Source organism: Solea solea, chromosome 1 (assembly GCF_958295425.1).
Source record: "Solea solea chromosome 1, fSolSol10.1, whole genome shotgun sequence".
Lineage (NCBI taxonomy): Eukaryota > Metazoa > Chordata > Actinopteri > Pleuronectiformes > Soleidae > Solea > Solea solea.
The window spans coordinates 3,594,163-3,882,520 of NC_081134.1; the positions used below are offsets into that span (position 1 = coordinate 3,594,163).

Consider the following 288,358-nt stretch of genomic DNA (forward strand, 5'->3'; position numbering starts at 1 on the left):
ATAATCTCGCCGGATTATCTCCCGTAGATGCACTTGCCTCAGTTTTGTTTTTATTTTTCTCGCGATCTCACTCAACAGGAAGGGCTGGAGCAACAATAAACACTGCTCCCCCTCCTCCTCTTCCTCCTCCCAGTCCCCACCTCCCTTTTCCCATCCCATCCCAACCCATGCACCCCCCACCCAACCCGGCTCCTCCACTCCACTGTCCCCGCCCTAACCGCCCGCCTGTCCCGCAGGCAACACTCCTTCCATCCACGGCTTGCACTCAGTGGGGACAATAAAGCAGCGTTTTCACAGATGGACTGAGGGCGCACAGTGGCGCAGGATACTGCTATTTTAGGGATAGAAGCAGCGAAGAGAAGGATGGAATAAAGAGAGAGAGAGAAAAAGAGCTGGAGCTACTGTTAATCTTGAGCAAAAGCCACTGTGTGTGTATCCTCAGCGGGGACAGGTGCTTCTCTCCTCTGCTTCTTTCTTCTCTCCTCTGCTTGTCTTCTCTCTGCTTCTGTCTCCTCTGCTTCCTTCTTCTCTCCTCTGCTTCTGTCTTCTCTCCTCTGCTTCTTTCTTCTCTCCTCTGCTTCTTTCTTCTCTCCTCTGCTTCTGTCTTCTCTCTTCTCTCCTCTGCTTCTTTCATCTCTCCTCTGCTTCTTTCTTCTCTCCTTTGCTTCTGTCTTCTCTCCTCTGCCTCTTTCTTCTCTCCTCTGCTTCTTTCTTCTCTCCTCTGCTTCTCTCTTCTCTCCTCTGCTTCTTTCTTCTCTCCTCTGCCTCTTTCTTCTCTCCTCTGCCTCTTTCTTCTCTCCTCTGCTTCTTTCTTCTCTCCTCTGCCTCTTTCTTCTCTCCTCTGCTTCTGTCTTCTCTGCTGTTCTTCCTCCTCTCTGTTTCATTCATCACCAGCTGTGGAAATGTTCCTGCATGGCCTTTATTTCTAATTAGTTGGAGCTCATTCACTCAAACAGTCCTTCACTCCGCATGCTTGTTGAAGTTGATGATAATATCACATGAAGCTGCTCACCTCCACCATGACCTGGTTACAAAATGAACTCAATATCAATGAAAGTCTATGGGAAATTAGTCAATTTCTCACTGGAATTACGTCAGTAATGGTCTCTTTCACTAGTTTCAGGTCTTTTTCAATAGAACATGATGTCATTTGTGTAAATTATTCTGAATTCAGATGAAAAAGCATGGTTCATATGAGTAGAGAAAAGTGATGCAGTGCCCTATTTGACCCCTTTGCAACTTCATGTCCACATGAAATTCAGTCCACAGGGCCAGGCTGCCTTTGGCCCCAGGTTCAGTGTACTAGTGGCGCCTGTCCCGCCAGTGCGCCGTAGGTTTCTCTTTACTAAAACGGACATTTCATTGATCAAAATGGGAGTTAGTTTTGCAGCTGGAGGACTATGTCCATTTCCTCTATACAGTCTTTGGTTTCCAGTCATATTCCCTCCTGTTTGTAGGACGTCTCACTTTACTAGCGCAATGTTGCTGCTGCTGTTACTGCTGCTGCTGCTGGCGCCTCCACCTGTCTTGACGGAAAACAAATAACTTCCTGTGTGCAGTGCGGTAATGTTGCAGACCAAAAGATACCTGGAAACACAGAGAGTCGGGTTTGTTGGTTCCTTTTCGTTATCGGTCCGAGCCGTGGAGACATTGGTACAGATCCCTCTTTTCAAAGGCTGGATCATACTTTCCGCATCCATGTGTGAGGATACGCAAGATGTAAATTTCGTCATCCACCCATTTTTGTACGGACCTACAATCCAGTGCGATTCTCCATGGACCAGACAATGCCGACCGCACATTCTCCCTGTAACACAACACTTTCCAGTTGGTGATGCGCTCTTGTTTTGGTCAAAGAGAGACAATGAAGAAGACGGGCAACCACGGAAACCTGACTGTGGTTATATGAGGAAGTCCACTGGTATCCTCACATGTTCAACTCGGTGCTCAAAGAATAAAAGGAAACTACTACTACTGCTACTAAAATGGAATATGAGATTAAAGACGCATGCGTGGAACTCCAGACTGATGCGGTGTGGTTATAGTCTGTAACCATGCTCTGAGGTTATATTGTCTATCACTATGGAATTCTTTGTCCTTTTTGAATCTTTCATGTATTGTGTTGTATTTTTATTCTTTTTTTTAATTGGACTATTAGTTTGTAACAAATAAATTCTACATTTTTAGTGCTTCTACCAGCATTTATCGAGACTATGACGAAACAATATGTCGATTTTAAGTGTTTTTGATGTCGAAAATGATGGAGAATGGCAGATGAATCCGTCCACGTGTCTGCTGTTCAGGCTCCCTGTCACCCTCTCACCACCTGCTTTGGTCAGTTTGTCAGTGTAGTAACACGCGGGTAAAATCGATGAATAGGCCTACCCACGCAGTAATGCGTGAGAAGTGGGTGGTCCGAGCGTTTATTCAGCAGCAGCCAACCAATGATGGGGGGGGGGACGCAATTAGTGTCCAGTTGGGATTGACTTGTTTGTTTTCCTCATGTGTCTGCTCCTCTCCCTGCAGGTGACAGTCCAGAGCTCCTCTGCCCTCCTGAGGATTCAGTGAGACAGGCGGATCTGTGCGCCCGACCATGGCCTTCCCATCAGCCCCCTCTGCATTATGGAGCGTCAGCTTATTGACAGTACTATTCGCTGCTGCGGTTCACTGCAACATCGTCTATGGTAAGCACCACTTTCGCTCTTTATCTGTCGGCCTCCTATTCTCTCTATCTCACTGCTTCTCCCTGGGCCCCTGACCTCTGCGACCCTCCCTCTCTGTCTCTGGCCGTGCCCCTTATCTGTTGACTTGAGGCCTTTTTTTCGGTGTTTCCTGTTTTATGACAAGGGAACCAGAGAGCCGTTAATAAGCACATGGGACAATCCCACCTTACCGGGACCCCAGTGGAATTTCTGCTGTTGTTTTTGTGGAATGTGTGTGACGTTCACGTGACTGCAGAGCTGCACACACACACACAAGCACACACTGCAGATCATCGCTAGTGTAGTTCTCTGTTGTTTCCTCTTCTCTTTCTCTTCTGCTTTGACATTTTTAGTCACTTCAAACACAATCACTCTAGAGAGACACTCTCTCTCTCTCTCTCTCTCTCTCTCTCTCTCTCTCTCTCTCTCTCTCTCTCTCTCACTCACACACACACACACACAGATTTGTGTAGCCATTCTTGTTAGGACTCCACATTGTCTTGCATTCTTCTGGACCAAAGAGCTTTATCCATCCCTATCCTTGACCATGACCAGCTTCCCTAACCCTAACCCCAACCTCAAGTCATCTTAAATCAAATCCAAAACTGTAACCAGAGCTGCAGAAATGAGGTTCCGCCTCATTAGGACCAGGCCTGAAAGAGTTAGTGTTTATACCTAATGATTTAACACACACAGAGTCCTACAGTTTGAACAGAAGAAGGCTAGTGGAGCCTAGTGAGAGGTGGAACGTCTTCAATCTTAAGCAACAGTCTTGACTACAGCTAACTACTGAAGAAGACACTTTATCTCTTGTCTTTACATAATGACATGCTCAGCATCTCACCGTCTTACACCATATCCGTGCATTCATGCAACGTGGAGATAAGAGGTCGTCATGGGCTTTCTTGAAAAAACAGCAACACGTGGAGTTCCAGCTGAAACCCGCCATGTTGGGCCGGGAAGAGACGATGTGATGAGAAAAGGAAGCAATGTGAAGTGATCTCATCCCAGCTGTGAGTGAACGGGTGTCCAATGTGTTTTTTTTCCCCCTCAATTACATAACAAGTGAGCGGAGGCTGGTAATGCAACCTGTAGAGGGCAAACTGTGCCGATGGCCAAGTGGAGCAATATGATTGGCCTTTAATCCATAGAAAATTGATTGACACAGGTAAACTCCCATTGGCATTTTCTCATTACATTTGCAATTTGATTGCACTGAGCGTTTGCCAGAGAAGCGTGAGATGATATAGCAGGTAGGGACGCACCTAATGAACGTCCCCTGATTTGCATTTGTAATGCATTCGCTCGATTCCTCGCGCTCTTTTGTGCGCACCCACACAACTTCTCCAATCTGAATACATTTCCGTGAGTCCGCGGTGCGTGAACGCATGGACTGTACACACATATGTGCAGTCAGCACAAAGTGTGCACACACACACACACACACACACAGTACATGTACTGTACTTCCATTTGATTTACCCACATCAGCTGTTTCCCACTTTCCCTTGAATTATGCACACTTGTAATTCTGCGTGTTTGTGTGTGTGTGAAGTGTGGGGGAGTGAGGAGTGTTAACAGTGAGCTCATACTGGTCAGTGCAGTAAAAACGTGTGAAAATATGTCGCCGGTGCCAACATTCTGGGATGAGTTTGCTGCTACACAAATGCAAAATAGAAGCCTGTTGAAGCTGTTGAAGATGAGTGATGCACAAACAATCTCCAGATTGAGGTGCTGATGAGGAAATATCAATCCCTTGTAAGATCGCTGACCCTCGGCTGTGCAGCCTCGCATTGAAACGCAGGCAGCGCTTACTTATTTGGGTCTGAAAATGATTTTGGCTCGCATTCAGACACACGTCACATTTGATTAAGGTGTGCCTAGCAGGAGGCCTGACCATGCATGACCAATTCTTGCTTTGGTTTCACCTAGACGCTGTTTAACATTATCATGTCAGTCAAGGAAAGTAATTAAGCCCGGGAAGTCTGACAGTGTTCAGGAGATGAGAAAACACGTCAAAGAGGGAAGTTGAGAGGAGACGGCAAACGTGCTGACTTAAGAGACTTTCAGGCTGCATGTGCTAAATCCTCGAGGCTTTGTCCTTCTTTTCTCTTTTTTCCTTACATAACAAAACACAATCACATAATCATGTTGCAGAAATTAAAAACGAATAGCAATTCTACGATGAAACAATAACTTTTGTGACAATAAAGTTTGGAATTAGAATCCCAGCAGTGTGGGAAGACATAAATCATAACATGAAGGTACAGTTTCATCAAGAAAAGCACAGGAGTTTGTCTCATTGGCATTAGTGCAAGAAATTCTGACAATTTATAGACTTTCTCATTGGCAAAGCAGGGACCCAGCTCTGCTGGGACCTCATGCACGGCGCCAAGACCAGTGCCAGAAAGACAGCAGAGAGGAAGGCATATTTATACATGAATCTTTTGTTCACCGTGCTTTACTTTTCAGAAAAATGGTGATGTTGCAGCTTCAGAGGGAAATGTTGTGTGTAAGCTCTAGACCACTGGTCCATCACTTACCTCTGTTCTTATTGGTGGTGCTGTTGACACAGCACTAGAGCGGTTAAAGGGCTCGTTCAGGGTTTGTGTGTGGATGTGTGAGGTACTGGTACATTATCATCACTGACTTCACTGAGCACACCACAGAAGCCTGGTCTACTGCTGCCTTATTGGGTGAGTTTGTGTCTCTTAGGTAAATCAAAATAAAGGATTGGAAAGACAGAATTCACAAGATAACACGTTTGGAGTTACTAATGGAAGCAGCAGTGGATCCACAACTCTCATGAAATGTGATGTAAAATCTCTGATTTTCTCTGTGGGGTTTGGTAAGGGGGAGTGAGCTGTTTCCAAACTTCAGTTTCCAGCCAGAAAAAGTGGCTAATATATTCTGAAGGTATCTTAGACTTAGGCAGTTGTAGATTTTATTAGGTGAGCCTTTTGTTAAGTGGCTAAAATCGTTTTTTTAATCCTGCCGGCAGCCATGTTATCAGTGAAAGCTTATATCTAGTTCCCAGGTTATTTCATGGAGACGGTGATGCCCTGCGGCAACGTGCTCCGCCAAGTCTATATTGATAATGTGTCAATAGCACATTTCAAAAAACCCCGAACTATCCCTTTGAGTAGCAGATGAAGGAGGGACGAAGGGTGGGGCAGTGAGATCATGCCGTCATAAATGAGGCGTCCGTACTCAGAGGCCGTGAAACACAAGAGTCCACTTAGCATAAATAATTCAATGTTATGTATCAGAGAGGAAAAAAAACGATTAGCTCAGCAAATCAATGCGAGAGCAGATGAGGCATCAAAGTGCGGCTCTGCCCGTCACTGCCGTACTCTTGAGTCCACGGCGAATTAAAAACATGCAGACTGTTTGTCTTTTTTTCATCGTCGTAAAAAAAAGGAAAGTGAGGGGAAAAGGTTATGGCAATGAGTGATTATTACACATAAACCAACAGGCTGCATGACGTAAGCATTTACATCCCTGAGTCTTTTCCACCGCCTCATCTGCATCCGATGCTTGTTACAGTGCGGACAATGGCACAAAATGGTGAGTGTTTGTCTGTGAATTTTAGATGTTGAATCGCAGCATCTGGCGAAAAAGAAAGACAAATAGTTACATCCAAACACTGAAGTAGAGAGGAGAGCTCGATTGGTTCAGGAGCTTAGACTTAGACATGTTTCATCAGTTCAGTACCTGTCATACAGTTTGAGGATTAGCGGAAGGTCCCGTGTGTTTGACAACAATCCCAGCTGTCTGCATTAAATATCTTTAGTGTCACATCATCAGCTCATGCATTCCGGTTGGTTAGATGTGTGAAATTCGGGAACCTGAGTACTCTAATGTGGGTATACAGGTAAGAAATATATATATATAGTATTATAGTAAGTCATCATTCGACATATTCACAACATAACTATTTATTTGCGGTGTTTTGGTCTCTTGTGACACCCAGTTACAGCTGCCCAAGAACACAACTTGTAGCAATTTGATACCTTAGTGATAACTTGGTTGCCAGCAACACAGGCCCCAAAAAGCCTTGATTCCCCTCTCAAAAGTGAGAGGAGGGGAAATTAAAGGACGTTGGTGACAGATGTGCAGGTGTGGATACTTTTCTCCTGAATAGGGAAGTAAAACAGAAAGTTTTAGCCATGGTTAGTTTACTCTTTCATACAGTACAGGCGATATTGGTGGATATTTTAACGCATATAAAGCATGTAGGGTCTAGTATTCTCGCCTTGTTGTCTCTTCTCATCATGTGATCGTTCTCTGCTGCTGCTGCTGCTGCTACAGACTCACTTTCACATGACATGTGGAAATGAACCAAACAGGTTGAGTGTTTGTAAAAGTAAAAGAGACGGGACACTCGGGGCTCCTCGTTTTCATGGTCCGGAAACTTTCCGTGAGCGGCAGCTCATCCTCTCCATTGTTTTGATTTGGTTTGCAGTCACTGTCTTTAGTCTTTCAGTTTTTTTTTTTAGGGATTTATGTTTGACTAGGCTTCCTTGGAGCGAGTGAACGAATGGAGCAGACACTAATTGCGTGCCAGTTGACATATCCATTTCCACAGCTGGATGTGCAGCCATGCGGATTGGAAAGCGCCTCTCAGAAGGGCACAGATTAGGCATGCAATTGGCCGGCTGTGCCCTGGTTCTGTGCAGCTGACCCACTTACCTCGGAGCTGAGTGTGGAGTGTGGAGGGTCTGTGAGCAGCCTGCAGTACGTGGGCATCCAATCAGCCACCTGTCCCCTCGTCTCCACAGGACCCTGACCCCCGGGCCCTGGGAGACTGTAATCGCGACAACCAGAAATGTGTCTAATAGTTTATTTACCTCAACAAGTGCCGCTGCTCTGAACAACTGAATGAAGCCCGATTCTTCCAGCTGAGGCAAAGAAGGATTAAAGGATGGCAGCAGTGTGGATCAGTGGTGGCGTGGCAAGATTTACAAGCGGGAGGGCTCCACATGTGTGCGCTTCATTTTACCCTGACACAGAATGGGCTCATTTCCCCCTCGACCTGCTCTTTCTCGCTGGCTCCATGCCCACTTCCTGTGTGTGCTTGCTGTTGTTTACTGTGTGACTTCCTGTGTGCCAAGATGGGGAAGTATTTGGCTAATACACAGTACGGCTAACATACAATAGCAGTAGGCGGTTCGGATAGGAGGCCACTGCCTGTTAACAAGGCTGACTGATAAGCAGTGACTCATTAACAAGCCGAGGTACAGAGAGCCTGGGGGAATTACCGCCTAGCCACTGTGACATTAATAAGAGGCCTAAGCTATTTTTCCATTTGGCTCTGCTGGCACAGAGCTAAACCAGTGGTTTCCAATCTCGACCCTGGCTATTTACTGGCTCCACTGCTTTTCCATTTGTTTCAGCTAGTGGGTATGCTGTCTGATTTGAGTGAGGAGGATCGGTATTGTCAGGGTGAGCTGTAGGTAATGACATCTGCTGCTTCAGTGGAGAACCACATTCCTCTCATTAGTTGTCTGCAGTTTCATTCAGCAACATCTGGGGGGGGAGTCCAATTAATTCCTCTAACACTGATCATGCCAATTAATTAGCAATATGTTCTGTTTAAATGTAAGACAATGATCATTGTACACTACAGATCTCAATCAAAACACTACATACTTTCACATATGGGCTGTCACATATACATGTATAATATGTAGTAAGTCTAATGTGTACAAAGTGGTGAGAGTCATCCACAAAACCCCCTTTCCCAAGAGTGTCATGGAACTATAGTTGCATACCTCCTTCTTTTTGTAGGTTTATGCACCTGCTTTAAATAGGCAGAGATGTTGCTTCCACTTGTAGAAACATAAATGCCCATGATGGTGCCCCATATGAAAGGCTTATTCAAAATATACAAACAATAGTATAGTAGTAAATAGAGTATACACGTTGTATATTCAGTTTCGGCCAAAAAACCAAGACACGCTACAGATGCACAAATGAGAGCTATGGAATTGTGACACGCATATGTTTCAGTGTTATTCAAATGCAGCTTACAGAGCCTCTTTGAATACTAAGGCCAAAAAAGTAGGCCAAACTGTTTTTTTATCCACTCTGAAATCAGCTACTTCACATCATCATTTACTGCATTTTCTTTGCATTTCAAGGATAGCAAGTTTTTCTTCTTTTTTTTCCCCTCACACATACATCAGGCAGCAAGGCAGGAAATAGGGTGTTAATAATCCATTCTTTATTTAGATTTATTTCTTGGTTTAATGTTAATTCAGGAGGGCTACAGCAACATCGCAGTCATCTTAGACATCCCAAGGTTTGTTTGCTTAGTACTGACAGCCGCGTCAGAAGAAGCGTTCCCCTTGGACGTCTAAAATACAGCAAGAACAATGCAAAACTCAAAACAACCATCTCTTAGCAGAATGTATAATCCAAAGCTATGTTGCTCCTTTTGTCTTGTGGGTTTATTCTTCTCTGATCCTTTAAGTGTTTTTGTCATCCCCATCATTTGGGATTATAAACTGGATCCTGATTGTTCAGCATTTGTTTGCAGCAGATTCACATCTGGCAGAAAACCAATTATTTCTCCTGTTCATCATGCCGATTAATTAAGGCGCTGTGGCTGATTGATTAAACTCCCGACAAAGCTCTAACTATGAGCACCAGACCCCACGGGGATGATTTGCATGACACAGTTATGCCCGTTGCCGTGTCTTTATACGCCGTATCTCCAAAGACATGCTCCAACATCACATGTTCGTGAGTGGCAGCGAGACAAACTCACTGCTCAACAAGGCACAAGTGTTGATAAGTGTTGCGTGCCTAAATTAAGCGGAATTAAAATGCAGTGGCGAGACAGAATCATTGGAGGAATCTGGAGCACCCAAATAAGTCTCCATTAGACCTCATCAGTGTGAGGCTGAGCTCACCCACCCAGTCCTTCTCACTGCAGGCAGCTTGAGATTACATCAGCTCCATCCATGCTTATTTCTACCGTCATAATAACAGCAGATGCCATTTAGAGACTGAAATAGAGAGAATTGCTCTTGATGTTTAGCGGTATCACTCTTGGCTTCCTCTCAGGTGCGCTTAAAAGACACATCACTCTGCAGCAGTAGGGTCGACGAAATTAGAGGTCCCGCCGCGTTTCCAGAGCTGTCAGCAATAAACCATCACTTCACAAACACACCGCTGATTAAAAAAAACAACATCAACAACAACAACAACAACAACAACACTGGCTTTGGAATGAATTAATTCACCTCATTTTCAACAACAAGAGCCCTTATTATTGCGCTGCACACTCAACTGGCTCTTCCTTTGATCAGAGCCTTCACTCTCACCAGCTCCTACCCCGCCTCCTCTTTTGCTTTTCCGTTATCTGCTGGAATTCTCCGGTGGGTTTTTTTTAATTGATTGCTGTGGGGGAAGAAATCACCCATCCTGTCATTGGCGCATGGCTGGTCAGTCAGACTGAGGGCTTCCTGGAAAGGTGTATCCGTTAGTTAAAACCCATCATGGGGCCGTGTGAAACTCCAGCTATGAAACTGTATTGGTTGGACGACACAGGCACTCAAGGCTGTGAGGCGCAGCGTTTGTGCTTTTTCGAGTGTGTGCACTGAGGGTTCTCCCAAAGCACGGGAGCTCCACCAGTAAAAGAGCAGAAGAATGCTCTTGTTTATCACGTCTTTTTGATGATGCCATCACTTCAGCGCGTGGTAGAGTGTGTGTCTGTGAGGGCATCTTATCACTGATCCCATAAAGGCATTTTAATACACCTGTGATCTATCGTGGGAATTCTCCCTGTAGTTTGTTTTCTACTGAAGATATCACTGCCCCTGGACCGCTAACATGTCACCATGGAGAACATCAGAAATGCCTATCTATATGTGTATATATATATATATATATATACTGTATATCTATCTATCTATCTATCTATCCATCCATCTAGTTTTTTATGTATTGACATTAGCATAATTAAAGTCTTTGTATTGTGACTCAGTGGAGTTCATTTATGGTTTCACTGCACCGCTGCACAGTCACGCGACACGACGCTGCTAGAACGCTCCCAAATGCATCTGCTATTAAAATGCAGTCTGTATTATTGAAATGCCCTTTGCATAATACAGTACCTGGCATTTAGTGTATGTGTGTTCGTCGTCAATTTACAACCCCGTTGCAACTGGATCAAATTTTTCATGCGCACGGTGCGAGGCGAGGGGGAGTGGACGTTGGGAGGCTGCATTATCAACAAGAACAAGCGCGGCGGGTGTAGGATCATTAGACTTGATGCTACGGAGAATGGATTTACTTTTCACTGAAGTGGAAAAGGTCGTCTTTTATGGGTCTTTCCTGGGAGGCAACAAAAAATGATGACGTGTGTTTTTTTTGCTGAAGTTTGCAGCTATTGTAAATGCTGGGCAAGAAGGAGTGAGAAGTGATGGGGATGGAGTGTGCTACTGGAAGTATCTGTGGACAAGATGAGTTGAGTGTAAACCCTTGTAGTGAATTTAGACTTTTCTGCACTGTGTGCAAGTTGTGAAATGGGAATGCACACTGTGTGGACTGCAATTACACTTGGCGGAGGTTTGCACCCCTCTACAGGTGCTCTACACCACTGTTTCCCAAAATTGTTACACGGGGACCTTTTTTCAAGATGACTTACTATCAGATTTATGCGCAATATCTGAAACAACTCATATTATTCAATATGGTAAATCTAGAGATTTGTTTGATAAATGATTTAAAACTTACTTTACATAGTGTTTAATCATTAAAGTAAGGCTGGAGAAATCTCTTGTGACTTATCTGTGTGTCGCATAAATAATAAGAAGGACACTGATGTTTATCACAATTATTATTATTATTTTTCTCTGAAGCCTGATTTATTCTCCTTAGCGTGACACTTTTAATGGTGTATTGTGTAGTAATGATTACACATCATGGTGAGACGACAGGTTGTAACACAAAGAGCACAAAGAGCACTTTTTTTGCACAAAAAGGTTCAGGTTTTCAAAAGCAAAGCATGCACTCAGGCTGGTTTATTAATGGAAACCTCACCTAATTTACATAAACAAGACTCGTGCGAAGGATACAAGTAAACTATAAGTAGTTTATTCAGTGTCTGCCTCCTAAATGTTACAAACTGAACTTTTCAATGTTTAAAAGTTCATTTTAAATCTCTTGTATCAACAGCTTTATCAGATCCATCCAAAATAAAGAAAAGAAATAGAGATTTTGATAAGCAGATGGTACCGATCAGAATGACACACTGTGGAGCGGCAACTGAATGGAGCTGACTGGAGGACAGTGTGTGGTTACACGGAGACGATTGGAACATTTTGCCGGAGCATAAATTGTAAACGTTACGTGACTCATTAAGTTTTGTTGAGCGACAATTATCGGAAGTGTCAAGCAACGGATTATGAATCTGGCTCAATTGAATACGGAGCTGAATAAGCGGCAGCGAGGGCTCTAAATATTTCCTGTGGTTGGATTCAGGTTTCATACGTTTCATGTAATATCGCATGTGGGATTATTCAACGTGAAGAGATGAAGGACCTGAAACCAGATTTGATAAAAATCTGACACACACACACACACACAACAAAATAGAGTTTAGAAACTCGAGCCCAGACTGAGATTTACCGCCACCTTCCTCGGGCCCTGACGTAAGGCCGGGCTTGTGATCATGTTGCTCGATCACGTAGTTTTTGCGGCTGTGATGCATTCACTGATGCTCGTAAAATCCGCCCCCTCACTGTCACACTCGTCACATTAATTTAATTTAATTTAATTTAATTTAATTTAATTTAATTTAATCTTTTAGCCAAGTGATATAACATTTGTGACAATATCAGCCAAGAATTTTAAGTGAGGGCAGACTGCTAAACATTTAAAAATGGAGTGCATAGTTTTGTTATTTATTTTCAGGAACTTTCAAATACTTTTGTGGGTTTGGTTGACCGTTCATCAGAGTCATTGCCACCGCGTTGATATGTATTTATCAAAGGCAGTTCATTGTTTGAATACTTAGAATTCGGTGGTAAATCCATTGCTTGTGATCTCCATGTAGATGGCATTTCAGTAGATGTGCTCTGCTGCTCTCACCTTTAGTTTTTTTCTTCTTCTCAAGTGGAGAGATCGGATTGAACGATTGAAGTAAATATTCTAGAGCAGCACTCTATTGATAGAACACTGGTGACATAATCTCATTTGCTTTAATCTGGCGTCCTTGTGCTCTCACGAGAGACACCTACTGTACATGTTCACCACTCATAATCAGTGCTGGGACTATAGCAGCTTCCTTTGAGCGTGGAAAAAAAGGTCAGCCAATCAATCAAACAGTCAATCACTGCAATGCAGGTTGTCCAGTGGGCAGATCAATCTGGGGCTTTCATCAAGGTATGATGAGCACATGATGAGTGGTGGGGGCTTTAGACAAGGAGGCCATCACCGCGCGGTGTAACTCGTCGCCGCTGCGCCGCGTGAAGACAAAAGCACCAAATAGGCATCTCTAATCTCCCTGCTGAATGCACCCGAAACAAAGAGAGGAGGAACGCAGACATAGAGGCTTGGACACACATAGGATAAGCTGATTACCAGGGGAAGAAGGGAGGGCGAGGGAGGGAGAAAGACAGAGGCATGCACGTGAACAAGAGAAATCCATACAGTAAGAGAGCATGAGGGCAGAGGAAGGAGGAGGAGGAGGAGGGCGAAAAAGGAGGGGCTTGGGAAGAGAGAAGCGAGTGCACACTAATGATGGGGTGCACAGACCGGAGAGAAAATGAAAAAGAAACAGTGTAGGGTGCGAGGGAGGGAGGGAGGGAGGGAGAAGAGAAGAAACCAGAGAAAATGTGAGCGCTTAAAAGGACGAGCCACGGTGCTACACAGAGCATGCAATAGGAAAATGAAGGGAATGCACAATTGTGTGTGATATCATTGTCAGGAGCGTGACACCATCAGAAACAGGGCATTATGCAAATGTGAGGCTGCTATGGCAATATAATCGCTACCTGTGTCGTCTCACCTGCGCTGAAGCTATATATACATAAAGGAATTACCGTCAATCCAGGTGGACAGACTAAATATACAGCTGATTAAAATTAATGAGATTTACTTGGAAAAGAATATGGTCTTTCCTAAGCTGCTTATTCCTTCACGAGAATCTGACACGCACACACGCGCGCGCACGCCTCATTTTTCATTCACTCTCTCTCACTTTGTTTTCTCACACTCTGCTAGTCAGACTATTAAGAATCCTCGGTAAGCTTACACACACACACACACAAACACTGTCTGTGTGTCTGTCTCACAGCCGATTTCTGTCTCACGCAGACTTAAACATGCTCCTTGTTCAATGAACATGTCAGTGTGTTCGCACGCACGCACACACACACACACACACACAGGACTTCCATTCATTTGGACTGCCGAACCAAAGCGTTTTCCCAACCCTTAACCAGAACCAGATAAAGCCGTTCCTTAACCTTACTCACTGCAATTCACATTTAACCGAATAAAGTTCTGCCTCATTAGGACCAGGTTTTGGTCACCATGAGGACTACTGGTCCTGAGGTCAGTTTTCCTTACTTGTTTTTCATTAATTTACAACAATAATCTGACACTTGTTGTCCCGACACCGGCCAATCATGCGCTCGGAAATAAGATAGATGCTGTAAAGTGTATTAAAACCTGTTTGGATGTTAGATATCCCCCCCCCCCCCCCCCCCGACCCTCATGTGGAGGACAAAGTGATAGAAAATGATGATTTGATGTAGGAGCCAGGATTGATTTAGTTTAGGGTTAGTTTAAATGTTACAGTGTAATTTGGGAAGTAGTTAACTGCCTGAAGCCTTTGATTAAATATTCTTGCAAGGAAAGGAACATGGCTAGACAGGTAGATAGATAGATAGATAGATAGATAGATAGATAGTTAGATAGATAGATAGATAGTTAGATAGATAGATAGATAGTTAGATAGATAGATAGATAGATAGATAGACAGAAACAGTGCCTACGAGTCAAGCCCATATGAAAACTGCCTACAGCTAATGACTTTGCGTGGTTTTGGAATTAAGTGTACCTCTGTATATTATTTCCATTTCCTGCATTATATGCAGAGCACATTTGTAAGTAAAGAAACAAGCAAACGAACAAAAAAACAAGTAAATAAAAATTGGCATCATACTCTCTAGTAGAGATTGGCTGCATTTATTCCTTAAGAGTGTTATTAGCAATAGAAAACACGTTGGTCGACCTCCAGCTCACACAATGAGAAACTCGGAGGCAATATCAGAAAAAAACAAAACAAACACCCACCACACTTACTGTACATACATTATGCATGAGCCCATGGCCAAGAGCTCAAACACACACACACACACACACACACAGACACACTTACCTTCGGAGGCCCACTAGTCTTTAAAAAAATACCCATGTGAGCCGAGCTGTTGACTACCAGGCGTGTGTGCACGCTTCATTATCTCTGTGCATCCATGGGTTTGTATATTTAGCAAATGAACTGCACGCATGTCACTGTGTTCACTCCCCTCACTTTACCACATCGGCTGGAGAAATTGACACAGTGTGAAAATAATCACACACTTTACGAAGCCTCTTCTGTCTCCTCTGTTCGAGCCACTCACTCAGCAGCTGACAATCAAACCCCCGTCTCATCCAAAACCTCGCGTGCATCCATACTAATGTGTACAATATAGCACACACACACACACACACACACACACACGTCCTCTGTCTCTATCTTCCTTCTCTCCCTCCCTTCGTTTCTCAGCCTGGTGAATACTTGAACGCTATTATGACTTTTGCTATCGAAAGCAAACAGCGGGGCAGGATTGAAAAGAGCCTGCCAGACCTCCTGTTTTCCATGCTGAGAGTGCCGCAGCATGTAGAGTGCTATTCTGATTATTCGGGCTTTTTTTTTTTTTATCTCTGCCCCTCCCCCCCCCCCCCCCCCCCACGCTTCTTTGGACGGGGGCCATTTTCAGTGACAGATTTATCGACAAAGCTCCTGCTGTGAGTCGCAACTGGTGACCACGTGGTGGAGTTGTGAATGGGAAGCCTTCTCCCACAGGCCCACGCTATGTTTTTACAGTGACCCGCGAGTGGATGACTCCGTGTCTACCGGGAGAAATTTGACTCCCCATTTGTGCAGCGTATCAACTGAAGAGAGGGAACAAGTGAATGATATAATTGTGTTAATGAGCTACACGCACGTTATCTGCTGTTCATTCATATGTGCAGCCTGAGGCGTGACGACTATCAGGCTTTTACACAGGCTACTGTATGTTTGATGAGTCCCTTGAAGGAAGAATTTGATAAGGCAGCTGAAGCTCCCCAAGGCAGACTGTTTTGGTGCGTTAAGCAAAGAGGAAGGAGTTTACCCTCCGTTTTTTTTTTATCCTCCTGTTCTTTTTTTTTTCTCGATGATGAATATTTGAACATCATTGTAATTTATTTATTGCGTCTCAATGTTGAGCTATTTTCAGGTTGATCTCCTTGCAGACGTGAGGCGGGGGAGGTAAATAAACGTGTACATAGGAGGTGTCACGCTTGACTCTGTGACATTGCCGCGCGACATGCCTGGGGGAGCATCTTTTTTGTTGTGGTTTGAAGGGTTCGCTGACATTTTCTGGTTTTTCCACCCTCTCGGGGGAGTGGGGGGTGGGCGTTGAGTGAGTTGAGTTGTCTTGGTTTCATCAACCTCCCGGTACAATTTGCAAAGGCTGTGTTCGTGGTGCTGAAGAAAAAGAGAAGAGGTCATTTACGTCACAGGGTCAGGAGCCAGTGGCTCGATGGCAGAACGTTGACATTTCTTTCCGAGTTGTTGTGCGTTACACCTCGATGAAGCAAACATGAAAACCATGGCAACCTGGCGTGACCCGCCGTCCCACACTGCTCGGTGTTAATGGGAAGCCTATTTTAAGGACCCAACAGAATGTAGTGGACGTCAGCAGGTAAAAAATCCTGAATTCCACAACGAATTTTGTCAATATAGCTGGAAACATGTTGCCGATTCTTCAGCCAGTCATGCTCCAATCAGAGCCACCTTCACACACAGGGTTGGTCCAGTGCAGCTACACTCCTCCCTCACCCATTTATTACATCACAAATGCTGCCTCACACTGTTGCCACTGTGTTGCGATCAATGATTTAGTTATTATAATATTGTTCCCGACTAAATTCTAATTATAATAACTTCATTAAGTAGATAAATTATATGGCAACTATGTTGCTAATTGATTTCTTTTTTTTAAACAAAAATATTGATGACTGCTTTATTTTATATATATCTGTAAGACGTGAAGAAAATTAAAAATATCATGTTTTTTTAGTGTTGGTTGAGTAATGATGTAACCTTGGGGCTGTGGGAAGTTGTAAAAGGCTTTTTTTTTTTAAATAATTTCCTGGCATTTCACAGACCAAAAAGATGAATTATTACATTGAAAATCAGAGCAGTCATAGCTGGAAATAATCCCCAATTATTCTCGACTGTTGTGGCATTTCACAAAGACACAGCTTGGAATTTTTTGGCAAAATTTCTCAAGTCAAGTGAATTATTTGAGTTAGGACATTTTTAAGGATGTGAAGTCTTATAAACCCGTTGCCAACATTTAATCCAGGGTTAAAAAGTGTTCTTCACCAGTGGGAATGTGTTAATCGGCATTCACTCCGGGGTCAAATGACTCTGCAATGTTTTTATCAGCTTGGGTTTTGATGGGAATTAATGGCAAAGTAAAACCTGTGTGAAAGCGAATATTTCTTCATCTTCATGTGCTTTATTTTGGGCAGTGATGCACATACCGACATTATTTCAGACACTTTTCCAAGATACAGTTCTAGCACCATTCAGCTCAGCATGGATTGTCTCTACACGGCTGAAAGGTTTGTGATTCAGGATCATGATCGCCGGATGTCAGCAGTGCTGTCGTGAAATACACCAGACTCCTTTGTTAAATATTGAGATTTTAGACATTTCCTTGCTAAATGTTGGAGATGTTTTCAGGATCGCGCTCATGACCAAAATTCCAGGTACCGGTGACTGTCTCTCATGGTAAAGCAAAAATAAAAACAAGTAGCGCCGAGCCGAGTCGTGCTAGAACTGTATAGTGGAAAAGCATTTCACGTATGGGTAAAACAGACTAATCTCCTGCAATGGGAATAGTGGTTTTTAGCTGAATGTTCAAAAATCCTTGCTATGCTCTCTCGTTTTAGCATGAGAAAGACTCAAGAGTCATCACATCCAGGTCAAGCATCACATTTGAATTCAGCAGCACAATAGCCAAAATATCTCCCATTTGAGGCCCACTGCAAACATGCATTCTGTTGGAGTGTCCCTGGCTTAGACACATAACTCGCCCAGTATGTTCTCCACCCTTTTGTTTGGCTTCGACTTGGAGCGTCGGCTAAACGGCCGTCATGTTGAAACGTGCCGTAATTCCATCTTCAGAAACCCAATCAGTTTTACTGGCGCTTTCTGATTAGTCCTGACCAGCAAGTCATAAATTGACTGGCATATATTCCCCAAACAATAGACGTCTGTCACAGTATATGTCGGCACAACTAACGGGGGACATGCTACTAAAAAGAAGGAATGACAACAGAAGGGAAGAGGAGGCGGTCGCGGGTGTCTGTCTCTCGCTTAATTGCTACTTATCCAATTTGCTTCATCCGCACTCCACCACTGTGATAGAATCTCCCAGAGTTAGTGTTGAATCACTTAACTTCCTCCTGATCAACTGACGCCGCTCTGTTTAAAGTGAAACCCGATACGTCACCTGAATCAAGTCTGGCATTTTCCATCTCAGTCAAATTCCTGACATGTGAGTGTCTGCGTATGTGAGGTCGAGTGGTGACAGGGAAATCATTTAAAAAAAATATATATCATTTAACTTTTCTCCCTTTACTGTATGGAAACACATGTTAAAACATGCACAACCACACAAATGTGCAATTATAATGGCTCATGTACACTAAAGCACTTCACCGCAGGGAGTCAAAAAAAACAAACATCTTTATTATCCTTATTTGCTTTGAAAACACAACGGAATAGGACCCACACAGCCCCACTTGCTTACTAAAATGATAAATATTTATGATTTAAAGTGTTATAATAAAGAATGTAATAGACAGTGTGACAAAATATCTATTTATACTCCCGTTTCAAGCATCTCCACTGACTGAAAAGTAAAATAGAGCAGTGATGCAACACCTGCCATTTGTCAGATGATTTTTCCTAAAGCATCGCATACATTTTTAAGCACCAGTGGCCCGAGGGGGAATTCCAGACCATGACAGTGATAGTGCAGAGATTTATCCACACACAGAAATATGTAGCAATGGAGCAAGATTTGAGTCATAAAGACAATGTCAGTCTTCTGGGAAAACGGTTGTCTGTGCTATGCAGTAATTACACATATACATTTTTATAGTCTCAAACATCTTCATCTTTCCTCTTCCTCTGCTTTGCTTGTTGGTTTCGCTGCTGCCTTGTTTTGGGTTTTCAAATTGTCAACAAAGAAATGATTGATCTTTAGCTCAAACACACAGCACTTGATGAAATGGACGGCTTCCTTTACGAGCTGTCAAGCTTTGACAGGTGGAGTTACTGTATTTCCGTCTAAAAGTAGTATATCCAAGGTTACTTAGATCAGAGTTTCAAATAACCTCAAGGCCCAACAGGAAGCGGCGCTGCCTTTAATTTACAGCACGGTGGTTTGGATAAATAAGACTCGCCATAGCCAGAGAGTGACTTCTCAAAATAAACCTCATGCTAAAGGTAGTGGGTCTCCATCAGCCTCTTTTAATGCACATTTTCGATTTGCTCGTAAAAACACACTAAACTTTGAAAAAAAAGAAAGTCTCAAAATATCTCATTAAAGTTGTTATCCTTGAGGGAGGCGGAAAAGATGGCATGTCTATAAAAGGTGGATGTGAAAGAGTGCGATGGAAGCGGTCTCAGCGATTAAAAGAGGACACGGAGGGAAAAAATAGCATAAAGCGCATGAGAGGATGTACATAATATACGTAGACTAATGAGAAACTTACTTACCATGACATCACCAATTATTGGTACTCATGTGCTGTGTTAGTGTCATGGTACAGTACGGAGAATAACACTTTTTGCTTGGTAGGCAGCGTGTGGGCTGTGCCAGACGGCCTTGTCGTGTGTGTGGTGTCGTACCAGTGCAGCGACAACCTACGATAACATTGAGTGCAACACAACGGACAACACAAGGAGGACTCCCAGCAGCTCTCGCTTTGTGGCTGTTTTGTCTCAGCAAGCTGTCCAATCAGTGCAGGTGGTGCCGATCTTACCATTTCAGTCTTTTACCCTGAAGGGTAGGGTACCAAAGATTGAAACGGTTGAGGCTGGTTGGGTTAGGCCAATATTTGCTTATTTTTTTATTTTTCCATCTTGTTGATGGATTTGATTTGTAATCAATTTAAATTGAAACCTAGCTATTGAGTCACCACAGTCTTTGGGATTCATCCTCTGGGGAACATGAATGTCTTTAGAAAGGATCCATGGCATCTCCATCCAACATTTCAACCCAAGAGCTACACACTAAGGTTGGCCACCTTAAAAATGTACTTCAGTGGAGAATGCCCTAATGACTGAAGTTCATTTAAGCTAAATGAGTAAATTATAAAGACACCTTTTCTTACTTGAGTTCTGATTAACTAAATTTCATTTCATTGCAAGTTGAGTGGTACAAAAATAACTGGAAATCATGTAATATTACTGTTAATCACAGGCTCTCCACATATTTTTGTTTTTAAGAAGCTGAATTCACATTAGTGTGTTTTTTTTTTTAAACTGATTATCACAATCATTGTATTTAATTTAGCTGTCCATTAGCGTATGAAGTGATTGATTGTTGCAGCCAGAGTAGAAAAGTCAAGTATCTCAGCATTTCCTCTCTCTAAACCTCTTCCCAGTTGCTGTGTTGTAACTGGGATGACAATCACAGAAGCTCCTGTGTCCAAGTTAACTGACAGTCGACAAATTACCATTTGGAGCGGAACCAGACTATAAATACGATTGGGTGGATTTGAGTCTGCTCTCCCAGCTTTGGATTTGAGTAGAATAGAGTCTATCCTTTTCTTTTCTTTTCTTTTCTTTCTTTTTTTTTTTTCTGCCTCCGTGGCCTCAGAAAGCAAGATTAGATAGAGGTAGGCCAGGAAAGACACACACACACACACACAAAGAGAGGGAGTGAAGGAGGAGACAGGGGGAAAATAAGAAATACAGCGCAAAGCGAGAGCATCGACAGGTAACTCTTAAAATAAGTCGAAATTCAATTCAAGGCCTTGGAAACTGTGAAAATGTCAGTGGTACACACTCTGAACATAACATAACCTCCATAACAGTAGGATTAGCGCCACAATAGGCCGTGCAATGTTTTATTCATCATCTCAGCTTAAGTAAACAAAATTGGACTTTGTGTTCCTTTACGAACAGTTTAACGTTGTCGCTTTTATCGCGTTGCCCATTCATACTTTTCTGAATTGTTACGAGCTGTGCTGAGAGGCAAATAAGTTCCTTTTGGCAGTAGTAGTGTTCTATTTGTGGCACTGTAAGATCTGAAAATCCTCGCCACTCTTTGACAATGAAGTCATTACCATAAATAACTGACACTATTAGCAGGAAGATTGTCAGCCTCTGAGGGTCGTTGTGCCGCGTTTGACACCGTGTCCTATCGAGTATGAGTTTCCAGGGAATCTGCCAGATTATAAACAACATTATCAACATCTTTGATCATTTGTGATTGTGATTTGTGACGGTACAACATTCATATCTGCTTTGTGAAAAACTGCTACTTAACAAAAGGCTCATGTTATTTTTATCTTAAGAATATATTTATGTGAATTTACCCATAGAAGCAGCAGTGGATTATTTGCTCCCATGTCCTTGCAACCTAAAAATGCTAATTTTGTCTATGGACTTTGGTGTGGAAGAGCGCTAGCTATGCTAGATATGCTCAATCCCATTTACCCCTCCATTTCTCTTATTCATGTGTAGGAGAGGTAAGTGTAAGTGCTAACTGGCACACTTTAAACGGAGGGTTTTTGAGATTTCCTCCCAGATTAAGCAAATCCAAGGAAACTAAAATCACAGCCGTAAAGTGAGCATGAGTTAGCATGCGGGGTATAAACTGGTCCAGTTTTATTTCCAGGCAGTTTTTTCCTATGTTTTTTCCTAGTTTTTTACAATGTTGTCACTTTGCTGTGAAGACAATGCAAACACTTTTATTTATTTTTAATTTTTTTAGAAACTGTCTGCTTACATGATGATGTTTTTGAAAGGGTGTCCCATTTCTGCTAGATTTCAAGTACAGTATAAATGGGAAATGGGATTGGGCCACGAGCTGGTGGTTAAAAAGTGTTTCTGGCTCTGCACCTGACAGCAGCCATGTTATTAGTGAGAGCTGAAGCGTCTGACGTGCAAGATCCATGGCAGCCAATCCGACATCCAACAACCCAACAGCTACACACGACTACACTGAAAGAACCTTTAAAATGTACTTGACTTGGTAAAGCTCTAATATTCATTCATTCATTTATTTAAGTTTTGATTAACTTAAATTCATTTCATTCGTAAGTAAGTGACAAGTTTAGTGGTGAATTTGAAGGTACAATAATAACTGGAAATCTTGTCATCATAAAACAACTAATTACAGAATATGAGCACTTTTGGCCTTTTTTCCAGAATAACGTCCAATATCTGGGAGTTAGAATTTACTACATGTTCAAATAGTCTTTTAGCTGTTTGAAATGAAGAAAAACAAAAATGTGGCTTTGGAAAAACACTGCAGTTGTACATGCCAAAAAATGGAAACGATGGTCTATGGGTTTCTGGTCTCCTGTCCGTGGGTTTCTGTTGTACGCTCCGGACGCTTTTACTTTTACTTCTAATACTTAAGTACATTTTATATCAGAAAATGACTTAAGTACAGTAAATGTCAGGTACTTCAAGACTTTTACTCAAATAATATTCTAAAAGGTGATTTTTAACTTCTACCAAAGTCATTTTCTGGTAAGATACTTGTACTTTTGCTCAAGTATCGCTTTCAAGTACTTTATATTAAGACTGGATACGTGGTTTAAATGTGTTTGTGTTATTAGTGAGAGCTGAAGCGTCTGTATTGATGTATGTCAATTCCTAATTCGGGCCACACTGACAACCTGTACTTGAATACATTTTTACACATCCAAGTATTGATTTGTTATTGGTTTATTTCTGTAATGTTGAGTAACAGCACATTTAAAAACACATGCGTTTACCTCAGTGGAGTCGATGACGTGGTGCAGTACAGTTACGACCGTGCAGTTTTTACCCCTGATGAAACAGCACCGTGCAGTAGTGTTGCTGATGCAGTATAGATCTGCCTGTATGGCAGGAATAGGCATTATATCAGCACATTTGTCAACTGTGCTTTATAAATTAATGGTTTATACATTTTTTTTTTTTTTTTTTTTCAAATAAGTAATTTATTTCTCCAGTCTCCTTCCTCAGTACGTCTGTATCTCTTTCTTTGTTGGGCTTGTCTTCTCCCAATGATTTAGGGAAACTGGAATATTTGTACATATTTGTTGAGAAAGACAAAGTTGTAAATATGGAATATTGTAATATATGCCGTAACAGATTTCGCGGATTGTCGCGGAACGACCGTCCAATCACAGACAGGATTCACCAGCGCGTCATCTTATCACAGTCATAAAATCTAAATAGTAGGGTTATTCATTATCAATGTATTAACTGTTTTTTGCGCTGTCTTGTCTTGTTTAACTAATTTGTTGTATAAAAGTGTATAAAATCTCACGCCTGGAGCATGAATCATAAGTCATTTACAAAGAGACGGGGATTATGAGACATTTTTAAGTTCTGTCTTTCACTGCAGTTCAGTGAGTTGAAGGCACCTGCTGTGCTGCTTGCACTGTCTCGATTTTTTGACACTGCATCGATAGTGAAGGATAACAAAGGTTCGTTTCAGCCTTGAATGTGTCATGTGTTCATGTCAGCAACTTGGGATGGCAGCAGGAGATTCATTAGCCCATTAGTGAAAGAGTCATTAGCCTGAAATCATGTGCTGTTGTAATCTAGCAATCTGTAATCCAGGTGAATGGCCGGTGGGCAGAGGCAGGTGGCTCAGACTCAGGTTTCTCTGGGCGGGTCATTGCGGTAGCATCCTGCTGGTGTTTGCTGGAGTTTTGATTAATGCGTGGCTTGCAGGGCGAGGTTCTTGCCGCTGTGCAGCTTAATTACGACAAATGTGGGAGCTCTCGCTGGCGTGATTTGGCCGCTCTTCTTTGCTGAGACGGCTGAAGAATGAGTAAATGAAGCTGACGCGAGACTCTCACACACACACACACATACGGTTACTCGCAAAAATTTTAACTTTAAAAAAAGAAAAAAGGATTCAATTACTCCAGTGGAAACCTGCAGAGAGGCTGTGGAGGCAGAGGCTGCATCTGAGGTCTGGGTTATTTCAGGAGGCTTGTCGTACAGTGTAATGTGGCTTGGCATTTGTGTGTCTAGTCTGAGGGAGATATAGGGCTGAATGTGCCTTGAGTGGCTCCCTGGTTTCTGAACGGATGCGCTCGGATTTCTCTGCTCGCTGACTGTTATGCTCCAGACTTTTCTCTCCTGTTTTTCTTCCTCATTTGCTTCCCTGCGTCTCCCTTTGTCTTGTCATCTCCACATCTGTGTCTCATTGTGTCCTCCTTTCTCCACTGCTTTCTAAAAATGTGCCCCATTTTTTTTGTTTTTGCCTTTATCTCATCTCTGCTTTCCCCCCTTTCATATGCCCCTTTATTCTTTGTCTATTGAAACTTTCCCTGTAGTTTCTTTTGTTTTCTTTTCACGATTTGGGGAAAATGTCTACTTGCAATTTTTCTGGCAGATATTGTGATTTAAAAAACGTAATGCAAGTACAAGAGATTAAATATATCAGTTGTTTTCAACACATGTACTACGCTTTAATTGGCGTAGGACACACAAACAAATACTTTTTTAATTTAAAAAGTCTTCATCACTCAGCCTTCCTTTATCTTTTGCATTATCACCTCTTTTATTTTTATGTACATTTATTCTCTGTTTCCCCTTCGGTCTGTTTTCTTGTCTGTCCTCCTCTCTCACTTTTTTTTAAACCTTCTCACATTTATCCACGACTCTCTCCTTCCCTGCCTCCTTCGCGGCTCTCCCTCTGTTTTTTTGTGCTTGCTGTTTTAGCATACTCTGCAGGGAGCCATCCTGTGATGCCAATTATATTGACTGAAGAAAGGGAGAAAGAGAGGAGGAAAGAGGGAGGGAAAGGAGAAGGGAGGTAGAGAGGGAGGGTTGGAAAACCTGTGCATGGCTGTGTGCGGAAAAAAAAAAAAACCTCAACAAATGCACTCATTCACACTGATAGAATGAGTGAATAAGAGGGGATGGACGCATGAGAGATGAGACACGAGAGGAAGAGGATGATGAAAGAAGGGGAGAGCTGAGAGGGAAAAGAACGGAGAGCGAACCCGTCTGTGAGTGTAATAGTCTCCCGCTGTCGAACCCGAGGGAATTCACTGCAGAGGGAAAGGAAGAGAGGTAGAGGAAGAAAGAGAGGAAGGGAAGGGGGTGGGTGGGTGCGATCACAGCAGAGGGGGAGATAGAGAGATCCAGAAAGAGCAGGGACAGAGGTGGCAAGAAAAGAAAGATGACCTCAGTCCTTTCCTCTGGATGTTGAGTTTGTAGCGGTGCACTCCAGGCAAATGTGGCTCGTGACATTAAATAAGATTCAGCGTCATGACTGAGTGTTATGAATGGAGAGCATAAGTATATCACTGTAATGCTGCTGCTGCTGCTGCTGCTCTGGAAGACTGTGCAGAGTCTGCATGTGCGATAATGCCTACACTGCGTACACTGAGACATACTGTGGAGCATATATATATATATCTATACATACACATATACATATATGTGTATATATATATATATACATATATATACTGTGATTTTTACTGTGTCAGGGTTTACAAATATGTGGATCTGCCGCTGCGGCGACGAAAATCTTCAGTATTTCAGTAAAGCAAAAACAAGATACTAAAAGCAATCCATCCATTCACACTCACATTCACACCTGTGGATAATTTAGATTCTCCTACTTAATTTAAGCCCAATCTGCTTCTGTTGGATTGTGGGAGGAAGTTGGAGAACTGTGTGGAGAATTTACAAACGCCACACAGAACAGTTCCAGATTCAAACTGAGACTATTGATGCAAGGCGTTATTTCTAACCGCTTCACCGCTAAAAGTAGAATGTGAGAAAATCAAAACTTTTGTAATTTTGGTGAACTTGCACCCTGAACTTTTTTCACAAAATGAAAACAATCTTTCTAAAAACAGTGTGTGAGCTGCATAAGAGAGTAAACAATGAATAAAATATCAAAGATAAGCCCCCAGCACACGGTCAACTCTAACAGTTTTATTTATTGGATAGTTGCATTTGAGACGGTCCTCCCAAGAAATACGGGAGAATCAGTTGTTTGAGCAAAGGCTCCAAAGAAACATTTTTTTAAAAAAACTACTGCTATGCATTATTTTGTTTTCCTTTTAACCTTAGATTGTTGCTTCATTGTTTTGATGTTAATCCAAAACACACTGTATTTTGTGTATTACAAAAACAGCTTAATTTCCCCGCAGTGTGACACATTTTCAACGGCACAGGTAACAAAGGTGTCACATCAGAGACATGTGTTGTAAAGGTCTGTAACAAACAAAGTACTTTGCCTTTTTTAATGGGGGACAGACTGTTTTCTAATGAGGGAAGAAACGCATGATGCTGACGCTTCCGGGCTCCTTGAAGTATTTGACGAATATGGAAATGAAGGCGGAATCGTTTGCTACTGTTTTGCCTTTCAAGCAACTAGTGTCTCTACCAAAGTAGACAAACATCATTAAAACATCTATTGAGAGAGAATATTTATTTTCTGTCATTGGACATTAGATTTGGCCACATTTGTACGTACATGCAGGGGCCACGCGGTCGCTGTCGAGGTTAACGCGATTGCCTATTGTGGCACGGAGACGTGCAGATTTGGGGAGGAGGCAAATTGGACAATCTAAGGCCACGTGCAGACGGAAACGGCACAAAACGTGAACTTAAAAGTCTTAAAAGTTCCCAAAGTTTACAGTTCGTGTGAATATTTATTGACTTTGAAATGATGTCATTGTTTTCCTAAAGTATCGTATTCGCTGTCTCCATGGCAACGCAAGGCCAGCGTTTTGAGAGTCAAAAAATACCGTGGACCACATTGTCCATAGGTGTGAGAGGGGATGGTTGTTTGTCTCTGTGTGGCTGAGATTGGCACCAGCACAACCCTCATGTGGAGGATAAAGTGGTAGATGAGTAAGTGAGTGAGTGAGTGAGTGAGTGTACGTACGTACATGCATCCAAAAAGAAATCCGTACCTTTTTAAAGAGCGGGCGTAGAAGACAGACACCTGGGACGTATTGGAGAGACAGAAAATGTAACTTTTACAAGACCCATCAGATATGCAGTAATTGAAGCTCCTGCCTGGTAAATCTACAAAATTAGGCAGTTTTTCATGGTTTCTGACAGGTCTGGAGTGGCTGACTGGGGTTTTTCAAATGACATTGATGCTACAGTGCACACACACACACACACACACACACATCTGCACAGTCGCCACGTGCATCCATCATGCATGCATGCTTGCCTGCATGAAGATGTGGTGCGCGGTGTTTAGTGTTTACCCAGGTTTTTAGTTTGACGTACGACCCGATGATCGGAGTTAATGGCACACATCAGGAAATGGATGATAATTGTTGCAGTTATTTGCCTTTTTTATACGAGACATGCGATACTTACTGTATGAAGCTGTCGAAATGATTCCTCCTTCCGGTTCTCAGTGGCAGGGACCAAAAAACCAGCCTGGAATACTTACAGCAACATTTTACCCTCAGACATCGATTCCCTTAATTGTTTGGTTTTGTGTGGGTTTTTTGAGTGTCATTTTTTCCCCATTTAACAGCCTCGTACATCTCAGATTTGAGCTTATCACTGAATCAGAGTAATGGGTCAACGGATCTCAGGGAGCAGCTACGAGTTCTGCGGTTTACGAAATGACTTTTAGTGTTCGCTAATGCCCTAAGTGATGTTTCAGCTTCGGCTTCTCCCGCCGTGACATGAATAACATTTACATGGAAATACTGAGCGGTGATGAATTCGGCTTGAGCACATTGTTTGAATACATTATACACTAACCAGTATCAAATGGATGTCAGTTACAGTCATAAAACAAGGCTTCTTTCTGAAAGTACAAAAGGTGATCGTCTGCACAAGTGGGTTGTTTGTCTTATGATTGATATTCAATGATTTTTTTTTTCTTTGCCCTCCTATTTACTGTAATATCACTACCTTGTGTTATTCTCCGCGAGGGATGCATTTAGAGTGTGTGTGTGGGCGCTGTTCACTACTGTGCTTACATTTTAAAAAACATTAGGGTCCATGAGATGCTCTGCAGAACAATGAATGCTTTTATGGCACTGTAATTTAATTGCCAAAAAAAAAACCAACCCATCATCAGTCTGAATAAATAAGGTCGCATGTCAACAAATATATATCTTAATGCTGCCGGACACTCCACAGCTCACTTGGGGGCGCCTGAGTGTGTCCGTGTCAGAGTGCGCTGTCTGTACATTGTGTTTCTCATGTCAAGTGGGTCACCGAGTGTTCCACAGAGCCACCGCGCCAATTCCGAAGCGCTGGCGACAGTTGGACTCATGTGGCGTGACCCTAACTAGTCAATTAACTCACGAGGGGCAGCGTGGGGATGTCTGAAGCTTCCCCGCCGCTCAGCGTGCACGCGGATAAAACTGCCACTGTCCAGCCCCCTATTGTTTCACTGTCTGCGTGTTTTTGCTGCCATTGTTGAAAGCAGAAAAGCCCCCTCCTCCTCCTCCTCTTTCTCCTCATCCTCACCTTCCTCATCCCCCCCCTCTTCGTCCCTCGACCTTGCTCTCTCATTGATCTCCATTGTCTTGATTGGGAGTGACAAACTGTGGGGGCCGTCTGAAAGGTTGCGTTCATTAGTGGGCGGACCTTTTTACAAGACATGATGGGAGAAACACGCGCGCACGCAGGGACATGCACACACTGAAGGACGCACACATTTCCAAGTGGTCCCTGGAGGAAAGAGACACGGCTGGATACAAGGGAAGAAATGTTCCAGTACAATGACAGTCGCACATCCAGTAAAGGACACACACGCACAACTTTGGGCTTTCTGCAGCTACACACACACACACACACATTTCCAAAAACACTCCCTTGTCCTTTCATGTCATGTTGCTGAGACGCAGAGACAATAAAAGAGGACGGTCGACAAAACAAATACAACACAGAGTAAAACAACCCGTTCCATGTAGCTCAGCAACAATTACACGAGTGGAAGCGTTGACATGATACCAAAGAAAACGACTTCACTTATACCTGCCAGTAGGAAGACATATGTAGAGAGACAGGTTTTTAATAATTCTCCAAATGTGCAAGAAATAAAAAAAGGTCTTGAAACACTGAATGTGAGATTGTGGAGTTTTTGACGCGTTTCCAACCAAACCTGCACTCACATGCGGTAAAAAAGTGATTCTCTTTTACAGAATGCCAACACTCAAAGGTGGTATTTTCATCACGCTTCCTCCCTCACGTCTCTCTCTCTTTAACAGCTCTGTGTGTCTCTCGTCTTTGTAGTCACTTGGACAGTTCTCTATTCAAGGACATTCCAGGTGTTGCACTTGCCTGTCATCACGAGAAGTGATGAAAAAGAAAGTCAAAAATGGGGAGGAGAGCTTTGGAGTTCAAACGCTGCCTACTCTCTGATTCAACACGTCACCTGCGTGTCGGATTGTTTGTCAGGGAACGATTGTTGGACGCGGCCCCCGAAGTTTCAAGTGTGGAAAGGTGTGGGGGTTAGGGCGTTTCACATGCTAATGATTTTCAGCCGTTTGACAAGCGTTTAGTTTGATATACTGGCAGACTGCAGCTTAACGCTTATCCCACGCATGCAGAAATCTGTCATTCTCAGACTGTCATTCAGAATATTAAAATTAGGCTGCTGTGCCAATCTCAGATAAATCCATAGTTTTTGAATTTTCTAGGTATAGCGACGAGAAGTATGCATGCCAGTAACAGAAGGGTTAAGAACAGTTTAGGTGTCAGAAAATGCCGGTGGAGTCCTCGATGTTTTGATTGACGCTGTCAGCATCACCTTCAAGAACATTTCATTTGTTTGCTTAATAATCACATAGATATAAGTCAAGCCACGGACATCGGTCCAAACGAGGGAACATGACTCTGGGAAAAAACTGCTGATGTCAGCGCTGTCACCAAGTTTATTTGTTAAAGATTTACAGCCTTTAACTACAGCAGAGACCATTAGTTTAAACAGAAACGTCTGCTCTCTGGTGATGAAGTCGGACGTACACTCTTCCTCACGGCAGGAGTATATAAAAGTACATTTTGATACACAGTATTATTTGTAGTGATACTTAGTACTGCTCAGTATAGATACCTGTTGGTAGTTATACACAGTATTGATTGGTATCCATACACCATATTATATTACACAGTATTGGTATTGATACTCAGTATAGATCAGTATGAATACACAGTATAGATATTGATACTCAGTATAGATCAGTATGAATACACAGTATAGATATTGATACTCAGTATAGATCAGTATGAATACACAGTATAGATATTGATACTCAGTATAGATCAGTATGAATACACAGTATTGATATTGATACTCAGTATGGATCAGTATGAATACACAGTATTGATATTGATACTCAGTATGGATCAGTATGAATACACAGTATTGGTATTGATACTCAGTATAGTTCAGTATGATTACACAGTATTGGTATTGATACTCAGTATAGATCAGAATACACAGTATTGGTATTGATACTTAATATAGATCAGTATGAATACACAATATAGATATTGATACTCAGTGTAGATCAGTATGAATAGATATTGATACTCAGTATAGATCAGTATGAATACACAGTATAGATATTGATACTCAGTATAGATCAGTATGAATACACAGTGATACTCAGCATCAATATCTATACAACCCTAGTTATCCCTAGTCCTGAGCTGTTGGAATAGCAACCTTTCCACTGAAGGCATGTGTATGTGGAGCTGCTTTGCAAAATGTAATTATTGACCAGTAACGCCAAACATATGTCGCCTACCGCAGCTTTAATTCATCTTCTCTATGACATAACACGGTGACATTTCACCACAGTGTAAAACCTTTTTTTTAATTGTTGTCCGGACTGAAAGAGGCTATGGGAAAAAACACCGTTTGTGTAGTGACAGTGCTGACAAAGCTCCCCAGAAAAACAGACAGCTCTGTTTATTCATGCAAACACGCTCATCTTGGACATTGGACAGTTAATTGTGCTGTTGATTTTGGCTAACATCATCCATTAGATTTTTTTTGATGTAGGGCCCTGTGTTTTGACATTGCATTTGTTTTCCACATGCTCCAGAAACAACCTGCTGTCTGTCTGTCTGTCTGTCTGTCTGTCTCTCAGTCTGTCCGTGTTCAGACCTTGAGTGATGCAGGTGGTGCAGGCGCCGTTGCACGACAAGGGCAACTCCATTTCTTAGGTCAAGCTTCGGGTCACCTCGGTTGCCCTGGCAATCCTGATCAGGCTCGGTTGCTTGGCAACAATCGTCTTTTGTTTCAAATGATTTAATTTGAAGCATATCTTATCCTCCCCCCCAACCCTCCTGTGCCTTTGTATCCCTCGCTCGCTCTCTTCTATCGTCTTCCTCTTTCACTGAAGCTTTAGGGTCATTACACTTTCGTCATATATTGGCCTTTTCAACAACCCCCTTGTGAAAGTCCTCACTCTTATCAGACGGTGTCTTGACTGGACACGTTTGTACGAGTGTGTGTGTCATACCTTCTTACCTCTGTGTGTCAGGGAAGTTATGAATATAAATGCATTTTTATGTGTGTGAAAATCATATCACACCGATCATACAATCATACAAGTGCATTTATTTCTTCTTCTTGCATAACGGCTCTAATTCTATGTGCTTGCTGTAACTCGCAGCTTTCATTCCCCCTCCCCAGAAGAGTTCACGCTGCAGACTTTTCTTCCCATTTAGCCCCAGCAGCATTAGTAAGTTTGAGCACTGATGTTGGTCAGAATGTGAAGTCTAAGGACTTGACCTCACTTTGTACTCCGACGGACAAAGAGCCCTCTCTCTCTCATCTCAACCATTTCTACAATTTGAAAGCACACAGAAGGCTACAATTTCCTTCTCAGCTGCTGCATTAAGATTTCAACCAATGTGGACAAATAACAAACAACTATATCTACTGCATCTACTGTAGCTGGGTACACACATGCATTTAGTCTGTCTGTTTTATTATGTCGTATATTGTTATTCTTTATGGTATGTTTCCCTTTTTATATTCTATATATATATATATATATATATTATATATATATATATATAAATTATATATATTCTAGATTTTATTTCTACTGGCCGTTTTATTTCTCTTCCCTCTTGTGCTGCTTTACCTTTCCTGATAAATTACAGTTACACAACTGTCCATTACCATGTGTTGTGCACACATTAACCAGGAATATCATTTATTTATTTGCTTTTAATCCCACGCTGTCGAGAATCTTTCATCAAAATAACAGAACTTGGTGAAAACGCGATGTCCCGATTATGCTACAAGACAAATTCTATATGTGTGTGTATGAGAGAAAGAGATGCTGCCACACTCTTGTACCGTATATCTCCGAGAACAGACCAGAAACTTCTTGCAGCCTTCTTGTTTTTGCAGTTTTGAATTATGGGAGTTGTCTGTGCAAAGAGAAGGAGAGAGATAGTGAACTAAAGCGATGGAGAGACAGAGAGAGAGAGAGAGAGAGAACAGATTCTGAGTTTCCCCATAATGGCTCTAGTGATCTCAGTCAAAAGGGCAGACTTCTGGTAATTGACTACTCATTTCTTTAAGTGGCCTATTGGCAGGGGCAGTCAGTGCATTTGCCAAGGCATTAAAGATTTCACTCTCTTTATCTTCCTCTCCACAGATGGACAGATAAAGTATGTTTTTTTTCTTTCTTTTAGCTCATCAAACGATGGTTTCTTTTTGGGACTGTGCAGCAAAGTATCCCTCATTTCAAATCTGAAAAACCCCTCGTTTGTTTCTCTTATCCCGGAAACAATGTAGACCAATCAGCGGGCTCATGTTCATCCTCTATCGCAGAGTGACTTTTTCTTTTCTTAATCTTTTCCGGAAAATGGTTGATCCAATCGCAGTGATTTATCTAAAACAACACAATGATTGACTGAAGAGGGCCAGATGGGAGTGCTGCTGAGGAACAAGTTTGTTCAATCTGCCAGTGAGACAGTATTAAAAAAACTGGATCTCTGAGAGACAGAACAAACACACTGAATGCTGTTGTCAGTTTACATTTTTCTATCACTCTGTACCGGTCACTTCCTTGCTCTGACTGGTTGCAGGTCAGGCCTGTGTCAGGTAACTCCCCTTGGACTTCCAAAGTGAACTTAGAGGCTTCAGATGCTTTCACAAATATGAGATATGCTGGTTTTTTGTGTTGCTGTGTACAAATGCATGTATAAAACAGTTTGCAGTTGATCCTCACTTCAGGGTCATCTATCTATCTATCTATCTATCGATCGATCTATCTTACTTGATATAAAGTCACTGACTGAGGCACACCTGTTCAGCTACTCAATAATGCAAATATCTCATGAGCAATGGAATGGCAGCAACTCAAACCAAGCAGCAGAATGAAGAGGAAAGGGGATTTTCACCCACAACATGTTATGTGAATATAATGCAGTTTGCAAATCGCAAAGGCTGCAATTTAATTGTTCTATTTATTATTGTTAGTTGTGCAGTCCTACGCTCTACGCGGAGGCAACACTTACACTTTGCCTCTTTGTAAAAAAAGGCGTTTCCATGCTGAGAACATACTAAAGTTGTATGATACCAACTTAATTTGACAAACTGCTGACAGCTTTAGCACAAACCAGGGTGAACCAGCTGAGTTGAAGTGAAATAAAGAGATCTCTTCAGCATTCTTTAGTATTCTACAGACTCAGACCAGTCCTGATGTATCTTTTATGTTGTATCTGGTTCCTCTCTCTCTCTCTCTCCCTTTCCACCTCACCAGAATTCCATCAATATGCTTTTTTTTTCCATCTTCCATCTCCCTGACTCCTTTTTGACTTTCTGTCTATTCTGCTCTACTTCGCTCCATCACGCTCTCTTTGTTTTCCCCCCTGCTTTTCGAGTCCTTTTTGTCCCTTTCCTAAGTCACCCTGTCATCTCTCCTCATTGCTCTCATCTATCTATATATGCTTATTTCTGCCACGTCCTTCGCTCACCCCTCACTCTCTCTTTATCTCGTTCTGCCTCTTTTTTCTCTCTTGTTTTTCCCCCTCGCGCTGCTCTCTACTTCTCTCTCTCTCGCTCTCTCTCTCTTTCAGCCACACCAACACTCTCTGTCATTTTCTTCCTGACAAATCATTATTCTCTTTTTTTTTCTCGTTTGTCAGCAGTGATGCTGCTGCATGCTCAACCTCTCACCATCTCTCTCTCTCTCTCACCTCGCACTCTTTTTTCCCCTCATAGCACTGTTCCAGTGTCAGGGTGGGGTGGCTGCTTTGGCGCCTCACTGCTGCTGCAGACACACTGCTGGGCTGGGCTGTGATGGTGTTGTGTGTGTGTGTGTGTGTGTGTATTTTGGGATCCAGCTGGTGGAAGGGTAATCGTCTGAGCTTGGTGCTAACTATGTTTGACAGGCAGCTAAGGATGGGTGGGGTGGCAGGGTCAGTGCCTGTGGAGGAACATGATGGGTGAGGGTGGGCTCCCAAAATCCCCCCACAAACTCTCAGCCCTGAGGGTAAAAACAAAAAAAAGGCGGGCTGAGGAATTTGTTTGTGCTAAGACTCAAATAATCTCCAACCACCACACCCCTTTTAGGGTGCAGTCACAGCAGCTACTTCTTAATCAAACCCTAGTTCATTAACTCGTAAAGTCTGGTTCGGTTGCATGGCTCGACTCAACTCAGCTTGGTATCGTTTCCCATTACTGTAGTACCTCCTTAAAGTGGGCGGAGTCATCATACCACGGCTGCATGAAACTGACATGGTGTTTTTGGTGTACTATAGCACTTTTCATTAAATATGAAATATATTAAACTGTGCCGAGTCGAGCCGCGCTGGAACTGGGTTGTGGAAAAGTGCCATATGTTAGAAGACAGACTTACAACACATAACATAGTAACAAGAGAATCCCACAGGGTGCAATAGATGTCCTGCTTTGGAGCTTTTATGATATAACAGTCCTGCATTAAAATGTTCAAAAATTCATCCACAAATCCAAAGATAAATGCTCTATATTTTGGTTCCAACACTCTTTTAATCATATTTTTATTCAATGCAATGGAGCCTTTCCTTTTGGTCACCTTTTAATCATTTCATCCTCTTAACCCGTCTCTGCTGTAACATCCAGGGCAAATATTATGCACCACTGGTTAGCCAGTGCGTGGTTATGATTTTTCATGTCATTGTGTATATTTGTCACTAATGGATCAGCGCCATTAGCTGCGTGTTCTTGTGCTGAAGCTCTCCCGGTAAAAACGCAATCCTACAGAGGGAACCAAATGAGACAACAAGGCAACAATTCCCATGATCCCACGCTGCTTCTCGACATCATCAGACTAAGTCTTTTGTAATTGTTTTGATTGAGAGACTCCAAGAAGCAGATATTACATGCTGTGCATTTAAACCAGGCCCCAAAAAAGATGAGGTTTAGAGAAGAATAATAGAAAGGAGGAGAAGAGAAGGAGGCTTGTCGAGGGTGGAGGTAAGCAGAAGGGCACACACACACACACACACACGTATATACTTACGGTTGCACATACACTTCCCCAGGGGGATGGGAGGAAGTCAGGGACAGCTGGGCATAGATAGATGGTGTGGGGGAGGTTATAGTCTGTGTATATGTGTTCATTATGCTTATTTATACGTGTGTGTGTGTGTGTTTTTGAATGTGCTGTATTTCCGTAGAGTGTGATTGTGCATGTTTGCTTTAGGTTTCCAATGGTATAATGTCATTCTAAGCATATTCCCACGTCTCTGTTTGTGAGCGTCGGTCTTGCGGCTGCTTGACAGATGCATTATGTCCTCCTGTGTGTGTGTGTGTGTGTGTGTGTGTGTGTGTGTGATGTGCATGCGTGTGTTCTCCTGTGTACGATGCATGTCAGCACGCTTGCAGTGGATGCCTCTGTCTGTGTGTGTCTGTGTGTGTGTGTGTGTGTGTGGGTAATGGCCTGTATCCCTCCATGCCATATCAAAGCACATGCGTTTTGCCGGGTCGCCCATCAAATGTGCACCATGACACGCGGCTCTGTCTGTCACACGCCACAGCTCGGCTCTCTGTGAGCAGCTACACACACACACACACACACACACACACACACAGATAAAAAACCTCTTCATCAATCATGTTGATCCGCATGCTTCATCCCACACACACACACACACAGACAGATAAAGAAAAACAAATACAACTCTACTTGAGAGCAAACAATGGCAAACAAAACTTAAGCATTGCTAAGAAGCTTCTTAAGGCTCACATGTGTTAGTTGTAATGCGTGAATATGTGGATATTAATCTCATTATGCAAAACACACAGAGTTAATTCAGGCCTTCATGCAGCAGATGCACACACACACACACACACACACTCAGGTTTGTGCAGCTATTCTTCTTAGGACACTGCTCTGACCTCCATTCAGTTCGGTAGCCAAACCAGTTAACCTTTTAACACAGAGTGTACAGCAGGTGACATGTTTGTGCATGCATGTGCAACACCTGTACACAGGTAACAGTATAACTTTCCATTTTTTTGGCTGTTTTTTGTCTCAATGTCCAAAAACAGGCCAAAAAATGAAAAGTTATACTGTTCAAATTTCAAATTTAAAGCACAAAAATCTGGTGTTGGTGTACAACTGCAGTGTTTTTCCTTCATTTGTAAATTAATACACGACTTGAACACTTAGTAAATTGTTATTCTGGAAAAATGGGCAAAAGCAATTTTCTGGTTAAAATAAGCACAAAAAAAAAGGCTGAGGTGTTAAAGGGTTAATGCCAGAAAAAGTACAGACTCACACACACACATGCAAACACACTAATATCATAAATAAAGTCTAGTAACCATGTTAATCAGCAGCATCACTGTCAAACCCTCCTACAGAGCAAAAAAGGGAGGAAAATTAGGATTGGGGATGGGGAGAAGGCAAGAGCAGAGGTGAGGGAGGACGAGAGGAGGCCGAGGAGGAAGTTGGGGCAGATGGAAAGGAGGAGTGGGGGGAGGGTGATGGAGGGAGACAGATGGAGGAGGAAGAAGGCGAGAGGGTGAACGTGGAGATGGCCAAGGTGGTTTGGATTTATCCGCTCTGCTCTCCTTCTGTGAATTGAAACCGTCAGAATGGAGACGAAGCTGCGTTTGTGAACGCAACAGCTCAATGTGTCTTCTCACGTTGGCAGGAGTCAGGAGTTTGTTACCATGAAGACGGGGGGCGGGGGAGGGGGGGTGCAGGGAGGACAGTTTGGGAAAATGCACCAATAACTTTAACTCTGTCCCGCACACATACGTATAGATATTTAATGAAAACAGAATATATGCAGTAACCACGCCCCCAGACGATAGACAGAAATGTTGAACCATTCTTTCTCTCTCATCTTCCCTCGAGCTCGTCACACTTTCTTCGTCGTCTCATTGGCTTCTTCTCTCCCCCCTCCCTCCTGTTTTTTTCTCTCTGTTTCCCACCTCATTTTATCACCCATCCTCCGATTCATACTCTTAGCCATCCATTTCTGTCCTCCGCCTATCCCTCTCTCCCTCCCTCCCTCCCTCCCTCCCTCACTCCATTGACTTGCTATCCCAGTCAGTCTTCCACCTCCTTCTACACGCTCCTGTTACCTTGTTGTCAGTGAGAGAAAGTGTAAATTGTGTTGCTTTAAATACCCGTGACTTCCTTAAGCCTACAGCTTGGCAGGTGTGTGTGAAGGAGTGAAAGTGTGGACAATAGAAGGAAGAACAAGCCTCAGTGTTTAAACTTCATATCTGCTAAAGATAGATAGGTCTCTCCTTTCATTTTTTTGCAGCTCAGGCATTTATCCCGACTTAACTCTTTAAACTCGAGCTGGACTTAATTTCCCCCCTTTAACTTTGCTCTTAAGCAGCTTCAGAGGTAAGTGGAACAGCTGTACCTGGATCTGAGGCTTACACAGGTCACACGCTTCTGGCCACAGACTGTGTTTGTGTTTGCCTGAATCACTTTTGTCCATCTTATAAGTGAGCCACAGCATATTTGGACGTTCCCTTCAATAGCTGGAGGAGTTATTGTTTCTGGGGGTTTTGGTCCATCCATCCCAAGCTGTGCTTGCATCATGGTACACGGTGTCGGTGCAACGGCGGACGACACTGAAGGACATCCAGTAGCTCTTTTTCTCCTCGTTTTCTGACTTTTGTGAACTTCTTTAGCTGAATGTCTTTGGGATTATTGCTTAGTAATGACAACAAATGTACAGCCTAGGTCCTTCAAAAAAGTTACATAATTATACATCGGTGTCTCACTCAAAGTGACGCGTATAACGCAAAAACCCGATTTTTTTTTTTTCCCCCCAAAGCAAATATTTTCCTTCTATAAAAACACAACAATAATAGCTACATCAATCTTCGTGTTATACGAGTGTGTGGACTGAAACTGTTGGTCATCAGAGGCTTATTACTGCTGTGCATTAAGTCTAATTATTATATTATTCATGTTGTTTTATCGCTCTCGTAATGATCTTGATGCTCGCTCCAGTCAGACCCAGTCATGTGAATAAAAAGGAGCAAGTCGATTAGCAATATTGCAAAAATATTAAGTATCCTATAATGCAACATTATACCCATACATGCAGTTATCCAGCTAAATTAAACCGCACAAATCAGATTCATATTTCACTAAGTTTCTGCCATTCTGCTCAAACAGTGTAAAACAGCAAGTGATCTTGCATTAATGATGCTTTAGGTCTGCGATACACAGTGTAGTTTAATCATCTGTAGATCATTACATTAGGTCTTGTGCATAATAAGAGTGATACTGACCTTTTTTTATGAGCCTGTATGAATTGATGAAGCTTTCAACAACAGTTTACTTAATTACACTGGTTTTCCATTTTTAGACTACGCGGTTTCAAGGGACTCCTAATCACTCTGAATCTGAATTTGAAAGAGTTAAAGGCGCCTCATTTAGGTGAGGCTGAAGCTATATATATATATATATATATATATATGAAATGAAAGAAATGTAATTAAAATTTAATTTAACATTGTGGCAAGCCAGTGGAGAATAATATATGTTATGACATGCTGTAAAGGGGATCGTGAAAGCAGTCTGTCTGCATATTGGACAGGTATTTAAAAGGAAAGAAAATTACACATGTTGTCAATGAGCTAATTATGGTATGGCTATTCCGTATTCATTCCCCCGGTGATAAAAGTTATTGTCCTTGTATAAACACTTTTTATACAAAGATTATTAAAGAAAAAGCATATTTGAGCAGTTAATCACTGAGACAAATGTCTCTCTGTCTCTGAAACAGCCAGGATTGTGCGGTTTGACCAAACACACAGCACAAACATTTCCCGAACATGTCTCAGCTCATTGCTGTTGCCGTCACGAGGGACACACCGGGACAGCCGATCTCCGCAAAGTGTCCACGCCAAGTAGAGGAGCTCTTATGATCAGCCGCAAAGAATTATCCCAAGATGCTATTAAAGGAGACACTAATCCACGGTGCACTTGACCACACATTCAGCCCACAGCCATCATGGTGCTTAGATAAACTAACCGCAAGGTCAGAGCTACAGTAAAACAGCACACAGAGAGACTCACTGATATAAAGGGTCTCTGAAAGTGCCGAGTGTAATACGGGAAACACTGTAGCTCTACATTTTAAAACTCTTATTAAATAATGGACGGGCGTTTCGAGAGCAAAAATCCCGTTCGACATTCACTCCAGTGAATATTTGTGTTTAGCCCGGTGATATTGGTTATTAGGGGATTAGTTTTATGCCAAAAAAGAGGTCAGAGTATGAGGCGGAATAAGAAAATCCCCAAAAGTTACACTAGAGCTGCAGCTAACGATTATTTTCATAATCGATTGATCTGTCGGTTATATTCTCGATGAATCGAGTCATCGTTTGGTCCTTAAAATGTCAGAAAACGTTAAAATCAGTGTTTCAGTGATCAGTGTTTGTCAAACCTAGAAATGATGATGTTCTTGAAAGTCTTGTTCTGTCCACAAACCAAAAATGGTTCAGTTCTAACGATTTCTTTGTTATATGGAGCAAAGAAACGGAAGAAAATATTCACATTGAAGAAGCTGAAACAAGCAGAAATCTTGTTTTGATTATGAAAAAAAAGCTTCAAACCTGTTCATCGATTATCAAAATAGTTCACGATTAGTTTAGTAATCCAGTAATTGTTTCAGCTCTAGGTTACACACTGCAGCTTTAACCCTGTTATGAATATTTATACATATCTGTCCTCTAAGACACTAAGTAAATGTATATACGTATAGTCCACATTCAATTTTCATTTGATTTCATTCATGACCACGTTGTTTGGATGAGGACAGTAGATGATAAATCCTGGAGAGGAAAACACTCCTGGTGTTACGGGATGTTTGTCTGTGTTATTTTCCACATGTCCGTGGCCTGGATGTGAAGTGCAGCTCATTTTCATGATTCCAGTGCGGATCATCTCTTCTAGGACCTGCTTGAGAGGAACATCTTACACATTTCCCTCCACAGCACATTTAAACTCTTCATCAGTTGTAAATCCCAGGTGTTTGTGCCTCTGAGGGTCACAGGGCACCTGCTATTGGATTTATTCACATATTCGGATATTCAGAAATCATGCCCACCCTTCGTCTGTGTCTTCTCACTGCAAAGAAAAACTTACAGCTTTTCTATTGTTTGGCTGGAGCATAAACTCGCCATCACAAATGCCAACATTTGCTGCCTGTGTCTCTAAGATTATGCACTGCAAACGTATGCTTTTCATGCTACATGCAGTTAGTTTGCTCACCTCCTCTGTTTGTTCTTTTTTCTCCCCCTCCCTCCCCTTCACGTCTTGATGGGAGTTCCACTGTAGTGCACTTAAACAGATGTTCTTCCTGCAAGGATAAAAAAAAAAAAAGAAGAAAAATCAATTCCTCCACTGGTGCAAGGATGTGATAACGCTTCACACCAAATATAAATCTGTCTCCCACTTGACAATTTGGTTCCAATTAAACTATTTATACACGCCATCTTTTCGGGGGTGAGGAGACAGCTTTGAGGCATTTCGTCTTACAAGATGTTCTCTCCATTCGCTTGGTCTTGTTGTCAATTATGCCATGTTTTTTTTTTTGTTTTTCTTAAGATTAGGTTGAGCAAGTACTGGCGTGTTTTGTATGAAGCGGGGCGAGCGCAAAGCTGTTGGGGGGCAGTTAACGTAGCAGGTGGGAAAGTTTTCTTGTTGTTGATGTTGTTATTCTGCCTCCGAACTGTCAAGCAACACTATCAGGCCTGACTGAGGGAGTGTTAGTGTGCATTAATGAGCAAGTGGCTTTTCTTGGGGTTGTAGAACTGAGACTTGTTTTTTTTCAGTCATACTCCGACCTGCAATTGCAATTGTCTCGCTTTACTAGCCCAAAATTGCTGTTGCCGCCGTCTGTTTTGACATAAATCAAAGTAAAAAGGGACCCCATCATTTTCTTTTTGCATGTTGTTCCGTTACAAACAGGTGACAATATTTAATTTAGTATTCATAAATATTGTTCGATGTAATAGTAATTTATATCTTTCGCTTGGCGTCATTCCGTGATTCCAAGTGCCAAGAGGGATGCATTACATTGCCAGCAGAGGGCGCCTGTCTGTGGCAAGATTCCAATTTTTGCAGGAGCTCCTCTCCTTGTTTTTGTTACGTCGAGTTCCTGTAAAAAAGTTATAAGAAAAGTGTTAGGTAGACCTCATTTTTTATTAGTCTTTTTTATTTTTATTTGATTAAATACAATAAAAAGGGAGACGAGACGTGAGACCGTGCTCCCGAGTCTGCCCGGTGAATTATTGCTGCAACATGTGCAGCACGGGAAAAGCTGCCGGGAGACACGAGGTCTTAACACAGAAAGAGTCACGAGGAGCTGGAAGGCTCAATTAGCAAGGGAAGCTCAGCTCCCTCCACAATGTCGTCAAATACGTGCTGTGTTGTATTTACAGTTCAACACTAAACGTGCGCTAAACAGTGATTGGACAAATGTGGCAAAAATGGCACTTCCGGGGAAGCTGGGCTTCCACGATAGTGGGCACGGACAGTTTTTGATTGACAGCGTTGCCGAAACAAACGCGACAGCAGAGCCTTCTCTGCCTCAGGATTTTTTATGTAGACAAAATAGCTGCTCGTTTTTTGTTATTGGCTTGGCGATATAGACCATTTTTATTTGTACATATACACTGCAAATACAAATACTATTATAGCGTTTCAGTTTGACATAATAATCGTGTTTTCTTGTACAGTAATTAACAATTGGTATTTGCTTCTATTTCAAAGTAACACACCACAGTTCTGGTGTACAACTCTGTACAATCCTCTGCCACCCTCACTGAAGACAGACAGAGAGCGGAATTAGCTTGCAAGAGCGCTTATCAGGGGAGCCACTCTTAAATACCACAGTTTGAGCCAATTTGAATACTTCCACACATCCAGAGAGTTCACTGTTCACTTCACTCTCTTTTCTCCTGCTCCAGCCTTTAGAATCCCCTTCATTATGCTGGGTCATTTGTATTCTCTCTTTACTTCTTCGGTCCCGTTCGTGCTTGTTTCCGTAGCAGTGGACACATGCGCGTATACCGCTAAAAATGGACACAGATATTGGTGAAAAAAAGAAAAAGGGAGAGAGAGAGAAGAAGGTAACAACGCCATTAGCGGCATGAGACATTGCTCTTGTTGTTGCTTTGACCTGTCTGGAGCTGCAGTCTGTCGCCATCTCTTCATCTTATGCTGATCCCTCGGGTTGTGCAGTCTCTGGGCACCAGGGCCGCCACTGACTCATCACTCTTAACATTGGCCTCACAGTCATAGAAGCAGATAGTCATTTGTCTCATTTCTTTTGGCTGCCTGTCAGCACCGCCGTGTGTGTGTGTGTGTGTGTGTGTGTGTGCTTTCAGAAAGACAGATAGAGATATATGGATAATATGACAAGCAGAGAAAGAGATGGGTGGGTGGGTGTTTGGGGATAGAGAGAAAGAGAGAGAGAGAGACAAGTAATGCATTTTGTGTGTTCATCTGATTTGTGTGTTGCCATTGTTTTTGCTTGTATTGTCATGTTTCATGATGTTTATGTCTCCTTTTTTTTTTTTTTTACCTAGATGACGACCCCTTGCAGCCGGTGACCTCAGATGAGACGGTGTCCGTGGGGGGCACAGTGACATTGACCTGCAGGGTGGCCGAGAGCGACGGCTCCTCGCTGCAGTGGTCCAACACGGCACAGCAGACCTTATACTTTGGAGAGAAAAGAGGTAAAAGAGAAAAGGGGGAGGGGGGGGGGAGACACATAAAAAAAAACAAAAAAAAAAACAGAGAAAGAGTGAGATATATTTATGACAGTGTCAAAAAAGCAGCCCTATCTCCTACAAAATACTTCAAATACTGCTCCGTTTTCTCGCCAGATATTTTTGGAGGGAACATAGTGTAAATAGATTATGTTCACTGGTAACGTTTTCTGGCAGTCGGGGGAAAAAAAGAAAAAAGAAAAAAGAAAAAGTGACATTCCTGCACTACAGAGACTTTGTAGGAAAGAGTAGTGATGCAGTAGCTCAGTGCACAAAACAGAGACATCTCTCTGTTGTTAACTTTAGGCCACAAAAACAATCGTTTATAGTTCCATCCTTTTTTTTTTATACCAAATATTAAACAAAAAAAACACTTTCTTTTGTTTGCAACAAATTAGTGACAACCTCAACTACTTCTAGTTACACTACAGCTGTTATTTGCAAGGAAACCTCATTAAATATATATATATATCTAAAAACAACAATTATCTTATATGAGTCATGTACATATATTAGCCAAAGAGTTTCCAACACCCTTTAAATCAATAGAAATCTATACTTTTATTAAAAAGAGAGACTTTTAAAACAAAACGGAATCTTACATTGGCATTTAATAGTTTAACTACATTAATTATGGCTCCAGTTACGTGTAGACGTGTCTGATGAAAATCCATTTAGCTCATAATCCTTTCTAGAAGGTGGTGATGGAACACCTGAATCTGTTTGATGAGTTTTCAAAATGCCAGAAAGGAAAAAAACGACTCGCGTCGAACACGTGAGCGACTCCTACTTATGGGTTACTCTCACATCCAACAGCTTCATACGCGGCGCACCCTCGCATATACAGATCAATACGTGGCAGCCGTCCCGTCAATGCTGACGCAGCTTCTTCTGCATGTTCCTGGATTGTGTGTGTGGAGCTGCGGTACTCAGACGTTTGGACTAGAAGGCGTCTAAAGAGACATGTCAATTCTCTCCGTCACAACAAGGACTCATAAATCCATTTACACCGAGAGTGTAAACAAGGTTTGGGTTGATAAGAAAAAATAATCAGAGAGATGTTATGTTACAGAGATTTTTGATTATCAGATGAGATGACCAGTGATGAGTTAAGTTGAAAGATTTTATTGAAGATGGCTCAGATCTGAGGAAAACTGAGACATTGCCTGACATCATCGCAGATTCCAGGTCTGATACATATAGTTAGTAAGACTTGAGTTGTGTATCCGGTCCAGATACCCGGTCTGGTTATAAGAATATGTGCGTAATTAACCTTAAAGTTGGCTGAAGCATTATTACGGCTGACAAAAGCGATCATTTTCAGTGCTTTTATTTTGAAAGCTTTGTTTTTTACCAGAACACAAATAAAGCGTGTTACTGTAATATTGCAATAAGTGCGTCAGCTGAAAATCAACAATGACAACTTCAAGACTTGATGGTCCAACTGGCGCCGTGAGCGCAGTTAATGACACGTTGAAAGCAGACACTGGCGCGAGAGTGGTCAAGACAAGACAACAGAACCTGTATTTTGAAAAGGGAAAAATAAATGAGACAAAATATGACACAAAATATGAATAAGGACTGACATTTATAAATATGTAGTTCCGGAACTAATGATTACTTTTGACTCAAAACGTTGTCAGCAGTGAAAAGGAGCGTGCACACCGGCTAGTTGGCGGTAGGGTATGATTGCAACAACAAAGAGCATTTGTTTTTGTGTTTATAAAGAAAAACACAGCCCCAGAAATGATCATTAAAAAGAAGTCAAAAGAAAATGTTATGTACCGATGAGCTGCGGGGTTTGTCCAAAGTTTCTGTGTGATGTCAGACTTTTGAAAAGTTTGATATCACACAACAGACTCAGTGCACTGGAGTGAAAAGAGTAGTGAGAGTGGTACAGATGGAAGGAAGGAGAGACGGCAGAGTTAGAGAATTGGAAACAATGGTGATTAGAGAGATAGAAAGACTCCCTCGAGCACAAATGAACACTTAGCAGCAGTGAAGTGAAGTGATACAGAGACGGGAGTCAGGAACGGCAGGAGTAGAGACGAGAGCGGAGACTAGTGCCAACGTTTGGGTAGTGGACGATTTGGACAACGGAGAGGTGAGAGAGGGACGGGGGGGAGATGGGGAGGTGGTACAAATGGAAGGATGAGCGAGTCTTTACTTCAGATGGAGCTTCAACCGCAAAAGAGAGGAGGGAGATAGAGATAGAGAGTAAAGCTCTTCTCTGCGATGACACTTTAAGCCCTGACCTCTACACTTGGGGGAAAATGGCAAAGAGCGCTGCAGAGAAAAGGGAGAAAATAGATGGAAGGAGCGCGAGAGGGAGCGCCGCAAACTCCCCACAGCAGGTCCAACATGCACAGCAGATGCTTTACTTTGTAAAGCATGGAGATGAGAAACAGAGGGATGAAGGGAGCTTCAGAATTCATCCCTTTAACCGCGTCGTCGCGTCGATGGGCGGCAGATGGCGAGGAAGGCGATGGAATTAAGATGTTGTACTCCTGAAAGCGAAAGGCATCAGGAGATGGAGGGGGAGTGGAGGCAGTGATTGATGTCAGGAAAGGTGAAAAGTAATGATGAGAGACAGTAAGGGAGGGAGAGATGTAAGTGGAGGACAACATTTTGGGAGATAAAGTAGCAGATGAAGACATAAGGGAGGAGGAAGAGGAAAGGAGAATTTATGACACACAGTTTGAAGTCGTAAACGTGTACATTTTTTTCCTGACAAAAACTAGGTACAATATCTACTTGGTTAAGTTTATAGTGCGACACAACAGAACTACATGTTTAAATGATCTATTTTCCCCTCATAATATTCTCCTATTAGCTCCGTTATTGCCTCAGTAAGACAATATCTGGCTCTGTAGCGTCTAATTATTTCAACATGTTCACCGACTATTTGGAGACTTTGTATGTTTGATGAGAGTATTACGCTGACTATGTTTGCGTGGACACCAGTAATAATGACTATTACCCCCATTGTGAATAAGATATCCTTCACACGGTGATGTTTATATGAGCCGCTAATAGAATATTCCATTCATGTTCCTGTTAACATGTTCCAGAGCGCAGTTATTATTATTATTATTATTATACTATTATGACTCACGTTATGAATCACATGCTTTGATGGGAAAAATCCAATAGCACATAATGTGATAATGAAAGAGATTTATTATGGTGAATACATTTTTACATAATGGGACTTAAAGTTCATAACACTCCACTTGTCTTAATCTGATTTTTGCTTTTTCTGAATATTATTTTCTATTATTATGTTAAGGTTTACTTGGCAGAGGCATTTTTATTTCGACCATTTTCTTAATATTTGTTCATTGTTGTTCATTGTTGTGGTTAAAAGAGGAACGTTGAACTTTAAAGGTACAGTAGGCAGGACTTCCTGTGTCATTGATCAAAAAGTGAATCATGATCTTTGAGCGTAATGTGGTTCCCATAGATGCAGATACAGTTTTTAAGTTGGTTAATGTATCGGGTTTAAGTTCTAAGGCTATGGAAACCAAATTTTGTTTTATTTTGCAATATTTTTCTTCTGAGTTTAAAGTTATAACACTTGCTTGATGAACAGAAGCAGCTTTTCACCAGTTTAACTAAAAATAAAAGTGTTTACCTGTGTTTTAAATCCCAGGTTTTGAAAAAACATTTTTCTGCTTTAATTTGAAGCATGTTGATTTCAGTGGTAATTGCAGGCCTTTTTTTTTGGCACTGGTTTATTTTGAAGCCTCACATTTGTGTTGTGTCTGGTTTGAGAGGCTTTAATCATCTTGACTCAGAGTTTTATTTCATTTTCTTACATCACAAGCTCAGTGAGCACTGAGAAGGCGAAGCTAAAAACACCTCAAATATGGCTGAACCCTTCCCTTGATGTGACACACTGAACCTTCAATAACCTGCGGATGAAACTCAACAATCCATTTTTTTTTTCCCATATAAATGTGGCTTCTGCAACTTTAAGGAAACAGTATGATTTAAGCTTCAACAATTCGATGTAAAAGGATTCATACCAAAGTCACTGAAACCAAAACAAACAGATTCAAAAAAGAAACTATGGTGGGATTAAAAAAAAGGGGGAGGGGAAACTGTGACAGAGAATTCCTCACGCATGCGACAAATAGATTGAAAGAAAGCAGCATGTCATATATAGCACGGGGAGCGAGACATGAAGTGATGAGAGTTAAGAGCACGGATGTACTGCGACACGAATGACATCAGTAAAGAGGAAAAAAAAGGGGTTGATTGAAGAAAGGGGAGAAAAAGACACAGGTAATGAGAAGAATCAGTGCGTTCCAACACTGCACAGTGTGAGAAAAATGGATGGGCGGAGAGAGCGGGCGGGGCACGGAATGGACGGACACTGTGACGAGATAGAAAAGAGGAAAAGAGGGGAACGGTGAGTGACAACTCCTCGCTGTGATGGCTGCCACACTGCTGTAGAAACTGGAAATGACAAAATTCAGACCCGGGGGAATGATTTACCGTAGATTCAGATGTAGTAACATTTCAGACGTTAATCCATCACAATATGGGCCTGACGTGGCTTTATTTGAACCATAAACAGGACAGGTTACTCTGCTGGAGGCACAAACTTATCATTAAACTCAACTGAGATGGAGAAGAAAAAGCTGGATATTTCATCATAGAGAGAAGAGAAATGAGTTCATGAAAACAGCGCGAGGATACAGGCAAAGAGACCTTGGATTTCATGTACACAAAAGTTGTTATTCACAAATAATGTGAAAAGTGATGGGAAGTCAGGGTAGAGGGCTGAGATATATGAAATGTTGATGTCACCGGCATTATCGCGGGGTCACAGTGATTCGATAAAATTCCTCCTGGTGGAAGCTTAAGCTGACATTTATCATTATTCAGGCAGCCAAAGCCGTTGATATCAGTTTAATTTAACCCCGCTTCACACAGGCGGTGAAGACACATGCAGGAGCAGGGCTGAGCTGCAGTGTTCAAGAAATCGTTTGCAAAGCCACATGGAAGTGAAAAAAGAAATAAAACAGCACAAAACAAAAAAAACCAAAAACATACTGTAACTGAGGAAAATCAGGCTGGTTCCAGAGGAGCGGAGCGAAGCGAGATAAAGATAAAGCAAAGCACAAAGATAATTGTTAAGGGACACAAAGCCCAGTTGTATTTGTTTAAACGGACACAGAAAAGGCTTTTCACAGCTCATCCTGTCTTAATCTGAGTGGGAACGTTTCATGCGAAAGACCTGTCACCGCATGGCGAAACGAAATAATCTGATATCTGTAGCTAATTCAACACACGCACACATATATTTGGATGTGTGGATGGATTAGAAGGAGGGAAGAAGAAGAAAAAATAACAGCGCTGCTAATAGAACAGATTAGACCACGAGGAAAGCATGAGCACAGATGGGTTTTTAATTTAATTCAAGAATACCAGGAGACTGAGCGAGAGAGACATTTAGACAAAGGGACGGACTGGAGGGATAATAAGAGACGAGACTCTGCAACAAAACAAAGACAGTGAAGGGCATTTTATGTACAGTACATTTGGATTGATGCCATTTATATTAAGTTTCCATATAAGTTACTATATTACCACTTCAGCGCGGGCAGGGTCGTCATAGCACTGAATAAAGCAGTTATTTTTGGGGTAACTAAATCATAAGAATCAGCTCATTAAAAGGATTCGGTCAGTACTTCCTGCATGGCCGCAGCACAGACTCCGTCAGTGCTTTCGCTAAAAAATACACCAGACTCCTCTGTTAATTATTAAGATTTTAGACATTTCTTTGCTAAATGTTGGAGATTAACGCATGTTTCTGGGGATTTTTTTTTACGTCTCATTCACTGATCTACAGTTCGGCATTGTCCAGTGACGTCACTCTCTGACCAATCGGTGGCCGGCAGTCTGTTGACGTCATATTTTAGTATCAGCTCAGCTCACTAGGAACCTCACGAGCAGGTACCATCGCTAATGGAAAAGCAAAAACAAAACAAAACCAGTAGACTCAAGCCGCGCCATGGAAAAGCACCATTAGATTCACCGAGATTAGCAGTAGACGGCGCAGTTAAATTGGATGAAATAATCTGTAATTGTAGTGATATTTACCACAATCACTAGCTATGGTTACATGTGCAAACTGTCTTCATTCCGACTGGAATCTACCATTCCATCGTTTCCATCGTCCCCTCACTGTCTGCTATCCATCTCATCTTCCTCCTCCTCCATTTCTACTTCCCTCAAGCGTATATGACAACGACAATAGGCCACTTCATTTGAAAGTCTATTAGCTCCAAATATTGGAGGTAGAAATCGAACCTCTGAGCCTCTGTTGCTTGATCTTCAAGTGCAACAATTGGACAAAGGGGAATTATATTTCCTCTAGCAATCTATCAACAGCTCAGCGCCGTTGAAATATACTCGTGCAGGATTGCATGACAGAAGACATCAAAGTTGACCTTTAAACCTTTAAAAGGATTACATGACAGGTGCACTGTGACAATCACATCTAACTCAACTTTCTCATATGATTCAAGAGCTTAAACCAAGGTTATTGAGTCACTGTTGACTTCACCGCATCTCTGCCTTTTCCAATCCACTTGTTGGAGCTCCATGTTTCCACCTGTGTCCCCACTTCATAACACTCTATTATTTCTTTTTACACTTCATCCAAGGCCTACGGTAAATACATTTTAAGCTACTATCAATCCATAAAATTTCATGAGGCCAGGTCTGTGGCTTACACAGAGGTAAGTGTGCATTTGTGCCGACAACAAAAATAGATAGCAAACACATTTCCACACCAGAAAAGAAAAAAAAAAAAAAAAAAGTACCTACATTTGCTCTTAATTCACCTCTAATTTTATTTGTCATGTGCGGTTTCTACCAAAGTGTATCAGCAGACATCTGACTGCCTCGCTGCAGTTTAACAAGGTAATGGCTCTCCGGTGATTTACAAACCATGCGAGACGGGAACCCTCTTCCCCACTCGTCTCTTCCCGACTTTAACTGTGGTTAGGAAGACTGTAAATTGTAAATCATTTCATTAAAAACGCACTCTAAGCAAGTTTATGGCGTCGAACTGCAACGCGGCCTTAAGTAAGACGAGAAAAGAAAAGAAAAAAATTGATGGTTAGCTTCCGACTCGGCCTCCACACTGACAATGTCGCTTTAAATGCAGGGCGTGAGCTGTTGTTTTTGTTTTTTTTGACATTTTCTGAAAAGCTATTGATCCGCATTGCATCAGTCATAGTTTTCTTGGTGTCTGGGAAGACTCTCTGGAGAATGTGTTAACAACGAGCATCACAGCGCTGAAAGACTGCGAGAGAGACGTTTGAAATCGAAACACTTGAAAGACGACTGAGTTTTCCACAGTTTCTCTTTGTGTCGCGTGAACTCTCCATTTATCTCAAGTTTCCTTGAGATAATCACGTGTAATAAAAGGCGAGTGCAAGGAGTATACTACATCAATACATGGATATAAAATGAAAACCAATAAACTAGACATAAAACAGTGCAGGCATGCATATATTAGTGCTGCCTTAGTCTAATTTTTACGGCTGTGCACTTTAATTTTTAATAAAAAAAGCCAGAGAAAGTTGAAACTCATGCGCAGCCTTTTTATTTTTTAATGAAACAAGTGCCTTGCCGGTCGGAGCTGATTGCGACTATCATCTAAACAACTTTATATTCCGCACTGTGCTCCCTCACTTTGGCGAACACTCAGCTCCTTGTCTGTGTGATGGCAGTTGAGGTCCAGCGATGTGTGAGTGTGAGCCGATCAGTTTCACGTTGTTCAGATGAACATTTGTTGATAGGAATTACAATAAATGGCGTAGTGTTGGCATACGGGCGTCTTTGACTGCAATGCATTTGGAACTGTGTTGATTTGCTCTTTGTTTGTGGGAGAAAATGTGCATTTTCTTCCTTTTAATAATGCAATGAATTCATCTCTAGTTTTCAGCCAACGTGTGCAGCGTCTACTCTGGTTTAATCTTGCTGTTGTCATCGGTCAGTGTTATTTTACCACAAATGCCCAATGGACATTTTTTTGCTGTTGTAAACACAACATGGCACAATTTCACTGGTATGTTGCTTGAAGCTGATACACCACTGGAAACATTTTTCTCTCACATTTCAACTGGAACTAATGCCTCCTTGCTACAGTTTGCACCACCTTGGGCAAAGTTTGGTTTATCTCCGTCTGTTTGCCTCCTTTCCACTGATTTTGCATATATTTGTGCTGCTGCCTTTAAATGATTACTCTGAAAATAAATCTGTCTGAAGGGACACACACACCACACCAAATGGTCAGCTGACAGCAAAGACAAACAACCCCAACGTTGCCTCAGATGGCATGTGTTGAGGAAAAACGTTACACCAGAACACAGTGTATCGACCACTGCATGAAAGGAAATGACTTTCCTCACCAGCAGGTGGCAGTAGTCTCTCGTCATCATTGCAAAAATGGAAATGGGAAAAAAATATTCAGCAGAGGCAGAGTTTACACGTATTTCATTCTTGTGTGGCTATGTTCATGCATGAATTTTGGCAAGATTGTGTATTTTTCTCAGCTCCTACAGTTAGGGCTAAAATACACTGTGTACAAATAAGTGTTACACTCGTACCTTTAAGCGCAAAAAATGTCCCATTGAAACCCACTGCAATTTTCGATGTAATTTCCATAAAAGTGTAGTACAGGTGTCAATCTGGGCTTTTGACTCAGAAATGACAATTTTTACTACTCTCCTCCAGACAGCGTAATATTTGTATTAAAAAAAAGAGAAAAAAAAGAAGCTATTTCCACTAGATGACACTGTCACAATCCCCTTCTTCCTCTCATTGACATATCCCAGGCTATAATAATTCACTTTGCATCTAGCATACTGAATGAACTGATTTTCTGTTTGGCATCATGAGAAAAACTGGCATTAAAAGGGTTAAAATCTAAAGCAAATCTTCAGCACATTTTTTGTGTTTAGCGGGATGAGTTTGGGACATTTGTTTTTCTTGTTACATGGTTAGTTGCTCCACTTAATTTTGCAATTAGTGAAATTAGCGAAGATCCTGCATGTCCAATAAATATACAGTCCATTGACTGAACGTGCTATATCAGCAGTACAGCTGTCAGCAGGGCCCCTGTCCACGCCAACAACAGCCAGTGGCATCCCGCGATGCTGTGTCCTGGCCCTAAAACAGACAGGCGTGCGTGTTTATCAAGCTTCTCATAGTTTAAACACTGATTCACTATCAACTGACGCTCTCAGATCAGTGGATATGTTATGATCAAGGAGCCTGCGGTCAGGGAACCCGGGTCAGCTGTCTGAAAGGACGAGTAATTAGCACACTGGAGCGAATATTCAGAAACAGATGGGACGGCTGTGGCAACATGTGTGGCTGAGCGAGGGAGGACAGAGCGCGAGAGGAAGAAGAGAGGAATTCTCTGGATGGATTTAGATGAGAACGTCAACTAAGTGTGTAAAATGTAAAACGAGATGTCAGAGGGAAGGGAGGTCTGAGTGATGGAGAGAGAGAGAAAGTTCTGAGGAAGAGGAAGGAGAAGAACGAGACAGGAAATGAGATAGACGGTTGGATTACAGGGAGAGGAGCAGGAGGAAGAAGTGAAATGTAGATCCAAGTTGAGCCAAAGAGTTATGAAGAGAGATGAAAATATTGGTCTGTAACTGATGTACTTTCCTTAGGCAACACAGGGTCTCTCCCCTGTGCCAATAAAGCAAAGAGTTCTCAGCACAGCGGAGACATCGGTATATAGACGGCAGATGAAAAAGGAATAAATATGTACACTTAAAGTATGTTGCGAGAGGCTTCATCTCGTCCTGAATAATTTTTTTTGAAGTGAAAAGACCAAGAAAGTGTTGAAGGAGAGGGGGAGGTGGAAGAAGTTTGTCTCTTCATCTTTGGCTATATCCACGCGAGTATATTTTTGTAACCTCCTCCATGGCAGTTATGTTTTTAGCCACATTTGTCTGTCTGTGAGCTGCGGAACTCATAAAGTAGAGAACAAAGTTTGAGGAAATGATCAGACGTTGGTGGCGATCAGGTCAAGGATACACATTCAGGATTCTGCTCAGCGGCATTGGTGGAAGTTTGCACTGTCTGAGGCTTCACCTTTACTGCTCCACTTTCATTTAAACACAACAATTCTGCTCCGATATTCCTGTTACTCACAATCTCACGCTGAAAAAATATTACAGTATACATTTCGGAACCGGGAGAGTCAAGCGCGTCTCCCATGCACTTACCTGTCAATCAAAAAAAAAAGGAAAGGTCTGCCCAACACTGCTGAGCACTACAGTACATGTGCTTGCCTTGTTTACTGTTCCTGAACAGTGCTCACTTTAGCGGATACTCCACCTTGTGGCCAAAAGGAGAAACCACACCTCTCTGTACGTCATCACAGAACCTGGAGCACAGATACTCTTTTGTGAGCTACACTGCTACACAGAACAACACATTTAAAATACATAAGAAACTGGACATTATAACTTATTACCATTTAAAAGGAAATAAATAGGAGGGGGGGTGGCTTATTTTCTTATGATTTCTTGTCCTTACACTAGTGTAGTCATATTTCCATCATCTGTTATTATTTTCATAATTTATAATAATCTGTCGATTATTTTCTCGATTAATCGATTAATCGTTTGGTCTATAAATTATCAGAAAACCTTAAAAAATGATGATCGGTAAACCTGGAAATGATGACGTACTCAAATGTCTTGTTTTGTCCACAAACCAAAATGATTCACTTTTAATGAGTTAAAGAAGCATTAGCTTGTGCTAACGTTTACAGGCCTCAACAGCCTTAGAGCCGTTTTGCGGTGGGGTTTTTTGTATGTGTATATTGAAATGAAACATCAAACGGATTAATACTCTCAGCTAGAGCTGAAACGATTAATCGATGAATCGATTATTAATCGATGAATCGATTATTAATCGATGAATCGATTATTAATCGATTACTAAATAATCGACAACTATTTTGATAATCGAATAATCGGTTTGAAGCTTTTTTCGTGATTAAAACAAGATTTCCGATTGTTTAAGCTTCTTAAATGTGAATATTTTCTTCATTTCTTTGCTCTAAATAACAAAGAAATCATCAAAAGTGAATCATTTTGGTTTGTGGACAAAACAAGACATTTGAGAACATCATCATTTCCAGGTTTGATGAACACCGATCAACATTTTTTAAGGTTTTCTGACATTCTGAACACCAAACGATTAATCGATTAATCGACAAAATAATCAACAGATTAATCGATTATGAAAATAATCGTTAGTTGCAGCTCTACTCTCAGCTTTGAACAAAAAGCACTTGTTAACTTCTTAACACTACAGGTTCTCGTGTCTCTCCTCTGGAGCTCATCCGGACGCGGATCGTTTTTATCTGAAAACGCAGTTTATACAGGAAACACGTCATCGCTTTTACTTTGAAAACGCTGAAAACTCCACGAAGAGTCTGGAAGGGCAGAAGCGGTGAAACGATGATGCAATCGCTCGCATTCCCTTCGTGATTGGGTCTAATCAGTCGTGACTTGACAGCTGGCAGTGAACGCAAACCATGCTATTAAAAAAAAAGAAAAAAGAAGCTGCTGTTTTTCATTCCGTAAGAATGCAGTCTGTTTCTTGTTTACACTGGCACACGCCCATGTGTGTGAGAGGTCGTGTAAAGTCAGTGTGGATGGATTATATTTCTGATACACAAAACATTGCAAAACACTCAAAACTAAAACATGCAGGTTCAATATGGCTGGAGCCTTTTTTGTCTTACTGCACACACACACACACACACACACACACACAAGCTGTGAGCTTAAGGTCCTTCTGTTACCACTTTACAGCCTTTTATATCTTTGTAGACACAAGTTGTCCAAATGAAAAATGCTGTTTGCCGAAGAATTCCTGACCGGCTGATTGTTAGAGATAGATATTTGTCTGCAGAGGGAACAAAAAGACTCTCCTCTACTTCATAATGGTACAATGCAGCGATGTCATTCCAGTCAAGTTGTCACCTGGACAAACATGTGTGTCGATGAAAGCTTCTTATAATTGTTACTGACACTTTAAAGCACTCTGGTCTGGGCACTCTTTGGAACTTGCTGTTCACGGAGGGAGATTGTCGGCGTGCGACAGCAGAATCTCTGGAGGATCCATGCGATGGCTTGGCAGTGACACCTGGCTTGTGCCTGCAGGAGAAAGGACACCCGACTATTCACTTAATGTGGATACTTTAGTTTATCCTGCCATGTTCTCACATGAGAACAAGGACTTTGTGTACACACACACACACACACACACACGCAGTTCAGAGTTCAGTGCATGTCTTAAAGCAGCTTCAGTCGATAGGTTTCGTCCTCAGGGAAACTTATAGGAACTCGGGGAAAATGAGTGTATGTGAGATACTTTGTGAGTTATTTTAGTCTTTGATGCTTTGAGGGAAATATATCAACTAAAGACAGAAAAAAAATAAACCCCCTGAATATTAGAAGTCATTCTTGCTGTTTAATTTGCTTGTTTAATCCATCAGTGTAGATAGAAGGAGTCTGTGCCTGAAGCCTTGTGCTTTAGTTAGGCTTGTTGTTTTTGGTTCACCATGTAACATCCAGAGAGGTTTATTGAGAGAAATGGAAGTAACATTTTACATTACAGTACTGTAACAATATGGTAATAATAATAATAATTATAATCATGTGAAGGTATTTCACTGGCTGTTTCTCATTACCAAGCTGTTACGTGGATATTACTTTGGAAATGACATGGCATTACTGTAGATATTATCCTTAATACTTATTACCATGCTGGAAATTGCATCAAAATAAGATGTTATTGCCTCTATATTAATATATATACACTGCTTTACAGAAGCCACTCACTCCTATGTTTTCACAGCTGCCCAAATGGACTAATATTTAACACTAACTGAATGTTATCATGCAACATGTGTTTTTTTTGGTGATGTGAAAGTTACCGTAGTTCCCTGAACTTGGGAAAGGGAGGTGTGAGCGGAGGAGTCTCACCAGTATTCTCACACACTTGGACCTTTAACATCTGGCTTGTGAAGCGCTCACATGTACCAGTTGGAAAGCAGCCGCCGGAACTGAAATGAAAATATAACGTGGAAAACGTGGCTGCCACTGTTATGATGATGGCTGTGACTAAACTGTATGTGTGGCAGTGCAGGAATGCAGGCGGTTTGCACTGTGTCCGTAAAGCAAGAAGGTTTGGGTTCACGTCCCGGTTCTTTCTCCTCCCACAGTCCACAGACATGCAGTTTGTGGGTTAAGTTAAGTGTGAATGTGAATGTAAAATGGTTGTTTGTCTCCCTTTGTTGGACTCTTGCGATAGGCCGACAATGTCAGCTGGCTTTGGCTCAAGCTGCTCTTGTGACCCTCAAAGGATGCGTGATAATGGAAGATGGATGGATGAATGGTTGTCTGGGAGTCACAACTGCTCCCTTGATGTTTTTCTTGGCACAAGCTTATACTGTTATTAAAGAACTTGACGTGTTCTTTTTTTTATTTTTTATTTAATGATTAGGACCTGTATGCCTTGTTAGAGAGAGACAGGCTGAGATGACAGGAGGAAACAACAAGAGTCTCACACTGAGCACGCTGTAGCTTATGGAAATCATCCTAACCTCTAAATCTGGACCAAGACCAGCAGAGTTTTGGGCTGATTTGTCCCCGATTCAGAGGAGAATTCTCCTGCGTGACCTTGTGTGTTCAGCTTATGCGAGGGCTTTACAGATCCAGTGCACCAGTGTGCTTGCAGACGCATCGTGCCGGCCGATATAATATCAAATGTGTTTGACATTTTGGATGTAAAGGTCCAGAGTGTAAGAATAAGTGACATCGACTGGTGAGACTGCAGATTGTTACAAATGGAGGACTCCTCTGCTCCTAACAGACCTCCTCTGCTCCTCTTAGACCTCTTTAGTCTTCAGGAGAGGAGACGAGAACACAACCTTCCAAAAGTTTCACAGAATCTCAGTGTCGGCTGTCGAGCTGTTGTCCAACACAGCCTTGAAAGTTCTCCAAGTGTCCGTCACGTTGCTGAAGACAAACCACACACACACCTTGTCCGTCAATCCAGTCTATCTCAGGGATTAATAATTCATCACATTCTTTAACCACAGAAACCCAAGCAAAACATTCTAGTGTTGACCCGTCAGAGGGCTTTTTCTGTTGCTCACATCCTCAGGAGAAACAACTTGAGGCACATGTACAGTTTCCAGTGGGCCTCTCGATCGATGGTCCCCCATAACCAGATATCATATTGTTTTTTGAAAATCCATCATACCTGCACACTTGCAAGCAATATACATCGATTCTAATAAAAAATAAAGTAAAAAAAAAATAAATAAAAAGTGTGTGTGTGTGTGTGTGTGAGAGAAGCCTGGAGTCAGAGAAGATTAGAAATGGTTGAGATGTAGGGAAAGAAGAACGAGAGAGAGAGAAAGAGGGAAGATTGAGGGGAGATGAAGGGAAAAGAATTAAGGAGACTGATAGTTGAGTTCAGGGTCCACAGGGCATGCGTCTGTGTGTGTGTGTGTGTGTGTGTGTGTGTTCATAAAGAGAGATGTAGTGACCTTGCTTAGATAAGGCATGAAGATAAAGTAGTGTTGGATGAAATAACTGAAAAATGCCACGAGAAACACAGGTGTGTGTGTGTGTGTGTGTGTGTGAAGTCAGGTGACTACACAGACAAGATGGAGAAAAGAGTGAGACAGTAATAAAGACAAAGATAAAAAAGACAAACATGGCTCAATACAGAAAAAGACAAATTAACAGTAACGAAGGGAACAACAAACACACGACTAAACTGCAAACATAAACACAGCCTTTGACACATATATGTATATATATATATATAGATACAGTATATGTGTATTTTCAGAAGCATCAAAGTGCCATGAGCCGTGTGTTCAGTGTGTGAAGCGACTGTAAATAAAAACGTAAATCCTGACTAAATGGGCCGCACCATTGTCATCAGTGAAGCCAGTATTCCAGTGTAACATGTTTCCTTAATCCCTGATGACAGATCAAGGTCATTTCATAATTTAAAGGGCCAGTTTGCTCCAAAAAATTATTATTTATTAATTTCCACAGATAAATGTGTTATTCCATCATTAGCCGTCAAAGTCGTAGAAGTTTTATGAGTAGATATAAAAAAAATGTTTTATTTAATCCCACTCTGTTAAAGAATGTGAATTAAACAAACACAACAGCATCATAATGATTTTAAGTTTATTCTTCATTTTAAATAATTTAAATGGTGTTTATTTATGATTTAAATGACATTTAAAGCAATGATAATTCTGCAATATTGTCATATTAACGCTGTGTTGCTGATAACTGAGTCCATCTTTAACGGGGACTTGACTTTGACTCTTCTTCGGTGACTCAAACACTGAGGATGAGCGACTCACCTTAGACTCGAGGCTTAGGCCTGGTTCACGCTGGCTGCGTTTGCAGTGCGTGACGGCTGTGGCGCTAATCTGTTGTTTCTCACAGCTGCACGGCTGCTGTGGATCTTCTGCCAAGTCCTGCGTGGAGTTCAGCGGCTGTTGCTGGTCTTTGAAACAGGAGGAAGCTCATTTCAGGCCCAGTTCTTTGGACATAAATTCTTACATAAATTCAGCAAACGAACGACTAGAACAAGAGAACGCGATAATTATGTGAAACTGAAATGCTATAATTTATTTACATGTACAAATGAAAATGGTCTATATCTCCGAGCAAATGACACACAACGAGCAGCTATTTTTCGGACTTCTCTCACAAAATCCACACAGGACTTTAGACAGAAAAGGCTCAAGTGTGTTTCCCATTGACTCCCAGAGAAGCTGAGCTTCCGTGGAAGCGACGATTTTGCCACATTTATCCATAAACGAACTATTCTGTGTCGTGTCTTGTGTTGTGTACCTCAATCCTGGTCCTGGGGACCCACTACCCTGTATGTTTTACATCTTTCCCCTGCCTCATTCATTTGAATCAGGTGTGCTGAAGCAGGGAAACTTCTAAAATATATGCAGGTCAGTGGGTCAACAAGAGACTCTGCCATAGAGAACAGTTGGTTTTAATCACGTAAGACGATCTGTCATCTGCGTTAAACAGCGGATTCTGAACAAACGAGCGTCACGTTCTCATTTGTTTGGTACTGAGATGTAAATACGACACAGTACATAATATTTGACGACACTTTAGAGGAGGCTAAGCTTCCCTTGCTGTCTTGGAGGAGTTTGCTTTGGAAAATCATGAAAATATTCTTTGAAATACTAAATATTGGGAGTATTGAGCAAGACGCTGGACTTGTCAGCTCTTCAAATATTTCCCGATAATTTATTCAGGGGAAATAAAATGCTTGAGTGATTTTGCTTTCGAGCGGGTACATGACGTCTGACGTACCATATGTGACAGGGTCATTATTCATTTCACTGGCTATTGATTATTGTTTGCTCGCAAAATAAATAGGCAAGACCTCTGGCTACAGTGTGGCTGCTCTCATCAGTTCAAATGTCCTGCACACACACACACACACACACACACACACGTGACCTAACCCAACTCATCCCTATTACGTTTGAATACATTTGAGAGGGTTGAGTAAGAAGTGCTTGTGCATGTTTTCCCCCTGTTATGTAACAGCAATCCTCACTTGTGTTACATCATGCCGTCACAAGCCTGCTCCTCTGGTACAACTCACACCTCATACCTAAAATAAAGCTGTTAGTGGAGCCGTCTGTCCCTTCGCAGACAGACAGCGACTCCTCGTGTTTCACAATTGAGACCGAGGATCAAACGAAACTCCAAACAACTCTGAGTGCAGTGAAAAATCTGTCAGACTGCGTCGCTTTACGTGACCACAGACGTGTTTTGCAGCTATCTGTTTTCCTTTTTCCGTCCAATCACCTTGAGCCATGTCATCCCCCCCCCTCCCTCCTCCCCCCGGGAGAGACTGGGGCTGTGTGATGCAGGGGAACAAAGCTGCAAAGTCTTTATTAAGACAGAGGCAGGCGGATAGGGAAAAGCAGGGAGACAGACAGCAATCACACAGCACAAACCCCACAGAGGTCAAAGACATCACAGAAACAAGACGTTATTTCGTTGCATTTCATCATTATCATCCATCTCCATCGCTTGTGCTCTCTCTCCCTCTTTCATGGCTGAATTTCTCATTGATGACAAAGCCATTTATGTCTCTGTCTCTTATGTCCCCCCACACACACACACACATCCTCCCCCTTCCTCCTTCCTCCTCCCTCCACCCATCTCTCGCTGTCTCTCCCTTACTCTGCTTGCTATTTATGTTTCCTCTCTTATTTTTTCTTCTCATGCACCTTCTCTCATCTCTCATTCTCAATTTGCATCTCCTCTCTTTGTCTGTCTTTGCTTTGCTTACATTTATGCTACCCCCCCCCCCCCCCCCCCCCACACACACACACTGTCTCGCCTCATTTTCTCCACCTCCCTCTCTTCTCACCTTGCCTTACATCCTTTTCTCTCACCTCTTTCCTTCTCCCTCTTTCTGGATCCCATGCGCCGTCTTTCTCACTCTCGTCTTTCCTCTCCCACTGTTCCTCACCCTCCTTCCTACACTGTGTAGTCTTTTCCAACCTCTGTAATTCTTCTCACTACATGTTCCCACCACGTCTCTTTCTGTTCTCTCTCCCACTACCACCGAGCTTATTTGTTCTCTGCTCTTTTGATTCACCCTTATTTTTTCACGTGTGTCGTCTCCCTTTAAGTCTCGCCTCCACCACACCCTGCCATGCTACTCTTTCATCCACCTTTCTACTGTCTCCTTCCCCTCGTCACATTATTCAATCAATCCAACGTGACCTTCTTCCTTTTCTTCTCTCATCACCACATCACTTTCCCAATCCATTTCTCTCCTTGTGTTTTCCTCCTTCCATTTCCTGTTCCCCCCCCCCCACCACCACACTCTCCTTCCTCTTTCAAACAAGTGCATGTACTTTCTCTCAACTTTTTAACCCTCCTTCTTTTTTCCTCCCTAATGAAAACATGTATTGAGTCTAGTAGACAGATATGACAGCTAATGAAATAATAATAATAATAATAATAATAATGATAACAACATACAGTATAGAAAGATAAATGACTTGGTATTAAAGTTATAAATATTACAGCACAAGAATGAGCCTATAATTACTGTATAAATGAAATCATTTTAAGAAGCTTACCTTATGAGACTTTAAATAATTGATCAGACGGATTATGTGCACATTTCTAATTATTAATGTTCGCCGTCTTCCTCCCGCAGCACTCAGAGATAACCGCATCCAGCTGCACCACTCCACATCCACCGAGCTCTCCATCACCATCAGTGACGTGCAGTTGTCCGACGATGGCGAGTACACCTGCTCCATCTTCACGATGCCCGTGCGCACGGCCAAAGCCGTCGTCACTGTACTAGGTGGGTCTCACACACACACACACACACACACACACACATACAACTTCTTTCACACCACATGAAAATGTGCGAATGATGTGTTTCTGTCTGTTTTCTTGTGAAAAGAACAACAAGAACACATTAAGCTACAAATCTGCCTTTAAAGGTACAGTGTGTCAAATTTAGTGATGTCACATGTTGGAGCTGACTTTCCCCTCACCTCACCTCACCCTTCCATTCCAAGGGATTTTCCGTTTTTGAGAACCTACATAGCTTTCATAGCGTTTTTTTTAGTCAATACTAAAAGTGTGATTTAAATATGCAACACTTATTCTATTGTAATGAAAAAATAATAAATATTATATATGGTATAGATAATATTATATATACCATATATTATATATGGTATATATAAAATTACCTATACCATATATAATAAATATTATCTATACCATATATAATATTATATATGGTATAGATAATATTATATATACCATATATAATATTATCTATACCATATATAATATTATATATGGTATAGATAATATTATCTATACCATGTATAATATTATCTATATAAATATCTATATAAATAACACTCTTAAGTTTGTTTCTTTTACCTCTTTACTGGGAGTGACTGAGCTTCCAAAGTAGTTTACACCGGTGAAATTGATTCACTTCAGCAAGCGTCAGTCCAGACGACCCGCTCTTCCATGGTTAATGTAAGCTAATGTCATGATTAGTTCTTGGAATCTAATGGAAGGGTTTCCATGGGCTTGGCAGTTGCTATGCAGTGACTCACATCGGAGCGCCTTTGTTTTGCTCGCTCGTGGGGGAAACTTAGGCTGATGGGAGATGTTACGTGATCTGTCATTATTACACAGTCACGTAACACACAGCAAATTGTAGCGCAACGGGCCGCTATGCTACCATGCGCTGATTATTTTATTTTCAGTCTCAGCTAATTTAAAAGAATTTCACCTAGATTTTACTCACTGGACCTTTTATCTGTTTCGTAACCTTTCAACCGCGTTTCCTATCTGTGTTTGGAGCAAGATTGCTCGGCGTGACCTTTTCCTCAGATTTTCTCCTCCTGTCTCGACCTTCCCTAAAATAATACCCTTTGTTCTCTCACTGAGAGACAGACAGCCTCGTCTTCATTGTGTTTGTGCGCAGGCATCTCCTTTCAACTGATTGATGGCTATAAAAATCAGCTCGACTGCAGTCGATCTTAATTTGTCGCCTAAACCTGTGGGATTGTGACAAATTTCAACGGCTGAGTTGAAGCTTTGGACAATTTTTTTTTTGTTCTGTTTTCTTATTTTCTCCTCGGCTATCATCTTGTTTATTCCATTTTACAAAAATGTCTGTTCATCTGTCATTTTCCGATGGCACACAAATCATACAGTACTACAAGTCGGAAATTGTGTCACCTTGCGTGCACCCCTGTGTTTTGCTCTCAGCGCACAATGAAGTTTGACCCTTTAGCTGTTTTTGAGCTGCTTGCTGGCAATTTAAAATCATTTCTCCTTCTCCGTATAAAATCATCTTTGCCATTGCAGAGGTCAGTCGTCTAATCAGAAGTATAGATTGACTGAGAGGAGAAAATGAGAAAGAAAACAAAGGGGAGAGTCGCCAGTCGTGACAAAACACCACTAATGAGCGGATGAGCTAAGGAGAGCTGAGGATGCAGTCGAAGGTGCAAACCGTAAAAACTGTGCATCCACACGTCAGATCAAATCCGATGCGATTGTGATCGCACAACACTTGCACCAGCCATGAAAACAGAGAAACAGACCATGAAAAACAGACACGCAAAGTTGTATATGCAGTAAATTATTTACAAGCCGAGGAGGAGGCGGCAGACGTTCTCTTTCTAACTCAGACTTAACACTTTGTGAATTTGACGGGTTATACGAACACAGTGAATAACCCCATTTGAATAAAAACATATTTTAATACAGGGTCCAGTTGTTCTGACAGTATGCAAATGCCACCGGCAGACAGGCTACCCAAACAGAGGCCTGATAACAACCACAGGCTGTATAAAAATGGATGTAGCCAATTCCAATTGTTCCAAATGTACAGTTTGTCAACTTCTCCTTGATTTATAATGTCAGTAAACATTTCTCTGAGGAGTGCGCCCCCGAGTGCTCATGCGGCACGGATCTGTGTCTTTATACACAAGTCTTTATATGGACATCCCGGGGGTTTGTGTTTATCGGTCACATATTCAGGCTTTTATACTGTTGAGTCAAAGTTATGATTCGTTTTATATCGCGTTTTTAGTAGCGATATAAAGTAGTGATAGTCACAGTTATCACTACTTTATATCACGACTAGAAATGCGATATAAAGTAGTGATAGTGGCGCAGAAGTCACAACATAGACTGTTTTTTTTTTATTTTGTTTTTGTTCATAAAAACGAGCCGGGCCAACTTTGAACGGTGACATATTTCCAAATTTCACAAATTCAATCCGATTTTAAACATTTTGATTAGTTTTTGCTCAGGTGTGTTTATATAGCTGGTGAAAATGAAATGACACTGTCATGGAATAAAGCAGCCTTAAATAAGCCTCTGTCTTCTAAGGGTTAATGGTCTCAATGTAAATTATTTTCCCATTGAGACTAAAATAAATGACTAAATCATTTATCAATAAATCATAGATTATCTGAGGTAGAATGTGGGAAATCACTTAGCAGGTAGAGGGAGGCCTATTTATCGGTTGGTCTATCAATCGTGACAATTATTCTTCTAAGTAATTGGCTTATTATTAATTATTATTGTTAATAATAGTGATTATTAACACAGTTTTGTTCTCTTTCTTATTTAAAATGTAGAAATCTACACATATATAGCTAAAATATCAATATCAGCCACCAGCTGCCCTGATTTTTAAAGGTTGCCATCGGCATTGGCCATAAAAAAAAAAACACATATCGGCTGACCTCTATTAGATAGCATTCATTATTTACCTGTACACCCGGTTCTTCTAAGCAGATAACGTGTGACGCATGGCCCGACTCTTCCTCACTATCTCTGTTTTAAGCCTGGCTGGTGACACATAAAGATGAGAGTTTTGAACTGTTAGTGTCAGTGTTCCAAGGATTTTTTTTTGTTTTTTTTGTATCAGTCAAGATAACAGAAGCTGCACATCGGCGTGCATCCCAAAACACGTAAACCTAACATCAGTGTGTTCTTTTGAACAGTTTTCCTCTGTACCACTGCCTCTCGGTGTCCTCATCTCTCTCTCCCTGCTCGTATGTGTGTGTGCTGTGTCGTGCAGATGCTGTTGTGGCATGTAGGACACAAGCTGCAGCTGTCATTGATGTTTTTCTATGCATAGACATAAAGCGGCTCTTTGTGAGATTGTAATCTTTTATGGTTGTAAAAAAGCCTCCTCTAGGCCATATTCTTCAAATCCGATTCATTACAGATCTGATTTGACTGTTTACACTCATAACTAAGTGTCTTGTGACAGAAGACGTCATATTCGTGAGACAACTTGGAATTGAAGTGGGAGAAACGAGTAGAAAGGGAAACTATAGCCCCTTTTCCACCACATGTACTTTCCTTATTTACCCTTTATTTTGAAAAACCTCGGCACGTTTCCAGCGAAATTCTAACTGGGGAAAAATCTTTCCGTTGACCCCCCAAAAGGAAGTATCTATTCGCGACCAGGGACACTTCAGATTACCAGGAACTCTATGGGGGCGGGGCTGTGTGCTGAAGAACGCTGATCATTGGTGGAACACAGATTGCAGCTGTTTCAGCGACTTTGTTGCAATATTCAGCGAGTACATCAGATTTCAGACCACATACCAAAGTGACACAAATCAGATTAGAAAACTGGAATTGATGATCGGACTCTCCCTGGTCATTTGAACATTGCTTTAAAGGTTTTTGGTCTGGCTACATTTATTTCTTGCATGTGTGGCTTATTTTATTACTCATATTCACTGGCGTGTAGGTCGCCACCGCAGTCTGGCAAATGTCTGCATCTTACTTGTAGTTTGTCTGTCACCTTTTCTCCTTGCTCATCCACGAGTCGGATTTGAGAGACGCTGGAGCGTGTACAATCACAAAATCTTTTTCCTCTCTATCTCATCCATACATCCGTGCTACGTTCTCAGTCTCCACTAACACCAGCGTCTGCCTTTCTGCTGTACTAGATCTGTAAATGTAGCGGGTGACGTGCAACGAATGATGAATCTTTATGGTTCCCACTTCCCTCCGCTCTGCTAGAAGACCGATCCACAGTCCACGACAGCATATTGTGAAAAAAGACAATACCATAATTATCAGCTACAGTGGATCATAATGCTGTTTCGGTTTGATCCGGACAGTTCACCTTTCTGGAAGGTCATGACCTCATGTGACCTGTGTGGAGAATAACTGGCTCCACTCGTCTTCTTTGAGATGGATGTTATTACCGACATGTGGTGCTTCCCATCCCCAGCAGCCGGACATAAATTGTGGTCACCCTGTCAGTGGAGAGCGGGCCTGTTTATTGATCAGATATCGGGGCTAATCGGCTTTACCACACAAACAGTATTTGAGCCGTTGGTTTTTACTCGTCGAGTTGTTGCTATTCCTCGACGTCGGGCAATTTGGCTCTCTTTCATGGATGTCACTTCAAGACGAGAACAAAACACTGTGCTTGGCAGTAATGCAATGTACCGACTAATGGCCAAACAACCACAGTGGAGAATTATACTGTACAATACATGGGAGAGACGCTTTGAAGCATCCAGAGCCACCTTTAAATAGCGGCGTGATGAAAGTGACTCATTGTTTGTGCTGACCACGAACAAGCGACATTCTTATTTCTTCAACAAAATTAGCTCCCATCACCTACATTTGCATATTATCTGATACAGCCAAGAGGAAGCTTTTATTGGGCGCTTGTTTATGGTCGCGGAGAGGACTTGTTTCAGTTTTTCCGATGCAAATACATGGCGCACATGCCAGCAAATTAAAATTGGACTGGAAAACTGAGCAGCAGCAGCAGCAGCAGCTGCAGGTTTTCGGCCCAACTCTCCTGGGTGGAAAATGCACTTTGTGAAAACAAGAGAGGCTTAAATTTTAAGATTTGGGGTAGAGTATGTCGGCTTATGTTTACCAAATGGCTGTTACAGTGTATCTGAAAAGGCCACTGTTTTGCTTCCCTCAAAATGTGTGTTGTTTTTTTGTCCGCCGACAGCTGAGGAGCCCTCCTTGAATACATCATTTTGTCAATATTTATTCAAATGTTTTGGCAGCGCTGCGAAGTGTGTCAGAAAGAATGAAATGTAGGTCCTCTGGACAACAGCATAAGCGGCGCGCATAAAATGTTAATGTGATATTTGTGTGTGTGTGTGTGTGTGTGAGCGGAGGGGAGCATTGTGTTTGCTGCAGCGCGGGTGGAGATGGGTCTCCTTTAGCTGTTGAAATTCAAATTACCACGAGAAACACTCTGCGTTTCTTCATCATTTAGCCGTGATTGTGATTTGAGCAGCTTCCTATTTGCTGTAATTGACGGATGTGACACTGTATTCCGTGTCCAATAAATATTTCACGACCCCTGAGAGGCAGCCGAAGCATTAAAAATGTATGGTGAAGTGTCTAAAATGCACAGACCCCTGTGGGAAAATCGGCCGTAGATATTGCAGGGCAGCATTAGTGTGTGTGTGTGTGTGTGGGGGGGGGGGGGGGGGGTTGGGGGTTGTTGTGACATGTGCCATGGAACACGTACACAAACACACACACGAGCACTGAGTGCGGTCACTTTTAAGAATGTAAAAATGTGCGGCGTGTGTCTCCTGAGCTAAGATGAATATATAATGGCTTTAGCCTCGCTCATTCTCCGTGTAGAGGACAGAGTCTCGACAGAAGCGTCTTCAGCCGCATCTACTGTACACGTGCAGGATTATTCCCCCCCATTAATATTCAATGCTACTTTACTGCCAGAGAGCTTCCGCTCACACAGTCCACTACATCAAACAGGGCTACATTAAAAATTGACCACATTTTTATTTTTTTGATCTATACCATGGCTAGTTCATGGGCACTCGATACAGGCACTTCCGCAGGTGTCCATTTGTCTTCGTCTTTCTGTGGGGAGTGGACAGATTTGACGGGAACGACTATTCATCTATCCAGCCGGGCCAGACAGCGAGATAACTTGCTCTTAACCTCTCCATTGGTCCTCAAACCCTGTTTTATTCTTTGAAAAAACCATAAATCAACGCTACATGCGGTTTATGTCAAACTCTTAAACATCTAGCAGTTAGCATGTGTAACTTGGAGGGTCAATGAAAGCTTTTTGGTGCGGGGTCTATAGGAAAATATCGTACAGTATTTCACACTAGCATGTAAACAGTATTGGTTCCACCCGTTCATTTCATATAGATGTTTTGTTTCATGTAGGCTGGAGGTCAAGGGATGAAAGACAAAGTTTCCCTCAACTGTGTAAAAGCACATTACTCTGAACGTTGTGGTTCATGTAAGAGCATGAGAAAGGGATGTGGATTGGTTGGTCAAAATATCGATTCGGTGATACATCGTCGTCCTTTCTCGTGCGAGAGACGAATATCAGCATTTTTAATTGATGAATTAAGGTGCTCTAAAGTAACCTGGGAGGAAGTTAACTGGCCAAAGAAGAAGGGATGATGATAGAGGAGAAATCTGTGTTAAGAGATGCTCGATCCACGTTCAATACTTCAATACGACTTTATGCACGTTGCTCTTTACGTTGAGAATAAATAGAGAAATCCTGTCCTTTTTTTATGATTATTGATTATTTTTGGTATCGTTGACCATGTATCATGTATGGTATCGTGTGGGAATCTGTTTAATGAACATAATATTATAGTCTTATTTCCGTTGGCGATCATTTCTGACCGGGCTCATTAAGGTGTGACTACACAGAATAAGATACTCAGGATGAAATGTGGTGATCGGCAGTTTTATTTGCACAGATATAGTGTTGAATATAGAGAGATGAAAAACACCATCTTTTATACTTTAAGAAACGTTTTAAAATCGGTCAGATTAGCCTGATCACTGGAGGAAGGTTTAAGGATAACAGATGAATTTACACAGGTACTCTTAAACTTGGCATGAGGCTGTTAAAATGTATTACACGCTGTTAAAGTGACTGTATCCAAAACAATCAAGAGAACAGCATCTAAGTCTGTTTTCATTGCACTTAGTTGTTTTTACCCACCTTCCTTAACCGTAAAAACGTTTATGTTGTATTTCAAGATAGTTTTTTTTATATATTTTAATCATAAAAACATAATAATAGTAGAAACCCGTGTTTTTGCTCATGTGTGTGATAAGATGTTTGAATTAGTTATTTGCTGCCGTAAACATAGGGGAACATCCTGTCTGGATACTGCAGGTCCACGCAACATCATTAATCCACACGCTGATTCCAGATGATGTCATTTATGACCATACACTGGGAGAAAGTGGAGACTCATCCATCTTTACCCACGATCTATGGTTTTAATAGGAACAGTAAGTAAAGTGACAGCCGCATTTTGAGCTATAGGAAAGGCCTCGGTAAATTTGGTTGTAAAGTGTGTTAGACAGACACATTAAATGATCCTGATGCTCGTGCATAAAAACAAAACACAGGCTGTTCTTCAGGTGAATGAGAATGTCAAGTGAGGACGTGACCGGACTGTGTCAACGGGAACGGCTCATCGGCAATTACACAGAGAGGGATATTATTGGAGGGTTGCGGTGCAGCAACCTCTCATTACATTAATGAATGCACATTTGTGAGTTCAGCGGTGCATGAAGCCATAGGCACTCAACTGCAGAGATGTGGGGAAGAAGTGAAATGACCAGATGACTCATCTCTCGCCATACTCTCAATAAGACGCATGTGTGGATTACAGCATGAGAATGCTACAGGCTTGTGCTTGTTTGACCCCTGCGGTGATGGGATCTGGTGGCTCTGTTATGCTGTGAGCTTTGCTGGCAGAGGGGCGGGTCCACCTGTCTTCTCAAAGGGAGTCGATACAAACCTTTTCCGATTGGTCACCTTTATGCTAAACTGAAACAGCACATTAAGACCCATGTTCTGTTGCCAAGCTTCAACTGTTCGGCATAGAATAGGTAGTTTGTGGACAAACGTGGCAAAAACGTCACTTCCATGGAAGCTCAGCTTCCCAGCGAGTATGGGTTAACCCTAACCCAGGTGGCGGGGTGGGTGGGTGCGGATGCTGGGGTCCGCATAGAGCTTTAGAGGAACTTTCTGAAAGGCGGAACCAGTTTTTGATTGACAGCCTTGCAGAAACACGACAGTGGAGCCTCAGTCATGTGTGGATTTTGTGAGGGAAGTCAGCAGACAAATAGCTGGTCCTTGTGTGTTAAAGGTTGCATAATTATCGCATTTCCTTGTTCTAGTTTTTCGTTTGCAGAATTTATGTAAGAATGTATGTAGAAATAACTGGGCCTGAAAATGAGCTTCCCCTGTTTCTAAGACCAGCAACCACTACTGACCAACGCCTATTTAAAGGCCACATAGACCGGAAGCTCCAATTAACGCTGCGTTTGTGTGTGTATCTGCGTCATTACCTCGTTTATGAAACCCTAAAGCTTCAGAACAAACAGTTCAGCCACTGCTGAGAAAATAGTGTTGTATTGTTTTCCTGGACTCTGCGAAGCGGATCGGAACTTCCGTAGTTTGATGTCGTCATCAGAAATCCTCACCACTGTAGCGCCTCCCGGTGCGGGCACTAGTCCGGGCACATCCGGTTGCGTACATTCAACCGCAGAAGAAGAAGAAGAACTACTCTCGTTGTAGCTGCTGAGATGCAGAGCATCCACCGTGCCAGAGGGGGAGCTGTGTATCTGAGAGCTGGCCTATCTATTACGTCACTTCCAGGTACCTGGCCAATCACAGGACAGTAGGAAAGCTCTCGTTGGCTGGCCAATCACAACACAGTCCACGTTCTGGGTGGTCTGAAACAGCGCGGCTGACGAGAGCGTCAGTGAGGAGATATTTTGATCGGCTCGTTTGCAGCGATTAGGAGGATTTTAACCATGAAAACAAGTTAATATATGTAAGTAGACCTCCATAACTAACATATATGTGGGATACAAGCATTCTATGTCGCCTTTAAATTTCTAAACCTTCTCAGTGAATACTTGTCATATTTTCAACATGCTCTGGAAAAAGGTAGAGAGCTTGCAGAGACACACACACACAATTTAAATAACGATGACGTGGTAGCCAGGATTGACAAAATAAGGAATTGCAAAAAAAGTGCATCTTGGGACAATATAGCTGCCCATTAAAATGTGTTACTCATTGTGTTGAAATGAGTAATAATAAGAGGAAATGCCCCTTTTTTTGTGTGTTTCCATCCCCTGCTGGAAATCGAATATTGCAAATCAGTTCACCAACATAAGCAGTAGGTGGTGTCACCACTCAATAGCATAAAATATGTCATGCAATATTTCAAGACTGTTTCCATTCAGGTGTCTTTATTCAATTATAAAATCAATCAGTTTTCCATTTTGGTTTAATCTCTGTATTTCTGTGTAAATGTCCTTCCATCACTGTGACCACTTTCCTCCATGATGGCAGGATATGTGGTAGGTGGCAGACTAAGCGTTAATTATTGTCAAGAGCAGAATGACAGTAAACGCCGCCAAAACACTTGGCGAGGAGCGCTGCCCCACAGAGGCTCCAGATGGAGTTTGTTAAGGAAAGTTACATTTTTGTCCTCTCTTGCCTTTGACCGTGATGGTCAAAGTGGACACTGAAATATTTGGCTCGTGTGGATCACATTCTTCCACTCGCCTTGTCCAGAAGATGAATTGTGAATTGTTTTGGTTGTTTTTCTGCCTGGCGACATTCTGGTGTTTCCCTTTGCGGTTTTAAATGTGACCCTTGTCTCGGGTCAACCATCTCTCCCTCTGAGCTGATCCTGCAAACAAACACCCAAGGCTCCAGTGTCCTCGTCCATAAAAAAGGCCGCTTGTTCTGACTGAGTCCCATTTTGGCTTTTAGCTAATGGGTTCTGAGAACTGACTTCAATAATCTCGGCAAACTATAATTTACTTGACATTTTCAAGGGACCTGAAGGACTGAGAGTGAACAGTCAAAAAAGATTCACCAGGGAAATTGAGAAATAGAGATAGTATAGAGGTTGATTTTTAAAGGATAGCACAATATCACAATATCACAATATCTTTTATATTTTTATATTTTTAATGTATCTTTTTTTTTTATCATATTCCGTTGCCTTTATATTCCGCTTCTCTTAACTACTGTTGTGTCTCCACGTCTTTCTAAAAGCATGGTTAGCTTTTCAGTTATTTTTGATTGACCCTTAAAGGCATATGTGCTGCATCAAGGCCGACCATTATGCAGTGGATTAATAAAAGACTAGATTATACAGTCTACTGTTGCATTTTCCAATCACGAGTTTAGGAGATTAGCAATGACTGTGCTAATGAATGACTGTGAAACAGACCATATTCCACTTAAGATGCACACATGATTGGTTATACGACGCTAACCTTGTTGTAGTCAATTCAGTTTCTTTTTGTGTGTCATTTTAAAATTCAATATTTATTTGATCACACGTGCCCATTAACTAGTTGGAGACTGAGAATCTGAGTTAAAATGTGTTTCATGGTCTATGATTATTTATTGTTGAACGGGTAAATATCTTGATTAATCATCAGCTTCTTCTGTTCTATTAAAAAAACACAAAAAGATATAGGGTTTACTTTTATATGAGAAAAAAGGGTAGCACATTTTGGAAGCTGCAACCAGTGAATCTTTACAATTTTCATTAGAAATATACCTTCAATTGTTAAGTGACATAATAATAATGAACTGACAACATAAAAATCATTCTATGTGGCGTCCTGCTGTCATAATGACTTTTCCTTGCATCATCTGCAAGACTAGAAGATTAATATCCTTACTTTCTGGTTTTTTCTCCTGCTACTGTTACAATGTGATTAATTTCAGGCACAAAAAATAGAACTAAGCGTCCAAAAGTGGGGACACAGTTCTGCCTTTGCTTCAGAGACAAAACATGACTCAATATTTGCACAAACTTAAGTGGTCACTTGTCAGCAAACACAAATGTGCCCCTTGGATTTGATGCAGGTTTGGTGCTTATGGAAGGTCAGTGCAAACAGAAGCTTGAGGAAATTTGAAAACATTGTGCAAAGACTGTGAATAATTGTCGTCGGCCAACCCCTACAAGCCTGCATCATTGTTTGTTTTTAATACTTTTCCATGCATCGGGGACTCTGTGATATTGAGGATACTGTGTCAAATCATGCTGTTGACACAGAATTCTTCCCCAGTTTGACACGCCGCGACTTTGCTAGACACACGCAGTATTACCGGCTACAAGGTGAACCCTTTGGCGTGAAAACTTATGTCTTCTCCTTGATCTTGCCAACTCTTTATGTCTCTAAATCTCTCCTCAGGTGTGCCCGGTAAACCTCAGATGTCAGGCTTTGAGAAAGCAGTGCCAGAGGGCACCAAAGTCACCCTCACCTGCACCAGCACCGGCAGCAAACCCCCCGCCAGGCTGATCTGGTACCGTGGAGACCAGGAGCTGGAGGGTGAGCTATACAGGAAGTGTGTGTGTGTGTGTGTGTGTGTGTGTGGAGTCAGGATATATGTTGGACATGTGCTCTTGCTGAATGTGCATGTGTGGTGAGGAAGTGCATGGTTGTGGTTGTGTGTGTGTAATTGCAAGGACACGGGAATGTAGGGATATTTTTTTGCCTCACGTGTCAGTTTTCTCTGTGTATGACAACGTAGGTTTTGTGTGTGTGTGTGTGTGCGATCATGCTGCATGTGTTTGTGTCCTTGCCAGTTGCCACATTGCCTGCTGTCTCTCTGTGTGACCTAAACCTGTGCCCGCATATGCGTATGTGCGAGTGTGAGCTCACGCTGGTAGCTCTCTTCCATCCTCATGGGCTGGATCCTGCAGACATACAGTACAGTATGCCTACAGTATGCCTACGGTTGTGTTGTATTTCGGGGTGAGGTCGGTCAGTGTGTTCCCACGAGCGTGTGCCTGTGTCATCTGTTGAGCCACGACCTATCTGCGACGGCAGAGTGACACAGCAGTGAGTGAGAGATAGCTTGGATCGGATCTAGGCGGGGATAACGACAGAATCCGGCAATAAAAGACACGGCGGAGGAGAGGATGAAGAGATGTGGTCTAACACTGGAACAGAGATAGAGGGAGCTTTGCATGAGGTCAGAGCCGCTGGTCTTTTCTCACTGATAAACAGGAGAAATGAGCAGGGCAGAGAAAGTGAGTGCAGAGAGGATGTCATGAGAGGACAAATTAAGCAGCTTTGTTCCTCACAGATAAACTGAAAGCCAAGGACACAAATGGCAGCCCCTGACTCACAGCAGTGGAACTCGCAGTGGTGCTGTTTCTCTGAATTACCACCATGTTTTCTGTAAACCCACCTGCTTCTTATTGCCTCATCAGTCAAGAGGTTTTCTGTTTTGCTTTACCAAGCAGAACAGACAGGTTGGAAGTGTTGTTTCTGTTGCCCTTTCGCTCTTTCCACCGCCTGCCTTCACGAGAAACTCTGTAGACTTTACGTTACGCCTGTGCAGCGACTGTAAGCGATCGCTGTCTGTCGGCAAAACTCTTCTGCCAAAAATCCCATTCTGTGTAAACTGCGGTGTTGAGACTGTTGGATCTTCTCTTCGCGGTCCTTTCTACAGCAATTATACTAATATAATGTGAACGTGTGATAATGATTTATTGATGCACAAATGCTGCACTCGGGCTTTGTTATGCAAAAAAAAAAAATAGCCCACAGCCCATCTTGTGTCCTGATGCCTTGGCAGCGTTAGTGTTATAATTATGGATTGAAATAAATCGAAAGAATGGACCAAAGCTACAAAGAGGAGGAATATGGGAGAGCTGCCCATCTGAGGATGGATTAACGTTTTGTCACAGCCCGAGCTTAAAGAAAATAAATAAATAAAAATAGGAGACTGCAGGAAAGAGGAGTTTCATTTTAGAGACATCGCATTTTTGTATTTTCCCTTGGAGAGAAAAAAAAAAGTGTTTTCCCTTTATATTTATTTGCATTATATCTATGGCTGTCACGCTGAAGGAATTTCCCCTGCGGTGATATAGAATGGTTAAAAAATGCAGCGTGCTGTGTTATTACATAGTAAGGCAGAGACCTTACAATATTACAGAGAGGAAGAGAGACCCAGCAGTTCACAAATAGTAAGTAGTCATCTCTGGCATACAGACCAAGTGAGAGACGAAATCGAGCTAGTCTTAGTCAGACTAACGTACCTGGATAATGCGATTTATAGTCTATAAGTCTGCGTTCTTGGTGACGACATATAGACGTCACAGCAACCACAAGAGCCATTGTATCGTGGTTAACATGCACAGCAGGTGCGAAACATATAATATAATAAATCGCCAAATAAAATGTGAGGTCATTTACCATCAAGTGCATTCATGACAGTTTCTTGCCTTCCACTGCGAATAGCTTGTCACTATCTAGATGTGTCATTGGGGTTGTCGTGACAGCCCTAATTATATTTCTATTTGACATATCTGCACCTCGGACCATAAGTGTAAGTGTGACACTGCACTCACATGTACCCACTGCTATAAACACTGGTGTCTTGTTAAGATTACTGGACGGATCCGGACTACGGAGGGAGAACGGCCTTGTCTGTGCTTGTTCTGCTACTTTGTTAAAGCTGAACATTTTGGTCTTAACCTCTTCCACATGCGGCACACGAGAAGTGAAGCAACAGTTCCATAATGCATGTGTGGAGACGCATGATGCAACCTCATTCCAAGTAAATGAGCAGCGTTTCACTTTGAAGCCTTCGGTGCATACGTGTGAGCGCAGCTTTGAGGATGAATGGCTCGTTGTGTGTTCATGTTGGCGCTGTGATAAACTGGTGACCTGTTCAGGATGCTCCTCGCCACTCGCCCAGTGTCAGCTGGGATTTGGCTCCGACTCACCCGCCCACCGGCCGCACCGCCCTCAAAGGATAAGCAGTATAGATTAAAGATAGACGGACATCTGCAGCTCATGATTTACATGCAGCATCAGTGCATTCCGGGGCCTTTACTGACAGCAGGGTGTCCTTTATGTAACGAGATCCAAAGCCTAAAGTGAGCTGCATGGGTGTGTTATTGCACATCCAAATTTTTACGCAGGAAAACGCAGATTACATCCTGTCACAGAGTTGCACTTTCTTTTCAGTGCAACTACGGCATGAAGTGGGCTAGAATGATCCCACATGGACAGACACCTTTGATAAATAAGGAAATAAATGATAAATATGCAGTAATTGACACTTGATGCAGGGCAACTTGACCTTCCATAAGGACTCCTTCTGTCTGGTCATGTTTGCGGAATATAATTATTAATCAATTTGATCGACGACAGTAAACAACTTTAGTGACAGTGACATTGTTTGTTTGTTTTTGTTTTTTTGTCATTTGGGTGACCTGCCCCTTTAAAGCCTGCACCCAGGGGTAAAATAGAGACAGTGAGAGATATTTGAAGGATATCAAGTCAAGAGTGAAGGATGGTGTGTTCGAGGCCTCGCCCATCCGTCCCGACATCGCCGAAGACCGATCAGTCACTGTCGGAGCAGCACACTCTGACACACACACACACACACTTGTACAGCATGCTTAATGAGGACACACACACATTAACCCAATCCTAATTCTAACCATAACCACGTGTTAACCATCAAAAAGCCCTTCAAAGTTGTGAGGACCAGTCAAAATGATTCCTCACAAGGTCAAAATGTCCTCGCAGAGACTGTTGTTCAAATCAAAATGTGTCCTCACAGACATGTGTGAACACACACACACACATACACAAACAGAGCTACCATTTGAAACACAAACTCGGGTAATGAACAGATGACAATCACACACTGGCTGTCTCACAGAGCTCATCTCTGACTAGATAGCAAAAAAGAGCAGCTCAGGTCAGCGTGCTGTTATTATGCGTCTCGTTCCTGCAGCGTGTGTGTGTGTGTGTGTGTGTGTGTGTGTTGGAAAGATGAGCCCATGGACTGCTGCTCACCACTGCTTCTCTGACAGCTTCACTGACAGTAAATGAAAGAATGAGGGTGTGGGGGGTGCAGAGAGAGGGAGAGAGAGAGAGACGCCTTGTTTTCGAGACAGTGACAGTGAGGTGCTGCTGAGAAAACAGAGGAAGAGGAGTGAATGAGTGTGTGTGTGTGCGTGTGTACAAAAAAAATAGAGCGACTGAGGTATAAAAAGAGAGCAATGGAGTCGACAGAAGAGGCTGAAAGTAAAAAAAAAAGAAGAAAGAAGTGAGGCAGCTGTGTGGTTCGACCGGAGCTCCGTTTGTGAGGATGAAGGGATCGGGGGACCACTTTGAAAGAATTAGAAAGAAGAGGGGAGGGAACGCTGAGGAAATGTAGAGAGAAATATGGAAGGAGGATTTGGAGAGACGAGGGAAGACGGAGAGAAAGAGAGAGCGAGTGCCTGGAAAGGGAGTGGTAATTGAGAAGAATGAAAGGCTAAGATCTTTGAGGACTGTATTAGTTGTACTGTGTGAAAGGGCTATGGATCATTTAGTGACATCGATGTATTGTATTGGGGATAATAGGGATTTATGGCGGCACTTAAGAGCACACGAGCTGAATACCATCCCAAATTGTCATAATGCAGGACGCGGGGCGGACGGCGGACGGTAAATGGGCGTGCGTGTCCCTGCGGAGACGAGCAACGCTCTGGTCTTCTGCTGAACATAATGTTTCTTCACGAGTGAAAGTCCACATTCAGATGAGAGTGTAAAAAGTATTACCGCTAATATCCCACAACAGCTCCTCGGAGGATTCTTCTTTGTTATTAAATACATTTGTCGTATAACGCTGGAGCCTTGAGGTCGCAGCGAAGATGCTTTGAGATGTAAATGATGTTTGTGTTGGGTTTTAGGATCAAGAGGATTTGTGTTTACAGAAGAAACAATCTGGTTTATTCATTTACAGCCCTCCGAAAAACAAATATGAACAAATGGAAGGCAGACTCAGGCACAGCCACAGCTTACTGGCGAAATGGAAGTATTCTAGTGCTGTAATGTAATTGTCACGAGTGCTTAATCTGTTGTGAAAAATGTTTGTGGTGAATGTCAATCTCAAGTTCCCAACACTCTAGAAATGGTTTAGTTGAAGCAACATTCCAGCACCAAGGCTTAAATATTAGGAAGTGAAGAGTAAAAAAAACCCTTCAACCTCTTTGGTGCTTCCGTGTCCAAACACGGCCCGTGTGAATTATGTCAGTTCACCTTTGTCTTATAATCCCATGTGGAACGAGTGGGAAGAATAATAGATTATTAAATATGAATTCATACAAAACAGGAATAGCTCCAAAATGACATTTTGCTGTGATAGAAAAGAAGAACAAGAGTCTATAGAGTTGTGAAGGAAAGTGTCATAGGATTGATTTAACACAGGAGAGACAACAGATGTCAGCTGAGTGATCCGATAAAACAACAAATACGTTCCCTCTGAATAACACGACCTCTTGTACGCTCATATCGCTGGCAGTAATCTGGTTTTAGCTTAAAAGTGATGACTGTTTTGATTATTTTTCACCTTTATCCGGGAGCTTTTGCTGAGTGTGCACGCAGCAGTGCGAAGCCACGCATCTCACATTTCTCAGATGCCAAGAAGAAACAGGGTTTTTTTTTTTTTTTAAACTCTTCTGTGACTGAGCTGCTCCACTGGAGTAAAGCTCAGGGTCAAGTGCCTCCTTCATTTGGCAAAGATGTGGAATATTGAGGAGGAGTTTGATTTGCTCTCTCAGTTTGTTTTCTCTTATTGGTCCAAGTTGTCTTTTTTTTTTGTGTGTTGTCGCACAGAAACCGATTATTTTCACTCTCAATGATTCTGATGAGTTATTAAAGCTGGGGTAGGCAGCAGGATCACCAGGGATTATGGCTGATGTTTCCATTCAGGCACAGTGGGCATGTGTGTGCCGGAGTCCTCTGCAGTTGTTGTTTTTTTTTTTTTTTGGCATATACCACTAATGAGAACGGCAACAAGGAAAAAGTGAAAGTGGAAGTAAACGTTAACGGAGCTTTATGCTCGCGGCTGGCACTCGAGTTGTGACCGATAAGAATCCAAATTATGCAAATTCCAAGATCCCTGGCTCACCAAGTTCCCAAGGACGTGCTGCAAATCAATAAGAGTGGACGCCATGGACGAAGCAAACTGGCATATTTTCATCTTAAGCTGTGTCATCACATTTTGGTCCTTGAATTTGAGGAAATTGGTCCTGGAAAGTCCTTGAAAAGTTCTTGAATTTCATGCCGACCTGTGAGGAGTGTGGGAACCATGGGTTTTGGGAATGAGGGGTTCTGTCCTGGCCCCTCCCACATTGACTTGCTGACTCTTTAGACTCATGGGGTTTTGGAACAGTTGTTCACGGCACTGGAATTACACACCTTTTTCTCTCTGAACTGCGACTGTGATTGGTCAATGTCTCCAGTCCTCCCTAAACTAGGACATGTGAGTAATTCATTCACATCACACTGAAATGTTTTCATGAAATAATTGATGATACTGATATCACAAACTCACATTTCAAGCTATTTCAAACACACAATTCACCTACTGTGTAACAAATATTCTTCTCGCATGAAAAATAAATGAACAGCCCACAACATGACTCAGCTAAAATGCTGTTGCTGCTTATTTATTTACATTTTTTACTGCCTGTGCATAGCGACACATGCAATGTATAGGTTTATTGTCAATGTTACATTTTCATCTGTCAGTGATCAGTATTGGACAAAAATGTTGCTTACGCCAACTTTAGATTATAGTTAAGTTCATAAAAAATCTCATATTGCAACACAATTCATCATAGAAAACTGATTTTAAGGATATCTGTTAGTTTAAAATGTGTCAGACTGTGTCAGACGGAGTCTGTGGAGGAAGTGGTGAACAAATCTTTTTAATGAATTGATTTTAGTGATTCAGTTACACTGAAAACAACTGCTTTACAAGTCACTCGTCACTTGTTTGTGTGTGTCGTGTAAAACGAAGTCATGGCAGTTTCATGCACTGATGGGGAAGTAATTCCAGAGGATGTGACGACCATCCGCCTTCTTTATTTCGAGTAATAGGAGTTTTATCGAAAACCGCGGACACCCCATTAAATTTTGAGCAGGTGCTGGAGTAAAGTCAAGCTTAAATATTTAAAAAAGGGAGATGGCTGCACACTAATTCTGCAATAATATAATTGAATATTAATATTTATCTTGAATGATTCATCGGTCATTAAAACCATAAATGTGATGATGTGATATGTTTTTATAATGAGGGTTTTTTTGTAAACTCTTTGAAACTTTTTTCATATTAATGATGTGGATGTGATAAGGTTATTCAATTATTGATGCTAATAATTAAGAATTAACAATGATTTGAGATGGTGTAGTTTAGCAGGTTTTAACACTTGTTGCTCAGTAGTTCTAGAGAAGCCTGGAAATATCGTGTTTAGTCAACAAATCAAAAATATTTAGTTATATTACTGTTGTAAAGGAGCAAAATATCCAGAAATATATGAGCCAATTTCTTTTTTTGGTTGCCAATTATTGAAATTCAACTTCAGCCTATTATTGTTTAATGAATCAGCCGATTTCCACTTATGAAAGGGAGTCGACACATTTTTGTTATCGCAAACTCGATCATTGCTGCTAAGTTCATCCATAAATTTATTTTAAAGTAGTTTGTTTGTTTTAGTGTGCCACCGGTGGTACACGCACTGCAGTTTGAGAACCATGGAAGGCAACATCAGCAACTCTTGCTGCAGACACGTCTCTGCTAACCACACGATAGTTACTTCCAGTAAATGTTTTTAATCCATTATGTTAAACAATTTGTCAAATAGGCAAAAGACGAAAGAAAGAAAGAAAGAAAGAAAGAAAGAAAGAAAGAACAAAGGATTTCCATGATTTCCAAAGAGAGGCCTCTGTGTCAGCCATAGTAAAACCCATATCAGTCATCAATATTCACATTTATGAAGCTAAAATCAGGGATTTAGGTTGAACTTAGATACAAAAGTTCACCTTAATTGAGTGAGGAGCTGTTAATCCAATAGTAATCTTTGTACAATAGCAATGTTACACTTTTTCCTCTGCAGGTTATTCACTCATTACGGCGCCGTTTATATTCAACACTGAATTCATTTTCACACCATTCTATGTACCTCCCCTGTACCGCGTGCTTGTCCTTGTCAACAGGCCGCTCAGTATCTACATGTCCTTACTCATCTTGTTCATTAGGTGTTGCGCTCACATCCAGTTTAATGAGTCTTATTTGTCCTCGTCCCTCTTACTCTTTAAATCAGCATTTATTTATTTTTTGGACACACAGGAGCCACAGAAACACTCTGCAGCCCAACACTGACATGTTATCATCTCATAAAGGTGATCCGTGGAACGTGTTACACAGGAAACAAGTTCACTAACGGCTCCACTATATTGTAATTACCTTGTCTGTAACTTTGTCAATGTGTTGTTAAGCTATTAATTCATGCCTCTTTGAATACGGGGGTAAAAATCAGTTTGCCCAAATTGCATTACAAATTGCACTTTCTGCCACCACAGCAGCACCAATGTGTCTCGCTTTGGTTTCTCGCAGTGATGAAAAAATCACAGTTTTCAGAAACAAACCCACACAAGAGAATAAACAGGGGCATTTTCGGAGGGAGAAAACAAAAGAACAAAAACAACAAACCCTTTTTGTTTCCCCTTAACAAATGCATGGAGTAAGTTCACTGACCCTTTGGGTCTGAATAACTTATGAAAACACAATTGTATTATTTTTCAAAAACACTGTATTGGGCGTCCATGGGTAAACAAACAGGATTTCTCCATTCCACAGTCTGGTTCCGGAGATCCATGGTCTTTAATAAAGGATTTAGACAGTCTGCGTGTGTGTGTGTGTGTGTGTGTGTGTGTGTGTGGGTGTGCAAAGAGAGTTGTAGTTATTGAAATGCACCTGGAAAGTAAACTAATTTTCTCTGTAGGTCAGAGGATTGGTTATGGTAATAAAAAGAGAGATGTCATTAAATTCTGTGGTATTTGGAGAGTTCTGTGGATGAGGAGGAGGAGGAGGAGGAGGAGGAGGAGGAAGAGGCATCTATAATATCAGTGTGTTTGAGTGATGGGGGAAATCTGTGTGTGGGCAAATGCATGTCTTCTGCCTCCATCTGTGTCTCCTCTGTGTCGCATGTTATTCATGAGCTTGACCTACATGTGCTGCGTGTGTCACTGGCTCCACACAGGAGAAGGTGACGAGGTTCTGGTCCACTTTCCAAGACTCACCAGCCACTTTCACGCTCTGACTGCCTGGTTTGATATTCCCTCACAATGGAACGCAATCTTCGGATGGCGGTCTCTCCACTGTGTTTATGCTTTCATACGCTGTCCAACTGTAGTGCGGTCGCTGTGGCTCAGGCCCACTTACACTCGCCCTGCAGCTCTCCTTCTTCTTTTTCTTCTTCTTCACAGACCGTCATGACGTCTGCCAGACAAAAGAAATATAGACTGAAATATGTGCATATTGTTACTTTACATATGCTGTGAATCATGAATTCTGACCAGGATTTCACTGTAGATTTCACAATAAATGACTAACCCCATGTGAACCTTGATTTGACAGAAAGCGATCAGACGCAGGTTGAATGTTTGGATTTGCCTGATCACAGAACATGTCTCCATTGTCTTTCAGGACATCAGGACTATGATGAGTTTGGTTCAATAATTGATGATTTATATGTGGCTTCCTTTTTGCATAATGCAGTTAATGCAGTGACAATGATTTTCCAATGTACACCTAAGCCTAACTCTGTTGTCTGTCTCTCATACAATACTCAGCGAGGGCTTGATGTTCACACATATCCAGCAGAGTTTTTCATCCTTGCACGGATGACGGATCGTCTTACGTGATTTTCGTATTCCCGTAGCAGCTGCCGCATTAAAACCACTTGAATAGGTTTTCTTCACTGTGTTGAGCTCGACTGTGATTGCTTCCACAGAAGCTCGGCTTCTCTGTGAGTCAGTGGAGCAGTGGGCGGGCACGGATGCTGGGCTTTTTAACGTGATGATTGGAGGAACTGTCTGAAAGGCGGGACCAGTGACTTTTAACACCGGACCAAAGTGGGATGTCGTGATGACGCATGCAAAAACTGCGGCTGTCTATACCCACGTATAGTTGTCTGATATGGTCGATGAGTTCCTCCTAAATATTTTCATAGATTCTTAATTGATTTATTCTTGGAAGCATGAATATGAATCTATATATCTGTATATATAATTGCTTTAGTGAGGTAAGTACACACAATCCCAGCCATAACGACAAAATTAGATTACAAAAACAATGGTACAGAATTGGCATGATCATTTATTTTCGGTGTTTGTGGCGAGCCATAAAGCAACTTTTTGTTGGATGCTCCTTTTATATCTGTTACCAGTTAAGATGCTAAAAATTAGCATCTTAAAGGTTATACAAGTACTTGTATAACCTTTTCAGTCTTGACAACCGACCCAACTTTGTTGTGTGTGTGTTGCAAGTGTCCTGTGCTATGTTTTAAATATAGGAAATACAATCGGTTTGTCGGCAGGAAAACTGACAATGAAGTTGACGCTCACGTCGTTCGATAGACAACAGACTTTTGTTTTTATTGTGTTGTATTTTCAGAAGGTTTTCCCTTTTTTGGTGTGGCCCTTACAGGGAAGTCCTCTAAAGGGATTAACACAGTTAAATACAACATTGAAAGTACAGTATTTCAGTCATTTGCTGTGAAGTTTTAGAGAGTAGAGTGGATTTTCTTCACTTGCTAAAGAAAAATGTTTGTTTTTTGGGTTTTTTTTTTATATCGTGTGAAATGGAAACTTCATCCACCAAATAATGATGGACTTAGCAACGTTAGATTATCCTCTTTCATGCCTTTGGTGACTGTCGGCATGAAACATCAATGACTGGCCTGGTTAGTAAACATGAGTGTGCTGTGTGCAGTTTTCTGATGTTACATTACAGGGGTTCTGGGTACTGGAGGAAACCCACAGCTCCTGTTCTGTTTACTCTCGCTGCCATTTGGAACCGCGAACACGAGGATCACACGAGCGGCTTTGATGTGGGGTTTTTTCTTTTTCTTTTTTACTTTCCAAGTTTCCATATGAAGCAGCAGGACACGAGAGTGAGAATTTGAAATGTGACTAAAAGAAACTCTTCTGACACTAGAGTTATTTCTGTGTCCCTTTGGAATCATTCAGAGATACACACTTGGAGACGTAGTTATGACCATTATTCATTCATCTGAAGATGGGACACACGGTGGGTGTAGTGGTTAGCACTCTGGCCTTTGCAAGAAGACCTGGGTTTGCGACCCGGTCTGAACAAGGGCCTTTCTGCATGAAGTCTGCATGTTCTCCCTGTGTGTGTGTGGGCTTTCTCCGGGTTCTCCGGGTTCTCCGGTTCAATCCACAAACATGCAATATGGGGATTAGGTAAAATTGACTGTAGGTGTGAGAGTAGATGGTTGTTGGTCTCTGTGTGTCCCTGTGATGGACTGGTGATCTGTCCAGGCTGTGACCCCGCGGTAGAAGATGGATGGACGGATTCATCTGAAGATAGTTTTACTGATGAGCTGTGTAGACCTTGAAATGAGAGCAAAGAGGAAAGAGACCATCAGTGTCACCCAGAGACCTCTTCTTTTAGAATATGTCTTCTTTGTTTTCTCTAAATTGTCAGTCCAATGGGAATCTAAGGACCTTCAATCTGCATTGATTAGGGGGAGAGAAAAAATGCAGCAAATCCTCACCTTTTGGATCATTAAGTGAGATCAATGACTTAATCTGCTCGTCAGTTATAAAGATTTCTCAGCTGTTGATCGACTTTTGGATTAATTGTTATTGAATTGAAGAAATTGTTTGTTGGAAAAGAGAAACGTGGATCGTGGACAGCGTTATTGAATATGATGATCGTGTGAGTCGGCTATATAGAGAACATATATATATATATATAGGTACATTCATTGACTTTAATCAAATATTCTCGCCCATCTCTACAGTGCATTGGTTTGATATATAAGTTATATAAAAGTTTGTGGAGGTGCTTTGTTATACTTAGAGTATTATTGGCGTATAATGACATAGGAGTATGAAAACATGTTTTTCATGCAATAGGAACAAATGGGTGTGAGTGCACGTCTGCATCCACCTCATTACAGCGAAGCCTGTGTTGTTGTTGTTGTTTGTAAATGTTTTGTATTTTGTGATGTCTCTGTTGCACCAGTCCATGGTTAAGATGTGGACACCTTCACTGTTGACTGACCACTTTCCCTCTCGTCGTCCCCCCCTCTCAGGGCGTCCAAACGTGGTGGAGGCTGTTCCAGACAACCCCACGTACAACGTAAGCAGCGAGCTCACGCTGGAGGTGAGCCGCGAGGACGACAAGGCCGTCATCACCTGTGCTGTCGACCATCCGTCTCTGGCCCCCGGGGACAAGAGGAGCGAGCACGCCCTGCAGGTGTTCTGTGAGTCAACCTGGGGGAAACTGGGGGCAGGGTGGATGCTGATGAGAGAGAGAGAGAGAGGCCAGTCAGATGTGAAAGAAAACCGCAGTCTCCACTCTGATTTTTATTCCTGCCTTGCTTCTCTTTCTTTTTTTATCAAGGAGTATAGACACATTTCCCTCCTTTGCAGTCAGATCTCTGCATCAGTAATTTCACATTAGCTGCCGGTAATAATGACCACACAGCAGATTAACCTTCCTCTGCTTGTGCACTTGCCCGGAGTTGAGTCAGAGTGGATAAGAAGAGCAGGTTATCATTTAAATTGAAGCCGACAAAAGGGGGCCCTGCCACCCTGTGCCTGACTCTGTGCTGGTGCTGCCACCATGTGGTTCAGGTCATGGTACTGCGTCGTGTATATGTTCGTGAGGCGTTATGTCATTGTTGGAGGCAGAGAGACGGTGACGCCTACAGGATGCAGATGGTCATGGATGGAGACAGGGAGGAATGAGACTGTTGGTGCTGTGTCTCTATGGTTTTGAGTCATATGTAACTGTACACTCTATGTGTGTGTGTGTGTGTGTGTGTGTGTGTGTGTGTTTCTTACAGATTCCCCTATTGTGGAGATCCAGCCTGGGAGCGATTTGCCGAGAGAGGGGGAGAAGTTTTATCTTTTGTGTTTGGGCAACAGCAACCCAGAGTGAGACACACACACACACACACACACACACACACACACACACACACATACTCATACTCTGGTTTCCATGACTTCAGAGGACATTGCATTGACTTACATTCATTACCTGGAGACTTACTCTAACCCTTAACCATAATTACTACTGCCCTAATCCTAATCCTAACCTCAGCCTAACTTTAAAACATATCTTCACCTTAAAATGTAGTAATTTAAATTATGGGAACTTGATTTTTGTCCCCATAATGTGATTTAGGTCCCCACAACCTAAGGAATACCAGGTACACACACAGCATTTATTGATTTAAAAAAACACTTTTTAAGGATAAAAAAAGAAAATGTTCAGTTAAAATAATAATTTTAAAAATCAATTATCATGTACAGTATTTAGGCTTTTCCAGGCCGTTTGCAACCTGATGATAACTTTCAGCTCCAATAAATAATGAAATAAGGTCACTTTGATTAATGCTCACATTTTACAGGACTCTACAGTCAGAGGACAGAGTGTCTGTTTGATGACAGAGGATAAATGAGCCATTAGTCCTGTTTCCACTCGGCAGTACACTTCACTTCATTTCATGCAATTATTTGCGTTTCCATTGTCAAACATCGAGAAGTGTTCCAAAAGAACTGAGCTGTGCGCTCGCAGTTTTTGGCACGTTTTCTCAAGAACACGTGTCCGACTCCTGCTCCTACAGGGGGCGGAGCTACAAACGGACAGTTGAAAGAGATAGTGGTGCTGGTGTTACCGAAGTGGACGCAGATGCATTCAGAGCTGCAGTAAGTCATGTATCAAGCCAGGTCAGGGTGTATCATGTATTATCATCATAATGAAACACATTATTGACGCGTACGCTAGGAAATGAATCTTATTTATATTCTTATTTCAACCCAACGCCTCGGTTCAGATAAAGAGATACCGCTGTGCTTCTCGTCAGGCCTTTGTTTCAGCACTGAACCTTTGGCCGGACTAATGCTGCTGTCATTGTGTAACCTGAGGGCATTTTCTGTTGATTCAGGTTCTTGAAAGTTTCTTATGTGATCTGTGACACCTTCGTCACTGCCGCTGTAATTTCGGAGTCATCGCAGAGCAGCGAAAAAAATATAAACACACCTTCATTTAGGTGTCAAAATAAACTTGGCAGGTACAAACAGAAAAAAAAGAAATCGGTATTTAACACTCGTGTAACACACACACACACAATCATCAGACAACAGCAGTGACATTGTGCTCGTACACAGACTTGAAAGCAAACACACGTCACGGCGTTCGACGCCTGACACCTTGTTACTACGTGACACACACACACACACACACACGAGCACACGAACACACCGTGCGCCGTTATTGAAAAAACATTTGCTGCTACAAGCTCTCATGTGTTCACTGATACAGTTTGTACATCGTTTGTTTGATACCCCGCCTCCCCCCCATACACACACACACACATATCGACACACACACACACACACAGACTGCAACTAGCGTCTTAAATCCTGCCCTCACAAACACTCCTTCCCCTGGCCTTTCTGCATTATAGATGAACCTCCAGCCAACCACCACTATTGATCCACTCTCCACCTCCTCCTCCTCCTCTCCCTGCCTCCCTCCATCACCGGGTATCTCTCTCTCACTGTTGTGTCACTCACAGCTCGCTCGCCTTGTCACGGCGGCGCCCCGGCCCTACCCATCATCCCACTCTTCTCCCCGTCCTTCCCTATAACTCTCCTCTATCTCACCTCACACCTTTTGCCTCTAAGCCCCCCTCCTTCACCTCCTCCTCCTCCTCCTCCTCCATCCCTCCTGTCAGCTCATCACAGCAGTGGTGAGGAATAAGACTATCCTGTTAGTTTGATTGGCAGGTGGAACAGACCAAGGGGGGGGGAGAAGGAGGCGACTGCCATCGCATGTAGATGTTTTAACAGGCAGCGAGGGAGTCGATAAAGTATAGACCGTGCCACAGTCTAAGGGATTTAATTCCCACGATGACTTGCTTTGCTGGAAGCTTTTTACTTGTGATACAATCAGACGCCGTGCATGGAAACGTCCTTTCAAGGTTGTATATGTGTATATATACATGTATATTTATATATACATGTATATATATGTATATATATATATATATATATATATACAGCTCCCTCTGGTATCAGTTATTTCTAAAAAATGTACTTAACTCACTTTACAAGAAAAAGATTTTGCTAAAACTGCCGTGTGGCAGAGGCTGTATGTAAAAAATAAATAGAAAATAAATATGGTTGGTACGATTGGCTTATGAGTGATTTAAAAAAAAAAAACATCCAATCGATTTGTCTGACTTGTGTTGTGGTTTTAAGTCAAGTGTCAGTTCAATATTTACTTTCATCGATTGTGAAGTAGGATGTGAGTAGCAGTTAACCACCAGGGGGCGACTCCTGGTTTCAAGGCTGGTTTCAAAGAGATCCCCTATGTAAATGGAGGTCTGTATTAAAATAAGTCCAAGTCTCACTTGGATTATAATGTCATTCAACATTTCCCTGAGGAGGCAATGGTCTCAATCACAAGCTTCGTGTCTTCTTCAGTAAAACATGATGTCAATTTAGTCAATTATTTTCTGATTCAGTGGGAAACAGAGCCTGGTTGCAGATGCAGGAAATGATTTTGCAAAAACAGTCAAGGCACTGATGAAATTGAAAAATGCTGAGGCTTCAGGAGGGAAATGTGTTCTTCAAACGGACGACTATATCCATTTTCATATACAGTTGTTTGACACTAATACTATCATCTGTATTGAATGATAGGATATATAAATCTCACCATAACCCTTGAACACTTCAGCCTCAACACGTCCGCCCTTTTATTTTAACCATAAAAGGGCCAGAAAATGTCAAAATAGTGTATTCACAGTTTAAAATGAAGAAAAACAGTTTTATTTAGAAAGAAAAAACACTGCAGTTGTACATGAACACAAGATTGTGCCTGTTCAATTTGAAATTTGAACAGTATAACACATATTTAAAATAACATTTGTTTGAGTTTTTGTCTCAATGTACAAAAACAAACCGTCTGCAATGTGCTCAGAGTTAAAGAGAGGGTTAAAGGTCACACATGTACACATGGTCAAATATCAAATTACAGTCACTTTTACAGAATCATAAAATGTGAAGATATTCCCCCCAAAAAATAACCATTTCATATAGAATCTTCATGAGAAAAGCATTTAACAGGATATAAAATAACACACTACTCTTTGCGATATGAAAGTTGCATTGTTTGAAATTGTGATTTCGACGCGACAGTGATTAATTGTTCAGCCAGAGCATTTCAGTCGCTGAGGAGAAGAGAAACACGAGAACGAGATGCGCTGAGGGGAAAGAAAACAAATCAACAGGAGAGAGGGAGAGAGGAGAGGAAAGTGTGGGTGGAGGGGACACGGAAAGATGACGGAGACAGAGAGAGGGAGAAAACGAGACGGGGGGGGGGGGGGGGGGGGAGGCACGAGCTAGTGTCCAATCAAATCAGATGCATGTTGCCCCCACGGCTGTCAGTCAAAACCCAATCACTGTGACAACAACCTTTCCTCTGACACACCCAGACACTCAGCTCTTTTCCTCCTTCAAATCTGCCCTTCGCTGACAAACTCAATGGACGTGACACCTGAAGGCCTCTGCCCATCACTCTCCTCTCCTCTCCTCTCCTCTCCTCTCCTCTCCTCTCCTCTCCTCTCCTCTCCTCTCCTCTCCTCTTGGTCACATCCTGTGTCAGGTTCAAACCAATAACCTCTGGTATCAAATTCCGTTCCGTGTTTCCTCGAAGCCTGTCAGCTCAGAGGAAGAGAAAGAAGATTTGTGCTCTGCATTCTATTATATTTCCCGTCTATTCAATCAGCACGTCTGGGGAGTGCTCACAATCACATCACATGTCTTCCCTTCAAGTCATTTGACCAAGTTAAACTCCCCAACACTGTTTTTTCGCCCCTTCTTTGCATAACTTTGACTCGCCGCATGAAAGCTTCCTGACTTGTGCAAGGTCAACGCCACAGTTGGAGAAGTCCAGGTGATGTACAACAATAATTTATAATCTGTCAGAGCCAATCGCGTCCTGTTCTTTCTGTTCTGACACCAAAGCCCTTGGAAAAAAAGGAAGAAGAAACCCAACAGTGAACCAAACGTGCTAACTTGTGTCGCCTCTGCAGCCAAATCATGATGGGGTTTATTCCTCTGTGCCATGGAGCGTCAGTGTTGTCCAAAAACTAATAAAAACACATCAGTGAGCCACATCATTGCACTCATGAGGGTAACGGCCTGTTGTGTCTGGAAATGATGCTGGTGAGAGCCGACTAAATGAAAATTAATGTTCTTAAAGAAAGTGTGGAATCATTATACCAATTGGTTCCTTTTTTTTGAAAAATAACAGCATTGAACTCATTTGTATGATGCGCTGACTTGTAATCGAGAGAGCGGTGAACAACTAGTAAGTTTTCCAAACCGTTTTTGACAAGTTTGTTACAGCGGCGGCACATTTGAGTTCAGAGAGCCAGAGATTGGTGTTTTAGCTCAACGCAATTGGAGCTGGAGTTTTTTTTTTTCCTGTGCATGAAAACATCTTAACACCTCAAACTCGGAGCTCGACAGATTTAACAACCACAGGGCACAATAAACAGGAGGAAGCAGTGACCTTGGCACTGAGTGCCACAGACAGCGCCTGGGTAGGGAAGTCAGGAGATAATGAGAGCTGCACACATGTATTGTTGTTCTTTTCAGGGATTTGATTAAAAAAATAAAAAAAAAATATATTTATATATATATATATATATATAAAACAACATTTTCTTTAGCTGCAACAATACTGATTCAATGACAGGTATCACAGTGTGTGTGGGATGTGATGGATGACTCACACTTCTAACTAAACACATTTTACATTAGTAACGTCGCACAAACACAAAACTAAGCTCATTTTTACCTTGTTAGAGTGTCTGTGCAGAGCAATGAGAACAAAGCTGCCAAACTCGTCCCGCAGCTTTGACAGAAACCCCACGCTTCCTGTAACAGAACGCGCAGTTTGATCGGGAATGGCGCGCTGTGCACTTTTCTAAGCGTTTCGAGTAACCATGGCGACAAAAAACTGCAAAGAATTTCCACATACACATGAGTGGGAAACAGTCAGAAAAACAATCTCAGCCCAGCCACTTTTGTGTCGTCATATTTTAACGCAGAGACGTGGTTGCAACTTGCTAACACAATCATTGTTTGTTTTGTACTCTTTTTGGACCTTTTCAGATTTTATAATGAGTGTGTATTGCGCCATTAGAGCGGTAAACTCTAGCTGAGGTCCATGAAAATAATCATAAAAATGTCCGACCTACACTGACAATTTTTACATAAAAACGTTGCTATGGTTGTTGTTTAACCATGTGTATTGTTTTCATTTTCATAATTATTCTTAAAATCACCTAAAAGCGCAGAGAGTTCTGGTCTAAGCTCCCATTCACTCCCATGTTAAAACTCAGCTTTTTAAAAATGAAGACGAGGGTGATATTTAAACTGTCATTTCTCTGTCAATTCGCACCCGTTTTTCACAAATTTAAACGTGGGAGCTCCTGAAAGCCTCCTGACGCTTAAAATTTAACCTCTGTCATCAACCGTTCCTGAAATACGACATCTTTAAAACACGTTGCTTTCTCTGTTTTTCACCAGTTTTGGACAGTTAGAAACAGGTGTTTGGAAAGGGGAGGGGGGGGATCGGGGAGGGGGAGGGGCTTATACAATCTCACTCTAAGTTTTAAAGGTTCAATCCAGCCAAATGTTACTCCACTGACACTCCATTATTAGCTCAAGTCCTGCACCAAGAAGCAGGCACGATCAAAATGTCACATTTTCTAGTTAAGAATTATAGCTGTGAGAGTAAGGGGGGAGTCATGACGCGCCTAAGAGCCTGTAATTGCCATGAAGGGTGACTTTTGTGAAGTGGTTACTGATGCATGTGTGCTACTTGAAACCTTTTACTTTAAAAAAAAACCCCAGGAAGCATGATGGGAATCATCAGCAGGGTCTGCACTCAAACTACCTGTTTTATAACAGAGATTGACTTTTTGAGCATCATGTTTAATAACATTATACCGGTTATGGCCTGTGAATGTGAAGTTAATTGTTCAGTTAATTGCTTATTAAGTAGCACTCGCAGGCAATGGAACACAAAACACCAACGCCGCCGCGTTTTACTGCAGGTAACAGATGATGTCGATAAACACGGTCAGGAGACATTTGTTTTAAAATATGTTTCTTTGGATGAGTATTCAGTGTTTACATGCTCCACAAGATCGTGTGCAGTGGTTAGCACTGGTGCCTCACAGCAAACAAACAAATGTGGATTACTGCAGCCTCACTGAAATCCATTCTTTTGTGTTGTTTCTTGTGTACCTGAATCGTCACACGGTCTATGTTTTCATGTGTGTTAGTATAGATGGACATTAACGTTCCTACGGAGCCCCAGACATGACATGGGGAGAAAAACTGGCCATTTGTGGCCATTAAATAAGTATAAGTGTGTGTTTATCATTCCCATCAACAACTTGGACAGCTGGGTAAGCAAATGGAGCGCACCCTTGCTTGGAACTGTGACACTAAAGTAACGTTAGGAAGATTTGTCACAGATTTGAACTCGAAAATCCAAAAGAGCTGGATAGGCTACATTATGGCCAGTTATACCATTTTTATTTTATTTAAAGATACAAAATCTCTTCTTCCAAGGAGTCCTGGTCAAGATAGTCGCAAAAACAGTACAAATTGTGTCGGAGACAAAAGAATTTCAGATAAAACTCACAACAGAATATGAAAAATAAAGGGAACTTAAAGGAGATTTTAGAGATTTAAAAAAGGGAGACATAATAAAAGTAAAGTGCGGAAGTATACAGGTCATACTAACAAGATATTTAATCCGAACCCCTCGAACAACAAGAAGTTCCTTTTCAAATGAAAACCTAGCAGTATGGATGTAGCCCTGGTAGACCGCAGTCAGCCGGGCTCCAGCTCCTCCTGTGACCCTCAGAGATCCTCAGAGGTGCCGACAGTGAGTGGATGGATAGGTTTCTAAAACTTGGGGCTTTACAGCAAGTCCACAGTGTTTGCTCAGTAGCAGGTGTCGTGGGAGCAGATCTTTAGCGTTTCCCTCAGTTTGAGAGTTTTGCCCTGCAGCGATGGCTTAAACACGTTGTCGGCTTTGCCCGCTCGGAACCATCCGACGAGATGTTTAAACACTGGCCTTAAAAGTGTTTGTACTTCCTGCACTTGAACAGTTTTCCTGTTCAAGTGCGGCTCAGCTAAACTGCTGTGGTGAGGTCACAGGTTTTTGTTTTTGAAGAGTGATTAATCAGTCAACACACTGAGGTTTGTCCTCAGTTCCGATGACATTGTAATTACTGTTACTTGCTTCAGTCATTTTCTTCATCATCCCTTTTCTCACTTACACACTAGTGTTTTTGCAGGACTCTGATTCTGTGTGTGTTTCCCTCTCTTCCTCTTTTCTCAGGCCCAACACCTACATATGGAAGAAGAAGGACGGCGAGCTCCCCCCTCTGGCCAAAGCCGACGGCGCTTACCTGCGCTTCGAGATGCTCAACAAATCAGATAATGGCGTCTACCTTTGTCATGCGGACAACGGCATCGGCAGCAGCCAGGGAGAGTACACGCTCCTGGTGCAAGGTAACGAGAAAAGGAGGGAAGGAAAGTGAATGTGTGGCGGAGGAGAGATGGAGAAAGGGAAGGATGTGTTTGAAAGGGTGGAGAAGTCTACTCTTCCGTTTCTTCATCACGTTCTTTTTCATCTTTTTCTTCTGTCGTTTGTTGTTTGCATTGCTTGTACTTCTTCCATCTTTTTTTTTCTCTCTTCTGATTTACTTTTGTTTCTTTCCTCCTGTTTTTTTTTGTTCTTTTTTCCTCCTCCTACCGTGCCACCATCACCGCCACTGCTTACCTACATCACCGACTGCCTTCGCTCATTTTTGCGCTTGTTTCTCCTTCGCTTCTTTGTGTCCCGTTCGTTCGATCCATGGCCGTGGTTTTTTTTGCGCTTTGCTTGCCCTCTCCGCCTCCCAAGACCCCGTGGACCCAATCGCTGTGGACGCCACGTTTTCCTCCACGTTTTCCTCCACGTTTTCCTCCACGTTTTCCTCCACGTTTTCCTCCACTGACACTCCATCATCTTCATCTTTCTCTCCCACCTCCTCCAGCTCCATCTCCACCTCTGAGCCCACACACTCCACCCCTTCCTCCCCCGACTCTCCCACTTCTCCCACCCCCTCTGAAGCCAACGTGTCGACCACCATCTTTGATTCCTCCTCCTCCGCCACCACCCTCTCCAACGCTCTCTTCCCCGACCTGCCATTCTCCCCTTCCTCCTCCCCGACTACCCCTCCTCTCTCCTCTGCAAGCATCGCACCGTCCCCCTCCAGTCCCTCCTCCTCATCCCTTACCCCCCCAGTGTCCGTCCAGCTGAATGGAGTGTACACTTTCACAGGTAAAACCATCTCTGTCACACACAAACACAAGACTGGTGAAAAGCTTATAAACCTTATTCCCTCGGGTTACAAAAAAAACTCTGTTTTATTCTGAGTTTAAATTGTTTGTTGACCAGTGGGAATATGTTTAATCTGAATTCACTCCCGGGTCAAATGAGTCCGCGGTGCGTGCCAGTTTTTATCAGCGTCAGCTCTGATCGTCATTGGTTGGAACGTCTGACCTGCGTGAACATGCTCATCTCACCTCCGTCCGCTTTGTTTTTTATCAGCAATGTGACTTCCTGTTTCCAACACAACGCCATTTTCAGCCTTGATACGAATTGGGAGCATGTTTGTTTGTATGAGGGTTTAAAATTTTAAAAAAATATACAACAGTAACGACTGGAACATAGTCACTCGATTAATGTCTGTGCACAGTTATTTCATTTAATTGAACGACTGTCTTTATCCTAGTTTACAAGCTCTAGTGTTAGAATGAGGCTTTTTCCAGTTGGCCTATGATGTTATAGATTTAGCTGGTTGCTAGTTGGTATTATGAGTGAATTTTAAATGTCTTTCAAACCATCTATTATCTTCAATATAGTCCAAATAATCCAAAAAATGCACCGGCTGGATGCATTTCACCATGGTTTGTCGTCTTTCTTCTGTACCAGCTTCTTCTGGTATTGCTGTAGGAACAAATTCAGCCTTTGTTTGGATTTGAAATGTCTGCTTTTAGTCAGAATAACACGATTCAATCGTCAAACACACAATGAAAGACAAGAAGGTATTTGTGTGGCTTTTTCTCAGCTGTTTGATCTTTTTTTTTTCTTGTTTTCCTCCTTCCTAACGTAAATAACCCCTAACCTCCTCACACCCTACACACACTCCATCCATCCATCAATTCATCTGTCAATTCATCCATCCATCTACTTTTCCACTTGAGAAGAGGCCGCAGACAACATTGCAGGTACAACTTTTCCAACCAATCACCAGTCGTTCTGAGTTTCTGTCATCCAAAAGTTTCCTCCACCCGTCTGTCTGTCTGTTTGTGTGTCCGTCTGTAGGTGTGTCTGTCTCTCACCGTAGGAAAAAAAGAGTCTGCGGACCCTCTGAACTTCAGAGCGAAGGGATGAATATTTCATAAACCTGTCCACGTCATGCTTTGTTGTTGCTGATTTATGCTCAAAACAATATCCCTCTGTCTCACACACACACACACACACACGTGACACACTTTTACGCCTCAGGATTTGCACCACACCCCACTATCTATCTCACCAAGACGCACACATATACTAGCGTGACCCCTTAAGTGGTACAAGTCATTTACACAGTGTTTTACTTCCACTGTGTGTTTCTGTGCGTGTGTGTGTGTGTGTGGACTCGGAGGGGGGGGGAGGGGCTCAGGCGTGGAGGTGTTCTTGGGTCTTGTCTCTGCTACCCTTTGATGCTGACAGGAGGATTTATGGGCTCATTCTTAGTCTCGCCTCGTCAGCATGCCCCACTCACCTCCACACCGGCCAGCTGGTGTGTGTGTTCCCACTCTGTGTGTGTGTGTGTGTGTGGTGAGAGTCTCCCTCCTCCCCACCTCCATCACCTCCCTCTTCTCCCCGTCTCCGTATGCGGCTGGCCTCTGGTTGGTTGTTGTCATGCCCCCCTTTCACTTCTCTAACTGGCTGAAATGTGACTTTTTAGCACATTGTTTGGCGCCCGTTTCATTACTTTACCGCAATTTCAGTTTTGTTTACATCTCTGGTTTGTCGCCATGGGCGTAAAATGGCCGTTTCTCCCTCTGACTGGTGAAAACCCTCGCCCTCTTCGCCGGTTTGACCTTTCAAAAAAAACATCCGCCGAGCGTGAAATGACAAAATGACGTTTCGGCGTTTGATCGGTTCTGAAAAGTCAGGTGAAAAGAAAAGAGAGAAAAGAATGATGTGTCAAATTATCTCTGCATAGATTGCTTTTCCTCTCCGAGGGGCAAGAAGCCAGAGGGTCTGAAATCTGTCGGGTGACAAAAACATGTCAGCTCTTTGGAGATGAGGAAACTTTCATATTATGAAATCTGAAGTTTAATATATATAAGTTTTACACCAGTTTAAAGGATACTGATGGTAAGATTATCATTATATCATGTATAATAAAACATATTGAGTAGATGGACATTTTATTTTCAGGGAGTCTAAAATCCTGCTGCATGTTAGTCACAAATCATTTTTAATGGGTGGAGGGTGACACGGTGGCCTCTATTCTTTCGCCTGGCTTTTTTTTCATATCCTTGTCTTTGTCTTCTGGTGCCTGATATATACTGACAAGTGTTTTTCTGCTCCCCTGTTCTTTTCTTTTCTTTTCTTTTCCTTCTGCCTCTTTCATGTCACAATCCCTATTATTTCTCTCTCTCTCTCTCTCTCCTTCTTTCTCTATCCTTGCTGCCTTTCATCATCTGTCTCCTGTTTCCCCCAATATTCCTCCACCACTCCTACTTCCCTCTCCGCTCTCAATCTCTGTCCCCCCTCCCCTTAAATCTCACTGTTTGGTCTGTCTCTTTGTCATCCGTTCTGACTTCGCTCTCCTCTCCTCTCCTCTCGTCTCCTCTCCTCTCCTCTCCTCTCCTCTCCCCTCCTCTCCTCTCCTCTCCTCTCCTCTCAAAGACCCCACAGCCATGTTGACCTCTTCGGGGGTGGACCACGCCGTGATCGGAGGTGTGGTGGCCGTCATCGTGTTCATCCTGCTCTGCCTCCTCATCGTCCTCGGCAGATACCTCATCAGACACAAAGGTCATTCACCTGTCCACGCACACGTGAACACATTCGCACAAACACATTTGTGCGTAAATACGATACGCACGTTTTATAAAGAAAATAAAAATAAACAAAAAAACAACAAACCTGTGTGTGTAAGTGCAGGGGCAAGCGAAATGCAAATGCACTCACACCTAAATATGAATTCTAAGCACAGGCTTCACATATTTAACTCTCAAAGGAGAACGCGAAAATGAATGAAGTGGATGTTTATTCATTGCCTTTTAATGCATTTGCACACAAGCTCCAGTGAGATTAGATTTCCTGACGTAAATAAAATTTCAGCAGACGTTTCCAATATGGGTTTAAAAGTGATGTGGTTGAAACGTAATTGCCTTCTTGCTCATCAGGTCTGCTCTTTTTTTCTTTTCACTCACCTTCAGAAATTCACCTTTTGCAAGCTATGGGGAGAGGGTTTCTGTTTTGTTTTTTTAGGTATGGGACGCGGCACACCAACACAAATTCAATTTTCCAAAAGAAAGACGTGTGGATTGTAACCAAAAACACTGAGTCAACGAACCCACTATTTATTCAACGATACATACAGATCTGGTTTTTAAACATACTATCTTAGAGCAACATTAGGGCAGGCTTTCTGCTACCAAAATATTATAACATGCAATACAAAGAATACAGTGTCTGCAAACCGACCAGATCTCCAGACTCGTTGTGTTTACGCTGCCATGGTGGCAGGAAAAAAAAAAACCATCAGCAACAGTACAAAGTTTCAAGCCGTCAGAGTTCAGTCGCACAGAGATTTATCGCACAACCTGACAGACTGAATGTATCTGACACCTATAATAAACCCCCGCATGCTATGGAAGCCGGAGGTGACAACATTCCAACCCTGCAGTAACCCAACGTCTGATAAACATGCACTCATTCTTCCCCAGAGAACGCTCCAGAGGCGTCGCAATCGTAGCAGGTAAAATAAACATGATATTAAAGCTAGTGAGCAGGGAATTCTTCAGGTGTGTAACTGTAATGCAGCGTTTAAGTGAGGATTCTGGTTCCCTCTTCTTGAGAAAAGTAACCAAACCAGCATGTCTGTCGGCTTTAGTGGGTGGTTGCCAGCGCGACAGGGCAATCAGAGATGGCAGACTTCACCCACGTTGGCCTCTGTTGGTCATATTGGCAAGTGCGGAAACACAAACTAACAGACAGACACACAGAGCCACTTAAAACCATACTTCACTCCCACTCCATGGGGAGAAGTAAAAACAGCAAAACATGAACAGAGTTTGTGGCCATTGTTGGGGTTTGTGAAGCCAGTATTTGAATTCATTAGGTTTTCTTACTCTCTGATGACTCACCAGGGGCGTTATATGACTTCATTTAATTCATTTCTGTATCCATCCATCTTCTACCACCACTTACCTTTATATTATTATAATTATATATCATTTTGAACTGAAACCTGTGAGGCGTGGGTGTAAATAAGCTTATTTATTTATTGAAAATTAACTAAATAAATGAATGTCAGTCAATCAGTGAAGGAAACTCAAACAAGAACAAAGCTAATTTGAATGTTTGAGCTCGGGCAGCTTGGGGAAATTTAAATGGTAATAAAATAAAGAGACAGCGTGGCCCTCAGGCGGTGCGGTACACGTATACATGCTCGCCTCTACCTACAACAGCACCAAAGTGAGCCAGATTTAATCCCCAGCTGCCGTGCCTCCAGCTGCGCTGGAATATTGAGCACAGTTGTGTTCACAGGTGCCACTTTCTGTGAGAGATGTTGCTGCACTAGCGACTCCCTGTGGTTGTTTTTGGCACAGGTGTGCAGAGGTGGGAGGGAGTAATGGTGGATGAGAGTGAGCAGCTGGGAGGAATGTAAAAAAATAATAATTGTTTTTATTTTTATTGAGTTATATGAGAGTAAATGGAAATAGTTCTCATTTACAAAGTCACAATGTGCCCTCGTGTAATGTAAAATAGACCGATAATGAAGCAAATGAAAGGTGTATGGCTTATTTTAATCAGTCTTCCTCTGTAAATGGATGGTTGACCAAGTGTGGGCTGTCACGTCCCAACAGGTGGTCACATTTGTCAAATGTAGTGGAAAGATTGCAAACCTTGTCTGCGCTTTGAAGACGCTCTCTCCGGCATCAGATGTAAATTGTCTCCTTGGACGTCCCTTGACTGTTCAAAGTCATCGAGTCCCGATTGATGACTCTGACCTCTACCCAGTCGATGCGGTGACAGATTCTGCTCCGGTGTTCACTGACAGCCCGTGTTGTTGTTGTTACAGTGCTGGACTGTTGCCAACAGCCATAAACAACCTCCAGGTTCAGCACCTGAGTTACACGATGACACCTGAGTGTACACTCTGTGACATTTGATTTTCCATGGTCAAGAATGTACTTTTAAAAAAACACTATGAAATTAAAGGTTTGCTTCGCATTTACATAGCTTTGTATTACTAGAATAATACAAATTGTGCTTCCCAACCTCAGTTTCCCCTGAGTCGGGAAACCCGTCCCCCTACTGGTGGGTCTAAAAAGTGCAGAATTAGCGTTGCAGTTCTAAGCCTCGGACCAAATGACCAAGTGTCACTGGTGGGCACGTAACAGCAAAAAGAATGACTCACAGAGTCCTAACTTTTACTGTGTCTGCAAATTTATTTCTCCTCCTCTTCCTCCCTTTTCTACCCTTCCCTCCATTCCTTCTCCCATCTCTGTGTGTGTGTGTCTCCTTCCACAGGGACGTATCTGACCCACGAAGCCAAGGGCTCGGACGACGCCCCGGATGCCGACACGGCCATCATCAACGCAGAGGGAGGCAACTCCGGAGCGGAGGACAAGAAGGAGTACTTCATCTAGTCGGAGGATGAAGCACTGGACGGAAAGAAGCGACGGGAGGAGGAAAAGTTGGCGGACGTGTGTTAGAGGGAAGGTTAGGAGTGAAGGGAAAAAAAAAGAAAGAAAAAGAAACAATCTCCATTTTGTTTTCACGACGCTTCAGTTCTTCACTTCGTTGGTGGGGATGATGGGAGGGCGAGGAACTGTGATGAGTTTGAGCTTCAACTGGTACTACCCTCTTTGCATTGATACAGGGACGTGAGATGTTGCACTGACATACAGAGAAACTGAAGGGACACACACACACACACACACACGCATGCACACACACAAACACACACACACACATGCCAGTTTTCACAGGATTGTTGCTCGTAGACGCTCAGAATAACAAAAAAAAACAAAAAACGTGTGAGCTTCCTACTAACATGTCTGAATTATGACACAATTTTACTCTAAGCATTGTATTTCTAACTGTCAGATCCTCGGAAACAAGCGAAATTGTAACTCACATTCCGGCATCCCGACCGCCACCACGTCTCCTTAACAATTTAACCAAACCAGCTCTGCCCCCCCCCTCACAATTCTTTTTTTTTATTCTTCTTATTCTCCTCATTCTCTCCATCTAACAAGGCAGTAATCTCTCTCTGTAAACATCCTCGCGGCTGAGAATCAAACAATCTCCATCTCTCTCTCACACACACACACACAGCAGTCAAACGTCAGCTGACACGCCCACATGCAATACTCTTGCAAAAAACCACAGCATTCCTGCCTCGCGCTGCAGAGCAAAGGGTCTTCAGTATACATATATACATATAATTCTATATATATATATGTGTGTATATATAGAATTATATAGCATTCTCTCTCCTTGACAGAAGATGTTTGGTGTGCTGTAAATAGACTCTCCCTCTGTCTCTCATTCTTCTGTCTCCCGCTCTCTATCTCATGCAGTGTGTTACTGCGTTACAGTAACGTATATACATATATACATATAAAAAACAAAACACACATAAAAAAAAGAAGAAAAAAAACAAAAAGCCTGCCTGTTTTTATTACATGCGTGGAAATGCTGAGTTAAAAATATCAGTATCTGGGGAAAAAAATGTATAAAAATAACAACAAAAACTAACCTTATCTGCAAATATTTGTATGAGGAATGTTTTCTTCTCCCCCCCCCTTCTGTTCTTTTATTCCTTTTTTTTCTTTCTTTTTTTCAGGGGACTTATGAGAGACTTATTTGCTCTCTTAGTGTGTTAATGTCAGTATTAACAGTTTACAGTATTTATCAGTTTGTCAGCCCAGGAGTGTGATTTTTGAGGTTTTTATGGTTTCAATGCTGTTTGGGTTTGTTTGCCCCGCGTGACGCCGTTTTGTCCCCCACTTGTTGTGTTTCCCCCTCTCCCCGAAAACTAAACTGTAGCAAAACCAAAAGGCGTCGTCGTCCTGTTTGGTGGAGCGTTCCCTCCTCGGCTCGGGCTGATCGTACCCCCTCGCGTCCGCCTGTTTTCTCCTGAGAGCAGACGCTGGACTCACTGAGCTGTGACATCATGACTTCCTCAAAGAAGCTGGCACTCAGCCGCTGCCTGAGGGAGGAGGAAACGATTGCTTGCTTTTCCACTACAAGGCCAAACACAACTGCCTACATGCATTATGACAAACTTCCTGCCCAAAATAACAACAACACCAACAACAACACAAAAAAAACAACCAAGATCCTTTTTCTGTGATTGTTCCTTTGTGTGTCCTCTGTGTGCGAGTGTTTCTGCAGCAGGAATAGTTTGCCAGCTTTCGCAAAAGGTTCCCATTAATGAATGAGTGTTTTATTAAGGCTGGGAGTTCGCCACAGTCCTGGCAGACTTGGCCCTGTTGTGGAAATTGATTGCAATCTAACTAAAAGGCTCTGGGCTCCAGACTGTTCAAGTTCCCAAGCTTTGACTCAGCGGGCACGATGCCGAGCTGGAGTCTGTGCCGCACCAACACTGAAGAAAGTCCTTTAGCTCCTTAAATGTCCTCTGCTCTCCCCTCATTCCCCTCCTCCTCCCTTTCTTTTTTATTCTTTAATGACTCACCCACTCTTTGTCCTGATCCACCTCCACCCTTGTGTCGATCTCTCATCGGCGTCTGATTCTCTTTGCTGCTTTCTCTCTCATCCTGGAGTCCAGTGTTGACGTACAGTAGACGTTTGCCGACTTCTGCTGACTAACTGTCTAAGGAGAGAGATCTGTTTGCTGTTGTCCGTCTAACCTGTAAAGACAGTTATGTGCATCTCTTTCTTATTTTGGGAATGTTCAGGGATTTGTGATTTTTCGTACCTTTCCCCTCATCATCATCATTATGATTGTTGTCCGTCCGTCCGTCGCGACCTTCAGCAGCTGGCTGCGTTTAAAGCAAGCAGCCCGGCTCGTGTGTCTATAAGCTACTAAATGAAGTGAAGCAGGGTCAGCCGTCGCCGCCGCCGCCGCTGCTGTTGAGTTTTTCTTTCCTCCTCGAGCTCTTTGGTTGACATTAAAGGTAAACTTGGCTCAAACCAGGTTTGAATTGTGTTCGGACGTGCACCAGGAAAACCTGGAGAATATTTTATAATGCTCATATGATGCTGTGTTTACTGTTGAAAGTAATCATGTCTGCAGACCAGAGGACGGGCTTTTTGTCTCACACAGCTCACGGTCCACTTTGAAGCAACTCCGTCAGTTTTGTATTTATAACCCGGGCGAATTGTGCTCTGTGAATGGAGAACGGATTATACAGTACCTGCCTCATACTCAACAAGTGTAGTGTCTTCTCAAAAACTAATGGACCTGTATTTGCCTGTAATTTATTGTCCTGTCCGTCGTCTTAGTTAATGTGCTAGCATGTAGCTTGCATGAGAACCGTTTTTTGGAAATGTAGATAGCGTCGGGGATGAGGGGTGACGACAAGATTCTCTCTCTTGAGACAGGAGCAAAGGTCTGCCCACCTGAGGACCCCACCACCTCCTGCTGTTCTCTGATCTGCAAACATTAAGCTGCCGGAACTTAAAGTACCGGGAATAAATGGTTCCTGTTTTCCACTGTTGGTGAAAGACCAGGGAAAGATTATGCAAAACGTGCGGAACGACCACAACAAGCTGTTCTGCTCCAGTCCACCAGGCGTCAGTAGTGTTAAAGACGACAATGATGTCCCTCGATGAAGGATATTTTAAGCTGTGCTGCAGTAAAGAGACAAGCTCTGGCAACAAAGTGGATCAGAAACACATAAACTGTTGGGTTTATAACGTGAGGAGACGGGTGTTTGGTCCTGAACCATCTCAGATGTTTTGGGGGCCAAAGCGTTGGTTCTATACTTCCACTCAGTCCCTGGTAAAGTCCAGTGTCCGTGCGTTAAAAACACCATTTAAACCCACCTGTGCCTCCGCAGCACGAAACTGAGGCGACCAGTGACATAGGAAGCAACATTCTCTCCCTTACCACTGCAACATTCAAACATCACACAGCGACAATGGCACTGGGTGAATTTGGCTCCATCTCTTCAGTGTAGTTTCCGCGTGTCCGTGGTGCAGTAAAGACGAGCTGTCACTAGATGGCAGCAGACAGCAGCTTCTCTTGTCCTTCTCCTTTCAGACTGAGCTTTTCCTGACCCGCCGCTCAACTATCGCCAACTCCTCTGTCTGGCAGTCGCACACTTGCTGCCACTCATCGTTTTCTTTCTTTTCTTTTCTTTTTTTTTTGCAGTACAAATCATTTTTAAAATGTTTTGTAAAAGGTGTGCATAGTCTTAAATGTGTGGCTTTTCAGTTCAGTTGATTCTTCTTTTTTATTATTATTATTATTATTATTATTATTATTATTAGTTCCTTTCCAGAACTTGAAGGTTAGAATTCTTTTTTTTTTTTTAGTTGTTTGCATATTTTATTGTTTCAACAACCTTTTTATTTCCATATAATTTCATGTATATAGATAGCGCTGCCTTGACTGGATTCTCTTTCACCCTTAAACATACACACACACACATACACACTTTGGGAACATGCACATTCACACACATACCCAGATATGCACAGCAGGCATGGTGTATTTGTACATATGTGTGTTTGTGTATGAGTGTGTAATAATTGACCCAAACAGACTCCGGAGACACTCTTATACGTGTGTTCTATGAATTAAAACAAATGTTATGATTTTGGCGACTGAAAAACAATGTCTTTGTTTCTGCGCATTGTTGTTGTTATTATTTTTGGATGACAAGTCTTCCTTTTGAATCAATGTCCATATCACACATGAGAATAGTGCTGTCATGTATGTTCATTTGTATGATACGCCAGTGATGTCATCGAGGCAAGAGCCAATCGCTCGCTGTGGTGGTTCTGCCTCTGTTGGCTGTTCTGTTCACAAACCTTTTATTTTTGTTCCCCCCTTCTTCTTTTTTTGTTAAAATACCAGTTTTGTTGTTGACTTCAATAAACATGCATTTGGGTTAATTCCACCTGGATTGTTGCTGTTTCTTCTTCGGGAATAAAACTAAATCTGATCAAAGAAAACTACATTTTCTTGCTGTACAGACAAGAAAATGTGACATACAAACATCAGTATGTCTAAAATCCTTAGTATTCTGTGATTAATCATTTGATATATGAAGAAAGACTTTATTTTTATGACACGATCAGCTCACAAATACAGTACACAGCTGTTTTATTACAGTATAAATAATCAACAGGTCCCTAAAAAGGCTATGGGTTTGGTTTTTTTTACTTTGTTGTTAGAGGGTGTGTCCAACAGAGGGCAGTGCAACACAATAACAATGTTTAAAGCAATAACAAAAGGTCACTTGGTTATAAAATGACAAACCACTGAGTTCCATTAAATTTCCTTTCATATTGGCGACCATCCTTCTCTTATTATTGCTAAAATAAGATGTTTGTGTAATTGTGTAAATGCCTCGTGATCCTCTTTCTTTCTTTCTTTCTTTCTTTCTTTCCTTCTATCTTTGTGGTTTCCTTCTCATCCTCCTCCTGCTCTGTGGGGTTTTTCATGGGCACTGTTGTTTCCACATGTTGATGCTGGGGAGGGATGGATGTTAATCATCGGCCCTACGTTGCACATGTGCTGTCAGTTAGTTCTCAGACTAAGTCGTCCCAATGCTCACACAGCTGAATATCTGTGAGAGGAGAAGATGGGACAGTTTGACACTTTGTCTACAGGTAAGAACCAGAGTTTGTGAGGCAAACTTTATTTAAAGAATTTGTTTTGAAGATGTTGTATTACTTATGTATCTCCCTGAGGAGACACAGGGTGAGTAGATTCTTTTTTTATTCTGCATTTTATTGGTTTAACTTCTTACTCATGCATTATTTTTACTCCTTTGTTCGCTCTCACTTGCCTTCTTGGTTGTATCTTTTACTTTAATTGTATTTTTTTTATTTTAACATTAAAAACCATAGTTGAACTACTGTAGGGCTGCAAATAACGATCCTTTTCCAAATAGATTAAGCTGTACATTATTTTCTCGATTGATTGAGTACTTGTTTGGTCCAGAAAATGTTGATGAATCGATGTTTCCTAAACCTCCAAATTATTCAGTTTTACCCATTGCTTTGTTATATGGAGCAAACATCCATTTAAGAACCCAAAATCTCAAATAACTTGTTTAAATATTGTGTTCATGTCATATTGTCTTTAAACTTTGTGTAAACATCATTGTTTGTGTAAATTACTGTTGTTTTTTTTATAATTTTATAATTTTTTTTATTTATTTATAATATGGCTCTCTCTTTAAAAATAAAATAAAACTATAGATGATAATATACCTGTAGATTTTTACACTTTAGATCTTCCTCCAATTTTAAAAATACATTATTTTATCGCCTTTCAAAACATTTTAGATTCATTTTATGGTCCAAAGTGCAGTTCTTATTGTGACTGCTGTGGCGCCCTCCGCCTCCTCTCCACGAAGTCCTAACGGAGCTTTGGAGCAGGGAGGCGGTGGAGAGAGGAGGTGGTGGGGGTGGGGGGGCACTGATTGGAGAGAGAGAGAGAGTGTGTGTGAGAGAGGGAGAGAGACGGAGATAGAGAGAGAGAGAGAGGTTCAGTCTTGTTTAAATGGGAATCCATAGGAGGTACATAGAGAAAAAAGGGACGCAGATTGAGAAATCAGGAGAGAGAGAATAATATGGCACAAAAGTAGAACCAGGTTTATTTTACGCACAGGAAAACCGGAGAACGACTTAAGGAAAAGAAAGAAGGAAAAAAAGAAGAAAACACCGGAATTCTTCCTTTTATGTGTTTTTCTCCTAATTTGTCCCCGTTTTCTCTCATGACTCAAAGAGGATTCCGGCTAAATCCAGCAGGTCGAGAGGAATTGATGGTGTCTTTTCAGAGAAGCAGAGCCGAGGGGATGAATCTGAATGCGCTCGGCTGAACCATGCCAGCTCTGTGGATCATAACTTTGGCCATCACTTTGAACCAAGGTGAGAGATGTTTCATGCGTAAAGGTGAAAAGTGGCAGCGCCACAAAGTTTCCTTTATCTGCCTCAGTGTCTTTCTTTTTTTATGTTGTTGACTATCTTCTATTGTCCGCTGCTGTGCGTCTTTTGCGCTTTGTGTTTTCTGTGCGTCTGGCACCGTGTGCGCACGCGCCTGCGTGCGTGCGTGCGTGTTTGCAAATGTGTTGTGCTGTTATAGATTTGTGCCGCTCTGGACATCATCTTTATTACAGCTCAGTGGCGCTGGAGAGTTACAGAGTGCTGGGGTGTTCAGGGTCCCTGATCCGCTGGTGGGAGGGAAACGGGATTTAGAGTGTAGTAACAAACAAACAAACAAACAAACAAACAATCAGTCCAGACATGTTGCGTTCATTTATGTCTTTTCTTCAATTGCACGTTTGGGGCACAAAGATGTGCAGCGTTTGCACGCGACATTGTTTGACGTGACCTTTGAAACGCACGAGGGGATAAATGTGGTTGACACATAACAAACGCAGTGTGGGTCAACGGAGGAGGCATGCACGCGCACTACCTTTTTTCTTTTTACACACACACACACACACTGCGCATAACCTGCCAGCAGGGGATGATGGATGAGACGAGGATGCTGTGCACAGTCTGGTCGCCGGGTTTTAACATGAGTCACACCGGATCAATTCCCAACGCACGCGCCCACGCACATGGAACACGCACGCGCACTGCATCACTTTGTGTATAGAGAGAGAGTGTGTGTGTGGAGAGTAAAGGCAAGTACCATTGGAAATGAAAAGTGTGTGTGTCTGTGTGTGAGAGTGAGAGACCCAGTGCACCCTCCTCTTAGCATGCAAGCAGAGTCTCGCGTGCTCGTTCACGTGCTCGTGCGCACACGGCCTCGCTGCAAAACGTCCAGGTGCCAAGAAAAATTCATATTTTACCGTAAAGACGGAGACATATTCACTGAACTGGAGAAGAACCCCATTACTAATATTAATGTCCCTGTTTATCGATCACCTTGATAGATTACCCGTCCCCCCCCCCCCCCTCTCTGTTTACACACGCACGCACACACACACACACAGAGGCTACAGTAAGAGGCTGAGTGTGAGTTTGTGTTTTGAGGACAATCACGAAGACAGAGGTGATGAATTGTTGTGGTCTGATGTGAACACACAGCCTTGTGTGTGTGTGTGTACCTGTCTCAGCACCTGGGTCTCCAGTGATGAACCGCAGATTGTCCCCTGCACAGACAGACAGACAGACAGACAGACAGTCAGTGAAGCTCTCAGGCTGGAGACCACCTGAGTGGAATAACACAGGGTCGAATATGATTATGTTAGAAAACAATGACACCATGACGAATCTTTTCATTCATTCATTCATTGTCTACCACTCATCTACAGGGGACACTGAAGTCAATCCCAGTGGGTGAGAGACAGTGTGCAAACTGGACAGGTCCATTACAAGACTCCATTATTGCTGTTCTGTTTCTGCTTCCTCTGCCGTGTTCTGATCGCATCTTTTGCTTTGGCTCTTTTATTGCTCTGATTCTTGATTCATAATTGATTTATACTGATAGTGATGGACACAGTGCACAATAACAGAAGAGCACAGGGAAGAAACCTATGCACAACGGTAGAAAACACCAGGACAATGAGAACAATAGAGCACAGCGGAGAACAGACAGAACAGCAGGGAACAGAGTAGTAGAGGATGGAGACAGAACAGCAGAGAACAGACACAGAACCACAGAGAACAGATATAGAAGAGCATAGATCAGCATAGACCGGAGACAGAACAGCAGAGAACAGCAAAGAACATAGCAGCAGAAACAGAGCAGAGCAGCAGATCAGTTTCTCCAGCTGAGCCGGTGTAAGCCTGTAAATGTGATCAGAGTGAATCCTTCCCTTACATGCAGCTGCTGCTGCCTAATGTGTGTTTAGCCTGTTTGGACTTTCCAGGTGTCTGTTGCCTGCTTCTCTCCGCTGACAGCTCCGACTGTGTCTCTGAGCAGCCTGATTTACCGCTCGCCTCACAAACACAGGCCAACTACATCGCTGTGTGGTTGACCGCATGTCTGCGGGCCCCAGTAATTACCGTATGGCCCTGTATGTGTTTATATATACAGCATATATGTGTGTTGCCAGTGTGATCTGTTAGACCAACCCTGCGCTGCCAGCTTTGGTCTAACCACAGGAAAGGAAGTCTGCTTCCCTGAGTTGATTCTTGAACAGCACTTTTGCTTGAGCTGAACTTTCTTTTGCAGCCCGATCGTGCAAGCAAAGCAATTCTTGCACTGCGAGCACCTGTTCTATCACACACACACACACACACACACTCACACGCATGCACATTTTTCTTTTTCTCTCCCATCACGAGAAGAGAGCGGAGGCTCAGATGAAAAGAGACAGGCTAAAAGACAGAGAGACGGAGGCAGGGGGAGACGAAGAAAGGAAGAGACAGCGGGGTTCAGTCCTAATCTGTTGACAAGAGGGGATGTTTGAGGATGAACAGAGGCAGAGCAGGAGCGCTCAGGAAGCACAGAGAGAAAGAGAAAGGGGCCCCACTGGCTGGAGTGTCTGCTGCAGCGGCGGCGGCAGCCCAGCTGGACCATCAGCATTTGATGGTTTACAACACGATGCACACGTTGGGCTCAGGAGGCTCCCAACAATCTTCACAGAAGTGTATCCAGAAAACTTTTTGACTCTAGACTTTTCAGATTTGCTGCAATGTAGACGACCGACGATATTTAGTAAAACTTCAGTCGGCCTTTAATGATTTGTTTGTCATTTCCAGCAAAGTCAGTTCATTTTTAGTAATGAAACCCAAGTGAACCAAGACACAACTGGACCTCTGCTCCTCGACTTCAATCTGTTTGTGATGGGAAACTTTTAGAGAGAGGGGGCTCCTCCTATTGGTTGTTCTAGCAAGCAGGTGCAAGTAGACATCACCTCAGGGGAAATGTTATGATTCCAGCATTGACGACGACTGCCTACTCTGCAAAGAAACGTAAAAAGGGAAAGAGTCTGAAATATCGGCAGAATCTTCAGTCGATGGAGAGATTGATCCGAGTTTGTTGACAGTCATTGGTGACGTTCCGCACGACAGTCACTGATTCCTGAAGATTAAAGGCTACGTCATTAATTAGTTGGGTAGAATTTGTGATTGTTCAAAGACTGAAAGACACATTTGAGACGATGTCTTTGTGTCCCTGCACATTTGAATTAGAACACAGTGTTCCCGCGCGGCTCTCACTCCACATGACGTTGTAATGAACAGCAAATTTACTGTTTATCTAATTACCATAAACTAAATAGACATTGACCTCTGGGCTTCCTGAAGGTCTTGAGCCTCGTGGTAGTTCTCTGCACAAAAAAAAAGCAGTGGACCAGAAGTGATGGAATGACATGTTGCTCTATGACTTCAGAGTAAAATAAAAATGATATATATACATATACATATATATATATATAGTATATATCTCCAATACATGCAAGGAAGATATTAATAAATAACATTGGCAGTTAAACATCTTGGTGGATTTCCTCATTGGAAGCACCACTGATGAGCATTTCTTGCATGAGCAGCCTCAGGACGAATCAAACCCCCAGCCTTGGCCATTAGTGCCACACTGTACTGATTGTGCCATAAAAGCAAATATAAAAGGTTGACTGACTCTGTGTCTCTAATTGGGTGGTTAAAAAAAAGAAGCCTTGTACTCTCAAATGAAGATAATTAAGAATGACATGACGAGTGCTGTTTAAGAGCAGAGCAGAGGTTCAAACAGCATCAGTGGTGCAGTTAAGTGTGTGTGTGTGTGTGTGTGTGTCTCATCCCAAAGTATCCGACAGATATGATATCCTTATGGTATAGGAGGCTTTATTTGAGGTATCTATAGCAATTTAATTAAATAAATGAATAAATAAAAATAATCACTACAATTAGCCGTTGCTTCATTTGCAGCAGTGTGTGTGTGGGCGCTCCGCATTTCCGTGCGCACATACACGCCTGGGGGTTCCATTGATACTAAATGAGGGCTTCCGTGTGTTAAACACATGCATATTCAATGTTATCTTTCCATTACAGCGGCAGTGATCTCTCACCAGGCGTTTCCCGCCATCTTTTCCATGTCTTTGTCGCCTCTGAGCGTCGAGTTGTTACGCGTGCGGTTTACGGTGGACCTTTCTCGCTTGATCTCGTTGTCCCTTTGGACCAAAGTTTGAGCACCAACTGGACTGGACAGTGTCGGTGCTGCTGCGCAGAGGACATGTGCAGTCAAGCTCACCTCCAGGTGTGGACGTAGCCCAGACTAGAACTGGATGGGAGAGATCTTAATCACCTTCTGTTGTGTCCTTAAAATAACCTGAAGATGCTGTTTCGTTTTGTTTAAATGTCTTTGAAAAGTACACGTTATACATAGTTGACTGTTAATGTGACGGAGCTCATCGCTGTACAGCTGCGTTCCTCCGTGATGACGTCATCCAACGACTTTATTGACAGATAAGTCGATCTGAAGAAATGAGAAGTCGTTGGGTAGATCAAGGTAACTTTCCTGTCATTCCGCCTTCAAATTGATGTAATGTGGACACAGGTGGACATTAAGAGTCTGACCAGGCCCTTAAAAGATTGAAGAGAATGTGCAGATCCTGACAGAAAACAACGTCTGGTATTAGACCCGACCCTCATCAATCTAGCTGGTCTGTCGGGCTGAATAATGGAGGACCGAGAGGGAGCGGAGGAAGTCGAGAAAGAACAAATATCAGGTAGTACATGAGGGCGGACAAGAAGACGAGGGATGAAGCCAGGAGAGGCATTTCAAATGAGAGCGGAAACGCAGGGGAAACGGTAACCGTCAAAGGGAGAGTGAGGAGAGAGGAATGAAATGTCAACGGGGAGACGGAGGGGAAGATGGAGACACAGGAGTGGAGATGTGGTGAGGAGAAAGTATCGAAAAAGGAGAGAGAAGGAGGTCAAGGGAGAAATGTGGAGCTCAAAGGAGGAGAGCAGATGAGGAAGGAAGGAAGGAAGGGTGTGTGTGCTGAAGTGTAGTTAAGGACAGATAAATGAAGGGGAATGAGAGGAGAAAGAAATTTAGTTGCTGTCAATAAAATCGCAATTAGATATTTTACTTAAATGGTGCAGCCGTAGTGGAAGAGGAGAGGATGGAGGGAGGGATGGATGGAGGAAACAAAGGTGGAGGAAACAAAGGAGGCGCATGTAGATGAGAGGAAGGGAGGATGAGGGCTGAGATGGAGTAGAGAATGAAGGAAGAGAGCAGAGATTGATGTGTATTAGGATAGTAAAGGAGGAGGTGAGTGGGGAGAAAATAGAAGGAGGAAGAGGTGTGAAGGAGTAAAGACAGAGGGAGGACATGCTAATGAGGAGGAGGTAAAAAAGAAAGATGAGGGGGGTGATGCAGGCGTGTGGACGAGGGAAGTAGGAGGAGGAGGAGGAGAGATTTATGTGTGGAGAGGGAGCAGAGGGAAGGAGCCAGGCCTGTTATGGATGGGGCTCTCCTGGGAGAGCAGCTCCTGGAGTTCTCCAGGCATTTCCAGCGTATTTCACCGCCGCTCCGAGCTGCACGCTGCAGTGCACAAAGCACTGCCCTCGCCAGCTCCAGGCATTTCCAGCGTATTTCACCGCCGCTCCGAGCTGCACGCTGCAGTGCACAAAGCACTGCCCTCGCCAGAGTCCTCAACCCACCGAGGATAAATAAAGCCGGTCCCTTTCACTGCATGTGTGTGTTCAATAAAAGTCATAAAAGGCTGGAAGTAACCCTTAGCTTTTGTGGGAGGGGGGGAGGGAGGGGGGGGAGTGAGAAGCCAAAACTGCCCGCCTTCTCCAACGAGGAGCTTTCAAAAAAAGGAAGAAGAAGAAATTCAGACATCAAATGTAAAAGTCTAAACGTTGTTGTTGTTTTTTTTATGTATGAAGGAAGGAAGGGCTGTGAGATGAAACAGTCTGAGAGTGGAGGTAGTTTATGTTTCTCTCTCTCTCTCTCTCTCTCCCTCTCTCTCTCTCTCTCTCTATGTCTGCCCGTGTCTTTCTCGCTTGCTAGCCCGTCGTCTGAGAGTCTCATGTGTGGAGATGAGAGAGAGAGAGAGAGAGAGAGGGAGACAGAGAGAGAGAGAGAGAGGGAGAGTTGAATGGGCCTCCCACATAAAATCCATTCAGAGACATCTTGAGGAATAAGAATGAGAAATTGTCCGACGCAGTGAATCAAATCAATCTGATCCATTACAAGATGGCTATCAGAAGGTCCCCCCCCCCACACACACACCCCTTGTCTTTGCCTCAGATTATGCCCGCTGCTGCTGGGTAAGTGTGTGTGTGTGTGTGTGTGTGTGTGTGTGTAGTACAATTATTCAATACCTTACGCAGCAGCCAGTAGCACGTAATCAATGAAAGAATTGCTCAGTTAACTCGTGATTACTTGAATGACAGATTATTACATTCAAAGGGCCGCCATGAACCCAGCGCTGTATCTGAAATAAACACAGACTATAAAGTAGCGGGATGTGTTTAGTGGACACGAGTGCATCACAGCAGCTGTGATCGAGTGACACTCACATCTCCAGGAACTTCAGGAACTTCAGGCCGGTAATCCAACTTCTCATCCCAGCCTCGCTCCATTTCTGATACAGATACCATATCAACGGTCCCCAACCAATACTGACTGGTGCAGGTACAATTGGACAAACAGCTTTAGCAGAGTTTGTGTCACCAAAGTCAGAGTCTTGTCACATCTTTGCATTGATTTATTAGAATTAGTTCTTTTTGCACACGGGCAGCACTTATCTGCACCCGGGCAGCACTTATCTGCACCCGGGCAGCAATGGGGGATTGGGTGCCTTGCTCAGGGGCACCCCAGCTCTTGACCTGTCCTGGGATGTGAACCAGCGACTCATTTTCTCTCACCTCTTGGCCATGGGCTGCCATACAGTTAATATGTAATGTCATCGTACAATGCATTTTAATTGAGGTCAGTGTGAAACCATTCACCACCATACAGATATTTCTTCACTCTCTTCTTCACACACACACACACACTAATTAGGACACTGATTTTTGCATCATTAGTATCTTAGCTCTTGGATTTGCGTGCTTAAAGGTTCATGCATTCATCGTTGTCTTTGTTGTTGAGTTTCTCACCGACTCTGGAGGCTTCCAGAAGACGTGCACAGATATGAATAAAAATAAGAGCCCAGTGTGGCGAGGAAGCGTCATCCATGTCATACATGATGTTTGAGGACGCATCATTATGATTTAAGTACTTTGTTTCATGCGTATATAACACAGCCTCTACTAGGACTCCATATCCAAACTAAAGCCTCTGTTAAAGGAAACATTTGTAATATTTAATACCATTCCTTTGAAAAATCCTATGCATGATGATCATAATCCTAATTTTTCACACCCTACAGACTGAGCATGCACCGGCTCGACTTAAATTAACATTTAGTGCCTTCTAATCTCCCTCAGAGAGGATTTTCCCAAACTTATTCCACTTATCAGACACTGAACTTGTGCTGCTAAATGATTTCTTTGCATGGGAATGAGGTTTTTTTCTTTTTTTTTGTAAAGTTTCAAGATATCCCTTCATCCCCGTTTATTATTTCTGTTCCTTTGGCGGATTTTCGACGGTGATAAAAGAAGCAGCGGCGGTTTAAAAGATGGAGATGGACAACATGATTACAGATGATGAAAGCTGGTATCCATCACCACCCACTCTGTTTGTGTTTCCCTCCTCCCCCTCTCTCTCTCCGTCTCTCTCTCTCTCTCTCTCCTCTTATGTTTTAATGTAAGTCGATAACTATCAGGAACTGATAACACCCTATGGGCTCTGCTCCGCTCCGCTTGGCGAGGCTTGATGAGGCGAGTAGAGGAGAAAGGAGCTGGGTGAGGTGGTGATGCCGTGTGGGGAGGGGGAGAGGGGGAGAGGGGGAGAGGGGGAGATGGTTGGTGGTGACACTATCTCCCCTCAGTGAAGCCTGATACGCTCGGGTGCAGGAGATAAGCTCGCAGCTCACAGCGGTGGCAGTGAAGTGAAGAGTGGGCATCGCTTGTCTCTCTTTTCCACAGTGGTGTCACAGGTGGATATTGTGTCAGACCGGGGACTTGCTTTGCTTTACACAGGACGGCAACATTTGTTGTTCGGTGTCTTTTTACATCTCAGGATAACTTCTCATTTGGTTAGATTCTGTTTTATACAAGTGTCTCAGTCATTGGTGACAATAAAAAAACAATAGGACCTTTGCAATTAAAGCAGTTCAATAGAACAAAGCCGTTGTTCGTTTTCTTATCACTCTGTGATTTCCTCAGAATGTCAAAACAGACAAAAATATATTCCCTTTGTCATATTATTGGTGTCCAAGTGTGTGTGTCTGTGCACGTGTGTGTGTGTGTGTGTGCACATTCACAACATACGCCAGCCCACAGGAACAAAAAAAAAAGATGGGGCGAATGAAAAAAAATAAGTGGGGGGGGGGGAGGGAGGAAGCAAAGACGCAAAAGCAAGCGTGTTGGGGGGAGAGAGCGAGGGAAAAAGATAATTTCTTAGCTCTTCTTTTAAATAAGTCTGTTTCTATAGCAACCATCCAACCAGCCACTGGAGAGACAGCGAGAGGAAGAGAGAGAGAGAGAGCGAGTGGGGAAAGTGGGGGTGCACCAGAGAGAGACAGAAGGAGGGATAGAGTGAAAGAGAGAGTGTGTGTTACCATAGCAACGGAAGAAGAGGGAGGAAAAAATGACTTGGAGAAACTTTTAAAAAAAACATATAGGAAGAAAATGAAAAGGCAAGATAAGCAAAGAAAGAGCGAATTTACAGCACAGCAGTGAATGGCCGTGGAAGTTAATTAAAAATGTGATTAATTACTCATTGAAAAAAAAAAAAAAAACCCTATTATATCACTTTTATTGTAGAATTGAATAGTGGGGGAGGAGACGTCCAGGGTTCAGGATGCGTATTCTCTCTAACGAGATCATTTGAGGTGACTAACAGTGCACGTCCAGAAAAGAGGAGTTACTGCGTTATTCTGTCGTCTACACCAGTGGTTCTCAAACTTTTTATACCGAGTGCAACCTGAGAAAATACTGAACTCTCCAAGTAACACCATTGTCACTGACGTCTAAACACAGCGGCGTAAATAGACTGAGCAAAGTCAGCTACAGACTTTTCACAGGAGGCAGATTTAATCCCAATAAGATCATTAGCCCTCTCATCGACACGTGACATTAGATTAGGATGGAGCAAGAGATAAGGTGACTTGAATTACTATAATAAATGCTTTTGTTTTGTTTTGTTATTTGTTTCCACCAGAGGAAGCTTGCGTACCACTGGTGGTACACCTACCACAGTTTGAGAACCATACCTGAGATGAGGATTTTTTTTTTGCCCTGTGATACAAAAACTTCCCTCAACTCTGTCTTGTCGAAATTGCCTGTACACTTTCATTATATTTTAATTAATTTAATGATAATATGGCCCTGAAAAAGATCATATTTGTCGGGAATACATTTGTTTCATTTTCTTTATGTTATAGTAGAAAATGTAACTCTCTCTACATTATGTTTGGTTTCTATTTACATTTTGCTCTTAAAAATGATTTGTGTTATAACTTATAGGTTAAAACAACTTCTCAACTATTCATTTGAAATGTGTTTTGCAAAAAAAGAAGAAGAAGAACCTAGTTCTCCAAGGACCACTGAGGATTTTACTTACGCTGTGAACGGCAGACGTGTAACGTGACTGTAGCTGCTTGAAGTGAGGCCGTCTGTCGGCCGCCTGATTGTCCATTCTCAGCTCCTGACCACACATGACCTCCATCTCTGTGTGGAGAGGGGTGAGTGAGCTATCAGAAACACAGAGAGTGACGCCGAGAGAGAGCGTGAGTGAGGAAGGGAGTGGATTGATTGAGAGTCCCACAGGTTCAGACAGCTCTGACCACAGAGGCCTTGATCTGTTTCCCTGAAAGCAGTGAAGCTACATGATGATCTGAAATAAGAGCCGACACAGGTCACGTCGGGGGGGAGAGTGACTGGATTCTTTATCCTGAACTGGTAATACCGTATGTGTGTGTGTGTGTGTGTGTGTGCACGCACTGTTACTCGCAGCTGTGTTGTTTTCTATATAAAATAATGTCAAATGTGTTCAGTGCTTCTTTCCTGAGTGTGGGAATTTACACAAAAGCAGGAAATCTATATTTGTTATATATAGTTTACCATATTTACATACGATGTCATCACATGGAGCCACAGCACTAATACGACTGACCCCTTTTCCAATTGCGAGTGCGTGTTAACACGTGCATTATAATGTCAGTCTTGTGTCTGGCCTTCACCCGAGAGTCACATTTTCATTAAAACCCTGTTTATTGCAGGATTAAATGTATATTGTAACCTTTTCCATTTCAGACTGAAGCCAGATGTTAGTGGGTTTTTAGATGAGTTAAAAAAGGCCTCATTTACACAGAAGCTGTAGTAGCCCAGCCACTGCTCCCACCATGTTGTCTTTACTTGGTGAAATGTCTCTGCCAAGCACACAGGCAGCCCAAAGGTTATTTTGTTTTGAATTATTAAACTGGTAGTGTACTTTGTGAAACTTTTTTCAGTGTAGAATGCTTTCACTGTAAAGTTGTAGGTGCACGATCTGACAGTGAATGTGAGCTGTTCACAATGAAGCGCCGCATGCTTGTGCTTCTGTACATTATTCTGTTTTTTCTCCACAGCTCAGGAAAACACCTTGTAGATTTGTCCTTTGAAACAGCTCGTGATAAAGTTACCTTGTTATAACGCTGAACTGAGCACGGGGAAATTAATAGGGTTTGGAACAAAAGGTTTTGAGACAGTTTTCCTAACTCTTCCCCAACACGGTTACTTAATCCCTTATAATTAGCGTGCTTGTTTGAAAAATTGGAATGCACATTTTCTGTTTCCCCATCTTTTCGCTCTTGACTTAAAAGATACAATTGCTGTAAAAAAAAAAAGAAAAAGAAGAAAACAACAAGAAGAATGTCTTTTGTGAAGCTTACTGCCTGTAAACATCCGCACAGTCTGGCTTTGAACAGCAGTTATGATAAACAGTATGCGGTCGTTAACGATTTACATTCCTCATACTGACTCGCATACATCTAATTATTTTCCAAGAAGAATGGTCGTCATAATTAGTCCTTTACTCGGGCCAATTTCTCTGCATAAATGAATCTTTTTGGATTTAGCTTCAGTGAACTCTGACATTAGACACAACAAAACAAAATTGTTTATGGGTTTTTTTTTCATTTGCGTTTATGGGCCATCATTGTTTGGTAAATGCACCACAGCAGATAATGAGGAGAACATTGTGAATTCTGGCCGAGCCCACACAGGACAGCTGTCTATTTTAAGCTATAGCTGCTGGCCAGCGAACCATTAGCCTGTTTTACACCGATAGCAAATAGCCATTAGGCGTAAATGCACGCCAGTTAGCCAAAAGCCATCTGCCACACACTGCAATTATGGCACTTTAAAGTGCTGTTGGTAATATAGTAATTATGACTTGAGCATGCATTAATGAGCCAACACAATAGTAACTGCATCTGGGGAAAAGGGGGGGATTTTCAATGATACCTGCGGTAACAGTCTGTCAAGAGCGTGGAAGCTATGAATACTGATGTTTGTTAGGGTGCATTATTTTCTGCATAAAACAAAAATGATTTTTGCAACAATTTCACTGCCGTCCAAAAGCAGTTATGCACTTTGTCCTTCCTTTGAGCTCAGCTGCAATAGCCGATGAGCCTCTAAAGCAGCAGGTGCCAACCGGGATGTTTGGTTAGCTATTACCTCCTATCTATCATTTATGCCTAAAACATAAAGATGTAAAAGCTGTGGAGCTCCAGATAATGTGTGACTCTGCAAAAATAAAAGGTGTCAAGAGTTCACAGCACGCTTTAAATCCACGGAGATCTCGCAATGTATCACAGAAGCTGACAGACCCGTGCAATGCCACCAGAAACAACCGGAGTAGACATTATTCCAAACCTGCAGAATCCGTTGCTTGTGGGTTCCCATCACTCTGTATTCTGTGCTGGCTTCAAGTACGTTTCATGGCAGTGATCCAACTCTGCTGTCTCCTGGGTTCGTCGGTGAACTGGTAAATGTTTTCCCGTTTGCTTGTCCGTGACTGTTTTGCCATCCTGGAGCTATCCACCATCTTTTTATGTAAACAGCCACCAAAGAGACGAGTTGGCTGGCATATTGCCTGGTGCATACACTATTTGGCCACACCTGTGTGTGTCAAACAGGCTTTGGTCTCGGCCCCTTTTTCTCTAATGAAGGACAAACTTCAGCAGACGTTCTGGTCAATGCTATGAGTCTGAGGAAGGCTCTTTTCTATTCCAACATGACTGCGTCCCAGTGCACAGAGCAACGACTATGTGGTTTTGTCGAGTTTGGTGTGGAAGAACTTGACTGACCCGCACAGAGCCCTGACCTCGACCCCATCGAGCACCTTTGGGATGAACTGGAACAGAGACTGTGAGCCGACATCAGTGCCTGATCTCATAGAGGCTCTACAGTATGAATGGACAAAACAAATTCCCATAGAAACATTTGAAAATGTTGAGGAAAATCTTCCAGAAGCGTGGAAGCTGTTATATATGGGGTGCCGTTTGTAACGCGGCTCACACTGAAAATAACTGCAACATTTTGTCACATTTAGCTTTAAACAATGTTTAAAAAAACTGGTATGAATTTTTGAGGGTTACTTTTTTGCACATTTACAACTATATTTGTCAACTTAGAGATAAAATCTAAATCCAAATGCTAAATCCTAATGCTAAATCTAAATCTAAATGTGAAATCTAAATCTAAATGTGAAATCTAAATCTAAATCTAAATGTGAAATCTAAATCTAAATCTAAATGTGAAATCTAAATCTAAATCTAAATGTTAAATCTAAATCTAAATCTAAATCTAAATCTAAATGTTAAATCTAAATCTAAATGTTAAATCTAAATCAAAATCTAAATGTTAAATCTAAATCTAAATGTTAAATCTAAATCTAAATGTTAAATCTAAATGTTTCGGGTGAAACTAAATATTTAACTAATATGCAATTGATTACTTTGACATGTTTCGACCACTCCCTGTGGTCTTCGTTATTTTATACAGGTTTGTCAGACAGCGTTTTATACAACCAGCAGGTGGCGAAGTCTTCCCCTGCTGGTTGTATAAAACAGGAAGCAAGACATGTCACATGTAACATCACATGACCCTTCTGAGGAAGACCACAGGAAGTGGTGGAAACATGTCAAGGTAATCAAAAGCCTTATTTTTCCGTCTGACTGCTTTAGTTCTTGATGGGATTCTGATTTGTTAGCCATTATTTATGCCTAAAACTAAATAAAAAGTTCAAGTTTAAATTCCAGTACTTTCCAAAAACACCCATCCACGTCCTTTGAGCTTGATGAGCCTCTACAGCACTAGGTGCCAACTGGATTAGCCGGCTAGCTATTAGCTATTAAGTGTTATTTATGCATAAAACAAAAAGAAAAAAATGACGACTCCAGCGACAGTTATTGTCCCAAAACAGTCCGTTCTTTGAGCTCAGCTGCGACGGCTCTCGATGATCCTCTAAAGCAGCACGTGCCAACTGGAATTGGTGTTAGCCATTAGCTTCATTTAGCTCTCTGTGCTCTGTTCAGTTCAATAACATTGGGCTCATTGAGACACGGCTGCTGCTGCTGCTGCTGCTGCTCAGCGTAAAATAATCCACATTTGGTGACTCTTTTCCTGGCAATGATGTAGTCAGCACAACTTTCAGGTCAACCAACCTGACTCATTTTGTCAAATTTTGCCACCAGCCTTTTTGCTTTCACAATGTTCTGATTAAGTGGTACAATGATTGCAAATCTGCTGGCGTGTTTGCTGAAGAGTAATTACCAGCGTCTGATAAGTGTCCCGGGGAAAGTTTCCCAGCAACATGATTTCCACCGAGGCTTTATCTCAATTGAATGTGATTGTCTTTGCCGAATTGGCTCAGCCATGATCCTGGAAACTGGCCTTTTCTTGCACACATGATAAGACAACAGATTGCCTTGTATGCCGTCCAACCAAGAATAATGCTGCAAGCTGTAATAATTTACACCATCCAGCTGGGTTTCTCCACAACTACATGCTTTTTTTTTTGCTTTTTTTCTTCATCCCAGAGATAATACCACTGCTCACTCTGAGTCTGAGGATCACGAGTGCCATGTTGGATGCATTAATTCTCTTAAGACTTCGATGCATTAAGATGCTCATAGTTCTCACAAATGCATCATACAACATAAGCACATTGATGCAAATTAGGCTGTTAGGCACTTCAGATAAGGGGTGGAGGTGGGGGACATGAAGAACGAGGTTTCCCACTTTCTTAATGTGCCTTTTGTGTCGTTGTTGTGCAAGTGTGTGTGTGTGTGTGTGTGTGCATGCCGGCCTTGCATCCCCTCTCACAGGATCCCTCTGCTTGTGTTACTATGGGGACGCCATGCTTCCTATATCTCTCTCCCTCTTAACCCCCACCACCACAACCACCTCTCTTATTCCCTCTCTCCTTTACTCACTGGTTTCAGTGTTACCATGGCGACACATGTCTGTCTCGCCTCTGCCTGCTACCTGTTTCACATGGCGCCCTCCTCGCTGGGTCAGTCTCTTCGTCTGTCTTTCTCCCTCTCTGTTTGTCTGTGTGCCTCGGGGTGTTTGTGTGCCCCCGGCTTGCCTTTCTTTGTTTACTCTTTTGTTTATTTGTTTGTTTATGTGTTATGTAGCTGCATGGCTGTCTGTGTGTCAGCCTGGCTGTTCTGCTGCTTCCGTCCCCAGTCTGTGTTTGCTTTCTGTCTCAAACCTTTTTTTCCGCTTTCTCTCTCTCTGGCTGACTGGCTGCCTCTCTGGCCACCAGGCTTTTCCACCTCTAATCCCTCCTCTCCTCTTTCTGCTCTGCTGCTTTGCTCTGTCATTCTCTCAGCATCCTCCTCTTCCCCCATCTCTGTAAATGTATATGTGTTTTGCTTTTTCATCCCCGCCTGACTCGTTTGTTTGTTCCCACATCAGAATGCAACGCTATCCATTGAATGTCACCGGGAACACACGGTAAAAAAGAAGGGGAGGGATTTAGGTAATTTTTGCAGACAGCAGCTGTTGCTATGGCGACACAACTTTTGGATTTGCTGGGGAAGGCAAGGGATGAATAAAAGGATAGACGGAGGGAGAGAGAACATGTGTAGCGATCGAAAAAAGAAGGGTTAAGACAGGGGGAAAGAAAGACAGCCATATTCGTGGCTCCTGTAGCTCACGTTGGCCCTGGTTTGTCCTTTCAGCACTTTGTGTTTCAGTCCAGTATGCAGACATTTTGGGAAAAAAAACGTCTCACCTGTGAGGATAATACTATTAAATCTAGCACATGCCGTCCATAAATGTTTGCTTCAGCTTCGGCAAGAAAAAGACAGCTTTGCAATAGATTTTTTTTTTGCTGGCAACGAAAGCCTGATCCAACGGTGCTTACTAATGCATGTAGAGAACCACTTCATGAGCTTTCAGTGGTTCATTCTCACTATGTTTACTTTGTTTCTCAGGCAGTTTGAACCAAAAAAGTCATCATAAACAACAAAATCCAAACGATGAGGTAAATGTCTGCTATTCAAAATGCTGAAAACCCGAAAACCCTTCACCGCTCTGCGCGTTAATGTGTTTACCAAAAAAAAAAACAGCACCTTATTATAATATATATTTGAATATTCAAAGTAGGTAGGCAGGGGGTGATGGAGGAGACTGGAGCCTTTGGGTATTGATGTAGAGCTGTGGAATTAGCTGCGATACTTCTATTGATTCAAGCTGTGAGCACTGGAATATGAAACGTTGGGGGAAGGAAGAGGGCAAAAGACCTTATCAATGAACTTGGAGAATGAAAGAGGGAGTGAAAGAGAACGAGCGTGCTCAGTGGAAAAGAAAAACCAGATTAACACTGAGCAGAGAATTGAATTAAAGGGAAACAGAAGGAGTGAGTGGGTGAAGACAGAAAAGGAGATTAGGAAGTGACACAGAAAGAAGGAATACAAGGAGAGAAAAGGAAATGAAAGAAAGAATATGTGAAAACAGAGAAAGAGGAATGACACAGAAGAATAATAAGTCAATGAAAGAGCGAGGGAATGAGGCAAAGAGGTCAGGGCTCGTCGCCAGTGGCATTTTAGCCCGGAGACGCCACGCTGCGGAAAAACATCCTCCTCTGGACACTGCAGATTGTTGATGGGAGGACAAGTTGACGAATGTCAAAGTTTACTTTTCATTACATGGGGAGGGAGCGATGGACAGAGGAGGAGGAGGAGAAGAAGAACAGGGGGAGGGAAAGAGTGAGGAAATGCCATGCATTCCATTAAGTGGCCAGAGAAACCACAGATGTACGGGGGGGTGACAGAAATGAGAGGAAAATACAGGAAGTGGTAGAAGTGGAGAGGTAGAGAAGGAGGGGGGCAGAGGTTAGACCACCATACAATAAGAAGGATAGAAAGAAAGGGGGGATTTCTAAGCCAGGGAATGAAGTGCTCGATTCATCACTGTGCTCCTGACCTTTGAAAATGGAGTTAATGTTGGACAAGGCAGCACTTAACATTCTCATGGCCTCTATGTTTGTTCTTAAACTGTAAAGGCAGAGCGTCACATTACGCCTGTCCACTCCTCTCTACCCTCACAAACCTTGACAATGTTCTCAGTCAGGGATAATAAGATCCTGTGGGATAACAACGTTGTGATTCGGAAAGATACAACGCCATTCTTAATGTTTCACGTTGTTAAATAATCCCCAGACCAATCGTGACTCAGTAATTCCAACTCAATTCTCCTTCTCCTTTTTCCATTGGAACATCTGTGATGTCAACCATAATGATACAGACGGTAGTTTAATAACTCCTCACACCATATTGTATATTTGTGTCACGTTTCTTTTGTTTAATCGTGTTTATTTTGTTTAGATGTGTGTGTGTGTGTGTGTGTGTTATCTGCTCGAAGGAATTCAGTAGAATAGGGAGGTCAAATAGTACTGATGGATAAACTCGCTGCTGTTTCTATTTGTGATTCATCTACAACAAGAAAAATGCCCTCGGGTGTGCACTGACTAATCGTGATCAGGTTTATATTCTGAAAACAAATCAACAGTGAAATAACGGCAATGTTCAGTGAGAGCGAGAGAGCGAGAGAGGGATTAAAAAAAGAAACATAGCTGACTTAACTTCACCCTGCCAATGGAAAATACAGTCGGATGGACAGAATGACTAAGCGTGATCTCTTTTTTCCCCCCATTTCAAATGGAGCAAACTGACCCTTTTGTCCTGGGAAAATTGCAGAAACTTTGAGTCAGGAAACCTTAGATAAATAGTTTGTTACCTCGGGAATATGCTGGAGCTGGAAACAAAGACACTTTTTATTAGCAGCAGAAACTGTTCAGGAGATCAAGGAGATCCTTTACTTGTGTGCTGCGATGATCTTAGAATCGAGATGTGCGGCGTCTTTGAACATGTGTTTGAAGGATCATCTTATTTTCAGCGTCCCAGAGCAACTAGAGGTGAGATGAACCACCGATAGCGAAGCACAAACACTAGTTTTCCTTTAACCTTAATCAAAAGTTCCTTTTTAATCAATAATTCGATTGTAGCAATGAAGAGAATTAGAAGTTAAAGTGGTTGTGTTTACTGTTGAACATTTGGAGAATTGTCATCCAACCCCTTGGCTTTTTCTGGAAATATAAGCTTTTTTTTTCTTTTTTCTTCATTAAACATAGTTTCCTTATCATCGACAGCTGCAGCAGGCAGTTGTTTTCGTTTGTTTAAGTGCTCAGCACTTAACACCAGACATGAAGACACAGTTGTTACCAGATGAAAAACAACACGGGGCATTTAGCAGTTTATATCCCCCACAGGAATGGTTGGTTTTAAAAAATGTATGAAAATGCTTCTCATACTATACGAGACTGCATGTGGAAAACGGTCCGGTACTTTGAAATCACATTGTTTATATGTTAGGGTTCAATGAAACCTGTTTCCTGAACCGAGTAAGAAAGAACTCAGGTGGTTTTATAATCGTAAATGATATTTGGATGATTATTTAATAATGCTAGTAACAATCAGTGTGTTTACGTACATGTTTTAAGTCTGATTTTAGTCAGACTGAGAAATGAATTTGGTTTTCTTAATGTCATGTAAACGCGTTAGTCCGACTAAAATCGCACTAGTCTTAGTCGGACTAACCTTCATAGTCCCATTACTCCATGTAAAAACTGCGATTCTTCGGATAAAACACTGCAACCACGAGAGCTATAAAACACACAAAACTACAAACCTCCATCTCACCTTTCACTCTTCTCCTCCGCATGTCTACTCAGACTCGGCAAGTGTCTTAGTCTAAGACTGAGGCCTAAACTCGATTAAACTGTGCATGGAAATGTGCTGACTGATAGTAGTCACTAACACACTAATTGGATTCGTATTGAAATCACTGATTGGACAAAACGTAAACATGCAAACAGTGACTCATCACAATGAATCATTTATGCGACATTTTAAATGGACTCTCTCCCAAATGTATTGCCCTCAGATCGATTCTTACTTCACAGGTTTCTTACAAAGTGTTTTCAATTTAGTCCTTTTTCGTGGTGGCTTCTCCATTACATGAGTCCATTTCTCTTGTATTGCTTCCAACCACAAATACTTTACCCTCCGCTATAATGACCAGTGTCAGCTGGTGTTGTAACCTTGAGTCAGAATATAGTTTCTCAGAAAACCCATTTCACCACCTTGTGTCTGCGCTGATACTGTAACTGTGCCTGTTTGAGAGGAAATAATGAGAAAGTGTTTCTTTAATCATTGCTGGAGCCCTATAACAATTTCCTAGTGGGATTCGTGCCAAGATGAATCAGTGTGACACTCGGGCAGGCCTTGAACAAATGCTGTGGATATGCAGTGATCCCAATAGTAACAGATTATTTGCATTCAGAGATAGTGTATCTGGTGGAAGCAGATTCCAAGAAAGGTTGATTTTGTGTTTCACCACATGCATTAAATGGGTTTGAAGCAGTGGAGATTGCTCTAAGACGACAAGGGAAGCTCAGCTTCCTCTAAAATACTGTGTTGTATTTGCATTTCAATATGCGATTAGAGCGCTTCACTAGTTTGTTCAGAATCAGCTGTTTATCACGGATCGTCTTACGTGATTTCCGTATTCCCGTAGCAGCCTCCACATTAAAACCACTTGAAGCTCGGCTTCAACTTTTCTCTATGGGACGACACAGAATAGGTTTCTTTGTTTCACTGCGGTGAGATCGGCGGTCATTGGACAAAACGTCACTTCCACGGAAGCTCAGCTTCTCTGCGAGTCAGTGGAGCAGTGGGCAGGCGCTGGGCTTCTGTGTGATGATTGGAGGAACTGTGTGAAAGGCGGAACCAGTTTTTGATTGACGCCATTGCAGAAACATACACGACAGTGGAGCCTTCTCTGCCTCAGAGATTAGAATCTCTGCCCGAGCCTGAACCGAGATTTTTTTATTGTTATTATTATTATTGTTATTAGCCCTAAAAAGTCACCGTTACCTTGTCAGAACAGCACAGATACTAGAACAGCATAGATGCTCGTCTCCTCAGGGACTTTTCTGCTGTCCCAGCATTGCTCATACATTATACACTTGTCCTGTCTCTAATATTGGTATTCCCATCAATCCCATCCATCTGTAGACAAATAGCCAGTCGGTGTGTGTTATATGCTCATTTTTCATTTGTACATAAACACTGTAAATAAAAACACTATTAAAGTATTTCAGTTTGACATAATGATCCCGTTTCCTGGTTCTAGTTGTTTGTTTGCAGAATTGATGTAAGAATTGATGTAACAATAACCTGAAATGAGCTGTTTCAAAGACCAGCAACTGGTTTGAAGTGATATTTCCTAGTGTCTACATGTTGTGCTGTGTCTCACACGTTAACCGCCTGAAGGAGACGTTTGCACCGTTACACTCCACTGTTGTAAAGTTGAGTCTTCTCACGTCTTTGCATCAACTCCATCATCTCATTATGCAAAAAATTTGTGTCACGGCATAAGAGTGTGTGCCAACGTAATCTTATTTTCTTAATAAGATATTGACCCGAAATGTAATTAAGTTCCACACATGTCAGCATTGAGAATATTTGCACGTTATGTAACAGTGCAGTCGTTAAAATTAAATGAAAAAAAAATGCAGCATGAATTTGAGCAGCTCCATATCAACAGCAGCTGGTACACATGAACAAACTGTGGAAGTGCTTAAAGGCTCTGTCACACACTAAATGAAAGACATGAAGAGCTCACTGTTGTTGTTTTCCAAAGGATGCAAACAGTTGATTTTGTGACTGCGTGCTGTTGTTGGATTTTTTTTTTTTTTGTTTTGTTTCGTTTTTTTTCCCTTGGGAAGAGAAAGTCAACCTTCCTTTAGTGTGATGTTTCTGACAGAAGCTTGACGTTCACTCAGGCCAAGACAGGATGTGAGCTGTTTGTGATTCATGCCTTTGGGTCTTTGATATTTGGGAAGTTTATCATATGCAAAGGCCGGGGTTTGTGGGTAAACACTGGAGCAGGTTTGTTTGAGGACTGTTGAAGTAAAAAACAAAAAAAACAAGCATTTTGTTGGACTAGATAAAGAGATGAGTGTGAGTGCATCACGGTGATCATGGTAACACAAGACACAACTTCCACGATTACTTTTCACGACTTTCTTTTAAAACATTTCTATTTGCACAGATAATACATGTAGGAACATTTTAATTGGCTAAAAAAGTTAAGTAAAATTAACACAGAGTCCTTTTTATATATCGGTTTACATGGAAACATAAATGTTATTCCATATTGATGGACTTTCCTTGAATACTTTCAAGGTTCAATTTAGAAACCAGTGTCAATAGATTTAAAATAAAGCACTTTTAGATTTTAATTATTCATTGTCGACGTTTTTCTCCTCTAAAGTTTTACAGTGTCCAATTAACCCGTGGGATGAAAACCAGAGAACCTGGAGAAAACCCGAAGTAGGATTTGAACTGACGACCACATGGTGACAACAGTGAAGTTTTACTTTTGTGTTTACTTTTCTTGAATCTCCGCACATGCGTATTACAAAATAGATCTTCACAAAAAAAAGTCATTTAAAATACAAATGACTTTTCATCATTTGTTACCTTTGAAAACATCTTCCCACTGCTAAGAAACGTACGACACTTAGGACGTACCATAGGAGTCAGACAATATTAATACATTTGCATCTTTAATGCATCAGTAATTAAAGAGTGAGACTCTCTATTACCCCCGGGTATATCTCTGCTATTCCTGTACTTACGTGCTTTTACTTAACCCAGATTTTGAACGCAGCCTTTTTACTTGAGAACACTTAGTGTATTTTTACACTGGGACTCAGCCGATTGCCTTGTGCGGCGTTTTCAGACACGACTGATATCTCTCAAGACAACAGGAGGATGTAGAGTTTTTTTATTTCACTTTAACATTTGAAATACGGTGCAGCGCCTAGTTGAGATGAATTACACTCTCAAATATGAGATACTCGCTTTAAAGTAATGCGTTTGTACTTACTCTTGAAGTACTGTTGTTTTGTGATACTGTGTGTGTGTGTGTATGGATGGATGGTCCGATGGAGCTGCTTCCCTGCTGATAGTCCTGTGACTGAGATGTCCTCCCTCCAACCTCCTCCTTATCTCCCCCCACCTCCTTCATACTTTGTCTAATGAAAAACCTTCTGCTGTAAACACACACACACACACACACACGCACACACACACACACACACTCTGTCAGGTAGAGATGCATTTGTTGATATGAACACACAAACGCAAACTAAAAAAGCCCAACAATACACGCAGACATGGAAGCATAGATACTCTGACTCTCTGCTGTCATGACATATGCATGTGTATAATGCACACACACAGACACTTGCCCCATGGCTGCATGTGTGGGAGCAAAGAGCCGTCTTTAAAAAGCGAGTCCTCCAGCCCAACTCCACAGAGATCACTTTTCATTTCCCTCCTCCCTCCAGCAGTCGGTCACAAAAACAAGATTTCTTCACTGATGATTTTAGAGTAAAAAAAAAAAAACGGATGAAAAATTCATCACATTGGAGGAGAAGTCCAAGATTGTGTGTCTGTGTGTGTGTGTGTGTCACATCTTCAAAGGGTTGTTGAAGGGTTTCGACTTCAGGAATTAGGTTTAGATCACAGGATTAGAGTAAAGGTTGTGGTTCGACATTCAGTCATTGTGGTTAGGTTAAGGGTCTTGAATGCATTATGTCAGTGAGTGTCCTTACAAAGATAAAAGTCTGTGTGTGTGTGTGTGTGTGTGCGTGCACGTGTGTGTCTATGCACAAGAAATTGAATTGCTGCATCTTTTCTGTGTCACTGCTAATGTTGCATGTCGCATGAACCTCCGGGGGGCTGCAGTCTACACACACACACACACACACACGTTTGCGCTTCATTCATAGTGAGGACCCTCATAGACATAAGAGTCGCTAACCTCAACCATCACAACTAAGTACCTAACCCTAACCCTAAAACCAGGTCTTAACCCCCAAAAAGTCCTTTAAAGATGCAAGGACCAGCCAAAATATCCTTTTTTTGGTCCTCACAAAGCCACAGATACAAGAACACATACACAATTTAGACTTGTATGGTGTTGTTCAAGGTACTCAAGGCTGCATACGGAAAGGGGAAGACAAATCAGAACAAAGGACAGACGATGAGGGTGGCAAAAGTCCTGACACCCTAACCCTCAAATCACCAAAACACGTCATACATGTCTCAAAATAAGCTCAGTCAAGAAGCACAAACTCCTGATTTAATAAATACACTAACAACAGGTCTTGCATCTTTGAAGTTTTATTGATTTGTTGGTATCAAAATAACTTTTTTTTTTTTTTTGCTTTATTTAGTCTACAAAAGTAAATGTTATCTCAAGAACGAATCAGAAATGCATCACTTTGCATCAGTAGCCTTTACTCTTTCTATGTAGTAACTGACATGTGCAAAACAACACTGACATTCTGGAGTAATCATTTATAGTTAAAGAATCTTTTCTTCTTTTTTATTGTCTACCAGCACTCGGTCCTGACTGTGAAATATTCACCTCACCCTCCTGTAGCAGCTAATCTTTTGGGTCCTTTTTGTAAACTTTTTTAAGGAAATTTGTCAAAAATGAAACATGGCGTTCGTCTGCCTAAGCTTCCAGCTGAAATCGGCTATGTTTATATTTAAATTGAATAGAAAACGCCACATTCAACACACAGTGTTTTGCAGATGGTTGAATATGAATGAGAAAAGTGGTCATGAATTTTGGGAAATGTGGTCATTGAATGCATTTTGTATGAAGGCAAAGACAAATGGTACTGGTTCACGCAGTGTTCCGTTTTATCGACTGTGTGAAGGGTTTGGACAATGTGATTCATGTTCATGTTATTATTTATTATCATTATCATATGTATTATCACTTAAATCATTTGTGAATAGGTGGATTTTGAGGATGTTGATAATCTGGTCGTGATCAAATTAGCAAGATTTTGGATTAGAGCAGAGATCAGAGATTCATCAGCTGTGTGATGGCAGATGTTAATGTAAACATAACTTAAACCTAACCTGACCCTACATTAAACCTTATTTTTACTTGAGCCCCAAACTAGTTAGTTTTTTTGGTTCAGTAAGCAAGAATTAACCAAAATGTCCCCTACTTTCCACAAACTGCATTTTCTTTACAAAGATAGAGGCGCACACACACACACACACACACGTGCACACGTGCACACTGCATCATGGGAGTTCAAACTCTTCCACTGTTCAGAAACCGGAGCATGTATCTGCTGTTCGAATTGAGTGGAGAGAATCAATTGTGCTTGTCATAACAAACCGAGACGTGTGTGTGTGTGTGTGTGTGTGTGTGTGCTTGTGCGTGTGCGTGTGTGTGTGCATGTGTGTGTGTGTGTGTGTGTGTGTGTGTGTGCATGCTTGTGCGTGTGTGTGGGGGTGAAGGCAAAATGTGGAGGAGTAGAGTTTGACCTCAGGCTACTGGCTAATTAAAACTCTTCCAGAGAAATAAGGGAGGCAGAGAAAGAGGGAGAGGGAGGAAGATGGAAGGAAAGGAAAACAGGAAAGGAGGGGAGGTTAGGATAGAGATTGAAAAAGAGAGACAAGGAGAAAATGAGAGAAAAAGACTTAAAGGCAGGGGGGTGTCAGTAGTTCTGGAGTTTTTTTTTGGGTGAAGTTATTTGAATTGAAAGTGTTTCATTAGGAAATCCCTCTGAAGTGAATTTATGATTGTGTTGTTCATTAATAAAACTGTGCGTACCAATTACTAATTGGTGCTCCTTAAATTGCTCATCTGAGCCCATAAATTGAAATACCACAACATAAAATAGCAGTGTACTTGTTTCATGTAACATAACGCACAACTGTTGCAGTGCTGACATTGTCTAACGTGCACAATCTGACGTTTACGTGCGTTGCCGAGCAAACTGAGCTTTAAAGCCACACAAAGCCATCAATAACTCTGCATATGGACCTCTGCTCTTACATATATCTCATATGTCTCTTATAAAACTCTTATATAGGTTTAATGAGTGTGTGATTTAAACCTGTAGTGCATCAGTAAGTATATATGTGTAAGTAAGCCCACCGCTCGTCTCTCAGCAATGTCTGAGTCTTTCAACCTTATTGATGTGGCACAGATATGTGAAGAAGAGCAGTTTTTTTTGTATGTCTCAGGGTCATTTTTGTGGAATGTCCCTGAAGGTTGTGCAGATTTGGGGGACAAAAGACTCTTTGGCAGCAGACGTGTGGAATTTGTCTTTCTTCTTAACTTCATTTTTATGTAACATTTGTTTGATTGTTCTTTCGGTGTGTGCTGTGGATTAAGATCAGGGTTTACTTCCAGCACAGTGCAGTCCACAGTGAAGAGGTTCAGCTTATAAGTGTTTTTAACTGTGCCAGTCATGAATGGGCCCTTGTGTCCCCCACGCAAGTGTCCCCTATACAAATTGTTGCGTTCTTTTATGTTTTTTTTACATTTTCTCCACACCTGACCTCCGTGCAGAGTTTTTAAGCCCCTCCAAAATGACCTAGATGACATGGAATGACAATGATCTGAAGGATAACAATCGGTTCTTCACACAAGTTCCGGCCAGGAGGCGTTTCAGCCGCACACAGACCACCTTCTCTCACCTCACACACCTTAAACAGGACAACAACTTCACATCACTAAGTCTCGGCTTGGAATAGCAATTATGTGTTTCAGTGATTTCAACTCTCTCCGGGAAACCACAGTTTAAAGCTTTCATAATTAGTAAAGAAGAACAATAAGTTAAAAGGGGGGAAAAAAATCATCTTTAGGTTTCAAAGACATTACTTTGTGTTGTGGAGTTGTTCTAAAGATAAAAGGCTTTGATGCACTGCTCTTCACTAACTTTGATGTGCAGTAAAATGATTGTCCCTATAGGGCAGAGCGATTTATGTCACAGGGTAATATTTTATAGCAGTAATTTCCCAAGCAAGAGTACAGCGGAGAGCCCAGAAACATAGATCAGCCAAAGATGAAAATCATCTGCAGTGTGAGACCAACACAACTTACTTACTTACTTAATGGTGCTTTAAAGAAAGAAAGAAAGAAAGAATGTTCACTTGTTTCAAGGAGAAAGAACACAATCGTATGGATTTGCTCACATTCACGAGTGCAGCTGTTTTTATTTATTTAGCTCTAGGGGCAACGTGAGCAGAATCTGTGTGACTCCACCGACTATTACCCGGTAGATGAATCAAACTATCAAATGATTATTTTCTTTAGAGATCAGCAGTGCTAAATACAACGACAAGTCCTTAACTTCCCTATTAAATAAAAGAAAACGCGTGCGTGTGTTTATTCCAATTTATCATTTTCCACAAGTGACAGGGAAAAAGGAGGAAGAGCCCAAACAAGAAACATGCAGCGCTCATTTTTTATTCATGCGGCAAATATACAATCAATGTCCTTTTTTTTATAATTCATGCTTCATTTTAAATATTTCGCTGTCAACAAGCCAATTAGTCCTTTCAGAGATGAAGTATCCGTTCATCTGTGTGTGTGTGTGTGTGTGGTTGCGTGGTTATTTTTCCTTGATCTCATGAGTCTAACTGTGTGTGCTTATTTTCAAGTTTCAGCTTTTGTACCAGCGGTTGTGTTGGAAAATGAGCCGACTCTGCCAAACAGGCTGCTGGGTCTGAGCAAAGGAAAGAGAGTGTGTGTGTGTGTCGAGGAGGAAGAGGAGGAGGAGGAGTGTGTTAGGGGTTTGGGGGTTCGTAGAAGTAGAAGGAGGAGGAAAGAGTGAAAAGCCTAGATTGAAGTTTGGTCTGTTTGTTCTCTCCCCCTTGTCCCACTTACATGTCCCCTGAGGACCTCAGAGAAGCAAGGCAGCCTGGTGTGTGTGTGTGTGTGTGTGTGCATGCATGCGTGTGTGTGTGTGTGTGTGTGTGTGTGAAGCAGTGACACAATCTAGAGGAGAAAGAAATGAGCCTAAAAGGATCAGGATAAAGAGATAAACAGATGGATTGAAAGAGACTGACAGTGAAATGAGGAAAGATGAGGGAGTGGAGACATGAGCTGGAGGAGGAGGAGGGCAAAGAGACGGCGAGATGAAGACGCGCACATACACACAGCTGCGACGCGGTGTGATTGACACGGACCCACAGACACGCCTACAGACTGAACCAAGGATGAGCAGGAAAGAGAGTGACAGTGGCGGAAAAGGGGAAGACGCGCAGAGATGGAGACGCAGCGATCCAAAGCTGGATACAAATCAAATCAGACAGCAAACAAACAAACAGACAGACAGACAGGGAGACAGACAGACAGGGAGACGGACGGAGCGACAGTCCCTCGCCGTTTGTGTCCCAGGTTCCTTGACCCCAAACATTTGTACAGTAGCTGTAAAGAAGTGCTGCCGACAGTCAGCAGACGGTGGTGACTCATGAGCTGATGTTCAGGGATCTCCAGTGTCGTCTGTGTGCAGTACAGACAGCCTTGACTGGCTACGTCTATAGAAAAATTACAAAACGTTTAAAGAAAGAAAAAGATTCGATCGAAACAGAATAGTGTTACTCGCTCCACTCGTGCTCGTCCGTGGCATTTCCTGACCGCAAACTGAAAACTGTATCTCATGAAAACTTTAGTGGGTTCATGCTTTCAGAGCAGTAAAAATATTCCACCCACTCGAAACTTAAATTTCATCAACAGAAAGTAAATCTTCATCCACACAGGAAATCTGTGCTGCAGTTTGAGTGCCGTCAATCTGTCAGTGTCTTTGCTCTGAGAGGCTGCAGCTGTGCACACAGAGAGAGTGTGTGTGTGTGTGTGTGAGAGAGAATGGCGATTTTTTTATTTTTTTATCCAACCAGATCTAAAGATCAGTTCTGTCCCAGCAGCAAATTTTACCCAGATCACATTTTTTTTTAAATTGCATTTTGTTAAAGCCAGACTTGATTGAGCTTAATGACCAGGTCACAGAGACTCTCGCTCCCCTGGAGACAAACTCCCCTGATGGAGTCTTGACGCCTCGACACTGTGTGACTGATGGATTATCTCGGGGAAATGCAGTGCAGTAAAAAACTCTGTGTGGAATAACAATAATGCTGAAATCAGCAGGATGGCAGGAAAAATGGTTGATTGTTGAGTCTCATCTTTCACTCGTTAAGTACCAACATATTCGGATCGGAATCTCTCCGTCCTGAACAGACACACTTTGTGCTTCATACGTTAAACTACTGTATATTTTGAGTGATTTGCAGTGCAGGCAGTCTTAAGTCCCTTTACATACAGAAATATACATATATATATATATATATATATATATATACATACAGTATATATATACAATATCTCAGTATTTTTTTCCTCAGGTGTTACCTGGTCTGAACATTCTGACAACCACCTGAAGTAGACATGAAATACCTGTTCTGAGGTTTTTATTGTAGAGCCTTTATACTCATACATGTGGCTACTATTTACAATTTCTGCCAATCAACTAAACCTCTTTAATGTTCCACAATGCTCAAATATTACCACAACACATTGCTCTTAAATTAGACATCAGAGACCCCTGACCTGAAGTGCACACGCATACACACACTAGACTTCAGATTCCAAACCTACAGTATGTGACAGACTCCAGATCAGCACACGCAGACACGAAAAGGCCAATTCTTCCACCTTTTTACGTAGATTATTTGCAGTACCAAGATCAGATCTTCAAAGTCTGTAGCAGCTGAGGTGTCTTGCACTCACATCAGAGGGAAATATGATGAATGTTGAATGCTGCTGCGCTGTGAAGTTCTGACAAGAAGAAAAAAAGCGACTCCAACGCTCAGCTTTGGCAAGCTTTCACTCACTCTCAGTGCACTTCTATTATATCTATGCATTAGGAAACGTAGGAACGGCTAGAAAAATGTCAGGCACTCACTGTGGGGAGGGGAAGGAATTTTAAGTGAATTTTTGAAATGCAGGGAAGAAAATAAAATGCAAATTAGGTGTGTTTCTGTCAGCAGCGTTGCGGGAAATAAATTGAATTTCCTCACGGACTTTCAAGAACAGATTTCTATTTGGAAACTTGTTATCGTGCTTTCGTGTCGGGTAGTGTAAGTGATATTTCATGCTTTCGTTTCCAAGATAGAAATCAAGGAACTGCGATTTGCATAGTGTGAACCACTGACCATGTAGCTGCACTTGAGGGGAAACAACATGTACTTCTTTTTTTTTTGCTTCTCCAGTGGAAGGTCGTGGTTTACACGGAACATCTCTCCAAACGGTTCCTTAACCTGCAGACCTTTTCTTATTTTCCAGCTCGAGTGAGTGTTAAAAAAGAAAAAGGTTGACATTTACATTCTCTTTTGTTTTAGCTCTTGGACGGCAGCCCTGCTCTTGTTCCTGCTGCATCACTGCAGCAACCCACTGGAAACTCACTGTAACTTAATAGCGATTAGATAAAACCACATGAACATTCGTGTGGCAGCAGAAACTCAGATTTTCTCTTTTCTCATCATTAAGACTAAAGCGTTTCCTCGTCCCTGTTCACCGCTGAGCAATTCTGCCCCTCTTGTTCATGGTGCTACAGCAATGCTATTTCTTTCCTCCCTTTTTCTTTTTTTTTTTCTAACTTCACAGCAGAATCTCATCTCCTCTGCCTCAGCGGAGTTCACATCACCGATTCTTATTGAAGGGGAAACCTTACAGCCACTGCTGAGCAAGGTCGTTATTTGGATAATGACTAATCTGCTCTCGACTTAGTTCCATTCCTCTGATCCGACATCCAGGTTGGAGTCAGAGGATGTGGCTAATGATGTGGCTGCAGAGTTGTCTGGGAATGTGGAGAAGCACACACACACACACACACACACATGAGATACTTACCATCATTAAAGTGTGAGTCTTTCACTTGCTACTGTCTTGTAAGTACTTGTAGGCTCTGCTTAACCCACACATTTTACTTTAACACCATTAGTACATTTCCTTTCCCCCTGAAATTCCCCTTTTTTTCCGGCTCAGCTTCCCTGTCTCATTTGTGGTGAAATAGTAAAAAACAATGTCTCAATACCTTCAGTTGAGAGAAGTGTGACGGAAAGGTGGGTGGAAAGGAGAGAACACAGGAGGTGTGTCGGCAACTCGGTACTCGACTACATTTTCATAGATTATATTTGTTGATGGACGACTTTTAAGGACGAATGTTGCAAATTGAAACTCAAATTATATAATTTAATCATAAGTTTGTTTTTTTTTAAAAAGAAGAAGAAGAAGAAGGAGAAAAAATAGGTTGCTCACATTGCTGAACTCACAGAAAATCACACAACCCTGCAGGTCTACATCAGCGTTTTACAGCGGCACCTTTTAGTTTAGCTCTCCAGCACATTTATAAAATGTGCCTGCTTCACTGAGTCCCCTCAACTTGCAGTAGAAATAAGCAGCTGTTTATAGGAAAAAAAAAACAAAAACGCTCTGACAATCCTACTGTTGTTTGCAGACCAAAACAAAGCCAAAAGGAAAGTGAATGCCAAAATTGTCAGCGCTCTGATAAATGCTAATGCAGCTCAGTCTGCTGACTTTGTGTAAGAAGGCAACTGTTTGCAGACAAATCAGCTATTATTGCTTCATGAAGTGATAATAGCTCAAGGCTGTCTGTTTCTGGCGAAAGAAAGAGTGAAAAAAATGTGTCAATGTTTGAGTCGGAGACAAGAATCATTATTAAAAAATAAGGATATATTTTCCTTCCATTAAAGACCTGCTGTAAAAGTGCTTGTCAGGTATTCTGCACTGCAATTTTAATAAGTGCTAGACTCGCTCTTCTCTAAATTTCTTTCTGAATGTTATTCTTTTCTTGTAAAGACTCTCGTCGACGATCCTTTTCTCTCGTGATCTAACTTCAATCCGAGCCTAAATAATCCAACTTCATCCACAAACCGAGGCTTCAGCTTTCTTTGAACAGTGAGGACCTGACCAGAGTCCACCGTTTACCCAAAATGTTTTTCACTCACTGTACAGTTTCCAGTTGGTCCTCGTAAAATATAGAAACTGTGAGAAAACACACGTTGACATTCATCACTGCACTTGTATACATGCAGGAGTAATTGGACTATGAATCGGTATGTTAGTCCGACTAAGACTAGTTTGATTTTAGCCGTGGTAATGTGTTTACAAAACCAAATTGTTGTCTTGTTCCAAATAAGATCGGATTTTTATCATTTTTTTATGTAAACACACTCTTGAAAAGTTCTCATCCTAACGACACATGTGTCATGTGGTAATACTGGTAAATAAGTCTACTACACAGTGAATGTTAAAATGAAGCTTTTCATGTCGTCATTTAAATCGCTTATATATCTGCCAGAAAAATCTGGTATTTTCCCCCAAATCTTTCAGCCTTATTCACAATCCCCGGATAAGTCAGGGGAGCTAATATAGAACCACATGCGGATTTAGTTGATTCTAAATAAACTTGTAGTCCATTGTATTTGAGGTTTAAACATGTTTCTTTTTCAAATGACTTCATATTGTTTTCTGCCGTCACAATATTGGGTTTTAAACAAATGTAGTGTCATAGTGTGGAGTGACAAAATCCACCTAAATGATTAATAAAGGTCAGTGTGTGTTTTCATCGCAGTGATCAGACCTTTGACTTCTAAACGTCGCACATGTCTCCGACTCTTTGGGCTTCCTTCCTGAAGACTGTTTTAAGCGGTGACCTTTTGTGTCAGTTCACAGGAAGTCAGACTTCACAGTCTACTGCGTTAAGTGAAGCTTGAAGCCACAACCTTAAAATTTATAACATGTGAGCCGCGTCACTCAGAGACTTTTGAGTCTGCACTCATTCGCCCAAACCTCAGATCTTCCGAGCACTCGACTTCCAGCTCCACCCGAGAGGCCTCTGCACACTTCACGGGCGAAAATGAAGAGACTGGACGTGATCGCGTTTAACACTGATTTACATTAATATCCACACGATTCGGAATCTTGACTCAACTAACCTGACACAAATTATGGTTTAAACATCTCTACTGATCTCTAGTTTCTAAGATGATGCCGGCTCACAGAAGATAGCTTATCTTATATGGATAAATAATACATGAGGGGAGATGGATGGTAAATACAGCAAAAATTCTGAAGAGTATAATTAGTCCAAACAGCTCAAAGCACAGAATCCCTCGGCACACACTTTCCCGGCCCCCAATTCTTTCAGTGTGGGTGGAAACATATTAAATACCGTAAAAAAAAAAAGAAATGGACATGACGACTTAACCACTCAAACTTCTCATTTTGAACCAGACGGCCACCATGAAGCAGCAGGGCTGGAGGAACCATTTCCTGCAATAAGCGCAGGTTAAGGACCATTCCACTGTCTTCTCTGAGCTTTTGATCCTGACAAAAGAAATAAGTGTGGACCTCCTGTGGAAGGTCATGGTGGCCCAGTGTAGAAGAAAACGTTTACAAAGCTGAGTTTGTGGATTTGATCCTCAAACAAACTTATTGTTCTTTGAAGTCTCTCATCAGAAAAAAAAAAAAAAAAGACACCCTTTAAGAAATGGAGAAACTTTTATTGGCGAGATAGCTCGGAGACCAAGTGGATTTTCTGGTAGCTTAAGGTTTGTAGGTTTGATCCATGTGAGCTGTATTCATTTCTGAAGCCCAATGTCCAACAGAGAGAATCAAAAATGTAGAAATAAAAACATCTTCTCACATAAGGGATTTAGAAGCAGCCCGTGGAGTATGGAGGTTTGATACTTGATTCATTTGAGGTGAAAAACACAGTCAAACAGACTGGGAAATAAGTGTCCATTGTCTGACCAAAAAGCTCATGGTGTTGGAGAACTGCCGCGGAGGTCGAAATCCAAAATGTAGAAAAGTGCTCCGAGAGAACAGGAGTTGGTGGTTTTGGAGAAGGTTTGTTTACAGATGTTCGGCATCAGCATCAGCTACATTTCACTGATAAACGTGTATATAAAATTTTTTTTCACTGAACTCAGCGATGATTGGACAAAACGTCACTTCCACGGAAGCTCAGCTTCTCTGGGAGTCAGTGGGCAGGCACGGGCGCTGGGCTTCTGTGCGATGATTGGAGGAACTGTCTAAAGGCGGAGCCAGTGAAGCCTTTTCTGCCTCAGTCCTGTGATTTTTGTGAGGGAGGTCTGTAGAAAAACAGCTGGTCGGCGATATAGACCATTTACACTGTAAATAAAAACTATTATAGCATTTCAGCTTTACATAATTATCACGTTTCCTTTTCCTAGTTGTTCATGTGCAGAATTTATGTATAAATAACTGACCAGCAACAGCCACTGGGGCAGAGATATTTTTCTTTGTTTCTGATTCTATTCATAATGCAAAAACACACACTCTGGCCGGTTTTTCCTCTTGGGCTACTGTAGAAATACAGCGGCTCAAATTGGCAGCCTTCATAAAACAAGACCCTTACCTGAGGTCCATTTCAAAGCCCATCTAAGGCTATGGAAACCAAACGAGTATTTATATTGTAAAAGATGATACCTTTTTAAAAAAAAAAAAAAACATACTTATGCGTAACATAGAGTAGAATCTAAATTTTACTCCCTGGACCTTTTAAACCAAATGATGTGTGGGTAATGTTTTCAAAGAAACATGCATGGGCCACTGTGTTGTGAGGTCCACTGATGGATCAACGTGCACACACACACACACACACACACACACACACACACACAATTGCCCTGCATCTCTGAAATGATTTTTCACTCTGTGCTCATTTGGTGATGTTAATGCTTGCCGACATGTACAGTGTGCTCTTAACAGCAACGAGGGGAGGCGTGTGTGTGTGTGTGTGTGCGTGTGTGTGTGTGCGTGTGTGTGTGTACTCACCACTCTTAAAAAACCAATTAAAAGCCCACAGCAGCCGACCCCCCACCTCCCACTCACTACCTGCTCCAAATGAAGAGGTGAATTAAACATCACCAAGACTAGATGGGGGGGGGGGGGGTCAGACAGAGAAAGAGAGATGGATGAATAATTGAAGACAGAGAATCATTAAAAAAGTGGGGGGAAATAAAACTGAAATAAGAGATGAAATGAAATGTGAGAATGCTGAAGTCAATTACAGAGACTGAGCGAGAGCTGTAGGGAAAGGCAGATAGGAGGGGAGGATTTGCTGTCTCTCTCTGTGTGTGTGTGTGTGTGTGTGCCGGGGAACATGTGCACACAGTGCTCGTCTGTCGTCGCCAACCCCCCCCGCCTTTTTTATTTTCCACAGAACGGAATCAAACTAACACAAGCCAGTTGTTTGAAGTGCACGGCATAATCAGGTCGACGGCAGTTCAGTCAGCGAAGATTAGACCACACTCTCCTTTACAAAGCTGCAACTTCATTATCTGTGGCTCGGTGCGTAATGGAGAGAATAAATAAGCCCAGAACCGGGGGCCCATTCACCGAAAACCCATATGAGCACAGATGCAAATGGTCTCCACGTTAAAAACATCACAGTTTACACACGTGTCACTTCCACGCGTCACTTCCATACGCACGCATGCGTCACTAATGCATTTGTTTTGTCAGTGAAAGAACCAGGGAGGAAATAATCACGTAATTGTAGCAGATATGCATTTGTACAATCAGATTATGAACCTAACAATAGAGACAATGTAAGAGATAAGTCTATGAAAATGGGATTTTTGGCAATTTTTCCATTATTGACAAAGTTTGCTGCTTGATTTCTGATATCTTGGAACATGGAAAGTTTCATGTCAAGACTGTGTGACAGGAAACATCCTCAGATGCAAAGGGAAATAAAGGGAAATGTGATTCCTGGCATAGAGCACATCACAGTTAAAGCTTGGGTTTGTGATTTCCTTTCTGAAACACCTTTTGTGTCTTTTATCTTTGTTTAAATGCCGTGCACATCCTGATAGCATCAATATATACGGTCACCTACCTGCCTGTATCCTGCTCTCGCGTCAGAGAGACATACACCACTGAAGCACAGCCCATAGTCAGAAGTTAGCGAGCAAATTTGCATAGAAAGTGAAGCCAGAACTCCGTTCCGCAGACAATGACTCCCAGTGTTTTGAGGACAGGACTGTGGTTGTATTTTGTCAAGTGGACGCTTTTATCGCAAGCTTTTCTTCAAACTTGCACACTGTACCCCGAGTGCTGCATTTAACTTTCATATGAAGTGTTTTAGAATAAATGCAGTTCAGTTTCCAGTGCAGATTTTAACTCTGAGTCAGCTACTGTGGGAACTTTCTGTGCCATCCTCACCCGCTTTATTCACCTCCTGCACAAAACGAGACGGAGCTGTCAGACAAACTGTTTCATTTCCTCATTCACAACTTATATCAAAGTGCACACAAGGCAGTGCATGCATTCTTTTGCCGGAGCTTACAGCAGGACAAAAGATCAAAACTGCGGCTTGAATGGAAGCCTGTTAGCGCGTTCCCTCAGGCCCATCTTTACTAACCGCGCTCGCGATGAATGGCACATGATTTTAGTCACACTGTGGATCCATCTGCTTCACACTGTCCATCCCTGTGACTGTGTGGACATGAACACAACTGTCAGGCTGTTCGGTGTCAGTCACAGTGTTGATCAACACTGTGATTAGCATTGTCATTTCCCCCTCTTGCCACTAAAGCGAGGAATTAAAATTGAGCTGCTATACTTTAGCATGATGAACGTTCATTTTCCTGAAAAGACTGAATTTCGGGGTAAATAAATAAATAAAGGGTCTTTTTTTTTTATGTCCCCAAGCGAGGGTGAAAATTTGAGTTTTGCAGGTTTGTGTTCCTTCAGGCTGTGTTGCACATTTTATGGGAGTAATTGAGTGCAGTGTGTGTCATTTGTGCAGCGAGTGTGTACACGGCACACCGGTTAGTTGTATAGCTGTATTCAACGTGTCCTTGTTTGTGTGTTTCTGCATCTACACAGAATGGGTTTGTTTGTGTGTGTGTGTGTGTGTGGTGGGCGTCACGCTGCTCCTGTGTTCTGCTCCAAACGTTTGTAAGGGAAAATAAAAGCGGTGTTTGGCGTAGAGGGGGACACTGGGAAATCACAGAGCTGCTGTTAACAGCAAATACTGAGTGCACCATAACACACAGCGACAAAGTTATGATCTCCATGTCTGTCCCTCTGTGTCTGTCTCTCTCCCTGTCTCTGTCTGCTCTCATGTTCGTCTCTGTCACTCGAATGCTTCGGGGGCATTACATGTTACATGAACGATGTTCCTCCAACATCAAAATAAACCCGGCAACAGCAAACATATCATCCCATAGGAATGATGCAGTCACCCCCTGACAGCTGATCAGAATAAAACGGGTCACTGTGATCTGAACTTTGGTTGTAAATGACCGGAGGGACGCGCGCGTTTGTACTGTCACAGAAAACACAGCAGACTTTTTTTTTACTTTCTGTGCATCAGAGAGACAGAGACGCATCCAAGAGACAAGTTAGACTTCTTCTTCTTCTTTTTTAAGCGCACAGTTGACGTTCACGACAGATTCAAACTGATTTCCGTGACTTCAAAGACGCATTAAAGGAGCTAACAGGATTACATAAATGTATTTGTTGAACTGCTGTGGTTTGAGGAGCAAAGACGACCAACACCCTGTGGGAACAAAAAAGGAGATTTCAAATCTTATTTTGGATCAAAGCCAGAAATCTTTCCATTTTTCCATGTATTTATTTGAACACATTTCACATCTGAGCTCCATATATGCAGATTAAATGTGCTTGGGATCATTAAAAGTGAAGTTAGGTCCCCCTCGCCCCAAATGGTGAGACTTTTGCCGCCACTCCATTCCTAAATGTAATATTTCATAACAAATTAGCAACTGCAAATTCTTTTTGAACAAATCCAGTAAAAAGCAAGGATGCATTAAAGCTGGAGTGTAGGCTAACTGCAACCACTAATCTGTCGCACACAAAAAAGGCCACCTCCACGTCACTCTTCCTCTCCATCCTCTGGTTTTGAAACCGCTTTTGTCCGACTAAACTCACGCTTCTTAAGTGCCATAATCTCGTCCCGCCCCCTCACTGTTATTGGCTGAAAGGACATAAACACACACGCCCAGAAACAACCCCCAACCTGAGCATTAGCAGCAGGGGTCAGCGTCTCGTGGTCCATTTAGAATGATTGAATCTAGACTGTTCTACCTTTTAAACGCTGTTTGCATGTGCACACACAGCATTTAACTTCACTTTTTCATTCTTTCATGCCAACAATATTCCCCCGCTTGCACCGTCTCATTTATCAGTGGGCGTAGAAGGAGGAGGAGCTGCGCTGATGGAGTTGTATCATTCAAATTCCTGTCAGACAGTGAAATATGATGAAGAGGCTGCTTTCACAAAAGCCTTTTTGTTTGTTTGTTTGTTTTTTAAACACAGATTAGATGCAGACCTCTGTTTTTTTGTTGTGTAAGGATTGGATGCTCATGTATGTGTTGCATGCTGCTTGTCCTCTGAGGCCAATTATCCAACTAATACTGGGTAACAGGCAGGTCTAGCTTCCGTATGTGTCCAGCCTACGGAATGTCCAACATGTGCTCAAGTTTCCAGAAAAAGCAAGTTCCCCCATATTTTGAACGCACAGTGAGTGGCGGAGTGTATACTACCTCATGTTTGACCCGGGGACCACACCTCACCTGAGTGTCCCAGAAGTTTCCCTGCTGTCTGCACGATTTCCTGCTGCTTTTGTCATTTGTGAGCTTTTCTAGAATCCATGTCAAAAGACGGCTATGCAGAGAGAATCAAGCTCACATAAAGGCAACCTACGTAGCCTAGTATTTCCCTTTATTGTATGGGGACCCATTTTCTTTAAAAAAAAACAAAAAAAAACACAAATATATAATCCACCGCAACCCAATTTGCAATTTAAATCACATTAGCATATTTTGTGCGTTATACAACATTCCTGATTTATATATTATTTTTTTTACTGACATTTTTGTAACAACTAATGTTATTTTGAACAGAATGCAAATTTACTTGGCAATCCAAAGAAAATCCTCATGTGGGTTTGTGGGATCCAGGTTGAACCAGGATTCAGATCCATGAAAACATGATGAGTCCACTTAAGAAAGACCTGTGTGGAGACTTTGCTCTTTGCTCTAATTCTGTCACATTTGTAGTCAAAGAGGGGATCGTTGGCGTCTGTGTGCATGGAATCATTGTTAGCCTGGTGTTTTCTTTGGTTTACTACAATTTACAATGCATTCTCTGAGGTCCCGAGACACCAAGAACAAACATATGAACCTTAACCCTTAGAACACAGAGCATTTAGGCTGCTTTTTTCCATTAGTATGTTAAAACATACAAGAATGTGCAATATAGAGTGTCTAATATCCTTTTTGTTCAGCAAAACTTATAGGTAATCTGATTTTTTTTTATAAAAACACAAAAAGTTTTATAAATTGGATTGAATTTGTGAAATTTGGAAATACATCACAGTTCAAAGTTCACAAAAATAAAATAAAAACGTTCTGTTTTGTGAGTTCTGCACAGTTATGACTACTCACGACTTTGAAACCCATTTTGTAAACCATTTTTAGAGAATACAAACAATCCTGCTGTAAGTGAATGTTCAAACTTTTTTGGGGCACGATTATAAAATGAAGACAGGAACATCCTTCTGTGTCTCCTTTCCTTTCATGTTTTTCTTTTTCTACCACACACACACACACACACACACATATTCTTCCATCTCCACTTTGCCCTTTGCTGCCTTTTCAAAAATGTCAAATGTATGCACTCAGCGTCCACATACACAGCATTGACAGATATGTGCTCAGGCATGCGTGTAAACACGGACAATATTCACACGTGCACACTCACATTCTCTCTCTGTCTCGCACACACACACACACTGTGTGTGGTAGCTGTAATGGGAGCGAGCTGTAGCCTGGAGGCAAAGCCAGAATACAGGGGTAGGGTCAGCGTGGCACTTTTTAGGGGTGGGGGTTAGCAGGGGTGACAGCTCCAGGCTGCAGTTTAGGGTTACAATCCTAACAAACTGTCTTTTCATTCCTGCACAGGAATGATTTTCTCACAGGAAATTGTATTTGGCCTCTGGCGGCCATATTGGAGGTCCTTTGGCTCAAACAGTGGAGGCATTCTTCAGTCCACACTGTGACCACATGTATTAAATTGAGAGAACTCGCCGCTTTGAAGCGAAGGAAGTTAAAATGGACACCAGCTTTTCTTTTATATTAAGTTAAACTTCAACATGAGAGGCGAACATGTGATCTGAATGAGCAGTATTACAATATGAAGCTTGTAAGTGCAGAAAATGGTCAATAAAAGCAAAAGTGTCATGAAAAGACTTTACATGTCACCGGTTCACCGGACATGACGTGGGGTTCACCCTCTGCCTTCGTCGGCTTTTCGGCCATCGTCTCACGGGACGAGATTTTACGAGAAACCGCAAAACACCTGCAAATAGCAATCATGCTTTGTTGAAATTTTAGAAATATTGCTTTTATTTTTGAAAGATAAAGGTCGCTCAGCACTGGCCTCACTCTCAGTCATAATAGTTTTTTTTCTGAGCAACATACTTTTTCTTCTTCTTGAAAAGAGATGTATTTGAATTAAATTGCTTCATAAATGAGATTTAAAATTCATTCTACTGAACAGGACTGTAAGAAAAAGAGGTGACCAGTGACCAGTGCGTACAAACCACAGAAGAGCACAGAGCGTACGTCTTGGTCGTATTGCAGCAAAAACATCGCCGCACATAAGAACCGAAAGGAAGTATAAAATAAACATGTCATAGCTGTCACTCTTGTAGGTTAATTTGGTTCAGGGGGCAATGTTCACTGGTGTCATACAGCTCAAATCATCGCTGATGGCTATAACAACCCCCGGAACAAACCTGGCCCTGATATTGATTCTCTAACCAACAGCCATTTGTCTGAGGGGCAAAGACTGAAGAAGCTCATGAATGAAGCATTGGGAGAATAAAATAATCTCACAAAAACAATCAAATGTCATGATTTCAGTCATAATTGAATCCTCGTGAATTCAGCGTGTTTAGCTCCACCATGTTTTTTACTGAATCATCGTACTTCAGCTCATGCATAATAGAACATGTAGAATTTCTTACAATACAGTGAGATGTGTGTACTTTACTTAAAAGTTAAAAGAATAAATGAATTGAGTCGGACCTTTAAAGATGTTGAATAAAGAAGCCTGATGGCAAAAAAATAGAGCTATTAAGGATATTGAAATAAAAAAAAAAAACCATAAAGATATTAAGGATAATATGTTTGGACACTAAGGTTGTAATTGTGAAGCTCTGTCTATTGTACCAATGGGTGCATTATGCAATGACACAGAGAAAGAGGAAGAGAAGATATACCTAACATCATCCCTCAGGGTAATAATGCAGAGAGGTGGAGCGGCGGAGAGAAGACGAGAGAGGAGAAGGAGGAGGAAGAGGCTGAGAGAGACACAGGAAACAGGCAGAGGAAAGGAAAGACGGGAGGAAGGAGACGGGTCATGTGAGGAAATGGGAATAATGGAGAAATATGAACAATTAGTTCTTCAAAGATCTATGAAGAGATGGGAAATAATAGAGATGCTGGGAAAAAGAGGGGTGAGAAAGAAACAATGAAACGGCTGATGGAATGGCCTCCCACTTTGGTTCCTCTTAAACTGGTGTGAATGTGGGTTGGTTCGCCAGAAAGCACCAAGGTTCTGAGTCTCTAGAACAGAACCAGAACCAGAACCGTGTCTGTCTGAAAGCACTAGTGGAGGACTTAAAGGTCCAGTGTGAAAAACTTAGTAAATAATTATTCATTTGGCAGAAATCAAAGTTAAAAAATAACTCTATGAATTGTCAGCTGCCATTTTAGACCACTACATTTTTACAGTAGACCACAATGGAAAAACTAAAAGTGCTTTCAGGGCTTTAGCTTGTAGGAAGTTCATGAACAGGCCAAAATGTGTGACCAGGTGTGTTTTGACTGTGCATTTGATGTATTTATCTAATCTTTATTTAACCAAAAGGTCTCAGGGAATGGTTCCGGCGATCCAGTTGATGAAATAAATGATAATGAGCACTGTGCAAAGTTTTCAATGGCTCCAACCTTTATAGCTGTGCTAAAGGTCAGAGGTCGGTGTCAGAAATGGTGCAAAAATAGAGCAGCTGGAAAAAAGAATGCGCATGTTCACCTGGTTCTTACAGTCTCACTGATTCCAGTTAGATCCAAAGCCTATAAAAACCTGCGTGCCCTGCAGTGACAAACCCATTTAAAACCAGAATGAAACAGTTTTTTTATAAGTGGAATCGGGTTATACGATTTTAAATTTGACAGGGGGGATTATACGACCAAGCTTGTAATGCTCGAGGTAGGACGCTATATGCGTGCACGGCGCACAAGGCTAATGTGGACCTTTAATCTTAGTGTGAAATCAGAAGAACTCACTGTGGACGTGGAATGTGGAATGTGTGGTGAGTTCAAGACTACTGACATTGTCACGTTTTGGGAAAGCAAATGTAAATTTCAGCTGTAAGGGTTGGGTACGCTATGTTGAGGTTGGCATAAGTTTAACTTTGTGTTTAAATAAGGTTTAGGCTAAGGATTGTGATTGGGAAAGTATTGGTGAGGCAACGTAATGTCGTCTGAAGTAAGAAGTGCGTGTGCGTTGGGGGAGGAGGGCGGCGGGTATCCCGTAGGGTTAATTACATCTCTGTTCTCTGTCAGTGCAGCTCTCTCCTCCGCAATCAGAGTCCCTGCTGCAGGCCACACACACACACACACACACACACACACACATGCTCAAATATCATGACACACAGGCAGAAATATTCAGTCCTTTCCTTTTTGTCTTTCTGTCACAATTTCTTTCTCCCTTTTTCTGACTCCCTCTCCCACACTGACACACGCACGCACGCATGCATGCACGCACACACACACACACACACATGCACAGCTCCTCTTCTTGACACTGCATTGACTCCCATTCATTAGGAAACCGCCTAAACAAAGCATTACTAATCATTCCTAACCTTAACCAAACCGCAGTTCAAATTGTAGCCCTCACAAACGAGGGTTCTGCGTCACAAGGACCAGGTTTTGGTTTCCTTGAGGATTACCTGCCCTGACAAGATCTGTGCTTATGTCAGAAAAGTACACACACACACACACCACAGTGTGTCCCAGAAGAACATGTGTTGTGTTGTACAGAGTTAGACACGAGGAAGAGGGCTCCGTCTCTCTCTCTCTCTCTTATAATAGCTGTTAATTTTGCATAAATCATGCATGACATGACCCACATGTAAATCACTCATGTCAACAGGATATCACATCCCAGCAGCTCCTCTCCCTCTCTCTCTCATCTTCCTCTTCCTCCTCAATTCCACAAAATGCTCTACAGCCCTCATTTTAACAATTCTCCTCTTCTAAAACAACAAGTTAGAATATTATTTATTATTTACTTTATTCTGGTAAATTAAGACTTTATTCTCGTAAATTAAGACTTTATTCTCGAAGTCTGTGAATTTCTTTTTCTCAATGTGGCCCTAATACTCTGTCGTAACAAACACTCCCGAGCAAAAAGTACTCACAATGTTTAAAATCCAATGGAATTTGTGAAATTTAGAAACACATCAGAGTTCAAAGTTCACTTGGCTCGTTTTTATAAACAAAAAGGTACATTTTTGTGACTTCTGCACAATTATTGCTACTTTATATCACTACTTAAAATGCGATATGAAATGAATCATAACTTTGTCTCAACAACACATAAGAAGACAAAAGAAAAAAAAGAAATTTTTTAAAGCCTCAATATGTGGCCTATAACCCCCCCTCCAGGATGTCCATAAGGAATTGTGTATTATTCCCACGGCAATTTACCAAGGGTGCGCAGATCCGTACCGCGTGAGCACTAAGGGTTAAAGAGACTGATGGTTAGTTCTGGTTTATTGAGACTTTTTGTGAAATCAAAAATCCACCAGGCCTGCGATTAAACTGAGATTTTTACCAGTTAGAATGGAGTACAACAGCAGTAAAGAGTTTTTCTTTGCGTTCACAATCGCTGCCCTCACTTTCCTGATTCAGAATTCACAGGAAGAGATGTTTGTGACTTCCACAAAAGGAGCCTCCTCCTGTACAAATAAGATGACAGGACGTATAATCCTGCTGTCTAACTGGTGAATCCCCCCGTTGTTTGCACCTTTTGTGGCTGAATCCAACTGAGATTTGTCCCCCGGAGCCACGGTCTTCTTTATTAAGCAGCTTTTGCCTTAATTAGCTAATAGAATTGCTTTAACCATGATCCAAGAACAGAGTAGCCTGCGGGAAGACAAACACTCAACTCTGTGGAAGTGTGTGTGTGTGTGTGCGTGTGACTCAGTGAGGTGTGTGTGCATAAATTGGGTGTAAATCAAACGTTAAATGTGGGCACAGGAATATTGTGTATGCACACGCGCACGCCTGTGTGTGTGTGTGTGTGTGTGTGTGACATCTAAGGCACCGCAGTCTCCTTCTCTACTTTAATTAACGAGCCTTCCTGCAAGACTTTCCCCAGAATATGAAACAATTTTACCTGATGATGCAAACGGCTGAAAACAGCGGCGTGTTGGTGCCGCCTCCTCCTCCTCCCCTCCTCCTCCTCCTCCTCCTCCCCTCCTCACCTGACACTTTCTCTTTATGCAAGAGCATTAATGTATGCCTGCGCCACATTTGTGGGTTTTTTATATCCGTGTATTTTAGTGTCACCGCAATAGCCAAAAGGCTTATTTTGCTGAAGGAAATGTGTGTGTGTAAGCAAAATCCTTTGTACTGTGTGATGAAAAAGAGCAGGCTGTATCACAGCTCGGCAATGATGTTCTGGCTACACATCTCACGCACGCACACGCACACACACAAATATGCACCCACGCAGTGGAATACACACACACACACACACACACACAGAAAAAGCCTCACTGAAAGTCCAGGGAAAACCTAAGAAAGCAGAGCAGGATGAAAACAGAAAAAGAAATGACAAATGTGCAAAATTCAACTACAGACAACAAGAGATATGATTCTATAAGGAAGAAGAAGGGCCTCCAATTCCAATCCAGTTTTCTTCCCACAGTCCAAAAACATGCAGATTTGGGGATTAGACAAATTGGACACTCTAAATGTAGGTGTGAGGTTGATGGTTGTTTGTCTTTATGTGGCCCCACGATGGACTGGCGACCTGTCCAAGGGTGTACCCCACTTTTCACCCTATGTCAGCTGGGATTGGCCCCATGCAGCGAGCCTCACGTGGAGGATAAAGCGGTAGAAGATGAAAATGCTCAGAACACAGAAAGTATGAGTGCATACACAGCCATGGTTCCATTCATACTAAAACGAGGTTCTGCATCAGTCTAGTGTTCCTCGGACTCGCATTCTTTTTACTGTTTGTGTGACATCAAGCAAACACCCACGGTTCCCGTCTTCTTTTCTGTTTTCACTTATGTGCCCAAAATAATACTGTAGTGAGTGCAGAGAACTGTGCTACAGGGAGCTCGCTCAAGCATCGCAATTTTTTCTTGGTCCATCATTCTCTAATTGGCTGACAGTTTTTAACTAGCCATTTAACCAGAGTAGTAGTTAGCTTTTCGCTTTAAGGTAATGGAGTGCGTTAGTCATGGGCGAATAATGAAATATGAGAGCGGGTCCGTCCGACAACTTTTTAAAGCACGGTTTTCCATGTAGGTTCACACACGTCTTTAGCCAGGGTGACTGTGGAGACACACAGTTTTATCTTCTTCTTTCTTCGGTGTATGGTGCCAAGCTTGGTCAAAGGTCGGCCGCCACAGGAAGTAGACAAAATGCAGTTGTGGTTAAGCTGAACGTTATTTGCGTGCTGTGTCCCCTTCATCTGAGAGCAGGCTGTGACAAGCAATACTATCAGACCTGAGTCTGAGTACTATCAGCGACCGGCGGAGGCTTGTAGTGTTTATCCCATCAAACTGCTGAAGGATCAGGTTTTTTGAGAAGTAAAATTCTCTTCTGAAATACAGTCCTGTTGCCTCCAAACAAAGAATTTCCTGTGTCCAGCATGGCAATGTTGCATGGCCGTTTCTGGCTTTGTGGGGGCCCTATGCAAGATGCTGTTTGGGGGCCCCTAGTTTGCCAAACTATGATGAGAGAGATTCTTAAACCTTTACATATTCAGGTTTTTCTGCCCCACTATGACCATTTCTTTCTGATGCCATAACGCTGTTTTCCCATTAATGTCCTTACTAACAGGAATGATTGGTAGCTGTCAGTCATTCCTATTGTACCTGTCTGACACACAACAGACAGGTATCATCATTAGAGCTATTGTATTTATATCCTACATGTATTTTATTATGCATATAGGGATTAAATGAACACATATTGTACAAAGGCAGATATTTGTAATTCTTCTCAGATTATCCAGAACGTGCAGCTTCAGGGCCCCCTGGTGGCTTGGGGGCCCTCTGCATTCGCATAATGCCGGGCAATATGAGATGGATTAGATTAGTTTAGATTTTTACAGTTTAGCTTTTTTGACTCTTCAAATATTTATAACATGTTAATGTTGACATTATTATTGTTATTATTATTATTTTACTTATTATTATTATTATTATTATTATTATTATATTATTGATATTATTATATTATTAATATTATATTATTATTATTGTTATTATTATTAGTATTATTAGTAATAAAATAATAATTATTATTATTGTTTTATTAGTAGTATTATTATAATGATAATAAGGTTTTATAAAATCTAATCTAATCCTTCATTCAGCCAGTGTACAGGTGCTAAAATCTAGTCAAGTGACGTCAATTTTATTTATAGAGCCCAACATTACAAACAGGGTTTGCCTCAAAGAGCTTTACAGCAAGTGAGATGCAACTATCCTTAGACCCTTACATCCTTAGACCCTTACATCCTTAGACCCTTACTCTACAAAAACTCTCATACAGGGAAAAGAAAATATAAACCTTCACTGTCTCCTCAGAGGAATTTCACTCACAGACAGGGTTCCATATAAACACACGTTTTTAATAAACACAAACCGTGAAAAAGGGACAATAAAAGCAGCTTATAAAGTTTAAATACACTTAACAAATCACCCCAACAGCCTCCATATGGACAAGCAGGAGTCGATAAGACTGGACAGGGACTGTGTAGCTCAATACAGTGCAATAAAAGATGGCAGCTCATGGCCAGGTCACAGTGAAAGGAACTTAAAGAATCGATTTCCCTCTCTGTCCCTTTTGCTGCAGTGTGGTGCGTCCGCTTCTCGCAGGAGCCGTCGGACCAGTCGGTGGTGCTGGGAGAGCGCGTGGTGTTGTCCTGCTTGGTCTTCAACTACAGCGGCATTGTCCAGTGGACCAAGGACGGCCTGGCCCTCGGCATCGGCGAGGGTCTGCGAGGTGAGGACGGGGGACACAAATCACACAAAAAAAAAAGACTGCGGCTTTGCCGAGCTGCAGGGATCAACGTGAAATAGAAGGAGAGGAATAACTCCGCTACGCTTTCAGTTCAGTTTTGACTATAAGAACCCTGACAAAAGCCATTATGGCTGAAATGTGCAGCATTTCTTTAACGTTAAGGGAATGAAGACTGTACAGAGAGTGTTAAGAGCCAAGAGGCATGCGAGTGACAATCTGGACGAAAATGAGTCCTGTATATCATGCTGAATTAGAGGAAATCCCTCGCATTCGCATTTACATTTACATTTTAAGCCGACGCGCTCGTCCAGAGTGACTTAGTGTGAGTACGACATTAGAATACACATCATTTCAGAGACTGGAGGAAGCGTCACATGCAAACTAAAATCAGAGGGTCAAAGCCACAACAGACGACTTTCAGGAAATGAGGAGAGGAAAGAATTACCCAAAGCGAGACTATCCTTCACTGACCTCAGCCTCATTTTTCAAAAATACACTCAAGCCACAACTGTGACTTCCTGGATGTTGATATTGACATTTTATGGCTGCAGCTGCTCAAAGCTCTTACTCTTTGCCCCGCGATAAATTTTGGCAAGGAATGAAATGATCCCCCAGACTTTCATCTGCTCAAGGATGAAAAAGCTGCTCAGCCCCAGAAATGAGGAACCAAAACCACAGGATCATGAAATGAGGTCTGCAGCTCACGATCATTTCCATCGTGCATTTAACTGCTGATTTGCTTGATTAATCAGTCCATTGTTTGGTGGATAAAACTTGCAGTCTTCCGAACCTCAAAATGACATTGTCCTCAAATGTCCCCTTTTGTTCACAAACCAAGGATGTTCAGTTAACTGTCGCGTAGAGGCAAAGAAAGCAGAACATGATCATGTTGAAGAAGCTGAAATAACACAATGAGTTTTATATTATTGGTAATTCGTTACCAAACAGGTGATTTACTAATCCACGAACCGTTGCAGAGAATGCACACTTCACCCCATTCACGCGACAAGCCTCTATCGGCCTCTGTTGGTCATATTGGCAACTAACAGACAGACAGACACACAGAGCCACTAAAAACAACAACAATAATAATAATAATAATAATAATTATAATGAGTTAAGAGCCTCTTGTGGATAAACAGTGTTTTATGAATTCATGTCACCATGTATACACATAAACAAGACAGTTATTTACGACTTTATTATTTTTATAAAGATGGAAAAATTCATATATTTTTATATTTGTGCTTCTAACCATTTATTTATCCATTCATTAATTTATTATGTTGGTAGTTTGGTTCCGACAGTGTCGACATATTTCTTTAGCTTATTTTAATCATAAAAGGTGTTTTTGCCAATTTTTCTAGAATAACTTTCAATATCTGGCAGTTATTTACAATTTACTGCACATTAAAATAGCGTATTAACAGTTTTATTGAGAAAAAAACACTGCAGTTGCACCTGAACAAATGTTAAAGTTGAGTTTTTGTCTCAAGGTCTCAATGTCCAAAAACATGCCAAAAAAATTGAAACTATGTACTGGTGTTTTTTCCTACTCTCTTCTCTGTTGCCTTTGGCGTGCAACTTGTCAGCTTTTAGAAACAGTTGTTTCGATAGCGAATTTTCTGATCGCACACACTGTCACGTAACTACAGTACTGCCAGCCACTGATTGGCCAGAGTGCCGTCACAGGAAGAGACGTCAGACACAGAAATCAAGCGGAACAATTGTGAACTGTAGAACAGTTAAAAAGACTTAACAATCCTATGACTCCCACGTTGAGTAGGTACTTTTTTTGTAGTGGAGATGCAACCTAAACTGCGCCGTGTCGTGCCATGCCGAGGCGAGGCGGCTCCTTAGTGGAAAAGGGCCATTAGTTAATGACATCCATCCATTTTCTACCACTTTATCCTCCACAGGAGGGTCGTGGTGGGTGCTGTGCCAATCTCAGCTGACATAGGGCGATAGGCGGGGTACACTCGTATAGAGACAAACAACCATTCACTCACACACCTATGGTCAAATTAGAGTGTCCAATTGACCTAATCCCCATACTGCATGTTTTTGGACTGTGGGAGAGAACCTAGAGAAAACCCACGCACACACAGGGCGAACATGCAAACTCCACGCTGGGGCTCGAACCCGGGTCTTCGTGCTGCAAAGGCAAGAGAACTAACCACTACACCAACCGTGTGGCCCCATGTTAATAACATCGTACTTTGTTACCTCTCAGCTCTTGACGACAAATCCCATTTTTTAGCACAATGGTCAGCAACACACACACACTTTACTCTATCTGACATGTGATGTGAATCTTGTGCTTGACTCAATTTAATTTACAGGTTCAGTAAAGGTAGGCACATCTCTCTCTCTCTCTCTCTCTCTCTCTCTCTCTCTCTCTCTCTCTCTCTCTCTCTCTCTGTCTCCCACTCTCTCCCCCCTCCCGCCGTTACCACGACACACATTCTGGCTGGCTACAGTCAGAAAATCACCAGTGTAAATAATGAATTGAATGACTGGAGCCGTTCACAGTTGTGTCTGCTGTATTTTTCCTCTCCCTCCTTCCTCCCCCCCAGCTTCATCATCACCTGCTTTATGTGTTTCCCTGATTCCCGTCTTTGCCTTTAATCTCTCTGCCTCCGCTCGCTTTTATCTTCATCTCATTCCTTCCCCGGCGCTCTATCCGTCTCTCTGCCTTTAATGCTCTTTTGTCTTTTTACGAGCGAGGTCCCGGTGAAAAACACGGCGGCGTTTGACAAGTGTGTTGTTCTCTGTGTCCCATTTCTCTCCACTTGTCCTCTGTCTGTCATCACCTTTCTGTCCATTCTTCTCCAACGTATTGTCTCGGAATCTTTCACGTCTCTTTTGTTTGTATTGTGAAAATGAAAGGACTTTCGAAATCCCCCCCCCCCCTCCCCCCACCCTTTCCTGTGGGAAACAAAGACAACAAGCTCCAAGAGAGCAACCCACACGACCATTGTCAGTCAGAGTCAATTTTCCACATCCTCTTTTTTTTTCCCTGGCAGTAGCTTTCACGAGTGACAACAACTTGAGCAACGTACTGATCTGTTCCACGCTGATATCACTTTGAAAAGCTTCTGCAAAGGGCCAATTACAGCTGACGACATGGAGCTCCTCCAGAGCTGAAATATTATGTTATAATTAATATGAAATAAGTCGTATCGCGCAGTTCATGCATGTGAGCGTATCGGACCAATACAAGTGCGAAGACAGCAGAAAACGGACGTCTTGTAAACATCAAGTTAATTATGAGTCAAGAAGGAGAGAGGCTTTCTTTGGAAGAGAAACAGGAGGGTCACTGTGTCTGACACAGACATGTTTTAACCCTTTAACACCTACGCCTCAAAATGTCCGTCTGGACTTTTTTTTGCTTATTTCAACCATAAAAGGGATATTTTTCCAGAATAACTTTCAATATCTGGCATTTATTTACAATTTACTGCATGTTAAAATAGTGTCTTAACAATTTAAAATTAAACTACATTTGGAACTACAGTATTAGTTGTGCACGAACTCCAGATTTTGTTAAACTTGAAATTTGAACAGTATCAAACATATTTAAATTAACACTTGTGTTTTGACACATTGTATTTATCTCAACGTCCAAAAACTGGCAAAAAAAACGGCTTCCTGCCATACAAAGTGCGCTAGTGCAAACGTGTCATCTGCGATACACTCTGCGTTAAAGACGAAATTCTCACTGCAATTCTGAAAACACCATCATTCTGTTCTGGGTCTAAAACGAACTAAGTCAAAAGAAGGAAAAATACAATTAAATTGTACAATTCCAACGTTTTTTTCCCCCTCAAACTGGGTGATAATAGCTGCACTCTTCTCCGGCACTGACATGGTGCGTGGAGATAATAAGTCTGGCCATGTGAGACTCATAAGTTGTTACTGTGTGCACAAACAAATGATATTAATTTAGTCTAATCCAACAATGTGTTGCTGGTGCATGAAATAATATGACGTGTAAGAGGTTGTTGTTATGCGCCCTGATCTGATTTCATACAGCTTAATGACAGAGTAGGCGTGCAGTAAATTCATATACCTGCAGTTTGAACACCCACACACATCTCCTGTGTTTGTTCATTCACTGGCAAACAAAAAAAAAACAAAACAGTTTCTCGACATCACATCGTTTTAATGTATATGAAGAGAAACCCTTTTCGTTTATTAACAGCTATTCTGGAACATGTACGTGTGCATGTAGTGTATGTTTACCATGTTTAAATGTGTAATGCAAACACCTAAAAGACATTTATTCACCTGCAGGCAGCGGTGGTGGCAGTTTATTGTTCATCTCCCCCCCCGGGGTGCTTTCACCTCTGTGGTTGCTATGCTGCGATGTGCCTGAGTGGATGATGTAATCGCCACTAATACTTTTGTCAACTCCACCCCCCTCACCCACTAAAACCCACCCCCTTCCTCCTTGTTCCCAGCCCCAAATGCCAGCCTGATTGCCTCCTTTTTCCGTTGCCATCTGAATCCATGATGTCATGTCAGAACCGGGCACGAAGGATCAATGAGTGCCCCCTAGTGGGACGTCATGCTCGATTATGTCTTTGTCTGGGAGGCGAGGGGGTTCAGGCGGAGGAGTGAAAAAAAAACAAAACTGCAACAGTGCTGTGTGTAGTTCCACAGCCTGTGTGTGTGATGCTGGAAATGATCTCAGAGCGTACACGTGTGTGCTCCTGTATCTATCACCTTTCAGTTTTTATAAAGGAATCACAATCGTGATGATCTGGTTCATGCAAAAAAAAAAGTGCGTCAGTGTCCAGAAAACTATTAAAGCTACTTCACACGACAATAAAACAAATAAACGAATAAGCTGCCGACACAGTCAAACAGCCTAATGGTCAACCTATGCTAAGCTTGACTAACAGTTCAACACAATGGTGAAAACTATCTTTTTTCTTTTTTTTTTTGCAAATGTGAAGGTCAAATCCCTTCCTCCGCAGGATTTTGAGAGTTTCATTCACACCTTCATTACCTCTACTTTACGACACTGTTAATCCCTCTATGTCAGTCTGGATCAGTCATGTTTCCATGGTTTACAGGTTGTCCAAAATTAACATGTGACCAGATATAAGAAGTCGTTCCGGCCTCATGCGTCATCTCTCTACAATATCCATGTAAATCCATAACCCTTTTGTCTCTTTTACCCGTTACCGTTTAATCTATTCACTTTACAGTTCACAGTTTACTACGTCCTTACGTTATGTACATGCAATTAATCGCACTCAAAACTCGTAACGTTAGCCTACTACTCTCTGGCCGGCTCACGTGCATGTTGTTTTGTTTCCGGTCTAGCTAGATCCGGTGTGGTGTTGTAGTTTTTCTAACGTTTAGGGATGTCCCGATACAACATTTTCACTTCCGATACAATACCGATATTGCAGCCTTGAGTATTGGCCAATACTGATATCGATCCAATACGATATCGGCACGAATCATACATACTTTAATTACTTATCTTGTAGTGTGGAATGTTAGAATAGGCTTGATCAAGTGACATAAACAGAGAACAATAGTCAGCAACAGCAGGTATGAGAAAAACTGACCCATTTATTATTAACCAATGGGTTACATACATTTTACAAAGTAAGAATATAATTTCACACAGTCTATGGTTAATTTTATTAGGAGGAAAGTACCAAGTGCTAATGGGGGTGTTTTCAGAGCACCCGTGTTTCACAGGTAACAGCGTGTCTTCAGAGAACACCCCCCTTGTTTTCACTATTTTGGATTAGCCCAACCCACACAGGGTGAGTGACAGGGTGAGCATGTGAGAAAAAAACTATAAAGTTTGCTAGGCCAAAAAGAAATTAATCTTGCTATAAAAAAATTGACGCCGTTAAAATTGGTTTGCATTAACGCCGTTAATAACACGTTAAACTGACAGACACTCATTTTTATATATTTTTATTCCATTCTAATTTAATTCTATTTATACTGTGTGTCTTGCTGCTGCCACAAACACCACTACTGCTTTAGCCTCTTAACACTCGCACCCTATAAATGTAAGGGTTCATTTTTGTTCATTGTGTTATTATTTGTTTTTAAATGCCTTGGCGTCCTCGTGCCTGATGGAGCTCTTAAACCTCACACTGCATCCAGAGCTGGTTTTGTACTGTCTGTACAAAATCCACTTTATTGACTTTCTATTGAGCCGTACTGAGGATAGAAATGCTTCACAGCGGCGTTTCCCCATCATTTTACGAGGAGCACAGTTGTTAAGCACGACAAACTGTTAATAAGTTAAAGATAATATAACATCTCGCACTATTTCTAACACCTAATTTGATTTCCAAGAGATATGTGTTTCATAACTGAATCACAGCTTCATTGTATGCATGCTATTAAAAATACAAAGATTAAACTAACACTAAATTAAAGAAATGAAGCTGTGGGTGAATTCATCTTTTTTTTTTTGTGTTCCCTGCATTAAAAAGATCACACTTCACAGCACACTACACCTTTTGTGGTATCTCTCCATTGTCAAGGTTTTTATTTCCTGACATTTTGAGATATATGTCTCTGAGCTCTCTGCTGCAACCCCAATAAAATGAAGGTGAGTGGAAGTGAAGTGCTGAAAAACAACATCCAATGTCCCTGTCACTCTGGATAATCCACACAATATACTTGGGACAGTTTTCACAGGGACAACTGCACAGTGGATTTTTAATTTAGATAAACTGCGCCCTTAAATGAATGCATTTACTGTCCATGCTCCATCATCTTTACTTACAGCAGTGGAAGAGGTTTTTTTTTTGGTTTTTTTCCAACATTCATCATAACAAAAGATATTGCAGTGTGTGAAAAATAGAAACTCTAATAGTGTGCTCCTTCCCATGTGAATTTACATTTTTAAAATAGAAATAGTGGATAGAAGTACAAAAAAACCTCCAAATTAAGTTTGTGTGTGATTGTGTGTGTATTTATATCTTTGCGAGGCCCCCAAATAATGTACAAACCTATCTTTGTGGGGACATTTCTTCTGGGCCTCTCAACTTTTAAAGGTTTTTTTCAGGGTTAAGACTTCGTTTTAGGGTTTAGGTTAGAATAGAGTTTTGTCTAGGATCAGGGTTTAGGTTAGACGCGCCTGCTCGCCTCGACTTGCCTCGCCACGGCACGGTTTAGGTTGGTTTTCCACTACTCAACGTGGGCGGAGTCATCACTGCATGCTACATGAAACTGCATTACCTTCGTTTTACACGCAAACACAAGAGTGACTAGTTGTTTTCGGTGTAACCGAATTATTAGAATCAGTGAATTGAAACTATTTGTTCTGGACTTCCTCCATGACCGTTATTGTGCAATGTATTGTTATTTTAAAGTGAAATGGATATTTTGAAATGGATTTTATCGAAATTACAATATTTGTTAAAGCCAAAAAGTGTGTCAAAATATTATTTTAGATGAAGATTATTGTCTCGATCTTTGCACATCTTATTGTACAGGCCGAAGTTGACATCTTTTGTTTCTCACACATTTAAATAGGTTTTTCAAATGAAAATGAGAATAATGATGTAAAATGAACATTCCCTCTGATATTGCGAGTCATATCGTAATTGCGATTCCTGTCAAAGCCATAATATATATTACTAATTTCATTTATTTTATTAATTTTTGAGTCCACATCTTGACAGTGCACCTTCCATTGTTTGTTCTTGCAATGTCTATGACGTGTGATAATAATAAATATTGTCTTCTGTGAAGACAAGGAACAAAAACAGAAAACTTCAAACAACAAGTGCATGAATCCCAAAGTACTGACTGCAAGCCTGTGTGTGTGTGTGTGTGTGTGTCTCCTGCAGCCTGGCCCAGGTATCGTGTGCTGCGGGCTCTGGACATCGGCCAGTACAACTTGGAGATCTCCCATTCTGAGCTGTCTGATGACTCTCTGTACGAGTGTCAGGCCACAGAGGCTGCTCTGCGCTCCAGGAGGGCCAAACTCAATGTCCTCAGTAAGTGGACTGCAGATACAGATTTTATGTCCTGTTGGCCAAACAAACAACCCTGTCTTTCTAATGAAGACCTTTTGTTTCATTTCTTTTATGCACAATTCCTGTTTTTCCTCAGAGAATCCATACATTGAACTTTTCTTTTCCTGCAACTGTGTTTTATTAGTGTCACGGTGAAGACACAAACTAGGAAAGGGAACATTTCCGCAGCGGTGATATGTGTTTATGTTTAACTTAATGGAAAGTCAGCTGGTGTTTTCATATGGTTCTTGAAAAGCATATTAAAGGACCAGTGTGTTACATTTAGAAAGGTTTCTGAACAGAAAATTAATATACCGAGTATAATCCTTTTAACTCTTTATCAGGCAACTGACTATAAACAGTAACTTGTTCATAATTACCATATTTTAAAAATGTTTTTCCCTAGACAGGCAAGAAATCATACATGGTTTTTTTTTTTCGTAACTAGTATGAATGAATATATTGAAACACAAGCTTAATTTGTAAAAGAGGATGAAAAAGACTCTCGTCTGCAAGTTTTAAAATAGTTTTGACTGACTTTGAATGAAATTTAAAAGACAAACAAGATGATAAAATGTATTTAAAAATGAACCAACATGAAGGAGGTTAAATGTCAAGAAGATAAAAACCCCGTTAACAACTGTATCGACTGACTGTATGTGCTGATTTGGTACACATGAGAGCACTTCTTCATTAGGGCGTGTATTTGCACGTGTTTCTCCTCCAGTTCCCCCCGAGGACCCAGTGGTGGACGGATCCCCGGAGCTGCTGCTCATGGCCGGGACTGCGTTCAATCTGACCTGTGTGACCCGCGGGGCAAAGCCTGCAGCACACATCCAGTGGACCAAGGATGGAGTCCCTTTAGAGGGAGCCCACCAGTCCACGGTGAGTCACACACACACACACACACACAGATGATAGCAAACACGTGCACACGGGGGGGAGCAGTCATGCAACATAAAACACACATAAAACACATAAAGTTTATTACACCAAAATGAGATCTGCTTAATCTCATTTATTTAGCTACATGGTGGCCTCAGAGGGCCGGCATCGTTTCTACTGTGCTCCTCAGTAACATCCACGCTCAGTCTTGGTTTATGTGCTTTTTTGCTGGGGGAGTTTGCAAGGGGGGGGGGGGGAAACAGGAAGCAGGCCGTGCAGCACATGTGCACTCATGCACACTAACTCATCACATGACTCTCTCCATATGGGAACTGATGGGAACTAGAATATTTTATATATTATTATATATGCTTATAGTTTAAGCATTTGTTTTTACGTGCTAAAAAAATGACTCGCAAGAACTAGAAATAAAGATCTGCCAACAACTGACCAACAGCTTGACTCAAAGACACACATGTTATAGTAATCCAACTTCCTCACGTAAGATGTGCATTAACTAAAATGCTTCTCATTCACTTTGAATGGAGCCGCAGCAGGTGTCACTGACTGGCATTGTGGGTCTGTTCCATCATGACTTCTGTCAATAACAGACGTTTTGATCTTCGTACAATGGCTTTCCTTCCAATGAGCCTTTTATTCCAATCCAGAGAAATACTTCAGTCACTCTTCTCACTTCTCACCTCTGTGCAGGTCACACACACGTGTTTAAACAAGCTTCACGCACACACTGACACATGTGCTCAACCACACACGCACACACTGATGAAAAAAAATCATTCTGACACACAGTGATGCACTTTGCACTCTTATCTCTGACATTCACGCTCCGTACACTCTTGTATACTCTCCTACTCACATGAAATTCGGCCTGTGCGCACACACACACACACATGCCCTCCTTTGCTTTCATATGCAGCAGCAAACACTGACTCATGCACTCAAACACAGATGTTTTTACATCTCATGCCCCCCACACACATGCTTATACATATTACATGCTGCACTTCTGTTACCACGTTAATACTGACCACGCATTAACACGACCGCGGAGGGCTGAACACACTTTTGTTAGCTGTATTTCACAAACACCTCACCTCCTCCGTCCAAGAAACCTGGCATTTCTACTGTTATGCAAAAGATTTAAAGCTTCATAGCTACAAATGAAGAGTCCTTGCTCAACTGATCTAAGTCTAAGAACCTATTTATACTGTAAGGACGGATATCTTCCTAAAAAAAGCATCTTTAAATGTCATATAGAAAAGTCTCCTCTCCTCTCCTCTCCTCTCCTCTCCTCTCCTCTCCTCTCCTCTCTTCTCCTCACAGGAGGTTCTGCCGGACCGTAAAAGGGTGACGACCAGGAGTTACCTGCCTATCACGCCAGTCGACACCGACAGTGGAAGCAACTTCACCTGCGTGGCGAGCAACCCGGCAGTGCCCATGGGCAAACGAACCTCTCTCTACCTCAATGTCCACCGTATGTTTTTTTCCCTTTGATAAAATCTAAATGTGCAATATTTCCGCGCATAACTGCTCTTGTTTGACTAACTCTGATATGTACAGTTTACATAGATTTACAGCCCCCATTTCCCCCCCGGTCTCAACCCTGGACTCGTTCCAGGTCTGATTTAGCTGCTTGCGTTGTTTTTACAACAATTCTGAGGCCAATCATTTTCATGTAAAGCAGCTCGGCAAGTTGATTTCCTTCAGCATCTTAAAAATAACGAACTCTGTGTTTAAAGGATTTCAAATGTGTCCCTGAAGAAATAAGGAATGATTGCTTGCAGAGAAGTCGCGGTTTGAATATTCAATCAAGAAGATTGATGTGTTTTTCCGACCCGGTGTAGCTAGTAATTAGTGGGAGAATAAGTGCAGTAACAGTAGATGTGGAGTCAGGGCTGTGTTAGTACAGGAGGCTGTGGAGAAGCTTCTTTTTTTTTTCTTTTTTTTCTTGAACAACACCTCTTATTGTGTAATTTATAGTTCGTGTGACTTATTTATGTGGGAAATCAATCTTTGTGCTGCTTGGCAATGGTCAAATACACCAGCCATCCACACCATCATTCATTTTATTTTTAGTCGTCCTCTGAATATTGTCGCTTTCCTGTGTAGATCCTCCGACAGTGACCCTGTCCATCGAGCCTCGCTCTGTTCTGGAGGGTGAGAGAGTCACCTTCACCTGCCAGGCCATAGCCAATCCTCCCATCATGGGCTACAGGTAAATAACATAAAAAATAAAACACAATGCGCACTATTGCATCGCACGTGACCACTATATTGTCCAACTGCAATGGCGATAATTCTCGCCGCTGCTCAATTGTTAACTATAGGAGTAGTTACAGCGCCTTTAACGGCCTCATTCATCAGCACACCACACTTGAGCGTCAAGACAATAATGCTGAGCAGTCGTCTTCAGCTGTTCTCTGTTACACTACACTCCCACGACGGATGCGACCGATGGCCACTCGATAAAATCTTCCACATTGTCCGCCAGAATCCCAAATCAAATCAAGCAACTCCCCAAATAAATAAGAAAAAGAATTATTTTTGGAGCACTTGTCAAAGCAATGTACAAAGTGCTTAACACTGCAAAACAATGACAGAATCAACCCTTAGAACACACAGCATTTAATATTACTATATTAAAATGTATATACAAAGGCTATAAGAATGTGCAATACGGAGTGCCTTTTATCATCTGATGATTTTCCAATTTCACCGACTATATAAACACGCCTTCTTTTTATTTTTTAAATCAAATTGAATTTGTGAAATTTGGAAAATACGTCACATTTCAAAGTTCATTTGGCTCGTTTTTATGAACAAAAATGGAAGAAAAACGGTCTATTTTGTGAATTCTGCCCACGTATCAATAGTCCCGTTTTTTTTTTGTTCAAAATATGCGATATAGAATTAATTATTTCAGAACACAAAGGAGTTTACCAAGGGTGCACCTGCGGCACAGGTCTGTGACGCATGAACAATAAAGGATAAACATGTACAGGGAACAACAAAAGACCAAGAAATGAATACAGATGAAATAGAAACAGTTGCATGAGACCATGGAGGTAGATAAAATGAGGTAAACGCTGCATGACTCAGACAACCTTGTTCCCATGAGCAAGTCATTCCATGTTTGGATGTGTGAGCATGTCGTGTCAGTGTAGAGAACACACACACACACACACACACACACACACACACGCACACAACTCAACCAAATGAGCCAGTGAGGAGAGCTGGTTTGAAGCGGAGGTTCCATCACTGCGTCCCAGTGTGGGAGCTCTGCCAGGTGCTTAGGCACTCTGCCCAATGAGTGTATATTAAAATACCATCTAATGTCATATGTGCAATATGGTTATATGACTTTGAAGGAGATATCTGGCAGTATACAGTATGCATAGTGGAAATTAATTTTCTCGTTTTCACACGAAGGCCCTACAAATGTTAGATTGAAACAAAACACCTTTTTTGTTTATTTTAACCATAAAAGGGCCAGAAAATGTCCTGTGAGTAAGGGCTTTTGTCCATTTTTCCAGAATAACTTTCAATATCTGGCAGTTATTTGCAATTTACTGCATGTTAAAATACTGTTTTAACAATTTAGTCTTAAGTCTTATGGAGAAAGAACACTGCAGTTGTACACGAACACCAGATTTTGCGTGTTAAATTTGAAATTTGAACAGTATAAAACATATTTAAAATAACCCTCGGTTGAGTTTTTGTCTCAAGGTCCAAAAACTATGGAAAAAAAAATTGGAAACTATGTACAGGCGTTTTCCCAACTCTCTCCTCTCTGGTGACTAAGACTCTGATTCACCGGCTTCCACGAGTGAAAATACCGTAATAACCACACGTTGGCTTGGACGTGCAAGCATTCAGAAGCGGTTGGAATTTTTCGGATAGCACAAACCATCGCGTAATCGCAGTAATGCAAAGTGCGTTTGTGCAAACGCGTCGTCTGCGATACGCTCTGTGTTCATTTTGTGGGAGTTAAAGGGGACATATTACGCAAAATCAACTTTTTAACCATTTTAATACTTATATTTGGGACTCTGGGGGCCCTACCAGTCACCAAAGTGTGGAAAAAGAATACTCCGTCATGTTTTCGTGGTCCCCCTTAGTGTAAGTATAGGCGATAAAACACTCGATGTTGAATTCCCTGCGTTTATGACGTCAGCATGCGCATTTCACCGCGAATGTTACCGCCCCACCAGTAAGTTTACTTCGAGAGCTCCACCTTAGCTCCACCTTGTCCCTGCGAGAGTGCAGGCGAGGGAGGAAGAGCGGTATTATGTCAACGCGGAGGGACAAGTGTGCTGTTGGTGGCTGCACAGTGGAGCACAGTGTTTTACACAAACTTCCACAGAGGATTTGATATATGAAGCTAATGTGCCGGATAAAGTCAGCAAACGTGTGTTCGTGTGTTCGCACTAGACTGCGGCCAGCGGTCGCTGTATTTAGTCAGGGGACGTATTTCACCGACGTACAAACACACACACGTTGTTAAGAAAAGGTCACATAGAGCTCATAACTGACCATTCTGACACGTCCTAATTAAACATATTTGTTCAGTACGTCCTCCATGACAGGAGCACAGACTCAGTCTGATACAGTCACATATACAGCGGCCGCTCGCCACTGGCGATCAGCGGTGCTGCACTCTCTGTGAAAATCAGCTGATCGCCACCGCTGATCGCCAGCGGCGAGCCGCCTAAACGGCCGCTGTATGCGACTGATCGCCAGCTCCGGTGCAGACCGGTGACTATGCTCCGGAGACCTCGCCACCGCGGCACCGCTGATCGCCACCGCGGCACCGCTGATCGCCAGCGGCGAGCCGCCTAAACGGCCGCTGTATGCGTTTAGGCAGCTCGCCGCTCGCCGCTGGCGATCAGCGGTGCCGCGGTGACGAGGCCTCCGGAGCATAGTCACCGGTCTGAAACAGTAACATACAGCGCCAGCTTATGCAGCTCGCCGCGCGCCGCTGGCGATCAGTGGTGCTGTTCCTAAGTGTTTTTAACTGATTAACAGTTCGGCACTGTTCGGCTCGATCCTTATGTAGAACGTCTCTTCCTGTGACGGCACTCTGGCTGTTTTCTGCGCATGCTGCCATGTTGATATTGTCAGAGAACTAGTGGAGGGAGGGGGAGACGAATAGAGCTGTAAAGCGCTGTAACGAGGACAAATCAGAAACCCCCTGGAAGAAGTGGGCGTGTGTTTGCCTGTGTCTCATTTGCATGTAAAGGGACCATGCACGAAAACCGAGCGTTCTGAAAGTGGCGGGCTTAGCAGGGTTATTGAACTGCTATGATGCTTCATCCTTATGGTATTTTGACCAAAGCATGTCACTGACATGTTCATTAGGACACCAGGGAACTATTTTAATGGGGGAAATAGGGTATAATATGTCCCCTTTAATATTTGGATCACAGCTAAAAAAAATTCCTTTTTTAAAAAAAACTAAACCCCGTGACCCTAATGTGGAGGATAAAGCGGTAGGCGATGGATGGATGATGGATGAAGAAGAAAAGCGTTTTCTTATTATATTTCCTGGTGAAACACTGACATTTGGTGACGTGCTCGTTCTCCATCAGATGGGCTAAAGGTGGCGTGCTGCTGGAGGGAGCCAGGGAGAGTGTGTTCGTCACCACGGCAGATCACTCCTTCTTCACTGAGCCCGTGTCGTGTCAGGTGGTCAATGCCGTGGGAAGCACCAACGTCAGCATCCTGGTGGATGTGCACTGTGAGTAGACAGCTGTGTGGGTCTCTCATGTGCGCATGTATCATGCACAATACATTTGCAGTTCAGTTAAGCACAATTCAATGAAGCACGGGCTTATTACAATAAAGCCTATACCTCAATAAAGCCTGGCCCGTGGGCCAAAACTGGTCCACCGGCTTTAATATCCGGCCCAGTAGATGAATTAAAAAATCTGATTTAATTCAAATGTTTTTTTTTATTTATCTGCTTATCTTCACAAAAACTAATGAATGCAGTTTTAAGACGCTAGTAATAATAATAATAAATAAAGAAAAGGATTCGTAGACAAAAAAAATGGTTTTACCTGATGAAGATATGATGTTTTGGCCCAGTATTCTGTCCCAGAAAGAAAGATAGTTTTTCTTCATGATGAGTGATTTAATTTTACTGTAATTTAAGTGTTTCTCTACTCTACTAACTTATGCAGGAAATGTGGGTCAATGTGTATGTTTAATAACTAGAGAATGCCATCAAAATTATAAATGTATCCCTGTAACCAGAACTGTGCACCTTTAATTAATAGGTGGTTTTCATCCTCTAACTCTCTTTCAGTCGGTCCAATTCTGGTGGTGGAGCCCAGGCCGGTCACAGTGGACTTAGACTCTGATGTCACTCTTAACTGCAAGTGGTCTGGAAACCCTCCTCTCACCCTCACCTGGACTAAAAAGGGCTCCAGCATGGTGAGAACAAAACAAACCTCCACCCCATTGAAATAAATGGTAAAAAGAACATCCAATAATTCATATTCTCATCGTGTAAATTGACACTGAGACGACTACCTGTCACCTTCTGCAACTTTTTAGGCCCACAATCCCCGTCCATATTAATGTGTAATAGCCAGACTTCATAAATGTTTGCTGAGTTGTAAAGCAGACGGTTAGGAAGGAGACTCTGTCTTCATATCTTAAATCTTTAATTCATGTCTAACAAGTTAAGAAAAGCTCCAGGAAAAAACACTAATGGAGCCTGCTGAGTAAATCAACATCTTTTATGAATTAAATATGGATAGTTCCTCCCTGTCTCCTATTAACATCTCCTCCTGCCTGACTGTGCTCTCCTCCTCCACCGATCTTCTAAGCTGCTTTTTATTCATCTGCTTCTCTGTCTGTCTGTCTGTCTGTCTGTCTGTCTGCCTGTCTGTCTGTCTTTGTGCACATGCAGGTGCTCAGCAACAACAACCAGCTGTATCTGAAGTCAGTGAGCCAGGCTGATGCAGGTCAATATGTCTGCAAGGCCATCGTGCCGCGGATTGGAGTGGGAGAGACCGAGGTCATGCTCACCGTCAACGGTCAGTTACTGATCAATTTTCATTCTCAACTGTTAATTATTTAGTTAAAAAATCAATAACAATCTTCACTGATTTCCTTAAATGTCTTGTTTTTATTCCACAAACCAAAGATAATCTTTTGAGACGATCCTGAAATTAGCAGCTCTGTGCATTGAATCAAGTTTTTGAAGATTCAAAAAAAAAAAATCATCTTTTTGTCGGGCAGTGTGCGGGGAGGAGCATCATCTGCCTTCAGACGGTTTCCGACATGGCACAGTTGAAGCCCTTCTTTCTCAATGTGACTGCACATGGTGGCAAAGAGAGCGTCTGAGAACCACGGTGACCTGATAGGAAGTCTGGAGGCTGGGATGGTCAAGCTGTGCTAACAGCATATGCGCCGCTTTGACTTTTCCTCCTCCTCGTATCACAAATTACACAAACAAGAGAACCAGGAAAATTGGCAGGAAATAGCCACTGCTGATATAGAATTTGTTCCGATGTAGGGCTACTCAAGTCCTCTCCAGAACTCCCCAGGTTGTCGATAACTAATCCCTTGATCAAATAATGCTGCAGCCCTGGTGCTGATATCAGCAAAAATATGTAGAACAACTGCCTAGTCACAGCAAAGCACCTCCTGCCTTCAGGTAGTAGGAAGTACGCTTATCTAAAGGGTAGTGGTTCAATTCCTGCTGGTTCTTCCACAATCTGGCAGTGTGTGAAAGGAAACAATGCACAGTGCTTGATATAAAAGTAACAAAAACACTAATGACACATACTTAAGTTAAAAGGTATTTTACAAAAACAGACAGTAATATAAAAAGTATAAAACTGTAATAACAGTGGCAATAAAAGGAAAAGGGGAGTGGCAGGGTCATACATTAAAAGTACATTTAAAAGGGTCAGTTTTGAGTGTGTTTTTTTGAAAGAGTACAGTCAGGGACAGTTCCGAGTAAATGCAGTAAAAGAGCTGGTGGAATGTCGGTGTTAATAGGTGAATGTCAGTTAATGGGCCTAATTGCCAGAAAAGCGCAGTCCATTTGCCATTTGGACATAAAAGAGCAATATTAAACCATAAGAAACCATGTAAATATGCGTGCATCTGTATCTTTCTGACAACCGATGCCACCGAATTTCACTCATAACAGCACCAGGCTTGTGTTGACCCGGCCTGATTGATTCCAGCCCGAACCCCAGCAGCTAATTTGAAACAGGCTCAAAGCCAATATTTCAATGGCAAAACTCTCTCCCGGAGAGACCAGCAATGGCTTCATAAATCAAACCTGATTCACCAAGAACACAATGATGAAAAGTTCAAACGCTCTCTAAATCTGCTCCAGCTGACAACACGCCCGACAGAAACAGAGAGGACGGTGACATTCATTGGCACGTCCTTGGTAAAGTGCAAAAAAGCTTGGAGGCCTCGTAATGACTAATACTTACGACTCCTGCTCGTTCACTAACCAGACAAAATGTTAACACACTCCACCTTTCTCCCATGCTAATGGGATTAAACCTTCTGGTACTGATTTTATGGGGTGTGTAACAAGATATAAATAATATGGTACAACAAAGGCCCAGTTATTTTTCCCTCCACTCTGAGAAGCTGAGCTTCCCTGGAAGTGAGGATTTTGCCGCATTTATCCAATCGCCGTCTCGTTTATCCAATGTGCTGTCTCATGAAGCATGTGCCAGGCTGCGATGCTGCGGGAATAAATGAGAAGAACATTTTGTCAAATGTAATGAAGCGTTGTATTGAAGTGATGTCAGTAATGAAATGCAAATATAACCGTACATAGAGCAATCGCCTCTGCTGTACTGAGTTTCATTTAGCGAGCGTGATTTGCACGACAATTGGCACATGACATGAGAGAGTGACAGATTTCCATATCCACCTCCATAATGTTTGGTATCATAGTTGTGCTTCACCTCGGGTTGGGGACACAAAGCACGAGAAAGAGGATCCTGCAATTAAATTGTGCAAAAAACGTGGATTGGTTGTTTGGTTTCCATCTGTTGGATTAACATAAATTAGTAGCACCTTCATACTGTATGTTGAGATGTATAAGCTCCACCCATACTACTCTATTTTAGTATAAAAAGGAATTCACTTTCTGCTCTGGATACTCCACACTATCCCCTGGTGTTTTAGAGATGCAGAAATAGGCACTTTTTTAAAATGCTGTTGACTCTGTTTTAGCTTGAAATCTTTGGGGCTACATTTTAGTCTGGATGGGCAAAAAGAGAAGTTACTGTACCCGCATTCACTTGCTGAGTTGTTCTTAAAGTATCAGTGAAGGTTCTCAGTCATCCAGGTCGTAGTCTTCTCCAGTAGTTAGCTGTAGTTGAGTTGAAGAAGTTTCACCTTTCATCATCTGCACCGGAATCATCTTCCGGTATCTGAATGATAGAGACATGATATAGGTTTTTAAACGTGTTATCATGAACACAGATTATTTCTTTGGCCTTATTTGCAATTATGTGTCATTTATTTACATTGCACTTGATGTGTAAAGACTGCAAGGATTGTTTGAGTCCAGGGGTGTTTCAAAGGACTTTGAGGGCCCCAGGCAAAAGGGACTTTTGGAGTGCCAGAAACAGAACCACCCCCATTAAACCTCAGTCCCCCAAGAAACACATGACACCAAACCACAAACCTTTGATTTGACTGAGACTAGTTCACTGACTCATGTCGTTTCCCCTGGACTGAAAACCAATCCAATGTTTTTCTGCTGCTTCAAATCAAACCCTTGACAGAATTATTGAATCCACTGTAATAGAATCTCACTTTTTCTCTCTGTCATTGGTTTGTCACTTCTTCTTTTGCCTTTGCTTCATTTTTCAACTCCCCAAACAAGTGAGGTTCCGTACAGTGACACACTGGTTATGAGACTTTTTGAAACGGATTAATAATAGCATGATGTCTCATTAGGGGGGATTCCATCCAAGGTTAACATTGTAGTCTCCTGAACATAAATGGCCAATCTCTGCAATTAAAGACATCTTCACAAAATTGTTGCTGTGAATTATCATCTTGTGGACCCAGGGGACGCCTCATGTCCCCCGCAGCCAGTTAACTAACACTCCATCACATATATACATGTCCAATTTACTGCAAAATTTGAAGCTCTCTTCATCCCTCCCCTTTTGAACTAATCTATAAAGCAGACACGAGGACCAAAAAATGTTTTACATAAGGTCGTTTTCACCTTCGTTCTTTGGCGCACATCAGAGTTGGGTTGCGCATTCACACCTCCCCAAAACAACCGGACTTCCGAGCAAATTAAAACTAGGGCTGGTGTGAATGCACCCTCAATGTCTCCCAGGTTATGTCGTACAAATGTGGTCAATACCAAAATCTATATTTTCACTTGAGAAATGTCAGCAATGTCACTTCTGTGGTGCTGTGTTGCGTTTCCTTTGTGTTCTCAAAGTCTCTCAGACTGTCTCCTGTCTCCTGTCTCCTGTCCTCTCAGGTCCCCCCATCATCTCCAGTGATTCGGTCCAGTATGCCGTCAGAGGCGAGAGAGGGGAGATCAAGTGTTACATCGCCAGCACCCCCCCACCAGATAAGATTGTAAGTCCATGCTTTCAAGTTATAATTTGCTGCAGAGGTGCTCGACCTTTTCAGATCGTATTTGTCTCAAACAGAATTCTAATCAGATATCAATAATTTTTGTGCTGTTGGCTCGTCCGTCTGCCTGTCTGTCTGTCTGTCTGTCTGTCTGTGTGTGAACAGGCTCCCCAAATGAACTAATTAGATTTTGGTCACCAAAAGTGAGAAGTACCTGTGACATCAAATATGTCTCATTCGTGCGAAATTAGGGAATTTCTGCTATAACTCAGGAACAGAAGGGGGGATTTGAAACCATATTTCCTGCAACACGACTGTTTAACAGAGGCATACAAGTGTGAGGTGGTTATACGTGTAACATGTGCAAAACACTCGGTAAGAGTGGCATTGTTCTCCAACTGCGGCGCGACTACGTGAGAATGATGTGTTCCTTGTTCCACGGCAGCAGTGAGTGTGACTCAGAAAACAGCTGCTGTTCAACTGAAAGACACACAGCATTACAGACAAACCAGGGAACATGGTGTGAAGTAGATGTGACACAAAGAAACATTGAGTCCTTTTGTGATTGTTTTGTTAAAAAAAATCTTGTTTGTACCACGTAGTGTTAGGGCCAATTTTTCAAGAATAAAGTTGTAATCTTTGGAGAATAAATTTGTAATCTTTGGAGAATAAATTTGTAATCTTTGGAGAATAAAGTCGTAATCTTTCGAGAATAAAGTTGTAATATTATTATAATAAAGACGTAATATTATTATAATAAAGTGGGAATATTATTTCAGCAAAATCTTAGATCGGCTGCAAGTTGCTTCTAGATTAGAAATGCGCATTTCATGAAGTTACATTTTGATTTGGGCTTCACAAATAATATATTATGCTTTATTCTCATAATATTACGACTTTATTCTCATAATATTACGACTTTATTCTCATAAAAGTATGACTTTATTCTGGTAAAATTATGACTTTATTCTCATAATATTACGACTTTATTTTGGTAAAATTATGACTTTATTCTCATAATATTACGACTTTATTTTGGTAAAATTATGACTTTATTCTCATAAAATTGTGATGTTTTTCTCAAAAGATTAAATATTTTTAGCTTCCTTCAGTTCCATTGTATGTTTGTGACGTAAAGACTATTTTTTCCAACAAAAAATATTTGCATTGTGTGATATTTGCTGTCATTATTTGATATTTTTAGATATTCTGTATAGAACTGTCTCTGTGTACACTCTTGATCCATATTGACACTGTGGGATCCTGAATGGTCTTGGTGGAGGTTTGCGCTCTCTGATGTTTTTCTTCTTTTCTTGTCCCTCTGATAGACGACGTGGCTGTATACGATCTGATTGCGCTGCAGTACTTCACTGCAAGAGAACACACTGGCTGTTCTGAACCTATGGCTACACGTGAAAACACACACACATACACACAAATAAAGAGGTTATATGTTCAGTCTTGATCGAGATCCTGACTCGGAGGCTTGCCCTCTGCAGTAAACCCCCTTTAGATCCTTTCACACGGTTTAATGTTATCACTGGATTGGATGATTTAGCACAGACACATGGATATACAGTATGTTGTTGATTCTTTTACTTAAGTGATCTATGTTTCTTTGTTCGTCCTGGTACTGCTGGTTGGAAATCACTTTTGAAAGATGTAGCCCATTGACATTAATTGCTCTGCCCTATAGGGACAATAATTTTGCTGCACTTCAAAGATAATGTAGAGCGGTGCATCAAAGCCTTTCCAGGCTTACAACCACTTACAGTACAACAAAGTAATGTCTATCAGTTGGAGCAAGGATGATTTCGCCCTCTTCATATTGTTTTATTCTTCTTATAAAAGGCCGTAAAGCAAACACTATATAACTTTCCTCGGCTGTGCTGTCACTATAGCAAACACATCACGGTGAAAGACTTTTTGATGGTCTTTTTTTTCCAGTTCAACATTCTGACAATCATTAAATGACACATTTTCCGCTCGGTACGCTTCCATGCACAGTTAAGTCTACCTACTGCGCGTTTGTCGCCATTCATTTGTCCCAGCACACAAGCATTCGCAGGGAATCGACTTTACTGAAAGAATTGGAAAGTGTGGCACTTGCACAGAGTGCCCCGGCCAGCGTGAGTCCAATTCCCGAAGCTTTCTACAATACTAAATGTCTGCAATTGCATTTATTCTTCGACTCTCTGTTATATAGTTTAAAGTTTCTTTGCAGCATAGGCAGTTTTTGCCACCACTGGTGTAGAGATAATGTCGTGGAACAGCCAATAGAACTGTCTGAACTGTGAACTTTGAGTGAACTGCCTCGTGGTTGGTCACAGCTTTAGTTGTCGAGCTGCAAACAGAATCGAGGGAAGATGCAGAACTGTAGATCTTGATTTAAATAATGCTGAAAGGTTATTATGGAATTATTGATCAACGTCACCAAAAACAAATCCTGCCATCTATACGTTGGAGACATGGATCAGATTTTCCCTCTTTTTAACCCTTAGAACACAGAGCATTTTGGCTGCTTTTTTTTCATTACTTTGTTTAATTAAACCTACAATATATACGGAGGCTATAAGAATGTGCAATATGGAGTATCTTATATCCTTATTTTCCGCACAACCTATAGGCAAACACACCTGAGCAAAAAGTACTCAGAATGTTTAAAATCCGATTGAATTTGTGAAATTTGGAAATACGTCACAGTTCAGAGTTCTCTTGCCTCGTTTTTATGAACAAAAAGAAGAAGAAAAAAAGGTCTATTTTGTGACTTCTGCAGAATTATCGCTACTTTATATCACTACTAAAAATGAAATAGAAAATGAATCATAACTTTGACTCAACAACACATAAGTTAATATTTTAATAAGCCTGAATATATGATCTATAAACACACATATATATGTATATTTATATATCTATATCTATCTCTCTCTCTCTCTCTCTCTCCCTCTCCCTCTCTCCCTCCCTCCGTGCCGCGTGAGCACTAAGAGTTAAAGGAGTCTCTTTAAATTCCTTCAAACATCACATTTTACCCACAGCTCATTAAAGTGTGACTATTTGCACACATATGATCCTGATAATGGCAACAAAACACTTGTGAGTCACTTTTAAACAAAACATTTGAAATCTGCCAGCAGTATAATCATGTAAAACTCCACACATGGCGGCTTTAACGCACTGATATTAAAAGTTAGCGATTTATGGTCACCATGAAAGAGTCACTGACTCCATTTTGGACCAACAGCTAAAAAAAAAATCTTTCCAATTCAGTGATCTCTTTCAGAGTAGGAGCCATCTTCTCTTTAAAAGAAAGCTTTCACACAGATTGTCCTCGCAGCAAAGCGTAATGGAATATCTTTCCTGAACGTGCCATAACTGCACAACTGCTGTTTCTTCATCCTTGCCTTCTGCTGAAGTCGCTGAGTGCAATACTTGATAAAACTGCAGTTTAATGTAAAGAGCCAGTGCACTATAAGCTACCAAATAACCAATATCGTGTGTGTGTGTGTGTGTGATAAACCTTTGAAAGCGGGAGGGAGAAAAAAAAGAAAAAAAACACTTGAATGCACACAAATCGCAAAAAAATAAAAAAACTGTAAAAAGGCGTAAAAATTGAAATAAATCCAGTAATGACATTTTGAGTTTGAAGGCTAGGATGAGTGAGTGAAAGTGTGGGGGTGAAATAGACAAAGATGAGAGAGGCAGAAAAATAGAGAGCGAGTAAAATTCTGTACCTTTCAGCATCAATTATCCCATTTTTGCAGTGCCGACATGACAGAAATCTCAGCTTTAAGAAAGCTTTAGCCTCCTCCTGCACAGGCAGAGCTCAGAGCGCATAATGTGATACGACATTACAGTCGCGGCTTAATGCAGAGACACAGGGACTCATAAAATATACAGTGTAATTCTGTGTGTGTGTGAGAGAGAGAGCAGATTGAAAAACAGAAAGCAAAAGCCAAACAGTTGTGGAGTGATGTCATTATTGTGAGGAAGAGTGACGAAGAACTAATGAGTGTGACTGTGAAAGATAAGATAAAAAAAAAGATGAATTATACAAATGTGTCAGAGGAAAAAGTAAAAGTTAGGCCATTGTTCATTTTTTTAAAGAAACCAGGTTAAAAGGTACGTCAGCCCAACATATGGCTCCACGCATATTTAATACAACCATGCTTCATATTTAATATCCGCCATGGTTAATAATTTTAACCTTTCAGTGACAGAAATTATGGATTACGTCGCACCTATAAAAACAAAAGCACCTTCAAGGAATGAGGGAAAAGGTGAATGTATTAAAAAATTAACGCGCCGTAAATCTGAGCACAAGTGGCAGAAGACCAGACTGATTAGAATATTTAAGATCTGTTTATTAAAGTCAATTAATCTAATGTAGACAATGCTTTTTTTATTACACCAGCACTCAGAGCGCAGACCTTATTTTCCCTCAGTGTCAATAAACTCCTCTATATCTCAAAAACACTGAATCCATAATCCAATCATTTCTTCAATAAGCCATAATTTACATCTGACTGTAATCCATCCTTCACCTTTTGAGTTATGCTGCTCACAAACGGACAAAATAAACTGAGGTCATTCCTGAAACTTAAAGAACTACAAGATGTTGTTTTGCAGCATGAGCTCTTGAACATCATTGGTTTGTCCTCTTGTTATTAATGCTATTATTTAAAAAAGTTTTATTTAGATTTTGTTTGTGCTGGAGAATAAAAGAGCAATCTAAAACCTCCCATTCCTGGGAAAACATTTTTATTAATATAGCAGTATATGCAGTATAATACGTAGTCTAAAATACTGGGCTGTAAAGACAACAATAGGAACAGATCCCACCCTGGGCAGAGTTGTTAATAATTTAAAAACTAACTGAGAAAACTTAAATCTTCTGATTCTCGGTGCCTCGAAGGCTGTTCAGGCCACAGAGACTCAGTCCTTGCATCACTTTCTCGCTGATTTAGCTGAGGATTCTTCTCCCTTTCTTTTCAGCTGCTGTTTAACTTGTTTGGGATCATCTTTCACCTTTATGATATTTTACATCATGTCCATACTGATGACACAAAGTTATGTATATGTTTTTGACAACAACAATACAGAAACTCATAAATGGCATCATCCAATATGCTGCAGAAATCAAGGACAAAACCTCAATTCTTTGTGCAAACCAAAGCTTCCCGACACCAGCTTCACCCTTCTGAGACACGGGTCTGATATTGTAACAAGTGCCTTTTCTAATGTCTAAAATCATCCTCTCAGATATTTAATCCTTAGAACACAGAGCATTTCAGCTGCTTTTTTCCATGACTATGTTTAAACATAGAGCGTAATCTTTTTTTCACTAACTATACAAACACACCTGAGCAAAAAGTACTCACAAGGTTAAAAATTGGATACTCAGACACTGTCTTTTGTGACTTCTGCACAATTATTGCTACTTTATATCACTACTGAAAATGTGATATAAAAAAGCATGTTGTAAAGTCCAAATATGTGACCTATAACTTCATATTTATATTATATTATATTATATTTGACAGGATTATTGTGTCACACATTCTGACAAACAAACCAGGTGTGAGTGTGTCTGAACCTGCAAAAATATAAAACTATTTCCTTACTTTAGTCTTTCTTAGCCTCTCTTACTATAAGCCTTAATGTGTGTGTGTGTGTGTGGTTAATACTCTTTAAGATAAGATAAAGGGTGATTAGCATTATTGATCCCTGAGGGAAAACTGGCCGGTCACAGTGGTAAAGATCTTGACTTCAGATAAACATCAAACAAATTAAACATATTGGAGATTGCGTCTTGCTCACATTAATCCAGATTCCCTGCCGTGTTTATCAGGACCTGGATTACAAATGTTCTTGTCTACATATGGACCACCGCACCTTGGTTTCAGGTCCTGTTTTAATTTAAACTGTGAGTGAGAGCTGACTACAGATGATGTTCTCCTGGCTCAGTAATGTGTGTTTCTGTGTTGTAAAAAATTGCAATTAGAGGTAGAAGATGCAGTAAATCAGTAAGTGTGTTAATAGAATCACCCTCTGTGTGTTTCAGGTCTGGGCGTGGAAGGAGAACGTGTGGGAGAAGGAGAAGGGCACGCTCATGGAGAGGTACACCGTGGAGCAGAGTAAACCTCCATCCCAGGGTGGCGCTGTTCTCTCCACACTCACAATCAACAACGTCATGGAGTCTGACTTCCACTCGCCGTACAACTGCACCGCCTGGAACTCCTTTGGACCTGGAACCATGATCATCACGCTGGAGGAGAAAGGTGTGTGGAGGAGGGGGAGAAAGTGTTGGCAGTTTAAGTTAATTACTAAAACTGAACTCCACATTTAAAGCTTTGAGATTGGTGTTCTGGTCAGCACCTTGTGTAGGTTCCCAGGCGTGCCTTAGGTCCGGCTCTGGGACTGAATCTTGTTGTTTTTTTGTTGGCGTTCGTCCGTTTGTGAGCGGCAGATTTTGACAGAACTTTCTGCGGATGTGATTTATGGCCCAAGGAGGAAGAGATAAGATATTGATGGTGAAGTGGACGTGGATTCAGGATTTTTCAAAACAACTTGTAACCTTGTGAGATGACATTTTCATCAGTCATTAGTTTCACAGTATTCTGTTTTACATTCAGAGGTGTGAGCAACATTTAGGGCAGGAGAAAACTGACACTCGTGCACACAGTTTTCAATAATGCACACACACACACACACACACACACACACACAATTTTTGGTTCCCAGAACGTTCTGGGAAAGTTACCTTTTGGTGACGGGACGTTCCCCGAAGGTTCTCCTGTGTTTGCCATGGAAAGTTTTCATTACGTTCCCCTAACGTTAGTTTTTGGTTGCAAATTTGGTTCCCAGAATGTTACTTTTCTACAACCTTCATACAACCTTTGGAGAATGTTCTCTAAAGGTTGTGACAAAGGTGGTTACGGGTTACGTTCTGGGAACCTTTAGAGAACATTCTCTAAAGGTTCCCAGAACGTTCCCGTAACCACTGTTGTCACAACCTTCATACAGCCTTTAGAGAATGTTCTCTAAAGGTTCCCAGAGCGTTCCCGTAACCACCTTTGTCACAACTTTCATACAACCTTTAGCGAACGTTCTGTAAAGGTTGTAACAACAGTGGTTACGGGAACGCTCTGGGACGTTGTCACAACCTTCATACAACCTTTGGAGAACGTTCCTTAAAGGTTGCCAGAGCATTCCCGTTACCACCTTTGTCACAACCTTCATACAACCTTTAGAGAACGTTCTCTAAAGGTTCCCAGAGCATTGCCGTAACCACATTTGTCACAACCTTCATACAACCTTTAGAGAACGTTCTCTAAAGGTTCCCAGAGCATTCCCGTAACCACCTTTGTCACAACCTTCATACAACCTTTAGAGAATGTTCTCTAAAGGTTCCCAGAGCATTCCCGTAACCACCTTTGTCACAACTTTCATACAACCTTTAGAGAACGTTCTCTAAAGGTTCCCAGAGCATTCCCGTAACCACCTTTGTCACAACTTTCATACAACCTTTAGAGAACGTTCTCTAAAGGTTCTGATGAAGATTATTCTGCATATGTACAGGACTGACAATAACCCCTGTTGTAAGTCCATTCAGGACTGTGATGCATCTTATTTTGAGGGCTTTCTATGAGACGTTACACTGAGCACATTATTTCTTCATGCTCTGTCAGTCGGGATTATTTCTCCTGTCAGATTTCTCAGGCCTCAGAAAATCTTTGAAAGAGGGCTCAGATTTGTCCCCATGTGTACTCTTACACTGTGTTTATCCCTTATCACACTTGCAGACATGTTTTATCAACACTGCCAGGCCTCAGAGATTCAATATTTAAGTGAGGGCACAACATTCTTGCAGGTTTTTTACGCAAAACAAAGAGGCAGCAGCTGTCCCTCAACCTGAACCCCCTTCTTTTCTCCTCACGTTTGTTTCAGATATTGTTCCAGTGGGAATTATCGCTGGTGGAACCGTGGGCTCCTCCATCCTGCTGCTAATGTTTCTACTGGCAGGCGCCTTCTTCTTCTACCGCCAACGCAAAGGCAGTGAGTGCACACATTGGTTCTTTAGTGTGCGTGTGTGCGTGGGGGCTCGCACACACACACACACACACACACACACACTCTCTGTGTGTCTGTCATTTTTTCCTTTCATCCACTCTCTCTATCTGTCATTGTGCCATTCCACAAAGAAAGGAACATATGTCAAACGTATATAGCATTTAATTCCAGTGAGATTAATGAATATTCATATCAGTCAAAATGTGTTCGTCTTCTGTTATGGAATTACGTTTGTTTTTTTGTTTTTTTAATAAATCATTTATTTTATAATGCAGCTCATACATTGAAGATAACAGAGCAGGAAGCAAGAGCATTTAAAGGTGAATAGTACTTAAATGATGAATTCCTACACTTTATTTGCACAGCCTACGGCAATCCAATTAGTATTTATCATCACAAACCACACGTCCATAAATCGTCCAACCACAGAACATGTGGCGTCTGCAAGTTGTTTCATTTTCATCTGCTCCATTGCAAATAAAGAGTTGGGAAAGACAATGAAGGTGACTGGCACATTCCCCAGAGGGATTTTCTAGGGATAAGAGTATATTTTCTGGTTCCGGGCTGATAACACCAACGCGGAGAAGATATTGTCAAGAATAGGAACTCAACCGAACATCATTGCAGCTCCAGATAAGCAGCTTCTTTTTTTGTAGTGTATGACGCAGTTCAAGGCTTTGCAGATTCAAATCTCTACTTTTGAGCTTTGCGGATGTGGAAGAGACACAAATATTGACTGTTCTCTGTGAATGAAAGTGAACGGTGTCGTGTTCAATACAGAAATGTACCTGAAATACCTCTCTGGCCTCTCTGTGATTCAGCCAAACTAAAAACCTTTTCATCAAGTGCCATAAAACATGTTTCATCTAGGAATGTGCTGCTGAAGCTTTTCATGTTCATGAAAACAGCACTCCATTTTGGCATTAATGGGTCATTGCCATTGTGACTTTAATATTAAAGAGACTCTGGTGTTTATGTAGGTATGAGAGGATTATTTAAATGTACCAGGAATGTCTGAATACTTGACTGAAAATGCAGTAAATGAACCAACTGCCCAGAATATTTTAACCAATTTTTAAAATGGAAAAACTGTCACCACATTTTCCAACAGTGAACTTTTGTCAGTTTTTATTTTGTTGCTATTAAAACCTTATTAATTGACGTACATATGCAGGGGGCTCTGGGTTGGACAGTGTATTAGCGTGGAACGGAATGTGGGAGCTGGTACACGTGCATGCCTGCAAACCCCAAACCGATGCAGACCCTCATTTTTGTGTGAATGGAACCAGAATGCATAAGTAACTCTATGTGGACACAGAGTAAAGAAAGCATCTCCTACCCAGGAGAATGAGACAATCCCTCACTGTCTTCTTTAGAACCATCCCCAGACAATAATGTAACATTTTTTGTTTGAAAATCCTCATCTTGCTCGCCATAGATTCTGAAGGTGGAGTCACGTGTGCGTCGCTCTGTGGTAGAACTGTTGTAGGTTAGCAGGGGAGTGTCTGTTTTAGCTGACTTTGTAGCAAGAGTTGCTAAAGTTCCAAAGTGAAGATGTGATGTCTACATTTGTCGGGACAGGAGACTGTCCTCCATCCCCAACGTAACTGTGGGTGGTATGCAGGAATTACAACCTATAGGTACTTATATAAATATGGGGCCCCTAGTGGTAGTATAAATAACAGCAGTCTTGGTCAATTAGCTTTGATAAGGTTTTCACCAGCAGTCAATCTTCTATAAAGTACCTAAAATGGATACTTGAGTAAAAGTACAAGTATCTCACTGGTAGAAGTTGAAGTCACTTTTTTATAATATTACTTTAGTAGATGACATTTACTGCACTTAAGTATCAAAAGTAATTTTCTGATATAAAATGTACTTAAGTTTTAAAAGTAAAAGTTTTCTTCTTTTTTTTTTAAAGTGAGGAGTTAGGATTGAGGCATGATTGAGCTCAGTGGTAGAGTGATGTTGTCTTTCAACTGGAAGGTTGCGGGTTCAATTCCTGGCTCTGCTAATCTGTAAGTGTCCTTGAGCAAGAGAAATGTAGTGGAGTGTACTGAAGTACAGTGATGAAGTATTTGTACTGCCGGCAGTTCGCTTTGTGGTTAAAGCATTGTACTTGTGTCTTTTTCTAACCCTAACCTCAGTTGAGCTGAAAAACAGCGCTAAAATCATACTCTATGAGTCGTATGTTTCAGTTGAAGGACAGGTTGGTCAAAAAACATCGGCAATGGAGAATTGCTTGTTTTGTTACAGCAGTGGAGTATTTCGATTTTGATTGACCAGTTCTTGAGCTGCACAGCAAAGCAAAGCAACACAATTCCAATACAGTTTGGCATCACTCGACGCTGCTCCGTTCAAAGTCGATGAGCGGTGTATTTGCATTTTTTTTACATTTCATGATGGTGGATACTTTAATCCTCACAATTTAAACTCACGCCTCTCTCTGTCTGTCGCTCTCAATGTGTTTAATGCACGGAAATATGATCAACAGGGCAAATCATGGCTCAGACGAGGCAGTCAGGAGAAGAATTCTTACTTTGTGTTTTAACTAGACTGATCCAGGATATGACTGGAGGTTGTGTTTCTGTTCCAGGTCGCCGCGGTGTCACCCTCGGTAAACCAGACATCAAGGTGGAGACGGTCAACAAAGAGACCCACAGCCTGGAGGAGGAGGCGACCAACGTCTCTACGGCAACCCGGATGGTCAAGGCCATGTACTCTGTGAGTAGATACCCATCTGAGTCACTGGGGGACATGGTGAGGAGAAGTATGGGTCAATGGTCTTCGCTGTACAGATACACTGACACAAAGGGCAACATGGCAGGGAAGACAAACACACACGTTAAAACACATAAGTACACACTCAAGAAAGTCAGATTCTTGTATGTCAAAATTATGCAAACACACTTGACTTGAAAGGAAGAGACAAATATGAGGAACACAATGTCGCACACATGCACTATTAAAATTAAACTCTGATCATAAAAGCACTTGCATACAGAATAAAAACAAAAAACAACAAGCACAAAGAGTACACAAAAAAAAAATGTCATGTTTCTTTCCTTTCCACCCTGGAGAATGTGCAGGATGATGCTCCTGTGGTGCAGCTTTAAAGCTCAGCCCTAAACCTTTCTTTCTTCCAACTACTACGCGTTTCTCATCTTCCCTTCTCTCGGGATGAAAAAACCTGAAACTCTGTTTTCCTCTCCCCTCCCTCTCTTCCTCCTCCTCTCCTTTCTCACCCTCCCTCTTTCCGTGTGTGTGTTTCGTTGTTTGATGGTTTAGTTTCTGCCCTCTGTTTCCCTCTCTCCCTCCACTCAGCCATTCAAAGACGATATGGACCTGAAGCAGGACGTCAGGAGCGAGAGCGACACGCGGGAGGAGTATGAGCTCAAGGTGAGACGCCGGCTCGACGTATCATTATATCCTGCACGGGCACATCACAGGTCATGGGGTCATATCCGCGTCAGATGTGGCATTTGTACTCGAGCCAAGCTTTGCATTTATCTTTTTATCATTATCTGTGCCTGTCATGTTCCAAAACCAGATCAGATATGCGTCATTAGAGTATAATCAAGCTCTCATTTAGGTTGTTTTGATGAGATGAGAGTGAAAATATCCACCTAATCTCAAAAACACTGAAAAACATGTTGGACAACGATCATATAGAATTATATCACTATGTAAATTCTCATTATGGCATGATTGCACCGTCATCGCCAAGCATATTAACACATTCTTTATGTTCTGTAGAACAAAATGTAATAATTGTAAGAACATCCCGCATTATTGTGCCGTTTAAACTGCAAAGCGATTTTCTGTGTGGTTTTACTCGAAGTGGATCATTTCTTTTTACGAGTAACACAAGTAAAAATAAGTGGTGGGCGGGGCTAATGCTAGAACTTTTTTTTTACATTTACCAGATACTTTGTCACTTTCTGCTAAACCCCTTCTCCTTTGGGTGAGCACAGATAGTATAGAATTGCTCCTACATGGTTTTAGTGACGTCTGCTGATGCAACTTTTCCACTCGGGTTGAATGTTTCTGCTCAAGTGAGTTAGTTTTGCGTCTTCACTTTTTATGAACTCTCGTTGTGTGAGAAATTTGCATGGTATCCATCACCATTAGATCATCACACTGAACCTGAAAGCGATTTCCTTTGTGTTGCATTGTTCTCTTTGTGTCGCTGGCCAAAAACCAACAACAGTGCAACTAAATGCTTGAGTCAAGTGAAACACACACATTTCCAGAAGTTACCAGGTCGTCATTCTGCCTCTTTTTAGTCTTGCTCTTTCACTGATGATATGAATCCTTGATTTCTGATTTAAAAAAAAAAAGGTTTAAGTTCAAATATTTAAACTCAAGCAAGCGAAGCAAATAGACTAACTGTGGCCAGTTTCTGCTTCTCTTACACAATCATCTCCTCTGTCGTCACAGGATCCAACCAACGGCTACTACAACGTCCGCGCCACCACCCATGACGAGGCGCGCCCCCAGTCCCGTGCCATCCATTACCAAGGAGAGTTCCGTTCCCCGAACCCCAACAGTGGACCCACCGGTGCCACATCTAGTGGACCTTCAGCCGTTCCCAGTGGTGCAGTTGCCCCCGGCGGAGTGCCGGGCTCGAGGACTGGCTGCTATGACCCACGCCCGCCTTCCAGGATGTCTCACGCCACTTACGCCCAATTCAACACCTTCACGCGTGTGCCACAGAGCCAGCAATCGCCCAGTCTCCCGCCTCCCAATCCACCTCTTCAGTCACCGGGAGATTACCCAGGAGACTGCGGTCTGCTGGACAGCACGACCCAGCTAGCTTATGACAACTATGGATACCCTTCCCAGTATCCGAGCTACCGTATGGGCTTTGCGCCGCCCATAGAGGAAGGGCCAGCCTATGAGATGTATCCAACAGGACAAGGGACCGGACCAGGACCAGGACCAGGACCGGGGCCAGGGCCAGGGCCAGGGCCAGGGCCAGGGCCGAGTCAACAGAGTCCTGAAACAGGGCTGGGGAAATACGGAAGCTCCACTCGCTTCTCGTACTCGTCTCCACCGTCTGACTATTCCCAAAGACACACGCAGCGGATGCAGACTCACGTGTGAGAACATACTGACACACATTTTAAGCTTGCTTTTTATTTTTATTTCTTTTATTTCAGCAGTACGTATAACACAAAGAAACTTTTAGACTTTTCGGGAAAAAAAAAAATGCCATGTTTATAAACATTCAAACATTTGTTTTCTGTATCCACGGCGACCAGTGCATGGAATTTGGTTTCTTAACTAATAAAACCCACAGCATTCAGCAGCATTACAGCACATACACTATAGGTAGCAGCCAACACATGCAGAGCGACATTTCCCTGCGTGTTTGCACGCAGTGTTTACGCATGGACAAAAGCAACAGCGGGCCACAATCAAGAGGAGGGGGATGAAGAGTGGAGCGAGCACTTTGAGGACAGGAGGAAGTAAAAGAAGAAGAAGAGGAGAAGTGTGTTTTTTTTTTTGCTCTTCATCCTTTTTCAATCCCATCTCTGTAAATACGTGCAAAAAAGTTATTTCCTTGTACAAACCTATACAGTGTGATGCAGTTCAGCAAACCTTCCTGTAGACCACAATTTCATGCATTTTCTGCGTGCAGACTACACACTCAAACACACACACACACACACAGATTATTTGTTTCTACATATTGCAGCAACGTGGCAGCTTGGACTTCAACTACATCTGGCACTTTGTGATCCTCTTTCCTCACTCAATCCTACCCAGTGGCCATGTTTTATTTTGTACAAGATCTACCTTGATATAAGTGGGACAACGCTTCCTAAGTGGTGGTCCAGTGAGTGACCAGAGTGCCAACGCTTGTGCCACACAAACGCAAAAAAAACATTTTAGTAACGTGCGTCTCCTTTGGAAAAGTGTGCGACCAGACGCTCAGACGGATAACGAGGTTTTGCAAAAATGCCACATCAGAAAAGGAGAGGATTGGTAGCAATGAGCATCTCTGCAAACCTCTGCTCCACCTCAACTCTCATTTTTATCATCCTGTCACATTTCACTCCAGGTCAAAGCTGTAAATGTCCGTTAAAAAAAAAACAAAACCGTGTGGCAGGAGTCTGAGTTTCTTTGCCATCAAATGAATTTCTGCTTTTTGTACAAAAAAAGAAAGAAAAATACCTCCCCTTTTCCTCAAGTGTCAAAAAGTATTTCTTTCTCACATGCACAGTAGAATAGATTCTTTTTTTCCCCTCATATTTGTACGAAACCATAATATTGGAAAAGATGGCATTACATTTTATAGTATTTTTATAAAGGAGTTGTGGACCAAAGGTTCAGCGGTTTGGGTGACACGCGCTTTTTAATGTGTATGTGCCAACGTAATTGTGACTGGAAATGATTTGGGTTTCCTTAAAAGAAAAAAAAATGATGGGATGGAGATGGATGGTATTTTTTTAAATGGATGTTATAGACTTAAATTAGAAGATTTTTAAAAAAGAAAGAAAAAAAATCATTCTGAAATGACAGCCAGGAAATAAAGGGTGGATGTGAAACCCTCTCCCCCCTTTGACTTCCGGTCACATGACTGGACTGCCTTTTTAAAAATGTCGACGACATTCAAAATGATGGATGGAGAACAAGCAGCAGCTCGACCTGAGTTGTGCAGTCAGCGATGAGACGGTTGGCGTGTGGTTTAACATATCAAAATGAAGGAACCGAGGCTTGGAACTCGCTCATGTGGTGCTTTGTACATGTGTCTGTGTCTGTGTGTTGGTCTCCTCACTGCAACAGCGGTATTTTATGTGTGAGGGTTTTTGTTTTTTTGTGTTTTCCATGATATTGTATCCGCTTTGGTACGTGTGAGTTTTGACTGCAAAGATCATGATGATTTTGTGTTGAAAACTTTAAAAAAAAACTAAAAAAAACTCCTGCAGCTTTGCTTGTTTTCTCCCAATAGTAAAATTCACAATATGAGCAGTTTACAAGAGTCTTTTCAAGTCTGAACTCCTCTAATTTGAAAAATGTGGATCATTATCTCTGTAACAGGTTTGAAGAGTCGTTACATAATAACAAGTGATACATACAAAGCCTTACTTATAAAGAACACATTTCTCTCACATTTGTTTTCAGACACCACTCAAAATTATCAGTGGTTGTTTTTTTTTTAATTGCTCCATTTTGTGCTTTTTCTTCTTTAAAAGAAAAAATAATAGTGTGGGTAGATTAATGCATTCTTTCTTCTTCTTCTAAGTCTATTCCTCCACATGTCTGCCCTGATGCAAAGTAATTTAATTCTGAGTAGTTACCAAAACACTGCTGATACCTCTGCATGACGTATGTCAGGATGTCAGGATGATCTTGTTTTCTGTCTTTGTTTGTGAGCAGCACATGTGAGGACAGATTTGACTGGAATTGTCTGAGGTAGATGATGAAGATTATGGCTCAATCAAGGAAGTCACAAAATGACTTTGGTGGTTTACGTGACCTGTGTTTGTGTGGGTTTTCTCCAGGTTCTCCGCTTTCCTTCCACAGTCCAAACACATGCAATATGGGGATTTTGGTCAATTGGACACTCTAAATTGAACTGTGTGTGAGTGGGTGGTTGTTTGGCTCTGTGTCCCTGTGATGGACTGGCGATCTGTCCAAAGTGTACCCGCCTTGCACCCTATGTCAGCTGAGATTGGAACCAGAGCCCTCGTGACCCTCCTGTGGAGGATAAAGCAGTAGAAAATGGATGGACTGAACTGACTGGCCTCGAGTTTTGGGCTTTCTCTCGTCAGAAATCCTCTGTGCATATATTAGGATGTGCTTCAACATTTTAAAAAGGCTTTATCAGACTTAAGATTCTCTAGGTTTTTTTTGTTCCTTGCTCAAAACCAGAGTTGCTTTACAAAAGACTGAAAGGCCGCGAGTTGAAGGCAGAAATCTTTGCACCTGCAGAAGCATAACAATTGTGTCTTAATGCGTATGAAAACCTCACAGATACAGTACGTTATGGTGATTTGGTGTTAAGGGGCAATGAATTTTGTATTTATTGGGCCTTTTTTTTAAATAAACACTTTGTGAAAAAGGAAACCACAGCCGCGTCGTTTCTGATGAGAATGTCAGATGGAACCTTGACGCTTCAAGGTCACTATATAAAACCCGCGACTGCAGTTATGGAGAGAAGAATGGCAGATGGAGCACCCTTTTAAATTTATATGGTTATCACAGCCTTGGTACTGCATACTATTACCTCTTTACAGCCTTTTTACAGAGTTGTAGCTGTGCGGTATTTTGCATCCGACTCGCAATGTCGTTATGACCTTGTGTAGGATGAGCACATTTGACAGCGAGGAGGCTGCGAGACGCAGGGCCAGCTCATCCAGGTCCATTTGAACTTTTAAAGGGGTTTTGACAGTGGCGGCATATAAATATATAAAAGATGTCAAATGTGCACACTGGATGTTTTAAATTTCAAAGAGAAATTCTATGTCTTTTTTCACCCCCCCCCCTCCATATGTATCTCTCACTGCAGTGTGCACTGACGCTCTTTGCTCTCTACTCTCTCGTGTCATATTAATAACCACCTACCAGCTTCCAAATTTGGAGGATGAACCTCGTTAAAAATCACTGCAAACCTTTCTGTCATTGCTTCCTTCCGAATCTTTCTTCAAGAGCAATCTAGTTCTTATAAATGTGTGCATGCTGGCGGACTGGGAGTCTGATATCAGACGACGCATCCATCGCCTCGTGAAATCATGGCATCCACGTTCCATTTTCAGAACTCTCATCATCTCTTTTCTCACTATGGAAATCTGTATTTTTAAAACCTATGTTATTGGTATTATTTTGTGGTGTAAGAAATCATCAGTGTAAGAAATTGTGTGTTTAAAGTTTTATATTTTATTTTATCCTGCGTGTATTTTTATTAACAAGCAAAAAGTAAAAAAGAAAAAAAAAAAAAAAAAGGGAGGATTTTGTGCATCTGTTGCCAAAATAACTGCTCATCCAGGCCACAACACAGACCTAACGTTCTGTCTCAACTAGGCCAACCCAGGCTTGAACCAGGCCAGACCCACTGCTCGCATCCATGCCGTGCTGTGCTGTGCCATCCTTGGCCAATAGTGACTTTGTCTATATTTACCTTTCAAAGTTTTTATCGCCAAAAAGAAAGAAGTGGAGACCAACAAAACACAGCCGCCTCACAGTATGTGTTTATGTGTGTGTGTGTGTGTATGTGTGTTTCCATGCTCATGCCTTCTGTGAACATGCATGTGTGTGTGTGTTGTTGTACATATGTTGGCAGCATGTACTGTAACAGCTGTGGGTTAACAGACATGTTGGGACCACCGGTCTGTAGAGGATCGGGGTTTAACTGATGAAATATCTGGTTCACCAACCTGTCGCGCTGGCACCTGCTGGAATGATGGGGGCTCCGCCTCCTGACCACACCTGCACATATAAACACGCCTCAAAAAGCCACTGATGTTAAGTCATTTAAAGGTCCATTGTGTAACATTCCGGAGGGTTTATTGGCAGCCATTGAATATACTTCTAATCTCTATTTTTGTATACATGTATAATCTCTTTTTGTGTAGCCTTAAGCCCTATTTGGACGGGATTACATCTGTAAGAAATCTCTGTAAATTTACCACAACTGAGAGGGGTAAAAATAGGGTCAATCGCTTCGCTGTTTCTCCAGGTGCCCTTTACTGGGCCCAGTCACGGAGCTGCTGCTACGCCCAGTTAGAGTTATGGAACCCTCACCCTGAACCTGCTGCTTATCGATCCGACACCTGTTACGCAGCCTCACCTCCGCTGATGGAAGTCACATGATTTTCCATCCTAAGAAAGGGCGGCATGAGTGGAGGAGTGCTGCAGTCTACTGTCTCAACATTAGATGGCACTAATTCTTACACACTGGACCTTTAACACTTTTATTTTGAAGGCGATGATGTAAAAATCACCTGTCCGCAATGTCATCTTTGGCTAACTTTTGGCTATCTTCCTGCCCGTTGCTGCCATTAGCATTCCTGTGTGTCCCTGTGTCCTTGTGTCCCTGTGTCCCTGTGTCTCTCTCTACATCACCTCATAAAAGTGTTTAGTGAGAGGGCAAGGCATTTATTCACCCACAAAGAGGAGTTCTGTCTCTGGATTGGGTAAAGTGTGGTGGGATACTGGAAAGGTTTCTCCTTGATATACTGTCAGAGCAGTTTGGTGTGGGTGCACTGACGTCACTGACGTTTTTTTTACTAACATTTTCTGAGACATATGGACGTAAGTGTGGATCAAATCAATACAAATTGAAGTATTATAACCCTAAAAGATTTGTATCCACACTTTAAAGGGAACTGTTGCTCACTGACTCCATTACTTGCATATCTGTACTTACATTTAATACATTTTTGGTGGTACATTGGCAGGAAATGAGCATCAGTCAAACCCTGGTGGAAATCATGTGATTGGTAAAGAGAGTGTGGAGGAAACACTGTGAGGCCTTAGGACGCTCTGACGACAATGACCCACAACAGTGGCAAGGATTTCATGTTGCACCGAAAAACGAACGTGTGAAGTGTGCATGGGGACGACTTGGATTTAAATAATCATGTGAGCTGTTCTCCGTATTCCCTTTTTTTTGTGTTTGTTTTTAAATCTCTGGATATATATATATATATTGTTCACACGTTTATTATGTTCATGTTGGCTTTGGGTACACGTTTATTCTCTTTACAGCAATTCAAGAAAAAGAAACTGCATAAAACAAGATGTCGTTGGTTTTTGTTTGTGTTTTTCTGTCGTTTTTGTCTTCTTTTCTTCAAATTGTATGTAATTATTTTTCCACCATATTACAGAAAATAAAAGAAGACATGGCTTTCATAAGAAGTTATTTTTCCTGTTGTGAAATTGTTAATTATTTTTATGACACTTTCTAAAGTGCACGTGTGCGTGTGTGTGTGCGTGTGTGTGCGTGTGTGTGTGCGTGTGAGTCATATACAGTGTTTACCTGGATGTGAGTTGACATGACAGTGGAGCATCTGCAGTCTCTATTTAAAATTCATTTTCTCCCTGTGGAGAGGAGAGAAGTTATGGCACCCCCATAACTTCTCTCCTCTCCTCCTCTCCTCCTCTCCTCTCCTCTTCACATCCCCTTGCGTCTCATCGCGTTGCCTTTTTACGTCTCGTCTCCTATTTTCTCTCCTTCTTTTGCCCCCGCTCACTCTTCCCCACTCTCTCTTCGTCTGGTCTCTCTCTCTCTCTCTCTCTCTCTCTCTCTCTCTTGCGTTCTTTGTCCACCTCTTCTCTCCTCTCCTCTTTCCTCCAGTCCTGAACTCATTTTCGTCAGCCCTCCTCACATCTCTGTGATGTGGGCTCGCGTACCTTCCTCTGTCGTCCTTTTGTTGGTTTCCACAGCTCAGTGTTTTCCTTCACTCCTCTCTCAAAGTTATTCTTTTGTGCTCACGTCTTCCTCTCTTCTTTTGAACGCTCACCTTTCCATTCACCCCTCACATGTTTTTGTCTCCTCTCCTTATTCCTCTTCTGTCCCTGTCCTTACTCCTTTACTCCTCTGTTCTCCTCATCCTTTATTTTACCATTGCCATTTATTTTTGTCTTTTTGTCTGTTCAGAACACATCCTTGTCTCCTCAGTGTCCTGGCGTCTCTATCCTCCTCTTCTCTTCTTTTCCAATCTCCCCTCTTTTACTAATCCTGTTTTTTGTCCTCTCAACTTCCATTTCCCTCCTTCTTTCTCAACCAGGAGCTCTTCAACTCTTTCCTTACTTGTCCTCTTCTTGTGCCTCCTTACCACTCCACTTACCTCTCCATCACTCTCCCCCTCCTTTTCAGTTCTTGTCTTTTTTACGTATCTTTTCACCTCCCATTCTCAGCTGCTACCTTGTTCACTCAATTCTTTGTCTCTCCTCTCCTCTGAATGACAGGAAAAGATGGATGCAGGGTGTAGAAAAGGTAAAAGGCAAAGAAGAACTGACATAAACCACAGGGGGAAAAAAGAGAGAACAAAGAAAGACAAGAACAGAAAAGCAGACAGGGAGCGTTTCCTCATCTTAGAGTGTAACAGTGATTATCGCCCTCTCTCCTGCTCTCATTGAGGAATAATGTGTGGAATAACCTTCAGTGGTGCAAGCCCCCCCCCCCCCCCCCCCCACACACACACACACACACACTTCCATTTCATCCTCTTGTTGTCATTTGAAGTGGCCGTCGTGTGGATTATGGGCCCTCTCGTTCTTGGCACCGTAGACATCGTGAGAGATATATTATCATATTAGTATAGAGAATGATGTAATCCCTTTCAAGACATTTGTCCTTCGCACACCCTCTGTCCCTCTGCAGATGATGTCACTGGCTTTGCCTGGAGGAGGCAGAGAAGTTGTCAACTGCTTTGTGGGTGTTTTATTCTCTGCTGGATGCTGCTGCCATCTTGTGTTGAAGGGGCAGGAGTATGGAATGACGGGAAACTGGTGTAACTGTACTGATGTGGTCTGTTGGGTCAGGGACAGATAAAAAGAGACGGACCTACACACATCCTATTCTACTGATGAAAACATCAAATATCCCAGAATATTTTTTTTGAAATTTTAGTCCTTTTTGAAACAATTCATTTTATTTCAGTGACACAATCTGACCACACGAGGCAGCAGTTGACCAGAAGCTGCTGTAGCTCCATGAGCTAAAAAAATACAATTTCAGGTCCCTGTGTGGACGGCCCCTAAGAGGTGCACTGCTGCCCTCAAGTTCCCAATCACAACTGAGCTGTTTGTCCCTTTGATGTCATGAGTGACAAAAGTTCAAAGGAGCAGGTGACGTCACAGAACAAAACTGTCTCACAAAACAAACAACCCCAACAGGTGTTTGAAGCAAAGAATGGATCGGTCCATAGACCGTACAGAGAAACGGGCCCGTATGTTCCTCGCCGCGGCGATCATCCACGTCTTTGAGAGAACTGGTGTACACAAGGAGCTCTCTCACCAGGAGCTGTCCTTCTACATCTCACGCCTGATGAATCGAACGAGGCAGGGACTCACCGTCATGGAGGGTCACGTTCCACACATCAACAAGGCCGACTCGTTGGCGAAGGTCGTCGTCATGGAGCTCCAGGAGAAGTATGGCAGCATGCTGAAAAACATGCTGCCTCAGCAGTATCTGGCTGTGGAAGATTTTGTTGTTCTCTGCTTACAAAAACACGCCAAGAAGTGGTTTCAGAAGAGGGAGAAAAAGAACTCACACAAGTGGGCTGTGTTTTTTAAAGGTCTAGTCATAATCGTTTTTTTCTTTGCTTGTTACATAGTCTTTATCACATGTATGGCCATGGGCCTTTTAGTTGTATAGCCCAAAGTCACATCCTCTGTCCATAGATTAATAAATTTGAAGAAGAAATTATGCATTTGATTAACATCAAGCAAGCATTTTCCTCTCACCTGAAAACGTGATGTCCCATGTTTTGCTTACTTCCAGAGGCGATCCTGGATTCGCCCTCAGTGTTGCGTTTGGCATCTGACTCCAGGAACCACGGGAAAGAGCCAGTGCTACTTTAGTTTTACCCTTAAGCCTTTTTGGCCTGCTGGCGGGCCGAGTAAACTACCATCAGTCTTGTATAAAGCACTTGAGTAAAAGTACAAGTACCTTACCAGAAAATGACTTTGGTAGAAGTTAAAGTCACCTTTTAGAATATTACTTGAGTAAATGTCTTAAAGTACCTGACATTTATTGTACTTAAGTATCAAAATAAGGAGAAAAACATAGACAGGCAAAACAAGACGATCGTCTTTCCCCAGTCTCTCTGGATCCACTCCATGAAGTGACGGTAAGCTATTAGGTGATATTACTGTCTACAAAACAAAGAGCAAAACATTAGCGATGCAAAGTACAGTAGCATTGACGTATTGACTTTATCAAGTTTGGGGCGACATACTATACTATGACTTTTTTGAGTGATTTTTGGACAACATACTATACTATGACTATTTATCAATTTTTGGACGACATACTATACTATGACTTTTTTGAGTGATTTTTGGACGACATACTATACTATGACTTTTTTGAGTGATTTTTGGACGACATACTATACTCTGACTTTTTTGAGTGATTTTTGGACGACATACTATACTCTGACTTTTTTGAGTGATTTTTGGACGACATACTATACTATGACTTTTTTGAGTGATTTTTGGACGACATACTATACTATGACTATTTGTCAATTTTTTGACGACATACTATACTATGACTTTTTTGAGTGATTTTTGGACGACATACTATACTATGACTTTATTGAGTGATTTTTGGACGACATACTATACTATGACTTTTTTGAGTGATTTTTGGACGACATACTATACTATGACTATTTGTCAATTTTTTGACGACATACTATACTATGACTTTTTTGAGTGATTTTTGGACAACATACTATACTATGACTTTTTTGAGTGATTTTTGGACGACAAACTATACTCTGACTTTTTTGAGTGATTTTTGGACGACATACTGTACTATGACTATTTGTCAATTTTTTGACGACATACTATACTATGACTATTTGTCAATTTTTTGACGACAAACTATACTATGACTTTTTTGAGGGATTTTTGGACGACATACTATACTATGACTTTTTTGAGTGATTTTTGGACGACATACTATACTATGACTTTATTGAGTGATTTTTGGACGACATACTATACTATGACTTTTTTGAGTGATTTTTGGACGACATACTATACTATGACTATTTGTCAATTTTTTGACGACATACTATACTATGACTTTTTTGAGTGATTTTTGGACAACATACTATACTATGACTTTTTTGAGTGATTTTTGGACGACATACTATACTCTGACTTTTTTGAGTGATTTTTGGACGACATACTGTACTATGACTATTTGTCAATTTTTTGACGACATACTATACTATGACTATTTGTCAATTTTTTGACGACAAACTATACTATGACTTTTTTGAGGGATTTTTGGACGACATACTATACTATGACTTTTTTGAGTGATTTTTGGACGACATACTATACTATGACTATTTGTCAATTTTTTGACGACATACTATACTATGACTTTTTTGAGTGATTTTTGGACGACATACTATACTATGACTTTTTTGAGTGATTTTTGGACGACATACTATACTATGACTATTTGTCAATTTTTTGACGACATACTATACTATGACTTTTTTGAGTGATTTTTGGACAACATACTATACTATGACTTTTTGACTCATTTGGGACGACAAACTATACTATAACTTTTTTGACTCATTTTGGACGACATACTATACTATGACTTTTTTGTCAAATTTTGGACGACAAACTATACTATGACTTTTTTGTCAAATTTTGGACGACATACTATACTATGACTTTTTTGACCAATTTTGGACGACATACTATACTATGATGTTTTTGTCAAATTTTTTGGCGACATACTATACTATGACTTTTTTGACCGATTTTGGACGACATACTATACTATGACTTTTTTGACTCATTTTGGACGACATACTATACTTTGACTATTTCTAAATTTTTTGACTACATAATATACTAGGACTTTTTGGAGTGATTTTGGACGACATACTATACTATGACTTTTTTGAGTGAATTTGGACAACATACCATTCTATGATGTTTTTGTCAAATTTTTGTCGACATACTATACTATGACTTTTTTGAGCGATTTTGGACAACATACTATACTATGACTTTTTTGACCGATTTTGGACGACATACTATACTATGACTTTTTTGACTAATTTTGAACGACATACTATACTATGATGTTTTTGTCAAATTTTTGGCGACATACTATATATACTATGACTTTTCTGACCAATTATGGACGACATACTATACTCTGACTTTTTGTCAAATTTTGGACTACCTAATATACAATGACTTTTTTGACTGATCACACTATACTATGACTTTTTTGGACAACATACTATACTATGATGTTTTTGTCGACATACTATGCCTTTTTTGACCGACACACTATACTATGACTTTTTTGGACGACATACTATACTTTGACTTTTTTGACCGATTTTGGACGACATACTATACTATGACTTTTTTGGACGCTATACTATACTATGACTTTCTTGATGACATACCATACAGGAAATGGGGAATGAAATGCAGGAAAGGGCTGCCTGATGCGGGATTTGAACCTGGGCAACCTGCAGTGAGAAGTTTAACCTCAACATGGAACGGCAGCACTACCCATTGAGCTAAACGCCGGTCCGATATGCTGTTACCTTTATAACTCATTTTGGACGACATAATATACTATGACTTTTTGGAGTGATTTTGGACGACATACTATACTATGACTTTTTTCTCAAATTTTGGACGACATACTATACTATGACTTTTTTCTCAAATTTTGGACGACATACTATACTATGACTTTTTTGTCTCATTTTGGACGACATACTATACTATGACTTTTTTGACAAATTTTGGACGAAATACTATACTATGCCTTTTTTGACCAATTTTGGACGACATACTATACTTTGACTTTTTTGACTCATTTTGGACGACATACTATACTATGACTTTTTTGACCGATTTTGGACGACATACTATACTATGATGTTTTTGTCAAATTTTTGGCGACATACTATACTATGACTTTTTTGACCGATTTTGGACGACAAACTATACTGACTATTTCTAAATTTTTTGGCAACACACTATACCATGACTTTTTTGAGTGAATTTGGACGACATACTATACTTTGACTTTTTTGACAGATTTTGGACGAAATACTTTACTAAGCCTTTTTTGACCAATTTTGGACGACATACTATACTATGACTTTTTGCCTCATTTTGGACGACATACTATACTATGACTTTTTTGACTGATTTTTGACGACATACTATACTATGACTTTTTTGACTCATTTTGAACGACATACTATACTATGATGTTTTTGTCAAATTTTTGGCGACATAATATACTATGACTTTTTTGACTGATTTTGGACGACATACTATACTATGACTTTTTTGACTCATTTTGAACGACATACTATACTATGATGTTTTTGTCAAATTTTTGGCGACATACTATACTATGACTTTTTTGAGTGATTTTTGGACAACATACTATACTATGACTTTTTTGAGTGATTTTTGGACGACATACTATACTCTGACTTTTTTGAGTGATTTTTGGACGACATACTGTACTATGACTTTTTTGACCAATTTTGGACGACATACTATACTATGAGTTTTTGTCAAATTTTGGACAACATAATATACAATGACTTTTTTGACTGATTTTGGACAACATACTATACTATGACTTTTCTGACCAATTTTGGACAACATACTATACTAGGATGTTTTTGTCAGATTTTTGACGACATACTATACTATGACTTTTTTGACTCATTTTGAACGACATACTATACTATGATGTTTTTGTCAAATTTTTGGCGACATAATATACTATGACTTTTTTGACTGATTTTGGACGACATACTATACTATGACTTTTTTGACTCATTTTGAACGACATACTATACTATGATGTTTTTGTCAAATTTTTGGCGACATACTATACTATGACTTTTTTGACCAATTTTGGACGACATACTATACTATGAGTTTTTGTCAAATTTTGGACAACATAATATACAATGACTTTTTTGACTGATTTTGGACAACATACTATACTATGACTTTTCTGACCAATTTTGGACAACATACTATACTAGGATGTTTTTGTCAGATTTTTGGCGACATACTATACTATGACTTTTTTGAGTGAATTTGGACGACATACTATACTATGACTTCTTTCTCAAATTGTGGACGACATACTCTACTATGACTTTTTTGTCTCATTTTGGACGACATACTATACTATGACTTTTTTGACAGATTTTGGACGAAATACTATACTAAGCTTTTTTGACCAATTTTGGACGACATACTATACTATGACTTTTTGCCTCATTTTGGACGACATACTATACTATGACTTTTTTGACTGATTTTGGACGACATACTATACTATGACTTTTTTGACTCATTTTGAACGACATACTATACTATGATGTTTTTGTCAAATTTTTGGAGACATAATATACAATGACTTTTTTGACTGATTTTGGACGACATACTATACTATGACTTTTTTGACTCATTTTGAACGACATACTATACTATGATGTTTTTGTCAAATTTTTGGCGACATACTATACTATGACTTTTTTGACCAATTTTGGACGACATACTATACTATGAGTTTTTGTCAAATTTTGGACGACATACTATACTATGACTTTTTGCCTCATTTTGGACGACATACTATACTATGACTTTTTTGACTGATTTTTGACGACATACTATACTATGACTTTTTTGACTCATTTTGAACGACATACTATACTATGATGTTTTTGTCAAATTTTTGGAAACATAATATACAATGACTTTTTTGACTGATTTTGGACGACATACTATACTATGACTTTTTTGACTCATTTTGAACGACATACTATACTATGATGTTTTTGTCAAATTTTTGGCGACATACTATACTATGACTTTTTTCACCAATTTTGGACGACATACTATACTATGAGTTTTTGTCAAATTTTGGACAACATAATATACAATGACTTTTTTGACAGATTTTGGACGAAATACTATGAGTTTTTGTCAAATTTTTGGCGACATACTATACTATGACTTTTTTGACCAATTTTGGACGACATACTATACTATGACTTTTTTGACTGATTTTGGACGACATACTATACTATGACTTTTTTGACTCATTTTGAACGACATACTATACTATGATGTTTTTGTCAAATTTTTGGCGAAATACTATACTATGACTTTTTTGGACGACTTTTTGGAGTGATTTTGGACGAAGCACTATACTACGACTTTTTTTTCACATTTTGGACGACAAACTATACTATAACTTTTTTGACAAATTTTGGACGACATACTATACAATGAATTTTTTGACGACATACTATACTATGACTTTTTTGAAGACATACTATACTATGATGTTTTTGTCAAATACTATACTATGACTTTTTTTTCACATTTTGGACGACATACTGTACTATGACTTTTTTGACGACATACTATACTGTGACTTTTTTGAAGACATACTATACTATGATGTTTTTGTCAAATACTATACTATGACTTTCTATACAGGAAATGGGGAATGAAATGCGGGCTGCCTGATGCTGGATTTGAACCTGGGCCACCTGCAGTGAGGAGTTTAACCTCAACATGGAGCGGCAGCACTACCCATTGAGCTAAACGCCGGCCTAATATGCTATTACCTTTATAACTCATTTTGGACGCCATAATATACTATGACTTTTTGGAGGCGATTTTGGACGACATACTATACTATGACTTTTTGGAGTGATTTTTGACGACATACTATACTATGACTTTTTGGAGTGATTTTGGACGACATACTATACTATGATTTTTTTCTCAAATTTTGGACAACATACTATACTATGACTTTTTTGTCTCTTTTTGGACGACATACTATACTATGACTTTTGTGACAAATTTGGGACGAAATACTATACTATGACTTTTTTGTCTCATTTTGGACGACATACTATACTATGACTTTTTTGTCTCATTTTGGACGACATACTATACTATGACTTTTGTGACAAATTTGGGACGAAATACTATACTATGCCTTTTTTGACCAATTTTGGACGACATACTATATATGACCTTTTGCCTCATTTTGGACGACATACTATACTATGATTTTTTTGACCGATTTTGGACGACATACTATACTATGACTTTTTTGACTCATTTTGAACGACATACTATACTATGATGTTTTTGTCAAATTTTTGGCGACATACTATACAATGACTTTTTTGACTGATTTTGGACGACATACTATACTATGACTTTTTTGACCAATTTTGGACAACATACTATACTATGATGTTTTTGTCAAATTTTTGGCGACATACTATACTATGACTTTTTTGACCGATTTTGGACGACATACTATACTATGATGTTTTTGTCAGATTTTTGGCGACATACTATACTATGATGTTTTTGTCAAATTTTTGGCGACATACTATACTATGATGTTTTTGTCAAATTTTTGGCGACATACTATACCATGACATTTTGTAGTGATTTTGGACGACATACTATACTATGACTTTTTTGACTAATTTTGGACAACATACTATACTATGACTTCTTTGTACAATATACTATACTATGACTTTTTTCTCAAATTTTGGACAACATACTATACTATGATGTTTTTGTCAAATTTTTGGCGACATACTATATACTATGACTTTTTTGACCGTTTTTGGACGACATACTATACGATGTTTTTGTCAGATTTTTGGCGACATACTATACTATGACTTTTTGGTGTGATTTTGGACGGCATACTATACTATGACTTTTTTGTCAAATTCTGTCGACATACCCTTTCTTTGAGTGATTTTGGACGACAAACTATATACTATGACTTTTTTGAGTGATTTTGGACATCATACTATACTATGACTTTTTTAAATGATTTTGGACGACATACTATACTATGACTTTTTTGAGTGATTTTGGGCAACATACTAAACTATGACTTTTTTGTAAAATTTTGGACGTCAAACTATACTCTGCCTTTTTTGAGTGATTGGAATATGTACCCTTCCTGCATGTGCAGTATACATTTCAATGAAAATGTGGCTGGTGTAAAGGAGTGTACATGTCTCAGTGCAATATGCAGGAACATGAAATGAACCCTTCCTGCATCTTAAAATTCGAGGTTATTATTAGGTGTGATTTCACCGCTTCTATATACAGAAGCTTAGTCAACTTCTTGTGAATTGATGAGGTGGCTCTAGCAACTTGATTCACTTTACAGCCTTAACCCACATCCTGTGCAGGGGGGTTTTCTGTAGAGAAACAAAAAGTAACACAATCAGGAGAAGTAGCGGGTTTTCAGTCAAGACTTAACCCTCAGAACACGGAGCATTTTGCTGCTTTTTTGCATTACTGTGTTTAAATATACAGTAAATACAGAGGCTATAAGAATGTGCAACATAGAGTTTCTTATATTCATGATTTTCAGCACAATTGAAAAATGTTTTCACTATTAACGAAATCTGTTCATATCGGAGTAAATTCTTGGAATATAATTGTGGTGAGCTTAACTTGCAGTAAGCAATAATGAGTCGATGAAATTCAACTGAACAGGAAGTGCCTTCTATTTTGACACTCACAACATTGAGCAAGACACCCACTCACAGTGCAAATCACAAAAGTAGCAGTATCATCTAACTAGATGTATGAAAACACTACAGCAATGATTACTGCATCATGCCTGAACAAACATACATCATTTAGTTAACACATAACACATTTGCAGCTACTGAACTCTAGCTCTGCATCCCAGTGACAACCAACCAACTATTGCAACCATGTAGTTAAATTTTCCATATTTATTGTACACAATTATGTCAGTATCAGTATTTGCTTTCTACCATACACAAATAAAATCACTGAACTTTTGCTGTGTAATAGTGACAATGAGCACTGAAACACACCAAACCAAAAATTACTAAACACACACAAAAACAGATTTCGCACAGGCACTGCACTAGTATTATTTAATAACACAACAGGAGATACGTGATGTGACCTAAAATTAGTTTTGTGGGGAAAAAAGCCTGTGTATATCGGTATTGGTATCAGTTGATATCGGAATCGGCAGTGTTGGAGGTTAACGAATTACATGTAACGACGTTACATAATTTTTTACAAAATTTACATAATTGTAATCCGTTTCATTGCTAAGCAATTCTTTTTCTGTGGAACAGTCTCGCCAGTGTTTAAATCTCGACGAGGTACCACAAGAAGTGATTTTTCTGCAGACCTCAGTGATTGTAATGGTGAGTACAGCCCTATTTGGACGGGATTAGTTTGTTAGTCATTTTTGTACACGTTTTCTTCAGGACTTGGGCAGGTGTTGGACCTGAGCATACTGGCTGGACACACTCTCATCTCCAGTCCCAGCAGTCGCTTCTGTTCTAGTTGGGCTGGCATTTGGACCCTGGAAAATAAATAAAAGAAAATGTCAATGTACATGTCGATGTACTTTTCCATATATTCAGACTTTCATTTCATATATTCTATATGATAGATAGATAGATAGATAGATAGATAGATAGATAGATAGATGTGAGTGGGCAACCACACTCCACAATGTTTTAAACCGCAGTAAGAAGGTCACTGTTGTTTCAATGTCATTCAAATGTGTATTCTACTGTAAAAATTGCTGAAAATCTGAAATTCCTTTATTGTTTTCTCTCAAAGGTAAATATCATAATGAGAGTCACTCACCTGAGTAACTGCATACACTGTGTTTTCAGCTATTTTACCTATAAAACACATCATTTGCTTTAATATACCTTGTATTTTTAGAACATTTTTTACATTTAAACATTTCAGCAAAAAAACTATAGTTGTTTTAACATACGCCTTTTTCTTTTTTTCCGATGATAAATATAAACAGCTGTGAAGATGATTGTTATGGTGACCGTGGCAACCACAAAGATGACAATGTAGAGATTTGATGATGCAGAATCTGTAATAAAAACAAACAAACAAATAAACAGAATGCATTTCAAGGTGAAGATCTTTTCTTTACCTGTGTTTATTCTAACTTAAAGCCCACATAGACTGGAAGCTCCAATTAACGCCGCGTTTGTGTGTGTATCTGCGTCATGACCTCGTTTATGAAACCCTAAAGTTTCAGAACAAACAGTTCAGCTACTGCTGAGGAAATAGGGTTTTATTGTTTTCCTGGGCTCTGTGAAACGGATCGGCACTTCCTTAATCTGATGTCGTCATCAGAGATCCTCACCACTCCTCTCACCACCGTAGTGCCTCCCGGTGCGGGCACTAGTCCGGGCACATCCGGTTGCGTACATTCAACCGCATAAGAAGAAGAACTACTCTCGTTGTAGCTGCTGAAATGCCGAGCATCCACCGTGCCAGAGGGGGAGCTGTGTATCTGAGAGCTGGCCTATCTATTACGTCACTTCCAGGTACCTGGCCAATCACAGGACAGTGGGAAAGCTCTCGTTGGCTGGCCAATCAGAACACAGTCTATATTCTGGGGGTGTGGTTTTAGTGTGACGCGGCTGACGAGAGCGTCAGTGAGGAGATATTTTGATCGGCTCGTTTGCAGCGATTAGGAGGTTTTTAACCATGAAAACAAGTAAATATATGTAAGTAGACCTCCATCACTAACATATATGTGTGATACAAGCATTCGATGTCACCTTTAAAAGTCATTTTGTCTATCACTGACCTGCATGTAAGGGACAAAAAGCTTCAATCCTCGTCATGTTCCTTTTCCAGCTGACTTGGTTGCTGTGGTTACAGGTAATTGTCAGATTTGACAGATAGAGCTGGAGGGAAGTGCCCCAGGTTGTGGCCACAGTTCTCAGTCCTCCATCCTCCTGGCTGCAGGTTTCTGTGTCACATCTAAAAGACGCGTTGATGTGACAGGAGTCCTGCGTGCTACAGGTCACCGTGACAACACACAACTCGGCACTTTTGGACACGTTCTCCACTGTCAGTTCGACTGGAGACACTGGATCTGAAAGGTTTGTGTGGAATGGAGTTAAAGAAAGATGGCAGCAGATGCCCTGGTAACTTCCAAAATGTTGAGAAACTTACTTTGAACTGTGACGTTGTATTCAGCGAGTTTCTTTTCTTTTGTTTTCACTGTCAGTCGGGCAATATAAACTCCACTGTCTGCCTCTTGGAGATTCTTCAAAGTCAGAGAGAATTTTTTCACATCAATCCTTCCACTGTATTTACTATCGACGTCTGGTTCTTTGTTAGTTCCAAATACCACTAAAACATCACTGTCATTGAACTTCCATATTAGAAGGGTAAATTCTGCTGGTATATCCGCCTCCAAGACCTTCAGAAACGCATCCTTCCCTTTCTCCACAAATAGAGGAGTCACAGCACTGGACCCTGTAAAGAGACACATATTCTTGTTCTGTCAGCAAATCACAGGAAAACAAGACCAGAAAAATTAATTGATATTTTATCCCCAAATGTCTTTATTACAGGACAAAATATGTTTCATTCAATGTATTCAGACTTTAATTCTTTATATTCAGTGTTCTATGAAACGTATTCCTCTTTTTGTCAGTTAAATGCCTAAATGTTAAATGTTTCATTCCATATATTCAAAGTTTCATTCCATGTATTCAAAGTTTCATTCCATGTATTCAAAGTTTCATTCCATATATTCAAAGTTTCATTCCACATATTCAAAGTTGCATTCCATATATTAAAAATGTAATTCCATATATTCAAAGTTTCATTCCATATATTCAAAGTTGCATTCCATATATTAAAAATTTAATTCCATATATTCAAAGTTTCATTCCATATATTCAAAGTTTCATTCCATATATTCAGTTTCACTCAATATTCAGACTTTCATTCATATATCTTAAATTAATTTCCTGAATGGCATTCAGCGTACGCATTTCTTTGTAATACGGTGTTGTGTGTGTGTGTGTGTGTGTGTGGAGCCTCTTCTCTGTCCGCGGCGGACTCTGACTCTCACAGAGGGGCGCGAGAGAGAGAGGGGGGGGGGGGGGAGAGAAGCCGCTGCCACCTCAAGAACTCCGCGTTAACTTCTATGTGTTAACTTATCACACAATCAAAAATGTTGAATATTAGAAAAAATAATAATGTATTACCTTGCTCTGGACAGAAAAACACCAAGAATGCAGCACATAGAAATGAAATATGTCCCATTGTGATCTTGTATAATACAAGAACATTTGATATAGGGAAGTGAAGGCGGTTTTGACTTCGTGCAGCGCAATAAGCGTAGTGGTCTCTCACATTCGTACGTCATCGTACACGTGATATTATATTTCTGTATACGCGTGATAATTATATGTGAGGGATGCATGTATACACAGTCACATTCACGACCATGTTTCAAATTATACATGTTTGGCATTTAAAACATTTTCTGGTTTAATGTTCAATGACGTTTATCCAAATATGTTATCCAGAGATTGACCATTTATCACAAATAAAAAAGGAGATATACAGCTAGAAATATGTATTTTCCTGTCAGTAACAGCAAGTGTTTTTTCAATTGAATAAGCTTTTTTAATTCTATATGATAGTGTATATTACGGAAGCGCATTGCATTCACTTGAAAAGTAATTCATTATTTTCATTATTTGGTCTGTTTTTCGGAGTAATTTATTTTTATTTTTTTTCGTAGTATTTTTTTTCATGGTTGGTTTTTCGGCATCATTTTTTTCTGATTTACTGAATAATTTTTTTCTGAGTTTAGAGATTTCGATTTATAACAACATGGACGGTTTAGTTTAATCAAGCTTTATTTTGATCTGGGTTTAAGGAGAGATAGTCCTGTCCTTAAGTCACATAGATGCTATTACCATTAGTCTGTCGACGCAGGCACCTGAGGACTTTGCGGTTGTTCAGAAGAAAAGTGAAAAACAGAAGAAAAAAAAATTGACTCCAAAAAACAGGGGAAAAAAATTAGTCGCGCTTCAAAATCAATGCGCTTCCGTAGTATATAATATTTTTTTATATTGTGTATAAAGTAATTGATTATATCAATATGTGCTAAAATACACTGGAAACCTGTCATTGGATGCAATGATCTAACAGCTTTTGGGTCAATGCATACGCCGTTTGTGTGTGTGTGTACTTCAAAATATTTTTGAAGTATTGGTTGTTGACACTAATGGTATGTTAATATTCCATAATAAATTCAAATGAAAAGTCAAACTTGTTTTATTTCTTAAAATATAAATATAATATTTATAGCTACACCATGTCTGTCATTGTTAAAGAGCAGAATACAAAGTATTTCAACATGAGCTGGTCACAACTTTTGGAAAATGTAGCTTTTATTACATCTTTATTACATCTTATTACATCAGTAAAAATCCCTGATTTGCAGTTTGCTATTAGTCGTAGGTGTTGTGAACAAAACCTAGTCAGTCCTGGTCAGAACTTATGGAAAATTTAGCTTTTATTGTTTCTCAAATTTGATCATTTCTTTTGATTAAAAAGTTGGAATATGGTACTTTTAACTTGAAATTAAAAAACTGTACATTAAAAATGTCTGTGTTGTGTTCATGGCCCTGGGTACAAAGTATGTTTTTTCTGAATTGGATCTGTAACTGAGTTTCACACCACTCAAGAGCGCCCTCTCCAGAGGAAGCAGGTACACAACACACTTGATGTGCCATTACCAGTTTATGTGTATAAATATTGTCTTTATAAAAAAAATATATATATATATATATACACACACACATAAAAACATATGCACACTTTATACAGTAGAAAACCACATCCTGGCACTTTCTATTTCATCATCAATCATTAATTATGTTGTCCATGGTGTGATCTTGGGGGTTTCTTCTTGGCAGATTGATCAATGCTAGAGTACAGGGTCTCTACTGAGTCGATGGTTGGTGTTCCGGTGGATTTTTCGTCTGGTACAGTGTGGCCATAGATGGTAGTTGAGGGATTCGGATCCACAGTTTGAACTGAATTATTGTTCTAAAAAAATATATATATATATATAACAAATCCATTAATCAAATAAAGAAAAACAAAATGCAATCCTTAACTGTTAATAAAAGGCCCACAATCACACAGCAGCCATTTTGACAATTTCATTTAGCAGGAAAATCACAGGTGATAATATGATGGTGACAGCATGCACCCTAATAATTCATTCATTCACACTGAAATTAGCCAATATTTGGGAATCCGAGCATTGCCAGTAGTTAATCAGCGCTGAGGTGGTTTTTTTTTTAATTCTACATTTTCTGTCTGCCATGTGTGAAAGAGAAAAACCCCACCACCATAATGTTACCTACTACCCAGTTCCAGCACGGCTCGGCACGGCTCTACTCTGTACGGTTTGGTTGGTTTTCCATTACTATAGTACCTCCTCAACATGGGCGGAGTCATCATAGCACAGCTGTGACTTTGTTTTATAAGCGCACACAAACTAGACTTGTAAAGCAGTGGTTTTCAGTGTAACTGAATCATTAGACTCAGTTCAATTAAAAAGATTTGTGCACAGAATCGAACAACAATTTTAAGTCTTTCGATTCTTCTGTCGGACGTCAAGCTCTTGATTCTTCCAGTGACGACACTCTCTGACCAATCAGTGGACGGCAGTCTGTCGACGTCACACATCCTATCAACTCAGCTCCGTCAGAACCCGTCAGAGCAGGTACTAATGGAAAATCACTAATGGAAAAGCAAAAAGCTGAGCTGTGCTAGAACTGGTTCGCGGAAAAGTGCCATATTTTGGATCTTTTACTTTGGTGCCTCATTCAAATGATCTTTCAACTGATCCGACTGAAGGAATCAAAGTATTGAGCACTGTCCCAAGTTAAAGTAAAGTAACATTTAGAACCAACATTAAAGGCGATGTTAATGGCGAGCAAGATGAATGCGCCGTATAGCAATGTGCTAGAAATGATGCAGGAATTCAGAAAGCAGATGAAGAAGAAAAACACTTGTTTACTCTTTAGGTTTTTCTGGTGATTGGACCCTATAAAAATCCATATGACCCAGGATGGATGCCAATTTATGCTGATTTAAATATGCATGCACACACACAATGCAGACTTTCCTTTTTCCTGTAGTGTGAATGGAACCACTGCAATGTCCGTGCATGCAGAAATTTGTGGTGGCTCTCTGCAGACATGGAACACAGAGAGGATGACTATGGTGCGCTTAAAGCAAAGTTATTTAGACACAAGGAAGTGCGCTAATGTGGCAAGAATCAGTACTGCAGCATGGCTGAAGCACATGCTCTCTGAACTTTAACTGTGGGCCCCAAAAATATACAGTGTAGTTAAAGGTCAGAGAGTATGAATTTTTGTTCCCTTTGCAAGGAAGCTTTCACTTTCACCTCTTCACCCTGAAACTTTAAACACAAGGTGTCACTTACCTGAAGAGTGTCATATATTGTATTTTCACAGGTCTGTGTTCGACCTGTAGGTCTACCTGTAGAATATTATATGAATATATGTCATAATGTTCAGAGAGGAGGACCATTTGGTGGCAACATGCAACTTTATCACACTTACTCATTTAACCGTCTGGTAGAGAGGGGGCCGGTCTAACACAATACTCCACGACACCGCAATTAAGATATTCATGATGATAATTTGACAGAATTAGAAGTAAAAGTGCATGTTTTCATATGGAATGATCTTTACTTTCCAATAAAAACATATTTATGATGCAAAATAAATCTATTCATATCATAAACATCCATCCGTCCCCTTTGTACCACTTTATCCTCCACTGGAGGGTCGTGGGGGGCAATCTCAGCTGACATCACAGGGGACACATATAGAGACAAACAACCATTCACTCTCACTCTCACACCTACGGTCAATTTAGAGTGACCAATTTACCGGAGAAAATCCATACATGCAACATGCAAACTCCATGCAGAAAGGCCCTTGTTCCCATATCAAAAACAGAGAAGTACATTTAAAATTACGGCAATAATAATAATGTTGACAACTGTAGTTAATACGCCAAACAAGCTTATATATGTAATTTGATTTAATGTGATAAAAATATTGCTAGCAAAGCATGTTTAGTATTCTATTCTGTCTATATTCTATCACCTCGCTGTGTCTCAGCTGCACATGCTGGGTTTAAAAGAAGGTGAGCTTGTGGGCCATGTTTTCATTATAACTTGATATCGATTGGAGGGCCGCATGTAGCCTGCAGGCCACCAGTTTGACACCTCTGCTCTAAGGAAACTCAAAATTAATTATATTTTGTTTGGGCGTTTGGTGGTTGGAGGTTTATTTTACTTCATTATTTAACTTTTCCTTTAAATACAGTTATATTATTGCCAAATATTTTTTCCTTATTTGGTTTTTCAAGCTTTCACTGTATCATTATTTGGGAGAGTTGCTCACATTTTTCATATGCAGAAAATAATATAAGCAACTTGTTGGCTCCTTTTGTCATTCTGTAAATCAATGAATAAGCAGCCGTTGGAAAAGGGAATAAATGATGACATGAAGATGCCCTCCTCTATAGTGCAGTCAGAGCCGGATTAACGCAAAAGCAAACTAGGCACGTGCCTAGGGCCCGATTGGCAGGGGGGGCCCAGACAGAGGGACAAAAAAAAATTATTTAAAAAATTTTAAAAATATATACAAATTTATTTCAGTGTTAATATATCAATATTTATTAATTCACTAAAAAAAAGTGACGTTTATCTTAACGTTTCGTTACGTCACATTAACGCCAGTCAGTTCAGTCTGAGGGGAGGTCAGGGGTCAGGGGTCAGGACTAAGCGGGACAGTTAGCTAGCAGGCAGGAGCAGGACGTTTAACATTCAAAATGCTTTCAGGTGCAGCAAAACGTAAGAAGAAAAAAAAATGAAGCGGAGCAAAAGAAGAGGCAGAAGTTTCTGTGCTGTGAACCTGCTCGTATCAGCAGAGCCAGAGGCCGAGCCCGGCCCCGAAGATGCGGCGGAAGACGCTGTGGCACCGTCAACATCAGCGACCAAATGATGAGTAAGCCCAGTATAGTTTTGACGGAGCCTCTAGGCCCAGAAAGAGTACTGAGACTAAGATAAGGATAATTTAATAGTCTTGTAGTAACGTATAAATACGGTAATAAAAATCAAAAAATAGTGTGATAGACTGTTTAATATACGACACATGACCTATTTTGGCATACAAAGAACCAACTCGTAACCAAAGACTACGCTATGTAAAATGTGAATTCACTTTTATTAGTAAGTTTGGGAAGTTTCAGATTTCAATTCATAAATAACATCGATGGAGGGGGCCCAAAAAATACTGCCTGCCTAGTATAGTCCATTTATTTAATCCGGCTCTGAGTGTAGTATATTTTTCTCTTCACACGGAACTTACATTTCAAGAAAAGGCCAATGGAAAGGACAAGACAAATCCCGATGACAGTCACAGGTATCACAACTTGGATGGTTTTGTTTGAAACTGTAGGAAAAGAAAGGAAAAAAAAAGAAAGCACTTGTTGAATCAAAATGTTGATTTGTGCACAATTGAGGTTTTGAGTGAACTGTTCTGGAAACAACAAACTAAAACTTAACAATGCACTTTGTGCTTCACAAGGTGATGACCAGCGCTGGCCCAAGCCTTTATGGGGCCCTCAGAGGAATTTCATTTGAGCCCCCCCCCCCCCTATTATTATTCATTTCTATTATCTATAAATTGCAATAATTATAGTCTCACATTTGTTTTTACCTCAGAGGACAGGGGGTGTGGTGATACTGAACTTGAATTTAACAACTTTTGGTTTGTGCAAATGTGCACTAAATGAGCAAATCTTCCACTCCAAAACAAAACCAGATAACTTAAACTTAGCACTATTTAGATATCTAAAAATATCTAAAGATACTAGTTCTCCTTAATATGTTACAATGTTTCTTGTTATGTGGCTGTTATTTCTTACCAGATTTTGTTGGGCAGAAGTGTTGAATCTTCTTCACGGCCTTTAGCTCACTGACATGGTTGCTATGGTTACAAATGACCAAGCCGTCTACCAGTTTAATTTGGAGGGAAGCACCATAGGCGGTGACCTTGGATGTTTCTCCTTCCAGCAGACTGTTGTTGTTGGTGTCATATATTAAAGTGCTTTGGATGTGTGAGTCCTGCGTGCTGCAGTTCACAGCGAGGACGCACAAGTCGTAGCTGTTGGACACAGACTCCACTGTCAGCTCAGGGGCAGACACTAGATCTAAGGGGAGAGAAAACAGGCATATAGAGTGATTAAATAGATAGTTGAGGGGTTTTTAAATGTGATGTGAGGTTTTGACATTATCATTAGCAACACTGAAGCATGCTGCCCAGTCTGCATTTTCTTGGAACTGGAAACAGAAATTAGCCACGTAACAAAAGTCTCACATAAATAACTCTATGTCTGTTTAATACGGACGCCCATGAATATGAATATTTTTTTTTTCAGTTTTTTCCTGATAATTTCCCCACAGAAAAACAGAAATAATGACTTGGAAAACAAACCAAAATGTATTTTTTCAAGTGAATTTAATGCGCTGTCGTAGTTTGAGTCTATGATATCTCAAAAATATGTTGACCACTTCTTCTTGTCGCTTACACACCTTTTTCTAGCTGGAGGTTCAGTTTTATAAACTCTCCTGCACAAATGTCCATAGAGAAAATCGTCAATTTTACATCATGGAGAACCAGGAGTTGTTGATGGGAGAGTTTAAAAACCTAAGCCTCCAGCCCGAGAGCGCTGTCAAATAGTGAGATAAAGTGGATAAAGATATTGTAAACTTAAAGAGGAAGTGGAAAGGGAACTGGTTCAAATCCCCCACCCGGCTAAAAGGGCTGGGGTACCCAACCCCCCATTGCTCCCCGGGTGCTACTCAGTGTGGCAGCCCACTGCTCCTAATTCTAGGATGTGTCAAATGCATCGGTAATCTGTGGTAGTACGTTTTTGGATCACTGTTGATAATGTTTCAATACACACTTAGTAGTAGTAGGAGACAACAAAGCAACATACCTTCAACTGTGATGCTGTATTTAGCCAAACATTTGTCAACGTCACTGAGAATATTTGCAGTGTAACAACCTTTATCCACTGGTTGCAGGTTCTTCAACAGCAAAGAGTAATCTTCTGAAATAGTGGTCCTGTTTTTATAATTGTCATTTGTACTGTTTGTGTTATCAGAAAATACCCTCACTATATTGACACTGTTATTAAATGTCCATCTAAACTGACTGTGCTGAACTAGATGAAAATGTTCCATGACTTCCAGGTGTGCATCTTTCCCCAGCATCACAAATAAATGATTTGCAGGGCTGCATTCTGTAAAAAAAAAAAAAAAAATTATTAAATTAAATGAATGAAAATGCTGAATTCACAACAATCACGTTCAAGGGTTGACGATGTCCATTCAAAATAAACCTGCGACTTAATGTGTCCAAATGATACTGAGTGGAGTATCAAAAGACACTGTCCCGCAGTCTAAAATCATACAGATTAGGATTAGGTTCACAGGAGTGTGAATGTCCCTCAAGCATGTGTGAGTCTGATGATATAGGCTGGTGACATGTAGAGGGAATCTTGTCTCTCATGCATTGTCGGCTAACCCTAACCACCCCCATAATGGATGGATGGTGGATTATTCATCTATAAAATATCTGCATAATACCATAATCAACAAATGAAAGGTTCTGGGGAAAGCTGTTTAAGCTTTTATAAATAAGATAGAAGTTTTAGTTCCTTCAACCACCGTGAGGTAGATTTCACTGCTCAAACAAACAGTCACATCTGTGAAAAGCTACATAGCAAGGTTGTTTCAGGAAATGACAAGAGGAAAGAGGCAAGTAACTGCTGTGAACTCCTCCACAAACTCATGCTTCTTCTCAAACAATAACTGAAATAAGAAAAGTAATTCATCCAAACTATGACTTAAAAGTGGTTAATCAATCAAACAATCAAACAATCAAATGTGAATCAGTATTTGAAAGTAACAATTTACAGATGAACAAAAAGTGTAGATCTTTGCAGACAATGTAGAGAATTTCAAATAGCCTTAGAGATGATCACTAGATGTTAAACAGTATAACTGAGAGCATGACATATAAATGAGAACAACAACAACAATTAAGCAGTATTTGAAGGAAAAGGTGTAGTAAATTAAGACTCTACCTTTAGCTTTGTACGAGCTCAGCAGAGAAGTGCAAAAGAGAAGCATGATTGAAAACATCCTGTCAAATGTGGCCGTACCAGGAACTGATTTACCTTTTTCTGTTGTGTGGGTTTATATAAGTTTTGTTTTCCGTCTGTGCTCCATTTCAGTTACTCACTGAAATGAGTAACAAATCTGCTGAGCCTTCACATCTGCCTTCATTCTCCTTATTTTCTCCACAACATTGACAGAGAGATTAAAGCTGGGCACTCAATTTCACTCAGAATTACAAATTAAAATTACCATTTTAGATAAAAAAATAAAAATAAAAAAAAAACAGTTGAGGATTAATTTCTGTGAAATTCTGTGTAACTACTGTTTTTTTTTGTTTTTTTTTAAAAGCACAGTTTCCTTGGGAGGACACATGTTCATGTGAAAGAGGAAAGAGCCAATAAATATACTTAAAATTAACTTTATTTACAGATGAGCCTACAACAGAGATGCTATGTGGACATGGGGTATGTTCAGTAATGGAGTGGATATGCAGAGCATGTGTTAAATGTAAAAAAAAAAAAAACAGAAACTAAACAGAAACACAACATAGAGTGAGAAGAATCTCCTTGTGCGTTTATTTTGTGGCAATAAGATGACTAACTTTTTGGTCATGACAAATAAGAAACTTTTCCAAAAAGTTTTTAGTGGAAGACATTCAAGAATGTACCAGAATAACTCACTGTCATCTTTATACACTTTATTTGACATTTGTTAAAGAGAATAGTATCACTTGATCCCTCCAGCTGCACTTAAAAAAAACACTCCACGACATATTCAGAGCCGCCATGTTCATTTTTGTTTAAACATTACTGTCACTGCTCATTTTCATCAAAACCATTAGAGATTTTGAAACATCACTTTCACGTCCCTCATAACTCACCTATGGTTTCATGATCTCACAAGTCCTTACCACCTTCTCATTGTCTAGATGGAAAATGGAAAGAGGGTTTTTTTTCAACAGAATGCCTGTGATTATTTTCAGTGTTAGAAAACCACATCTCCTCTTCCACAAAGAAAGCTCTTAATCATTTACAGCAAATCCATGCATGTACAGTAAGTGTCTGTGATGATTTAAGCACATGGGTCAACAAAAAACAACAACAACTATCTGTTGTAAATAATAATAAATTGACATTTAACATGTAGGTGCTTTTATTAGTGCTTAAAAAAAGATCACATCTCCCCTAAGGTTAGATCCCAAACAGCTAACCTTTCTAAGGTGCAATTGTACATAATGTACATAAAGTGCTAACATTCTGTTTTTGCAACAGCAGTGACAGTTGCACTCGTGCCAATATAGCGACACAGCATAGAGACTACCTCAAACCACAGTTAAGTACACTTGCATTTTCATTTTCAACTTTAGTGCTACACGTATGTAACATAGATTAATCTCAAGTGCTTTAGTGTTCATGTAATGCCATGTATGATACACACATTTGTGTTGAAACTCAGGCAGTCAGTTGTTTTTTTTAGCAAATGGGAAATATAAGAAAAAATCCTAAGTGTTGAGGGGAAACACGACACCCACCCAACCCCGAAACTCACATTTTCAGTTTTTGCATTACTGATCTAGGGGTAATACCCAAACAGTCCAACATCCTCTCAACATCCTCTCAAATGCTTGTGTGTCTTTTTTAAATCTCACATTCAAATGTAAATAGTAGTTAGGTAGTATGTTATTCCAGCAGGGGACGCTCGTGCCAATCCCAGCAGGCATAAGACGAAAGGCAGGGTACGCCCTGGACAGGTCGTCAGTCCATCACAGGGACACATAGAGACAAACAGCCACCCACTCTCACAACATCAAATGTGATGTTTTTGCTGTTGACACTGAACTTCTTGCCCTGTGTGAAATGCTCCCATGTTCACACGTTGCTGATGCGAACACTGAGTGGAGTGTCTCTGACCCGGCCGCGGTCATCCCCTCCCCTCTCTTTGTAGCTCTGCTCCAGACGAATCTTCTCTGAATCGGTCACCTCAGACACACTCCCACCCCCGTTGCTCTGGTGGTTGTGCTGGGGGCTGGATGGTTTGAAAATAGGCATGGTCTTGGTCTTGGCCACTTTGTCGAAGAAGGCAAAGTCTGCTACATATTTACCTGATGGGGAAAGGGAGACTACAGGGGGGAACTCATAGCCCCAGAGAATCTCGTCAGGCAAGTAGGAGGTGCGGACCTGGCAGGTGGCAGAGGTTGGCTCCACTGTAGCGCTCATTATCACTAGCAACTCAAAATCAGCCAGTTCTGGATCTGTCCAGCCTCCACCTGATGGAGGTAAATGAAAAGTAAGGAGATAGGACATTAAGAAAGAGGAAAGAAGGCAGAAGGCAAGTACTTTGTTTCTGTTTGGTTCAATGAAAGAGTCCCCAAAGGTTCTTCGAGCCAAGTAGCAGCCCAACATCTGTGAATACCCACTTTGAAGTCCTGAGCTGGCTGTTTTGGCTAGTGCCATGTTGTATTTTCAATGAAAAGTTACCATAAATAGAAGAGCAGTGGACCTGCACCTTGGACAGTGCCAGCTGTCAATCCTATAGAGTTCCATCCATTTTCTACTGATTTATCCTCAACATGAGGGTCACAGAGAACACTCACGCACACAAGGGGAGAACATGCAAACTCTGTGCAGAAAGGCCCTTCTTCCAACCAGGTCATGAACCCGGGTCTGCTTGCTACAAAGGCAAGAATGCTAACCACTACACCTGGTGGAGGTACGTGAAATGTAAGGAGATGCTACATTAGAAGGTTTGTGGTCCATCCTACAAAAATATGTTGTGTTTTATCATCTGTTCAACTTTTAATGGGACCATAACTTAAAATATGTACATTATGCTGTAATGAAGACCTGACACTTGTCAGGAAAATGTTTACTGATGTTAAAAATCAAGTGAGAAGTTGGTTTATTTTCTCAAAGACCTACATAAAAAAATCTGTTGCCCCCTGATGGTCATTCCAGAGAATACAGGTTTCGGTAATTTCCGCACTGGCTTCCCTTCAAGACATCCATTTTGTCATACAGTCACCTAACCACCCAATCTTCTGCCCTCAACCCCAAACTTACCCTTGGCTGCCCAGGCCCGCAGAGGGCTGTCATCATCTATGACATGATAGAAGGTGAGGGGCAGGATGAGGAAGGGACTGTCACTGGCCGTGTCCACTTGGAACGAGACATTTCTCTGGTCCAAACGAACTGTCTCGCCTTCTTTGGTCAGAGATGTCTGGAGCAGTTTTCCATTCACCTGGAAGGAAGTGTTTTTTCTTAAATCAGTTCACCATTTTACCAATTCATCTGTGTCAGTTTGCCTTGACATGTATTCATACTGCACACTGACCTGACACCCAATGAGAAGACTCTTACGCATGTTGGCCACTCTGATCATCAGGCACGGTCGACCTTCAAGGGTCGACACCACCGCATGTTGGCTAAACTTTACCGTCTCTCCTCGCTTTTTTGGCCGAGCCACCTGACCAGAGAAATATCCAGTTTCCGTTTGATCATCTTCATGTAAAAGTGCATGCACTCAAAACAGAAACACATGCACAATAAAAACAAAAAAAAAATTTGATATGGTGCAGCAGGTTGTATGAAAACTGTATGAATGTAGATATACAGGAAGATAAGATGAGAGAGATAAGATGTTGTAATATTGACTACCTTGGCCAGGAAGGTGCCAGTGATGAAGATCTCCATCAGCATGGTGATGACCAGCTGGATAATGAGGAGGACAATGGCAGCCGGGCATTCTTCAGTGATGCAGCGAAAACCATAGCCAATGGTCGTCTGGGACTCCAGGGAGAAGAGGAAGGCTCCAGTCAAGGTTTGCATCTGCATCACACAGGGGGTGTGGTTTGAGGGAGGGTCAAACTCTAGAGAAACATGGTCCAACAAAAACCTGTGTTATTAAAAATTGTGTAAGCATTGTGTACAAATGCTTACTTGGACTAAAGCAGTGTTTCTTAATCCTGACCTTCGGGACCCACTGCCTTGCTTGTTTTAGATGTTTCCCTGCTCCAAAACATGTGATTCAAATAACTTGGGTAGTTACCAGGCTTTTGCAGAGCTTGTTGATGAGCTTTGTTGGAGCTAGGAAACATCTAAAACATGCAGGGCAGATGGTCCCGAGGACCAGGTGTGAGATACACTGGACTAAAGGGATGAACATATTAGACTTCTGTTTAGACACCTCCATGTTTAGACATACATTGATCAATCATTTGCTGTAACGCTGTCACATTGCCTTGCATGACAGTTATTTCCTGAACATCAACAGGAAATGTGGCAAAAACACTCACTCACCGATGAGCTGATTACAAATTGTGTCTGAACTTGTGAAAGTTTTCTTCAAATTGAGTACAAACGTTCACTTGAACTTGAAGATGAACTGAACAAAGTTTGGCTGTTGAAGATCAAAACATATTGTTGCCTTGTGAATGTGCTCACTTGATCAAAGGTTCACTTCAGCTCACAGATGAGCGGTTAAGTGTGGATGGACAAAAATTCAAGGGCGTGGGGACATGAAACCACATGCTTTTGATCAAGCTGATGTATGAATTTTCTGTTTTTATTTAACCAGGACTCATTGAGGTTATACATCTCTTTGACAAGAGTGTATGATGTATGATGTTGTTGATAAATCAGGTTCCTCTTTGCTTATTTTTGTCTGCCGTCTGAACGAAAACATGGAAAATAAGAAAGGTTTTTGCAAAGCGATAATGCAAGCGATATGGTAACAATACCATATCAAATGAATGAAACATCACTTCACCTTCCACAGTGGAAAGTATGTGTGGACTGATGAGGAAACTACAGTATTACATGACTTAGAGTACAAGAAGCAAGTATTGATACAATAATAAAAGGAAAGCAGCAGAGAATACTTTTTCATCACACACCCTTTACACCAAATACAGTCAAAATCTGCAATACAATTTAGCAAATCTTCTATAGACTGAAACTGCATTGGTCATCAGAAGTGAACAACCAACCAATGGCAGGTAATTCTACTATTTTTTGTTATGTAGGACATTTTATTTTCTCAAAAACTATATTTCTAGGGCAGGTTGAACACTGTCTTTATATGACTGTCACCATCACACTCAACCGAACAAATGCAGGAAACCAGTGACTTTGCAGAGGAAGAGCGAGGGATGCAGATGTCTTCTCACATCTTTTCGGTTTCATTATGAGCATTGTTTCAGTTGTTTTTGAGGTTTTTTTTTGTCATTGCAGGTGTGATGTGTAGTCAGAACAGAAGCAGGCACGGGCCAATCACGGCCCTCTGGGACATTTTGATACATATTACATTATGGCCATGGAGGGACTTGGACAGAAGATCGGCCTCATTAGATTTTTACATTTACATTTACATTAAATTGTGACGATGAAAATTGAATTATTATAAAACAGTGCATTTATATTTAAATCTTACTGTTAATGTATGAAAAAAAGTTTGGACCCCTGACTTAAAGAGTCAATTGATCAATCAATCAATCAACACATTATGTGCCACAACAGATTTCATACTTAATTTACTTGAAGCGGTTTGGTTTTAGACCTCATTGGTGTTTGTGTAGCACCGGAAAATGTAAAAACTGCTCTGTTTTGATTGAAATTCTTCTTTCTACTCAGAAAAAAAAGTCCTCATGTAAACCATATCAAGCCATGTGTGTTATCTCTATACATTAACCAATGGACGTCGCCCTTTCTCTTTGAAAAGACCGCCTTCTTTCTCACCCAGGAGGTCTCCGTGCACCAGCGCCATCAGGTACCAAAGCACTCCGAACAGGAACCACGTCCCTGCAAATGTCGCGGTGAACAAGAAGAACTTGTAGCGCCACTGCATGTCCACAAATGTTGTCCAGAGGTCCCGCATGTAGAGCGCGCCCCGCCCACTGACATGCTCGATTCGTATGTTGCTTCGTCCATCCTTGGAGAGAACACGCCTCCTCTTTCTCAGAGTCCCGCCCCCACCGGTAATGCCACCCAGTAAGGGTTTTAAAACATCAGTCTGTGTCTGGGAGTGGCAAACCTTCTGGGGGGAGGAGCTACGAGAGGAAGGAGGTGTGGCAGACGTCATCTGGTGGATAAACAACAAATAAATTGAGTAATCTCCCAAATATTTTTTAAATGGTCAGTGTTATGATTAGGCTTATTTGTGATTAGTTTGGGTTAAATTGGACGCTTCAAATGTTTTACAATGTTAACATCAGTGTGATCTGATAATGTTTGTGCTGATTTCCTGTACCATCAAGAAAAAACACTGCGCAATGATTGTTATCTTTGATGACTTCCCCTGAAGCTGTCTGCTTCTCCCTTTCGGGGAAATTTGTCCAAACCAAACATGAAATTGTTTGAAAGTAAGTAAAAAAGTAAAAGACGTGCTAATATCAAACAGAAACCTGAAAGGTCATGCACATTCATGAACACTTGATTTTCCCCAGGATTTAAATATCCTGACTTCAGTACAAGGTATCCGGCCCTGACACCTGTGTGGGTTGGTTTCTGTCTTTCTTCCTTCATTGACATAACAATAGCTAACCAGGCATGAACAGGGCGTAGATGGAAATATGTTGATTTGCATATGTTGAAGAAATTTCACATTTTACCAAAACCTCTGTAGCCTTTGAACTGCTGGTTTGAGAAATAGTTACGTATAGTATGTGTTAAACTAGTGAATCGTTTTTAAGCAGCACCTCACTCCAGGGACTATGTTGGTTCAGTAAAATATTATACAATTTATATTCATATCTATATTCATTTCTTATATGACAATGTATGGTCCCATAATTACAGTCATAAGGTCCCTGACATTTCCTCCATCACTGTCCTTAGATCACAATTTGAATTTTTTCTCATACTTTCCAATAAGTAAGAGCCTGTTTTAGTAACATAATGAAATAAACCCATAATTGATTAAGGTATATATAAAGTATAAGGAAACAAATGGCTGTTACACTCAAGTAAAGCAACACTAACAGTGTTTGGGTGACAGCAGTTACACACTGTAGCTTTAAGTTGCATCGTGTGTGGTTGATTTCATACTCAGCTCTACTCTGTGTGAGTATTGTGTAAGAGTGTATAAGAGCTGTTGAGCCAGGAACACTCTGGTCATAATTAACAGCCTGTCCACATAGAAATTGATTTTTTTATCGTATTGGTGTTTCATCCACATGGAAACATCATATTAGGAGACCTGAGGCGGTATTTTCTTGAAAACGGGTCCCAGAGAGAGAAAACCTCAACATTTTCGTGTAGACAACAAATACGTTACTTTGGGAAAACAATGATATTCACTGTTCCTAACTTTGCTGTCATGTGTTTGGAGAGGATTTGGCAGTGTAGCCAACTACTTTCAATAAAAGAAACTAAATACAGCCTGAAAAGACGTTAAATATCACTAGAACACGTCCTGCCCTCAGCGAATTTACACACAAGAGTGAAAGTGAATCGTGAAGTAAGGAGAGGAGAAGAGACCAAACTTATTTTCACAGAGACTATTTTTACTTGTTCCTCACAAGTGGTTTGCGTTGCTATCTCTCTCTATCTCTCTCTGTGTGTCTACAGTCAGTCTGACTCTCCGCCTACAGTCAGTCTGACTCTCCGCCTGCAGTAAATACAGCTAGATGAAGCTCACTTGTGCCGTAGAAACATATATATTTAATAAATTCATGTCAGAAAGTGGCAACACTGTTGTTTCTGGTTTCTTTTATTACCCTTTATTTCCCCCTGACCTGGTTCATTCTGTGATTATATACATGGTAATGTGTCCGTTTTTTGGTGTAGCAGCACTACAGCATCATTTGTATGGTCGTTGGTGGTTTTGTGTGGATGGACACATTTCCTGAAAGATGTTTTTGTGTTTACGGGAAACTTTCTCAAAATATTTAACGTTTTGTTCTGTTTCCGTGTGAATATGACCTAAAACTCCTAGGGTCCTAGCAGCAGTGTGAGGCAGCATTGGTGTAGAGAGAAATGTATAAGGGAGGGTGTTATTTAAATGGACCATCATGCAGAAAATTTGATATAGAACCTCTTCAGATCACTTATTTCACATTATTCTGTAAGCTTATGGCGTCATTATTTGTAACTAATGTCAAAATAGGTTGCGTACCCCAGCTTTAATGTAGAGAAAAGTCATGTGTGTGCAGTGTTTGTATGAATGTGAATGTGGCACAGAGAACACAGTGACAGCCTCGTCCACACACACTTACGTCCATAAAATCATGGAGTCCAGCGAGGACAGGACACGTCACAAAAGAGGAAGATAAAGGGGAGGTAGAAGAAAGGAAAGATGGTGAGAATTAGGATGAAGACGTGACTGCACTGACTCGACACATTGTCCACACAGAGTTTCATTTGTGAGCCAAAGGAGAGAGGAGAGCCTTGAATGAGTCAATTAAGGTTAAAAAGAAATAGTCAGAGACTTATCTAGATGAAGGTTTTTTAAAGGTTCTACTGTTGATTTTAACTAAAGTCTACAGCAAGTGGACAAAGAGTGAACTTCTTACGGGAAACTGGAGACGGCAGTAAGAGTTCTGTAGGAAAAGGGCCAACGTTTGGCTGCTTTTTCAGCCCCGGGACTCAGGTTCTTGTGGTATTCAATCGGGAGTTTTATTTACAGCTTTACAGAACTGTTAACAATAAACTCTATGGCCAGAAGTATGTCGTTTATTTCTGCTTCCACTGAAAGTAATATTTCCTCATAAGCAATAGTTCTGCAGTCACAACGTCCAAAGAAGGGGCGTGTGTAGCGTAAAATCAAAATAGCATCACTTGGCTGCACTGTTGGTCATGGATTATGTAATCAATCAGCTTTAATTACCTCACACTTTTGTGATTATGTAAGAGTGAGCCCCTCACATGCTCCCAAATCACAATCACACCATTGAAATATTCACTCTTTCAACTGTGTGTCACCCTCTTGCTTGCTCTCCGTCTCTCTCTCTCTCCCTCACACACACACACACACACACACACACACACACACACACACACACGTCCTGAAAAAAAAACTCACAAATCCCACTTCAGACATATCAGGTGAATAATAATAATAACAATAGTGTAAACGGGGATAAATGATGTGAAAACAGAGACAGATTTATACTTTAAGGACCAACCTCTCCAGCAGGATGTACTCCATCTCCATGGCAACACGACAACTTTACTGTGCTGCCCACCCTTGGCGACCCAAATCCAAAAAGTGAATAAAAACTTTTTCTTTTGCCAAAACAAAAGAGAGCTCAATGTTTTTCTGATGTCTCTCTCTCTCCCTCTCTTTTTCTACTTTCCTTTCTCTCTCCTTCCTTCCCTCTCTCTCTCTCTCTCCCTCTCTTTTTCTTCTTTCCTTTCTCTCTCCTTCCCTCTCTCTCTCTCTCTCTCTCTCTCTCTCTCCTGTGTACACAGGAATGCTTTGTTTGAAGCCAAGACAAAAGAAACAAAAGACACCATTGATAAAAACGACTTGGTGCCCATCCATGTGTGTGTGTGTGTGTGTGTGTGTGTGTACTGCAATCACACACGTATTTCTGTGTGTGTGTGTGTGTGACTGCAGGTGTACATGTGTGATTTTGTGTACAACTATTTGAAAAGAGAGTACAATGATGAGAGTGCATGTATGTGTGTGTGTGTGTATGTGTGAGTGAGAGTGAGAGATGTATGAATGAAAGGAAAAAACGAGTGAGCGGAAGAGAGGGAGAGAGAGAGAGAGAGAGAGATATCTGTGACAAAGGGCCCTCGTTAGTATTCTCAAGTGAGGAGTAATCCCCCTCCATGTCTCCCTCTCTGTTCCCCCCTAACAAACACACACACACCTTAGTTTGTTTCCGTTATCCATACAGTTCTATAGTTTTTGAATCATTCTTCTTTGATACTTTTTTTTCTCCTGGTGGTCTAATGAGTATTTAATCAGCTGTTAATATGACACTCCACTATATAGACACACTGTAAACTTGCATCATACAAATACAAAACTCTTCAAAATAGTTTTGAAGAACTACAAACTGACTGAGAACCTTCACCGACATGTTCAAAGTAGGGAAAACGGCTCTCAGGAAAGCATAAATATCACTTTTTTGATGCATACGTTCTTAAATTTCCACATATTGCAAAAATAATTATTAAAAAAAATAAAAAAGAATAATTTTTGGTCATAACTTTTGGTCCCAGTTTCTGCGTTTACTGCTCCTGTATGACTCGCGTTGCTTTTTTTGTGCGTTTACATTTGTTACAGCCTGTACAAAGATTACATGCAATGCCCTGTTAGGGAATCTGAAAATGAAATCATGTGAACACTGACCACACAATTTTATTTTTACATGACCTCAGCTTCAGCTTCAGCTTCACTGCATGTTTGAGTGGCGTGATGTTGCCACGTGTGGAAGTGAATCCTGTGAAACTCTACAGGTGTACAGGTATTTATTTATATGAAATTTCGATACTTCTTTAAAAAATTAGATATTTTATGAGTTACTTTTAGGTGTGTGGTGCTTTTAATCTGTGAAATATATTATTTATCAGTATAAAATGTTGCATTATTATAAATGATCAGCTGAACTATAGATCATACTGTAGAGTCAGTAGTACAATAAGCACATTTCCATTATGCACAAACTTACCTGAGCAAGACATGCCAAGATTCCTAGATTCAATTCCTAGTTGACACAAAATGCTGCTCATGAAATTCAATTTTAGCCATTTGAATTTGCACTTGCATCCGTTGAGTAATTAACTGCTTACCTTTTCCGCGGGCGTTTGCAAACTAATTGACGGTTTGAGAGAGAGGAGTCTCAGCGTCTTGTCCACGTGTTTGCTTTGTTGTCGTACACATGCTCACAGGAATCAGATGTGATAGTGATTCTGCAGGATGAATAACTTCAACAGCCAGCGTCCCCTGGACATTCATACACCATTAAGGAGAATTATTAGTACAGTCATTGGCTCACCGGGCCTCTGATTCTGACCCAAAGCCTGGCCTCGCTGCTCGCAAATTCTCCCCTTAGAGACAGGACTTGGCTTTATAAGAGGCATCCCTCTCTCACTTTTACTCTTTCCCTCCATGTCCCTCTCTCTCTCTCTCTCTCTCTCTCTCTCACTCTCTCCCTTCCTTTCTTTCCCTCGCTCCTAAATTCCTGTCGTGTCCTGCTCACGACTGTGTAATTGCTGTAATAACTGATTGCGACTCGCTCCTGTCTCAATTCGCTATCAGGAAAAACACAAATGTTCACAAAATGCATCGAAATGGAGTCTTTAATGGAGGCCATTCTCATTCGTGTTTATGTTTACGGGCCACATTTGTTGTTGTGTGGCCAGAAAAAGTGATTAACACAAGCACACACATGCATGGGGGGCCTCACACGCACATTCTCAGCAAGTGCACCAACAAACAACCCCCTGCAGCATAGACACACACACATGCGCACACACAACACACACACACGCACACACTCTTTTTGGGGGGACCACAGAGACCTCTATTCATAAAGCCTGTGCCCACCATTTGCTGTGTCCAAGAGCGTCTGTACAGAGCGTCCTGTTAAGCTCAAACACATGAAGGGGCACATCCGTGAGGTGAATGGCTCCCCTTCTTTTGCCTCAGGAAAGGGTGACAAAGCATTATTTAATTGAGCGAAGGCAAGGAGGTGGTTGGAGCTGCTGAGGACCACTGGTCTAATGTGTGAGTCCCTGTGAGTGTGCCTGGCTAAAAATGTTCAGAAAAGTGCAATTTTTGTGTAGCTACAGTGATCTGTCAGGGCATGTGGAGGCTACACACACGTATATCTTTGATTCCTTATATTTCTGTATGCAGAGGTGGAACGTAAGGAACTACATTTACACGCAGTTACTGTAATTGAGTAGGCTTGTTTGTGTACTTTAAAATGTGTAATTTTACTTTTACTACGTTTTAAATCACATCCGTTACTAAAAAAAAAATGTTGGCCTGAATTTTAAATAAAAATTTAAATTAAAAAAATTCACGTACCGGAAACTTTGGCAGTGAATGATGAGGACATGAGAAGGATGAGGACAGGTGAACGATGAGGACAGGTAAATGATGAGGACAGGTGAACGATGAGGACAGATGACTGATGAAGACAGGTGAACGATGAGGACAGGTGAGCGATGAGGACAGGTGAAGGATGAGGACAGAAGACTGATGAAGACAGGTGAACGATGAGGACAGGTGAGAGATCAGGACAGGTGAATGAGGAGGACAGATGAACGATGAGGACAGGTGAATGATTAGGAGAGGTGAACGATGAGGATAGGTGAATGATGAGGACAGTTACATGATGAGGACAGATGACTGATGAGGACAGGTGAACGATGAGGACAGTTACATGATGAGGACAGGTGAACGGTGAGGACAGGTGAACGATGAGGACAGTTGAATGATGAGGACAGATGAACTGGCGCTAATTAAGGTCCCTGAGTGAGTGACATTTGTGACATTTAACTCATTGCTGACTGATAAATTATTTTGTCAGCACTTTGTAATTTGTGAAGGTTTCCCTTTAATTAAAAACAATTCATGTGCGATTTGTGTCCCCTTGTCCTTTTTGCACGACACAAGAAATGTGTACTTAAGTAAGATGTTATCAATAGTGGTACTTTTACTTGAGTAGAATATTTCAGTTATTTCTTCCACCTCTGTCCATACGATGCGTTACAACCAGATCTGTGTCAGACTGCAGACACAATGACTTGTTGCAAATATTTGCTTCAATAAAATAAACTAAATGTGTCAGTTCGGATTGGACCGTCATATGGAAGATAAAGCGAATTATTGAATGAGTTGTATTTTCTGTTTTATTTTTGGTTTCTTTGCTTTTTCAGTTGATTTCCTGTATTTATATGTTTTTCTTTTACGGCCAGGAACAAGGACTGCAGTTAAATTTTACTATTTTACTATATTAAATGTATCAACCCTGTCATAAATAATTCAGTAAAATTAAATAAACACATTGTAATCGTTGCGTACATTCACTGTTTTAAGTATTTTTTGTGATGAAGAGGCCATTCCTATGTATTCAGGCAGTTACAACTGTGTTTTTTTAATCTCTGTACTACTATTGCTGCTTATTAGAGTAGTTTTATACTCCAGTCCAGAAGGTGGCAGTAGTGCTCCCACAGGTTATACCAAGTAGTAAAGATACTTACTTTTCACAGGAGGCGAGTTTATTCCCAATAAGATAAGATTGCTCTCTCATCCTCCTCTTCTGCAACACCACTTAAGGTGCAAATCCGGTCGCACTGCAGATTGAGTAGTGCAGAGCCTATGCATTTCAGTACCCTATAGGCGAGATTAGGATTCTTTCTTTGCGGTTGTCCACCGACCTTGCAGTAGAAGGTGCAAGGTTATGCAGGAATCTGAATCCTTGCTCCTAGAAGACAAGGTACATTAAGATGGAATGTAGTCAGTCATAGGACATAAAATAACAGAGTAACAATCAAATGAGTACTAATAATAAAAATAAAAAAATAATCCGTGTTTGTATATGCATAGACCTTGTTTGCACTAAACTAGACCACAGAGGTCTATATATGACTGCATGTGTTGCTTGCTGACCTCATTCTGCAGTTAGCTAACTTCCTTTCTCACACCATAGGCAACTAGTGCAGTATTTATACGTTAACTATGCACTTTTTTTGTTGGTGTGTACAATAGGTGGAGGTCCCCTTTAAGAATTTAGAAGCAGTGGTGCCAAATGGGCAACAGCAATCAGCTCGGTTGAATATATTATAAGTTCATTAAAGCGAAGTAGTAAAAACAATTTGGTTTTCTTGCATGCATGCAGGCCACTATCTTGCTGTGGCATGTTTTTACAGCAGCCCAAAGACAAACCACAGACCAGAGCGTATGTTTGACAGTTTGAAGCAAGAGCGCACAATGCAACAAATACAACAACAATCAGCTGTTTACCACTTCATCTCTCTGCTGGAGAAGTGTGAGTGTGTGTGTGTGGGGGGGGGGGGGTTCGGGTCACTCAGTCCTCTTGGCTCATTGTAGCGGTGGTAATGGTGGTCTTACCTCCGTTTCATTCATCCCTCCCTTTCTTTGCAGCCTTTTTTATTTTGCTCTCCATGCCATCTCCTGCATATTTATTTTTTTTGTTTTTTGTTTTTCTTCTCAAAGTTTCACTTCCTGCACTGCTCTCTCTCTCTCTTGCACACACATACACACAGAGCGGGAGAGAATGGGTCACAGAGAGTTTAGAGGTTTCTGCTGTCATTTTTAAATCATCAGAAATGATGTTCAAGAATCTCATTTATCCATTCATTCATTGTTTACTGCATTGAATATTTAATTAACTGAGCTGCTTACCATTCTCTCACGACACACCACAATTACTTTGTTACATAATCTTAGTAAAGCAATGGTTGCTGTTACATTGTTTTTACAACTGATATAAGATTTGTGATGTGTGTGTTGTACTTTAGTCCTTAGCGTCCGAGATGCCGAAGAAAAGCATGGGTTGAGTCACCAAGTTTGAGTCCACTGAGAGCTGAAATAAAAAAAAATAAAAAAAAATTAAATGAATAAATTAATTTTTTTTTTTTTAAATGTCCACAATAAACACAAATTATATAATTGTGACTATTTCAACAAGTTTAAATACTCAGTTAACACTACAACCAAATTACAAATAAAATGTATGAGCTTTTTCACTTTGATTTTGAATTTATTTGGTATTGGCAACATTAGATGTGCTTGAACCACAGTGATGCCTGTGAATATTTATAAAAATGGCAAAAAAGAAAAAAAACAGATGCAATCACACTCAAGGGAGGAGGAACCGCTTAGCTCAGGAAGTATCGTTGGTGCAAGGAAAAAAAAGTGGCATGAACGTCTGCACATTTAGCCAACAGGTGGCAGCAGACAACAGATAATAAGGGTGTGTGTGTGTGTGAGTGTACAAATTTCCCAGAAACCCTCAGGGATCTCAGCTCTTCATTGCCACCATGACTCACCTGAAAAAACACATGAATTTGACTCAGACCACTAGTTTCAACAACAAATGATGACACACATTTAAACACATATGATAAAGACAAATAAGAGTGATACAGGTCAATGGGAGACAACAAAAGCCACAGAAACAAATATGTTGTAATTATTCTACAGGTACTTTGTTGATTTACCAGCAGCCGACATCACTTAAAGGTCACTTAAATATCTTACGTTCCACCTCTGCGACATCTCACTTCTTGTGGACATTTTTCAAAGTCATGAAAAGTGCAATGATGTTCCAGATCAGACCTGAAAAAAAAAAACACATAGACCTTCTGTGCAGTCAGGAGATCACGTGGTGCAACAAACAAAGGGATGACCCAGTTTGTTTCCTCCATTAGGTTTAGATTACTGTTACCTGATACTGTATTTAATATAGTTCCAGCTATTATCTGTAACCACTTTGCCCAGACAAGTATCCTGTCAACATATAGAGACAAACAACCATGCATAAAGTGGGCAGTTTTATAAGGGGGAAAAAAATGTGCACATGTGTAAATTGTGAAAAATGAAAACATCCCAAACAATGTAGCCATTATTCATTAAGTTAAAGTTTTTAATATTTTACAACCTGGTTGATTACACTGTCCTGCAAATCAAGGCTCCTGTATATGTGTGTGGTTATGGTTTCTCTCCCTAATGTAGTATTTTGTGAAAGAGGAGCAGATGCTACAAGGTTCTCTCTTCATTTACTTCAGAAAATAGTATATATATATTCATATTTATGTTTATGTTCACTCGTTTTATTTATGAATGAAATAAAAATATCCCATATGTCTTAACCACCTTTAGCCACACACATTTCATTATATATATTGTATATGTAGATACATATGCACTACACTTCAGTAGCACATATATGATAATTTACATGGCTGTTGTTTATATATGAAGCAGAAGGGTTTCTGTTATTGTTATTATAATATATATTTCACTTAATTAAGGCGAGAAATGTACAAAATAAGGTAAATAAAATGAAGACATACTACAGATAATAAAAAATATGGCAGATAAATAAGCATGAAGATTCCATAGTTTATAGATGTTTTTAATTGGACCTTGCAGGCTTTTGAGTGCAGGTGCGGGCTAATCTCATTTGTCTATATGCATAAGTAAAGTACATTCCTTGCCTTGAGCTAGAGCAGCAGGTTTATGCCCGTGGCAGTGACAACTGTGAACATTTAAATTGGCTGTTACCTAACACTGAGTAACCAGAACACTGACTGCACTGTGTTGCTGCTCCTGCAGGTATTAAACAATCACACGCACACAGGAATCCATACATGTCTGTGCATTCACCTCAAAAGTGTTATTTTAACTTTCTGCACGTCGATCTTTGAAGTTTGAATGAACCCTGTGACCTCTCATCAAGTACGAGTTGCTTTATGAATTCCAGCAGAAAAATAGTCACATTTCACTGTAATTCACTGTGAACATAAATGTACAATAAGTCCAGATATTTACAACTGCTTCCATGAGCACTTTCTGAAAGCCTATTGTGACTTGTCCACAAGTACAGAATAAAACATGTGAGTGTTGTGTTTCCACATCAACATTTCTGCAATGATTTAGCTAAACTAGGCAAACCTGTTGCCAGTCTCGTGCCAGAAGATTGCATCAGCACCCGGCTCAACACGACAGCGGTGAGGACGTGATGCTGCCTTCCAGTGCTGTCAGAATTTCTACTCACGTGCGGTCACTTATAATATAATATACTGCATAATGGAAATAAAAATAATTATTTTATATTGAGACATCGTCCAAATATATTTTTTTTAAATTAAACAGACCGACCTGCCTACCTAGCTATCTACTGTACATGCCTGTCTATCTACTACAGACCCTACCAACCATTTATTTGTGTTGTTGTTATACCTTATATACCTTATATAAATTGGATTGAATTAAGTTTATATTTATAAATTATTAATAATCAATAGATTGGATTACAAATCGTAAAAATACATGTATATTTATTTGTTTTTTTAAATAAATAATTTGTCAGAAATGTCTACACGTTCATTTAGGCCTTTTTTTGGAGAAAGCTCGTGAACGCATCACGGGCGGTAGGGGCTCAACGTAATCCAACACGCCTACGCTTCATCCAATCAGAGCCTGGGAAGCCGTGTGACGCACAAGAAAAGGCGGGGCTAGTGGGGGTTTTAACTGGTTTCTCCATCAGTGGGGGAAAAAATCCGCATTCACGCTCTCACACTCATTTTTCCACGGGACATCCTGCGAACTGTGACCGTCTCATCATGCTCTACGCACCCGAGTTCGTGTCTGGGTGAGTTTAAAATACACTTCTTTTTTAATTATGTTATCCTGACATTCGAAGTATAAAACCCACACATATAATCTGTCATTTCATCATAAAAGAGCTCATTCACTCACCGGCTTCCATTCATCGCTGATTGCGCGTTGCGCGTTAATGTGGCTACACATTAAACAATATATATATATATACTTTAAAGAAGCCGTAATTATTTTCTTTACATGTTTAAAGTCGCGCGCCCTGTGGATGCTGCGTGTTTGAGACGAGGCGGCGTATTTGTTTACTGTTCTAGTAAATACAAAATAAACAAACAAAACGCGCTCTTCTGTTTAGCAGTTATTGTTTAATATAACGTAGGCTAGTAAAAGCCGCGAAATATCAGCCACTCGTGGGGTGGAAAAAACCCTTTTGGCAGCATGTGCGCCCCCCCTGTCTCGTCACGTCCACACATCAGTCCCCACCCACCGTCAAGTTCTCCGCGCGCACACAAGATGGAAATTCATTCACCGAGTGATGTTATTATGAGTCAGTGCGAGACTTCACGCTCAGCCGCTGCCATCGTCACAGCCGTGGGAATGAATAAATGAATGAATGATTATGTTGGAGCCGGTTACTGAGTAACAAATTAACAAGTTCGCAAACATTGAATCATCAACATTGAAACTTCGAAATATGTAAAAGTCAAAGCAGCAGGTGAGATGGGATTGTCAAGAAATGATTCAGGTCTTGTTTTTGAGTTTATTTGGGCCAGAAAAACAGTGAGAACCAGTATTAATGCAGCCAGTGCCTGCCCAAGACTTTATGGGGACGTAAAATAAACGTTTTTATTCCCCCCCCCCCTCAGAATAGCCAGTGTGTGACTATTACTCATTATGTTTAGACACTTTTCCACAGCTCGGCACGGATCGGCTCGATATAGTACCTCCTCAACGTGGACAGAGTTGTTTTATATGCGACACAAACGAATCAGTTAGTTTAGGTGTAATAAATCATTAGAATCAGTTAATCAGTGACTGTATCCGTCTGACACACATTTAGTATCGGCTCAGCTGGTTTGGAACCTCTAAAAAAAAGTACCAGGTACTATTGCTAATGGGAAAGCAAAAAAAAGAAAAGAAGTAGCGTCGAGCCGTGCTGAGCCATGCTACAACTGTACAGTGGAAAAGCGACATTACATGCACAGTTTAATTGAGCTTAGTCCAACTAAGACAGGCAATCGGACAACGTGCAGAGGAGAAAATTAATTATTAGCCGTGTCACAGAAAACGTCATAGAAAAACATACAGTGAACAGTGACGGTGAGATGGATGGTGCTGTGTAATTCAGTATTTCTATTTAAAGTACAATTCCCCCCCCCAGCTATGGACTTATACCCTGTTCCCACTGATCAAAACAACTGTTTGATCCCAAGTTTGTGAAATGTAACAAGGTGCTTGTGTTTGTTTGTTTGTGGTTGGGAAATAGCACAGAGGAAGCACATCAAGGTCTCATGCTTCATCCCCTTTTACGTGATTGCATTACATGATAAAGCCATTCAAACCTCCTCATGTGACACACACACACACACACAACAGAATGCCATGTGTGTTTGTGTGTAACTACTAGTATTATTTGGAAAAATATGCATGTTATCTGAACAGGAAAACAGGAAATTCCAACCAACGTCCTTCTTTTTGTTTAACCAGATGGTTAGGAAATGAGGAAGTTGTGTTTTTAAAATTGTCACACTATTTCAAATTCAAATTCAATTGAAATCATAAATAAGAACACAGCAATAAGCAAGTGTGTGCAAACTTGTAATCTATAAGATAAGTAAATCAGGGGGATAATTATCGCATAACAACGGATTCAAAACTTTACTATATAGTGATAATGTTTTAGCCATATCACCCAGCCCAAATTTCAAAAAGTATATACTGTAGTTGAAGAATAAACTAAGTAAAAGTAAGAAAAAGACGCACAGCCCATGTCTTGAAGATGAACTGCCTCACAGCCTCTGATCCAGGCCTGGTTTTAACAAAATCTTTGTTTTTCTGACTCTTTCAGTGACAGCTATGACGAGTGTCGCGCCGCAGCTGATTGGCTGCTCACCAACACACAAGTCCGGCCGACTGTGGGAATCGTGTGCGGATCAGGTCTGGGGGGATTGGCTGAGATGCTCAAGGACCCAGAGATCTTCAAGTACAGTCAAATCCCCAACTTCCCCCAAAGCACAGGTACGTGCAGCCCAGAGTTCTTACAGTTGTTAATTCGTGTGTGTGTGTGTGTGCATGCTTGTGAGTTATAGCTCGCTGCACTGAGTGTTTAACAACGAGTGTGTGGTGTGTGTGTGTGTGTGTGTGTGTGTTACAGTGCATGGTCATGCCGGCCAGCTGGTGTTTGGAACACTAAAAGGGAAGCCGTGTGTGTGCATGCAGGGCAGGTTCCACCTGTACGAGGGCTACCCCATCCAGAAGGTGAGCAGAGTTTGAGAGCTTTCATCAGTCAGTAACATCAAAGCCACAGCTAATTACACAGTTATTATGGGATGCACAACTCTTGTTTTTTGTGTAAAAAGTAATATATTCTGCCCCGGATAAGCCTGTCATTCACACACTTTCACTCAGTTTAATGCCCCAAAAAAATTGAGAAAACCCTGGCTCCCTTTTTATTTAAAAAACTACTTTTCAGTCTGGCAAAAAGCTAAAAATGGAGACCACTTGAAACAATGACACCGCAACTCGACTATCAGCTGTGCACAGAAAGCTCAGTTGATTGTTTCCTTCAGATTCACCTCGTCAACAGTCTCATTGTTGTTTTTCTTTGGTATTACTCACTGCAGAGTAGACAGTCAACTTCCTGCCTATACCTGCACGTGCATGCCCAGTGCACCTGAATGGTCATGTGATAGAGTACATCTAAAAGCGGGCTGAGCCGATACTAAAATAGAAATATATCTAATAGACTGATCTTTTTAATTTACTGATTGGAATGATTCAGTACAGCGAGAAGAACTCTGCTTTGTTCGTCACTAGTTTGTGTCGCGTATAAAACCACGTGGCAGCAGCAGTGGCAGGACGACCCCGCACACATTGAGGATGTATTATAGTGATGGAAAACGACGTACCTGATACCGAACATACTAGAGTCGTGCCGTGCCGAGCCGAGCTGAGTGGTGCTAGAACTGCATAGTGCAAAAGTGAACGAGGCTTCAGTGTAGAAACACAGTTGTATCTATCTGGCTCTCTTATCTATCTATCAATCAATCTATCCCTGCATCATCTAAACCATGTGAGAGGGAGGCTACACCCTGGACATATCACACCCATTCAATTCAGTCTCCAGTTAAACACAAACCTGCATGTGTAAAAACTCACACACACACACCACATACATGAAGAACATGTAAAGTCCACACAGCAAGATTCCACAGATACACGTTCCCCTCGTATTTGTCCTTCAATAAAAAGGCTAAAGTGAATGTACGTGGTGCTCTCACAGATCACGCTGCCCATGCGCGTCTTCAAGCTGTTGGGTGTGGAGACAATGATCCTGACCAACGCGGCCGGAGGCCTCAACCAGGACTACAAAGTGGGAGACGTCATGATCATCAAAGACCACATCAACATGCCGGGCTTCGCTGGATCCAACCCCCTGGTTGGACCCAATGATGAAAGGTGGGTAGCAGAGATGCATGATGGGCTGCACATAGACAGATTTTTTTAAAGAAACAGGATTAAAGCAGACGTGTGATGACTTCTCAGTGTTTTTAACTGCCCTCTGTTTGAGTCACTGACTATTATTAAGCTGCGTCCACACTGCTACGTTTTTAAAACCATACAAACAAACATAAAGAATAGTTTCAAGACGATACAGTCCTCCAAAGAAGCAGTACAGTAGGAAATATCGCAATATTTTTAGTTTACAGAGATTTTTTTACTGTTAATGTCCTTCCTGAGAATGAGCTTGGGACCGGCACTCGGAGTAGACACTGGAAGTGGCCGTGGGGTCAATTTAGAGTGTCCAATTAACAACAAGTAGTGGGGATTTGGTCAAGTTCACAATGGGAATTAAAAATGCAGAATTTTAAGTGGGAAAAAAAGTAATACGGTGTTTTTTTAAGGCTCAAAATAAGGTGAAATTCTTTGCTCCAGAGTGTCAGACAGTCGTGATACACAGGGAGTTTTTAAAAAAGGATCTTGGTTCATCAAGTCATTTCAATTTGAGTTTGCCCATCAGGAGAACCTGATCAGGAGCTTTGTGTTGTATATTTTTCCAGCAAGCACACAGTTGGCTTCACTGTGCACTGTGCACTCCCCCCACATGCAGTGAAATATGTGCATTTTCCGCCGTCTCCTACACCAAACTCTGGCCCTGAATCATCCGACGCTGGTGCCCACAAAAGCGGCCGTTGTTCCTTGAGGAGAGAAATTAAAAACAGCCACACTAACACGGTGCCTCGTCTCAGAGAACGTCAATTCATATAAGTAATGTTTATATAGTATAAAATGTCTATTTGCTAAGTTGCTTTTCCCTCAGAGGGCGTAGTGATTCGAAAGAAATTTCAAAGCATCATTTGTTGGAATGCATTGACAAATGCACCCAGTGTGTTGCATTAACGCTGCCGAGTATTTCCTGTGTGGATTCTTACTGTTGTCTGAAGTTGAATCATCACCGACCTCCTCCTCCTCCTCCTCCTCCTCCTCCCTTCAGGTTTGGCCTTCGCTTCCCCTGTATGTCCGACGCCTATGACCGCGAGCTGCGTCAGATGGCACACGATGTGGCGGAAGAGCTGCACTTTGGCGACTTCGTGCGCGAGGGCGTGTACGTCGTCCTCGGAGGCCCCTCCTTCGAAACCATCGCCGAGTGTCGCATGCTGCACACGCTGGGCGCTGACGCTGTTGGTGAGTTTTTAAATGATTATAGTGATCGTGAGAGGGGACAGTGATGTCATTCTTAGGCGTCGTCACCCTTGTACTTCCTCTTACCACTAAAATATTACATCAACAGTGTGGCATAACACTGGATAAAACCACTGGGTAAAAAACGTAACTTTGGACTTTTTTCCTTTTGTTAATTTTCTAAATTTTGTATTTTCATAATCAAGGTCCATAAAGATACCATAAATGGTTCCTTGCCCGTCTGTGGTACAAAAAAAATCAATCCAAAAGGATTTTATATATATACATACATATATACATATATATGTATGTATATATACTGTGTATATATAAGAATATACAAGAAAAACACAAATAAAATGAAAAGAACATTGTTTTTGAACATGATAGAACAGAGTTTCCCAATGTTTCCACACTGATTTCATCAACTTTCCATCATTAGTCTTTGAGATTTTACCATAGTTTTAGGAGAAGATTATTGAGCCTTCCGGAACTGCACTGAAGTCAAATTTCAACGCTTTCTGTGACATAGCTGGATCCCTGACGGCTGGCTTTTGTGAAATCGGTGCACGGTAACGCGCAGTAACGTGTTTTCGTTATATAAACTCTCCAACTATCCACCCCGTGTTAAAATCGACAGTTAAGACACAAAACAGTGGAAAAGAAAATCCCAACCCGTCCTTATCCACTAACATCTTTTGGGAAAATGCACAAAAACATCAAAGTCATCATACCACTTGTATCAGTTGTGTTAGTTCACTTCCTAAATGTAAAGATCAAAGGAGAGGATTATGCAGTACGGATGAACTGAAAAAAACAATGTCATTTTATATTTATATCGTAAGGCATTCATTATTATCAAACATCCAACTGAAAAAATGTTTTATAAATGAACACAAACCCTCTCGTGAACTCCCCGACACTCACCGCGGCGTCTCTCTCCGTCTCTGCAGGGATGAGCACGGTGCACGAGGTGATCGTCGCCCGCCACGCCGGCATTCGCTGCTTCGCCCTGTCGCTCATCAGCAACCGAGCCGTGATGGACTACGACAGCCAGGAGAGGGCCAACCACGAGGAGGTGCTGGAGACGGGCAAGCTGAGAGCCAAGCAGCTGGAGAAGCTGGTGTCCACCATGGTGGCTCGGCTGGAGCACAACAACAACTGAACCTGCGACTGGCTTTCGCTGGCGTTATCCCGGCATTTCTGCAAGAAGACTCGTTTTAAAGTGTTTGTTTTGTTTTGCAAAAAAAAAGAAAAAGTTATAAGTTACTGCTAGTTTCTTAGCAAAAGGTATATATATATATATATTTAGTGTTGTAGTGAAGACGACCACACTAACCAAGACCAGGGCGGACACCTGTGCACTATATTTATATATTTAATATTGGCCGGGCTGTATTTTACAAATCAGCAACAAAATCTACTTTTATTTATTGAGAATGAAAAGCAGCGCACTTTGATTATCAACTTACTAAGTCACCATTCCAATCGTCTGTTTTTGCTTTGTGTAACGTGAAAAATCACTACGAGCACTACAATATGACTTAAATTGTAACGTTACAAATCTTAAAATACTAGAACTGGTCCACTTTTTTCCAAACATTCCTCTATGAGAATAATCTTTGAGATTTACAGACGGCGCTTAAATATGACCAAATTCCTGCAGGGGCATTTTATACTGTGTTATTATTGTGTTTCGGTGAACTCTTCACTCACTGTTGTCTTAATAATGTCAAATATTTATTCTTTCATCTCTCTTACACTCCCTGGACCGTTAACACGATAGGTGTTTCCAATTTTTTCTTAAACACAGAGAACCAACGTAAGATCGCTGAAAGATTGTGAGCAAAAAAAAAAACAAAGGTGTAAAATATTATTAAATATTTAACTAAATGTATTTAAGTAAGGTTTTATTTGTTTTTGTGATATTATAGCAAGTGTCTGACGGACATGGTTGGAAAAAGGGATGATTGTGTTGTGTGGGATATTTACCAAAGTGTAGATTTGATTCAAATCTGAGTGACAGGGGCTGCTTGTGCTTTTAGAGTTACTTTAAAGGGAAAACTGCACAAACTATGGATCTACTTTTACAATAAAAAAAGACTCAAATTGAAAACTTTTTCTTTTTCTTTGTGTGTCTCATTTTAAAAGGAAAGATCATGTGTGTGTTCTGTAGTCGAGTCCCTGACTTAAATCAAGCAGTTTACAAGTCAAGTCGTATGACTATAGAAGATGAAGAGATTTCCCAGATATTGCATTTGTATTTAAATACGAAAAAAAAACAAACCACTGTATTACTCATACAATGTAAGAACTGCTTCATGGTCCCATACAACTGAATTGTTTATGAAAAACATAAAATTAACATGAATAAAATGAAGATAAATAAAAGTACAGAGCCTAAAATGTCAATAATACTGACATTAGGCCTACATTTCAAATATTAGGCTGAAAAACGTCTAAGAAATGTATAGATTTGTTTTAAATCCACCAGACTCTAATGGCGTGTTTCCACTGGCTCGAAGTACTGAACAAATATTTTAAATGAACTGATTCTAATGATTCAGTTACACTGAAAACAACTGCTTTACAAGTCACAAGTCACTTGTTTGTTTGTGTGTGCGCGGCTGCATGAAACCGCGAGTGTAACATACGTCAGCTACGGCAATAGAAACATGGTGGTTAAAAACATAATGTGTATGAAAATATCCCATAGTTTCAGGTGCTTTCAGAGAGACACTGCAGGCTGTAAACATGACAACATGAGCCGGAGACATTAGTTTACAAGTTTGCTGTCAGGAGGCTCAAATTCACCGCACTCAAACGCCTGTGGGAGCTGCAGGTTTTGCCTGCGGCACCAGAGTAAAAAGGTCCGACAGCCTTGAGAATTTAAAGTGGTTGTTGCGTAACACATTCAGGTGTTACTGCAAGAACATAAACATCACAACACTAAATACTGTTTTGTGCATGAATGAGTAAAAAAAAATCAGCAGTGGAGGCAGAAAAAACCCCAGCTTCCATTGTCCCAGATCTCCACTTCTCTATTTCAGTGCAACAATAAAGTCCTGCTTTCTATAGATGCTTCAACAGAGAGGGCAGAAAATACAAGCTAGATGACCCAGCGACCTTACGACCTCTAGTGGCAGCAACGGCCAGGACATTTGACAAAACACAACATCGCCATCAGCAGCTTTAAGCGTTTTCATTTCTCATTGTCTTCTCCATTTAACAACACACACAGGCAGTGGTGGTTGGGTGCCTTGCTCAGGTGCACCCCAGCCGTTTACATGTCCCAGGATTTGAACCAGTGATCCTCCAGTTACGAGCCTGAATCTCTTCTACTGTGTCATGGGCTCCCATGATGTCGGAATTATGTCTTTGAAATGACTCGGCACAAATAATACTATTGGTAGATACTTGAGTTTGTGATATCGGTATATGGGACAGAGAAGAAAAGTGGTATCTTCCAGTCCCAAGTTGTAATTAACGGTTATTTGAGTTACAGTTGCTTGTCCGTCATTCTCCTCTGAGAACTGCTGCTCACTGCACACTTGCTCTTCTCAGGACTGTTCTGTGTGAACTCTTATAGACCAAGTACCACCTGAGAAAATACTGAGCTCTCAAAGTAACACCATTATCACCAACGTTAAATCATAGCGGTGCAAATTTAGGTCAAGCACTTTCCACAGGGGGCAGATTTATTCCCAGTCAGACCTTTGGTATTTTAGTTCATTTTCTACACACTGCAGTCTGTGGTTAGAACAGTATTTCTGATTTTCCTCCAAGTACCACCAGAGGAAGCCCGTGTACCACTGGTGGCACACGTACCACAGTTTGAGAACCACCGCTCTAGAGACTCTGCCACGTTCAAAGACACTTACGGTAAATACACTTTCTTCCTAATCCTGACGCTCGGTCTGAACTTCATCAGGTCGTCTCCGCTGCGTTTACGCGTCTTTACATGTTGAGTTGCCGTCGTGTGATTGGCTGATGAGAGGTTTGTATGAACCAGTTGAACACGTGTACTAAATAAGTGGCCTTGAGTTTAATCGCCACCTGTTCACACACGCACACACACACGCACAGCTGTATCGCCGTGTTGTGACAATATTGTCGCCGTGGACGACGTAGTTTTGGTGAATTAGCCTGTGATTGCCGGGCCTTCTGCACTTTTCATATCAACTGCACAGACGGAGGAATGTAAATACAGGTAACACATGGTGTAGTTTCTCTAGGAAACAACGTTCTCTTCTCTCTGTTTGTCCTTCGCTGTATCAGTCGCTTATCCTTTCTCTACTCCCTGCCCTCTCCAGGCTTCACTCAGTCTGTTCCTACTTATTTCCACTAAATATATCCACACTGTGTCCCCATCTTCTTCCTCCACCTCCAAAAAAAAACAACATTCCATGACGCCAGGGATCACCGTTTCTGGCCATACAAGGTTGTGAGAATTTTTATGAGCGCTCTGTCGCCTGCAGGTCGTGAACACTTCCAGGTTTTTCTGCACAAATATACTGATTCACTGCAGTGGAAGGACTGAATGATGGGTTCCTATTCTGGTTATGCAAGTTAGATTTATGGCTGGACTCGCACGTAGATCTTTAACCCTTCTATTTTAAGGATATTAGATAGAGGGCGTGTTTGCATTTGCTTCAGCTAAAGTCTCCATGTACACGTGTACACGTTTCTCTACAACCAGGATCATCACATTGTATCCTATAATTTAAAGAAATACATAAATAATAAACAATCACTGCTTTGTAGGAACCTAAACAGTGTCCGAGGTTTGACGTCAACAGCGTTGAAAGGGGTGGTTTGGGTTTTATGTGTCCCTCTGTAAACGGATCACTCCTCTGCACCAAAGTCCATAGAGAAAATGAGTGATTTTAACACCACAGCACACGGGAGTCGTTGATCCACTGCTGACTTTGGCGTTTTGAATGATTTCCTCTGTGGACTTTGGTGCTGGAGATTGAGCGGTTTACAACGTTCACTTTGCAGAAAGAGATAAAGCATTGCAGACCCAGGCAGGCATAGATTTTAACAGCTAAAATCTCTTTTTCCTTATGTTTGTCCCCACTGGCAAAGAATATATAAGGACGGGCAAATGGGGGGAACTCCTGGTAAGAAATGTGAGATTGAGTACACGCGTGTGGATCTCCAGACTGACGCAGAACCTTGTAAAGTAAAGTATTTTTAACAATCCTTACAGTACAAGTACATTTTCACTGTCACGATTACTATCCTTCTGAACTATCCCTTTACTTCCACTATCTGCATGAACATTTCAGTTTAAATAAATCCATAACCAAAAGAAAACAGGCAAAAAACGTGCGTGCAGGCCCCGTGTTATGCCACATCTGCACGTCAGAGAATACCTACATAATCTGTCATTTACAGTACATGTAAATGCATGTGAGTCACACTGTTCCAGAGCAGCAGCCAAGTGTTTATACTGTTCTCTTCTACCTGTCCCAACTGTTTCAACATCAAACTAATGTTGATGTGTCAAAACATCAGGGAAATCTCACGCACTGCAAATATTTTAAAAAATACAGGGGCGAGAGCAACACAGCCGGAGGTGCTCGACAACCTTTTCATTATGAAAATGAAAGGATTTTACAGGCAGTTTCACGCGGTTTCTCGGGGCAAAGGAAACAGCGACCGAGAGAAGAATCAGAACCACAAGAACCACGGAAGAGGAGACACAGTGAGGTGTTTCACGCACAAGTAAACAGGAACTTTAAATGGTTGTCTTCCTGTTCATGCGACCACACACAAGACGTGTGTAATCATTTCCTCGTTGCACCTTCGTGATTCAAAAAGATGAGTCGCACTACCCTCTGGTGGACAAAGCTGCAGGGGTGAAATGACGCCGCAGAGAAAAATAGTTCATCTGTGAAATAAGGGGTCAAATCTAATTTTATAAGAAAAATTCACCAGATCCACCGCCTTCAAAATTTCATTTGTGTATTTGTTTAAAAAAAAAAAGATAATCACACTTATTACTTTCATTGACAGTTAATGCCATAAATATCAGATCATTAAAAAGGTTTCAGCAGAGACATTATATTGACATGTACATGTATGTAAAGTATATTGAACTACTGCTATACTGCGATTAGGGCTGAGCGATTTTTGAATAAATTTGTAATTGCGATTATTTTGACAGGAATTGTAATCGCGATATGATATGATTCTCATTCGAAAAACACATTTAAAATGCAATATTTGTGCAGATCTGTGAGAAACAAAGATGTCCTCTTCAGTCTGCAGAATAAGACGTGTAAAGACCGAGACAATAATTCATCTAAAATGAGATTTTGACTCACATTTTGGCTTTAACAAATATTGCAATGATTGTGATTTCGATCAAATTTAAGTTTATTGTTCAGCCCTAATTGTGACTGAAGAAAATGACCCAGGTCTGTGTACAGTACACCTTAGTTTGTCACAGATAAATAATAATAATAATAATAACAATAATAATGATAATAATAATAATAATAATAATAATGATAATAATAATAATAAATTCATTATCTGGTTTTAACATTTTTTAATATAAATCATTACAAAGAGCAAAAGGACTTTGGGGTAGAATTTAAATAGAAAATTAAACTTAAGACAGGCAACAATATTGACATGAAACCAAAAAACCTGAGAGGTACTTTAAAATAATCTGACTGTAAAGAGGAACTATGATGATGACGAGGAGCATCCTGTGCTTGTAGTTTCAACGCGGATATGAAATAATGCTCATTTCCACATTAGAAGATTCAACAAACTGTGGCCTGTGTCTGCAGGAAAGTCATGAGTCCACATTGTACACTTTGATTATTTAGGTTTGGAAGCATGATCTTAAAAAAACACTAGGGGCGGGAATCTGTAGGCTGGATTACAGATGAGATTATGTTACGTTCTTTAACATATTTGGTACATATTTGATATGAATTGAGGCAGAATTAAACTCAGTCTAGCAGTAATAGGGCTCTTTGTTTCGATGTGAGCACTCTTGCCTTTGCAGCAAGAAGACCTGGGTTCGTGACGCGGTCAGAACGAGAGCCTATTTCTGCACAGAGTTTGCATGTGTGCGTGGGATTTCTACGCTTCCCTTGTCCAAAAACATGCAGATTTGTGGTTAGGATTAGGGTTAGGGTGACCCTCACGTGGAGAAGAAAGCGGGAGGAGATGAGTGAATGAGAACAACAAAATTCCTTCCTTATGAAATGGAGCACAGAGGAAACCACACTGCAGCGATCAGCTGAGTCCTCAGTTCATTCATTTAAACATTATTTATAGCTCTCTGCTCATTCTTTTGAAAGTCAGGGTCAAACTCGCTTTTAAAAATCGCCTTAATCGTCTTTTTTGACCAAAACAAGACTGGATTGTAAAGTGTCGTGCTTCAGTTAACATGCACAGCCGATACATACAGTCTGGGCGGATGATGAAATGTAGACTTGTGCACGTACACACACACACACACGTGCATTTAGGTACAAGACTTTACCATCACATCAGTGTGAGTGAAAGATAGAGGAAAAACAGCTGAGGTGCTTTTTTAAAAATGTCTGATTATTGATTTTTCTGCATTGATTCACTAAGTTTTAAGGGAAAAATAACAAATTTGAGTTTCTTATCCCCACTCTTAAAAAATGCAGACAAGTGTGAACTTGATTTAAAGGGTTATTTAAGTTTCATATTCTTAAAAAAACAAAAAAAAAGATTAAATATTAAAATCCATCCAGATGGACTTTGCATAGTAAAATATGCATTAAAATTGAAAGTCAGTGAGCAACGTCACACGGTCACGGATCAAAGAAAGTCGCTGTTCATTGGTTGTTTTCCAATTTTCATTTCAACGGTCATTGGTGTCCTTTCACCTGAGCGACGCCGCGCTCAGCTGTAGGTGTGAATGATTCTGTGACGTTTCAAATGGTGCATCAGGATGAAGGTTTTGCCGCACTGCGCGCAGCTGTACGGACGCTCGCCGCTGTGCGTGCGCTGGTGAACCCTCAGGCTGCTCTGCTGCGTGAACCTCTTCCCGCACTGACCGCAGCCGTACGGCTTCTCGCCCGTGTGCGTGCGGTGGTGTATGCTGAGGTGGGAGGAGCACTGGAAGCTCTTCCCGCACACCGTGCACCAGAACGACCGCTTCCTCTTGTGGCTCTGCTGGTGCAGCTTGAACTGATGCAGGCGGCCGAACGTCTTTCCGCACTGCAGGCAAACGTAGCCGCGCGCCGTGCCGTGAAAAGGTTTGTGAGGAGGGTGAGTGTGGAAGCTGCCTGGTGTGAAAGTATTGTGTGATTGAGTTACGACCGGTCTGTCCCCAGCCGTGTTGTCCCTCTCCTGGTGCTCATCAGGCTGCCTCAGGTGTGCAACCTGCGACATGTTTCTCTGTGGGAACATTTGCTCCTTCGGCCTGTCCTGCTGTGAAAGGTCACCCTGAGGTCGGCTCTGAAAACTGGACGACTGTGGAGCGTCCTTCTGAAACTCGCTGCCGTAGATCCCGTTGCACGTCCTCTGAGAGGACGACTGCGGGACACTAGTGGACTTGTTAGTACTAGAGGCCACGTTATTGTCTGAATGCTCTGGGAACGCGGTGGAGTATTCCTCCACCATACTAGAAAAGTCAGGAAAACCAGTGTCAATGTCGTTACCTTCGATTATGGACGACCACAGTTGATTCTCTCTTTCTTCCATGGAAAACTCGGCAGCAAGTTGCTTCCCCGCGTTGTGCTGGCATCCATCCTGACTGAACCCGGACCGGTTCTCCTCTTTCTCAGTCTTGATGGTGAAATGAAGACCACTAACTTCTCCTGTATGTTGACCAGAGTTGTACATGTCACCAAACTCTGCGGTTTTTAGCCTCACGACCTCTGGGTGAGCTAACTGACAGTCCTCCTCAACGTGCTGGCTTCCTGGAGCATTAGCTGGATGAGGGTACTGCACAGAACCACCTGCAGACAGCAGGAGTCGGGGGATGAATTCAGAAAAAGCAGTGTCATTATTATTATTATTGTTATAATAATAATTGAATTCTGCATTAAACTTACCAATGGGTCCAGTAGCCTCGCTGATCCATAGCGGTTCATCTGGACTCTCTTCTTTAATTGTAAAAGAAACCGCTGCGTCTTCAATCTCTGGAAACTGTACATTGAGAGGTTTGAATTGAATCTGAAAGATTTGAATTTCTGGCCAGTGCAGAGCAACACAAGCTGTAAACACCAAATCATCGTCTTACAAAAACAAAACAAAAAACCTTAAAACACATCGAGAAGACACAAACACTCGCGTTTATGCCACACACATGAACACATGCAGCAGTCTGATAGTCATACTAGGTTTTATGCTTTTTTAAATTTAGAATATCTATCGTTTCAAATGATGGAGACAATTATAAGCATGTGTCAGATCAGCAGCTTCACTGACAGACACAATAGCGAGTCCAGTGGGTTTAAAAACAGGAGCGAGTCCATCAAGGGCCACAAAAACTGAATAAACACCCGTTCCTGTTCGTCTCTGTGACTGGAGACATGACTAAACACATCCTCCCTGCCTGTGAAGCTGACTTCAGGACAAAGACCACAAGACATTCTGGACATTTTCCCTTTTTCTTATGAATATTTGTGAGAAAAGGTCACTCAGGATTTTACTCCTGGTGGTGTGAACACACATAATCTCAATCTCAATCCCAGTGTGTGTCATGTATGTAAACAGACCCTCATTTCCAGACATTTAGTGGAGAAATAAAATCCCCTTTTAAATGAAATGAAAACAAAAGCTAGCTTGTGCATGAACAGCATCTTTAAGGGCTTTCAGTTATAGTGTAGAGTGATGGTTTGGCTCTAAGGGCCCTTGGACAATCACATTCAGGTATAACACATAATAACGTCATTACCATATTTTTTACTTCTTTAATTAATGAAAATGACACCAACCTTAATATTCCCTGTGGAATGTGGACAGTTGGTTCCTACATCGGTTCCTCTGTCCATGTAGTTTTCTAAAAAAAAGAGAAATATATGAAAACAGATGTAGTTCAATGTTATTTTACAGATTTGGATCAAATTACATGTCATTTAAAGAGTGGTGGCGTTCTACTGAACATGATTGAAGGTTGTGTTGCTTCATTGTTTTGGTACTTTAATGAAACATGGAGTGAACTCGTTAATTATGACGCTAAATGAGATGATGATGTGTGTGTGTGTGCGTGTTCTTACCAAAGCCGCGCTGCAGCTGCGCATTTTTGTTCTCCATCGTCAACAGTTTCCTCTTGAGCATCTCGATCTCGCTTTGCTTTCTGTTTATGTCCAGATGCAGAAACGCACATTTGTCATCGACTAGTTTGGAGATCTCTGCCACTGCTGCCTTCACCAGGACCTCCATTATTGAGGATAACTGCGTTTGGAAGGGCACGCACGTCGCCATGTTCATGAATGGTGACTAATGTGTGACGGTAAACGTGTAAATAGTGAGGCCCTTCCACGCTGTGGTTTTGTTTTAAGTGCAAAAAGAGCAGACGCACTAGAGAACGTAACATCTGTGTTTTCAGCTAAGGCTAACAGGAACCTTTCTTCCGTGTGGCGGAGGGATCTACCGTAAGTACGGAAGTAGAGGCGCAGTGGAAACACAGAGAGGAGAATGCAGCAGAGCTAAAGACACAAAGTGACTTACTTTTACTTTGTAACATCAGACGCCAATGACAATTTTCAACACTTATTTTTGACAAAGCAGTCAATTAAATTTAATAAAATTTAATTTAATTTAATTTAATTTAATTTAATTTAATTTAATTTAATTTAATTTAAAAAAAGACAAAGTAATACATTAGCTTCACAGTTAATTATATTATATTATATTATAACAAATGCACAGTCTTAAAGAGTCATGCTGAGAATTTGAGGTTTATTTTTTTTATTTCCTTTATATCCTGTGTTTAGAGCAGAGCAGTGCCGGCCCAAGCATTTATGGGGCCCTGAGCAGAATTTGTTTTGGTTTTTTTTTTTGGGGGGGGGGGGCTCCAACCACACAGAGTCACCTGTGCTTGACAATTATTGACACAAATGTCCCACTATAATGTTACATTAACAATTGTATTAATACAGACAGATTATAAACGACTGTCCTCCTGGACACAGATGCATAAGGACCGCCCTATTTGTTCAAGAGTGGGTGCAAACAGGAAGGGGGGTCATGCCAAAAACATTTTGGGGCTCCCCTCTAGACTTCTGGCCCTTGGTAGACCTCTGTATCAATAAAGTCGTTATTTACACCGAACCAGACACGTTTTAACCTTAGAGTGCACTGAGATCACAGATTTATTTTAAACTTTCATATTCAAAGGGAAGTATGGTTTACTGAAGTTAAATTGAAAAATGCATTCATTCATTCATTCATTCAATCATGTCACTTGTTTAAGTTATTTAATATGTTTAAGAGGCTGGATTTACTGTGTAGTAACACATGAACGCGATCAAATAAAACAGCCGTTGTACAACATGACAGGACCGAGCAGAGGCCACTTTCTCTCACACAGACACACACTGGGCTGCTCTCAGCTGTGTTTTCACTCCAACTAAAGTCTCAATTTAAATTCATTACGTTTCGCTGCTTTTTTTAACTCAAGGACACTGATATGTGCCATCACTCACATCCTGGACAGGTCGCCAGTCCATCACAAGGACACATAGAGACAAACAAAACATTCACTCTCACACTCACACCTACGGCCAATTTTGAATGTCCAATTTGCCTAATCCCCAAATCTGCATGTTTTGTGGACTTGGAAAAAGTATTTTATAAAAGCAATAGTCTTACTTTACAAAGGCCACTGCACTGAGTGTGCATTTCATGTTGTGAAATGGAAGCTTAACTCATAAGTGAAGAACATCAACATTCTCTTTGGTATGAGCGGGCCACCGTAGTTACCGTAAAAACTGAAGTGTTGAGAGAAGTCCTCCATTTGTTACAGTTTTAAATCTCACCATTAGATGCCACTAATTCTTACACACTGGACCTTGACAATGGATTGGATGTGCATCAATTCCAGAATCAAAACGATTTCTAAAAGGGAAAAAATGCAGAGACAATTAGAGAAGAAGCATACATATACATATATGTATATATATATATATATATATATATATATATATATATATATATATACACACATATATATATACATAAAACTAAGCATTTATAAAAATAAAAACAAATAAAAACTAGCAAACCTACCAAAGAAAAATCGAACTCAAAGAGAGTTTAAAAACAGTCAAAACTAAAACTCATGAAAAATCCCAAACTACTATAACCGTGTACACTACATATTTAACATTCATACATTTATCTACACTCATCAATATAAAAAATCAATAACATTACACCACTCCAAAATCCAGTTCATTTTAATTTATTTAAAAATGCAAAAAGACAAACAACGAAATGTTGTGCAACACGGACAACAATCTCCCTCACCTCCCTTGAAGGCTGTCCATCCACCTAATCAAAGCAAATTGGGGAAAAAAGCATATATATATATATATATATAAATAAGATAATTCTGATGTTTTGAAAAGAAATAACAGAGTCAATAACTCTGCAGTGGCACGATTAGGGATTTTATTCCCGTGTGAAAAATGTAGGCACATTGAGTGTATTTGTGTAACTCTATCAGCCGCTGACAGATGCTCTCCAGACGGATTAACATGAGTATTTTGTTTGTCACGTTTCTTTTTCAATGACCTCTTCATGTCAGTCACCGACGAGACGACCAACCTGAACAGCTGCGACAGAAACATGAACAATTTACTCTTACTACTCTTACTTTAAATGACTTTTCACACAGACACACACTTTTCCGATGATTAACACTTTCTTATCCGACAGTAACCGTTGTTATTAACCGATGACATGGTACAAAAAAAAACACATTTCTCCAAAAAATAAATAATATTCAGAGGAAACAACATAACATAACATAAAATGAGCTTTTAAAGGCATAGTTCAGGTTTTTTTTTTCCATGCACGGACACAAGGAAACAGATTCACCCCTCTGCACCGAAGTCCATAGAGAAAATCAGTGATTTTATATCAAGGCAGTCAGGAGTTGCTGATCCACATCTGCCTCCATCAGTAACTTCAAATGTGTTATTTTGTGACTTTGGTGTTAGATATAATTTGTTCAAATTATCAAAGTGACACACATTTACAAAAAAGAGGCAGCAGTAGAACAGCAGCTCCGGTTTCCCTGCAAGCTAAAAACGATGATTTTCTCAATGGAATCTTGTGTGAGAAGTTTACAGAGGAAAAAGCAGCAAGTATATTCTGAAGATATCAAGATATCTATTAGCTGAGCTGTTTGTCACGTGGTTGAATCTGTTTGAGTTCACACATTAAACACCAAACTATCCCTTTAAACTCTGTCGCTTTCATTCTCTAAATTCTCAGCTACTTGTCAAATTTAGTGACACTAATTTAAAATTTGAATACTGTGCTAAAGTTTTGACGACGTACAGTATTTACAAGCAGCTTTGAAGGCAGCAGTAATTTGAGGTACTGGGAAAACATTGTCGTACACGAACAGGTTTGATTTGGCTCGACTCAAAATAAAGGTCACACCGTCAAAATATCTGAATACTACAATTTGGTAACAACTTAAAAATACTGTAATACTGTGTACTTTCACTGCACCACCCTCAGAATAAAACAATTTTACAAAACAGGGCAGTGAATGTGAATCCACAGACATTGGTGTGGTTTACAAAGCTTTATCAAAACTTATCTTGATTACAGTTCGGTCAATAAATAAACTGTCTGTCTGGCTAAAGACCATTTTTCAAGTCAAGAGTTAGGACAATGGTTTTTTCCTTTTTGTCTTTTCTTTCTTTCTTTCTTTCTTGTACAGAGGAGATGAAAAAAGCAGGTCAAAGTAGCAGCAAAACATGTTATGTAAAATAAAATGGGACAAAAACTAAACAAACTTTTGTCTTTACTTGAAACAAGTAAAGCAACATTCACTGATACAGACACTAATGTTTATCTGGGCTCTGGGAACCGACAAATTGAAGTAGACTTGAATACTCGGGACGATTTTTTACCATTTTTAATGATCGGCTTACGGTTAACTGTATTCTCGGCCAATAATTATGTATTAATGTAGTACATTAATTTTTAACTGATTTTACAAATAGGCATTCAACTTTTTGTGGATTAGCATTAAAAAAACTGATGTTTCAGTCCTGTTGTGAGTATCGATTTCAGATACTTAAATATCAGGATAACATCGTATCGTGGCATCTCTGGCAATTCCCACCCCTAATATTTGACACCCGTTTCCTGTGTTTAATATTTAGTTCATACGTTAATTTGAAAATATAAAGCTTTATATACAAAATATATATGTAGAAGTCAAACAATTCTGTGTATCATGTATAAAGTTACTAAGATTAGAATGGACGAGGGGAAAAAATTATCAATAAAAAAGAAAATTGGCATCATAAATCAGTGTTAGCCAACATCAGACGACCTTGACTAAAATACATATCTTTTAATTGAATAAGTAGCTGAACAAGAGGCTACAAAGGCTTGTTATAATAGAAGATTGTCTTTAAATTGGTTAAGTATTTAGAACAAACTAATTGTTTTCCTTTCTTTGAGTGTAATTTCTCGGGCCTGACATGCTGTGTAATTAGGAATATTACCAGCAGAGGGAGCACATCGACCAAAGCACTAACATACAGGGAACGTTGTACCTTTCTTGTACCATGTGTATTATTATTAATAAAGATGATTTTGTGCTCCAACCACAGAAGAGAAAAATAATAATAATTATCGGTATCTGTAATAGCTATCGGCCAAATACACACTGATCTGTGTTCATCATTATTTATCAGTGCTGTGATTGAGTTTTAGCTTTGCTCAGTGATATTTGGACACTGATGCCGCTGAAATAAACTGAAACTGTCAAAGCTTTGCCCACAACCTGAACAAATAAAGCAATTATGTCTGGTGGCGTCACCACCGCAGCTGTCCTCGCGGTTTCCTGTCGCGGCGGCCATGTTGAACTCAAACGCGGCGCCCTCTCGGCTCGCGTCAAGGCCGACTGCGCCGTAATCGCTCACGACCACTTCCCGCGTGATGTGTTGATCCTGGAACTCGGAGGTGAGAGTCATGTCTGTGCTTCTTTGCATCGCCATCACCGAATACTGACCGCCGTGCATCATGTCCTTCTTTTCCTGGTCGTGTAGAAAAGGCACGTCCTTGCCTGGTGACGTGCACGTGTATCCCTGCTCCTGCTGCTGCTGCTGCTGCTGCTGCTCCTGCTGCTCGCCGTCTGCTGCAGGACTGAGGTGATACTTGACGTCGTGGGAAAGTACCCGGACAGTTCGTACCATGGCGTCGCCGCTCTCTCCCTCCATCCCAGACGTCCACAGCTCTCTTTGGTCTGGTGCTGTCGTGCCGTTGTCGAGACGTGCCTGACTTAGAGTCGGGAAATCCTCCCCGTTTGGTTCCACCTTCACCATGACCGCTTGTCCACCGTGTACCTCCCTGCCCGGTAACTGTTCCTTAAAAGCTGCCAGATCAGACTTTGGCTCAGTCAGGCTCTCCGGCGGGTGATTGTCAGGAAGCGTAAACATCAGGTGATGAGGCTCCAGCACATCTGCAGTTTCCCCTTTACAAAGACAAAGCAACAGCAACGGTGAAGTTTTATGAAAAACTCTGAGCAGAACAACATTCCTTCAGTACAAAGCAGTGATGCTTTATCCCCCTGGTGGGCCCTGTGGATACTGCAGGTCATAAAAATAAACAGAAAAGTTTTAAATTGTCCGTTTTGTAATGAGGCTTCAAATAATGGTGATATTTGTGATTACTATGAACAATTTATGCATTACTTATCGAGCACATTGATTCATGCCTAAAATACATAAACATGAGATTTATAGTAATAATTTGAAGTCATTTTAACTAAATCTTAACTAATATTTATATTTACTTACGTTTTTAAAGCAACCAGTTCCTTAATTTTTCGTAAAGAGAACATATTACATTTTACAGTGTAAATATGCAGAGGCCCGATTCAAAAATAAATTTAATTCTAATGAATAGGATTTATTAAATAAATATTTATATTTCTTTAATATCATTTATTGTTTTAGAATTTAAAATGAGGTAACCCTGGATCAAGTGAATTCAATTTAAAATGGGTTTTTTTATAATCATAAACCAACTAAATTATTTTAAAGCATCAGTAACTTGTGAATCAATATTTAAACCCATTTTTATGTCCATGTCTTGGTTAATGTGATGTTGACTACAACAGTAGTTTTTTATTTTGTACATAGTATGAAGATTTGGACAAATTAAGCAACTTGAAGAGGTCAACTTGGGCATTGGATCATCAACTACATGATGGATCTTGTGATCTGGTGATAACTCTTACCATTTCTGTGCGTCCTCATGTGGCCCTTGAGGCTACTTTTCTGATTGAAGCACCTCCCACAGATATGGCAGCCGTACGGTTTCTCCCCGGTGTGAATTCGCAGATGTCTCTCGAGGTGGCCGGCGCGCTCGAAGATCTTGCCGCAGTACGAGCACACGAAGCTTTTCTTTGGTTTGAACATCTGAGAAGGCCTGCCTCTCCTCGGCTGGGCGTGACTCAGCGAGGCCTCCGCCATGCCGTGTAAACCCGCCTCGCTCTGTATCAGGAGCGTGTCCAAAGACCCGTAGAGCGTTTGCGAGATCATGCTGTTGCCGAGCTCTCCGTATGGTTTCCCCGGAAACGAGAAGGTGCTACAAGAGGCCTCGACTGGCGGTGGGAGCAACTGAGCTATCCCAGGGAAGGATGTCATGTTCTGGGACGAGCTGCTGAGATAGTCTATGCCGCTCATCTCCGCGTTGTTTTGTCCTTGTAGTCTGGGCATCCACTGCTGGCTGTCTCTCTCAAAAGCTGGAAAGTTCTCACTCAGGTTGTCTACTCCTCCATCCCTCACCTGCTCGTTTAAGCCATGGAATGGTGCTTGTGTTATTTTCTCCTCCATGGGCTCAGATTTGACCTGCAAAGGTGTTGGGAGAATGTCCTCCTCCTTGGAAAGGCTGTTCTCAGCACTGACATGGCTCTCTTCCTCAGGCTGATGGGTATCAGCACAAAGATTTAACTCAGGAATCCGTTTCACCTCGATTTCCTGCACCTCATTTGGCCTGGGCTCAATACCTGTATAAAGTAGAGAGAAGTCATCACGAATGATTACCAGCCACATTCAAGGCTAAAGACATACATGTTGACATGTATACCCAGATGCATGCTCATATACGATGTTAGGAAATCATGCGAAAATGTTCCTGACGGTGACAATATCACTCGCAATAAAATAAGACATAGATGTTTGTTTTGTTCTGCATCGATATACAGTAAACAATAAGATCACGGTGAGTAATAAAACAGACAAAAACAAACTAGGGAATGAATTGTACGCGTATGACAGAGACCCAGAACTTCATGCAAGGAGTCTTTTTTTTAATTTTAATTTTTAGCTGCACAGATTAGACCCGCGGTGTCAAAGGTGCGGCCCGTGGGCTAGAATCGGCCCGTCAGAGGGTCCAATCCGGCCCCGCAGGATGAATATGTGAAGAACACTGTATTTTTCATTTGCAGATACCTAAATGTTTTTGAATTTCAGGTTGTTCATAATGTGTTTTGTAAAAAAAAAGATACTTCATTAAACTTGTTGTTGGGTTATTATGCTGTTATTTTTACAGGTCTGGCCCATTTGAGTTAAAATTGGGCTGTTATGTGGCCCCTCAACTATAATGAGTTTGACACCCCTGGTATAGACGCTCATAAGCTCTTGGCTATATTTCTTAATACTTTGACATCATGTGTAACAAGGCAATCAGAGATGGCAGACACCCCATTCACGCAACAAGCCTCCGTCGGCCTATATGTGTAGCAGTCTCAGAAGGTCGCATGTTCAAATCCCCGTCAGGGTCAAAATTCATAAACATGTGCCTGATGTGTGTGTCTATCACAAATTCTAACAAGCCTCTGTCGGCCTCCGTTGCTCATATTGCAAGCAAGTATGGAAGTGCACACACACACGCACGCACACAGACAGACAGACAGACAGACAGACAGACAGACACAGAGCCGCCGAAAAAACAATAAAGGACGCAGTGTGTCTTGAAAAAGTAGAACACAGGTTTTAACCAGGAATGTCAGCAATTGATAAATAAAGTTACTTATTATAATAAATAATATTATTATAATATTAGAAAATATCTGATCTGAGAAAAAAACAAATCGAATTTGCCTGCAGAGAGAGTTATTCCATGTCTAAGGGTAGGTTTTCACTTACTTCTTCTATGGATCTTCATGTGCTCCTTGAGGCTACATTTCTGATTGAAGCGCCTGCCACATATCTCACATCGATACGGCTTCTCGCCGGTGTGAATCCTTTTGTGTCTCTCGAGGTGTCCGGCACGCTCAAAACATTTGCCACAGTATGGACAGATGAAGCCCTTCTTGAACATCAGCCTCTTCACCGTCCGCCTTCGCGCCGTGTTGTACAAGTTACGATACTGACTGTAACCCAGCAACCCTCGGCTGAACGGGCTGGGCTGAAACCCACCGGAGCTGCTGCAGGGCACGGCCAGTCCAGGGTCCAGGGAGGATTCAGGCAGAGATGACATGGAGTTCTGCCTTAACTTCAAAAAATCAGAGTCATTACGTCCTGCCTCGTTTTGATTCGTTGACTTCCACTGGCCACTGTTCCCCTCAAACACAGCCAACTCTTCTCCCAGCTCATCTGCTTGCCCTCGGATCTCTTTACTCCCCTGAGCCACAGGTTCCGGTTTAACCTTGATCTCAGATATGGACAGGCTACTGGCGTCCTTTTCAACATGCACATTATCCAGTGAGGTCCTCTCGTCACCAGTGCCACTCTGACCACCTGTGGGAAGACAATGACAAAACGTTTAGCAACATAAACTTGATTATTACACTTGAGAAAAAATGTGTGGAGTGTGATTATTCATCAAGGCACATGTGGACCTGGATAATAGTACGATTATTCCTGCATGTATAAACTCGGACTGGAGTTGGACTTGTCGTTGTGCACATGCACTAAAATTTCCTCCCCGGGAGACAACGTTTAAACTGCAGCACTGTTTCCAGATATCGTACACCGGCAGCATCTTCCTTCGATCAGCAGCGACCACAAGAGCCAATAATTGATTTAATTTCTATCATGAACAGCAGGTATGAAACATGCAGAACCACAGCACAGTCAACAGGAAACTGATTCAATACACAGAAGCTTATAGAGAGACACAGCGCCACCTACACGGCCAATAAATCGATTTTCTCCTCCGCATGTATACTCAGACTCAAGTTGTCCTATTGCCCGTCTTAGTCTGACTACAGCATGAAATAAAGTTGCTTTTGACAGCACTTAAATGAGGGCTTGAGTGTTTTCAAGTGGACGAAGATGTTTTCAAGAAATGTATTGTGTGTGGACTGGATTATTTGTAAATTAATAATCCAGGAAAAAAACTGTTTTTCAGTTTTTAAAAATACCCACCTACATGTGGACTACGACTGAGGTAGACAGGATGTAGAGTAAATGTTTAGTGTGGGATTTAGTAGCAACGAGGAAAGACGTCTAACATTTAAACTGACTGAATATCCATAGCATCACTAAGCTCTTTCAAGCATGTTACTTTGGCTTTTAAGTAATGTAAAAAATACAAAAAGATCCTCACAAAAGCTAATATATCAATTGGAGAGGGTGCACGTGTTTACCCTTGAGCCCCTGCCCCCTGAAATATCAGTGCACGCCACTGTAAAACATCTTTCAGTGCCTAAAACTTTGAGTGTGTTTGAGTACACGTTACAAGTCCACGTTAAAACAGTCCACAGTGTGTGTCTATGTCCAGGTCCATCTTACCCTCCCCCCCGCGGCTGTCAGGTCGCAGGGTCACTCCTCCTCCTCCCCCCCCTCTGTCCTGAGCAGCTCTCAGCTCCGTGTGAAGGAGCTCGATGTTGCTCTTCAGCTTCTTTATCTCGCTTTCTCGTTGGCACATCTCCAGCCGCAGCACCACCATGCCATCCTCCACGACTTTGGAGATCTCCGCCACCGCCGCTTTGGACAGGGCATCGATGATGGAGGCGACCTGAGCCCGCAGAGCAACGCTGCTCAGCATCGCTGTGGAGCGGCCAACTTAACAGGGGAAGACGCAAGTTTAAAGACCCGGACACGTGACACGAGCGGCGGACGCGAGGCCGCGACCCTGCCGAACCTCTTCACCGAACCTAAGTCACAGGTGGTCGCGCAGACTGCAGTTAAAGCAGTTCTGAGCGGCTACTGTTAGTTGCCGTTAGCTGTTTTCATCAACTAATCAGTACAAAGCGCAGGGTCTCGTTAACGGAAGTGATGACATGGATACCGTAAAGACCAGTCAAAGCGCGCAACGGAATTTTAGTAAAGAGTAAAACTAGAGTACAAGTCATTCACCAGCATTGCAACAAGAACTTCAAGTTAAGTCCAAATAAGACTACTACTAATAGATCTTACCCCCCAAAGTTAGGCCATTGGTTAGCACTGTTGAACTTAATCATTATCAGGAAAAGTTTATCAACTTTTCATGTGTAGAAAAAAAACAAAAAAAACATGAATTTACTACATTCATTTACTCTGAATTACTCAAATGTATGGTCAAATAACCATAACCCATAGTGCACGTTTTATGATTTTGACAAAAAAGGTAATTTTTCCACGTTTATGCACATACATGTATATGTATATATATATATATATATATATATATATATATATATATATATATATATATATATATATATATATATATATATATATATGAGGATGGGAGATAAAGGAAGGGGAAGCTGTCGTCCAGACAACCTTGAGGCCTGACCTAGTCATCTGGTAGAGCAAGCAAGGAAGGTCATCCTTGAGGAATTGACGGTTGTGAAGAGGCCCATGAGAGGAAGAGGCAAAGATACCAAGACCTTGTCATGTAGTGCAGAGAGAAAGGGTGGCAATCATGGCTGTCTCCAGTTGAGGTGGGGTGTAGAGCGTTCACAGCGCAGTCTGTGTGGACGGTGCTCACTACACTTGGTACAGCAGGCAACGACAGCTGTACGCAGGATTGGAGGAGGTCGGCTGGAGGCCTGGAACTGATGGGCAGTGATTTGGCCACCACCGCTGAACCACATGACACCTTGAGAGGGTTGGGCACCGTCTGATGACATCGGTTCTTCATCTTGAAAAAATTATTCCTGCTTAATTTGGCTGCTCAACTAAACTGTTTAAACTAAAAATAAAAAAGTACATTGCAACTTTTTTTTTGGAGCAAAATGAAGACTGACCAGAGCCAGGACTCATAATGAGTACAGAGTTCTGTGTGTGTTATTTTATTTGTTTCCTCTTTTTCTTAAATTCTATGGACCAAAAACAACTAACTGAATAATCGAGAGACTGAACGATTGTTTAAATACTTGTTAGTTGCAGCCAAACACAACATTAATGCATAGGTTCCTACACTGCATCCAGCCCCCTCTTTTCTCCGACACACATTTATTTCATCACGACTGCACCCACCTGCTTTGTCTCGAAATCAGAAAATTGGTAAAAGTGTGTTTGTTAGTTTTGTGCTTTCTCTTACAGGACACTCGACGGGCCTACAATGTGACCAGCAGATACATGGCTGTGACCTCCGTGTGTAAGGCCGTGAGGGTCAGAAGACAATCAAGAACAACATATAACCCTGACACTCCCTTTTTTTGTTTGTTTTATTAGTATCCACCGGGTAAAGAATTTCGACGTTATAAAAGAATGAGGTGCGGCTACAGTGTTTCTGGTTTAACAGCACTGTGGAGCTCAGGTGACGTGTGTGTACACAGTGTTTGTGTCCTCAGAGCTGAAAAGGGAGTGAAATTTGCATTAAGCCAACAACCACCTACCAAGATCAGCTGCCAAAACAAAAAGCAGGGAAGTTCATATGCATGACAACTCTTCAAGCACACTGGCAATAAAAAATATATATCATTGAGGCGGAAAACCCCTTCAAGTCTTTATAGAAAGTCACTGAGAGTTACCTTCCTTGCAGATGAATATCTTGATGCATTCTGAGATTAGCAAGCACTGTGAAGCTCTTACCACACTGCCCACAGCTGTATGGCTTCAGGCCGCTGTGGAAGCGTTCGTGCCTCATGCAGTTGTCCTGCCTCGAGAACATCTTGCCGCAGATTTTGCAACTAAAAGGCCTCTCTCCCGTGTGCACGCTTTGGTGCGACTTCAGCCGCGTCTTCTGGGTGAAAGACTTGCCGCACTCGAGGCACCTAAAGGGTTTGAAGGTTTGGTGAGTTGCCTTGTGCTCCTCCAGCTGAGACAAGCGAGGGAAACTCTTGTTGCAAGAAGAGCAGGTGAAGAGTTTCGGATTTGCCCTCCACACATTGATGAGTCGCTTCACGCGCAGGTGGCTCATACTGTGGATGTGATCGTGAGTGTCCGCGCTGGGCCTCTGCACATGAGGCACGTTTGGCGATAGCCTGGCCTGTTGGGGGTCGGACTGCAGATATCTGTTCTCACTGACTACAGGGTGTGACACATGGCTCAATGGTTCATCATGAAAAGACTCTGAAGAAGAACTTCCCATGCAGCTTGGCTGATTGTCTACCTCTATTTTTATCGGCACGCTGAATGCATCATCTGCACCTTCCTCTTCTGCAGCTGGTGGAGAGTTATAGGAATATTCTGCATCTCCGTGAGTGGAAAACTGCTCACTGTAGGATGGGAACATCTGCATGTGCTGCTGCATTGCTACCGGGCTGTTCTCAAACATGCTACAAGAAGCCGAAGGCCAGATCGCCTCGTCTCGTTCGGCTGAGCAAACATCCGCCGCTGCAGTTGCAGTGTCGTCTGTTGTTTCCCGGACTGTTCGTTTCTCTGCCGGCTCGTGTTTCACCGTGAGCCTCGCGCCATCGTCGTCTTCCGAGTGCTCAGGCTGTGGTCGCAGGTACCTGGCACACCTTTGCATCTCTTCTTTTGCATCTGTAAATACAAGTCAACTCAATTCAATTCAATTTCACGTCAACAAAACGAGAACACAATAATTAACTCCCGGTACAACCCAACGGCTATTTACTTGCCTGGTTTACTGGATGACATCCATGTCTGACAAAACATGGTGATATTCGTTTATTATTCCTTCACATGGCAAAATTCTACTTTTAATATTTGCTTTTCAGATTAATGGGGTCATGAGTCCAATTTCCCTAAACCCCAACCTCTTTTCAGAGATAAAAAAAGAGAGTAACACATGTATAAACACCAATATAAAAGAACTATTTCTTATCTACCTGCATGCACACACACACACACACACACACACATACACTCCAAAACAGTGTGACCTTATTGAGACTACATACTAAAAGTGGGTCCAATCTTATTTTAGTAGCCAAGTAGCTACTAGCTTTAGTAGTTTTTTAAATGTCCATAATTAGCAATAGAACGTTTTGTCTGGTCGGGTTTGTCTTTAAATTGAATAATGATTTTAAATGACATTTTGTTCCTTAGGCCTGTTTTAAAATGACACTTCATCACACTGAGGCATGTAGACAATATATGAAAATAGAAATAGTGTACACGGGATAAAACAACAACAACAAATCTTAAATGATAATATGTATTATACAACAAACTGTTTTAACATATTGGTATACATATAGGTATTTAGTAACCCATTGCTACTGAATAAAGTTAAAATACAATATGTACTGTTATTATTGCCCAGTCATAACTGTGCATTAAATTCATCTATAGCTTTTTTTTCTTAAAAAAAAGGTTTAATGCAGCTCTGTTACCACATGTCAAAACAGTAAGTCCCTAAAGTTATTCAAGAATTAATATTGCACTAATCAGTCTAACAGTCAGTTTGAAGCCGAATCTAAGAGAAGACAACAGCAATTCTATGACAATCTTTACTTTTGTCTTACTACTTAAGCACCGACGCATAGAAGAGATTGAGTTCTGAATGAGTGCATTTTTGAATGAAGTCTGGTGTGACAGACCTTTCGAGGAGAACTGGGTGCCCACAGTTATCTGCTCCTGCTGCTCCTTCTTCTCCTCTGCAGCTCGGCTCTCAGCTGCTCCCTGAGCTTGACAGAGTTCGACCTCCATCATCTTCAAACTTCTTTGCAGCTCCTGGATCTCGTTGTCCTTCCGACACATCTCCAGGCGCAGGACCACCGTCCCCTCCTCCACCAGCTTCGTTATTTCGGCCACCGCAGCTTTCGCGAGCACGTCCATGACGACAGCGACCTGTGAGCCGAAAGTGGAAGGAAACGACATCGTGCCGAGTTTAAGTCGTGACTCCGAGGAGCTGTTTTCACGCTGCGTTCACCAGCTGGAGCTTCTGTGGGGGAGCAAAAGTGTTTTCCAGCTATTTGTTTAATGTTGTTGTTGTTCTTCTTCTTCTCCGTCGCTCTGAGCACAGTTTAGCACTAACGCCTCCTACCGGCGATACACGAGAACAGCACCTTCATGTAAATACAAACACACAAGGGTTACCGTCCATTATAGCTAATGTACTCTATTATGTTTGCACAGAAGTCTAATTATTATTATTATTATATAATTTAATGACTAATAAAGATGAGTGCATTTATTGTATAATAGTTACTTTATGAACACATCTAGAAGCAGTCTTCAGTAAACCATCAAAGCTTCCATGTTTGTTTATATTTTATGGTTTATGTTTACACCTTCTGTCAACCAGTAACATAAAGATATGTATTGTCTAGAATTACATAAAAATATATACATTTCTTCTAACCACAAAATGTTTTTTTAAATAAATGTGTAGTCTTTTCAACACCAAAATGTTTGTGTTCTGTTACATGTCTAATATTATAATATAATAATAATAATGATTATTATTATTATTATTGTTATTACAATACACTGTTACACAATTGATCTGATCTGTGTAAGTCATATATAATGTGTGATATTTGGTCTAAATACATTGAAAAGAGCAAAGCTAGAGATTAAGGCTGTGATAAAGGTCTAGTGTGTACGATTTGTGTTGCAAATACTGCAAATAATAGTGTATAATAAGCCTTTAAAATGTACTTTAAATAAGGGTTTTGCTTTACAGAGGACGCCAAACCAATTATCCTTTTTGGTATGCAGAGGCCACCGTAGTTCCCTGACATGCTTGGGAATGGGACAGGTGATTGGAGGAGTCTGCTGTCTCACCATTAGATCCAATTCCCATCAATATAACTTTTAAAATGTCATAAACGTTGGAAGAAAAAAAAAAACAGACACGATCTTGAAAACATTACTTTATTCACATAATTCAAAAATGTCCACATTATATTTATCTCTAAAATGAAACCATCCCTGCTTTTTTTAACCATCAAACCACATACTTTGCTTTATACAAATACTGTGTGTATGTATATATATGTATATATATACATATACTAATACTGTATATACACATAGGTGGATTATTTATTTATTTATTTATTTATTTATTTATTTATTTATTTATTTATTTATTTATTTATTTATTTATTTATTTATTTAATTAATTAATTAATTAAATCAAATCTCTGTTATCCAATGGTGGGATGTTTTGTGTATCGATGCATCATTTAAAAAAAAGGAAAAAAAGGGCAGTTTATCCAGATGGTTTGATGGTTTGTAAGATGTTTTCATACATGATGGAGCATTTAGTTTAATCCAGCCTCTGTGTGTTTACTTTCCAACTGTCCAGCCAGGGAATCCCTGTCAACTCTTGACAACCAATAAAGATAAAAATAAAAATACATCCAAAAACTATTGTCACGTGGCAGAAAAGAAGAAGATGTCAGACAACTATTGTTGTAATTTAAACTGAAATAAAAATCTGTTACACTAAAGAGAGAAAAAAGTACAGTCTTCTTCTTTGTGTGATGTGCAGGAACGGAGTTTGCACACAATAATCAGTTTAAGTCAACAAACAGACTACACTTCACCTGCCCACTCTCTCTGCCTCTCCTTCTCGCACTCCCTCTCCTTTCCTCGCCTCAGGGTTGCTATAGCGACGGCCTCGTCGAAACACATGCTCAGGGGACTGTTTCTGCTTGTGTCCCTCGTGGCGCCTTCGTCCCTCCTCTCCCTCCACCTCTCGCCTCCTCCGTCTCTCCCATGTTCTGCTGCGTCCCAAACTTTGACCTGCTCTGCCAGGAGGACGGGTGGGATTTCTCTGCTTCCTCTGTCTCTTTGCTGCTGCTGCTGCTGCTGCTGCTGTCGCAGGGTCAGAGCAGTAAGTTTGCAGTGCTGAGGCTTCGGCGGAACAATTGGCACAGCTTTCACCTGGTAAACCTTTGGGTGTTTGGAGATAACCAGCTTCCTGCCCACGCCTCCCCCTCCTTGACGACTGTCTCTCTCCTCACACTTCACTTTCACAACCTCGGGCTCTTTTTGTCGTTTATCTGCACACGTTGTAAACCTCTCATCACATCTGCCTTTCTCGTTTTCTTCTTTTCTAACCACGTCATCTCTATCGTGAAACTGTGCCTCATTGTTCCCTTGAATTGCTTCTAGTCGTTCTCTTGTCTCTGGTAAACAAGTCTCATTTTCTTTCAAGTCTTGTTGCATCTCTGGTTCTGTGAGCTTTTCTTCAGTCGTCTCCGGTGGTTGTCCCTCTAACTGTCCTCTAACTTCTCTCTCGTCTGTCCCAGCTCCTTCCACTTGCTCTATTTCCCCCCCTGAATCATTCAGTCTCTGTTCATCCCCCCCTCCAGCGACAGCCTCCCTCTGTACGAGCTCACTTTCTTCATCCTCTATCACTTCACATACAACGTCCTCAAGTTGCTCCCAAATTCCACCGCCACAAACACCGGCACTGTCCTCCTCTTCAACAGCTTCCTGCGTCTTTTCTTCACCTTTCTCCTCAGCTGTCCCTTCCTGTCCTCCTAAAGCAGGACGTTCAGTCAGGTTCTCATCACTTTCTTGTACTTCCAGAGCCATTTCCTGACACAACATGTCTGTTTCCACACTTTTATCCTCCCCGTCCTCAGTGTGTCCCTCTGTTGTTTCCTCTCCATCACACAGAAGTTCTCTGGACTCCTCTTCTACGTGACAAGGTGGATCATAAGCGGGAGGATCATCATCCTCGTCCACATTCTCATCCCCCTCGTCAACCTCGATAATCTGTAATTCGTCATTGCTTGGCAGTGGAAACTCAACACAGCAGTGTTGTTCTGGATTGGAAGGCTTTTCTCTGTCTGTTCGTCCCTCTTCCATGGTGTGGACATCGTCCTCTGTTGCTGTGCTGGAAATGGATGACAAACAGACACAGTTTAGATTTGGGACTGGACTTCAGGGAAGAGATGTTCTGCTTTTTTCATTGATTAATGAGACTTTGAGGTTCTTATTTTATTAATAATATTATTTCTTATTTTACTCATTTCACTATTATTATTTTTATGTTGAGTTGAATGTGCGTGTTATACTTTTAAATTAATTAAAAGTTTCATTAAAGCAGCTACATTTATAACTAAAATTTCTAGATGTTTTTTCATCATGCATCCATACAATTTTTATGTATAGAAAAAAAAGTCTATCCAATGTGGCTTTAAAGGCAGCCTACATTGTTTTACAATACAGTTGCAGTTGATAGAGGGGTTGTGTGTGATTAACATATTCTGAGGAGGTTAAATGCTCCTTCATTTGTTGGTGAGCAGTGAAAAAACTTCAGTCTGCCTAACAACGAAACAAAAAGATTCTGAAGATATCATTATCTATTTCTATCAGTCCCTGTCAGCAGTTTACATGCACAGTTTAATCGAGCTAAGGCCGTAGTGTGACTGAGACAGGCCAAAGGACAACCTGTAGAGTCCGAGTATACATGCGAAGGAGAAAATCAATGTATTGCCCCGTGTAGATCTGACTCCGCCTCTGTAGGTGGCGCTGTGAAAAGGTGAGACTTCATAATCCAGGTATATACTGTCTTAGTCTTTTAACGTGTGTGTGGCACAATGTGAAACAATGGTGCATGTTGCGGCACACACAGGATGTAAGTCTTGATAAGGTATCAATATCTCATACAACCATGCTTTAAAAACACCTGGACTATCCCTTTATATGTAGCTAACTTAGTTATGCAGCAAGATCTTTCTAAAAGCATCAGTTGCTGGTCACAGTATCCCAGACAAGACATGAAATATAGCTTCTGTCCCGAATGTGGCTGATACCTTGCGTCTAATTCCCTGTCAGCTGTGTTTGACATAAGTTTCCAACCATGAGCCAAGCGAAGCGGTACAGATGTTGTATCCAGATGTGTGTATGTACAGTAAAACTTTCACCTCTGCACATGTTCCTCTGGTTGAACTTCTTGCTCATTGTGTGCAATTTCCTCTTCCTTCTTCATGATCTGTTTTTCCTCCAGTCTGTCCTGATATTTTTCTCTTTCTTCCTGGTCTCCATTAGTTTGCGCCGTTGTCTCCTCGCTGTGCATCGTTTCATGGACAGGGCGTCTGTCCATCGTGCAAGTGTCTTCATTTCTTTCTTCATTTTCCAGTTCACACTTATTCAGATCGTTGAAATAGAAATCAGCAGGAAGGCTTTTCATAAACATGCTCTCCTCTTCTATGCTGCCATAATCATCATCATCATCACTGTCATCCTCCACATCCTCCTCATCAGAGGAAGACTCCTCCGGTCCGTGGACAGGTGAGGTCATGTAAGGCAAGCTGAGGGATTTAGTGTGTCTGCTCTGGAGGTCGAGGCTGAGCGGCCGGTGTGGCTTTAACTCATACTGACTCGGCGTGTGTGGTTGATGTGTCTGTCCATCCGCAGGATGCTGAGGATCCTGAGCTTGCTCCATGACTTCATACTCGTCATCCGAGTGTCCAGGAGGCTCCACGGAGAACTCGTGCACCTGAGGAGGAAAAGAAAGACAGAGAGTGGAATAAATAAAAAACCTTGTTGATTTACAAAGCTGAACCTGGAACAGCTGGAACTACGCAGACCTGATAGGAGCCGCTGCAGTCCATGTGGTCCAGGAATTCAAAGCTGTCCTGAACGTAGCCAAACAGCTCCTGGTCGTCCTCTCCCACCTCAGTGGCGTTGAGGACATCAGAAGCATCAACGTCTTCAGGTTGAGTGTCAGCCGGCACAGGACCGGCGTCTTCCGTCCCTTTCATGTCTGTGAAAGAATGTCATGAACAAAACAACCAAGTTTTGATTCAGGAATTGTTGAAATTTGCACGACGGTGACCAAAGAAAGAATCAGAATATGATGATAACGGTAATAATAATAAGAAAACAATGGTTGGGAATTGTTGGGATGCCCCCGAGCAAGGCCCCCAATCCCCCATTGCTCCCTGGGTGCAGAAAAAGGCCTGTGTGTGTTCACTACTAGTGTGTAATAAGGATGGATTAAATGCAACGGTCAAAAATAACTCATTCTAATTCTGTTTCATGTGACTGATGTGAGTTCATGGGCAGCAGAATATCTAATAATTCTAATAAATCTAGTTCATCTAATTGAATAATAGCAAATCTATGAGGGTTTTGACCAAAGAAACACAATCATAGTAAATGAAGTATGAAACAGGCGGATTTACCCATGTAGTCACTGCAGCATTCATCATCCTGGTAAATATTTGCAGCATCTTCATCGTTTGTGTTGGAGTTGTTCCGTTTGGCTTGTTTGCTGGACACAGCTGCACCTGCAGTCAATTCCATTTTCCATCTATCATCTTTTCTCGCCTCCTCTTGCTCCTCCTCCTTCTCTTCCTTCTCCTCCTCCACCTTTGCTCCTTCACCCTTCTCCTCACCTTCCAGGTCCACATTTCCCTCCCTGAGTGTTTCCTCCTCCCTAACCTTCCCCCCTCCCTCCACCTCCGTCTCTCTGCTTTCCTTCTCCTCCACCTTGCCTTCTCCCTCCTTCCCATGCGCCTTGCTTCCTCCATCCTTATCCCTGCCACGGTGGATGACTCTGTCACTTCCACGCCCTTGCAGCACTCCTAAAGCCAGGTTAGAGGTGATGTGTAGTGGCACAGTAACCATGGTGGGCCCCGTGATGTGCATGGCTGCTCGTCGCCCAGCTTTGGTGGAGAGTCCCGGGGATCTGGACTGGAAGGCCTCGTTGCCTACGACCCCTAAACCCTCAGGGTCCAGAGCAGTGTATGTGCCCTGGGTCCCTCCAGTTACTAACCCTGTGCCCCTGCGATATGTCACAGCATATTCACTGCGCCCTAATCCGACTTCTGAGCCTGCCTGTGGGGAGGGGGTGATGAGGGGAGACGTGTTGGTAGAGGGTGGAAGCTGTGAAGGATTCCTGGGTCCTGCAATACAAAAGAGAGAATAATCCAGTGTCAAAAATGCTTTTTTTCTTAAACAGACCAAATAAAAATGTGTTTAAATCAGATGTATGTTTAAATCAGATATATAATTTTAACCAATAAATGATTCCTAGGTTTTTTAATATTAAGAGAATTACTTTCTCTCAAAATGTATGTTTAAATATGAAAATGAGGCCTTATATTCTTTAATTTGTGTATATCTGCTGCTGTGTGTCAAGATGTTGTTCACTATTGTTGTTATATATCCTATTTTAAACATCTATTTTCCATGTTTTTCAAACTAAATAGAATGTAAATCAATAAGTTAATGATATAAGACTGTATTTAGTATTTCTGCTCAGATTGTGGCCTTTAAACCACCTTAGATTAAATGCTAATCTCACTTTTTGCACACCTGAGCAAGAGTTACTAACAAGACTCTGCAGGTTGGTACCTAATTGGTGTCAACTTTTGGGTTATGTTGAAATATTTAAGGCATTTAATGATCCTGAATCAGAAAATCCTCTGTGATCTGTGTGAGAGGAGCAGCACCTTCATGGGGATATGACTGCGTACTGAGGGAGTCCATGCTCCGTGCCGGTCTCAGAGCAGACCTGTCTTTCTCTGTAACGATAACAGAAAATCAAAACATTGATTTAAATACATGCTCAAGATTTAAGATTGCTTTATTTGTCCTGAGGGAAACTTACGTGCTAGACATAAAGTGCATAATAAGGACATAATGAGTGCATTCAGGTGGCTGCAACACACTCTCATTTACATGTATATAGTGTATATCAGCTGTGTTATCTGACCACACTGAAACGTTAAACAACGGCCAATAAAATGAACACTAAAATGATAAACTACAAAAATAAATAATAAATAGTATTATTTTCAGGAGAAGGTTTTGTACCTTTAGTAGAAGAATTTTTCTGTCTTCGTCGTGGGTCATGAAATCGTCCTCCGATGTTGAATATGGACATCCACTTCCTGCCTTTGAGAGATCCTTTCCTCCTGAGGTGTGAACAAGTCACAGACACTTTACACATAAATCACACAGGGAACCTGAGAAAACTGTTTTACAACTACAACATGACCTCAAATCATGAACATTCTAAATTCATAGTAGAGGATAAACTTCTACTTACTTGTCTGTGCCTTCAATAATTGCATGGTAGGGTCTTATGGGCAGAGGACCATCCCCTGGACTGATGTTTCCAAAGTTGACAGGATGCTTGAAAAATGGTTCGTCCTGATTGGCTGCTGGGGTTGGTGAGGGGAGGGACTTCCTCCTCTCACTGGGTACACCTGATTATGGAAGAGGAAAGGGATAAAGAGATAAAGGTAAGTGTGCTATGAGTGCGTGTTGGACTAATAAAGTACAAACATGTGTTTGTGGGGCCATTTTCTTTTGGCTTTTTCAGGGTTAAGACCTGGTTTTAGGGATAGGGTTAGAATCAGTCTTAGGTCAGGGTAAGGGTAAGGGTTAAGGTTAGACACTTGGTTATGATGGTTAAGGTTAGGGCAACTTTTCTCAAACTTTGGGGCGGGAGGAGGAGACTAAGAGACCAAGAGGAGACTTTATTAAAACCGGTGTAAACAAAAAAGCACAGCTAGCTTCCTACAAGGTTGCATACAGACTTGCACGTACCAGGTACCATACACAACCGCAGAAGAGCTGAAACAAAAAACGCTATTTGCACAGCAAATTATTGACATTGTTAAAGTATTCTTTGTTATCAAAATGTATTTATTGTTTAAAAAACTGGGTTATAATCGCACATTTCATATTTTTATTTGAAAATTGCTTTTTCAGGAAGCAATATTGAGGTTATTTGTATTGCTGAAGCAAAAATGTTATTTGCACAGCAAATTATTGAAAGAAAAATGAAACGTTTGTTCTAATATTGATGTTTCTTTCAATAAATGTTATACTTGACACATTTTAGAGTCTTCCTCCAAAGGGGGGCCCAACAGAAAAAGTTTGAGAACCACTGGGTTAGGGTAAGAATGCCTCCAAGGGACCTCACTTGGACATATAAGCAAGTGTGTGTGTGTGTGTGTGTGTGTGTGTGTGTGTGTCTGACCTTGTTCAGGAAACAGCTGAGGGACGTGTGTGAGTATGAACTCCACCACAATGGACTGAACTCTGACCTCCATGAAGGCTGCCGTACCATTAAACCCAGTGGCCTCGATGTCCTTTGACCTTTACATACACATTAATGGACTTTTTAGTGACTTACAACTAAATACACAGCAGGAAGGGAAGAGGATGGATAAATTTATTGAAAAAAATTACAAGAGAAAGAAGAATTAAGAATGAAAACTTGGCAGGTAGAAGAACACACTGAGATTAGCTCACCTGAGCAGGTTGGGGGCCCAGACAATGGCCAGGTTCCTGGCATGCATGTTGGTCTCTGAGGAGTATGAGGCCATTCTGACGAGATGACGCATCAGGAACTCCAGAGTCCTGAAGGAAAGACGATGAAGATTTAAAGGTCCAGCACGTAATGTAAATAACACACAACTAACTCCTTGTCTGTACTTCATGTACTGTATGTGCAGTACAAATACCTGTAATGTAGCGTTGGCAGTTCTTTCAGCACATCTCTGATCTTCACCAGTCTCTCCTCCTCCAGCTGGATGGCAACAGCCTCCTGTGACACAGACACCAATATTATATTCTATCACAATCATGTATATATGACACACATAGTAGCCAGCAGATGTAAACAACATGAAAATGGGACTACTTAATACAAGATGGAGCCGCTGGTGGAGTGTTGATGTGCTCTGTTATTGTTGTTTCTTTACAGTATGTGTGTGTGTGTGTGTGTGTGTGTGTGTGTGGCTCTACTACTCACAGCAAACTTGTCATACAGCTGGTAGGTGAGCAGAGGGTTTGGCAGTTCTCTGAAATAAGCTTTACAGAGAGAGCTGACACAGTGGATGTCCTGCAGGTACAGATCCTTGTTCAGATCTGGAGTCCCGTCTCCCTCAAACTCACCCCTGGTTGTAGGCGAATCAGAAAAATGTCAAAAACAAACTAACTAAAAACGGAATAAAACATAGAGTTTAGAGTGTACATTTACAGACTTGGGTTCAAAGACACACAAACACAAAACTTGCCTTAGTTTCTGTATGTTGGACGACACTCCAGACAACCTGTAGATTCCATCCACGATGCCATGATGCTCCACAAATTCACTGCAGCATCGTAACACCTGAGGGACTGTCACACAAATCACACAGACAGGCAGACAGACAGACAGATAGAACAAAGATATTGCAGTTAAGATATAAATGATGATATTTCACAGAATTTCTCAAATTAATCTGTTATAATATCAAACATTATGTAATATATATATATAATATACATAATACATAATAATGTAGACAACTGTAATTAAAACACCAACCAGCTTGTGTGTAATTTAATATTGAATGTAATGCATTTAATAATGTGATAATTATGACTGAATGTCTTGTCGTTACTGGTGTAAAAACATATTTAGTATCATATTCTGTCTATATTCTATCACCTCGCTGTGTTCAGAAGTATGGAGGACCAAAAGGGACAAAATTAAATAAATAAATACACCATTAAATCATTCATTAAATGTGTCATTAAATAATGAAATGTGTCATTAAATACATTTAATTAATTAAAGACACATTTCATTATTTAATGACACATTTCATTATTTAATGACACATTTAATGAATGATTTAATGGTGTATTTATTTATTTAATTAATTTTGTAGAAGGTGAGGTCATGGGCCCTGTGTTTACATTATGATATTCAGTGGTGGTCCACATGTGGTTTGACACCTCTGAATCAATGTAAGATTTATTTTTTCAGTTAATCAGGTATGATCAAATATTCACAGAACCCCTTAATGTAACACTTTATCAATGAATGAAGTAAATCCATATCTATAAAGCCACTGTTATATGGACACTGTGTGGTCATTCAGATGTCATGTTGAGTGTGCATGGTTATTTATCTGCACAATTTAGTGTTTTTTTGTAGATCTGTTGTTTTGGGGGGGGGGGGGGGGGGCGACATTTACTTACTCTCTTGGGAGGAGGCGTTCAAGTGCTCCAGCAGATCACATCCAAACACCTTGTCTTTGTTCCCCCCTCTTCTCCGGACTCTCCGCATCTCTTCCTGTTTGCTGTTTCCACCTCACATTCAGACCGGCTCGACGACCTGGAGCTGCTCAAGCTTGCGACTTTCACTCTAACTTTCTGGACGATGAGTTGACCAACTCTGCTAACATGACAGTGACTTTGTAGAGGTCGTGCTCCTCTGAACAGATTTGACCGTACTCCAACTGCTGCTGCTGCTGCTGCTCCAGTTTCCTTTACCTCAGTGCATGTTGTTGGCTGCTTCCGAGTTCATACGTTAACGTACAAGGACATATTTGGTTTTTTTTTTTTTCCTTCCACCCTGCAAAAGCAGAAATAACAAATGGGTTTTGTTGCGCTGCAGAACAACCTCATCCAAAATCAAAAAAAAACAAATGACACCGACTGCTCCGTCAGTGGCTCTCCACTTCCCCCCGATCACCTCAATTTATGTTTTCGAATAAAAGGCCACACCCTTGCCTCTGTACTTCTCCTATTCAGTGAAATGAGGTTGTAAATGTTTTAGTCCAGTCAGTCACATCATACTGTCTCTCTCCCTGGCTGGTTGACCCCCGTAAACGTCCGACCTAAACTCTGGCTTGAGGACTGACTTTGTTCCAGGCGCAGTCCGTACGCCTCGTCTGCCTGTCATGGCCAATGTGGCCCATTTTTCACTGCAGCGGAAGTTGAAGCCTGAACATACAGACTCATACATACATTCAAACTCACTCCCCATCCCCCTCCATCTTCCTGACACCTGCCACTGTTCTCCTGTCCTCCAGCATCCCTTGCTACTCTTCCGCTTTCGGATAAGTATTTTTTTAGGGTAAAAAGTTGAGAAAATATACAAGTTAAGAGGCAAATACGAGCGTGTTCCTACCTTCACTCTGCATCGGCACGCAGGAAGCAGCATAAAATGATGACGCAAGAAACCACCAAACTTCCCCTGTTAACTTCCTGAGTGTCTCTCCGTTTCTTGTGCTTTCTCTTCGTATGTGGCTCGCAGTTTCTCCGCCTCTGCTCAGTCAGTCAGTCAGTCAGTTCAGGGAAATCGGTTCAGTGTATCTGTGCATTCAATCTATTTCCCTTTATCTGCTGCGATTGTGTCAGCGCAGGTCAAGCCCCGTAAAGGTCAGTTCAACTGAAGCCTAAAGACAAAATGTGCTCACGTTAAGGCACCAGAACCTAGAAGCACCCTCACAGAAAACCACAAACTACAACAAAGTCTCACAAATGACCGTTGCAGACACGAAACATCACTAACATCTCCTGCCCAAAGAGTGGTTGATTATATGGGTCCGTACAGGTCATTAGCCCTCTGTTTAAGCTTTCTGTCTCCATGGAAATCTATTGAGACCAACACAAGATACATGTGACTACGTATGCATGTGAACTCTCGTACTGAATCTGCAGCAAAAGGAGAAATGAGAATCACAATCCACGGTTTCTGTTCGTCTCCCGATGCTGATTTAGACTGAAAATCATTCATAAATACCAAAGAACATTTTGTGCTGCGCAACGATCTTTGTAGGCAGATTATACTGAAACGTTGGTCAAATGTTATTTAATCTTCTTTAATCTGTAGCTATTAGGATTTTTGTATAGCAGCCATTTTGACCACTTCTCCACACTATTATTGACTTAATAATAGTCAATAAATAAAATCATTTTGTCATGTGAAAAAGAGGAAGAGGTGGGAGACAGGGGTGTGAAATGTGCTTTTACTGCTAAAACAGGGGTCAAACTCAAATGACCTGGAGGCCAATGAGCATCTAGTCTGGTCATGAAAGGGCCAATTGGGGGGAAAAGAACAAATGTTCAGTAGCAGGTGGGCAATATGATCTTAAAATTATAACACAAAAGTAAAAGTGCTTGTTTTGATTTTGAAAGAGGTATACAAAACAGAGAAATACATCTAAAATGAAGTAAACAATAATGTTGAAAACTGTCATGGTATGGGGGGGCCACCAGTTTGACACCTCTGCGTTTGGGGGTAGAAGGTTAGTCTGGGGAGAAGTTGGGCCCCCAAGGTCCCATTTTCATACAGCCCTCAAAAACGCTTGAAACACCTCTGGAAATCTCAACATAAAAGAAACTACAATAATAGTTACAAAAGAATCCAGGCGAGTGTGTGGAATTAAAAATATCACACTTTTTGTAACAGTCTGTGTTTATTTAGTCTGTTTAAAGGGTGATTACACTGCTTTCTTTGGTAGAGAAATCTGATTTGTAACTCAGAGAGAAGTACAATGAGTGAAGCGTTTTGTGTACACATTACATTCATAAGTGCAGACCAAGGGTGTTGCAACTGTATGTGGTTACATAAAGTTTACTTTCTCTTATGCAAATGTGGGTTACATCTTTGTTAGTTCCTGGTTCTTAATATAGACAGTTTCTTGGTGCAAACAGGGAAATTTGGCACTACTTTCTTATAAAGTGCGAATTTGAATTTTAACAGTGAACATGCAACACTTTTTGATGTGTTTCTGGTGACGCTGTAGCACATAATTGCAGGAAACGGTGAAACTGGGCACTACTTTTTATAGGCGCAAACGTTGCGCATATGATCGCATAGTTACGGTAATGACGTGTCATCGAGGCGTTTACTGATGTAAACCTGTTTTACGTTACTGCGTGGCCCAGGGAGGCGGGAACAACGCCGCATTAACAACTAGACTGACGTTAAAACATTTTTTTCAATAAAATATCACTTTTATTGAAGATTATAGGATATGTTCATAAAAATAGTTAACTCAGGTGAGTGAAAGTCGCGCGGGGGTGACACCGCCCGTACGGAGTGCGGCATTGCACACAACGAGCAGCCAGTCGCTCAGTCCGTTCCCTCCTCGGAAGAAATTTACGACACACAACAAACAAGTAAATCGTTTACTGTCACAACGATAAAGAACACAGCACTGTGACCGCGTGAACGTTCGCCCTGACAGTGCGCCACACTGACGCGAGGACGGGTGAACACGTTAATCTGTGTCTGTGGAAGGTGGCGGTGAAACAAGATGGAGAACTGCAGCTTCCAGAGCCAGCTGCTGTCCGTCATGGAGGTCCTGGCCAAGGCGGCGGTGGCGGAGATAAACCGGCGCGTGGACGACAGCTGCGCGGTGCTGCGTCTGGAGGTGAGCCAGAGTCAGAGGGACATCGAGCTGCTCAAGAGCAAGTGTGAGACGATGGAGGCAGAGCTGAGGAGGAGCAGGGTGAGGAGGGCCCGGAGGAGCAGAGGTGAGCTGGAGGAGGAGGAGGAGGGTGGGTGGAGAGACGATGCACGATTGTTTTTGACCAAAATAATTGCGATTCGCGATATTAGTGAAATGCTATGAAATATATGTTGTTTTTAAATAAGATAACGTAACTGCAGACCGCTCTGTTGATACTCAACCCCTGGGGTCTCTATAAAAACTATAAATATTTCACATATAAATGTTGCAATATGAATCTATTAATGCAAATCTATTGTACAGAAATAACTCATTATAACTTGATATTAACTTTTAACTTTCAAGTGGAAAAAAAAACTTTTTGAGAAAAAGACATTGAAATTATAATATTTATGATGATATTTCACATCATTTCAAATGAAAAGTGTTTGTTTTAATATGGAACAATAAGTAGTTCACAATATAAACTTATTTTTATGATGCAAAATGAATCTATTAATAAAAAAAGATATACAGAAATGAACAGCAGGCCGCATGAAATTCATTGTAGGGGCTGCATGTGGCCCGCGGGCCTACAGTTTGACACTTCCGCTCTGGTAGATAATACCAGATAATTACAGATTTTCAAATCTGACTTGATTTTAAAAACATGGGAGAAGACAGACACAATGGACTTGCTGTTGTGTGTGTGTGTGATGTTTGTGGATGAAGTCATGGCTGTGAAGACAGAATCAACCTGGCTTGTATTAATTAATCTAATTAGGCAATAATATATAAGACATTGCTTCATGTGAACATTTCTTTTTTCCTCCTCAGTGGTTGACCCTCCAGCAGCTGAGAGGTTTCCTCTTTTAGTCAAAGTAGTTTTGAACAAAGAGAGACAGAGCGCAGACTGGGACAGACACATGCAGGCTGAGGCTCCAGATCAACCACAGCAGGTATCAACACTCATTCATATCATACAGTCCATAAAAGTAGCTCGTTTTATCTCAGAGTCGACTTAAAATTTATAAAAAGATGTGTAATAAAATGTTGTAAAAAAACAGTAAATGATCACATCACTGAAAGTCATATTTAAGTTAAATTCCAGTTAGTTATCATACACATCGTACTGTATGGTTGGTTTATTGTACATACACGTAAAACTCTGGTGGTGTAGGTGGGTTTGTTTGTGTATTTAACTGACTACACACTATATTTGTGTGTGTGTGTGTGTGTGTGTGTGTGTGTGTGTGTGTGTGTGTGTGTGTGTGTCATGTATTAATGTTGATGCTGGCGTTACAGTGTGCAGATGTGGAGCCCACAAATGAGGGTGAGCACGTACAGATCAAAGAGGAGTGTGCAGAGGATGACGTGTGGAGGAAGAACTCTGAGAACAAACTGAGTGATTGTGAGTGAGAACACACACACACACACAGTGACCCAGATTTAAACACATCATAGTTGTACCAGAGAGCCTCTGACATAACACTAATGCAATAGCTGGGCAGTAGCTTCTTCCATCCGTCCATTGCCTACTGCTTTATCCTCCACATGAGGGTTGCGGGTCACTGGAGCCTATCCCAGCTGACATAGGGTGAAAGACAGGGTGCACCAGGTCATCACAGGACCAACACAGAGACAAATAACCATTCACTCTCACACTGACACCTATGGGCAATGTAGAGTCTCCAATTAACCACCGCATGTTTTTGGACTGTGGGAGGAAGCTGGAGTTATAACACAAAATCCATAATCAAATACTCTACACTAAACTGTTTTGTGGATATTAATAACATCTATATAATTGTTCTTTCACCTGAAATAAATTGTTTTCGGGTTGTAGTAACTGGATCTTCGTGTTTCAAAGCATCACCAGCTGCCCAGACTGATAACTTCATGGACTGTTACTCCGGAGCTGAAGAGCCAGCAGACCCAGACTCTCTCGTTTCCCTGACAGCCGACTCCAACACCAGTTTGCCTGAGCAGCAGCTGAACACAAACCAAAATGAGATCGAACTCGTAGTGAAACACGAGTTTGAGGAAGAGCCTGATGAAAACGCAGCTCTGACGGAATCGGATCAAAAGTCTGCCACAGGGGAAGGTGATGATCAGTTGTGGTTGTCCAGTCTGTGCAGAGACGCCGGTGATCAAAGCTTCATCTATGACGGGCAGCAGTTTGAGCAGAGTCCCACCGGGTTCACACCTCAAAGTGGACTGCATTTAGACGATACGACAAAACCACATTCTGTATTGGTGAACTCGGCCCAAGTGAAAAGACCAGTTAGAACATTGGGATGTAAGAGACCAAACGCAGATGAAGAACTCGCCGCTTTGTCTCAGCTCAACTCCACAGAACAAAGTTCGATTCCTGAACAGTCACAGCATCACTACAGAGACTTTACTCCTCCCGTGATGGTGCCCAATCCAGCGCCCTCCTCCCTCTGTGGGCACAACCGCAGCGGGTTTAGCTTTGTGAGAAGGATGAGGGCACCGTGGAGGTCCGGCATCGGTGAGAAGAGGTTCAGCTGCACGTATTGCGACAAAAGCTTCATGCGCTTCAGTCAGCTCAAAGAGCACCTAAGGAGCCACACGGGGGAGAAGCCGTTCAGCTGCCTGCAGTGCGGCCGCAGCTTCACAAAGCAGTGCAACCTCATCAGACACGCGGTGGTCCACAGTGGGGAGAAACCCTACAAGTGCTCGCTGTGCGGGAAGTGCTTCACCCAGCGCTCCAGCCTCAAATCCCATCAGAAAACTGCACACTGACTTTGGAAAGAAACATTCCTTGTTTTCACAGGAGCTTGGAATATATTGATAAAATTGTTTTTAATATATTGTAAAACTGGACGTAGAGGTCAGGGAGAGGGAAGTCTGAGCTTCTCTGCTAAAGCTGCTGCTCACGCGACCCGACCTCGGATAAACAATAGAAGACAAATGGATGGACGGACACTGGCAGATATAAATAAGCACATATAAACTCTCTTCTGCTGTGTGTGTTTTTTTCTGTTTACCTAGTAGCAGTGAACTGTGAGTTTGGATAAATGACACAGATGTCTTCACCCAATATTAAATATTTTGCATCGTCAGTAATTGTTGTCTTTTCTATTAATTTTAGATTCATATTTAAAGAGATCAAACACTTGTAACAAAGCTATGTAGTGTAAAATGTAAAAAATCTACTTTGTAGACTGTATGACTCCACACATACTCTTACTGAACTGCAGATGCTGTTAGAGGAGTCAACATAGAGTGCACTCTGCTGGACACAGTATGTGAGGACACTATTCCTAAATCACTGTGTCTTTTTCTGTATCTTGGCCAGGACTCACTCATGAAAGGAATTTCTGTCTCAAGGGACTTCCTCATTGAGGAAAGGTCAAATAAAATGATGTTATGTGAAAAGAAAAAGGATTCATATTAGTATATTGGCCTACAAAGTATGCTGATTCTGATACATCGGCAAAAGGCTGATGTAAGGATAAAAGTCCATTGAGACATTTGGGCTGTTTAAAACACACATTGTTTAAAATATGCTTGTACAATCTGCAGAACAGTCATACATTTATTCTCTACCTCTACTAAAAAGGGTAGGGTACGGCAGGCTATCAAATATGCAGAGACAAACACTGACACTTACAGTCACTTTAGAATGACCAAAAAAAACTAAATTCCATAAAAGTGTGATAAACAGGCAAGTTTGACATAGTGATCCAATTATTTTGCTATTGATAAATCATATCTGTCAAAAAATTTCCTCAATTTGTGTAATCCATCCATTGAAGATTACAATTGTGTTAAAATTTCAGAAAGGGTCATTAAATCATTAGAGATTTTAGCCCTGCAACTGTCAATGGCCGGTCTGAGAGGACTGGTGTAATATTTATTAGTGCAACTTACCTGAAATCAGAAACAAACCATCTGGGATCTTCATCTGGATGTAAAGTCCGGATCACATGAAGAATCCACATGAAGACTCGAGTCTCAGAACTTACATAACAAACCTGAAAGCAAAAATTAAACATTTTATCTTGGCGAGGTCATCGTGAAGAACTGAGGACAAACAAGAGACAAATTCATTGAAGCTTTGTTATTTTCAGCAAAAACATCTCGACACATATTCCACACTGTTTTTTTTTGTTTTGTTTTTTTACACAAAGGTAAGACATTAAAAAACATTTCTCTGAAATATCAAATTAGATCTTATATCCTGTAGAACACTGTGATACATGATACATTTGTTGCATAGAAAAAGAAGTGACAAGTAGTTGTGAAATCACAACAAGTGCCTTTAAGTTCCTGTTGTAGTGGTCAGGCTGAGATCGTACATCAACAAGTGCTCGAGCAGAGACCAACATGGTACATCGCCGAGAGGAAATCCATTTCACATCAGTCACTTGTACACTGGACACATTCAGACCAACAATGACAACGTTTGACGTGGTTCCGATGTTAAACAAAACCCTCACAAGTGCTTTTTTTAAGTTTTAAGTTTAAGCTTTAAGCCTCATCTGTGTCAGAAATCTCACCTCTTCCACATCTGTGAATCACAGGAAGTGACAGAAACAGTGACAATCAAACAGGAAGTCTTAACACTCATTTCATTTTTGTGTTTTACATAATCAGCTCGAGTTCACAGGGGCCAAATTACTAATGACACAAACCAGATAAGAGAATGTTCACAGTATCAGGTCCAGTTGGAAAGTTAAGGTGGAATTATTTTAATTTGGCAGAAATTAAAGTGTATAATCACCTGAATAGTTATTTGACCTTTTATCTCAAAATCAGGCCATTTTAGATCACCATGTGCTTACAATAGACCATAATGGACAAAGCAAACATCTTAAGATGTTAAGTGAAGGCTACATATGTTCTCCAACACTCTTTTAAGGTGAGGGATATTCAGTTGTCAAGGAAATATGCACGATCTTCTTTTTTACTCTTGAATTTGAGTTATATTTTGTCAAGGAGAGATTATTAATACCTGAAATGTAAATGTATTATATACAAATAATGTGTGACATTTTCAGATTGAATGTGTGTCGTTGGAATTTTTAAACTAGTGGAATTAGTTAACAAGATATTCTTAAAAATCTTACACTCATCGACTGGCCTCATTTTAACCACATGTGCAAGGCAGGTCATGTGATGAAGTGCGCACTGTAGTGACATCAGAAAAGCCGTGGCATACAATCATCTGAGCACAAAAACCATGTGAAAACAATGAGATCACAACAGTTCTTCACTCAATCATTCACAAGAGATTGAGCTCCCACATTAATGTGCATATAATCTGCAGAACAGTGGCTCACTGTGGCCAAAAGTGGGCATGACAACATGGCAGCACACTGAAGCCTCTTACCTCATTCCTAAGTGATGGAAGGGTTTATGAGGCACACAGTCTCATTTAATGGTCGCAATAAGAAGACAAACAAAATGACAGTTACACAGGAAGAGCTAATGGTTCACCATCATAAAAAAGAATAAATAAAATCAGACCAAGTAAGGCTATAGCGGATCCCTCGCTTTATGAATTAAATTTTTCATCTGTAACAAGGATCAAAGTTTCAAGAGTTAACTTATTTTGGCGTTATAGTGTATTTCATTTCATTTCATTTCATTTCATTCACAAAGAATCATGGATATTTTTGCATTCATTGAGCATGAAGAGGGAACCATTTTTAAAAACTTAAAACTGGTAAAAAACGTTGATTTTTGATTCATACAGCCACTTTAAATACAAAAATATTCTGGATATCACATCTTTACAACAGTACTGCTGTATATTGTGCTTTGATTGTTAAATTGGCTAATTTACGACCAAAAGAAATGGTCCGCTGTTTCATCAAGTATTTACCAAATTTAAAATGTATTTAAACCTGGGAGTTGGGAGAGTTAAATATTTTACCTTGACCATCGGGCCCACATTTATAATAAATCATCTCTGATTTTTGATTCAGTTTTAGCATTAGACCAACAAAGCACAAAAGAAAGGTATCAAAACACTTGCACAAACACAACACAAGGGGCTCATTACCCTTCTTATAGACAAGATGTCTAATATACAAAACTTTTAAGGATAAAACAATCTACATCACCTCACAGTAGTAAATATAAACAACCTTTTAACAAAAATAATCTCTACTCTGAGTGTCTGCTGTGGTGATACAAGCTTTTATGTGAGTCTTTCACACCTGAGCGCTTGAAAAACATTATACTTTCACTTGAGGGATCAAATCAAGTACTTTTCCATTTCTTTTTTATGGTCCACTCTTTCAAAAGTTTGAAATGTGTCCAGCCTGTCCATAAAACCTTGTCCACGTCCTCACAGTGAGGAGACAGAGCCCCCAGCCTTTGTCCCCACCAAAACTTTTACATTAGACCAGTGTCTGTCTCTGTCCCTGTTCCTTGTTCCTCCTCTTCCTCCCGGCTGCAGGAGCAGTCCATTGCCTCCCCACTGTCTCTCACTCTGCTGGGTGTCGTTAGAGTCCAGCTCTCCCCAGACAAGTCCTCCTTCCTACCTTGTACCTCTTCTTTATCCTCCTCTCCTTCTCCTCCTCTCTGCTTGCAGTAAGGTGGGATCTCAACCACAACGTATTTCTTTGCCCAGCCACTGACCAACAGTTTCTGCTGCATGTCATTTCCAGTCGCGCCGACGTCAGACCTGGAGTTCATCACTGAGGCAGGAACAATGAGAAAAAAGTAAAAAAATAAATAAATAAGAAAGAAAAAGGGGGGAAAAAAACCCCAACTGTGTCAAATATTAATGATTTAGGTTTAAAGCTTTCTAAAAGTGTAAATTCCACAAATGAACATAAAACTCTTTCAATGTTATATATCTATAATCGGTCCCCTCACCTGGCAGTGTTGTGGACACCTGGTTGGAGTTATAGGTAGGAGTGCCATTATTGTTGGAGCTAATGGCAGCAGCAGCAGCAGCAGCAGCAGCAGCAGCAGCAGCAGCAGTAGTAGTAGTAGTAGTAGTAGTAGGGTTGAAGACCTCGCAGCGGGGCAGTTGAGGAGACACTGGTAAGGAGTGACACTGTCTTCCTGGCAGCTGTTGCCAGTAGAAAGATGCCTCCTGTGAAGCTCCCGCAGCTCCATAAGCAGATGGCTGGTTACTGAACGCACTCCCCGGTGGAGAGTGGAGGTCAAACACCAATGAGAAGACAGACTTGCTGGGCACGTCGTAAAACTTGATCTTGCCCCCACACAGGTCCTCTCGGGCGGTGAACGGGTTGATCTTGTGGGCTTTGCAGGCTCGCTGAGTGTTGGGGGGGTCATAGTACGGGTCCTGGATGTTGACTTTTCTCATGTGCTTGCAGGAGAAGAAGTCTGATTGGCTGCGGCTGAGCCAGATGTTTCTCCGGGGACGGGGTGATTTTGGTGGGATCTTGTCGTCCGGGAGACCAAGAGGGTTAATTCGCTTGAAGCCTTGGATTTTCTCACCTTGAACAGAAAGAGACAAAGATTTTAATAGTTCACTTTGGAAAAAAAAAGGAAAAGGCAACAGATACATACCACCTCCTCCTAACCCCAGCCCTCTTGTCAAACAAGAATGAACATGAAGAAGAATGGTTTTGGCTCATTCCCAAGTGTTGTATAAATACAACATACTAGCTGTAAGTCTATTGGTTTATGTTATCCCACTGAGATAAATATTTTTCTGTTTTCACAAGTAAAAATCTAATATAACCACTAGGTGTCAATACAGGCTTAATCCTGCATAAGGTTCAAGGCTACAAGTTCCTTAAATTACTATTCTTTTTTAGCATTAGAGGAGATTCAATTTGTTGTTGTAATAATAACAATAATAATGATGATAATAATATTATCATCATTATTATTATTATTATTATTATTATTATTATTATTATTATTATTATTAAGAAATAGTGTGGGGAAAGTACTTGAAATGCTCGACGAGTCTTAAAAAAAAGCCTCAGCTTCCCTCAGTGATTGTTTACACTCTTTAGAAACAAAGTTTGTTCAAAAAAAGCACATAAACAGATCTGGGGGTTGAGGAAGTTCATCACAGGATTATCCTAAACCTAAACCACCATGAACCCAGCATGATTTCCACAAAACAGCAGCAACACAACCAACACTTCCCATGTCCCAGCGTCATCATGATCCAGGTGAAACAAACCACATTTGTCATGCATGTAAATCGCCGCTGCATCCTGTGACACCTCATGTCCATGGTCTTCTTCTCCATACAGCCCTGTCCTGAAGAGAAGGAGCCGTTTGGCTCGTCTAAACAAATGCATTTACTTCCTCCATGGCAGTCAGACATGCAGGCGTCTGAACACTGGACCAAATTAGAAGTGAACCTGGGCCTACATGGATCAAGTATCTTAAAATAGGACTGTTTATCTCAGTTGTGTTTTCGTCTTCAAGGCGAGATTAAGTTTATATCATCAGCCAACAGTGATTCTGGGCCAGCGCTTGTGTTCTTTTAAGTGTGATACAGACACTTAGATAATTGTTGGGACATATTTTCTGTTATTAACTTACTGAGGTACAAAAATTAGAAGTGTGGATATTATTCTTCTTGATAAAAGTCAAGTTTTTGTTGGGAGAGCATATTGTTAGCTGTTTTTGCTTGTTACAGAGTAAGTGGAAAAACATGGCGTCAACATTGAGAGTAACTGGAGAGGAAAGCGATTCTGTCGAACTGAACACCGACTGGACAACAAATCAAATATTGACTACTTCACACTGTCCGACTGACTAGATTAAAAGCACAAGCCGAGCCTGTGCTGTGTGTAGAGGTGAAGAGAGGTGAAAAGCAAGGAAAGCCATGAGCGCTGCAGGCTTCTGTTCCCCGTCCCCTTCATAACACTTTCCATTTACAGGAATCTACTTCTTGTAAACAACAGAAGTGGACTTTTACTGACAGTAAAACTACAGCTGAAATGGTGAATCCCACTGGTCGATTTAGTGCAGCTCTGATACCTTTAGCTGTGGTCTTCTTGTCGTTGTCCCCGCTAAGTGGAACACACTCATGCTCCATCTCTTCAACTTTAAGGTGTGCGAGAGTCTCCTCCAGGTACCTGACAATTTCTGTGAAGGACGGACGTAGTTTAGGATCCATCTGCGGAAAATAATAACAACAATAATAATAATAATAAGAAGGATAATAAATAATAAAAAGGAATGATATAGTAATGTAGAGTATAATGAGGGAAGTAAAACATATTCCATGATGATTATTTCCATTTAGAACAATTCTACATCAAACATAAATGGTAGGTAACACTGTCATTTACATAAACACATAAAACTAGAAAATAGGTTGGTTTTACACTGAAAACAATGAATGGCAGAGTCATGCAAACACACCGATTAAATCGGCTTGAATCCTCAAAAAAACAAAACAAAACAGAATTATTTTAAAGCTGCAGTGCATAACTTTGTTGATTTTGTTGTTGCTATTATTCTGCTTGTGTATGGTCTTCTGTCAACAGAAACAATGTAACTTTAATTGTATGCTTTATCGTTTATCTAAAAACCTCTGAGACCACAAACTGTACTGGGATTTTTTGTGAAAGCAAAAATATGTGGATTTTAACATACTGATATTAATATAATTAATACAAAAACTAACTTACTTTGAGAGGAATAATACGACAGACTGATCAGATGGTGTGTGTGTGTGTGTGTGTGTTTGTGTGTGTGCGCACGCCTGTGTGTGTGTGTAAGCTGCAAAGAGGCTTAAAGAAAAAAGTAGACAAAAATGTGTCCTAAATCCTAAGAGTCTGAGAGAAACACTAAAAAATTAAATTAAGATTTGGGGTCTCTGGTGAAAGACTTAGATGGAAGATATGAAAGACAAGTGTGAGAAAAGCAACAAGAGAGGAGAATGAGAAGGGATGGAATCTAGGATCACAGGGGTGCTCCAAAAACTTTAATGCGCTCATCATCTGCGCTTTGTAATTACATTAGGGAAAAAATAAATCACTATTCTAGTTTGCAGAAAATGAAGGAATTATGTAAATACAGCGTAACTGGATAAAGCTTGTGCAAAATACATATTTAATATGGTTTGACGTGCTTAATATTCCTCCCCGGGTCATTAGCTAATTACTTTCAGAACAAATGAATGTATGAGCATTGTGAAAAGCTGAGTTGCCCAAGTAACTGATCCAGCTTTTGGAGAACGTAGGCTGACCCCCTGGATAGTCTGCTAAATCAGATTATTCATATAATGAGATAGTACCTCTCTTTTTCCAAGCAACAGAAAGAAAGTTACTTAAGAAATTTAAAAAAAGAAAAGGAAACAAAATAGGAAAAATCCTAGAAAAAAAAAGGCAGCCACGTTCACCACTATACATCGACCTTCTAATAATAAGTCAAGAATATCACCACTTCTAATTTGACTAAAACTGTTACAGAGAGGGGTTGGCATGGTGCAGTGGTTCATGGTTTGACTGGGGCCTGCCTGTGTGGAGTTTGCATGTTCTTCCCATCTTTGTATGTTTTATCCCCCCAGAAAGACTGGCTTCATCCCAAAGCTCAAAAGCAAGATTGGGTAAATTGGACACTGTGAGTGTGAGAGTGGATGGTTGCTTGTCTCTATGTGTGGCCCTGTGATGGACAGGCGACCTGTCCAGGGCGCAACCCCCACCTTTCACCCTACGTTAGCTGAGATCGGCACAGCTCAGGGGTGAACTCCTGGTAAGAGATTGCACAACAGGAATGGAACGAGAGATGAACACATGCATGCAGAACACATGCATGGCAAGCTAAACTGATGCACACCCTTGTTTTGTATGGAACAGTGGTTATATACACATACATATAGACGTGAGATGGCTATACAAAAAATCATCCTCATTGCTCCCCATTGATTTTGACTCTGAATTGACCCCAGCCATGAGGTGGCTACATCCATTGTACTCCTAGTGCTGGTCCCTAGCCCAGATAAATGAGAAGGTTGCATCAGGATGGGCATCTGGCATAAAAGGAAATCTCTGCCAAAGCGTGCAGCAAATGTGCAGATCACTGTAAAAAGAAAATCAAGTGATCTGCTGTGGTAAGCACTAAAATAATACTATACAAGCTCACAGGCTGGCACCGCTTGCAGAACCAAACCCAACTAGAACTGGACCCAAATATTGCTGCAACTCTCAGAGGACAAACAGCATAGATAATGGATGAATGGATAAATCAAGCAGGGTAACATACAGTACAGGAGAGTGGCGGACTCACATTGCAGCAGTTGAAAGCCAGCTGGAGGAAGTCAGGTGGACAGTCTCCAACCATGTGCTGGAACGTGTGGTAGTCCAAGCCAAAGTTCTGCTCAGAAGGGAGAGAGGGTTTAAATCGTTAAAAAGTTCAACAGGAAATTCTTATTTACCACTCAGGACAGCGCTCCATCAGAATTTGGACACTGTGTTTTTCTGATGCCAAAGCAAGCTTCATATTTAACTAATCCCTCTGACATGATCCCGCTGACTGCCATGTGGACTAATAACCACAGACTCAATTCTGAGCTTGGATTCGCTCCTAAGCCTGGTTAAAGGCACAATCCACACAACAATGCAGGGGGGATGATCCTATCTAACGGTTATCGTGTTTTGGAATTGACATTTCGGTCTCCATGGCAGGCAATGCATCCAAGGTTAGTCTGTGAATGTTACCCCCACATTAATTTAAGCAGAGCAAACATTTACACATTTCCCACAAAAAATGTTTTTGGCTGCTAATAAAACAACATGCGGTGAGTTAAAGATAATCTACCATTAAGTAAATTATTTTGAGGTACTGTATCACTTCCCCATGAAATACTTCATGTCTGCCTCACAGAGATAAGAGATAAAGATACAGACGGGAGATAAGGTACATTGAATATGTCAACACTCGTTTTCAGCACACTTTGAGTCATGTGAATGTTTCCCAGATTATCAGATAGTGAGAGATTGACATGTATCCAAAGCAAACAAATGTGTGGATGTATTGAAAACAGTTTTATAAGATGACAGGGTAACAGTGAGGTGAGATGAGCAGCCACCTCTGTGCGGGGTAGAAAGTCTGGGTCTGCCTGGACTCTTGCGATAATCTCACACACGACTATTCCATAAGAGAAGACATCAGCCTGAAAACAGAGAGACACATAAATTGACATACAAACAGAGAAACAACCATGAATTATCTAACTGAATTTTGTGTGCAAAAGTGTTCATTCATCCAGGTCATAGTCATATTCAGGATCTGGCTCTAGGCAAATGGACCTGCTTGAGTTAAGTTGAAGATGTTTCACCTTAACATTCTTTTTGGATTGTTCTAAGTTTTCAATAATGATGAACAGTCTGTTTTTGATTTGTTTTGCTTATTGTAAAGTTTGAACTTGTTGCTAAACCGTCTTTATTTTCTCATCTGTAATACAATATTCCAGTTTCCAAACTTTCATAAAAAAGATAATTTTATGTTTGGAGTCTTTATGGATCCAGTTAAATACTGCTCACTCTTTTGATTCATTCTCCTTTTTATTTTTTATTTATTTATTTATTTATTTTTTTAAACGTTGCTTTGCAGTACAAGCAGTTGTGATCTTTTCACCAAGGGAATGTGTGCACACAACTGCTGAATAAATCAGCCAATAAGAGCGTCCACTCTCTCTAAACTACCTTGACGGTCATTGGACAAAATTTCCTGTCATGGCTCAGATTCCACCCAAGCGTGGAAACAGAGTAGTTCTCTCTCAGGTCACCTGATCACCTTATTTTGGATAAGCTGTTGTGGAATTACTAATCAATAATGCCAAAAACATGTTGGCTATCGCAGCTTTAAGTTGAATCATAAGTTTTAAGTTGAGACCACTCTCAACTAATACCACTACTTGGTAGTAACTGTTGCAAAGGTCAGAGGTCAAAAAGCCTGTAAACTTACCTTCTCATTGTATGGTTCATTTCTGAGCACCTCTGGAGCCATCCAGAAAGGAGAACCAACAACGGAGAGCTTCTCCCGTTCTGCACTGAACACAACACATATACATAAGGAACATTTAAGCCAGATCACAAACACTAAATGAGGAAGTCATCTGTGCCAGAGTATTCAAAATATTGACCTCACTCCCCACTACTGGTTGTACCACTCAGCACAAAGTGTGTCTCTAGCTTGAAGGAAGGTCAAGCACACTCAGCATCAATTGTGTGTGTAAATATGTTTCTGGCAAGAAGTTGTTTTGAAATAATCCTCTTCTGACATCAGGAAAAAAAAACCCTGACCTGACCCTGTCCATGTTGTGTGTTGATGAAAATGTAGAGCAGTCAGAGGGGGAAAAAAGCAACAACACATGTTTAGGCTTTAGATTACCTCCCTGTTACTTAACTATGTTAAAAACAAACTATTTGTGCCCATTTCAAGCCTTTGTCAATAACAGTAACCCCACAGACTGAGAAAAAAAGAAAGCTGATACAGAACAACAATGTAAACAAACAAATACAGAAAACGAAGCCAACTTTACCCCGACTTTCCCCACAAAATATCCCTCTTGCTCCATGTTACCCTATAGTAAACATGTAATTGCAGTTCTGAGTTGTACCAAGCCAAAAATGACGCAGTCTCTTGTTGAAAGTTGGTTTTCAAAAGAAATCTGTTCCCTCTAATCCTTTCAGTTCTGCAGCTTTTAGCTGTGTTTGGATATAGATTGGGTGACACTGGATCAGAGCATGAATATGTAACCTGTGTGTCCATAGAAGAGGTGACCTTCTGACTTACAAGAAAAATAAACTGTGATATGTGACGTGCATTTTTCATTCATGTTTACATCTTGACAGGCTTTCCTCATGTAACACCGTATAGCTTGGCAGAGTATGTGAGTTATAATTTAGCTGCTATAGTAGTTGTTTATTTGTTTTGTAAGGAGAATAACGAGGCATAATTAAGTGGTAATAATAACAATAATTTGTGACAAGGAGGGAGCAGAAAAAACATCAAAGCAATCTAACAACAAGGCAATCAGGGTCAAAATTCTTGGACAACGTGTGTGTGTCTATCACAAATTCTAACAAGCCTCTTTTGCTCATATTGCAAGCAAGTGTGGAAGCACACACACACACACACAGACACACAGACAGACAGAGCCACCAAAATAATACTTCACTCCCACTCCGTGGGGTGAAGTAACTACACGACTCCCACCACATCACTGCATAATTAACTTATTATTGCAAAAATAAACAACACATCATTCTGTGGTTACAAAACAAGTAGACAAAGAACATCATCAGCCTTTACTCATGTGTTGTTCACTCTCCTCTCTGCTCTGACTTCATGAGAAAAATATCTGGGGCTTTAATATCTGTGACGTGCATGACTCCGTACATCAGCCACTTACTAACAGTGTGTGTGTTGTTCTGTGATTGGCAGGTAGTGCAGGGTTTTGTCGAAAATGGCTGCCCACGAGGGCAGCTGTGATTTAACCATAAAAAACAGAGAGCCAAAAGAGGCTAAAAAGATCATTCCCCACAGTTTCAACACAGTGAGTAGCCTCTCTCTGGATTACAACTAGGGCTGTGTATGTTTATGTAGAGCAGCAATCAATCGAAGACTCCTTACACAGTTGTGGGGATCTTTTCTGCCAGGCCAAAGTCTCCGACCACTGCTGTGTAGCTGTTGTCGTCACATTTGATGAGGCAGTTCTGTGAATACAGAAAAAAACAAACATTAAGTTTAGTAAAACATAATATACAGTAGTTAAGGAAGTTGCAACACAATTAAAAAAACATGTTGTGGTTTAATATCATTCAAACTTCTACTTCCATCGCTGTTCCCTGTACAAACACAGAATACAGGAACCAACAGCAAACATTGATGTGTATTTCTACAAGGTTTGTACTCTTCCTTTTCACACTGCATAACATCTGCCGTTATCATTGTTCAAGTTTTAGCAGTACTGATACATCACTGCACAAAACACTACATGCGCTGCTGACATGGTTTGTACAAAGTTACATAACACATAACATTTGGCAGCCCAAAGTTGAATGTGATATGCAATATACATACAGTATATACTGTATATGTATATACACATTATCAGTCTTGTTGACATACTTTACTTATGATACAAGAATACAGTCCAGTGCAAACATTTCTTTACATTTCTTGTACTTCTTTGATTCCTGGAACTCAGGAACTCTCCCCCATCTTGAGTCAGAAAGCTGCTCTTTTCAGTGACTGCTAGTACAGATATGAGTCTTAACCTTAAATTATTTTGAGGAACTTATCTCGCAAAGCTATGACAATATTATTCAACCCTGTGAACATCTAGTTTTGTTTCCTTGTGAAGACAAGCACCTATAAGCTTGTATGGGTTTACAGTAGAGTACATACTGTCCTTGTTTTTCCCTGCTTGCTCCATGCCAACATGGCTCTGGGTCAAGTTGGAAAACTAGAAGCCGCCTGGTACAAATGATCACATCTGACAGCAGTGACACTGTGTTCTTTGCAGAGAGGTTAGCAGGTGAAGGA

General features: G+C 41.2%; 12 protein-coding genes and 1 long non-coding RNA gene across 20 annotated transcripts in view; 4 read left to right on the plus strand and 9 right to left on the minus strand.

The window, feature by feature from the left end:
- The first annotated feature begins 430 nt into the window (after window positions 1–430).
- On the plus strand, window positions 431–104,685 carry cadm3 (cell adhesion molecule 3). Of its 2 annotated transcripts, XM_058629769.1 has the most exons (12): window positions 431–451; window positions 2,527–2,684; window positions 43,268–43,417; window positions 61,760–61,912; window positions 73,348–73,485; window positions 85,296–85,466; window positions 86,052–86,142; window positions 93,650–93,822; window positions 94,217–94,636; window positions 95,566–95,586; window positions 97,268–97,393; window positions 100,121–104,685. In XM_058629769.1, exons 2-12 carry the CDS (start codon window positions 2,594–2,596, stop codon window positions 100,237–100,239), a joined length of 1,653 nt encoding a protein of 550 aa, XP_058485752.1. In that variant the 5' UTR covers window positions 431–451; window positions 2,527–2,593; the 3' UTR covers window positions 100,240–104,685. The 2 variants fall into 2 exon arrangements, with proteins under 2 accessions (XP_058485752.1, XP_058485762.1); XM_058629779.1 differs by lacking the exons at window positions 94,217–94,636; window positions 95,566–95,586 and having other exon boundaries at window positions 433–451.
- Window positions 104,686–106,240: 1,555 nt separating this feature from the next.
- kirrel1b (kirre like nephrin family adhesion molecule 1b) lies at window positions 106,241–187,109 on the plus strand. 2 transcript variants are annotated; one of them, XM_058636997.1, is made up of 15 exons: window positions 106,241–106,666; window positions 152,455–152,604; window positions 160,464–160,613; window positions 161,359–161,516; window positions 162,861–163,011; window positions 163,647–163,752; window positions 167,129–167,277; window positions 167,848–167,975; window positions 168,457–168,583; window positions 172,036–172,136; window positions 178,198–178,414; window positions 180,084–180,191; window positions 182,803–182,930; window positions 183,495–183,605; window positions 184,647–187,109. In XM_058636997.1, the coding sequence occupies exons 1-15, from the start codon at window positions 106,621–106,623 to the stop codon at window positions 185,310–185,312; spliced, it is 2,496 nt and encodes an 831-aa protein (XP_058492980.1). In that variant the 5' UTR covers window positions 106,241–106,620; the 3' UTR covers window positions 185,313–187,109. The 2 variants fall into 2 exon arrangements, with proteins under 2 accessions (XP_058492980.1, XP_058492988.1); XM_058637005.1 differs by having other exon boundaries at window positions 183,531–183,605.
- A 14,504-nt stretch (window positions 187,110–201,613) lies between these two features.
- On the minus strand, window positions 201,614–205,126 carry LOC131467800 (uncharacterized). The gene is made up of 6 exons (XM_058641791.1): window positions 205,019–205,126; window positions 203,973–204,278; window positions 203,602–203,892; window positions 202,765–202,872; window positions 202,629–202,666; window positions 201,614–202,338 (listed from the first exon to the last, which is right to left on the minus strand). The coding sequence occupies exons 1-6, from the start codon at window positions 205,074–205,076 to the stop codon at window positions 202,237–202,239; spliced, it is 903 nt and encodes a 300-aa protein (XP_058497774.1). The 5' UTR covers window positions 205,077–205,126; the 3' UTR covers window positions 201,614–202,236.
- Window positions 205,127–206,235: 1,109 nt separating this feature from the next.
- Window positions 206,236–213,105, minus strand: LOC131466370 (uncharacterized). Its single transcript, XM_058639556.1, has 6 exons — window positions 213,033–213,105; window positions 211,881–212,186; window positions 210,807–211,091; window positions 210,248–210,331; window positions 208,288–208,343; window positions 206,236–206,876 (listed from the first exon to the last, which is right to left on the minus strand). Exons 1-6 carry the CDS (start codon window positions 213,088–213,090, stop codon window positions 206,697–206,699), a joined length of 969 nt encoding a protein of 322 aa, XP_058495539.1. The 5' UTR covers window positions 213,091–213,105; the 3' UTR covers window positions 206,236–206,696.
- Window positions 213,106–213,468: 363 nt separating this feature from the next.
- LOC131468648 (ATP-sensitive inward rectifier potassium channel 10) lies at window positions 213,469–224,264 on the minus strand. 3 transcript variants are annotated; one of them, XM_058643151.1, is made up of 7 exons: window positions 223,803–224,264; window positions 223,682–223,717; window positions 218,799–219,141; window positions 216,720–216,931; window positions 216,397–216,528; window positions 216,126–216,303; window positions 213,469–215,332 (listed from the first exon to the last, which is right to left on the minus strand). In XM_058643151.1, exons 3-7 carry the CDS (start codon window positions 219,139–219,141, stop codon window positions 214,935–214,937), a joined length of 1,263 nt encoding a protein of 420 aa, XP_058499134.1. In that variant the 5' UTR covers window positions 223,682–223,717; window positions 223,803–224,264; the 3' UTR covers window positions 213,469–214,934. The 3 variants fall into 3 exon arrangements, with proteins under 3 accessions (XP_058499134.1, XP_058499126.1, XP_058499143.1); XM_058643143.1 differs by lacking the exon at window positions 223,682–223,717 and having other exon boundaries at window positions 223,803–224,257; XM_058643160.1 differs by lacking the exons at window positions 223,682–223,717; window positions 223,803–224,264 and adding an exon at window positions 222,185–222,327.
- A 1,964-nt stretch (window positions 224,265–226,228) lies between these two features.
- On the minus strand, window positions 226,229–235,025 carry LOC131472605 (uncharacterized). The gene is made up of 4 exons (XR_009242107.1): window positions 234,981–235,025; window positions 233,816–234,031; window positions 227,095–227,569; window positions 226,229–226,447 (listed from the first exon to the last, which is right to left on the minus strand). It is a non-coding gene; the product is annotated as an uncharacterized LOC131472605 (long non-coding RNA).
- On the plus strand, window positions 230,222–236,467 carry pnp5b (purine nucleoside phosphorylase 5b). The gene is made up of 6 exons (XM_058649947.1): window positions 230,222–230,362; window positions 232,397–232,566; window positions 232,703–232,806; window positions 233,831–234,006; window positions 235,043–235,233; window positions 236,184–236,467. Exons 1-6 carry the CDS (start codon window positions 230,334–230,336, stop codon window positions 236,393–236,395), a joined length of 882 nt encoding a protein of 293 aa, XP_058505930.1. The 5' UTR covers window positions 230,222–230,333; the 3' UTR covers window positions 236,396–236,467.
- A 5,283-nt stretch (window positions 236,468–241,750) lies between these two features.
- On the minus strand, window positions 241,751–245,790 carry LOC131460767 (zinc finger protein 510-like). Its single transcript, XM_058631549.1, has 4 exons — window positions 245,454–245,790; window positions 245,172–245,236; window positions 244,287–244,380; window positions 241,751–244,190 (listed from the first exon to the last, which is right to left on the minus strand). The coding sequence occupies exons 1-4, from the start codon at window positions 245,665–245,667 to the stop codon at window positions 243,130–243,132; spliced, it is 1,434 nt and encodes a 477-aa protein (XP_058487532.1). The 5' UTR covers window positions 245,668–245,790; the 3' UTR covers window positions 241,751–243,129.
- Window positions 245,791–248,906: 3,116 nt separating this feature from the next.
- On the minus strand, window positions 248,907–255,632 carry LOC131460758 (zinc finger protein 236-like). The gene is made up of 4 exons (XM_058631537.1): window positions 255,174–255,632; window positions 253,584–254,177; window positions 251,672–252,442; window positions 248,907–250,903 (listed from the first exon to the last, which is right to left on the minus strand). Exons 1-4 carry the CDS (start codon window positions 255,427–255,429, stop codon window positions 250,140–250,142), a joined length of 2,385 nt encoding a protein of 794 aa, XP_058487520.1. The 5' UTR covers window positions 255,430–255,632; the 3' UTR covers window positions 248,907–250,139.
- Window positions 255,633–256,665: 1,033 nt separating this feature from the next.
- On the minus strand, window positions 256,666–259,722 carry LOC131460777 (zinc finger and SCAN domain-containing protein 2-like). The gene is made up of 2 exons (XM_058631560.1): window positions 259,322–259,722; window positions 256,666–258,299 (listed from the first exon to the last, which is right to left on the minus strand). The coding sequence occupies exons 1-2, from the start codon at window positions 259,599–259,601 to the stop codon at window positions 257,341–257,343; spliced, it is 1,239 nt and encodes a 412-aa protein (XP_058487543.1). The 5' UTR covers window positions 259,602–259,722; the 3' UTR covers window positions 256,666–257,340.
- A 1,309-nt stretch (window positions 259,723–261,031) lies between these two features.
- Window positions 261,032–270,668, minus strand: si:dkeyp-68b7.12 (rho GTPase-activating protein 30). Its single transcript, XM_058640713.1, has 14 exons — window positions 270,613–270,668; window positions 269,679–270,054; window positions 268,727–268,829; window positions 268,462–268,606; window positions 268,172–268,254; window positions 267,960–268,067; window positions 267,685–267,803; window positions 266,746–266,905; window positions 266,511–266,611; window positions 266,147–266,218; window positions 264,875–265,597; window positions 264,278–264,453; window positions 263,612–264,186; window positions 261,032–262,578 (listed from the first exon to the last, which is right to left on the minus strand). Exons 2-14 carry the CDS (start codon window positions 269,764–269,766, stop codon window positions 261,267–261,269), a joined length of 3,765 nt encoding a protein of 1,254 aa, XP_058496696.1. The 5' UTR covers window positions 269,767–270,054; window positions 270,613–270,668; the 3' UTR covers window positions 261,032–261,266.
- A 1,716-nt stretch (window positions 270,669–272,384) lies between these two features.
- Window positions 272,385–275,967, plus strand: si:ch211-155e24.3 (uncharacterized protein LOC100150696 homolog). Of its 2 annotated transcripts, none has more exons than XM_058644544.1 (4): window positions 272,385–272,966; window positions 273,719–273,840; window positions 274,187–274,292; window positions 274,728–275,967. In XM_058644544.1, the coding sequence occupies exons 1-4, from the start codon at window positions 272,747–272,749 to the stop codon at window positions 275,645–275,647; spliced, it is 1,368 nt and encodes a 455-aa protein (XP_058500527.1). In that variant the 5' UTR covers window positions 272,385–272,746; the 3' UTR covers window positions 275,648–275,967. The 2 variants fall into 2 exon arrangements, with proteins under 2 accessions (XP_058500527.1, XP_058500535.1); XM_058644552.1 differs by having other exon boundaries at window positions 274,752–275,967.
- Window positions 275,968–277,069: 1,102 nt separating this feature from the next.
- The window catches only part of tesk2 (testis associated actin remodelling kinase 2), a 29,420-nt gene continuing 18,131 nt past the window's right edge, over window positions 277,070–288,358 (minus strand). For 2 of the 3 annotated variants that reach the window (XM_058644498.1, XM_058644507.1), the window contains exons 7-13: window positions 287,444–287,526; window positions 285,773–285,857; window positions 284,895–284,978; window positions 284,093–284,179; window positions 281,837–281,975; window positions 279,737–280,327; window positions 277,070–279,555 (exon numbers count right to left, since the gene is read on the minus strand). In XM_058644498.1, the coding sequence (XP_058500481.1) occupies window positions 279,251–279,555; window positions 279,737–280,327; window positions 281,837–281,975; window positions 284,093–284,179; window positions 284,895–284,978; window positions 285,773–285,857; window positions 287,444–287,526 (1,374 nt within the window). In that variant the 3' untranslated portion in view covers window positions 277,070–279,250. The remainder of the gene's footprint in view (window positions 279,556–279,736; window positions 280,328–281,836; window positions 281,976–284,092; window positions 284,180–284,894; window positions 284,979–285,772; window positions 285,858–287,443; window positions 287,527–288,358) is intronic. The other variant, XM_058644516.1, reaches the window with a different exon arrangement.

Coding starts and splice junctions, on each gene's coding strand:
- cadm3 (XM_058629769.1), top strand. CDS start 2,594: ATGGCCTTCCCATCAGCCCCCTCTGCATTATGGAGCGTCAGCTTATTG. Junction 73,486..85,295: donor TGGAGACCAGGAGCTGGAGG/GTGAGCTATACA, acceptor CCCCCCTCTCAG/GGCGTCCAAACGTGGTGGAG. Junction 93,823..94,216: donor GTACACGCTCCTGGTGCAAG/GTAACGAGAAAA, acceptor CCGCCTCCCAAG/ACCCCGTGGACCCAATCGCT.
- LOC131466370 (XM_058639556.1), bottom strand. CDS start 213,090: ATGTTTTCAATCATGCTTCTCTTTTGCACTTCTCTGCTGAGCTCGTAC. Junction 211,092..211,880: donor ATACAGCATCACAGTTGAAG/GTATGTTGCTTT, acceptor CTCTCCCCTTAG/ATCTAGTGTCTGCCCCTGAG. Junction 208,344..210,247: donor CATTGGCCTTTTCTTGAAAT/GTAAGTTCCGTG, acceptor AATATTCTACAG/GTAGACCTACAGGTCGAACA.
- kirrel1b (XM_058636997.1), top strand. CDS start 106,621: ATGCCAGCTCTGTGGATCATAACTTTGGCCATCACTTTGAACCAAG. Junction 160,614..161,358: donor GGCCAAACTCAATGTCCTCA/GTAAGTGGACTG, acceptor TTTCTCCTCCAG/TTCCCCCCGAGGACCCAGTG. Junction 182,931..183,494: donor TGGTCAAGGCCATGTACTCT/GTGAGTAGATAC, acceptor TTGATGGTTTAG/TTTCTGCCCTCTGTTTCCCT.
- LOC131460767 (XM_058631549.1), bottom strand. CDS start 245,667: ATGAACATGGCGACGTGCGTGCCCTTCCAAACGCAGTTATCCTCAATA. Junction 244,381..245,171: donor ATTCCACAGGGAATATTAAG/GTTGGTGTCATT, acceptor CTCAATGTACAG/TTTCCAGAGATTGAAGACGC. Junction 244,191..244,286: donor CGAGGCTACTGGACCCATTG/GTAAGTTTAATG, acceptor TGCTGTCTGCAG/GTGGTTCTGTGCAGTACCCT.
- LOC131460777 (XM_058631560.1), bottom strand. CDS start 259,601: ATGTCGTTTCCTTCCACTTTCGGCTCACAGGTCGCTGTCGTCATGGAC. Junction 258,300..259,321: donor CACCCAGTTCTCCTCGAAAG/GTCTGTCACACC, acceptor TTGTATTTACAG/ATGCAAAAGAAGAGATGCAA.
- LOC131460758 (XM_058631537.1), bottom strand. CDS start 255,429: ATGCTGAGCAGCGTTGCTCTGCGGGCTCAGGTCGCCTCCATCATCGAT. Junction 252,443..253,583: donor CATGAAGATCCATAGAAGAA/GTAAGTGAAAAC, acceptor TACTTTATACAG/GTATTGAGCCCAGGCCAAAT. Junction 250,904..251,671: donor CATGAGGACGCACAGAAATG/GTAAGAGTTATC, acceptor GTCTTTGTAAAG/GGGAAACTGCAGATGTGCTG.
- LOC131468648 (XM_058643151.1), bottom strand. CDS start 219,141: ATGACGTCTGCCACACCTCCTTCCTCTCGTAGCTCCTCCCCCCAGAAG. Junction 216,932..218,798: donor GGTGCACGGAGACCTCCTGG/GTGAGAAAGAAG, acceptor ATGTTTCTCTAG/AGTTTGACCCTCCCTCAAAC. Junction 216,304..216,396: donor GTCTTCTCATTGGGTGTCAG/GTCAGTGTGCAG, acceptor ACTTCCTTCCAG/GTGAATGGAAAACTGCTCCA.
- LOC131467800 (XM_058641791.1), bottom strand. CDS start 205,076: ATGGGACATATTTCATTTCTATGTGCTGCATTCTTGGTGTTTTTCTGT. Junction 203,893..203,972: donor ATACAACGTCACAGTTCAAA/GTAAGTTTCTCA, acceptor CAAACCTTTCAG/ATCCAGTGTCTCCAGTCGAA. Junction 202,667..202,764: donor TCGGAAAAAAAGAAAAAGGC/GTATGTTAAAAC, acceptor TGTGTTTTATAG/GTAAAATAGCTGAAAACACA.
- pnp5b (XM_058649947.1), top strand. CDS start 230,334: ATGCTCTACGCACCCGAGTTCGTGTCTGG. Junction 232,567..232,702: donor CAACTTCCCCCAAAGCACAG/GTACGTGCAGCC, acceptor TGTGTGTTACAG/TGCATGGTCATGCCGGCCAG. Junction 234,007..235,042: donor GTTGGACCCAATGATGAAAG/GTGGGTAGCAGA, acceptor TCCTCCCTTCAG/GTTTGGCCTTCGCTTCCCCT.
- si:dkeyp-68b7.12 (XM_058640713.1), bottom strand. CDS start 269,766: ATGCGGAGAGTCCGGAGAAGAGGGGGGAACAAAGACAAGGTGTTTGGA. Junction 268,830..269,678: donor GAACGCCTCCTCCCAAGAGA/GTAAGTAAATGT, acceptor TTTGTGTGACAG/TCCCTCAGGTGTTACGATGC. Junction 264,187..264,277: donor ACTGCAGCGGCTCCTATCAG/GTCTGCGTAGTT, acceptor TTTCCTCCTCAG/GTGCACGAGTTCTCCGTGGA.
- si:ch211-155e24.3 (XM_058644544.1), top strand. CDS start 272,747: ATGGAGAACTGCAGCTTCCAGAGCCAGCTGCTGTCCGTCATGGAGGTC. Junction 273,841..274,186: donor CTCCAGATCAACCACAGCAG/GTATCAACACTC, acceptor CTGGCGTTACAG/TGTGCAGATGTGGAGCCCAC. Junction 274,293..274,727: donor TGAGAACAAACTGAGTGATT/GTGAGTGAGAAC, acceptor TTCGGGTTGTAG/TAACTGGATCTTCGTGTTTC.